Genomic DNA, 232,018 nt, shown 5'->3' with positions numbered 1-232,018 from the left:
ACCTATAAGGGTCTGGGGAGACCTGTAGTCAGACCAAGTCAAAAGACAAAAACCAACAAACAAAAATAATGCAAACAAATGAACACAAATAGCCTTTTTGAAAGAAACAAGAAACTTTAACAAAAACCAAACCTACGACCGAACCCAGTATGAGATAACGGCTGTCCCTGCCAGACTGACCCTGCTGACCCGTTCTGAAGATCCCTGGCGGTGCGCTGGTGTGCTCCCCTGCCAAAGAGCAGTGCCTGCAAAAGAAGACTGATTGCATGAAGTCCATGAGAAAATGACCCTACTTCTCACTTGATTTATTATCTCAGTAAACATTGTAAACATGAGTTTATGGTCTCAATCTCTAGTTTCAAGTCTTCTTCAATCCAGCATGATGTTCATTTAGTACATTACGGTCCATTTAGAGTCCAACAGACCAGAAAGCAGGGGATGCTTTAGGTCGTTGCCGTCGCTACCACGCCACAAATGCAGTTAGCTACTAAGATGACTTCAACACATAGCTGTAAAGTTGACCTTGAATTATGAATCAATCTTTGTTAACAGCTTCACAAAAGAAGCCAGATGGATCCAGATCCAGTAAGGTTGCTGCTTGGGGTCTTGGATTCATTATAAACTTTGAGATTGGAATTATTCCCACAGAACAGACAGTATTTTCAAAGGTAGTATAGTACAATATGCAGATTTCTCTGTATATGTATCTGTTTCTGTACTGTATACTACAGCTCAGTCTTAGTGCCTGACAGACCTCACAATCCCCTTGATTATGTTACACAAATGTGGGGAAAGTTGTTACTAAAAGCCTTGGTCATTCAGGTCCAGCAGAAACCTAAAGAAATTCAACATTAACACAGTCTGTTATGGTCTCTGCAGGTCACCTTTGTGTGCTCTTGAAAGTATGACAAGTATGACATCAGTCATGGTGACATTAGCAGCAAACCAGGTGTCAAATGAATAACTATTAATAGCATGAGCTTTAAAGTTATGATTGGTCATAGGGGGTGGCAGTAGCCTAAAAGAAGAAATAGCTGGTATGGGACCAGGGGGTATCGGATGGAAATGCATAGATGAAATGGGAGGATGTACCACAGACAGGGCATCTTCACCTTCATGTTCTTCTCTTGAAATACCTCACATGTGCTTTAATTACGGTGTGAGCTGTCATTATCAATTAGTGTAGTTAAAAGCATTTGCCTTGACAGACCTTGACATAAAAAGATGCCACACAACTTCAAGTTGCTTTATTTTACAATAAATATTTTGAGATGGTGGGATGACATTTTCCACACAATAATCTATCACCATATAAATGTGTCTAATTTCAAACTAATTTTACACTTGAAGCATAAAGCAAAGTGAGATGTTGTTGGCTGATGCGATGTGCAGTAGCTGCCTTCCGCATGGTTTTGGCACCAGCAATTTCAGGCTATTCCAAGGACCTTGATCTGCTCATGACAAAACTAATTGCCACATACCTTCATGAAACCCAGAAAAGTCAGGTTTCTGATGCAGGTATTACATAAATATTAATCAGATTGATCACAAACTGTAAACAGTGTTTGAGAGAAATGCCTCACTTTGTGGTCAGGTATTGTGATAATCTACTAAATAAGGTAATGAAATACACTAGAAAAATAAAGTCTCCATTTCCAAATACAATGCATCTGTGTTTATATTCAGTTGTTGAAGGTGAACTCTGCCAGAGTCAGCTGGAAACACACACACACTGAATTGAATAATATGTTGGTTAAAAGTGTAATGTGGCTGCACATCATTTCCTCGACCAGGGCAAAGAAGCCATGTTGAAACCTCACTCTTTTGTTTCAACGTGCCATGCTTGAAGGTTGAACATATCCATACACAGCCCACATCACGATCCTGGAACTTGGGATTCGTGGCATACGACCAATTAAAATCACGGCTTCATGTCACCGCCAACCGGTTTCCTCCATGGCTGTCCAAAATGTCCTTTCATTATTTTACATTTGTATGAAATTGTCATGCATGAATTGTTGAGTTATGGACAAACAATTGTTTTACGTGGTCACAGTGACCTTAGATCACAAAATTCTAATCAGTTCATCCATGAGTGCAAGTGGATGTTTTGGTTGGAAGTCTATAAGAAAATGGCCCTAATCCACACTTGATGAAACATAGTTTCAAGTCTTCTTCAATCCAGCATGATGTTCATTTAGTAAATGATGGTTCATTTAGAGTCAAACAGACCAGAATGCAGGGGATGATTTAGGGTGTGACGAATCCAGATCACAGCTGCTACGAGCTAACGGCATAATGTTGTTTTAGGGAAACCAGTTTGAGAAACCAGTTGGGACGTAGCCCACGCCTTGAAGCTTACCCTGCTTTATCATCCATTTGTTCTTGTGTTTATGTGTATTTATTTGTACATAGACATAAAGGCGGTAAACAATTATGAAGATACCTCCTCTATTAGATATCAATCCTTGAAAATAGGATGAGAAATAAAAAGGATAAAAAGATAAAGAAACAAAAATAGAATGATTCATCAAAGTTTAAAGAGTGAGCAGTAATACAAAGATTGAAAAAGATGTACAAAGTTACATAAAAGGTTAGCTTTACAGGTTGAGGTATTACAATAAATAAAGTGAAATGTGTTATAAACCTTTTATAAAAGTTCTTATAATGAAGATGTTGATCGTAGTTTACTCTTAGTTGACCATTTTTGACTAAATTTCCATCTTGATAGTGCTGTAAAGACGTGAAACCAGCAAATAAACTCATATTTACCATGCTTGCTGAGATAATAAATCAAATGAGTAGTAGGGTAATTTCCTCATAGACTTCAATGCATTCTTCTTTTTGCAAGCAGAGGAGATGCCCCCTACTGGCTATTACAAAGAATGCAACTTAAAGGCATTTTTGCATTCACTTTTCAGACCTGGATAACAGCCAGCTTTAGCCCTGAGGTTGAATGCCATTTCCAGTTCTAAAAAATCAACTAAAGCTGCTAAAAGGACTTAACCACTTGGCTGTAAAGTTGACCTTGAATTATGAAGATAACATTGTCAACATCTTCTCACCAGAAGCCAGATGGATCCAGATCCAGTAAGGATGCTGCCCTGGGTGCTGCTCTGTCGCTTGTGTTCATCAGATCCTTTTGCTCCTCCTCAGTTCAAATGGTCACTTCTGATAATTGCTAAAATCAATTGGTGACATCGGGATGATTACTTCACTTCTTTTATACAGTCTATGGTTAGTTAGCCTGGTTGGTTTTGCACATCAGCATTTTTTCTGTTTAGCAACCTGCCTGTCTATAGCTCACAGTTTAGACCAGTGATCCTCACTATTGTTTCCAGTTGTAATTTTCCAGGATTCCGTTTTTTTCCTCAAATTCGTGTTTTCCGTTTTCATTTTTCTGAATGTTGTGTTTTTACAATTTGAGAGCATTATTTCCATCAAATTATGTCTAATTATGTGGTTGATGAATAAAAAGACATTTATGAAGAAACATCCCAGTAGTTCTAAATCTAATTCGTTGTCATTCAGAGACAAGTATGGAGCTCGGTATGTAAGTGTATGTGCAAACATTTATGGAGGAGTCATAATATACCACTAACTTGTTCTCGCCGCTATTGAAGTTTCACTTTCAGTTGTGAATCGGTTCATTTGTGAACGTTTCTGCTGTGAGGTTCTGCTTGAAGCTGCTCATCACATCCGCTGGGGACTAATTAGTCACGAAGCACAGGTGTGATCCAGCGTCTCCTCTCCAGCCTCTGCGCTGTTCACCTGAGAACATGACTTAGTACAGGAACAAAATTACAGAAGCAACAGGTTGTCAAGTCGAACATATGTTGCTCGTTAAAATGAAGGTTCCGGAGGAGGAATTGATGAGCGACATTTTGAAGCGTATAACGGGCGAGTCTGCGCTGCCTGCATACAGCAACATCGAGAAGTTCAAACGGGGAAGGGACGGCGGATACTTCGTCGCCGAGGAATACATTGAAACTGTGAAAAAAAGGGAATTGGTCAACGCCAAGGAACGACTGAGAGTGAGTGTCCATGTGAATAAAGGTTTGATAGTTTGGTAATATGTTTGACAGCAACAGCTGCCCAGTTCCCTCGTTTCAAAGTCGTTTACTTTAGCTAACATGGCAAGTCAACTTTAATGTTAGCTTAGCTGTCCCCCAGCTAGCATTAGCTGTAAACGCTTTAACCCTAAATCTGATTACAGTCGGTATACTTCAAATACTAACCATTATACAAACTAGTGGTTCCACAGCAGTAATACATATCAGCTCGTTTTAACGTTACTCTCCAGCTCATATTATTTTGGACCCAATCATCCCTCACTTCATGTCTCTGTTTGTTAATATTGCATAGTTCTATAGTATAGTGACTGTTTGTTTATTGTTACTGTCCTCAATGTATGCACCTTAGTCACCAAGACAAACTCCTCGTTGGTGTAAAATCCTTCAAGGGCTTTTAAATGCAGCTGGCAGGCTTGTGCTGCAACAGTGGTTGTATGGAGCCCTGTTGATTTGCTAGAAGACGGACACCATAGGACGCAAATGTCAAATGCCACAGCTTTAAGCACGAGGAACTCTGTATATCATGTCTTGCCTTGTATATTGGTTCCATGTGGCACATAGTTGATGTGAAGTTTAATTCTCTTTTCTGTACAGATCAGGAACTTGAACACCATGTTTTCCCGCTTGAAACGCATGGTGCCACTAATGCGACCAGACCGGAAACCCAGTAAAGTGGATACACTCAAAGCTGCGTCGGAATACATTCGATTGCTTGTTGCAGTTTTGCAGGACGCCGACAGCGTAAATACTGCATTCATAAAGACTCAACTGACAAGTGTCCTTCTTTGTTTTCCATGGACGGCACTGCCACTTATTTTGACATTTTGATTACTGTTATTATCTGTTTCTTAGGATGATGGCACTGGGACTGATTTCCTAAAGAATGCAATCACTTATGGTCAGGCTGACATCTTGGACAATGACCTATGGAGGGTGGATGATGTGAGTGTTTGATTTTTCATGCTGCAGGCAGGGCTGGGCAATTTGGCCTAAAAATAAAATCTTGATTTTTTTTAAACTAATGGACAATTTTCTATTTAAACCTCGATTTTTTTCTGTTTTCCCCTAAACAAACTAAAAAGACCAAGCCAACATTTAAATACATATTTTCCTTATTAACGCAATAAATAAAATAAATGAGATTACCAGCAGTAGTCTAGGCCTATGTGAACAAATCAGTTGCAAATTTTTTTTTTAAATCAATTTGAAAAATAATGTCTCTTGTAGGCCATACCTGGAAAAACTTGTAAAATGAAATACAATAAATAATAATATGTAGGCTGGGTGTAGAAAGCAGGAATTCAAATACATTAGTTCCTAAATAAGTGCAGTAATAAATAAAGTAATTTGGTTTAATTTAAAGTTGTAAATGTTTGTAACAGTAAGGTTGATTCATAATTCAAGGTCAAGGTAGAAAAATAGAGAGTGTGCCTTTTATTCTTGTTAGTGTAATTTGATTCACTGCATGTATGGTAACCGGGAGGGGTGGGGCTTAAGGAGGAGGGGCGGGAAGACGAGAGAGGGAAGAGAGGAAAAATAGGATAGCGCCAAGGGGCAGTAAACGGAGATTGCAAACTTTTGGAAGTATTCTCATTAATTGATAAAAGGACGTTGAGTTTGTGGACATTTTTATGGTCCGTCTGTTGGGGTGCGGTAGATGTGATCGTATGTGGCTGACTTTTGCTCGCCTTAAAGCAAAACATATCTGCGGAGTCTAGAACTGTTTTTAAATCGTGATTCAGCCATTTCACAAACTGTAGGAAAGTAAAAATGCAAATTAATCAATTAAATTGAAAAAATCGCCCAGCCCTAGCTGCAGTTATGGATTTTGGTTTGATACATTTTAGTTTATATAAACTAGAATTAGAACGGAATGATATGAATAATATCATTTTTCACCAAATCCCTCAATATCGTTATTGCGACAATAATGTAGGGGTGACTATTGGTGCTTTCACAAAATAATAGAGGTGTAACGATTCATTCGATTAATCGATGAATCGATTGTCAGTCCTATAGATTCTACTAAATCGATCTGCTGCAATAAATAAATAGAATGAATCGTTTTGGCTTCACCAATAATCGATATAAATGCATTTAATCGGATGAATCGTGATTCTTACTTATGATTAATGTTTTAATATGTTTAAGACACTCTCCCCTCCCAGCATGTAGTCTGTTTAAAAATGTTCAAAATAACTGAGCAATGTTTAATTACATTTTTGTATTCAGCATTAAATATTATGCAGGACTACTTTTTTATAGAATAAATGCTATTTTTTCACCTTTCAGAAGAATACAGATAGTCTCACTCGCATTATTGCATGTTTATTTAATGGATATAGAATTTTGGTTACAAGTTACTGAATCGAATCGTGGTTTACAGAATCGAATCGAATCGTTACAAAAAAAATCGTCCTTGAATCAAATCGCCAACGACTGTATCGTTAATCGAATCGCTGTGAAGCCAAAGATTCACACCCCTACAAAATAATCATGCAAATTTTAAATAAATTAAATTATGATCAGCCATGTGGATAAAATGACATAGTGTGTGAAGGCAAATAATACAACAGCCTGGGGAATTCAGATAATTACATCCCCTACTGTTAAGTAGCCTACTCTTTGATTTTGAATTAGTCATGATTTTATTTATGGATGATCCTTCGTTTCATTCCCACTTTTTATCGTCACTGCTACAATTAGAGAGCAATATTTTGATATATTTGTACTTTTCCTGACAGTTTCTGAACATGTCAGAAGAGCGTATGGAAGATGGATTCATCATGCCCCCTGAACCGGTAACAGAAGACGGAGATATGGCCAGACTGGTGTTGCAACATTGTGTGATGCCCACATACCAGTTCATCATCCAAGTAGCTCCTGATCAGACTTTAGTAAGTCCTTTCACTTTTGCTGCCTAATTTTATGCTGTGTTTGTCAACTACAACTCCAACACTGGTCAGGGTGATGGTGTAGTGCAGCAATTAAGAAAATGGACAGTAAAGGAAATCCCCAGTCCCCATGACTACATGCACTTTGTCTATGCTTCGTGGTGGTCAAGTGCAGTCATGCAACTGTGGTGTCGTTTGTTTGTTTATGTATAATGTTAGCTTTGTATTCATAAAAGCCATGCTTATTTGTGAAGTATGCTTGCAGTAGTCGGAGGCTTTGATTTCACACCTAAAATGCGAGTGTACTTTTTGTATGCAGCGCCTTATTTCAGAGAGGCAAATGGATACAATCCATTCTAAAGGCTAATGTATGCTTCCATTTTGTGCGTAAATACAGACGTGCGTTAACAACGTTCTAAACGTCGCTGCCCTCATGCTTTCATGCGTCCTCTACGTTGGAATGGACGTTGAGCAAAACATCTTCTAGAGGGCGTCATTCACATTAAAACGTTACTCCAATAAAAGTTTAAAAAAAATAAGTTTATCACAACAACAAACATGGCGACTGGACAATGGAGGAGATAACGATCCTGCATCTATTGAGAAGGAGGCAAAATCGCAGGCAGCGTTGTAGACGGCGGTGGTCTGTGAGACCACTGATTACATCCCGAGTGTGGACGGAGAATTCCAGTCATTGGTTTTACCGATGAGAGAAATTGACGACAAACGTCATTTTCAGTATATCAGGATGTCCGTCGGGGCTTTCGACAACTGTCTTCGCCGGGTGGCTGCTCACATTAAGCATGGGAACTCGCACAATTCACCGGTGACGCCGGCTGAGCGACTAGCGGTCACCATTCGCTTCCTCGTGTCAGGGATCAGTCATTTTTAAAACGTTTTTTAATTTGGGTATGCTATTCACGGCACTTTCTGTGTACAATGCCCGACACTGCCCCCACAATTTCCGTTGGAACTGCAACGTTTGGTCCGTATCTGTACGCATCCGCAAGCTTGCAGGATACGGACAGAAATACGGAACGAAATGTACGCAGAGAACGGACAGAAGGCTCCGTCCGTATCCGTATGCGTGTCTAGCGTAGAGCATAAATGAGCCTTAATGTAATAAGCATTTCCTGAAGTTAGGAACTCCCATGTGGGCATCTGTATTTAAAGGCATAATATATGCAACATTTTCCTAAAAAAACATAAACTGTACAAAAATAATCCACCACTGACTTTTTTTTCTTGTGAATTTACTCATTTGGGCATGAAACTGTAGATGTTCAAATTTGGACTCCTTGTCCATTATGTCATGCATTTTACATTTTGTTAAACATTTTGTTTAATGCGTCACAGATAAGAACCATCTCTTTTTTTATGTGAGCATCTTTAAAAATATACACACAAATATATGGTTACATTTTGAGGTCTCCTTCCATAAATTATAAAAAATGGTATCCTTCTCTCCAATCTCTACAATAATAACAAGCAAGACAGCTTTTTCAAGTCACTTGTGATGATATTGATGATTATCCCGATAATAGATTGCACCATGATCAATTTATTGTGATCCCTGACAAAATCTTATATCATCCCATCCTTATTCAGGACGTTTCTGCCAGTCAATAATAGCGTGCAGGATGTGCAGCCCTTTCAGGTTGTGAAATAGCAGCGCTTTGTCCCACACCTCAGCAGCTGATACCAAGGCACAAGGCCCCCTTTTTGGGGTGAGAGTGGGTTGTTACATCGCTGTCTGTTTTTGATGTGCTTCTGCCCCATACAGTGTTTCCCCTGCTGCTAGCTCTCTCCTCTGCTGAGTGCAGCTATCAGTGTGTCTGACCGAGAGCGACACACACAGCCGATGGGGTGAAGTGTTTGCTCCGACTGCATTCATTCAAAATGCAGCAATCCAGCACCTTCCTGTGACGTTTGGTGGAGGTGTGGGTGTATTTATTTGTCCATTACAATTGCCATGAAACAATCCGAAATTAACATTTTATTTCTCTGATTCACTGCTTTGTTCTGACTGATTATCTACTCCCTCTCTTTATTCACACTCTAGCCAGCTTGACCTGCTGCTCTTTTAAGTTTTTTCAAGTTTTAATAACACATTTCTTTAGTTCCCTTTTGTCAAAACTTTTCGGACTTTGCTTTACCAAAATGCAGCTCAGTACAACAGGGGCCCGTTCCAGAAAGCAGGCTCAACCAACTCTGTACCTAACCCTGAACCCTGAGATGGGCAACTGAGTTTTGGGTTCCAGAACAGCAGTTCTGAATTGGTTCAATCAACTCTGAGTTACGCGTGCCTGCCGACTCTACAAAGCCATCATCAATGGAGCTCCGATACTACGATTCACCATGGCAACCGGGAGAGCGTTATTAGATATTAGGGCTACTGAGTGTTTATGAAGAAAACGAGCTCATCCTTAGAAAGCGGAGCAACGTAACTGCATTAAAGTAGAGATAGTTGGCGTGGCAGACATTTACGGCCCGACTTAATGTGTATAACTGAATGAAACGGTCGATTGATCTAAAGGTGATAACTCATTATTTTCAGCCAAGGAGAGCGACACTGTGGTGTAACAGTTAGCAACGCTGCTTACGGTGCAGGTGACGGGTTCAACTCCCGTAGTTCACAAAGTAGCACAATGAACAAATAATCATTTTCATATCGGTGTTATCCCCCAGGGCACAAAAAGAAAGTGGCTTCAGCTCAAAATTAAGCATAAGAATATTGCACAAATACGTAGACTAAGGCATATGATTTTAATCATATTTTACATATTAAACAGTAAATATAAGCGGCTTTTTCAACAAAGAAACGTCCTTTTTCAGAAAACTCCTGTTCGCAAGAAAATCTAAAGAGCTCTGCAAAGAATCTTGTTGGAGAATATTATTTCTATTTTTTTTTTGGTAGATTTTTTTTTAATTGTCCTGATGGAATATGAATTTCCGACGTATTTTCAGTCTCTTTTGTAAACTTTGTCAGGTTCTTCTCCAGAATCTCCCTGTATTTGGCCCATCCATCCTCCCTTCAATCTTGACAAGTTCTCCAGTCCATTGAGATGAGAAACCTCCCCACAACGTTATGCTTCCATCACCATGCTTCACAGTCGGAATGGTGTTGTTTTGCTGATGTTTTCGGTTTTTGGTTTTCACCAAACATAGTGTGTGAGACTGCTCTTTCTAAACAAAGGATACTAAACTATGGTATACAGCTGTTTTTATTCATGTCATCAAGATAATTGCTGTGGAACCACACTGGTGTAGAGAAATACACTATTGTATTGTAATCCCTCTGTGGGGCTGAGGAATGGAGGTGGAAGGGAAAGTTCGAAGAACACGGCGAATGCCATGTCGTCCCATACAATTAGAAGTTGTGGTTGTACAGTTGAAGACTAATGACGTAACCTTTTGACAGACCCTTCAAACAATCGGCAATCAGTCACTTCCTGAAATGATCTCGCAGGAATCGCTACAACTACAGCTGGCAATCAACACAAAGCATTTGATTGTATTCAGTGTATCCCGTTATCAATCAGAGTCAATCAAAGCATTCTCACAAGCGCCTCATCATCTGATTGGTTTCATCAGTGTGAAGAGGTTTAGAACAAGACAAGACCACGCTTTCATTGTTCGATTGGGCTGTCATAACTGTGTAAATCTTTCTTAAGTAAAAAGTGTAACCTTTAGCACCAGGGTTTGTCTTAATCATCCTTCCATTGGTGAAAATGTTGTTTTGATGGCAAGTCTAGGCTTGTTCCATGCTCTTCATTCCATGAAGAAAATATGTGAACATGGTAAGAACTCAGATGTTCTCTCTCTTTATCTCTTCTTCATTCAACAGATGTCTCAACCCTAGAGCTTGGACCACTATATGACACCTGCCAGGTTGGATATATTTAATACATGAATATCAAAGATCAGATCTTAACATCATTTTCTACAGACTGCAGAGTCTAGATGATCATCTCAAAACATACACAGTAAATATCAGGCAGGTTATATCAGGGCTTATAATGATGTGAATATTGTTTCTTGTATTTATTAATATTATTAATGGGTGTTTCTTATAATCATGATCTTATAGTACAATAGTGTACAAATGCTGGCCCCCATGTGTTCTGAAAGGTGGTTGACATTTCTGTGGTACACAAATGTGTACTTACTTACATATGTGTTTTCATGTCGCATTAGGGAAAGCCCAGGTGTGAATAATGAAATGAAAGATGTCCTGGTGTTGTGCATGCTCGCTCACATTACACCATAAAGACAAAGTGGGAAAAACAGAATTTTCTAAATGTTTGCAATATATTAAAAAAGAAACTGAAATATCACATTAACATAAGTATGAGAGACCCTTTCCTCATCACTTAATTGAAGCCCCTCTGGCAGAGATTACAACATCAAGTCTTTCTATGACCCGACAAACTTTGCACCCATGGATTTGGACATTTTTTGTCATTTTATTCTGCTGATCCTCTCAGCTCTGTCAGGTTGGATGGGGACTCGATAGGAACAATTTCAGGCCTCTTCAGAGACGTTGGATTGGGTTCAAGTCAAGACTGGCTGGGCCACTGAAGGACATTCACAGAGTCATTCCTAAACCACTTCTGCGTTGTCATGGCACCTTTTAGGTGCTTTTTTTGTAAACAAGAGGCAGGCTTTCATGTTTCTGTTGCTGAGGTGAGGCTTCCTTCTGGCCACTTTGTCATAAAGCCCAGATCTGTGTTGCAGTGATGGTTGTGTCCATCACTGCAACACAGAGTGACCATTGGGTTCTTTGTGACCTCTCTTACCAAGGTCCTTCTCCCCGATTGCTCAGTTTGGCCGTGCGGCTAACTCTAGGAAGAGTCCTGCTTGTTCCAAACATCTGCCGTTTGAGAATGATGGATGCTTGGCGACCTTCACTTCACCAAATCTGGGAAACGACAATCCTGAGCTCTGCAGGTAGTCCCTTCCACCTCATGACTTTTCTCTGATATGGATTGTCAGCTGTGAGACCTCATGGTGTGTGCCTTTCCAAATTATGCAAGTAATTAAATTTAGCACAGGTGGACTCCAGTCAAGGTGGAAAAACATCAACATCAAAAGAAATGGAAGGCACCTGAGCTTCATTTCGAGTGTCATGGCAAAGGGTCTGAATACTAATGTAAGTGTGAGATTTTCGTGAGTTTTTCCTTTTAAATAATTGTGCAAACATTATGAAATTCTGTTTCCGCTTTGTCATTATGGTCTATTGAGTGTAGATTGAGGAGTAGAAACGTGAATATTAACAATTTGCAACATAACAGAATGTGAAAACAGTGAAAGGGTCTGAATCCTTTGTGAACGTAATGTATGTCTAGGGATTTAATTGTAAACGGTAAGAATGAAAGCCCCTTTTGTCAAAAACTCATGGATTTGTCTCCTTCACTCTGTTCTTTACTCTCGTCTGTCTGTCATCTTTCCTTCAGTGCAATGCATGATGGGATATAATGCTCACTTAGTGACCATTGGTTGTACACAACTTTTCAAGATGAATTCTGGGACACTTTGAGTCCACTTTATAGGGTATAATAATTCTCAGTCAACATTCAGACAGCACTAGAACTGAGTGATTTCAGAAACAGCCTTGATAGAACAAAGCCATTGTTGGTGGTGTACCATTATGACAAGTCAAAATGTCTGAGCTGTGAAAAAGGCCCATTGCTTGATATGGCATCCTTTCAGTGGACCGCTTAATTTAGTTTTACAATCAGAGCAAATGTTCGTACGATAATTTGTCATTGTTTCTTCCTGATGGTTCCATTAAACTGATGTTTTGCTGCTGACACAGATGGGTTCAGTTACTCTGACTGATCAAGTTCAGCTCAAGTTGAAATCAGGTTTGACTAGTAATTTGTATATAGAAGCTTTTGTATTTGTCATGCTCTTTATTAACAAGACTGGAGCAGTGTGGAAAATATATTTGACACCACTGATTTAAAATACAGTTTTACAGTGCCCTCTTCTGGTTGAATGTTTCCAATGTTTACCACTCAGCATCACTGTTAAGTGTTGTACCTGTAACTTAAGGTGACATCATGGTGCATTCAAAACCCCTACATTGGTGCATTATGATGGGGGAGGGGGGCAACAGTAACAGTAATGAATGTAGTAATTGTGTTCAAGGAATTATGCTTTATTTGAATGAGTTCATTTTTCTTCATTTTTAGGGGCCTGTTGAAGAAAGGATTATTCTCAAAAGAAGCAATTTTATTTCATATTTTATTTAATTTTTGAAAATTTCCATTTTTGTTGTTTTTATTTAATTTTACAAACTGTATCCTTAGCAGCCCTTAAATAAAATGTATAAAACTGAAAGGGTTTGTTTTTTAAGGCTAAAAGATTATCATCTGATTTCAACACTCATGGTAGTAAGATGTACATATTACATGAATAGTATTAGCTTTCATGAATTGTCCTTCGAAGGAACACATTTGTATCAAGTGGAATACAACTCAATACGTCAAAATGCAAGATAAATGTAATTACCCATAGACACTGGTGTTTTTAATATATTATCTTATTTAGAACATGTCCAGATGTTTTTAATTTTTTTTTATTACATTTATTTATTTACAGTGGTGGAAGAAGAAACAATTTTTAATGAGGTTAAAGTAGCAATACCACAGTATGCCACAGACAACTTTAACTCAAAGTAACGGCTACTTGGAGTCAAAATTCCAAGTAGCCGACTCAATAAAGATCATTAGGCCTACTCATGCGTTCACATTTTAACGCTGTAACTGCAAACCTTTATTGTGGTATTCAGTAGTCGAATGATAGCAGAGGATGATGATACTGAGTGTTCTGTCAAACCTGCACTGTAATCACAGCTGTCGAACGGAATTAGAAATGTAGTAGAGTAAATAGTGGCAGAGTAAAGTACCTCAAATGTAGAATGAAGTACGGCATACTTTGTGACTAAGCACCCAGGTTGTCTTTTTGTATGCAGTGGGCCTCATGTCTTCTCTATTAGAACGGTAGGGGGCGCCTGTTTGATGGGATATATTTTGTCCGACATGAACGCGGCCTAACCATCTAAACAACGTTTTCGGAGACGCATTAGATCTTCACCAGGGCGGCACGTCAGCTTTACAAACACAATCACTACTGCTAAAGGGTTGCTCCCCCCCCCCCCCCGGAGCTGTAGGAGCGGGTGCCCTTGGGTGTCAACGCCGTGGACAGGCGTGGCAGTGGGCTGGTCCAGGAGCACCGAGCGATGAAAAACATCAGGGTCCATTGATTTGGGACCAGCTGAGGCCCCGAAATAGTCGCAACCCAAACAGTTGGCAGACAGATTGTGATTAAGAGAGTGCTCGTTCCGAGGACGTGGGTGTGCCGCACCCGCACTGGATCTCCGCTCCGAGGATGCACTGAGGTGAGTGTGCTGCCTGCCGCCGAGTCTGCGTGCCGCTGCCGAACGAGGCGATGGTGGTTCAGTGGCTGGGCGTAGTAACCTGCGAGGTCCTCCCTGACGCGTGCATGAGCCGGGTGTGCGTCCGACGCGGCACCGCCTGATGGTCACAGTGTCGTCGGCCAGACGCTGCCTTTTGATCGGGGGTCTGTTTGTGTAGCATGATGTACATATGCGCTCCCGGTCCCTTTCTTCACCGCGCTCTGCAGGCGGAGGCCGCCGTGCAGATGTGTTCTATTGTAGAGAGACTACAGGCCCGTGAGGGTGCTTCAGCCCGGCTCTGTTTAATGGGAGCGTGCAGCAGCGACGGCCGCGTGCTGTTAGCACCTCGGCCTGTGTGTGATTGCGTCTGTGTGTGTGATTGTTTGTTTGTTTGTTTGGGGCATGTTGCACTCTTCTGCTCGTTTGGAAGTGTGATTTAAATGTACGCGTCTTTGCCTCAGCGATTTGCGGGTGGCCATTAGACCCTGGTCCTGATGCTGCAAGCGCGTGCGAGTGTTGCTAGGCAGCCATGCAGCGCGCGGGCCGCTCGCGGGTGGAGGAGCGGGGGATGGCGGAGGAAAAAAGCCCGAAAGCAGTATTGTGATTTCACGTTGTAGATACTCAATTAGCTGCCCCTGCGCTCACGTGACCTGATCAATAAGCTTGTCCTCTCCCCCCCACGTGATACAGTGGAGTACAGGTTTAATAGCCCATGAATGTTGAAGATGTTGAAGTCATTGGTGGAATTTAGTTTCTATTATTAACCTTTAATCTTACTAATGTGTATGTTTAATAACTCTTGAGTGTCTTACACCAATCAAGCCTTTTCTATCCAACACCAAACATGGTAATTTGTTGTTTTATTTCGTCAAACCTTAATATCAAGTTTGTAGTTATTGAAAATGAAGCATGAGATGAGGGACAGATAAAAAAAGAGTAATGATGAGGGGATGTGTGAAACATGCAAACGTTTCCCAAATGTAGGCTACTTGTATTTCTTTGAACTTAAAGACAGAAAATGTGGTTATTTATATGTTATTATTTATATATTTGCTGCTCCGGTCCTCTTGAGATTAAATTGGACTCCATGTGACCTGTGACCTAAAATGAGTGTGACCGCTGCTCTACATCAGTCATGTATTTCATCTTGTGTTTCTGGAAAGCACTCAGTCAGCTGTTTAGAATGAACTCAGTTTATTCAGGGGTTGAATAAAGCAAGGTTCCCTTGCACCTAAGCATGGGACGATATTAATAATTTCTGTTAACTCTCATCCTGCCATCATCATAATCATCAAATATGCTTAAAATGTTTGGCTCTTAAATGTACTGAAATCACTTTACATTTAGTGAAGGAACAGATCTTTATTGCGACACAGACATGCATCTTTTCTACTAGATACATTTTGAAATGTATCTGTATGTTTTTTTTTTTTAAATCAGGCTCTATTTTTCACTTCACTACCGTGATAGCGAGCTAGACAGCTTTTTAAAGTCTTTCATGATATTTACGATTATCCAGATAATGGAAATTCACCACAATCAACTCATTTTTTTAAATTGTTCCACGGTTAAATCCTACATCGTACTATCCCTCACTGTAGGTGTATGCAAAAAGCAGGGTTCATTCCCTAACAAGCTTGGATTCCCATGTTGTTTTTACCATAAAGTTAATGGGCAAACATGATGAGTTGCATGAGTTTAGAAAGAAAACAAGACATGATCACAGTTACTCACCATTACCTCATTTTGTGAGATTCTGTTTTGTTAGGAACTAGTTTTATTTAACTGGTGGGGATCCACTGACCGGCCTTCATGACATAAACCTAATGAAAGCGAAGCCGAGGAAAATCAATGCAGAGCTACTTAGGCCGTCTATACCCAGTCTGCCTCTGCTGCTGGATGTCAAGGCTCAGACACATGTCTCCTAAAACTCACAGCAGTCTGGACAGGCAAGTACATGTGAAGATAACATACACAAACTGAGACAGCAAATGGTTTGGTTCACCTCTTTCTCAGGTTTGGATCAGGCCAAAGATCTTGGAGTATCGCACAGCAGAACACACACCCAGAGAATCATTTTTATATAATAGTATTAAATCTATACGGAAATTCTGCTTTTGCCGTTTGACAAGAATGCAGCTGAAAAGTAAAACTCCCAGCTGTATAGCTTTTGTTCTGCTTCTTCTATCACCTGCACATTGTTCTTTATCATCATCATTTTTTTAAATTCAAAATGAAACTGCAGCACATCTGCACATATATCGAATATATATATGTGTATAATGTATATTATATTTATTTAGTTCATGTCTGTCTGTCGGCCGTTTCCTGAGGTTTTATGACACAAAAGTGAGGCGATGATGCAGCATGATCAGCCGTCACAGTGCCACTAAGGATAAAAGGAGGAGGAAGTGAGGATGCGCCTAAACAATTCATCTAATTTTAGTGAAATCAAAATATGGCTGGCTGCTATTTTCAAATTGTAGGAGGTGCAATATTTGTTAAAGGGGCAGTGTGTGTCAAAATGCAATTTGAAATGAAATGTTGCTGCAGAGGTGTCCTGGTAAGAATATATCTTTGTTTGGAACTGTCCCCCAGGGAAATTCACCACTATCATTTCTTTTTCAATGAAAATTCCCTCTAATATTGTAATTCAAAGTCGTTCCCCCTGAGCTGGATCTCCCTGCCCCTTAATCATGAGGCCCCTCCCTGGAGAGAGGCTTTCTGTCCAGCAGCTGGGCCCCCTCCACCCCCAGAGATACGCTATGAACCTCCCTCTATTGTGAGAGAGCTCCAATTTAGGCTTTTTTATCATCATTTTAAAATACTCATAATATCCCATCTTAAAACCAAAAACTGACCATCAATTAAAAAGTAAAACACCATGTATCTGAAAAATAAGTACCATAGAAGGCATGTGACGATATTTAAATGATATTATCTTGATAATAGGAGTACCAGATACAACTATGAATATACCACATTACAACAACTGCATCATAAAATATAAACATATATGACACACTTATGATATTCTTTATACATTAGACAAATGTGCAGATTTGCTGCCCTTCTGTTTGGGCGCCTTGTGCAGGTTAAAGAGGAAGCGGAACAAAGCGGCTGACGGAGGCGAGGTGTTGCTCTGGGCAGGAAAGACTTCCTCTGTCAGTCTTTGTGCCGGCGGAGCTGAATCTGATAATCACTCAAATAGCTTAAAACACTCAAAATGGCAAAATGTCTTACCTCACATTTGGTCAAGAAACCAATATTTTTATTGCACATAACATACACATAACACATCTCCTATCATGACCCGCCATAAAGTCCTGTATCGTCCCCTCCCTCATAGTAAGTTGGACCCAAACAGCCCAACGTTTGTAGTGGAAGTGTGTGATTGGTGAGTTGAGTTAGTGCTTCAGTGAACGGCTGATGTTGCTCGTTGGCTGATGTTCCAGGGCGTTTGAGCTCAGCCGCCGTCACACGTTATCCAGAAAGTCCATTAAAGGTTTAGTCATCTGTCAGTTTCTCGTGTGCAACGCGATGGGATTTACAAATGCACGCGGATGTGATGTTGTACGCTGAATTGTAAAAGCCCCGGATCCTGGAGATGGTGAGGGAGGGGGTCGGCGATGCACGTGATTGGATTCACAGATGCTTATGTGGTGGTAATGCAACTTCTCAAATAAGAAAGTCATTTGAGTTGGTCAGTGAGATGTAGCACAGGAGAGGAGGGTGTGGTGCATCTGGACCTTATCTGCTCCCTGCAGCAGTGTGTGTGTGTGTGTGTGTGTGTGTGTGTGTGTGTGTGTGTGTGTGTGTGTGTGTGTGTGTGTGTGTGTGTGTGTGAATAGGGGAGTGGCTGGCCAGCTCTTCTCTGAAGAACATTACGGTAACTCTTGACTATTTCTCCAATTACCGAGCCGTATCATAGCTAACTTCCTGTGAGTGCTTCTGACGCTGCCGTCTGCATGTGAGCTCCGCTAACGCTGCATTTTCTGTAACTCTGCACTTCCACCGGCCAGTGCCCTGAGGAATACAGCATCCTTAATGTGAGGGTAGGTCTTTCATTTTTATGCTGCCATTTTAAAAATACAAACAAATATCCGACTTAATATGCACTCTAATATGTCAGGTTTTTATTTTGAACTTGACAACAGGAAACGCTCTTTTCATGGTAATGTGAGATACTGAAGGATTGGCTTGGGGTTGAATTGTACCTAAGAGAGCATATCGATTGAACTGACAATTGTTATTTAATATTTCATCATCTTTGTTAGATCTCTTCTTGGGCTCATGTGCACCACTGGATCCTTTCAGGCTTCTGTGCACTCTTGTAAGCAGCATCGACGCGGGAGATTAAACAATATTCAGCTCACTGCATTTCTCACGTTTACTTATTTCTTATTGTAAGGCAGCAATGACTTTCATATGAACAGGATGATGGCTGCAGCTCTAGGAGCATATGGCTAGTATATATAATATATATATATTATTTTGTAATGTCTATTATTTTGTTTGTTTTGTATTGTACTGCATTTAGTTCATTTCATATTTGGTATGAAAATGGAAGTGATGAATTTAAACCAGGTGGCAACCTCCAGTCCTGAAAAGTAAAGCCATTGCTGAAGATCCTTAAAGCAGCTCTCTCTCTGCTGGCCATCAGGGGGCGACTCTCGCAAAAAGTAGTCTGGTTGTATAGAAGTCTATGAGAAAATGGTCCTACTTCTCTCAGTAAAGATTGTAAACATGAGTTTATGGTCTCAATCTCTAGTTTCAAGTCTTCTTCAATCCAGCATGATGTTCATTTAGTACATGATGGTCCATTTAGAGTCCACCAGACCAGAAAGCAGGGGATGCTTTAGGGCGGGGCTACCTTGTGATTGACAGGTCGCTCCCACAACATCGCTAGCATGATGTAGTTCGCTACCAATGCAGTTAACTTCCTGGATGACTTTAACACTAAGCTGTAAAGTTGACCTTGAATTATGACGCTAACTTTGTTCGCAGCTTCTCACCAGAATCCAACAATCTGACTGAAATGAGCACGGCCGTAGTTTATCTCTAACTCTTGAGTCGGGGCAGCCTTCTAACAAGTGCAGCGTTTATAATATCGACACTCTTTCTTTGCAGTTGTTCCAACCCACACCTGGTTGTTAGGACACCCACTGCAAAACAGTCGAAGATGAGCAAGTCCCCCACCCCCAGAGGCACCCCAGTGGAGCGCAGCCCCAGTGATGGGGTCCCCGAGGGCCTCGTGTCTCCTCAGCCCTCCACTCCCAGCTCCGGACCCCAACAGAAGAAACGCATCTCCAGCCTCCTTCAGAGTCCGGTGAGATGGCTGTTTGTCTGTGATTTATTGTCTTTTTCCTTCCCCCGTCTCCTCTCCTCTAGATGTGGTTATCTCCTCCCGTTGTGACAAATCTGTGCTCAGATGCCACCTGACAGCTCGGGCTGCAGTCAGCGCCGGAGCCCATTCTCAGTGCATGGCTGTGTGTACTTCTGCATGTAGCAGGACAACAGTGAGGGAGGCTGCATCACACTGAAGAGGAAAATGAAGAGGTTTACTCACCCTCGCCCTCTAGTGTAGGAGTGTGGTCAAAGTTTATCTTGGTGCAAAAATGAGATGGTTCAGGGGTCGCCAAAGACCGAACATGGGGTGTGTTTGCATGTGTGACAATAATCTGTGTGTGTGTGTAGTCATTCAGGGAGGAGCTGGATGTGCTGATCCAGGAACAGATGAAGAAGGGTGGCAGCTCATCCAACCTATGGGCCCTGAGACAGTTGGCTGATTTCATGGCCTCACATGGCTCCCAGGCCGCCCTGCCCGTCTCCCCTTCTAGTAAGTGCACAAGACTTCTAAATGAATAGCTTACATACTGCTGATACCCTGACATAAAACACAAGGCCTCAAAATGGCAGAGTGTCAGAGTGTTTCATTAGTATTTCATTCACAGCAACCAGTTTAGTTGAAGTGCTACACTGTCTTTCACCTCACAGCAGTTGTGCAAATTTGACAGCTGGATTTATTTTCTCACCCAAAACATCCAAAGTACCAACTGTACAGATATTAACCGTAAGCTATCTAACATGTATGTACCAACCGTGTGTGTATGTAGGATGTGATTTGGGAGATGTTTTTTAAATGTTTTCATTCATGAAAATGAATCATGGGGCTGAACATTGGTGTAGTGGGTACCACTGTCCCGGGTTCGATTCCCGGTTCAGGTTCCATCTGAATTTGCATGTTCTCCCCATGTCAGCGTGGGTTCTCATCAGGTTCTCCAGCCCTGTGATAGACTGGTTACCTGTCTGTCTCTACATGTCTCCCTGTGATAGACTGGTTACCTGTCTGTCTCTACATGTCAGCCCTGTGATAGACTGGTTACCTGTCTGTCTCTACATGTCTCCCTGTGATAGACTGGTTACCTGTCTGTCTCTACATGTCAGCCCTGCGATAGACTGGTTACCTGTCTGTCTCTACATGTCAGCCCTGTGATAGACTGGTTACCTGTCTGTCTCTACATGTCAGCCCTGTGATAGACTGGTTACCTGTCTGTCTCTACATGTCTACCTGTGATAGACTGGTTACCTGTCTGTCTCTACATGTCAGCCCTGTGATAGACTGGTTACCTGTCTGTCTCTACATGTCTCCCTGTGATAGACTGGTTACCTGTCTGTCTCTACATGTCTACCTGTGATAGACTGGTTACCTGTCTGTCTCTACATGTCTCCCTGTGATAGACTGGTTACCTGTCTGTCTCTACATGTCAGCCCTGTGATAGACTGGTTACCTGTCTGTCTCTACATGTCTCCCTGTGATAGACTGGTTACCTGTCTGTCTCTACATGTCTACCTGTGATAGACTGGTTACCTGTCTGTCTCTACATGTCTACCTGTGATAGACTGGTTACCTGTCTGTCTCTACATGTCTCCCTGTGATAGACTGGTTACCTGTCTGTCTCTACATGTCTCCCTGTGATAGACTGGTTACCTGTCTAGGGTGAGCCCAGGGTGTCAGCTGGGATCGGTCCAGCCCCCTGTGACCCTGAATACAGGATAAGCGGTAGACGATGTATATAAACGAATCAGGAACTGCAGTAGTTCTGCAGTGTATAGATTATGGGGTCTGTTAGGCTATTTCTGGCAGCTGTTGAAGTAGCATTTCGAAATGAATTCTCTCTGTCTTCCTCCCACAGACATGATGATGGTGACGCCCATCAATGACCTGCAGGGCTGGGAGCCTGGCAGCATGGTGAAGGGGGAGAGGTTGATGCGCTGCAAGCTGGCTAGTGTTCATCGCCTGTTTGACCTGTACGGCTGGAGCAACATCAGCCGCACCTGTCTCACTGTTAGTCCTACTACCTGTTCACATCACAGTCTGACTTTTGTTGTGGGGCAGAGCACGTACACACCGAACAGACGTTTTACTCAAATCAGTGGGAGGTTCAGGAATCTGGCTTAGACTAGAGTTAGACTGGCTGCTGGTGGTCAGGGCTCACTATAAGATCAGTTTTGGTTGACAGCAATCTTAAAAGAATATTCACCTACAAAATGATCATTTGTATTTCAATTTACTCAACTTGTGTTACCTTGAATTCTGAACAAACAAATCAAAATATTAAGAAAAGTAGAATGAATTCAAGTAAATGGGCTCCACGTTTAACAAACTTTATATGAAAACATCCGTTTTAACAAACAAACTCTCATTTGTGTCTCACTCAGACGGCATCCTCTTGTTCGGAAAAGTGCCTTAAACATGCACTCTCTCTGCTGGCCATCAGGGGGCGACTCCTCTGGTTGTAAAGAGAAGTCTCAATTTCGAGTCAGATAGAGCATAAAGCAGAGTATGCTTCAGGGAGTGGCTACCTTGGATAAAGGAGTCTTGGATTATAGTGATTAAACTAGCTGTGACAGTTTGCAAGCGGATGTTTTGCAAATTCATCACGACTTTGCTCAACTTTGCGTTGACAGGTGAGAAGATCAAGGTTTTAATCAACAATTCAAGGAATCAAATGGTCATTTTGTGGGTGAAGTATTCCTTTAAGGCACAGTAAGGTTTCCAAATATGATAGAGAAAAAGTTGTTCATTTATCTATTAATGAAATCAGCTTCATCAACTCAATGTTTCCATTGATTTGAAGTGCAAATTGAACTACAGCAGACATTTAAGAAAACCACATCTTAGACCAGCGTAGCTTTAATGTCTTTAATGCCCCTCTTCCCTCCCGACAGCTGCGTGTTAGTAAGGAACAGGAACACTTCTTGGTGCTGATGGACGGCCTGGCCTACAGTGAGGTGACCGGATCCAGTCTGGTGAGTCGTCACAGTCACAGTCCGTGTCATTTATTAGGTACACCCGTTTCGGGCTAATGCAATTCAACACAAATGAGGTCATAGTAAGAGGTTTTGTTGCACCAGACAGCTTGTGTTTGAGGTGTTTGTTGTCCCTGTTCACATGGACAAGAGTGGCAGAATGTTAGAAACACCTCTGAATATCATGCAGCTCGGTTCAACACCAACAGTCGTGGTGAAAGATTCAATTGAATAAACACCTCTTTGACATTGGCAGCATAGGTATCCCTGTTATGTTATTGATGTGATGATATTTTTATTCCATTCATTGATCAATAATTCATTCAGTCAGACAAAAGCTGCTTTTAGGGGTGAGACGATATCGCGGATGGCATTCAAATCCTATAAAGAAAGACAATCACAATACGTTGACTGTGGTGAATTTCCGTTATCAGGATAATAGTGAACATCATCACGGCAGAGAAGTGAAAAATAGAGCCTGATTTTTAAAATCACCATACAAAAATAAATTTCTTTATCCTTTATTTATGCAGGGAGACATTATGATTTCACTGTTCATTATTTCAAAAAATGTTCACGAAAGATGTCTGATATGAAATGTAATAAAAACTAAATTAAATCGATACCAGTACGTTTAAGTGCCATTTTAAGAGTTTTAACCATATTTTGAGGATTATCGGGGTAATATGGTGAATGGCAATTATTCTCAGCTACTTTTATGCACACGTGTTTTAAATGTCTGTCTGTGGTTTCCAGGTGAAGGTGAACATCCTGGGTGAGACGGTGGAGAAGGGCTGCACCAACATGGACGTGGACACGGAGAAGTTCAGCCTGCACTCGGCCATCTACTCGGCCCGGCCAGATGTCCGCTGCCTGCTTCACATCCACACGCCGGCCACGGCTGCGGTGAGTCAGCCTGACCTCGAGCCCAAAGGAGAGGTTGGCTTTAGCTCACATCTCTGTGCTGACGTTGATTCACAAATTCACACTTCCGCTGGTCACATGGAAGAATGGATGCTCTTCAGATAGAATACAACATACTCGCTGAGTTGGATATGAGTGTGATAACATGATGTCATTGTCCAGCATGGGTTTGCTTGTGACGTCACCCCTGTGAATATGAGGCTGTTGTGGTCTCCAGGTCTCAGCGATGAAGTGTGGCCTCCTGCCGCTGTCCCATGAGGCCCTGCTGGTCGGCGACGTGGCTTATTATGACTACAACGGCGTCATGGAGGAGGAGGAGGACAGAGTGGAGCTGCAGAAGAGCCTGGGGCCAACCTGTAAGGTGAGCCGGGCCACGAGAGAAAAGACACGGCTCCCGCGGGGCCCCACATTGAGCTTTAAGAATGAATGAAGAAACGACATAAGGTGGTTCGCTCTTAACACCGGATTAAATATTGAAGCTGCTCGGAGACTCGGGAGTCGGCCTTCTCCTTCTACAGTGACACTTCTCAATAATCTGCAGCCAGCTGTGAAATAGAAACAATGAAGGTGGTTTTCATGGCTGTGTGAATGTTCACGTGATGTGTAGGTTCTGGTGCTGAGGAATCACGGCATTGTGGCTCTGGGGGAGTCTGTGGAGGAGGCTTTCTACACCATCTTCCACATCCAGGCTGCCTGCCAGATCCAGGTAGTACACACACACACACACACACACACACACACACACACACACACACACACACACACACACACACATACACACCACATACACACCACATACTGACTAACAGCTGATGCACCGGAGACAAAGTGCTGCCCCTGCATGAATGTGTGTGGGTGTGTGTGAGTGGGAGAGTGAGCCGGCGTACATAATGTAGATGCACCAGTCTCATTCTTGATGCCCTTCTCAGGATATTCTTTCATTGTAATTGAGCCAGCCACTCTGCACTGCGGTGTAATACACCAGAGGAGTGTCGCGTGCCGAAGTGACGCTGCAGTTATCCTGCAGGACCAACAGTGGCCTGTAGGGAAGTGGATAGGTGACGGTAAGGTCAGTGATCATTCAAATCTATGGCAGCTGATGTGTTGAATTCATTTCAAAATGCGTGTGGAGACAACGTTTGATCTCTCTGCTGCCGATCAGGGGGCGACTCCTCTGGTTGAAAAAAGAAGCCTGATGAGTTTATGGTCTCAATCTCTAGTTTCAAGTCTTCTTCAATCCAGCATGATGTTCATTTAGTACATGATGGTCCATTTAGAGTCCAACAGACCAGAAAGCAGGGGTGCTTTAGGGCAGGGCTGCTGATTGACAGGTCGTTGCTGTGACGTTGCTAACACACTATCAATGCAATTAGCTACTTAGATGACTTGAACACTTAGATGTAAGTTCATACCAGAGGCCAGATGATCCAGTTCCAATAAGATCGCTGCTGGGCGTGCCTCTCTGCTGCTTGTGTTCATCAGATCCACCCGTCGCTCCTCCACAGTCTATATATGGTCACTTTTCACTGGTTGCAAAAATTCTAATATGGCAACGGCCAAAATGCCAAACTGGAACCACCAAACAATGGTGTTGGGGGTCACAATGACATAAAGCGATACAGTCTATAGTCTGAACTCAGTAACTTTTCCCTGAAAAGAAAATAGCCGAAGAGAAGCTGCAGCTTGTTTTATATCTGTTCTTTGTTTTTGTGCCAGGTATCTGCTTTGTGCTGTGCCGGTGGTGAACATAACTTGATCCTGCTGGACCGGACCATCCACAAACCCAACGTAGCTGGCACCGTGGGCTGGGCTGGCTCCACCTTTGGACCCCTACACAAGAGCCGCATCGGGGAACACGAGTTTGAAGCCCTCATGAGAACCCTGGATAACTTGGTAGGCAGCAGTTCCACCACTCAATAACACAGCCATGACTGAGGATTAATACATAATTTAGATTTCATTTAAAGACCATTTAGATTTCATTTAAAGGACCACGCCACCTTTACATATGAAGTTCTGTTTACTCATCATGAAGAGTACTACACAGTTGTAATGTCTTCGGTGGCTCATGATGGAGTTCAGGGAAATGATTAACCCTGCTCAGAGGCATCGAGGGCAGGGAGTTCGAAAGGCATTTAGGTTTATTGAAAGATGATAGAGTCCCATTACTGTTAAGCATCCAATCATGGACCACAGAAAGCATCTGGACTAGGAGGGGGGAGGGGGGAGGGACATCCCTTCAAGGCAAATGGATAATAAATCCACAAAATGAAAAGTATTAGAAATGCTACTGTAATGAGGTAAACAATGACTCACCTCCGCCAACAGCCTTCATACCAAACTGCAATTAATCCCTCGAAAATTCTTCACAATCCAATATCAGATATCACATAACCATAATTGAACCGAAGGAAATTCATCACCAACCCACCTCCTCCTTATAGACCTTCTCGCCAACATTAAAATAAAGTGAACACTTTCTGTGTGGACCTTCAAAGCATCTGTATACTTCCATACTAGTGGACCGGGGAGCAGCTGTTGCTCTATATCCACATTTCTTTACATATTGGAATAATGCACCTTTTTTTGACAATGGGGACAATTTGGAGAATCTGCTGTTGCAAACTGAGTGTAAATATAGAGATATGTAAATGTTATGTAATATATGATATTGAATATCCGTATGGCAATTGCATATTTATACGCTGGAGGACAGTTACAGAATTCCTCCTGTGTTTCTTTAGCTAAAACCACTGTCCAAGTTAGCATTTTTTATATCAGTTGCTATAAGCTCCCTCATCTATGCAGTCTATACAAGCAGACGGGTAATCAACATAGAATCAAAGTGAATGGTCATACCCAACAATAGCCGATATTTGAGTGAGTTTTGGCCTGATATCCGTCAGATCCCGATCAGATCGAGGCATCCCCAAGCTCAACCCATGCTAGGGACTACAAGTCAGGATGTCTCACTCTCACTTTCTGTTTTGTGTGTCTCAGTTTTGTGGCAGTGCAGATTGCTAGATTACCCCTTTTTAAATCTGCTTTTTATATTGCCTTTTTACTTCCCTTGATGTGTGTCGGAGGTTTTCTTACTTGGGTAGATCGCCGTGGTAACGTATGCTGCACAGAGGCGGCAGTGGCCATCAGAGGGCGACTCCTCTGTTTGCAAAAGGAAGTCTGATTGCATGGAAGTCTATGAGAAAATGACTCATTTGATTTATTATAACAGTAAAAATTTTAACATGAGTTTATGGTCTCAATCTCTAGGGCTAGAACTGTGACTGGGTATTTTTCTTAAAGCAAAGATATAACTGGTGAGGTGCTTAAGACAAGTATTAAATCTACACATCAATTCCTTCACAGTAATTCAACCCAGATTTAATGGCTATAGTGTTCTATGATCAATGCACAGTTCTTTGAACCCTCACACGACCACCTTTAGTTGTCTGAGGATATGAAAGATTGCTGGTGGGAGTCTTTCCCACGTCTATCTATCATGTGAACGCAGCATAAGCGCCATGACAAATACTGCTCCATTTCCTGTAGCTGCTCCTCATTAACAGCCTAAAAGCCTTCCTGTGGTTTGGAAAAGTTTTAAGGTAAAGCAGAAGCATGAAATGTCAGCAAGTTCTCAACAGCAGATGCATTTGTTCCCCAGAATGCAAGCACAAACCACCTTTTATTACACTTCAGGAATATATGAGCAGCCAGCAATCAGTTAGCCTAGCTTAGCATAAAGACTGGAAACAGGGGGAAACAGCTAGCCTGACTCAGTCCGAAGGTCACAGAATTCACCTGCCACCTCCTCGATACACAGTTCCTCATGTCTTCCTACACAAACATTTGGTGTGGATCCTACACACTGTTAACTCTCTGTCAAACCACAGTTTAGAACTTTATACACTTCCCTTTTGTATATACTGTTTTAATAAATGAGGTGCTGGTAGAAATATTCAATTACAAGGAAGCCATTAATTGTAGTTCCCAAAATCTTTCACTGTTCCTTTAGTGCAATGACACAGCTTCCCTCTTCCTTGTGTTTCAGGGCTACCGTACAGGCTACGCCTACCGCTTCCCTGTGCTGCTGGAGCGAACGCGGACGCGGAGGGAGGTGGAGGTGCCCGCAACCGCCACGGCGATCCACCAGTTTGATGACGACGGAGTCCACCCGGCTCTGAGGCAGCACCCTTTTGCTCAGCGCCAGCAGCAGGAGAGGACTCGCTGGCTCAACACCCCCAACACCTACCAGAAAGTCAACCAGGAGCAAGCCAGCCCGGGTCACCAGCGCACCACTGTGAGCCTACCGGGAATCATTGCTTTGATTAACGATCAGGTCACACTTGAAATGATGCAGACCAGATTTGTGAAATCATTGCGCTGGTTCCAACTGTCCACAAACGTGCACTAATTGTTCATTGCAACATCCACAGCGTGCTGCAGGGTGTGCGTCATTGTGTCATGTTTGCCTGTCTGTCGTGATATGAGAGCAGAGGGATTAGAACCAAGAGTGAGATTAAAGTGAGCAGTGAGGAGGGAAGGAAGGATGTGCTGGCACAGAAACACAGTCATTTAAACAGATCAAGTGTGATGTGCATTCAAGTCAGGGAATTCCTCTAATGATCAACACCTCCCCGTCTGATTCACCTGGAGGACCGTAGAGGAAAGACAGATTGGAGCTGCAATGATGAGTCCCTTTAGAGACACAAACAATATGAGGCTGCCATAAAGTCAGTGGGAGGAGCTTGGCTGTCCCTTCCTCTCCCCCTCGGTCCCTCCCACCCTCCTCTCTCTCTCCTCTTCTCTGCATTGCAGAGGAAAGCCCTGCTGCCCTGTGATGACTGCTGCAGTGCAGAGTCTGCCCTCTGGTGGACAAACAACCACATTATCGAAGCTGGTTAATAAAAACGCAGGCCCCGATGTCCCCCCTAAAGCCCAAGTTATGCTTCCCCGTCGACACAACGCAAGGGGGCTTGCGGACCTTAAATCCTGAACCCTCAGGGACTAAACTGGCGTCACCTGGTTAATGGTTGAGTGTGTGAGGCTCAGAGGGCTTTAAATGGTTTGCATACAAATGGGGCAACACTTGACTTGTCATGTTAAAAGATGTGATCCAAGAATGTGGATTTTTATTTTTTATTTTTTACAGCCTGATTTGAACATCTTCCAGGTTCTTATCATCCCAAAAGACATGTAATTGTCAAATAATCTGTTTACTTGTTTCAGTTACAGTTTTTCTCAATTGCTAAGACACATTTCTCGAAAGCTGCTCTCCTTTTCTCTAAACTGTGAACACAAAACCCAATTTTCAAGCTACATTCACAAAACCTCAGACTCTTCTTGCAAAACCAAACTTTCAACTCAAAACAGTTTAATCTGTGCCCAAAACTGAACTCTCATCTCAAAACAGTTCAATCGGTGCTCAAAACTAAACTATGTTGTTAAATCGTGCCCCGAGTCAATCAAAATTAAAAACACTACAGAGCAGTCACTAAACGCTACGTAGAAAAATAGAAAACACAATGCTCAGGACATGAAGCTGTAGAAATAAATGTTAATTGTTCATCCATCCATTTTCTACCGCTTATCCTGTATTTAGGATCATATCTTCATATTCAATGAACCTATCCCCATGCATGTCGTTGGACTGTGGGAGGAAGCCGGAGAACCCGGAGAGAACCCACGCTAACACGGGGAGAACATGCAAACTCCACACAGAAGGAACCCGGGCCTACCCGGTGAGGCGAGAGTGCTACCCACTACACCACCGTGCAGCCCTGTTAATTGTTTACTGTAGGCTAAATGCATGTTGCAAAACAAAAAACCTGTTTATTTAGCACTTGTACATAGTAAAAAAAAAAAAGTACCAAAAACAGAAATCTTGTGCATTTAGCACTTGTATACAGTAGCCTGTGTAGAAGCCTACGTAAACATAAAGTACAAAAATATACATGGAATACTAGGCCTACAAACAGTTAGACTAACCCTCCATTACAATACTACAGTACATTGGCACAGTGATGTACTGAAACACATATTTACTTACAGTATACTGTGGTACAGTACATAGTATAGTCATACAGTAATTGCTGTCAACATTTACATACTACAATGTCAAAAAAGGTAATCACCTGTTCTCTTCTCTAAATCTTGGGATTATGGTGGACACAGTGAATCTACTGATGTTTGGTTGTACCCTTTGTCCGGCCTCCCTCATGCTCATACCATGGACAAGAACATGGTCAATCACAGTAGCTCTGATTTCATCAGATATTACTGTTCTTTGTCTTCGCTGACCACCTTGACCACCTCGACCACCTCGACCACCTCTCACACGAACTCCTCCTCTCAGATTTCTATCCATTGTAGTGCCTCACAAACCAGTGCTCTCTGAATATATGTTCCCTCACATCATTAGCCACAAGTGTGATCAATTTTGAGTTGTTATGTTCAACCAGTGACCCCTGTGCTTTACTTGTGTTTAACTTTTGCCACCTGTGCTCACCATTATGCAACACAGGTGCATCACAATGAAAATGTGTTGGCAAGTTGTGTCTAAACAGGTGAAAAGTGCTTATGGTTTTGCCAAAAGAGTGACTGATTCAATCAGTGGGTTCAGGCAACGGAGCATTTGGTTCAGACAATAGGGTTTAGTGTTTTAGCAAATGAGAAAAACTGTAGAACTGCTTCCATCAGCAAAATAACTGGTTGATGAATAAACCAGTATGTAATATGCCCCGTTACTCTGATTTCAAGTAGTTATTTGGTCTATATTTAATCTTTAATGTTAATTGTTAATTAATGTTTCTGTGTAGGCTAAATGTAATATGCCACACATTTGCCGTCCTCTTTGTTTACTTTTTTTTTTAATTCCTCTGAGCTTTCCTGGTAACCCTCATGTTTCACATCACAGCGCTATGATTTGTGGGTAATTCCCTCAGGAAATGTCTGCAGAAATGCAGAGAAAGTTGGCATAAAGGTCTCAAAATGTCTGAGAGAGTCCTCAAAGCACTGTGAGTGTGGAGACTGGGATTGTTACCCACGGTGACACATGTTACTCTAACTTGATATATCCTTCCAAAGTTCCTTTTCCAGCTGTATCCTTGAATTGAACTCATTTTATTGCTGCTTATAACTTTCACCAAGATTATAATATATGGATTTGTCTCGGGCTGTCTTTCCCTTAGTGGTTGAAGTCAGAAGAGGTGACCCAAGCTGGCAGCACAGCCATCAAGATAGAGAACCCGAACCAGTTTGTGCCTCTCTTCACCAACCCTCGAGAGGTGATTGAGACACGAAACAAGGTAACTGTCTCCCACAATTCCAGTCTTTGCATCGTGTCACCCAAATCAAAAAGGTTAAACAAGAAATGTCACTGTTGTCAGATCCGACAGCAGAATCGTCAGGACATGAAGACAGCAGGACCGCAGTCTCAAGTCCTCGCCAGCGTTATAACAGTCGACAGTCCTCCGGTAAACTGCTTGCCAAACCTCTTCCCCGGTCTCAGTCCTCCTCCTTACCTGCACCAGTAAGAGCTGTGATTGTTTTCTCTTTCTTAGTCTCCAGACATCCCTGCCGAAGTCCCACCAGAACCAGAACCACCCAACCCCTTTAATCAGCTGACAGACCAGGAACTCGACGAGTACCGCAAGGAGGTGCAGAAGAAACAGGATGGAGGGACCAACGGTATGATTCCTTCAGATACACCCAGCTGGCTGGACGAATGTTTGACTCCACTTAGACTCCGACACTTTCAGAGTAGTTATAGTGAACAGTAGATGTCTGTTTGTTCTTAAGTTTAGAACAAGATCTACACAGCTACTTAAAATGATTTCCGTATGCTTTATTTGTCTAAAAGTATGTTATTAAACTTAACAACAGTATATTTGTTTTAAAGTACATTTAAAAAAATTCAACTTTTAAAACAAATAAAATCAATAAAACATTTATCAACTGTTTGTAGCTCTAGACGGCTATTTCAAGTCACTCGTGATGATATTTAGGATTATCACTTTCACTAACGCGTGGCACACCTTCCCCTAACCTTCTTAGAGGTGCTGTGTGTAACATGTTAACTGCCTTTCAGCTTCAACTTTCTCCCAGGTTTTCACTTGTTCCGTTTGTCACTGTAAGAAACCGGGCCATCTTTTTCTCCGACAGATGTCCTGCTGAGTTCTTGTTGCATGCTACAAACTGTTTGAATGTACAGATACTAAGCACAGCACCTTTAAGCTGACTCCCTGCACAGCCGTACCCTCACTGTCCTCACTGTGTCTCTGTGTGTGTCTGTGTGAGTAGGGGAGGAGGTGGCAGACGACAAGGAGTCTCCCCCTGCTACCTCCCCCACACAGGGCCCTCCGCCCAGCCACCCTCCTCTCCCAGGTGAGGCTCGGCAGAGCGCCGACCGCCTGCACTCTGCTTGCATTGCACGCCGCCTATCGGACCAGGACCTGCTCCAAGTCTCACATGGACCCATGTGTGATCCAGTACTGAGTCTTACGTGGGCCCATGTGTGATCCAGTACTGAGTCTTACGTGGACCCATGTGTGATCCAGTACTGAGTCTTATGTGGACCCAGACGCATATGTGATCCAGTACTGAGTCTGATGTGGACCCATGTGTGATCCAGTACTGCTTCTGCACCTGCATGCTACAAATGCTGGCTCACAGCTGTGTTACTCATCTCCATATGCAGTTAAAGGATTTACCTTGTTGATCCGAAGTGTGCGTCATATTAATAATTTGTTTTTCATTTCATAGAAATGTATCCACAATAAATATAGACATCATAGAGAAAAATCACACAGTACAATTCAGTTTTACAATGTGTGCAGCATGCAACATCCTCTGACCCAGGAGCCTCCATTGAGTCAGGAAAAACTCACTAAAACCTGTTTAACAAAGAAAAGGAGGAAACAACAGACAGAAATACAATAAACCAGAAAATTACAACATAGTCAATCCATATGACAGATATGATACAAGTGTTGATAGCAGTGATGGCAGAAGTAATAATAGAAGATGGTTAAGGCTAAAGAGAACCGCAGCAGTGGATATAATAATAATAATAATAATAATAACACATGAAAATGATTCAGATTAAAGCAGATCTTGGAACACAAACAGAAGAAAAATGGCACAAATGAACAGATGTAGTATTTGTAACAGGCTGCTCTACAACACTCATCAACACAGCGTTCTGAAGCAATTTGGGGATCGGTATCCTCTAGTGAGACAGCATCGCCATGGAAACGGCTTAAAGTCAAGTTTCTGTTATTGGTTGTACCTGTTTGATTTCCATTTTGCCACATTTCAGCCCATCTGTGTGTGTACCTACTGTATGAGTTGTTCTCTCTCCCTCTGTGTGTCTTTTCTGTGTTACTCCACACTGACTCATAGGGCACACTTCTGGTGCTTTGGTCTTGTCTCACTAGTAAGTACAGAGAATGATAACTCACTTCTCATTCAGCAAGCATGTACATCTGCAGTCATGTGTCTAGCATGTAGCTTAGCGGTTCCATCCCCACTCAAGGCTCTCTGTCAGGATACTGACTATTTTTTTGGCTTTTTTTTTTTCATGACGCGGAGCAGAAGAGGCAAAGACCGACCCTCCAGCCATACAGAACGGAGGCGAGGAGGAGAAGCAGACGACGGAGGAACTGGAGAAAGGGATGAAGGCTCTTTCGACCAATGACACCTCCTCCACGCCCGCTGCTCCGCCACCCAAACTGCAAGGCGGCACCCCAGAGGGCTCGCCCTCCAAATCCCCGTCCAAGAAGAAAAAGAAGTTCAAGCCGCCATCGTTCCTGAAAAAAAGCAAGAAGCAGAAGGAGAAAGCAGAGACCTGAGGCGCCACACACACACACACACACACACACACACACACACACACACACACACACACACACACACACACACACACACACACACACACACACACACCTGACCTCGGTGAAATAATACTGTGAAACATGTCTTTGTGTATGATGGAGCAGGTGATGATTTTCCATGTCGGATCTGTCATTCACAGGCACCATGTGATATACTGACGTACCATTTTAACACTGTTACTCACTGATTTGATCACAGCGGTGATTCATCTCAAGCACTGATTATTTTCACCTACTATTTGACCCAGGTCGAACAACATTTTGACACTTCTCATCACACACATACACACACACACACACACACACACACACACACACACACACACACACACACACACACACACACACAGAGTCCCTGTATTGCTCACATCTTACTTTCACCTGCTGTGCTATCAAACCATTACTTAACTTCACTGTATAGGCGTTCAAACACGTTCCTTTCTGGAACTGGGATCACTAGTGTGATCTTGTGTACCGCTCAGATTTCATTTAATAACATTTTTTTTTTATCCACAACTTTGCAAGACAGGTGGAAATGTAAGTCCCTTTGAATGATGCACCCCTTATCCATGTATAGGCACTCGACATGTGTATATTGACATTCTAGTATGTTGCATTCGTTCATCACCATAGGCATCTTTTAGTCACAATATTGTTTGAATTACCAGGTAGATGTTGCAGGTATGCTACGTGAGCACAGGTGCAGTACGTCTAGAAATATACTGATAGCTACTCATTGTGCTCTTCTGAATGCTGGTTATGTGTAAAACTATCAGTGTGTCGACATTATAACAGCAGGGAAGAACAAAGAAATAGGGAGCAGAGAAAATAGGCCGGTTCACAACAACAAGTCGCTATAAATGCCTCTGTAACCCAAAACAGGATCAAGCATAGATCATTTGTTGCCTGCCAATGCAGTTTGAAACCCAGTATTAGACGATACTGAAGGTACTAAACATTCCACTTTTCTCATTTTCTTTTAAATGTATGTGTGCAAAATACCTCTTAACAGTTGTAATTAGTTTCTGTTTTAACCAGTAGCTGTTATCAAAATGCTGATGTGTGATGTTTGCTCATGGTTTTCATTTATTTTATATTAGAATGTATATGTGAGTGTTGCAAGGTTACCATGTATCAGTCATTAAAGATCAAGTTTGATTTAAAACCAATGGCACATCTAGTTTGTCTATTTTTTGTCTATTTAAAGTCCTTGTTAAGGTTCTCAAGGACCTCAGTCCAGACCTATGGGGCTGATAAAAATGCGCACTGTAGAGACTCTCCTCCACTTCACTAGATGGCGATCTTCTCCAAAAACTCCACCGGAAGTTCGTATATTCAACCAGAAGAGACAACAGAAGAGCCTGCTTTAAATAGCAGCCATTAATCCAACGAGATACAAATAACCCCGAATTTGTCGACGTTTCTCGACTCAAATAGTGTTTTTGTTAAGTTAGGGAAGCATTTGATTTATTAGGATCATGGGCAGGAGTCGGAGTCGAACTCCTCCAAGGCGAGGTAAGAAACTAGCAGTAAGTTAGCTAACTTGGCTAACGTTGACTCTACGTATGCTACTCAGCTGATTGTGTTAGCTTGTAGTGTCTTATTTTAGACTGGAAGAAAACAACTGTGCACATGAAGATGTTAACGAACCCATTTACTTTTCTTAATAATGACTTTAATCTCTAAAATGTGACTATACATAGGTAGCGTTACTGCGTTAACTGACGTTACACAGAAAGCTCTAGTCACAGGAGGAGCTATGAGTTACTTTAGAATGGTTTGGTAGTTGGTGTGTTTAACTGAGTATGTCATTAAATATTGCTGTTAAATAAACAACCGGACTTAACCTGACTGGCACCTGTATAAACCTGTATATGTTGTTAAATATCAGATATTGTCATATGAGCTGGGATCGACTCCAGCCCCCCCGCGACCCTGAATACAGGATAAGCGGTAGACGATGGATGGATGGATGGATATTGTCATATGTTCAATACACCTGGTTTCTGCTTCCCTGTTTGCCATTTGAGTGACTTGCGAGTGATACAATCTTATCTCTGGTTTAAGAACGGTGGGGATAGTTTAGATTAAATCTCATGTTTATAATGACATCTGACAATTTTCATATCAATCAATTTGATGGTGTTTATAGCATGAACAGCATCTTTTCACAACGTTCTCAACCACACAGGTTTTACAGAATACTGGATCAACTATACCCCCATGAATGATAAAGAAACAACAACTGAATGCTATGTGTTGTTGCATAATCAAAAGATAAAGATGAAAGGAAATATGTTTTGACAACACTGTAATTTTATCAATAATAATATATACATGAACAATGTATCACCCGTAATAGTTTCAGAGCCTATTCCTTCTATTTAAAAGTTGATTTCACTCACTTGTAAATTATTCAATTGCCTTATGGAATACAATTGAATAATGTCTGTTGTAGAAGAAAATGCGTTACCTTACAATTATTATTTAAATCTCATACTAATGTAGCTTTCTCTTGTACTCATCTAATGTCCTGCTGCCCCTATTTGATTGTGGTTAACTTGTTAGTCTTGATGAAAAGACCCTTTAATCTTTCCCCCTTCCTGAACTGTCTCCATAATATCTTTGTCTCACATACATTGATCAAGGCCCGACGAGTGGCTCCTGTAGACATTGTCTAGTTGTCCCGAGAACAGTCACACCTTGTAGACATCCACAGATGTCTCTTCCTCTGCAGAGAGACATGTGTTGATTCAATGCAAATCACTAATGACGCCTTCCCTTTTGTTCTCCCGAATGTTCTGTATAAATCCACCTCGGCCAGGCCATTTGGGAGACTGGATCTTTATGGATACGCTGTGAATTTCTTTTCTCCACTGTCAGTGATTAAACCTCATTTGAACCAGCTACAGAATTGGACCTGAAGAGTTTTTCTTCCACACTGTACATACAAAACTAAAATTGTTTATTTATATCGCCTATAGCACATGTAAAACCTGTTGCAGAGAAGTTCAATAAAGAAGAGAATCCTCTAAATTGTATGTAGAGAAGAATGTTGGTGCCTGGATGCCAATATGCCATGTTGTTCCCCCAGTTTCTGCTAATGCTTGTCGTTTCCTCCTCCCCTGCAGAGAGAAGGCGCTCCAGGTCAACCTCACGGGAGCGTGACCGAAGGCGAAGGGAGAGGGATCGCTCTCGTTCTCGAGATCGGGACCGAGAGCGGCGGAGAAGCCGCTCACGATCTCCTCACAGGAGACGTTCAAGGTGAGGAGACACTTTATTTTTTGTTTGTTTTTATACTTGTGGCTGCTTTAAGTGGAACATTTAGATTTTGGCATCTACAGGGTACATGGTAAATGTTATAAATGTAAATGTATATTGTCACCAAATATGATTCTTGTGAGTTATCATAGCAGTTTGCAGTGTTTTAGGGTACTCTTTGCCCTTAGAGAATAAGCACATTTATTAGTTTAATAGACTTGCACAAATCCTGAAAAATATTATTAATCACTTAAAGTTGCAGAAGTGACCTCAGTAGTCGGGGTAACTTTAACAGCCATTTTTTGTTCCTGCAGGTCTCCCCCGAGACGCCATCGCTCCTCCTCCCCCTCTGACGAGCGCAAAGATGTTAAGGATAAGTCAGCGAAGCCCATTCAGATCTCAGGTATTCTAATTATTAACATAATTTATTATTAATAGTATGCCCCTATTTGCTATTTCAGTGCTTTTCACATTACCAAGTGCACTGTTTAGTAAGTTTTTGCTCAAATTTGTATTTATTCTTGACAGCTGAAGACATGCAGGGCAAAACAGAAGAGGAAATTGAGATGATGAAATTGATGGGATTTGGCTCGTTTGACACCAGCAAGGTAAGAGCACATGGAAGTCCTTTGCTGTGTACCCAAAAGGGGATGCAGTTTATTTCATATAAAACTCATTCAACAGCTGAACTGAAGATGGGCATACACTTGTTTGCATTCATCTTTGTTGGCCTGCTCCATGTACCAGTTTATCACAGCTGTGGTTTCCATAAACACATGGTGAATGCCTAGTATCAGTGTAGCCAAGGTTCAGAGTACATACAATACCATGCTTTTTTGACGGCATGAGAAAGCTCATGCCTCTGTTGACAAAAAAATAATTGAACATTAGAAAAGTCTATATGTACTATAACCTTTTCTGGACAACAAGCTAGCCCTCAATGACTCAATGACCTGCTTAATTTATATAATATATTGTATATGCAACTGCCTCCAGTAAAATCCTTCCAGCGGCTTCCTTTGTTTCACGCTTTCGGATTTATAACTCTTTTGTGGTTAGAAAAGTGTTGGTACTCTTCTCAATGGACAAAAACACCTCAGCATTATGGAATACATATTGGATATTGACAATTTTGTTTTTCAATATAAAAACTGCATATGTAACTATTTTCCAATTAGTTGGGGAATAAAAGGAATGATTGAATTCAAGCAGACTACTACATTTCATTAATTAGCAATATTTCACTATTTAACTTTAACGTATGATGTTTAATGTTGATGATGTTTGTGCAAGGCAGTAATGTTGTTTTCCAACAGGGGAGGAAGACTGACGGATCAGTCAATGCATTTGCTGTCAATGTGACCATGAAGAGAAAATACAGGTACGTCCAAAAAAAAAATAGAAAAGGAAGACATTTGTACTTGCATAGAGCTGTTGGTGGGTTGCGCAGCATCCTAACAGTGTGGCACATAGCCATACACATTTTTTTTAGAATTGTTGTTTGTTTGTTTGAACCTCAGCTCTCCATAAGGTTGCCGAGTTAAAGTGTCAACTTTTCAGTCCCCTCACAACAAGCGCTCTCGGCTTCACCCACTGTTACTGCAGCCAATCACCTCTGCAGGTGTTTCTATGCAGGGATTCTGGCTCTCCCATTGGTGCTCGATGATGTAATCTGCAAGTGTTGCGAGGGTAACAGTGATGTAATGTTTTCATTATATATATATTTTTTTTAGGCAGTACATGAACAGAAAAGGTGGGTTCAACAGACCATTGGACTTCATCGCCTGAAAGTCTCAACAAGTCATTGTGATACCCCAAGAACCGTACGTCTGTTCTCCTCTCCATAGTGAATGATAGTGTGCTATTTTTTGTTATTTCAAACCTGCTTTGTGCAACAATTGTGTATATACTGGTTTTTACAAGAGGATCTCCTAACAATACTCGGCTGTGTCTAAATACTGATGGCTTTGTCTGAATATTGATAGTAGATGCAATGCATGGTGCTTCGTGTTGTTTTATTTTAAATAAAAGCTTTTGAAACGCGTGGCTGTGATCCTGTTTGTGAAAAAGAACTGAAATAAAGGCAATCAATTTTTGATATGTAGTTGTCATCGACTTCACGACTTTAAGCATTTGTAATTTGATGAAAGTAAGTGGCCATATTATTATTATTATTATTATTATTATTATTATTATTATTATTATTATTATTATTATTATTGTCAACTGCAATACAGTGTAACTTCTGAGTTATTAGTTCTGTATTTAGTCAGCTTTAGTATTCTCTACAGGTTTATGTTATGGGCTGGTTTCTTATACATTATTGCATTTAAACCTGGACGAAGGACGTCTTCCAGTAGATAAACTCATCTATTCATGTTTCTTTAGCAGCGTTTTTTTCCTGTTTTAAATTGGGCATCCGTCTCATTTTGAAGCAGGTTTTTTTCTGATATAATTTCGGAAAGCAGCGGGTGTACGCCTGCGCAGATAAATGTTTCGCGATAGGAGGAAGCAAGAGGCCAATAACAAGATAACATGTGAATCCAGCCAATACCTCAACGCGAAATAAGACAAACAACATCACGGGAGCCAATGAGTGCAATACACCGCGAAACAGCATGGCAGAGAGGCGTGTCCTCTGTCAGAAGCGGGCGTTGTCGCTTTAGCTCGTGGGCAATTGGGGCCAATAGCTGAGAATTTTATCAGAAAGCAACCAATCGCAACCAATGACTGTTAAACGCAAAAACCCAGTCCATTTTGGCTCCGCACACTGCTTTTACCACTGGGACCGAAGAACCAAAATGGCTGAACCGGGCCCTCAGTGGCAGTGAGCGTCGACCCTCTTGGTGACTGACTGCGTAAACGCCCAATAGGAGCTCGGTGTGTGACGTCCCGTATCCAATCAAATGGCAGCGCACGGAAGCTTTGTGGTGAAGTACAGTAGTTAGCTGTCGTCCAGATCAACAAGCCACAATTTTGGAAGCAGTTTGATAAACTCACTGTTCCTCGGTTGATGTCGGTCGCTCCCCGCGTTTCCAGCAAGACGTCTTACGCGTGATCAGTGATAACCCCGCACAAAGCTAGCCAGTGACACATCGCCGAACCGATACGATTGGATGACACCGTCGATTGAACTTTAAGACAACTAGCTCGTTTTTTTCTATTCATTTCACATCAGGCAAGTCTGTGACAACTGAACCGTCAACGTTCCTGTTTTTGAATGCCTGAATATACAACTGACCTAGCAACAACTTTCATCATTAATTTAGCAACTTGTCACTGGCGTTAACGTAAACCAACTTGTTTTTTGTTTTACAGAACAGAGCAATTCTTGTCTTGTTTTTATACGTCAAGCAACCATTCGTTTTGCTTTGTTTCTCGGAAGAACTGCGTCGAAAAGTAACGATATTTGTTTTAATAAGGCAAAGCAACCGTAGCTGTTGGAGCGTTAGCGTCATATCGAGCAGCCAGCTAACTATATAACACCAAACCCCGAACGTTGCCTGAACCATCTGTAACAACCATTCAGGTTTAACTGATTGCTGCTGCATTCAGGACATTTAACTTTTAAATAGCCCGTTAGACACACTGCAGGAGTAACGTCGCCTCTCCTTAAAAAAATACAAGTGACAGAGCAGCGAGCCGGTGTAGAAGGAGACCAGTGGTTGGACCTGAGGCAAGTTGTGTACAGCCACGGAATCCCTCATCGGATTGTTATATTGTCCGTGTTATTGTTGAAAATGGCGGCGATCGGAATGGTGCAGATGTTGATCGAAGCAGCCGAGTACCTTGAGCGCAGGGAAAGAGGTAACGTGTATTGTTTTTCTACGGTCTGTTCTATTAATGAATTAAATCCAGTGACACCCCTCCCCCCTCCATCACAGTAATATATGCACCTGTTATTTGAAGCTATTCAAATCCCATTCTGCCCTTTATCTTTTCCATGAAACAATCAAGCCATTATTAAAAGGCACTAGCGGGTTTTGCACAACACAGCCGAATGCATCTAATGTTACCCCAAATAGATGCTCATGAATATTAATATAAAGACATGTATGGGATATACTACAAATGTGCAGAAACGTGCATGCATTTGCATACATAAGAATGAATTGCATATGTGGCAGATGTGCAGGGAGACATTGTTTTCATGGAGGCCCCTCCTTTCCCTCTGTTGTGGTTTGCAAGTGGGGTTTATTCCAGTTCAAGATGACATCATTGTCCAGGCTGAGGGGAGCAAACACTGTGTAGATACTGCATGCAACACATTCATTGCACGCCTGCACTTCGGCATGAGACATTGCTGCTGAATTCCAAACGGCTCAAGATCAAATGTGGAACATTTTGCAGCCTTTTTTTTAATTTTGGCTTCGTGTCACTGTGGCTATATTTTGCACTGCCAGAGATCTGCACATGTGACCGCTATGTTGTTTATTTGCTTGCAGAAGCTGAACATGGCTATGCCTCCATGCCACCCTTAATCAGCAGCCAAGAGAGGGAAAGCTTGAAAAGGAAAAGCAAAAGCAAGAAAAACACAAGTAGCAGGTAAAGGCACATCAGCTGGCTGTAGCCAGAAATTATACACTGTATGATTATTATTATTATTTTTTAAAGCTCTGCACCCAATGTGCTCATGATATCCCCTCTTCAAGTGTGTCCAAGAGTGCAGCAACATACATCTGTTGTTTCCTGAATTGGATTCTGTGTTGTTGTTGTTGTTGTTTTTTTTTACAAAGCACATTTTGGTTTGTGGCACATTTAATATCATTCTGCAATTAGAAATATTTCAAATTAGAATAATATTGAATTCAACGCATCACCTCTGCTTATTTGTGCCTAACTCTACAGAAACGGTCATGTGATATTACAAGATAGGCTGTGTGTGTGTGTGAGCGGCTTGAAGCCGTGTTTTGACTCCTCCTCCTCGTCTTAAAGCACGTGAGTGACAGCAGCAAACATCAGTCTGTTTGAAAGCGAATGGCCACGCAGTATAAGGCAAACTGGGTCAGTCAAGGTGACTGCAGAAGACATTTCAGTGAGGGAGCACGGCCTGCAGATCCAGTCAATAGCCACTACCGCACACCAATAGAATTCTATATATCAGTCATATCGGAACCAATCGATGGTGCATCCACACCCCACAGATCAATGTGCGCTTTCTGACGAGATGCAGTTTGACTTTTATTGGATTGTGACATTTTTGTAAAACTTGTGAATGATGATGAGTGATGGTGGAAACAGTCTATGATGATTGTGTTTATATCCATTGGTATTTTTGCCTGAGGTTGAAAGTGAGCGTATGAATTTATGTCAGGAAGACATAATTTTAAGTGTTGATGGAGCAGCTACCATGATAGCATAGCCTACTTTCAATAGGTCCATTCAGACTTTAAAAAAAAGAAAAGTTGTTTGCTTGTTTGCTTAAAGGCTGAAGCATGGAATGCTTTAGGGCGTGGCTGCCTCGTGATGGACAGGTTGCCTCCACAGTGTTGTCTGGTGTGGGAGTTGTCCATGTTTTCATCTTTAACCCTTTCACACTGTGTTTCCAGTTCACTAAAGTTAATTGTACACTTTGGACATTTTTAGGTGACCTGTGTTCAGTTGTACTTGGCTGCACCCTCTCGTGTCACTTAAGGTAAAACTGAGTCCACAAACCAATGGGCGACCTCACGGGAACTGTGTCCACTTCAGAGTGATTATAGACCTGGGTTGAACCTTCATCAGATATGTTTGCTATAAGGGCACGCTATCAGTCATCTACATTTCACTGGGATGAATGCAGAGCACACGAGGGGAAGGATATCAATATCTTTGTATATAGGCCTTTCACCTTGTAACCCAATGTATATCCAGATTTACAACAAACTATTTGTGTAACTTTCTGAAAAGACTATCTGACACTAATCATGACTTCATGCAGCGATTGTTCAGGTGTGCAGAGGTGAGAATGTGCTGATGGAACACTGTGAAGGTCCTCACTTGAACCCTCACGTCTTGCCTGTGTTGAGTATCCAATGCACACATACAACATTATGTATAGGCCTGTAAGCCCTCATAACCCAATGTTTGTATCCAGCTGTATAAGCTGCTGATCTAAAGTTACAACATCGCTCCACAGAGACAATTTAGTATTCCACACCTTCATACATGCTATTGGTTAATCAGTTTACTATTTCTTTCAATTGATGGTTTAGTCTAGTGGTTTTTAGAACAACAGTGTCCATCTGTTTCCCAGAGTCCAGTGTGACGTCTCCAATTATTTGTCTCGCCTGAACAACAGTTCAAACCACAGATATAAAGAGCATGTATACAAGCAGCAAATCCTCACACTGGAGAAGCTACAACCATTCTTGATAAATTAACAATTGTAAGCTTGTTAAAATTGTTCCTGAATGAATCGACTAATCACGTAATCATCTATTGGTTTCAGCTTTAGTCATCTGCCAAAATTTGATTTAAGAAATGAAACTGATTCCCTGAATGTACTTAATTAGTGTACTTGATAAACAGGAAGACACTTCATGTGTAAACACTGCTCTTTTTTCGTGGTGGTCACGTGAAGTCTGTAGTGTCGTTTGTTTGTTTATATATAGTGTTAGTTTTGGACCTTTTTTTTAGACTTCAAAAACCGTAATTTAGTTTAGTGTTCATTTGTGAAAACCATACAACTTATTTCTTAAATAATCCAAATAATTTCTTGCAAAAATCCTCTTGTTTTATTTTTTATTGATCGAGAGATCCAGTGTGGCCCACAAAAACTTGTCATCGCTCTGCAGCACCTTATGATGGGGGCAAATCTCTAGCACTTGTCCATTGCTAACTTGCACTTAAAGATGCAGGATGTGCTGCAAGAACACACCTGCTTCACTCAGAGCAGGTCTTCATGCTTAGATGGCACTACATTTATAGACCGGCCTAGTGAAGAAAATATGGCTTTGCATGTCTAGTAGACTACGAGCCGCTGCAGGCATGTCCCTCAACTACAGAAACCTTTTTAGCTTAGCAGCACACAGTTCTTTAACTAACAGTTTGTGTTCAGCAAACCCTCTTCATCTGACCACATGATCCGCTATCACTCATGTTAGTCAGCAGAGCCACACCTGTTATTAATCAGGGGTTCTGCTCAGCCTAAATGAATGTCTGGTTTGATGATGGCTCTTGGTCATTAATAGGCAGACCAGCACTATGACTGAATGCATTTGCCCTCTTGGAGAAGGCTGGATTCCTGTGTACCATTTTATTGATCAGACATGATAAGATAATTTGTTTTGCTGGTCGGACTCGGTGAAATGCAGGACAGGCATCCATGTATGTGTGTGAAGCCACTAACCCCAGCCTTATGGATCTGTAGGAACAAAAGTAAAAATAACTTTTATTGGCCGAGATATGTTACATGCTTTGCTTAACGCCGTTAGCTTTGCGGTGTTGACTTGATGTCATGCGACCGTGGTGTAGTCGATTTGTATATAAGGTTCTGACTATTGGATTCAGGCTTCAATAGTCATAGAAGTCCTGTTCATCCGTGAAGTGTATCTTGTTGAGTAAAATGTGTAAGTATCGGGCTAACTTCCAGGGTGGCCAAAACAAACACACCATCCCTGCTGCAGCCCCGGTGTTGTTTCACAATAATGGACGCCTGTGCGTGTAGTTGCGGCGGGCCCTGTCAGTAGCAGTGCCACGGAGCGGAGATGGATGCCCTGCTTGCTTTTCATCATAGTAAGTACAACTTTCGGTCCTTATTCCCTTTCCCTTTGCCCATTTAAGCGATCCACGGGCAGAAAGGGGAAGTGACACGTAAACACCTGCACTTGGTGCTGCAAACACCAAATACCTGCTTTTTTTAGAAAACCATTGAGGAATTTAAAATACATCTCGCACTCTTCGTTCTTATGCGAGTGCTCTGATTTCTTTCTATCGGTTGTTGGGTTTTTTTATGAATGATGAACGATCGTTTGTTTCATTGCCACGTTTGGCCTCCACTGCGATGGTCGGTTGGCAGTTGAACCAGGGTTTCTTAGAAGGAATCGTCGAGCGTTGAGGGTCAGCCCTAGTATGTACCAGCTCCTCCGGTTTCTGTTGTTTAACCATGGCGTGGATGTGTGAGTAGTGGGGGAGGGGACTCACCATGGCTCTGCCGTGTATGTGTGCATGTGTGTCGGTGGTAGTGACTCCCCCTCCCCCCTTTCTCTCTATCTTCTCACCTCCTCCACCCCTCTGTGTCTTTCCTGCTCTGTTCTCAATCTTGGCAATCCTCATCACATAGATGGATAGTCCTCTCCCACCCTGCACACAACAACATCGTCAGCCACAGCGCACGGTGGAAATCAGACCGTGTTCTTGCCGTCCATGTTGAGCAGGCAAATTGACTCACTATATAGTGTAGTTGTGTCCCAATGTATAGTGGGAATTATTATACCCTACATGGTGGACTCCAAGGATCCCATAATTCATCTTGAAAAGTACGGTCACTGACCGAGCGTTATCTACCATCATGCATTGCACTGAAGAGCGTGATTGAGACGAATCCATGAAAATAACACATTTAATGTGAGCAGAGCATCACAACACAGACGGTCACAAAGTACCTTCTATGTATTTATTAATTTGGGTTTATCTGCTTCTTCCCCCACATTAACAACGGCAGCTTTACCGACCATTCCGTTCTAACCTTTCACAATAAAATAAAATAAAAATAGATGTTTATATAACTGCACACCATATCCAGAAATAAGATTCTGCCTCGAGCAACGCTGTTTACCAGGGGGAACTTAAATTCACTCAGCATTTCAATAAGAGCCAACTCAACTAAATCATTAGACCTCCCTGTGTAGTGAGCAGAGAGCGGTGAATGGATGAATGGTTTTGGACACAAGCGGAGTCTTTCCAAGCTCTCCACTTTGTGTTGTTGTTCAGCCTAACGTGGCTGACTTGGACGAGCCTTCGGGCAAGACCTCTGAAATGAAAGCACAGGTTGATGGTAGATTTGTGTAGAAGAATCTTGCTGTAGACCAGTTGAATCCAATAATCTTAAAATTCCTCCATCACGGACTCCCAAAGAGATAATAATCATGTAGTAAGATGTCGTCCAAGGAGCTGTCTGGGAAGATTTAAGGTCTACACTGTATGTGGAGTTATAAAACTCACACTTATTATTAGAATAGTCATTCATTTTCTTGACATTGCCCTGACAGGACCAAGTGACACAACTCATCAGTGTCATTTTCAGACACGGAAGCTGCAATAGTAGCTGCCAGGAGCAGTTTCACGCCGATTTAAGTTTGTTACTTATGTAAGTTGACTTGTTAGGATTGAACCCGGCTAGCATGGAACCCTCTTTAAAGACAGTAGAAACTTCAAAGGGGGGCAGTGTGAGAAATATGAACAGTCCAATACTCTCTTTTGACGAGTTAAACTCCATTATCATCAACTTTTATCTACCGTACGTTCTGTTTTGGTGCACAGACACCTTTTTGCTTTAAAACCCCTCACCTTGACTCTGAATGACGTAACGTCAGCTGTATCCTGTTGTGCCATGGGTTGGGTGGAGGGGTCGAGGGTTGTGCAGCTCGGCCAGGAGGTGGGACGTGTCCCACAGCCTGAAATCTAGCCCGAAAAAGTGGGATAATTTCCCTGCTCGCGCTGTTATGTCACCAGCGGCTGTCTGCCCTGCACAGGAATGCACACTGGCTGGAGGGGGCCAAGCCAGATAGACAGCAACCCAAAGCTGAAACCAGATGATACCCCGCACCCCACACACACACACACACACACACACACACACACACACACACACACACACACAGACATGGCACCCATTGCTGCCCATTCAGGAGAGTGAAAGATGTTCTTTCTAAGCTTAGGCCTGGCAGTAAGACCTCTGAGAACCTCGGCGTGGTGACGGTGGCGAGCCTTGCAGGGACGAAGGTGCAGACGAGGCTATTTTTGGAGCTGGGGTGGGGGGATCAGGAGGTCAGGTGGAGGTAGATGAGAGGTCAGGAATCCCCCCCCCCCCCCCCCACTGCTTTAGGTGCTTTTACACTGAACCAAAAACCGCCCACCCAGGTTGTGATTTACAGATAGCACGCCGTCGTCACACCGACATCGTCACTGTGAGTTCCTTCTCTGACGGCTCACCGACGCTGCCTTGCCCCCCCTCATTCGGTCGCTGTACCTGTTTTATACAGGACAGTCCCGCCTTGAATCATGAGAACCATGAAAGAGGCTACTGCAATGCAGAAGTCATTGCGGCCGCTAGCACACTTCCATCTCAGTTTACCTATAGTGGTCCCCACCCCCACCTCTCTCTACTACATGCACTGTGGATAGTCAGGCAATGTGAAGTCTTTCGCTTCTGTTTCTAGTTACTGTTACTATGTTTACCCCCGGCCCCTTCATCACCTATCTGACTGCGGCCCTTAAAAAAGCACACGTATCCTCCGTAGAAAGAGCCATCAGAATCACCAGCCTGCTCTTCTTCTTCTACTCAGCCGTTCTGACTGCTCCTCAACTCCCACACAGCCTCTCTCTCTCTCTCTCTCTCCCCCCCCCCCTCCCTCCCCTGCAGTAAGGCCTTACACTGCAATGATGACACACACAGAGGAAACATTACCCTGTTTAAGCAGTGCGCTTGTTTCTGTGTGGTTTCTCATGTGTGTGTGTTTTATCTCCACAGGTCGACGCACAATGAGATGGAAAAGAACAGGTGTGTAAAAACGTCCCGTCTGTGTTTGTTCGTGCAGATTTGTAAATCGTTGTTGTACTTCTGTCACCATCTGTAAATTATGGAATGTAGATGGAAAATATGTTTGGATATCAGATTAAGAACCACCATGGATTATAGAGGAGGATTTCCCCCCAAATTGAAAGTGAAGGGAAAATACATGATCATCGTTTGAGTACGCGGGATGACCATCCCAAGGAAACAGAAACTGAAAAAGCAAATGGGAATGACAAATGGATATCAGGAATCAAATCCATAGCATTTGTGGTACTTTTTGTGTATTGCCAATTAGCAAATGTTAGCATGCTAACATGCTAAACTGAGCTGGTGAAGATGGCAAAGGTTAATACATGCTCAACATCAGCATGTGAGCATGCTGTGCAGGGATGATACAGGATTTATTTTCAGAAAACAATCATTTGATCGTGGTGATTTTTAAAGGCTGTCTAGTTCGTTATCATGATAGCCTGATTTAAAAAAAAAATACATGATATAAAAATATATTTATTTATTTATCCTTTATTGATGCAGGGAGACCTTACGCTTTGTAATAATCTTGTATACGATTATTACTGATTGTTTTTCACTAAAATGGATGTTCTGAAATTGTCTTATCTGAGACGTAAAAAAAATCTAAACTTGTAAAGTGACATTTAAAGAGTTTCTAAGCATATTTTGATGAATATCAGGATAATATGGTGAATCACAGTTGTTTTGGCCAGGATAATCGGGACATGAAATGTTCATATCAGCCTGCCACACAGCTGCTAGCATGGCTAGTTTCTATAATACATTTGGCTCAGGTAATGTTGTTGTAATACCAGGCTGTGAGGTTGTACATTTACATTTAGGTTGTAATGGCTCCAAACACAAATCAAACTGCTGTTATGTTCCAGGAGTTTCTCAGACAGACTATTTAGCCAAGAAAACTAGTATTTAATTAATCAATTATTTTGATGCTTCCATGCTGGCTGTGCTATTTGATCCAGAGCAGCAGCTCAGTGGTAAGCCTGAATAATAAATGGTGCTGAGGTGTGTGTGTGTGTGTGTGTGTGTCCTTTAGCCAGATCCTCCCACCAGTAGCTTGATGAGAGGAAGCTGTCATAGGCAGATAGTAAATGACTCATGGCAATCCACTGCTAGCAAAGCCAGAGGAGTGCAAAGAGGACCCCCCCCCCCCCCCCCCACCAGTAATATTGGCTCAGTGAAATCTCAATCCACACATTTAAAGTCCTGTCCTGTACACCTCCCCTCCCCTACATCGCTGCACACAGAACCCGAGAGTGTGCATGTGTGCTAGTTCATGTCCATGTAACATGACTCCCACCACGCCTTTTTTTTTTTTAACCTTCCTCCCAGCTGATCATGGCCAGTGCCTGGTGGGGGGTCACAGGGCCAGAGAGAAGACAGCGGGGTGATTCATAGCTGGACGGTCATGTGCATTTAATGCACAAGCGTGAAATGAAGCTAGCTAAATGTAGGTTCTGGTCTGCACACGCCAGCCTGTAGCTCCACATACACACTCACCTATTGACACGCTGCACTAAAGCCACAGTGAACCAGAATAACCCGTCGGACATGAGCGGACATGAAATCATTTGAATCTTTTCCACTCTGCACGCCAGCTTCTTTTCCCCCTTCATGAGTTGGCTCTGCTGATTATGTCAGAACAACCCAGCTGAGGGCATTTCCATGTTACGTAATGTCAGTCTTTATGCCCTTTGGACCGAGTCAGCTGAGAAACAGGCTCTCGGTGTCAGAAACTCAGCTGTGTGTGTGGTGTGTGTAAAGGTCAAGGGGCAATGATGGCCTGGCCTTCTGGAGCACCGGCATCGGTTGCTTGACAATTGGTGCAGATGCAACCCAAGATGTACATGTTTGAAAATCCATGTCGTGTACATGTCTGCCTGCCCTCTGCGGTAACCGTCTGCCCCTCCCAGACTTTTGGTCCAGTTCATTCTAACTGGAAATACCAGTCCAACTGTTATTCAAGGTTTTGTACTTGAAGTGGTAAGATCATAGCAACAACATACGCCTTGTCTGGGTTTGACGATTTGGCTTTTTAGTTATGTTCAAAAAAGTCCATGCACGTGTCAAATATCACCTTTGGTAAACCGACCAATCACAGCCTGAATGGGGTGGGACATTAAACAAACTTGATGTGCTGCAGCTAACTTTGGAAACTCTTTTGCATGAGTGGTTATGATTATTGACACGTTGGCACATTTAGGAACTAACCAGCAAGTTTAGAGCATTATTCGTGCACAAGGATTAAATTAAGATAAAAATAACGTTCATCCTTAAACTGATGTATTGTCCTATTTTATTATTATTGTGGTGATGTATGTGTGTAAGGGTGATTTTTCATTTCCAGTCCGTTCCTAGCAAGGGGTGAGGATATATTTGAGTGTGTCCTCCCCCCCCCCCCCCCCCCCCATGTGTGTAACTGTGTCATTGCGTGACGCTCACATCAGGGTTACCAGCTCAGACAATAAATGAGCAGCTCATCCATTCGGCCTTCAGCTGGGGACAAACATTCTCTTCCAGCCGCTCTCAGCTAGTCTGACGCACACACACACCCACTCGCTCAGGCGCACGCAGACACGTACACACTCCTCCGAGCCCGGAGCTGGAGGTGTGTGTTGTGTAACAGCGAGGTCAAGCGGTCCCAAACACCCACCAGACCTCAGCTACTGCAACGGCTGCCAGCGTAGAGCGGCTTACAGGAGGAAGCGGAGCGGAGATGAGAAGTGTAAATGTGGGACGGCTCGGCTGACATTAATAATCAGTTCCCATCTGAAAATCACATGTCTGTTTTCTTGCTGTCAAGAGAGGATGTGTATGTTGTATCTCAAATATCCTATGACGTGCATTATGTGGAAATGTTGAGTCTCAACACTTCATATAGAACTGTGATCACTACCTCTTATATGAATTAGTTATTAAACCACTTATTTTCTGTACCTTTTAGTATTGAAACTGTCAAATATCCAAAGATTATTATTATTTAGATACACACACTACCTATTGTTAATCAGATGCAGTGTGTCGGGGTCTCGCTCTGCCGCTTGTGTTCGTCAGATCCACCCTGCTTCGCAGTACAAATATGCTCATTTCTGTTCACTGGTTGGAAAAAAGCCAAGATGTTGACGACCAAAATCTTGATCTCAAGACTTCAAACCCGTCGTCCACAAAGCAATGGGCGACATCACGTTCCTACGTTCTCTTCTCAGCATGCTAACATTTATTAGCAATGAACTCAAAGTATAGTTGAGATTGATGGCAATGTTGACCTGATGGTGGCGCTACATGAAAAGTTAAGGACTCACCAAATGTCGTGGCAATTCAACCAATAGTTTGTTTTATTTATTACTATTTCCAAAGACTAAACTTTGATCTGAACGCTCAACAAATCACATCAATGTTGTGTGTAAGTGACATGAAAAAGGTGAATCATGCTTGACAGTTTCTCTCTGTTCCCTCCTCAGACGGGCACATCTACGGCTGTGTTTAGAGCGCTTGAAATCCCTGGTTCCCTTAGGACCGGATGCTAACAGGCACACCACCCTCAGCCTGCTGATGAAGGCCAAAGATCACATCAAGGTACGTGCATTTATGTGTGCCTTTGGTTCTCACCTCATCAGTGCAAACACGGAAGGCAAGCTCATTTATATAATACATTTCATACACGGAGGCGACTCAAAGTGCTTTACATAATGATGTTTAAAAAAGGAAAACAAAAGGGAATAAAACGTCTCTTTAACATAAATACGTCTCAATAAATACAGGTAGGAGGAACCAAAGGGGATATAATAAAAAATGCATAGTTTAAATAGACAAATAAAAGGCTAAATAAACTGTTCAATTAAAAGTCTTCAGTTTAAAAGTAATTTTTAAATCTGAGGTGAGGTCAAAATCCAGACTGGAAGTGTTCTAGACACGAGGGCAGTTTGTTGAGTGCTGTGGTGTGTTGGGTTGTGTGTTTGAGTGACTGTAATTCCTCGGCTAAGCCACTGACGGAACATTTTTGACAACTTCTCCTCGTGCTTGTCCTCTTCCTGTCGGGCAGAGGTTGGAGGAGAGCGATAGGAGAGCTCAGCACACGGTGGATCAGCTGCAGCGGGAGCGGAGACACCTGAGGAGGCGTCTGGAGCAGCTGGGGGTGGAGAGGGTCCGCATGGACAGCACCGGCTCCACGGTGTCCGACAAGTCCGACTCTGACCAAGGTACGCCCACATTACCGCTCACTGCTCTCCATGAAATAGTGAGTTCACACCAAGTGAGTTGTTCACATGGTGCGGCTGCATACATCATCAACGCAGAGACATGAATTCACGACAGGCGGTGCAAATGATGCGACGTGAATCCCTGAGGGGAATACATAAAGTATTGCTGAATCAGATACGAAGGAAACCTACTGTATCTTTGGTCTATGGTCTTCCAGAGCTCGCCGATAGTAGCTCATATCACTAGAGACCAGACTATGTTTAAAAACCAGAGACTGTCTACAAGGTTATGTCTACAGTGTTAGCGTAGCCTAGCACCCATCAATCCAAAGTTGTTTGCTTGTCGTGCTCACAGACAGACCCAACAAAGCATGACTTCAGACTTTTTACAAATCATGATCATTATGGAGTTATTTCAGCATCCTTTTCATCCCTTTATTGCAATTAAATCACAGCTAAATAGCTTATTTGGGTTGAATACCCGGCATATCTGGGACTTCCACAATATACAAAGCGGCACTAGTGTTATTTTCAGCCACGCTTGATGAAGCCTTGTTGGTGTGTACATGGAGGTAAGCCCCCGCTCTAAACATGGGGGATTAACACATCATTAACACATACATGCGGAATTCAGATATGCAAAGAGCTGCTGCCTACTGTTGCTGACTGTACAGTCCACTGAGTCATCATTCAGCCCATAATGACGTTGTCTTTCTGGTTCCTTTGCGCCCACAGAGGACCTGGATGTGGACGTGGAGGGGACGGACTACATGCTGGGCGACCTGGAGTGGAGCACCAGCAGTGTGAGCGACTCGGGGGATGAGCGAGGCAGCCTGCGCAGCAGCTGCAGTGACGAGGGCTACTCCAGCGCCAGCCTGCTGCTCCTGCAGGACACTCAAGAGCGGGCCAAGCAGCTGGGCTGCAGCCTATAGACGCCACTGGTCACTGACCCGACTCCTGCCTCCTCTTTCCCTCAGCCAATCCCACTCCCTAACTCCACTCAGCCCTCACCTTCTCCCCCTCCTCCCTCCTCCTCCCTCCATCCCACAGGACTGACCTGAAGTCTGAGGCCTCTCCTCAGCCAGGCGTCGGGAGACTTCCTGTCCCCACCAGAATGAAACACCTCCGAGTCAACCGTCCACATCCAGCCCATTATCAGCGGTCAGTCATTAGGGTGTCACCCGCTCTGCACCAATCAAAAGAGTGGGATTTTAAGGACACTCCACCCCCCCTCCCCCTCCCCTCCCGTCGCTCCGTCGATCCATCGGAAACACAACTTTCAGCCGGAGAATGTTACCACACAATATCCCACTGCCTCTTTTTCTATGCCTCAAGAGCCATGGGAAGCACTTATGAGATTTCACCCCAACTTCACCCATACTTACACACATCCCTCCAGCGAGACAGAGTCCTCCCAAAGGTGTGACAATGACATGACGTGGGGCTTTTTTCGGCCCTGCTCACCAGTCAACCATCTGTGCATGGTATTTTGCACTTAAGATTGCTTTTGATAACGAAACTGTTCTTTTTTCAAACGCTGTCTCTGAAAACATAAAGCCCCCCACTACAGCTGTTGCAGTAATGTTACAAGATGGAGTGAGTGTTTGGAAAAACATGCCAGTTGTCTCCCTGTGGACACTAAAGTAAATGGTGTGTGGTGTTTAACTGTTTGGGCCGACAGCAATACGTCCCTTAGTACCAGGCATTGGCAGACTCATATCTATAATTTTCTGTCCACACCTGCCATTCAGAGGAAAAACACAAAAACGAGAAGAAAAAAGTCGTGCAGCATGAGATTGTGAGAGGGCTGTGGGGTACGGGAGGGTTCTAGGGGTGGGTTTGATGTTTTCTGCCTCTCTCTGATGACTGTGGCGTTTTTACAGCATCCTTTTCTCATAAATGTGTGTTTGTCACGTCTGAGCCTGGCGATGGCGGCGGTCACGAGCAGCGTTGGGGACTTTCTAACACCAGCCACCAGGCTGAACGCTGGTGTATCTTGGCAGGTGCTGGTACATTTTTGTGCACTACTTCATCACTGCCCCGTCCACCAGGTATTTATAGGAAGAGAAGAGCACGTCTAAGAGAGCAGTCGAGAGACTGGAGCACATTCCATTATGTAGAAAGGACAGGCAGGTAGGAATGAGAGCGTAATTTTTTTGCGAGGGTTTGTTCCTGCTGCCAATTATTTATGAAGGGGGAAGTTCAGTTTGAGACGAGCCGAGTCACGCTGAAACAGAACGACCGGCTCTGACTTCTCAGTGGCAACACACTGAGAAACCATTCTCTGTGCTCACATGTGAAAAGCACTAAAATGTAAAAAAAAAAAAAAAAAGGTTTTTCCCTCCTTTGCCTTGCCTTCATAGCTATTTATTGTTCCTGCAAAACAAATGTTAGTGTAAATAGTTTACAGAAAGATATCTATGTCTATCAACAAATGTATTTATTAGATATACTAAATATATAGATGAATATATAGAAATATATTTAATTAGTCATAGCTTATGTTCTTCTTGTGAGGTTTATTGAGAGTTTCTTATGTGTGGTTTGTTTGCACAACCTAGTCGACCCATAGAGTATTTAGAAATGTCTCTTGTGCCTCGAAGCTTTTGTGTCTGTTCAGAATCCGGCTTTGTGCTCCTAGAAGATGAAATGTTTTCTCCGTGGTTGATCTTAATTTTTAGCCGTTTTCAAAGCCAAGTTTTCCCATTGATGGGGAAATAAAAGGACAAAAAAAACTGAATATTTTATAAAAATTTTAATTAAAAAGTATAAAAGTGAGAGGAGCTGGTGGCCAGGTTGAGTGGTGGTGATGATTCTTCTGGCAAAGCTGCCTTGCCTGGTCCGCGCTTAGGAGCCTCAAACAAAATGGCTGCTCCGCCTCGGGAGAATTCATCTTTGTTTGGTTCAGGAATCATCACAGGCGGGGAGAGGATTGCAGCTTTTCGAATGTAGATGTCCTCAACCCTGCAGCGTAGTAGCGCGGTGCCAAAGGAAGCTCCCTGCTCCTGCAATCCACCACTTGCAAATCTCAGTTAAAGCATGAAGACGAATCAGAAAAAAAACTAGATGTAGGATTGTGTCGTGATTGAGTGTGGAATGCTGCTTTTATTAGGGGTGAAACTGTTTTTCAAAAACGCAGAGGAGTCGCCACGTTGTAAAGGGGGGACGGACTAAAGGGGAACTGTAATGAAAAAGAGGTGTCGGTGGGCAGTTGTGTTCACTGTGTGTGTGTGTGTGTGTGTGTGTGTGTGTGTGTGTGTGTGTGTGTGTGTGTGTGTGTGTGTGTGTGTGTGTGTGTGTGTGTGTGTGTGTGTGTGTGTGTGTGTGTGTGTGTGTGTGTGTGTGTGTGTGTGTGTGTGTGTGTGGGTGTGTGTGTGTGTGTGTGGGTGTGTGTGTGTGTGTGTGTGTGTGTGTGTGTGTGTGGGTGTGGGTGTGGGTGTGGGTGTGGGTGTGGGTCACTGTCTTCAGAGAGAAATGTATGGGGTGGTAGAGGGTGGGTGGCTTTAACAAAAAAAATTGTAAAGCTAAGTTTCTGTTCTGGTTTCCTGTTGATTTGTTTACTAGTAAAATGCAAAAATAAGAAGTCCACTTGAGGAAGACTTCACGTAGTACAAGCATTAATGTCTGTCTATGGGAGTCTCCTTTTTTCCCATCCATGGCCCGTTGTCTGTCTTCCACCGAGCTACCGTGTGTGTGTTTCCTGTATACACGCTTGCACATACATGCACGCGTGAGTGTGACTCCCACGTGCTGCGATGGTGTCCGGTGCAGGCGAGGCCGGTTCGCGTGGTCCTCACCTCCGCCCTTCCTCCCCTCTAGAGAGACCCTGGTGCTCTCAGCATCTGCCTCAAAAGAGCAGGTGTGGAATCTCTCAAAGAACAAGACTACAGTCAGACCAGTTGTTTAAGCTACAGGTTTCAGCATCAGGGGGAACACGTGTTCATGTGTATATTTGGGTTGGGTTGGGTTTTTTTTTTGTTTTTTTTGTGCACATTTTGTGCCTGCATACAAAGTGGCTGATAATGCCTTAAAAAACAGACACAATCTAACAGAAGTATATGATATGTATGAGTGTATTGGATGTATCGACATGTATCACAAGGGCCATTCCTTTTCATTGTGATGTTTCAGGCGTGGTGCTTTCATGCATTACACAACACACACACACACACACACCGACACACACCGCGTCATAGCTCCACGAACATCGGCGTCGCCTGCCGCCTTTCTCCTCTCGGAGAGGTCAAATGTCTGTTTAACGAACAATAACTTAAAGGAGGGCGTTTTGTGCACTTTTTTAAGAATTGGATCATTTGGACATTGTTGTCTAAAGAAATCACTTCAAATGTGGGGGGAAAAACTTTGAAAATGAATTGTGGAGCAGCAATTTGTATTTGCCATTGATATTAAAGGAATAAAACATTTGAAACCCTTGTTTACCTACTTATCACCTTGTCATTGTCTTAATTTGTGGTCCAAGTCCCACAAGCATGTACAGTATTTGTATTCGAGAGCAAATGAAGGCTTTGAATTGAAGAACCCAACCCAGCAGTCTCTCATACAGTGACTAACGTCCATGTGGAGGTTGGATAGACGGTAATAAGGAGGTTTCTGTACAGCAAATGAAAGAACGCCTCCGTGGTGGGGGCCTGGCCCTCGCCGCCCATCTAGTGTGTTTCAGAGTAATCTACTGGCCAAATCCCAGGTTTGTATGATCACAGCCATCTGACTGCAGCTCAATAACCCACACACACACAGCCAGGGAAGGAGAAGAACGAGGGGGATGAGCGTCTGGAAAAGCATCGCGCATCCCTTCTGGAGCTGCCTGGCTGCTGAGGGGGAGGGGAGACACCAGAAAAGGCTTTCCTCCATCATGGAGAGCCCTGCTTCACTGAGCTCCTCCTCCAATGTATCTAGGTCTTTGACTGAAGTACACACACACACACACACACACTACTATGTGAGGAGATTGGATTTGGTTTTAGCTTGGCGGGGGGGGGAGCAAATATATAACTGATGTAAAGATAATCAATCCAACATTCTTTGGAGATGAGAAATCTATTTGAGTGTTGGTATAAGACGATCCTTCCACCCGACTGTAGAGCACTTAAAAGGCGTCCACCCAAAGGCACACCTTACGTTAGGCTGCACATGAAACACGAGACACACACTGCAATGCAGCTCAGCGCGGGTCCAGAACACACTCCAGTTGAGTGGATTGTCATACCTGCTGCTGTGTGTAGAGAAATATTGGCCAAGGTGTGTTTGTGTGTGTCGGGGTCAGGGGGCATAATGGCTCACTTCAAATCGTAGCACAAATCCAGCAGTTTATCTGGGACCTGCACACATGTCACTTTGACCTTTGCCCTCGGACCGCTCCCACATAATCATGCAGATTAACACCTGCAAGAGCAAACGTTCATTTAGTCGACTGATGCAGGGAACACACCTGCATGACACACACACACACACACACACACACACACACACACACACACACACACACGCACACACACACACACACACACAAACTGAGTGAACAATTGACTTGAGATGCTTCAGCACAGTTGATCCTGTTCTGTTTTTAATGTGATTGTTGAACAGCATCATCCACCATTTTGAAGGTGGACCACAGTGTCTCTCTAGAACCTGATTTTAAAAGATCAATGAGCAGTAGGCAGGTATCACGTTACGTATCCACACATCCACGTCCACAGTGAATGCATTTATCTGATTTCATCACCTCCTGCCGGAGCCGGACACAAATGGCTGAGTGACAACAGCCCTCCTCCATCACAGCTGACGGCTCAGATCAAGAGATAGATATTTCAGTGTGTGCACAAGCAAACAGATGGAGGGGGGGGGGGGGGGGGGGGGGGGTAGAGTGAAGAGTGCACATCAGACAAGATCAGTGCATCCACGATAGAGCAAAAGCGAGGGGGGCTGAGTGGCCTGTATGTGACGCGTAGTAAAGCTCTTCACAGAAACCCCTTGCTTAGTGAGTAACACCTGGCATATCAAAGCACTAAAGGGAAACGCGTTTCAAAGGAGCAGGGCTGCTTTTGTGTTTGGGCCTCCGTGGAGATCTGGGAACTTCTGAGTTATTAGATGCCATGATATGTTCAAAGACAATAACGCCACTCAATAAACAGGAGTGGATGCCAGGTTTAGTTCACAGCAGTCACATGAGCATTGTGGTGACAGAAGAACAGCATAAATGGACACACACACACACACACACACACACACACACATATATATATATATATACATATATATACAGTATACTGGCCTGCACAGAGTCCTGACCTCAACCCGATAGAACACCTTTGGGATGAATTAGAGTGGAGACTGAGAGCCAGGCCTTCCCTCCAACATCAGTGTGTGACCTCACAAATACACTTCTGGAAGAATGGTCAAAAAGTCCCATAAACACACTAAACCTTGTGGAAAGCCTTCCAGAAGAGTTGAAGCTGTTATAGCTGTAAAGGGTGGACCAGGTGCTATTCAATATAAAACCCAGAATAAACTGTAACCAGAGACTGCATATACCAAAATATAAATGTTATTTATCCTGCGTAGAATCACAACAAACAGCAAGACCATGGACTATGGGATGGGTTGAGTAACCATTAAAATGAAAAACAAATAAAGAAAATAAACCAAATGTGGGCTAAACTGCACGCCGAGGGGTGGTTAGTGTAGAGTCATGCCTAATCAGGGAAGTTGTCACCAAACAGTATACATAGATAAAGTATAAAATAACACTACACATGAATCAAATCAAACTGGTTCTAAAAACACTCAAATTGACCTATTCCCAGCAAGCTAATGGGACAAAACCACACTACAAAAAAACATGCATACTCTATTTTACTCCCCCCCCCCCCCCCCCCCCCCTCGACATGACAGAAAACCCCACAAAGAAAATAACGGATGGCCCAGTAAATAAAACAGTTAAGACGTACACTAAAGCCTAATAACATGGGAAAAACAGTGGTTGGCTCCTCTAAAAATCCTGGCTTGTTGCAAGTGACTGGAATCTATAAAAAAGTAATATTATTTTATAAAAGGACTAAAGAACCTATTTAAACACTGTTCTGCGTGAGGCCTATACCTGGCTTCTTGGCTGGTGTGCATATAACCCAATCACTCCACACCTCACTCCACCCCATAAAGCAGGGTGTGATTTAGGGCGGGGCTACCTTGTGATTGACACAATTTGACAGGTTACCACGGCCTCTCCACCACACTACCAACGTAATTAGCTACGAGGATGACTTTGGTTGGTTGGTGCAATCACAATGACCACTCCTTATATACAGTCTATATTACAAACTTATAACAGGTCTATACAGCACAATATTTCCCTCGCAGCATTGAATGAAATGACAATAAATCAAACTCTGTGAACAGAGGTGGACCATACTAACTGAGCCATATGCAACTATGTGTTGTTTGCTGCGGACTCATCCTGGTTGCTGTGCTGCAGCTGAACAGCTGAAGTGCAGGAGCTGCCATGTGGAACAGTGTTTACAAGTCTATTAGATGGAACCACAGTGGGGATAGTGTTGCTGTGCTGGCAGCAACAGTGGTTGGGACAGCAGAAGGAGAAAGGTTAGAGTAGCAGGCTGGTGAAGGGAGGGTAACTATATTTGAACTCTGCCAGTGGAGGTGGGGTAAATAAATAATATTCTTTCCCCACCCTCAGCACAAGGCATTTTAGCATGCAGAGTGAGGGATTTAGTCTTTCACTTCCTGCCAATAGATAATATTCATAGTCTTTTAGAACGGGTGTAAGATCTGACCACATGCTCCAAACGGTTGAGGGGCAGCATTTCACCTCTAGGCCAATATTACAATATTAAATGTAGCCATCAGCTATAACCTGCTGCTAAAACTCTGAGAACCTGTCGAAATAACATACACAATGCAATCCCATAATGTTTATATGTGGCATCGGCTTATAGTTTGTTAGCCAACTGTGTGTGTTACAGCTGAAAACTATGTTTGCAGTATATTACAGTAACGCTTACGTCAGTAACACCTGACTGTAGTATTATCACTTCCGCCAGTAACAAGTAATGACAGCATTTTAGTGATCCGTGTGCATGCAGATCTTTTTACAACAATGTTGACTTTTTTAAAACACAAAGGAAAAAACACCTTCGTTTTTAGCGAGACTGTTGTCGTGTACGTTGTAGTCTCAGAACGTTCATCCTTTTTTGTTTTAGTTTAAGATGCTCAGAATGGCATTTTGTTCAAACAAAAAATAATCCTGTGAACTCGTCATTCCTTGTTGTGCTTACTTGATTTAAGTCATTTAACTGGTGAAGTCAGACTAACTTTTTTTACATAAGATGCTTACACCTAAAAAGAACAAGTGTATTTCACTAGCCATTTTTAAGTTTGAACAACCATCATCATAATGCGAATTGATGTTGTGGCAGTTAAACTCATGTTACGAAGACGTGAATGCATCTTCGCATCTATTTGAGTTGATCTTTCGTGAATGTCAGGCAAATATTGTCTCCATCAGCCCATGTGTAGTCTAGATAACAGGAAGTGAACGCTCGGGATCGACACCCGGATGAAGAAAGTCAGACTTTACTCCTCCCCTCCCGCTTTCTGTGTCTCCGTTCTCAAACTCCCTTCTAATCGGGAAACAATAGCAGCAACCTCAGAGCTAGCAACTTATACTCATTCCCGATGTTGATCCATGTTCTGACAGGGCCGTCATCAGTCGGAGTTGTTTTGGTACATCTCTTAACTCTGGTAGTAGCATGCACCAGTGACGTTGACTTGACCGATCTGTTCCACTTCACATGAGCTTCCTGATATTGGTTTAGTCATTTTTTGCAAGAGCTACAAACAGCTAGCAAATGGTCTGTTTTTAATTAGTCCAGTGAGATCCTCCAGAGCTTAAGCATAGACGGCTTCACCGCTGGCTCACCGACGATCAAATTAGGTTTTTTGTTCTCGTCACACAGGCGACATACGTTTTTATGCAGTTTTTTATGCAGTTTTTTTATGCAGAGTTCTCTTTAGTCGGGAATCAGAATTTTAATGATGAGGTTCGACGTTCCAACGAAACAAGTTTCCTCCCAACACTATTTTGCTGCCGCACCACAGCAGCGTCCGAAGCTTAGCACCGGCCAAGTCCATTATGATTGGTTAAAGAAATACAAACGAGCCAGAGTGTTTTTTACCCCGAACCCAGAGATGCGATATACTGTAGCCAGACCCTTCTACTGTGGAGAAGGGGCTGGCAAAGCCAGACTAGCCCATGTGGGACCAGAGGAGTCGCCCCCTGATGGCCAGCAGAGAGAATGCAAGTTCATGGCACTTCAGCATGGCCTTCCCTTTTCAGAACCGGAGGTTGCTGCCTCCTGAATTGACATGACAGGTTTGCTCTCATTTACAGTAACAATGATGCGTTTGCTACTTGCCCTATAAGGTATTGAGTGCCCCAGTAAGCCATGCTCATGAACCAGTATGCACAACCAAGATACCCACAACCAACATTGTTAGCCTGTGCTTTTCCTACAATGACATGTCAAAATGTCTGCCGTGAAGAGAGGTTTATTGCCTGCATTGCTCCCAGAACACTCATTCCACCATTTGCCATTTCCACAAACCCTGGAAGCTTCCTTCCTGTTTTGTGATGGAAGAGCAGCGCCCTCTTTCTGTTTGTTGTTGTAAAAACACCACTGCACGTTTCCTGTGAAATCCAACTACTGCATGCAAAAGGCAATGTTAGGACAGCTCAAGGCTGCCAACTGCAGTCTTGTTTGTTGATAGTAATTTTATTGTTGTCTCACTATTAATGTGGTAGTTGATTATTGATGCTAAAACATTGCACCTGTGCACTGAACTGAGAGACAGTTTATGACACTGACACAAATGCTTTCAGTAGAATAACTTGAGTTATGGTGGCGTCTGTCCTTTGACTGCGCTGGTTGTAACCATGAAGGTGAAGGGGAGGCTGAGGACATCGCTGTAGAAATCAGGCAGTTCTGGCTACCTGTCATTTCCTGCTGAGTCACCCCCATCCTCCCTCTTCAATAGGCCCTTTTGTTAGCAAAGATAAAATGGCTGGGCAGCCAAGGTCTCTCTCTCTCTCTCTCTCTCTCTCTCTCTCTCTCTCTCTCTCTCTCTCTCTCTCTCTCTCTCTCTCACACACACACACACACACACACATTGAACTGTAATCCAGTTTTTGGTCCACAGAGTTGCCTGACAGGGGAGCTGACACCTGAGCTGTGAGGAGTTACCTGTCAGTATGTGCTGTGTTTGTATATCTTCAGAGGTGCCCTGCAGCTTTACGTGATCAGAATCACAACCCACTTTATTTAGCCAAGTACTTCCCCGCATTCAAGGAATCTCTCATAATTTACTTCTACAGAAACAGCAGTAAAGGCTTGAATATTAAATAAAATTAAAGAAGGGATAAAGAAATATTAAGTATACAAATACTGAATGGCTATATATAGACTGGATGATTGTGTACAGTATGATGTCTATACTGTATATACAGTGATTTCCATTGAGAGTGACATATGATATGTGAATATTAAAAATAAAACCATGCATTAGAAAGCTGTAAAATAACCACCTATGGTGGAAGCAGGGGCTGTTTTGGTGTTGGAGTTATTGACAGTGCATGGCCGATGTCAAGTGTTTGTGAATTCATGATGAAAACTGATGAGCTGAGTGATCTCGGCAGACAAATACCAACAACACATCTGTTACAGAGCTGCAGGCCACTGCCAGGTAGGCTCGAACGCATGGGTAATGTCCACATTCTGTTTGTTATTCATCTTACCCTCAATCATATAAATGAGGACAATGTCCTCTAAACTTAATCAAAACATCTCTAAAACAAATGTTAAAAAAACTGAACATGATACGGTTCATGAAGGTATGATCTGTTGCAGGAATGTTGTGTCAGACTGCTAATACAACGAGGGGCACTGACTAAGCTAGATGCACCTGATATACTGGCTACTGAGTCTATACACATATATATAGGGCCATGAGCTCAATACGCAGCAGTTATGATAATAAGTGGCAAAATAAGACAGTAAGCATCAGCTCAGGTCTGCTGCACCACACTGACGCTTTGGCACCACCTAGTGGTTAACGTATGGAAGTAAAAATAAAAAGGCTCCTCCCAACGTCACCTATCGACCATGCTGAGATTGTTTACATAGTTCCAAAACAAATAGATAAAAGACAACATTAATACTTACATACTGACATGTTAATGTCTAATAATAAAGGTCACCTTTTGAATAAAAAAAGCATTTTGAGATTGGACTAGCTGACAACAGGATGATGAAGAAGAATTCTAGACAGATGTAATGGAATTCCTACTGTTTTGACTTAATAAATAAAGCAGGTGACGACTGTGGCTATCAAGAAAACTTGTGTTTTTTATTTGCAGAAAAATTGGAACTATTTTCACCTTTTCCACTCAAAGTAAACATCATTGTTGAAATGGATTGTGTTTAGCTCTTTCTTCTTTCCCACTGGCATCATCAGATTTAGGATGACTCGGCAGTGGGTGTGTTGTTGCAGACTGTTTGGGCTGTTTTCCAGACTGGCAGTGTGAACCGGAGCACTAAGGCGCGTGTGTGGTGTTTGGAGGTGGTAAGGCTGCAGTCCTGTAGGTGGGGGGTTGCATGGGTGTGGTCCTCCTCCTGCCGGGCTTGATCAAGACGAGGGCCAGCAGCAGCTCTGCGCAGCACTTAAACACAACACAGGCAAGACTTTTTTTTTTTACCAGCAGAGACTGAATGCTGCATAACTGCATCTGGCTCAGGACAGGATATGCATAAATCATATTTTAATCTGTAATAACCCACCAAAGGATCAACTTCTAACCATATTTGGTTATGGTTTGGTTGGTTAGTTATAAAGAGTTAAAAATACACACTGTTGTGATGACTCATAAGGAGGTCTGCGGTGTTTGAAAAAATCACATCATCATTGTCATTTTTATCATAACATGTCATTGTGATGCTATGACAATGAGGTCACGCTTCCAGCTCATTAACCAACCCATCACTCATGTTCCTGTAGGTGTTGCGAGATCGCAACAACCAGGCCACCTCAACGAGTCTCATCCCGTATTCCGATACTGCGGAGGTCGGGTGGGGATGAGACGCAGAGTGCAGCACCAAAAACACACTGAGCGCACAGCTTTACGCATCGATCCCATTTGCCATTCTGCTGGGACAGCAAAGAAAAACTGCAATGACAGTGGAGTATGGACTAAGGAAACACGAGTCACTCCAGTGGGAGTATACATTACACGTGAATCTACTAGGATGCGATGTATGTGCATGTCATTGAAGTCAGAGCGTGAACGGAAAGCGCTAAATACATTGATCAAATTTGCGATATTTGCAAAGTCCGATAAGATCGAACATGCTGCAATAAAGCCACGACACACAGCCGTGTTCTTCATCTAGAAGAGTGTTGATGCCTGAGCCAAAAGGCAGAAATGAGGAGCTGCATGAGTGGATTCGTGTCTCCCCAGAGGGGGGAGGCTTTCTGCAAAAGCTTGCAGGTTTCCCCTCGTCTTCTGTAGTCCCTGCGTCAAATGACGCGCCGGCGCCTTCACTATAAAAGCACCTGTCCGGGCCAGACATCACTCGCATCTCACTTTCTCTCTCGCTCACACACACTCACCCGTCACTAACTCCTCAACTCCACGCACTCACTCTCTCTCTCTCCCGTGCAGAGCAGCGACCCAGGGTAAAGTAATCATGAGTTACTCCAGCGACATTTACAGCAGCAGCTCCTATCGGAAGATCTTCGGAGATGCGCCCCGGTCCGGCCGCGTGGGTCTGGGCAGCAGTCCGTCCCGCCTGCACTCTGCGGGATACCGCAGCAGCAGCCACCGCAACTATGCTTCCCCCTCCGCGATGTCCTCCACCACGTACCGCAGGACAGCGGCTCAAGGCCGTGCCTTCTCCTCCATGCCGGACTCCGCGATGGACCTAACCCAGTCCACCGCGGTCACCAACGAGCTCAAGATCATCCGCACCAACGAGAAGGAGCAGCTGCAGGGCCTCAACGACCGCTTCGTGTCCTTCATCGAGAAGGTGCACAACCTGGAGCAGCAGAACAAAGTCCTGGAGGCGGAGGTCACCATGCTGCGGCAGCGCAACAACGAGCCCTCTCGCCTGCACGAGCTGTACGAGCAGGAGATCCGCGAGCTGCGGGCGCGCGTGGAGGAGCTGACGCACGAGAGGAGCCAGATGCACCTGGACTGCGTGCAGATGAACGACACGCTGGAGCGCGTGAGGGAGAAGCTGGACGAGGAGACCAAGCTGCGCGAGGAGGCGGAGAACACCCTGAAGGGCTACAGGAAGGACGTGGACGACGCCACTCTGGCGCGCCTGGAGCTCGAGAAGAAAGTGGAGTCTCTGCTGGACGAGATCGCCTTCCTCAGGAAAGTTCACGAAGAGGAGCTGCAGGAGCTGCAGTCGTCTCTGCAGGCCTCTCAGGTAAGCTACACGTCCCGCTGTGGTCTGGTGGATCTGATGGGACTTTGGTCCACTTGTCTGGTTTTGTTTTCAGTGACAGAATGCCATCAAACCCCTCAATCCTTTCACAATATCACATCCACATAACTTTTACAATACGCCAAGATAGCACTGTAATGTACACAGAAAGGCTTGACTTTACAGTGAGCCCATCAAACTTCATGGGAGGTTATTACCGTAGAAACACCAGTTGAAATTGTTTCATGTATTTCTTTGTCAGATATTACTTCTACACCGATAATAATAATACTTTAAAAGTCACTGTTTATATAGACTACGGTTTATATTATTATTATTATTATTATTATTATTATTATTATTATTATTATTATTATTATTATTATATAGTTGTATGCACCACATACTGCCTCCTCCTCAATCTGAACGTTGCGCACTGAACACCTGCAATTGATGGCACTGCGGTTCCGTTTCAGCACCATGCGCTGTCCCTCCCTCCTCCCCCTCATATATCCGGGGTTCGCGAGCGTCCCTGCAGCGCGCGCCCCCCCTTTAAACTTTGAAGATGCTTTGGATAGAGAGAAAGTGTCGTTGTTGTCTCCCGGTCGTCGATGCCGGTTTGTTGGCTACAAAGTATGCCGTAATACAGTGTTCTCCGTGGGATGTTCGGTGAGTATCGCGTTACTTGGCTGCTTCCCCACAAATCCACACAAGGTCATTCTGAACTTTTAGTCCTGAAGCTACTAAGATATAGCCTAGCTTTTGGGGATAATGGCGACGTCCTCATGAAAGGAGACGAGGGAAGGTGTGTGTGTGTGTGTGTGTGTGTGTGTGTGTGTGTGTGTGTGTGTGTGTGTGAGGGGACGGGGGTGGGGGGGGTGTTGGGGGGGTGTTGGGGGGGGGGGGGGGGTGCGGAGAAATAACGCATAATCCTGGGGTGTGGTCGTGGGGCAGCATGCAGCAGGGAAACCCAATGAGCTACACTAGCAAGCAGCATCCATTTCAAGCTAACTTGTTTTTAACAGCAGCACGACTGAAATACTGTCATGGTTTGGCCAAAAAAAAAAAAAAAAAAGTTCTTCTCTGCTCACTTTTTCTGGAGTTATTATGTACGAACAGCGTCAGAGCTCATCGTGTTGGAGGCAACAGAAGAAAAGTGAAGGTCTGAAAGAGGGCAGCAGCAACTTTCACTGCAGCTTTGAACAGAAATCAATTCATTGAATATGCAGTAAGTCAGTCATGCAGTGGGGTGGTGGTTGCTGGGTAGATTCCTCCAGGGTTTCTCCTCTCCCCTGCAGGGTTATTATTGCCATGTAAACTGTTGACAGCAGACTTTCTCCAGCAGAGGAGCCCCGTCAGCAGTCGATGCATCAGTGCTGCAGCAGCGCATCAACTCACCTCACACATGCATGTCCCCGAAACAATACACTTTAACTACAGACCAGTGTGCCCTGCACACCGCTAAACTATCATTTAATTATATATATTTTTCATGTTTTTGCAGTGTATGCATTACATTATTTAAACATATCTGAATTTGAATCGTTTAAATAGCACACTGGCCAGTTCCTTTAGCTACAGGTTAGACTAGAAGATTAGCAAATATGTGTTACAGTATCTTCAAATTACATTACTGCTGTTGCAGACACACTTAAAGTCAATTGCCCAATCGGGGTTATCAGTAAAAACAGTACAATAAAGTATTTAAACAGAACACTTACACAGTTAAGTGCTACTGCATTTATTTACAGATCTGATTAAAACCTACTAATAATGAGCACCTGTATTTTCCATCTCTCCTACATCCAGGTGTCAGTGGAGATGGACATGAGTAAACCGGACCTGACCGCCGCCCTGAAGGACATCCGGGCTCAGTACGAGAACCTGTCGGCCCGGAACCAGGTCCAGGCAGAAGAGTGGTACCGCTCCAAGTTTGCTAGCGTCAATGAGGCTGCTGCCCGCAACCAGGACGCCGTCAAACACTCAAAGGAGGAGCTCAGCGAGTACCGCAGGCAGGTGCAGGCCCGCACCCTGGAGATTGAGGCCCTCAGGGGCCACAACGAGGCTCTGGAGAGGCAGATTGCAGAGATGGAGGATCGACACAACGGTGAAATGGGAGAGATGCAGGTAGGTCAATGACACAGGTGAGCGGGATGTTTCAGTGTGTGTTGCGATTTGATTCAACTTTATTTAAGTGAGACCTTTGGTATGAGGAGACCTGCATGGCAAGGATGGCGACCAGACAGAACAACATGCAACGGATGAGGCAGACTCATCCATTAAAGTCTGAAGGAAACAACCTGGTTTATGTGACTGTCTTTTATGAACCACTTTAATATTAAAAATTAACCAACTCCTTCCTACCAGAGCATGAAGTATTAGTATTTCAAAATATGACTGTGTGTGTGTGTGTGTGTGTGTGCAGGACACCATTCAGCAGCTGGAAGCTGCCCTGCGCAACACCAAAGGAGAAATGTCCCGTCACCTGCGTGAATACCAGGACCTGCTGAATGTCAAGATGGCGCTGGACATTGAGATCGCTGCCTACAGGTGAGCTACGTTACAAAGACTATAAACAACAAATGAATAAATAAATATGATGAGTCTGACTTATCCGAAATGTAATACAATAAAAACTGACAACAAATGAATGTCTTTGCTTGACTGCCCTGCCTTGTTGAATTGTAATTAATATATATATATATATATATATATATATATATAGGTTTATATATGTGTATATATATAAATATACTGTATAATTACCATAATAATATTTATAAATGAATTTATTTTCTGTTTTGACAGTGTTTTTTTTATCATGCTTGAGTCCCTCTCAGTTCGTCCCCACTAGATAAGGAGACATGGAAGCAGCACAAAGTGAAACCTTACATTCGTGTAATTCAGCAACTGTGATAATGTTGTGGGAAAACGTACCAACAGAGAGCAGAGGTGTTGCCTCTGATTCTCCAGTGACATTAGAGCCCTCAGCAGAGATGCACTAATAATATAGTAACAAACCCAGACTTGAGGCAGCGCCATGTCTTCTCCCCGTCTTTCTGCAGGAAGCTGCTGGAAGGTGAAGAGTGCCGCCTCAGCTCCGTCAGCGGAGCCATGGTCCAGTCCGGCTACCCGGGCTTCTCCTACATGTCAGCCCGCACCTACTCCCTCGGAGCCTACAGGAAGCCTGAGGCCAAGCCTGAGGAGGAGGAAGAGGAGGCCGAAGAGGAGGAGGAGGATGAGGAGGGAGAGGAGAACGAAGAGGAGGGAGAAGAGGGAGAAGATGGAGATGACCAGGAGGAGGGCGAGGGTGAGGGAGAGGAGGAGGAGGAAGAAGAAGAGGAGGAGGAGGAGAAGCAGAAAGAGAAGGAGAAGAAGAGCCCCGCCGACAAGAACAGCAAGAGCTAAACTGCTTGTGTCACCATCATCACCATCTTCATCACGATCAATTACACATTCCTCATTCTCACTGCAATCACTTGTATGGATCTGGTCTCGGTTCATCTCTGTCACACTCCAGATGCCTCACACCTTCCGTGTCTCTGTTCGCTCAGTAATTCAGATGTGATTCAACGTTATCGGTAGGAGAAGGAGCTTTAGAGGGAAACAGATGTATTACAGTGTCATTTACATCCTCTGCAGAGGTCGTCATGATTTCACATCACATTACTGCAGAGGGACGCGCAGAAAGCTAACAAGGACGCCACAGAGCTTCTTAAGTTTCAAACTGATTTTTGCCCTCATTAGCAACAACAAATGTGCTATTAATTACCAATATTTACAGTAAATGCAATCAAAACCTGGAGTAACAATTTACAGCACACAGACTCTAAGATAAACGCACAGAGCAACAGCCAGTCCAACTTTTACGGTGCTATTTGATTTTTACAGATAAAAGTTGGGGAGTACTGCAAGTAAAAGCTTTTTTTTTTTAATCATAATCCGAAGCTCTACCAGCTCATTCCTGAACGTTGTTACGCAGGAACAGTTAGAGGAAAGAGCTTGGAGTCCAAACCCACAGCAGGTGAATGCTATTCCCTTTTCATCACTCTCTAGTCTGCATCTCATCCCACCACGACGAACAGTAATGTACCATACTCACCATTCATTCTCTCTTTACTTGTAGATTACTGCAATGTCACAGCACGGCAATAAGAAAAACTGTGTACAAATGTGTGGGGAGGATGGGTGGGGTTTCCCGTTGCTGCGAAGGAGGAGTGCTGCAGCTTCTCCACAAGGCATTTTAAATTGGCGCTATAAATATATATATTTATTTTTTGGATTCTTTGGTTGATTCATTTGTCAATTGATTTATCAGCTATCTCACCAGTCAACGTTTAATATTTATCTGGACTATTCTTTCCCAACCATTTTGTAGAGAACATCAACCCCATGTTTTATTTCTCCTCATCTAATTGTAATGGTGCTTTTGTTTAATTTAGCTGGATAAAGGAAACGAGGTGAAGCTAAGCGTGGCTGTCGGTGTCAGGCAGCTGATGGTGACACTGACGGCCCTCGACTCAGACTGCAAGTGGCAGGTGGGGCAGGGGCCACGGGGTCGTGGCGTTATGGTACAGTCGCACATAAGGGCTATTTTCACCATTCCCCCTTCTATCACTTCACTCTGAACTTGATTTCACTGATGCTTGTCAGTTCATCCTCTGGGATCTTCTGTTTGACCAATGAATCAACCAACGGGCATGAATGCATGACCTGACTCTTCGAGCTTGACTATTTGCTGGATGGGATAGATGTTTTGCTTGTTGTGTGTTCATTTAAAAAGACTTGCCTTAACCATGACTGAAAGATCAAATAAAAACCTGTTTCCCCTCCATCTCACTTGTTTCTGGGGAGTCCGAGGTGCTGACACTTCCGGACCTCTGCTATACAACTGTGACTGTAACATGCTGCTATCTCATGCAGTGATATTCCTCTCAAAGCCAAATAAAAACATTTATTAACCAAACATTCACTGCATGTCTGCATCTTTAATGTCATGACATTTGTAAAGGAAAATAATATTGTTCTACTGCTACATGATATGATACACAGAAGAGAGACGTTCACTTTTAGAAAGTGTTGGGACAAATATTAATATATAACGATATATGAATGCAATCTATAAAAAAAGGGTATGACAATATGTGCAAAAGATAGTTAGATGTGTATTACATTTTACTTACAACAAAAATGGAGTTATAATATAGTATTATAGAATATAGTATGGTAATGTATCTACCTTCAAATTCACATGTTCATACCTGCAATGGCATTAAGCAGCTGGAGTCTTTCCCAGCATGCATTTGGGTAGAAGGCGGTTGACTGCCAGGCCATCATGGCCCATGAGACCTTATTTAAAAGAAATACCTATCCGGTAGTCAGCGGCAAGACACAAATCATTGTTTGAATTGAGCCATGATCTGCACATTTGAGTTAAAAAAAAAACATTTTTTGTTTCAGTTTGTATTAGCACCAGTTTTTTGTGTGAAACTGCTTAGGGACTGTTCTGTATTTATGGACTGGACCACCGGAGGAAAATAAGCGTGTGGGGGGTGGGGGGGTGGGGGGGGGGGGGGGGGGGGGGTGATGTCTTAATATTCCTTGTTGAGGGGTGGGTCACCCAACAATTTTTAGTCTGCTCAGCCTTCACATTGTCATTTACAGGCGGAGCTGCAAAATGTCTGCTGGGGTCACAAAGATGAGGCTGTCGAAGATGGATGGCAGTTACCAACACTGTGTGTGTGTGTGTGTGTGTGTGTGTGTGTGTGTGTGTGTGTGTCAGCACTAACAGACAATCAATAAAACTGTCATAAAGGCAGGGGGACATATCTTTCTGACTGAAGTATTCAATGAAAAGAAAAGTGCAACATGATACAACAAAGTAAAGGAAATGCTTCTCTGGACGGCTCTGGGCGAATCAATGAGGAGTCAGCTGTTTGAGACGGATCACCATAACCCTGCATTAGAATGAGGGATATGGATATGCACTGTCTGTAGTGAGTTTAACTGCACACCTTGGAGTATGTTTCTAGCTGAATATCCTGGTGCTTTGAGAAGCTTGATACCGCTCACAGTGGGATCAATCACATCGAAGTCAACTCACCAAATCAAGACTTTGCTGATGATGGTAAAATACTTACACAGTTATATTCCAAAAGTAATCTTTCATTTGAATTTAGAATGTGGCCACTATTGTTAAACATATAATCATAAAATATATAAGATTATATTTATTATATATATTATGTAAGAGTCCCATGGTGCAGCCCTCCTCTCTCTTTCTGCATGCTGGCTTTGCAGCCGTGACACGAGAAGAGTCATGACTCGGCATGGACCTCTGTGATAGAGAGTCACTCAGGGAGCATGTCAGGGGCCAGATTTATTGAAAATTCAGGAATCCGATCGGCCCCAGCTCTCTGTGGGCCCTCGGCCGGCTGCTGGACGCACGGTAGAGCCGTCCTCACTGCTGTGTGCGTGCCGAGCTCCGCTGTCAGCAGATTCGTGGAGGTGCATACATAATTAAACTGCTCTCCTTCTCCTCCTCCTCCTCCACTGCCCTCCTGAGACCCTTCAAGATAAAGCAATAAATACTCAACCTCAGAATTTAACCACCACAGTCCCCTGTTCCTGTTACACTTAATTCCATTTGCTCTTTTTAGTGAGGCAAACGCAGCGATGCTGGCAAACTCCCATCACTGTGACCTTGCAAGTGCTGACCAACTGAGTGGACGTTTGGTTGACTTGATGGTTCTGGGAGGTTTCTGGAAATTTCTTAAGCAAAATGAGTTGTTTTCAGTTTATACAAACTGGGAATTTACATTGTAGAACTTGTAAAAGTTAGTATTTGGCATTGGGGAAAGTCTGTATTCTCTTCCCACTCTTCCCATTCGTTGTTACTCTCAGCCTTGTCCTTCCTCTCTGTATCCCTTCATCCTCATGTCTCTTTGTCTGTCTGTGTCTCACTGTCTCGCTGCCCCCCCCCCCCCCCCTTGTATCTCCATGGCTATATATAGACTTCTGCATTGCAGATGTCCCAGAGCCCTGCAGTTCTGGAGGAGCTGCTGAGGAGTCCCAGCCAAAATGTGGGCTTCCTGACACACAGCGAGCCCAGGCAGCAGAAAGAGCAGACTAACTGTGCACTACAGGATGGGGGAAAGTTACAGCATGACAGGACACACACACACACACACACACACACACACACACACACACACACACACACACACACACACACACACAGTAGCACCGTGCTGTGTAGCGGGGCTGAGCCGCGTCCGAAGCATCACACTGCAGCAAGGATGAAGGGCCCCCACAGAATAGTCAGGAGCACTGCAGTCATAATCTGTGGGTGGCTGGTTATGTGAGTGTATTCTTGTTGTCATGGTAATGTCCCCCTGTTCTTACAATCTTGTTTTCTGCTGAGTCATGGCTGTATTTTGTTTTAGAAGCTTTCGATGTTAAGCTTGAGTAGTAAATAAAGACACTTTCAATAACAGCATTAATCACACTGTATGTTTATTCCAATAACTTTGATGATGCAGGTTATTCAAAAATGATTGTCATTAATAATTTAGATGTCAGTCAGGGACAGATAGGTTAATTTAAATAATAATAATAACAATAATCATAAAACAGTAGAATTATAGGAGGACACATTAATGGAGATTTTCAGACATGTAATTAATCATCTGAAGCAACAGCAATGCATTAATTCTTTATTGTTCTCTGGTTATTAATCACAACAGTACTCATATTACAGAAGATATGGAGGTTAAAAAGAGTGTGTCAAGTGAGACATCATCAGTACTGAGAAAGATGTTTCATTATGTCACGTCGCAATACCTAAATGTACCTGTCAACTTTCTATCAAAGCAGGAAAGTTTCAGGGAAAATACTGAAATGCAAAGTGCTTTTCATAAGACATAAAAATACATTAAAAGACAAGATCATAAAGACTTATGGTTTAAAATTATTAAACATAAGATGAACCTAAGCAGGGCATGCCTCAAGGAAAGGCATAGCTGAATTAAGTGATGAGTCTTTGTTTTCTCTGTCTATCTGTGATAGAGAATGCTTTGAACACAGTTTCTCTCTTCTCCACGATGCTGCAAGAACCTGCTGAGTCATGATTGAGTGTGCACCAGCTGGGTTCAAGTAATATTTACAATGCATTTTGGGGGATAAAATGAATGCGGAAGTTATGGGAAGGTAGGCTGTGCTGCAATGTAATAAAAAACATTTTTTGAGTAGTAAATATCTGTCCCAGAGTTTGTATATTACTGTCCTAAATCATGGTTTCCTTTTTAATTAGTGCTTGTTCCAGTCTATCTATCACTGGCTATAGAGACACTAAACACCCTAGTGACAGATTAAAGATCCATATTAAATTGTTATATTTGAGCAGAAAGCCCTCCCCTCCTTCACTTCTGCTGCAACAGTGGTAGGACATTAAGTATTTATTACAGTTGTCTGCTGTGAGGCCACAGAGCTGAGACACACACATACGATAATAGTGAGCTTTTGCTGCCGCCTGGTGTTAAACGTGCAGATTACAGTTAGTACATGCAGAAGCACCACAGTTATCCAGCCAGACCATCTATAGTCTTCAGAGAGATGAAGGCTTTCATTGAACTGATGATGGGCTGCATGGTGGTGTAGTGGTTAGCGCTTACACTCGGGTTCAAATTCCCGGGTTCGGGTTCCTTGTGTGGAGTTTGCATGTTCTCCCAGTGTTAGTGTGGGTTCTCTCCACGTACTCTGGCTTCCTCACAGCCCAAAGACATGCAGGATGGGGGGAATTGATGGTTGATTAATTGATGACTCTAAATTGCCTGTAGGCTTGAATGGTTGTCTGTCTCAGCCCAGCTGTGATGTCTGGCAACCTGTCCAGCCTGTAGTTAAGCTGCAAGGAGGCCTAGACTTCCTCTGACACACCTCTCCCTCTCCATCTATCATTCATGTCCCATTGATGCTTGTTCCTAACTCGCTCTGCTTCTCTGTGCTTTCTGGCCTCGCAGGTGCAGCTGGACCGTGGTTGTACCTGCTGCCATGGCCCTGCTTCACACCCACTGCAGCTATTATTACCTAGTCACATTTCTATTATTATTATTATGCTATTGCTGCTTTATTATTATCTCCATCCTTTCATATCCTTCTGTTATTATTAGCAGTAATCATAAAATACATAATTTCTGCCATATAGATTGACTAATTACATTTTATTATTTTATTACAGTTTATTCTGTACACACAACATCTATTGCACTTCTGTCCATCTTGGTAGAGGGTTCTCTCCTCTGTGGCTCTCCCTGAGGTTTCTTCCTTCCCACCCAGGATTTTTTAAAGGAGTTTTTTTCCTCATTCGGTGATATCTGATTCCAGGATGGAGGATCTCTGGCTGTACAGATTGTCAACATTTGGAGCTAACATTTTATTGCAATTGAATCAAAGTTGTCACTGTTATACAGTCTGTCATCATATAGTATTAACAATGTTGATTGCAAAACATAGTGTATGAGAAAATGTGTGTATCAATAGCAATAGTACATTTTCAGAAGACCTTATTTGACCAGGAAGCCACTGGGTATTGTAATGAAGAAGTTGGCAACACATAGTTACTACAACATTACACTGTATTTGTCTTGAATGTTGCCCACACCTCCCAATAAAGATAAGATAAGATATGATATAATTAACTTTTAGACAGCTGAAATTCAGGACCATGGATGGGTTTGGGGCAATGCATATCAAATCCAGTGTTGTTGGACCTCTGACAGCTGTGTGAAATTGATGAAAATCAGTATAATAGGGGACCTTTAACTTTTTGGGATGCAACACTTTAATGGCAGCCGAGTTCAGGTAGATGTGTTTCTACCGCTCAGTTAAGTTCATAACTGTTCCACCTGTCAGAGCACAACTGGGACTAAAACATGCAGGAAAGTAGATTCAGGCAAATGAATCATTAAAATGTCTCATGTTATTCTCAATAACTAATGTCGTTAGTGGAGTTTATTTTGAAAACCGGAAGTCGTGTCCATCTTTTATTCCCGCAGACTTGACACCGACTGGGTTCATCGAGTGAAATTTGTTGCTGTGTAAATTACCACCTTAGCAGGAGATCTGTCAGTCAAAATAACGAGTCAGTGTCTGGGAGACACGGGACCTCCGCTGTAGTCGTTAGGATACGACCTGCTAAGATGACAGAGCTAAGGCACCGTGGAGCCAAAGACACCGACCCAACGCTACAACAGCAGCCGTCAGAGGACAAGGTAACGTTAGCCCGGACTCGGTCCTACATAGCATTCGGAAGCGATGCTAACGCTAGTTAGCCAAATTGCTATCGGGTAGTGCATTATCTTGTGGCTCGTATAGCAAGGGGACAACTCATTTAAAGATAGATGAAACTCCGGTATTTGTACGTTGGATTTCCCCATCGACACACTCACTTACGTATCTGAATAACAACTGTTTCTTACTGTTACTGTTAGCCCAGAAAAGCAACAGAAATGCGCGATACAAATCATCCGCCAAACTACTCACATTTTAGACTTGATTGATCGTTTTCCTGTGTGCTTTCCTGTCTGCTTTTAAAAACAACAAGCGAAATGAACCATTTATAATTTGAAAAAAATCGCATATATAATTGCTCTCCTTGTATAGGGAAACTCTTATGTTATGTTTGATCTGGTGTCTTTTATTTCATGCTAAGTAGAGCAATATGGGACATTGTAAACAAATGTGACGTTTTGCAGCAAGCCATAGACAAGATCTTACATCAGCTCTACTACTGAAGCGTTAGCTGAAGTCAACACTTTAATGCTACTGGAACATTAGCTGAAGTTGAGAGTTAAATGCTACTGAAACATTAGCTGAAGACAAGAGTTAAATGCTACTGAAACATTAGCTGAAGGCAAGAGTTAAATACTACTGACGCATTAGCTGAAGTTGAGAGTTAAATGCAACTGAAACATTAGCTGAAGACGAGTTAAATGCTACTGAAGCATTAGCTGAAGGCGAGAGTTTAATGCTACTGAAACCTTAGCTGAAGTTGAGAGTTAAATGCTACTGAAACATTAGCTGAAGTTGAGAGTTAAATGCTACTGAAACATTAGCTGGAGGCAAGAGTTAAATGCTACTGAAGCATTAGCTGTAGTGAGAGTTAAATGCTACTGAAACATTAGCTGAAGACAAGAGTTAAATGCTACTGAAGCATTAGCTGAAGGCGAGAGTTTAATGCTACTGAAACATTAGCTGAAGTCAAGAGTTAGATGCTACTGAAACAATAGCTGAAGGCAAGAGTTAAATGCTACTGAAGCATTAGCTGAAGTCGAGAGTTAAATGCTACTGAAACATTAGCTGAAGTTGAGAGTTAAATGGTACTGAAGTATTAGCTGAAGGCAAGAGTTAAATGCTACTGAAGTATTAGCTGAAGGCGAGAGTTTAATGCAACTGAAACATTAGCTGAAGTCGAGAGTTAAATGCTACTGAAACAGCTGAAGACGAGAGTTAAATGCTACTGAAACATAAGCTGAAGTTGAGAGTTAAATGGTACTGAAACATTAGCTGAAGGCAAGAGTTAAATGCTACTGAAGTATTAGCTGAAGGCGAGAGTTTAATGCTACTGAAACATTAGCTGAAGTCGAGAGTTAAATGCTACTGAAACAGCTGAAGACGAGAGTTAAATGCTACTGAAACATTAGCTGAAGTCGAGAGTTAAATGCTACTGAAACATTAGCTGTAGTCAACAATTTAATGCTACTGAAACATTAGCTGTAGTCAACACTTTAATGCTACTGAAACATAAGCTGAAGTCAAGAGTTAAATGCTACTGAAACATTAGCTGAAGTCGAGAGTTAAATGCTACTGAAACGCTAGCTAAATTTATTGTGATTCTACAAGTACATGTATTGCGAACGATGGTATCGATTATTGTGATTTTTCCGCCTTCTTAAACAAAAACAAAAGTTGACAATATACAGTATCATGTGTATATGAGTCACATTTACAACAACAATGCACCTCAAATGTCAGTCAGTCATTCTAACGATTTATTTCCCAGAGAATAGCCAGAGCCCACAAAAGGGCGTGGTGATGGATGTCGATCTCTCCATAGCGTCAGGAAATGATTACAGATAATTGAAGTACAGATTCAAGCATATGGGAAAGTAGTCCAGGTGTACTAGTAGTGAAGCACACTCAGTCGACAAAGTGCATTGTGTTATTGATTATTATATGTTTTGATGTGTTATAGTGTAGGCCAGCAGTCCTTAAAGTCCCAGTCGACAAGTCCAGCAGATCGAGGGTACTCTGTCAGATTTTGACTCACGCTTCTCCCCCATGACCACCGAGCTCCTTCCCCTCGACTTCGTGCTCTTTGAAATCCCTTAGATCACGCCACCTTTGAAACGCGGGTCTGATGTTGACTCTGGTTTTATCACGGGCACCGTCGCAATCTTTCTTTTTTTCCTTCTTTTCCACCGGTGTTTTCTTTTCCTTGGTTGTTTTGGACCTCCTCGTTTCGGTTTTTAACAAGGAATTGGAAGCTTGTTCCTACTTCCCTTCGCCTCCCCCCTGTGATAGTGGTACGACCCGAGGGGGACGAACACAGCCCTGCGTGCTGATTGGACAGGATGATCCGGGTGCTGTCGATCTTTGCAAAACAAACAACAGGCTATACGTGCACGTAGAGGTGCGTTTTTTTTTCTAAAACCCTGTTGATATGTTGTTCTGTCGGAGCGTAGTGTCAGTGAATATGATCAAAAAAATTTCGCTGACTGGGACTTTAATTAATTATCTTATTAGTTATTGTCAGGTTGTTCTATCAATGAATTACCTTCCATAACTAGGAGTAGTCCTATTTGGGTCATTTACTCTGTATTGACAAAAGTATTTGCTCACCGGCCTTGATGTCCCATTCTTAATCCATAGGGTTTAATATGACGTCGGTCCACCCTTTGCAGCTATAACAGCTTCAACTCTTCTGGAAGGCTTTCCACAAGATTTAGGAGTGTGGTTATGGGACTTTTTAAAGATTATTTATTTCAGCTAGAGCACCGTTCAAGCCTTTTTATTATTTTATTCAGACAGTGTGGAAACAGGGAGAGAGAGAGGGAGAAGACATGTGGGAAGCTGATCCCGGCCGGGAGTCGAACCCGGGACCACCGCGTCGAGGACGTTGAGCCTCTGTACACGGGGCGGCTGCCCTAGCCACTGCGCCACCATTCTTCCAAGTGTATTTGTTGGAGGGAAGGCCTGGCTCTCAGTCTCCATTCTAATTCATCCCAAAGGTGGTCTATCGGGTTGTTCTATAGAGTCCAGTGGAGGGGTGCTTTACACCACTGCATCCGATGCTTTGCATTGCACTTGCTGATGTATGGCTTGGATGCAGCTGATCGCCATGGAAACCCATTCCATGAAGCTCCCTTCACTGTTCTTGAGCTAATCTGAAGGCCACATGAAGTTTGGAGGTCTGTAGTGATTGACTCTGCAGAAAGTTGGTGACCTATGTGCACTTTGTGCCTCAGCATCCGCTGACCCCACTGACTCCGTCATTTTACCTGGTCTACCACTTCTTGGCTGAGTTACTGTCGTTCCCAATCGCTTCCACTTTGTTCTAATCCCACTGACAGTTGACTGGAATATTTAGGAGTGAGGACATTTCACAACTGGACTTGTTGCACAGGTGGCATCCTATCACAGTACCACGCTGGAACTCACTGAACTCCTGAGAGCGACCCATTCTTTCACATGCTGCCATGCAAAGTGGCACCTGCCCATCACAATCTCAACAAACAACAAAACAAATTTGAGAGTCAGTACACTTCGGCATGTGGTCTGGTGGGGGCCTGTGTCTTGACTAAATAGATCTGTAGATAGATCATCATAGAAGCTGATATCTGATCAGCTAAATTCTGTGTAAAGACAACATCCTGGCTAAAAAGAAGGCTTAGTATAACTTAACTATATGACCATATAGTGTATACGTTATTAGTATAATAGTGGTATAGGGTAAGCTGGGCAGAATGCATATGTGGCTGCATGGTTATTGTGTAGCACAAGTGTCCTATATGGATGGATGATGTGTTTTAGGTGAGGGAGGAACACAAGTAAGATCACACAACAATCATCCACAAGATGATGTTCATCACTGCAGGATATACAGCTGTCCTGGTGAATCCCCTTCCAGCAAGAACAGAACAGAAGAACAACTGAGGGAAATTAACTTTCCAGATTTATGAATGAGTGACACTGATTTAAATGTAAAATGAAAGATGCTTCAAAATTTCTCATATCTACGGGTGCATTATCAGGTCATGTACATTTATAATTATAGACGCTGTGTGTGTGCTTTCAGGCGATGGCGGGAAGTCTGGAACATCTGATCGCACATGTGGTCTTAAGCTATTTAAAACATTTTGAAACAGTTGATCTAAAATATGTATTATTTACTAACACAGCAGAGAAGGTGAATCACAAACCTTGTCTTTTCCTGTTTGCTTTATCTGTGAAGACAAGGGTTTGGATGTTTAACGCCCCAGTAAAGATGGCCTTAGAACATCAATGTGCTCATGTGTCACGACTTGCCGATTAGCTTTTTCTAATGAATTGGAGATGAACAACAGAGACACTCACTGTTGAAAGCATGAAAGGGGAGGAGTGTTGATGTGAAGTCAGCGCCTATTTTTAACTCAGGCATCCTGAGTGACGGATATTGTCTCCATAGAAACCAGCAGGCGGAGAATGGGTCTGTTTTGTGCATGTTTTCCTGCGACTGCATTCGTTGGTGGGTTGAGCTATCTGCAGTGCATCCTGTAAGGGTGTTTTGTATAATTCAAAGAAAAGTCAGTGGAGTTTTGTCAGATCATGGAAAACAGTTTTGGACTCTGGAGTTCACCAGAGAGAAGTGAGGGTTTCAGTGTTGTGCTCAGGGTCACTGTAACAAAGGTGGACACACACTGACTGTTGTGATCATCAACCATTAATCTCTGAAGAGCCAGCTGAATCAGTACAGCGGGCTGTTAGCGCTACAGAAAGAACAGTTTGTCTTCATTATGAGCAACATTACCAGTTTTATTGAGGTCCTCCTCATGTTATAACATATTTCCACGTCACAATGGCATACACAAAACTAAGGTCTTATGAAAATAACAGGATACACTTTTTCTAGAAATGGCACAATCTGAAAATGGCAGGTAATAATTATCCTGGCCAAAATAATTGTGAATCATATTATTCTGATACTCATGAAAATATGCTTAAAAGTCTTGTTATAAAAACTGACTGGACTCACTTTACATTTAGTTAAGCAACAAATATTTTTTATTGAGTCACATTTATTCTTAGTGAAAAACAATCAAATATGAGGATCATAAATATATTATAATATAAAAGAATGAATAAATAAAGACAAATAATTATACAATTATATTATTGTCAAATGAATCCAGTTAGGCTACTAATATCTGGCCGCTGCACCATCATACTGTAAAACCCAGTGTTAAGTTAATGTGCACAATGTGCAGAATATGTTGGTGAAGCATTTTATATTACGTTCATAGCCTGGAATTCTTTGGAGATCAGTGAGTGACAAAACTTTTACATTGAACACAACATGAGATAGAAAATAACTGGCATGCTGTTAAAGCAAAAAGCAACAAAGGTGTGTCATTAGAAAATATTCAGCTGGAGTTGTAGAGGTGTCTGATAGTTTGGACAGGAGACTGAGTGGGCGCCACAGAACAGCCAGCCGACAATCTGCTGTGTGACCGAGGTGAGAAGTCCCAGCTGGATTTGGTCCCGAGCAGCGGAGAGGTCTGTGGGGTGAAAAGTGAGAGGACGAACTGACCTGAAGCAAGCACTCGGTTTTCATCAGACCACATATTATCGCCTGACATCCATCCTTTTGAACGTGGTTTCCATGGAGAGGTAGAGAGTGGTGTGTTTTGAACAGATGGTTCTGGGAAAGCAACAATATGGATGGAGATCATTTGGCATAGTATTCATCCACCCACACATACAACCACATTGGCAGTCCTGCTGCTGCTGCTTAATACTGCATTTGTCTACTCTAATATGAAGCTGCTGCTGTTTCTTCAATGACATATCAGTATTTGTTATTCACAGAACACAGAATATGTGTGTTTTGTGAATTTTGTGGTGTGCATAGGGTGTTGAAAGGACTGGACTGACATCAATTGAACAGATAAACTGATGTGCTTAAATGGACTTTGCATTTAAATGTTTATAGAAACAGTGTTGGCATGGGCGGCTGCTTTCTTCTGCATTCATGTCGTGACACTGTTTGACTCAATGACGTCATCCTAAATGACTGTATCCAGCTCAAAAGTCAGATAACATTTTGTTCCAAATGAAGTTAAGTAAAACTGTAAAATTAGTATTTTAAGGAATTTTAGGTTTTTCCCCTGTTGGGAGCTGTTTCTCCACAATAAGGTTCTGGATGAAATAGTGTGAGATGTTGTGTGTTTGTGCTGTAAAGGGAAAGAAATCCAGAGCCTTCTAACCTAGATACCACGTGTAATTTTAGTCTGAGAGGCCATCCGTTTGGCAGTTGTCATGCAAAGAGTATTTACTTCTAGTTTGACTGTGACATGAATAAAGATGTTTTCATGAATATTCTTGGAATAAATGCTGGAATAAATATGGAATTATTAATGTGATATGGACATTTGTGGGAATTATGATTACGTTCTTGATTATTGCATGACTATCTAAACGAGCTGTACTAGATTCAACCACATTCTAAGATAAAACAAACCAAAATCTAAATATATTTTAAATCTTATCTTATGTTTCTTATGATTCTGTGGTTGTACCTGTGGTCCCATCACTACGCTCCATATCTTAGCTAAATGTCAGTGTCTAATTTCTCTGTGTCTTTCTTTGTCAGGGTTCAGACAGTGAGCTGAAGGTGGAAAAAGATGGGGCGTCAGAATGTGAAGCCAAGGTGGACTCAGGGGTCCCTGAGGTGCCAGTCCCTGCTGATGACACTCCCGAGGTTCTAAACAAGGCCCTGTCTGGACTCTCCTCAAGGTACCATCACTGTTGATGCTGAGCTTTGTCTGCAGTAATGAAAGCTGTCTTTACAGTATTTGACAATATCACTCTAAAGAAGGGCGTTGAGCATGCTCAGTAAACTTTCTCGGTGTAGATGACGGCCAGCGTAGACTATGAAAATAGTTTGACACCTTTTATGGAGGCACCCGAATTGTGAGTCACTACATCGTTCTGCAGAGAGCTACGAGCCCCGGGTTCAACAGGACTAAACACCGCTGCTGTCGAGGTGTCATGATTCATACAAAGGAATCCCTCCTCACACAGTTTCCTTTTGAACAGCAGATGTGAAGCAATATTCTCTTGTATTCCTGGAAGAAACATTATTAATATTAAACTGGGGATGGCCCTGTATGAGAAACAGTACTCTGCTGTTTTAACACTATGCAATATGGATATCAAACTGTCTCCACACATTTAAGCTAGGCTTAGGCATTAGCTATTTTCTCATACCTTAATACCTTCCTGGCATTTCATCGGGGTATACAGCATATACCGCTAGTCAGTACGAGGAATCGCTGGTCCACCTTAAAGGTCAGTTCGCTGGGCTGAAGTTGTGACTTTAACAAGTTGACCTTGAATTATGAAGCTAACTTTGTTAACAGCTTCACACCAGAAACCAGATGGATCCAGATCCAGTAAGGTTGCCGCTCTGCTGCTTGTGTTCATCAGAGACACCCGTCACTCTTCCAGTCCAAATATGGTCACTTCCATCACTGGTTCCAAAATGCAAAAAATCCAAGATGCCGACGGCCAAAATGCCTTACTCAAGGCTTCAAAATCGGGATTCACAAACCAACGGGTGATCTCATCACATGACCAAGCCGACCTCTTGTACACAGTCTATATGGCTAATTGTAAATGATAAACCGATGCGACCGGGTATTCGGTTCAACAAGTGAGAGATACGGCTGCATCGGTAGCAGCCTCCTCAATCGATACGAATTATCAATGGATTCCTAGATGAATCGGTTATAGAGTCATGGATGGAGTATCGCGAGACTTTGAAGCGGTTGGCGGCATCATATCTATGGGCGGCATTACACCAGCGTCTCTAAAACATTTCAGTTATGAAGAATTCCTTGCATCTAAAATCTTCCCAGTTACCTATAAAGAATTTCAGACAGTAATTAATGCTATTCCCAGCGGCATTCTCCAATTAATAAGAGGTCACTTTGAAAGGCAAGAGGCAGATAAAGTTGACTCCACTCCACGTGAGAGACGGACGGCTTTGAATGTCTATCGCTTGTGTCTCAACTTGCGCCACAAGAGGCGCCGCAGCACGGGTAGCGTCCACGACGCTGTCCTGTGACCGCCATCCAACGATTCAGCCAGACTTTTTTTTGGTCCATGTCTAAAAATAAATACATTGACATGTGATTTTGTTCTTCTGTTTTTTTTTTGCCAGTTCCATACAACCACAATGCTTGGGGATATGTGGTATTTTACATATTTGAAAAGAAACTATTGTACTGTCACTTTCATATAATCGGCTTCTTTATTTTATAAAATATCTTCAACAAATATTAACCGTAGAATCGAATCGTATCGTCCTTACACTATATGGAATCGATGTGAATCAAATCGGTCTGTAATTAAAGGATATCGTTTTCGAATCGAATCGTAACCTGTGTATCTAGATGCATATCGAACCGTTTATCACAGAGAGATGTGCAACCCTAATGGCTAACTTAGGTTGGAACTTATGATCAAATTAACTACACACACGTCACTGCTACGTCCACAGTTATACTGTTAACTTCATACTCACTGTCACACACTCCCTCTCCCAATTTAAGAGAGGCTTTATTGGAATGGAAGTTTCAACAACAACAACATGTTGCTAAAGCATCAAAATACAATTGTACAGTCGGTGTACAAATATTTGTACAGTCCACGATTCCAAAATGTGAATAGTAATGTGAACATTAATGGAGCAGTTTACGACATTCAGAGAATGAATAGCAGCAAACAGCTATTTGCTATGTAAAAATGAATTGGATTAATGTCTACCTGAGCAGAAAAGAAGTTGCCCTCCCTCTGTGTGTGTTGTTACATGAGCTTTTCCTTGCTCGGGCCGGCCGGATGGGCTTTTAATAGCCCTCTGGCTAGCTCACAACTGCTACTCTGCACTGCTCTCATACTGTGATTACAGCTGATGATGCCAGACATGGTAGTCATAGAAACGTAGCATCCACCCTCTGGTTCCCCCTTAGGGAATCACTACTAGCTCTGGGCACTCAGATAGCTAACTTGGTAGAGTTAGTCTTTACTAAAGCGGCCCAGGGTTTGAGTCCAACCTTTGGCCCTTCACTTGGTGCACAGTGGTCATATTGAAATGACTGTCATGTAATCTCATGGATCGTAGGAACAGGAGAATTGACTCAGTAACCCCTCGCTGTCTGTGTTTCCTTCAGATGGAAGAACTGGTGGGTACGGGGCATCCTCACCCTAGCGATGATCTCCTTCTTCTTCCTCATCATCTACCTGGGCCCCATGGTGCTTATGATGATCGTGAGTACAAACAACTCTGGTGCTGTGCAAAAGCTGAGACAGCATAAGTTACTTTCCAGGAAAAATGACTTTCTATGATCAGTGATGAAAACCTAACCAATATAATGAGCCACGGTCTCACATATTTATACTTAAGGTAGATATTTATTAGGGTTCATTCATACAGTCATCTCTCTCTGCAGCAATGCACTTCAGCCACACATGAAAAACGTAATCTCATGGATTAATGCGATCCAGGCTCTTAATAGCCTGCAGGACTGCTGCTCCTGTCATCTGGGAAATCCCAGATGCCATTTTGTGTCACTAGGACTAGGACACTTATGTCCGAGTCTCTCTCTCTCACACACACACACACACACACACACACACACACACACACACACACACACACACACACACACTCACACACACTCACACAAACTCACACATAGAGATGCTCTGGTAGTTTGCTCCCTGGTGATGCGGTTTCTCTTTGCAGGTGCTCTGTGTTCAGATCAAGTGCTTCCAGGAAATCATAACCATCGGCTACAGCGTGTACCACTCCTACCACCTGCCCTGGTTCAGGACATTGAGCTGGTAAGGGTGCACAAACACAATCAAACATATTTTTTTTGTGAACACATTAAATATCCTCGCTCGCTTCGTTCTCATTGTGCTGTCTCATGTTTTATTTTGTTGCAGACTTCTGGAGGTTTGTTTTCTGGCCCGGTTACGTTTTGAGTAGATTGTAGCGTACTAAGCCAATCGGCCAAAATGGCAAAAGTTGTGGATCATCAGAGTTGTTTGATCTTTAGTGACGAGATCTTAGTGGTGTACAGTATAGTGTGATAGATAGAAGAGTTCTGACATTCACTATGCCATCAGCCTGAAAAATCTATACTCTTTTCCATGTACGGTTAGTAATTTGGACTGGTAAAAACATTGGAACTTTTTCATCCAGTGAAGTGAGTCAGTGAGCATACTGGTGTTTCTGCAGGCATACTGAATGCAGAGTCTGATTAGCTGCAGTCATTAAGCTGTGAGACATGTACATTTGCTCCATCCCTCCACCCACAGGTACTTCCTGCTCTGTGTGAACTACTTCTTCTACGGTGAAACTGTGACAGACTACTTCTTCACACTGGTACAAAGGGAGGAGCCACTCCGCATCCTCAGCAAATACCACCGATTTATCTCCTTTGCCCTCTACCTCACAGGTACAAACTCTGAGACTCCAAATGCAAATAATACTATACTATACTATATTCTCACTAACGCACCGACTAGAGGTGCAGTTTCACTCTGCAAAGGCCGTGTATTTAAGAGTGAGGGTGCTGGGGCTGATATTATCCCATAAAAATTAATATTTGATTTGAATCAGATTTAGATTCTTTTTGGAAGCTGTCCCTAATATAAACATTCAGAATTTCAAGCTAATAAGTTTGTGTACATGATTTGGTAAAGTTGGTTATTTCAGGCACCATTCAAACTGGAGTAGTCCCACTTCCTACTGTGCAGGCTGACAGTTAGTAATTGACTTCTGCTGCAGCTGCTGGCTGATGCCAAACAGGATGTGGTGAGGAAGGAAGCACCCTGCCTGTTTCAGCCTCTGGCCTAGTAGATTCAAGGTGAAACTTAATGGGCTGGCTTTCTCACACATCTTCAACCAGAGAGGCTTTAAAGATAATGGTGCCAGAAAACTTTGAAACGCGCAGCTTACTAGGATCAACACAGTGGATATGTACTTTTAAGTACTTTCTTGTCTTACACATTATCTGCTTTGCAACATCCTCTCCTATTCTCAGTCTTGTACACAGTATAATCAGCTATAGCAAACCCCTCCTACAATGCAATTACACTCTAGATTTTGTCTGAAATAGGTCAAGTTCAGTTGAGTTTGGCCAAAGCTGACCAGGATTCTGACTTTTCATTCTCCCTCTTCTTTAAGGTCCAATTATGTCCCCAGAAAGCATTATTTAGTATAAACGCAGTATTTGTCATGTTGTTGCAGGTTTCTGCATGTTTGTGCTGAGTTTGGTGAAGAAGCACTACCGTCTTCAGTTCTACATGGTAAGTGGCACCCTGCCGCCTTCTGGCCTCCAGCCTCAAGACTGCTGGATTATTGATGAGGCTCGCTAAAATCAGGGCACTCAAGTGTATGTAGAAGTGGGCTGGGGGTGGCTCTAATACACGTCTGACACGGTCAGTCCACTGTTGGTTGGTTGTGTTATCCACATGGTTTGATGGAGTGAAATTGTTGCTTGGGTAGCTCAAAGCTCATCCAATCATCTTCCGCTGTGTTCACACGTTCAAACATGAGGCAAATTTTTGCCTTGCGTTACTTGCAGGAGTTTGACTGCAGGATCATTGTGTATATTTGCATCACTAGTGCTAGATGCGGAGAAAGGGGGGGTGGGGTTGGGGCTTACACAGCAACACAGCATAAGACAACATTCACTTTATGGACGAGGTCCGCTATCAATAAATAGTCTGAATAAAGACTCCCAATCATGAATAATATAGGTTTAAAGGTCCCATATAATGAAAACAGGTTTTCTCTGGTCTCTACACCTATAAACTTGTCCTCCCTGAGCCTGCAAACTCCCAAGATGAGGAAAACAAGCGACTCCTGCATGGTCTCTCTGATGATAGGAGATATCCGAGAGGGGGTGGACCCAGCAACTTCTAGCTAGCGTAAGCGGCATCGTCTCTGTCTCTCTCCAAGTAGGCGATCACAGACGGAGCTCATTAGCATTTAAAGGTGCAGGCACAGAAACGGCCGGTTCTGCTCCGCTCATTTGAGCAACTTTTAGACAGCTGAAATTCAGGACCACAGATGGGTTTGGGGCAATGTATATCGAATACAGTGTTGTTGGACCTCTGACAGCTGTGTGGAATGGATGAAAAACAGTATAATATGGGACCTTTAAGTTTAATCTTGTTTGATATTGTCTCCACAGTTTGGTTGGACCCATGTGACTCTGCTGATTGTGGTGACTCAGTCTCACCTTATCATTCACAACCTGTTCGAGGGGATGATCTGGTGAGTAAACAGTATGTCATCCCAGTGAAGTGGCTTCTTCTCTCTGATGTCGACTCCAGAAGCAAAGTTGTCTAATCTAATCATGTTGTTGATTTGTAGGAACATTAGCTGGTAAAAAGATTAATTAATTAGCCTCTCATCTGAACAGGTTCATTGTGCCAATATCCTGCGTGATCTGTAATGACATCATGGCCTATATGTTTGGCTTCTTCTTCGGTCGCACCCCACTCATCAAGGTTGGTTGTATCACTGTTATTCGTAGCTTCACATGCCCACATGCCCACCCACAACCATGGTGATCATTAATCTGGTATCCACTGGTGTCCTCTGCAGCTGTCACCTAAGAAGACATGGGAGGGATTCATCGGTGGATTGTTCGCCACTATTGTGTTTGGCATCATGGTAAGATGTTTTTTTTTGTCTCAATGCTACATTTAGTCTGTTTTGACCTTTGCCATGTTGATATTTTTGATAAGTTTTGCAGAAGTTGGAGAGGTAAAGTGGTTCCTAGTGTGTGCCCCCTCCAGGCACAGGAATTCCTGGCTGACTGATGCCCTATGACCTAGATATCACACAGCTTTCTATATTCTATATATTTTTTATACATATTTATATTTGAAGCGTTTCAATACTGCAATGTCTGTTTAGTAGCCAACACTAAATGAAGTATAGAACGGAAAAGGAAAACCATCCGACTAGAGAACCCTGCCAAAGTTGGACTGTATCCCTCTTTCTGCCAAGAAAAGGTTAATAATTATATATAAACTTAGGAGTAGTTTTAGGCTTTGATTTAAATTGTAGTTCTCAAGTTGAATCAATTTGCACATTTGTTTGCGCGGGTTAACAAACATTTAATTTCCCAAGTCACTAATGCAACAAATACTTTTAAAACATTGGGGCCGTGACCAATACTGCCCTGATATTCCTCATGAGTGGTCCTTCTGTCTTTAAGCCTCTAAACTGGAGCGTCTTTCTGTAGCGCCTCTATTAAAACAACACACACGTAGTCACAACGTTAGGCTTTGGTACTTGAGACTTCCTAATGGACCCTTTTCATAGCAGACATTTTGTCTCGTCATAGAAGCAAAACCACAGGTGAAATTGATAATGAGTCCATTAAGTGTCCCAGTAATCGATACCAGTGAGCCAGCATGAACCTCCCATAAGTGGAATACAGCCACCATTAATGTCACTGAATACACCTGTGCTTCGCATGTCAAAATGTCTGCCGTGGAAAAGTCTATTTAAAAGTTAGCTTCACCTCCTTGAGCCACCAGACCAGGTGCCTGGAAAGTGAAGCCCACGCTGCTTAACCATGCTCCTCTCTACTGGCCACCAGGGGGCGACTATTTAAATCATTACTTTTTAGCAGACACCTCACCCCAATTGCTCCTGACGAGCTGGCTGTCGCCCTGCGTGGTTGACTCCGCCGTCAGTGTGTGAATGTGTGAGTGAATGGGTGAGTGACAGTCATTCCTGTAAAGCGCTTTGGAGAAAAGCGCTATATAAATGAGGCCATTTACCATATAGACAGAAATAAGAGCCAGCAGGCCAGCGATGTGACAGCAGAGTAACTGAAGCTTGCCCCCCCAGCTCTCCTATGTGATGGCCGGCTGCCGATACTTCGTGTGCCCGGTGGAATTCAACAACGACTCCAATAGCTTCCAGGTGGACTGTGAGCCATCGGAGCTTTTCCAGCTCCAGGACTACACCCTGCCCGGCATCCTGGAGTCTGTCACCGGATGGGTGAGACTCACCTGCACCCCCCCTTTCTCTCCGCCATCGTTTTGGCTTCACTGTGTCACAAGTTGCATATAAACCAATGTGAATATGACAGGGTGAAATTATTATAGTGCAAAAGCAAGTAAGTTATCATTTCATCAGGACCTAGCTGCCACTTTCAGCTCCCATACGTACAACAGAGAGGAACCCGTCATTAGGTAGACATTGAATGGTAATGACCATGTGTATCTGTTCTCCTGTCTCCACAGCGCACAGTGCGTCTCTATCCATTCCAGATCCACAGCATCGCCCTCTCCTCCTTTGCCTCCATCATGGGACCTTTCGGAGGCTTCTTTGCCAGCGGCTTCAAAAGAGCCTTCAAGATCAAAGTAGGGATGATGGACACCAGTCGGTCTGCTGACTGTGTTTGTTTCCTTCTTTACCTGCTCATGTTTGTCAAGTCAACTGCACATAGTTTTACATTTCAGTTCAGTGAGATGAGAAATATTATTTTCTTTTCTTTATTTGCTTAAGGTAATATATTACATCCATTGATGTTCATCTACTTTACTCTGTTTATATCATGTTGAGGGGAGCAGTCCAAGCACATGTACTGTCCTTTTGTCCTTTCAGGATTTTGCCAACACTATCCCGGGTCACGGTGGCATAATGGACAGATTCGACTGCCAGTACCTCATGGCCACATTCGTTAATGTCTACATTGCTAGCTTCATCAGGTAAACGCATGTCTGTATGAAATGATGACACATGAATACTTTAATGTTAATGAGCAGTTTACAATATTTACAGTTTTATCATCAAAGTTAGTGGTCAGTTTTTAAGCACTGGGTCCTTGATTTCAGACAACCGCCATTGTTGTTGGCAGTACTGTAGGTGGCACCTTCTTCCCAGCTGTCCTGCTAATCGCCATGAACTCAGTGAGATAACGCTAACCCTAAACCTGCATTGGGATTTGAGTTCTACATACATCATATATAGATAATAATAATAATAATTATAATAATGATAACTTTATATACAGAGCACCTTTAAAAACAACAGTTTACAAAGTACTTTTGACAGCAGAATATAAATATGGGCAGGTACACAAATACAACAAACACATAAGCAGAGATCAGGTAAAAAGTCAAGACACAAAGACAAAGACAATAAAATATAAATAAATGAACTCGGGTTGCACGGTATACCGGTACTAATTTGGTACCGGGGTACTGAGGCATTTAAAACGGTACCATATTGCATTTGGACGGGACCGGTACTTGCAGCGCCGCCGGCAGCGCCCGCAACAGCACGGCGAACTCGCCACGTGACGTCACCGCGTTGTAACTACAGCTGAGAGGACGAGGAGCGAGCTGCGGCTTGGGGAGATAAAAAAAGCAAGCCGGAGGAAACCGCTAGCAAGTTAGCGAGCAGCGTAGACTGGAGAAACAAACGGAGCAGGAGGAAAGCTTGGAGCGAGCGAGAGAAGCACGGAGAGGAGAACGGCTGCTGCAACCGTCACCACGCCGCAACTTGCGGACAAACCAGCGCCGCTAAGTGCGATATGGCCGTACTTTAGCTTAAAACAAATGCGCAAGGCGAGGCAGTTAACGCCGATGCACCACTGTGTAAACGGTGTTTAAAAACATGCATGGCTAACGGCGGAAACACCTCCCACTTATCCAAACACTTAAAGGACAAGCACCCAGACCTGCACACTGAGCTCAGGGAACGACAGGTCATTTACTCAGGAAGAAAAACCCACATTCAGTGCTAAAAGCAAGCGCCACCGCCCTTCACTCTTAACAAAAGTAGCTCTGGAAGAAAAAGCTGGTTTATTTATATTATTATATTTTATATTATATTATTGTATTTATATTTTAACATTTTTTAAATTGTGTGCATTAGAAAAGCTTGTCTTTGTGGTATTTCATTTTATTTGCTGATTAATATGTTATTGTTCTAAGATTTTCTATTAAAATAAAGTCAGTAATGACATTTTTTGCGTTCAGTTTTTATTTGGAAAAGTATCGAAAAGTACCGAAACACATGTTGGTACCGGTACCGGTACCAACATGTTGGTATCGTGACAACACTAAACCAGTGCCATGTAATGGTGCTGCTAAAGCTTATGGGACCAGCTATTTCAGGGTATCTAGTGAACCTGAATTATAGTACTTATTGGAGTACAGAATTGTAGTAACTCTGAGTTATTCTCCCATTTCGAGTCAAATAGGTGTAGTACAGGTCTATTGTGTAGACTGCTGCATAGATGGAAGTGAGACCAGCGGGAGGCGTGCGAGTAAAAAATGCGTCTGATACGCCCCCGTGTTGGAGTCAATTTTAGTAGTCTGGCCTTTGATCAAAGTATTTAAAAGGGATATCTGCTGATAAGCATCCTTACAGTACTGAACGGGGCTTTTACTCACGTAACTTATTAAACTTAACTTAATAAAATGTAATAATATATCAAATTGGTAGCCTTGGAAATGGTTACTCATGTACGTAGTTAGCTAATGATAGCAGCTTGGGTTACAGCAGAACTATCCACTCCGTTCAAGTGTAGTTACGGTTGCTAAGCTGTGATTGGACAGTCACTGTTCAGAAGAGGGTTTTATTAAAAGGTCAGCTCTGTTGAGTTAATTGTGGATAGAGGATGTACGATGATCCTCTCTCTCCTCTCAGGGGCCCCAACCCCAGCAAGGTGATCCAGCAGCTCCTGGCCCTCCGAGTGGATCAGCAGCTCCACATCTTCAACTCCCTGAAGGCTCACCTGATCGAGAAGGGCCTGCTGCCAGCGCTGGAGGAGGCCGCCGCCTAGAGCTGCCTGCACCCACACCGGCTCGCCCTGCGAGGGAGACCAGAGACGAGGGCAGCACCCGAGGGCTCTGAGAGACTGGCAGTGCGTTGTGTGAGCGAAACCACCTTAGAGAAAAAAATACAAAAATACCCCTACAGCCTTGGGTCATTCCATTTAATTTGGGTGTGAGAGTCGAGTGTGTCTCATACAGTCTGTGAATCATGTTTCAGTGTTTTAAGGTTGAGTTAGTGAATTACTGTACTCTTACACATTTCAATTATAGCCAACTTGTATCACACTATTGGTCAGCTGTACATTTCTACCTGTATGCAGGATATCCTCTATATACCTATTAATGTGTGATAATATTTTTACTGTACTTTTTTTTCTTTTTTTTTATGCACTGCTCTCAACCCTGTTACTCACTGTATTGTCACCCCAGCTGCACCCCCTCCCCAAATTTAAGTTTTAATTTTCTTCGTTGTGAATGTTTCTATTTATACATAGATGGTTTTATATTTGTTCTATTATATCTTAATGTCGTGTCTGTGTTATTCAGACTGAGTTCACCTTTGCCATCTGCCAGGTACATGTATATGTGTTGTTGGTGTTTTTGCTGCCATTCATCATTTTAAAATAAGCCTCTTGCTGAGCCAAATCATTGACTTCATAATGTCATGTATCATCAAACGATAATGAATGGCTAAGTTGCCCTCCAGTTTGTGACAGGATCAGGATTGGTTATTCCCAAAGAGTTGGTTTTGTGCTGTAAGACGCGGTTCACAATGCCCCATAATAAATAGTGTCTTATTGTGAAGGCCAGTGAGGTGGATGCCAACATAATAGTCACAATCTCCCAGTAACCAGCAGAAACAAGGCTCTCAGAGATGGAACACAATCACTTTTTTTTGTATTTGTTGTTTGTTAGTTGACTCGTTCTGCGTTAATACTGTTTTATTTGTAACAAAGAGCTGTTCATGGTTTTACGCTCAGTAAGGTGGTGGGATTGCCGCGTTATGGATTCCGTTTTTGACATTGTTGGGATTGGACAGAGCAGAAAAGACACAATAATGGTATTCTTCAGTGTGTTTGTGTATGACCTGTACGTGTGACATGTGTGTTGGGATCTTGTGCGTCTGATGTTCAGGTTATTTTCCGGTGCAGACAGCTGCTGGTTACAGAGCGGTGCTGCTGTGCTGGAGAGGTTTTATAGTAGGATCATGTGATATTTATACCACTGGCCAATGTTTCCTTCGTTTGTTGGATATAAAGAGATTCTCCAGTTTGAGTTAATTTCTGTTCAGTTTTTTTAAGCATTGAATGAATGAATTGTGTCTGTAGTTGTGTTACTATCTGTTTGAGGTGCCGGTTTTACCCATGAAGATGACTTATCCACTACGACCCAGCTTGAGGAAACGGTTGTGTAATGTCTTCCGTGGTGATGGAGGGAGCTGTCAGTCTGAGGATGAGGAGGATGATGATCATCATCATCTTGGATTGTGCATAGAGATGTCAAATCTTAGTTGAAAGCCAAGACATTTAGCAGTCAGGGAGGATCTAATGAAAGATGTGTTTGTGTTGAATCATGGGAAATGTAGTATCAAGTGTTACACCCATACAGGGACTAGAAGTCAGAACGTTGGGGGACCTCACAGAGACACTAAATTGGGGGATTTAAAAACTCTCAATGTAATACTCTGTTATTTTTTTAATAGGACTTGATACGTTTTCTATTTAAAATATTTTTATTTTACTTGAAGTCTGACTGAGCTCAGTTTAAACTCAGACCAAGTCATTTATAACGTGTAGAAATAATTTATTTCTAAGACTTTTTATTGATCTTGTTTGGAAAAGAGGATTTGGCTTGTACTTTAAATTTCCAAAAGATTCCAAAGTCCTCAGATCGTTAAAAGTGATGATGCTGATTACATCTAAACTTATTTATTATTCACATGATGTTGATTATTTTGGAGAAACGGAGGCGCTGTGTAGGTGCAGCAAACAACGGTGTTGTCCTTGTACGGGGGTCCAACTCTGGTTAGGCACAGACTCTAATTAGCCTACCATCCTACGAAACCAACCACCTCAGACTGTCCATCATGTTTGTGCACATTCATCATTTTGTTTTGATCCATTCAGAGAAAAGAATTGCTTTGCAATATGAACAACCATACAGTAGTCAGTGTAGCAGGGATGTAAAGGACGGTACCTCCAAAAGGCAATCAAATCAAACGGCTACTATCTGTATGCAGACAATGACTGCATCGCTTAATCATAGTCATTTTGAAAATAGTTTAAATTTCCTCCTCAAAAGATTTCAATATATTTTTAAGCAAAGGATGCACATTTTTCAGTCACATAAAATCTGCTAATGCTTCTTTCAGATAATGGATTTCTACAGGTCCAGATGCAGTGACCCACTGTATAAACCCCTCTAGTTGAATGTCACTCCATGCATATTTTTATTAATGTCATGTTTTTGCTTTGACTTGTGTCTTACGCTTAACTTCTTGAAAGTATTTATTTTATTCACTGTAACGAAGTGACTATATTGTAAATTGCAGATGTTTAGAATCTTTAGTATTTCTGGTTAGAGGGATATTTAAAGTGTTACTGCCATATAGAAGAGAGTATTGACATAGCGGTATTTTCTCTGTGACTTCAGTGCTTTTGGGTGTTTTCTCCCCCCGTAGGCGTCATGTGTCAACTCCTGCAGACACTCGTAGCACTGTGTTGCAGCGTCTCCCTTCCAGGAGACAGGAAGTCCCCAGAAAGTGACACGAGGACTGATGTTTCAGCATTCATAGATATATTTCTCTGGCTTCACAGCCCGCTGTGGTGGTTTTGATGTTTCAGGTTTGAGCCCTGCAGCTCTACTGCCATTTCTCTGGCCTGGTGTTACGGTCGGCCACTAGAGAGAGCTGGAGCTCCCGTGGTCGGCTGATCAAATGCAACACCGGTGCCGCATCTGAGCAGAAAGGTGGTTTGACCCTCTTGTTACTGCTGTCTGAAACATTCCACTCACCCTATTTGCTCACAGGGAGGCAGAATATACGGGACAAACATACCACATTTTGCATTTTGCAAAAGATAGTTTTTTTTTGGCTGCCAGGGAACACCGCCATTGTTAATCAACACGGTGCCACTTTGCAGGACCCTCTATAAGGAATGTACGGGAGTTGTGACCGTCCCACATGCTTTAGGCTCCCCTTTGTGGTTTTGATTTTGTGGTTATAGATTCTCTTATAAAGCTGTATGATTTCAGTATATTATTCTTGGACTGTGCAATGGTTTGTGTTGAGTTGTATTTGTCTCGAGAAAAGATGTAATCTTTGATGCTGAAATGTGCTTTACCTTTGTTTAGAGGAAATAAAAAAATAAAAAAAAGATGGTGTGTGTGACTGGTTTCTTCCCCCTCGGTCTTCTTCCCCATTTTGAAATAGATAAACAGTCAACAACACCATCTGACCAATGTTAGTGGTTTATTTAGTTTAGGATGGGGAATCATAACTCCTTATTCATGGTTCAGCAGAAGTTAAAGTTCCATCTTTAATCCTGAGATGTAGCTTTATATACTCACTCTGCTGCAGGTGCATGGCTCAGAGGTGAAAACCATTTCCTTTAAAACACACGTGGGAGTTTTTTTCTGTGTGAAACATCAGTCATTTGAAAAGTACCCACTCATCCTACATGAACCCCGGAGCCCTGCACCCAGTAGTGAATCAGCCTGGACGCCATTTATACAGAACAAGCGTGAACATGGAAGTAAAGGCAACATGAGGGGACGCGTTACGAAGGGCTGAAAAAGAAGAAGAAGAAAGATTAACACACAGGAAGTAGGAAGTGTGATCTGCGACATCTCCAGTTTGTGTGATTGTGTTGTTTGAGTATTTGTGTGTGTGTATGTGTGTGTGTGTGTGTTTGTGTGTGTGAAATGAAACACTGACCTCTGCTATGAGTTACGGACAATGTCTCTGAAACTACCTCGCAACTGGGACTTCAGCACCTTCAAGGCTGAGACAGCTCGCATAGGTAAGCCACGGCCGCGCTGCCTTCACTGTCAGCAGGATGCTACGCTTTCAGCCTCCACATTTTAGACACTTTACAGTTCGGATATCTGTCTGATCCTTTTACTATTCCTCATGTTCCATTTATCCAAACTAATATATCCACAGTGTGTACTTTAACAACAATCATATTTTTTCTGTTCGGGAATATTCTTTTTTTTTTGCATATCAATTCATGGTATACAGTATACATCATAATTAAGGTACCATAGTATGTAGTGTAAATGGCTGTTTTGTTATATAAAATATAAAATAATAAATCCGTTAGGGTTTCTGAGCATTGGTGGTTACTTGCTATGTGGTGACAAATCACTGTCATCTACTATGGAGTGTATTGCTTCTATATTAAAACATAGCTTGGCATTTTCATAGATCATAGTCCAATATATTAGTAAACATGAACAAACTTGTAAACATACCAAAGACAATGAATTGGGAAAGAAGTAGTAGATGACAGTCAATGTTCTGAGTATGTGGGAGCATATAGCCATATAAGGAATCATGTTCAGTCAGCAGGTCATTATTGTGAAATGAACCTGGAAGGTGAGCAGCTTCTCACTAAAGAAATCAACCATTCCCACAAAATATTGATTTAAAAATGTTTTTAGAGATTTAAAAATGATTATATTGCTTAATCTAAAAAAATAGTCCATTTGCTTTGTATGGGATTCAGAAGTGCATCCAGTCATAGAAACGGTCCGCTATGAAGCAAGCCTTAGTTGACAAATCAGAATTTCAAAGTATTCAACAAAGCCCAGTAATAAAAACATAGAAATAGAATAATAGAGTTGATGGTTTGAACCTGTCCAAAGGAAAATGGTGCTAGTTGTTATGGTCAAAACCATAGACTGTTTATAAGAACAGGATGTAGTCGTCGTGACGTCACCCATTGGTTTGTGGACTACGGCCATCTTTGATTTTGTAGCCAACTTCGCACTTTTGCAACCAGTTAAGAAATTGACCACATTTGGGTTGCGACTGGATCGGACCAACAAAAGCGATGAGAAAGAAGGAAAAGGCCCATCAAAATGGGGGGTTTGGATACAAGACAAACAATATAGAAAAAATATATAGATCATTGTAATAAAAACCCCCACTATATCAACCTTTTGTCTGCATTTACCATTATCAGTTCCTATCACGCCTACCGGCATCAAAACAGGAAGGAATTGGTTAAATAGCTTCTTGCTCAACAGTGTGTGGAGGAAGCATTAACGATATGTGAAGATGTGTTTATTTGTGCAAATACAACGAGAACACAAGCAGCAACCACCAATGCTACTCTATAGTGTACCTTTAAGTCGTTCAGTCGTATTCATTTCCTTCGGCTCTGCTTCGTAACGTTACTACTCCACCAGTTTAACACGCTAGAACGCTCGCAAAGTTCGGACCATCCTACTGGGATGATTTGAATGATCTGTTGTGGCTTTGAGAGAGAGAGAGAGAGAGAGAGAGAGAGAGAGAGAGAGAGTAGCTCATGTTCACAAACGTTGATTGAACTTTCCTTGGCCATGGAAATAAAATAGAAATTCTTAACTTTAGTTGCCACTCCTCTTTTAGTTCCCTAAAACAATATTGCAATGATTATTTCCTAACTGCATGCAGAACTACAGTTATGTATTTTAACAGGACTACTCAGCTGTCTAGACTTTAAAATACCACACTTACCACTGATGGCAAAGGGTGCAATCAGTGAATACCATGTTTCTCAGGTTTGGATGGCACAACATTTGCAACACTCAAATAACAGAAAATTGCAGAAAAGCATTGACTCTGTGAATTCTCTGCAGTACAGCCTGCTATGGTTTACAGCGCTCATAATTTTTGCTCCGGCTCTTATCACATGCACATTCAGTGGTACTGTTTTCAGCGCCGTGAAAGGAAGTTGCTGCCTGTAGCGTGTTTATTTCACCTCATTCACGTTGATGTGAATATCAGCTGCTATTATTGTCACAAAAGATTCATGAGTCTTTTACCTTCAGCTGTTTTATGGACCATGAAAGTGATGGATTGTATACACTGGAACTGGAGTGATGCAAGTTTTCAACAGGAAGGAGCTCGGCGTCGGCAGAGCTCTGACACGGCAGCCGTCTGCATGTAACCGAGCCGACATGTAACAGTGTGTCATACTGCATCTGGCCTTTCCGGCAGACCACAGACCAGTCAGTGTGCTGATTTACTCAAACTGACACGGAGTCTGCCTGATGCAGTAAACTCCACTCATCTGCTGTTAGCTGTGTAGCTCAGGGTTAAAGGGTTTGTCATTAGGAAATATGCTCATTGCTGGCGTGATGATAGGTGGATGAGAAGGTCGATCCCACTCGCAGGAGCTCAACATAAAGACTGGAAACCTTTTTGTTTCCTTTGGACATCGACCAGGCTAGCTGTTTCCAGTCTTCATGCTAATTTATTAGCTTAATATTTGACAGACAGACATAAGTGTGGTATCCATCTTCTCATGTAACTTTCGGCAAGAAAGCATGAGTATGTTTCCGAAATGTTGAACTTTTCCTATATTTGAACCATAGATTGTATACAACATTAGGACGTAGTCATTGTGATGTCGGAGGTTTGAACTTGCGTCATTCTCTCCGGGTACTGCAGCTTCCTCCCCAGTTCAAGTGAATGTGAGTGTGAATCGTTGTCTGTCTATGTGTCACTACGTCTGACTACATGTCAGCTCTGTGATAGACTGGCAGGCCTGCCTTCGCCCCAGATCCCCGACATACATATCTAAATCCTATTATTAATCATTTATTCTGATGACATGACACATTTACAACACAGTCAGTGGCAAACTCTGAGTTTCATTTTCCCCTCCTAAAAAAACACTCACAATAAGTTGATTGCGGTGAATTTCCATAATCATAAATAGATAATCATAATGTCTACTTTAGTATCATGGTAGAAGTGAAAAATAATGCCTGATTTAAAGAAATACAGAAAACACATATATTTTAAAATGTAATTAGTCTTTATTTAAGCAGGGAGAGCTTAAGATGCATTGATTATTTTTCACTATAAAGTATGCTCACTAAGAAAATATAAATTAATAAAGGTATTAGTTTATTACCAGTATGTTTTAAGTTTAAGTTTTTAAGTATATTTTGATATATGGGATATTGAGATAATATTGCAATTATTTTAACTTTTATATTGTCCCAGGCCCACTACGACCCTGTAGCCATCATGGCGGGAAAGTCTTGCATTTGATGTAAAACCCATCTGATGTTGAACACGTCTCCGTGGCGCTGTGGGACTGGAGCCTCCTCAGGAATTGAGGCCAGTTTGAAGACACAGTGTGTGTGTTAGTTGTACTGGGGTGTGACATCGGCCGCTGTGTGTGGGCTCAGGGTTCCTCAACAGCACTTTGACTTTCCTCTAATCGAGGGAGGGTGACGCTTTTAAAACTAGACCAAAGGGCTCTCAAACTTCTAGGTGGAGACCTTCAAAGTGTCGCCTGACCGCCGGCGATGATGATGTGGCAGCTTCCTGTTTACCCCAGTGCCGCCCTGCTTCTTCTCTTCTCCTCTGTCATCTTGCTTAACAAGACACAGTAAATTTAAGAACAACTGAGCATGTGGGCTCAATCTCGATCCAGATATCTGCACAGTCCTGGGTGTTACTCGGACCTCCTCCCTCTGTCTTCTCTGGGCCACGTAGACCTCTGCTTCTGCTCTTTCATCGTGTCCTTTAAACCATCACTTCATGGCCTCAACTAACAAAGTATCGGTCAAGGGTGATACTTTTAATGCCAAAATAGGATTTCTGTGTCAATTCCAGTCTAAATTAACTCTTTACAGAACTTTGAATATCATTAGATGGCCGGCCCCTTACAAACCACTGTGTTATTTATGTAGAACAATCACAGTTGCATTCATGCTTCTACCACAGGAAACCCATCGGCTCAGACCAACAGTTTCCTCTCAGCCTAAAAGGGTTTTGCTGGGGAACAAAAATAGGCAACCGTGAGCAGATCTCTCAAACTGGATAGGGTGCTGCATATTGATATCACGAAGAGGAAGTGCTCTGCTCAGTTCAGTAGAGTTTTGGTTGTTTCTCAGCTCCGGCTGTGACACAACAGATCCAGAAATTGACGGTTTTACCTACAGCTTTCTTGTGGTGTTTGGCAGCGCGATCCAGGAGCGTGATACCCGGAGTGGGAGCCTCCAGGCCGGGCTCACCGCTCTCCCCAAGGTCCATGGAGAGGCCGCTGAAGGCCGGGTGGCTCAAGAAACAGCAGAGGTCTTTAGTCAAGAACTGGCAGCAGCGTTACTTTGTGCTCAGAGGAAGCTCTCTGACCTACCACAAAGATGACAAGGAGACCACTGTCCAGGTGAGTTGAGACTTGAACCTTTACCTCTTCATTATGATGTAATCTGTGTTCTCTTCTTGTCCTTTGTTGGTACAACACATATGTGCACATTATATCCAAAGCAATTCATACAAAAAGTTTTGAATTTGCTGCATGTTCTTACATTCGGGGCTGTTAAGTAATAAATGCAAACTAGCATTATCTCACTTCAACATTTAGTCATATTTTTATATGTCATGTCTTGTTTATTTATAGATGAATTCATAGGGTGATAAGAAATGTGTCTTTTATCATTTCTAATCAATAGCACAAACACTGTAGCTGAGTTGCATATCCTCCTGCAAACAAATGGTGCTTAAAGTCTCCAAAGAGATGCCTGCTGCCATTAAAAAAAAAAAAAAAAAAAAAAACTAATCTACTGGTTTACGCTCTTGAACAACCATCCAGCCAAGATCCTACAGACTTTGTTATCATGCTGGAGATCTGTCTGTGTGGGACAAACACAAGATGTTCTCTCCTTACTTGTCTAAAGAGGCAGCATGGAGACAATACAGTCCCATGTTCTCATCAGCGGTGGCTACAGAAAACCTATAACTACACTGTAACTGTCGCTTTTTCAAATTTACAGCCCACATTAATGTGTAAAATAAAACGTCATGTTTGCTATGCCTTCATCTCCTCTTACACGTGCTATTTTGTTACTCTTCCTTCTGAGTTACTTCCTTTTTTAAAAATGTGTGATAGTGAAACAGGAAGGTAGCATTCATGAAAATGTGAAAAGAATAACCTCCCATGTCCCCCCAAATCATTTCCACTTTGGGTTTTTGTTTTAGAATATACATAAAATAGGGACTGTGAGTGGAGATAGAGGAAGTGGGCTGGGAATTCCTGCTGGGGCTTCATATTAGTCTTAACATATGGTGGACTATGAATGAACGTAAATGGTATACCAGTGGTTGGTTCTTGACTTTAGTGTGGACATGGCACTAATGTACTTTTACATTGTGTGTGTGTGTGTGTGTGTGTGTGTGTGTTTCTTGATCTCCAGGGAGTCATCCAGCTGCGGTTCAGTAAAGTTAATGAACTCTCCCCAAACTCTGATGACCCTGGGAAGTACCTCTTCGAGATCATACCACGTAAGCATATAATCGACCCTTAAAAGGGAGCAAAACTGGGAACACGGGGGGAAACAGTGAATACAACATGTTTCTGCTTGTGATAATAAGGTGACATTGGAACAAGTGCAAATTCACTTAAAACATGTCTTGAAAGAAGGTATATACTCTTATGTAATGTTTAATCCATCCATCGTCCATCCATCATCATTTCTCCTGTATCCAGGGTGTAATATTTAATATCTATCTAATATTTTAATCTAATCAAATTAATTCACACACATTCACACTCGGTGCCAATTTGGGGTTCAGTATCTTGCCCAATGACACTTCGGCATGTGGACTTGGGATTTGAGCCACCGAGCGAGGTCGTCCTTCTCCATGCTTCGTTGACATGCGTGCATGTCCTTTAGTGCATGTGACCTACTGGCTAGCACACAAGCCGCCCTGCAACGCTTTCATATGTCCGCTACAGCTGATAACGCCATCCCGACCGACAGCAGTTCCCCCCTCAACTTAGCTTCAGTGAAGGATGACACCTACGTGATTAATGGGTGTGTCCTCTTTCTAATTATGTATTTTCAGTCTTATACTCCAGATATACAACATGGGACTTTCTTGATGTGTAAAAGGACAGTAATTCATGCCACAATTCATACAAAAATTATACAAAATTGTCTCTTGCCATTGACTGCTGACATTTTTTTCCCACTAAGTAAGTAGCTACCAATTATTATTTTCTAATCAGGTTACGTGTCCTCGTATGGTATCTGTCCACATGAGTCTGCACTTATCTGCATTGTGGAAAAACAGAAACTACCACAAATTGATCTCAATCGTCACAGGAAATATTTCTGTAGATTTCACATGTGCTGACAGGCGTATCTGGCCTACTAAAGGTTTTGCTGTACTAAGATGTCTTTTTCCAACAATCCCCATTTCACAGGTACAACTAAAGACAGGGAGCCGTGTCCCTATGTGCTCATGGCAAACTCCCAGAATGACATGGACGAGTGGGTTCGCACTCTGCGCAGGGTTATTGGAGTACCAACAAGTGGAGGTTCAGTAAAACTTCTATTATTATAGATACACAACGTTATGTATGAATCTGCTGATATATTATTTGAAAGACTTTTCTTAAAATTAGAGGTATTCACTTTTTTGCCTAGAGGTATAGAGAAGATTGATACCACACTCATCTGTACACTAAATATGTAGCTGGAGCTAGCAGCCGGTTAGCTTAGCTTAGCATAAAAGGGAAATGGGAAACAACTAGCCTGACTCTATCCAAACATAAATGAAGAAATCCCTCACCTCTAAGGACAGCCACTGGTTAGCTTAGCTTAGCTTGGGATACAAAGAAGGATGGGTTTCTTGTGACCTTTGCACAGAGCCAGCGTAGTTTTTATGCTAAGTGGACTATAAACTAACCAGCTACTGACTGAAGTTGTATCTCTCAGCAGGAGAATAAGCTATTTCGCCAAGAGGTCAATGTGTCAAAGTAAATATATAAGAATATCTTCACTCCCACAATTAAAGGGTTTCAACTAAAGGCTCCTCCCTATATGCAACGACCATGAAAAACAGATAGTGTAGTGGTAGTTTATGAGGCGGGTGTACTGTTAGGTAGATGGGTCTGTTACAGAGGAGGAAGTGGGTATACTCTCCTATATATTCCAACGGCTTTCTGGCTGATAGGTGGGTATACTGTAAACCACCAGAATACCCCCGTATACCTGCGTATACCCTCCACTACACTACTGAGTATGGCGTGTCTTATCTCTCTGTCTGTCTGCAGTGTTTGGAAGGAGTCTCATGGACACGGTAACATATGAGCAACGGTTCGGGCCTCACATGGTGCCGATCCTGGTGCAGAAGTGTGTGGAGTTCATTAAAGAGCATGGCCTGGAGGAAGAGGGAATCTTCCGTCTCCCGGGTCAGGACAATGCCGTCAAACAGTTCAGAGATGCCTTTGATGCAGGAGAGAGGCCCTCCTTCCCCAGGTAGGGCACTCATGACCCCCACAGTCTATAGACTGGTGGGATATGAAGCATTCACATAAAATATAAGTCATAATTTCTACCTCAATGTGACATTATTATTATTATTATTCATTGGAAGCCCCTAGCCTCAACTGATTCCATACAAGTATGGTTCAGACTTATTGTAGTTTTCATGATCTTAGGTGTCGGTTATTTCCTGTTTCATTTTGAACTTCGGTGCATCTGGTGTCCTGTGTTTTGCTTGACTTCCTGTTTTAGTGTATTGTATGGTGTTCTGGTTAATCTTGTCAGCCCTTCTGTTTCATCCAATCAGCATTCAGCCTGCCCTCTTGCCTGCCCAACTGTGTCTTGTTGCCTGATTAGTTTCTTGTGTATTTAGTCCCCGTTGTTCCTTCCGTCTTTGTCTGTTTTTGCTGCTTCAATCCTGCCTTTGCTGCCTTGCTCGCCTTATTTATAATATATATGTATATTTGTATATTTATATAGATATATTTATATTGTATTTTTGCACTTTCAAAGTCCTGACATGACTTGCCTAGCTCTACAACTTGGTGTTGCCAGCCTGCTGTTGTCCCTTGTTCTTGTCTCATGGTGTTTACGTCCATGTTCCTGATCCCATTCTGGTTTATTTTTTCTGTTTTATTTCACCTGCCTGCCTCTTTTTTGCATTTATGTCTTTTTGCGTTTCACCAACCCTGACAGCAGTTGTACTGTTTATATGCATGTGGCATATAGGCTACTATATGAAAAAAATGGTAGGCCTATCCTTGTATTTGAAATATTGAGTGTATAGCGGTTATGAAGTAGTAGTCACACATTCAAAAACACTTGACAGGGTCATAAATATCCTTTTAAGCATTTGTTAAACCTGTCTGTACGTATGATGTATGAGCTCTTAGAAGGTCACTGCTATACGAGGAGAACACAATCGTAACCTCAATCAATCAGCACCAGCTTTTTTCTTTTCTTTCTGAGAAAGCAAGGAGAGATGAGAGAGATGCAACGCATCTGATAGATTTCTGTCTGCTCAGAGCTGAAGGCGACACCACATCCTGTTCTGGCCGGCAAACGCCTGTTGCTCAACAACACACACATCCATTTAACCTGAACGGTTTGTGATCTAGTGTGAGCAGAGTCAAGCCAGCAACGGCGAGTAAAAGATGCTTTATGTCAAACTTCTGGCCCCAAAATAAAAACATAAAAAATCAGGGTTCAGTGTTTTCCCCTTGAGCTGTAATCTTGGCAGAGTCCATACAACAAAACTGACTCCAAGCCAGCAGCTAAATATACAAAACTAGGCCCAGAGCCTGAAAATGTCCCCAAACAGCAAAGATGACTTTGTAAAGACATTGTTTATAGTAAAACGCAGATGGTAAACCTTTTAGTTAAAGCCCACAATTAATACAAAATACACAATGTTCAAACGTAGCTATGCATGTATGTGTATGCTTGTGAAGTTGGGTTGAACAGCCCGTTTAAACCAGGTCAGATGCTTGGTTTAAACGTCAGTCACACTGTACGTGGATTGCTGATCGGATCATTGTGTGTCATCGCCTGCAGTGACACGGATGTCCACACGGTGGCATCGCTGCTCAAGCTGTACCTCCGCGAGCTCCCTGAACCCGTGGTGCCCTGGACTCAGTACCAAGCCTTCCTGGACTGCACCGAGCATCCGGACTCCAGCAGCACAGAGGTACCACGGCAGCGACCGACACGGACGAGGAGGAGGTTTTCAGCGTGTATGTCCTTACTTCTCTCGCTCATCTGTCCTTTCAGGGTTGGGGGAATTTGGAGAAACAAATCGCTCTTCTGCCCAGAAACAACTACAACCTTCTGAGTTACGTGTGCCGGTGAGTAGAAGAGCGAAGTGTTCTAGAGAACATTCCAGAGAAAAACAACGAGCTTCGAGGACGCTGGAAGGATTCTGTCTTCACACACACACACACACACACACACACACACACACACACACACACACACACACACACACACACGCACACACACACACACACACACGCACACACACACACACACACACACACACACACACACACACACACACACACACACACACACACACGGTGTTTGACGCGGGTCGTTCATTTCGCTGCAGGTTTTTGTTCGAGGTGCAGCTGCACTGCCAGGTGAATAAGATGAATGTGGAGAACTTGGCTACCGTGATGGGGATCAACCTGCTCAAACCCCAGATAGAAGACCCCATCTCTGTGATGAAGGGTAAGGACTTCTGAATCAACATGTCTATTCATTTAGTAAGCAATGACGTGTGGTAATATTGCAGCATGAATTCATCCCTGCTTTAGATGCTTCACTTAAAACATCCTTTAGCACAAAAGTCCTCACAAGTTAGGAAGGTGTGTCTCCATGAGATCATACTACTGGCATACATATGTCTATGGATCTGAACTGTGCAATATAACACAAATACAAACCATAAAAACAATTCCGCTCAAGTGAATTAAAGAATGGAGAATGAGAAGACATTTTGATCCTAAGCTTTTTGTTTTTCTTCGCAGCGACTCCTCAGATCCAGAAGCTGATGACGGTGTTGATCAGACAGCACGAGGCTCTGCTCCCCGACCTGCGTCCCTCCCCTCCCTTGAACAGGGCTGAGAGCCAGAAGAGCACTCCGCGCAGCTTCGTGGGCTGGGAGTCTGCAGAGGTACGAGCAGCCGACCACACATAGAGGCTCTGTCATATTTTCACCATGTCCTGTTTTTAGGGCGGGTTAAAAACTGGACAAGACACAGTTCAATGGGGGAAAGACCACATACCAGGATATCCAAAATGACTCCTGTTAGTAGAAAGACAGAGAGAAAGTTGGCTGTGTGGCGTATAGTGCTAATTCCATCCGATGTGTCAATTTGTTGGAGAAATCTAAACAACTCTGTGGTCGGAAATAAGTATTGCATTTGGAGAAAAAGTTGCCAAGTTTTCGACAGTTCATTTTCTCCCTTGTTGATCAATACTCTCATGTCTGTAAGCAGAGCCATGGGGAGGGGGCATTTTAATCAATAACTTGGAGCCGATCCCAGCTGTCATTGGGCGAAGGCGGGGTACACCCTGGACAGGTAACCAGTCTATCACAGGGCTGACATGTAGAGACAGACAGGTAACCAGTCTATCACAGGGCTGACATGTAGAGACAGACAGGTAACCAGTCTATCACAGGGCTGACATGTAGAGACAGACAGGTAACCAGTCTCTCACAGGGAGACATGTAGAGACAGACAGGTAACCAGTCTATCACAGTGAGACATGTAGAGACAGACAGGTAACCAGTCTATCACAGGGAGACATGTAGAGACAGACAGGTAACCAGTCTATCACAGGGAGACATGTAGAGACAGACAGGTAACCAGTCTCTCACAGGGAGACATGTAGAGACAGACAGGTAACCAGTCTATCACAGTGAGACATGTAGAGACAGACAGGTAACCAGTCTATCACAGGGAGACATGTAGAGACAGACAGGTAACCAGTCTATCACAGGGAGACATGTAGAGACAGAAAGGTAACCAGTCTCTCACAGGGAGACATGTAGAGACAGACAGGTAACCAGTCTATCACAGTGAGACATGTAGAGACAGACAGGTAACCAGTCTATCACAGGGAGACATGTAGAGACAGACAGGTAACCAGTCTCTCACAGGGAGACATGTAGAGACAGACAGGTAACCAGTCTATCACAGGGCTGACATGTAGAGACAGACAGGTAACCAGTCTATCACAGGGAGACATGTAGAGACAGACAGGTAACCAGTCTCTCACAGGGAGACATGTAGAGACAGACAGGTAACCAGTCTATCACAGGGCTGACATGTAGAGACAGACAGGTAACCAGTCTATCACAGGGAGACATGTAGAGACAGACAGGTAACCAGTCTCTCACAGGGAGACATGTAGAGACAGACAGGTAACCAGTCTCTCAGAGGGAGACATGTAGAGACAGACAGGTTATCAGTCTATCACAGGGTTGACATGTAGAGACAGACAGGTAACCAGTCTATCACAGGGAGACATGTAGAGACAGACAGGTAACCAGTCTCTCACAGGGAGACATGTAGAGACAGACAGGTAACCAGTCTATCACAGGGCTGACATGTAGAGACAGACAGGTAACCAGTCTATCACAGGGAGACATGTAGAGACAGACAGGTAACCAGTCTCTCACAGGGAGACATGTAGAGACAGACAGGTAACCAGTCTCTCACAGGGAGACATGTAGAGACAGACAGGTTATCAGTCTATCACAGGGTTGACATGTAGAGACAGACAGGTTATCAGTCTATCACAGGGTTGACATGTAGAGACAGACAGGTAACCAGTCTATCACAGGGCTGACATGTAGAGACAGACAGGTAACCAGTCTATCACAGGGCTGACATGTAGAGACAGACAGGTAACCAGTCTATCACAGGGCTGACATGTAGAGACAGACAGGTAACCAGTCTACCACAGGGCTGACATGTAGAGACAGACAGGTAACCAGTCTATCACAGGGCTGACATGTAGAGACAGACGGGTAACCAGTCTATCACAGGGCTGACATGTAGAGACAGACAGGTAACCAGTCTATCACAGGGGGCTGACATGTAGAGACAGACAGGTAACCAGTCTATCACAGGGCTGACATGTAGAGACAGACAGGTAACCAGTCTATCACAGGGCTGACATGTAGAGACAGACAGGTAACCAGTCTATCACAGGGCTGACATGTAGAGACAGACAGGTAACCAGTCTATCACAGGGAGACATGTAGAGACAGACAGGTAACCAGTCTATCAAAGGGCTGACATGTAGAGACAGACAGGTAACCAGTCTATCACAGGGCTGACATGTAGAGACAGACAGGTAACCAGTCTATCACAGGGCTGACATGTAGAGACAGACAGGTAACCAGTCTATCACAGGGAGACATGTAGAGACAGACAGGTAACCAGTCTATCACAGGGAGACATGTAGAGACAGACAGGTAACCAGTCTATCACAGGGAGACATGTAGAGACAGACAGGTAACCAGTCTCTCACAGGGAGACATGTAGAGACAGACAGGTAACCAGTCTATCACAGGGCTGACATGTAGAGACAGACAGGTAACCAGTCTATCAAAGGGCTGACATGTAGAGACAGACAGGTAACCAGTCTATCACAGGGAGACATGTAGAGACAGACAGGTAACCAGTCTATCACAGGGCTGACATGTAGAGACAGACAGGTAACCAGTCTATCACAGGGCCGACATGTAGAGACAGACAGGTAACCAGTCTATCACAGGGCTGACATGTAGAGACAGACAGGTCCATCCTGCATGTCTTTGGACTGTGGTAGGAAGCTGGAGAACCCGGAGAGAACCCACGCTTACACGAGGAGAACATGCAAACTCCACACAGAAGGAACCCGAACCCGACCCGGGAAAAGAACCCGGGACCCTCTCGCTGTGAGGCGACAGTGCTACCCACTACACCACCGCCCTCCTGATTATTTATGAGTTAATAAATAATTTCCCAGTTCCATCAAATGGATTTAATTTGAACATATCATTCTGAAAACGATCCACAGGAACCTTTGACATTTGACAGTTGGAATGATGAGCTTCATCTTTGTGACCAGATTTATTTCATATTTCTGCCTCCATTTCTTTCCTCTGACTCCAAAATAACAGCTCATTAAATATTTACATCTGTAATTTGTCTCAGATGTGTGATGCATCAGCCTTTGAGTCTCCAGAAGAAGAGGAGGACACTGACAGTCCGGGTCCAGGTCCAAGTCCAGGTCCAAGTCCAGGCAGAGGAAACTGCAGCCCACAACACGAGCGTCAGGAACCTTGCTCACCTTCCACCGACGACTGGACGGGAAGTCCCCGAAAACGCACTCAGACCCTGCCCACCTTCAACTGCCCCCTCACCGGCATGGCAGCCAAGACCGACGCCCTCAACCGGTGGAGTCACATCCAGGAGAGCGTGGAGGAGAAGAGTGGGACGCTGTCGGAGGACATTTTTAAGATCCTGGACCTCCGGAGTTCCGGATCGTTGTTCAGGAAGGCTCACACGGGTGGAGTGAGTGAGAGGACATTTATAGCCACAGCAGGAAGTGGCAACACATGTTCGCCTTCTGCTGACTCCCAAAAACCGGCCAGTAACTCCCCACTGTCCCGGGTTCTGACCGTTCAAAAGAGTCTGGGGACCGTTGCAGGGATGGCTTCAGTCGAGCAGGTCAACAACGGCAGGTCTGTGCAGAAGAAAGAAAGCCAGCAGCCTATCGGCAGGTGAGTCCACGCCTAACGGGCTCCACGCCGACCCTCACCAACCGTTACACCTGGAAAATAGTCCATTACAATGTTTTCAGGTGGAAACGTGACCAAAGAAGTAGGGGTGTGAATCTTTGGCTTCACTTCGATTCGATTAACGATACAGTCGTTGGCGATTCGATTCAAGGACGATATTTTTTTTTGTAATGATTCGATTCGATTCTGTAAACCACGATTCGATTCAGTAACTTGTAACCAAAATTCTATATCCATGAAATAAACATGCAATAATGCAAGTGAGACTATCTGTATTCTTCTGAAAGGTGAAAAATAACATATTTATTCTAGAAAAAAGTAAACCTGCATAATATTTTATGCTGAATACAAAAATGTAATTAAACATTGCTCAGTTATTTTGAACATTATTAAATAGACTACATGCTGGCAGGGGAGAGTGTCTTAAACATATTAAAACATTAATCATAAGTAAGAATCATGATTCATCCCATTAAATGCATTTATATCGATTATTGGTGAAGCCAAAACGATTCATTCTATTTATTTATTTTAGCAGATTGATTTAGTAGAATCTATAGGACTGACGATCGATTCATCGATTAATCGAATGAATCGTTACACCTCTACAAAGAAGACCTAAGACCTAAGGATTAAGTAATTGCAAGGGTATTTTTAAGGACATTTGCAACCATACTGATACTGCTATTGGAAAGAAACAAAAAGTTAAAAGATGAATTATATTCAAGATTTTCCCCCCAAGATTTTGTGTGTGGCACCTGCAAATGTTTTGACAACTTTTGTTTCATTTTCAGTTTCATTTTTTAAATAAATATTATAAAGTGGATATTTTTGTTGTGCAATATATCTTGACGGATCATCTTAATTTCAGGTAACTCCTAAAACAAGTGCTTATGTTAGGCAGTGGCAGTAATATTTTGGACTTTTGTTTTTGCCATGATGAGGACTATATGACATGGATAGTTTCCAGGATCGAGTGAATAGCTATTTAGACCCTTTACTGTATGTCTGAACTGTTCGTTTGTGTCCTCACTGTCTCTTGCAGTCTGCAGCAGAACAGGGATCTGAAGATAAATTCGGGAGAATTGCACGACATTGCCGAACTGATGTCCTGCCTGAAAGAAGCAGAGCGCAGCCGAGACGAGGCCCAGAGACGCAACTTGGAGCTCCAGTCCACCCTGGCGGCAGAAAGCCGCCAAGTGGCCGATCTGAAGATCTGCCTGAGAAACGCAGAGCACCACCGAGACGAGGCCCAGAGACGCAACGAGGAGCTGACAAAAGAAATTCAGCGGTTCCTCGACAAAGAGCCATAAACTCCAACCTAACGGCGATTTTCAGACTCAGTAGTCTGTGGATTTGTGACTCTGTCTAAGGGAGCTCATTTCACATGAACTGGTTGTGGAAAACAGTGTTGTCCTCCAGTGGGATCACACTGGATCGTTTCCATTTGAGCTCTGTTTGGTCTTCAAGATAAATTATTGGCTCATTTGTTTGTGCTGGTGGAGAAAGTCTGAAGAGGTCTAATTAGGTGTTGATGTCACTATTCACATTAAAGACATTAATAACAAGTCTGGTGTGTCAATGTCTCTGACCCTTAGATCCGAGGTCAAATGGACTGAAGTAATGTTAATGGTGGACAGTACAAATATGTAGAGTGGCTATTATTTGATGTTTCATTGCAGTGGTAAATTAATAAAACAGCACACACAATTAAGCGTTTCTTATTGATGTATAAAAACATGTACCTTTTGTATCTGTACATCAATGCTGAAAAGGAGTAATCTCTTGTTAGCTTAGTTTAGCATGAAAGCTAGCTAACGTTGCTAAGTAGCACCCAGGCGGCAACCTCTGCTTCTGAAAAGTGAAGACAAAGCATTCTCTCTGCTGGCCATCAGGGGGCGACTCCTCCACTTGTAAGAATCGCATAAAAGTCTATGAGAAAATGACTACTTGATTTATTATCACAGTAAACATTGTAAACATGAGTTTATGGTCTCAATCTCTAGGTTCAAGTCTTCAATCCAGCATGTCAATTTAGTAAATTATGGTCCCTTTAGAGTCCAACAGACCAGAAAGCAGAGTATAGTTGAGGGCGTGGATAACTCGTGATTGACAGGTTGCTACCGCGGCGTTGCTACCACACCTAGGCTACCATGCTATCAATGCAGTTAGCTACTAAGATGACACTTAGCTGTAAGGTGCACCGTGTCCAACACTGCTGTGTCTGCTGGTTATGTATTAGGCAATTTTTCTGTTAATGTCATAATGACAAAGTTGTGTTAATATGTCAATTTTCAAATATACAATTGATCAGGAGTGCATTGGCTTCCTTAAGAAACTATTAGCCTGACATATATATATATATATTGAAGTATTTTGTGGTGATGGTGCTTCTATCTAGCAAGAGTTAGTTTTCTATACATTTTCCATCTTAAACAGCTCACCATTGTGTGGGAAAAATAGATGATATTTTATTTAATGTGGGCACAACATGTTGTCTGCTGGAAGGTCAAAGCCCAAATCAGGCCTTCATAAATCCCCATTTGATACACCCGAAGGACCTTAATACTGACCATATGGATGGGACCGAGTGAATGTGTGTGTGTGTGTGTGTGTGTGTGTGTGTGTGTGTGTGTGTGTGTGTGTGTGTGTGTACAAAATTACATTATCAAGCCTTCTTGTGGCCACCAGGAAGAAGTGAGGCAGCAGTTGAACAGAGTGACAGATAACAGCATGCCTGTCAACTGTCAACCTGGCAGATGAGTGGCAGAGGCAGGAAACGCTCATTCCTTCCCATCTCTGTGACGCGCCGCAATCAGGAGTGTATCTGTAGGTCACTCAAAGAAGCTCAGGAATGAAGGACAGTTGTGTAGTGGGATGAGAGTTCAGGTGACGAACGGAACAGTTATTCAACTCATTATGAATTTGATAAGCAAACCAGCCCCTTGACTCCATGTTGGCAGCAGTGCCAGACAGTCTGCTCGGTCATGTACATGTCTTGCTCAGTGGACCCCTGGCCAAACGTGCCTTACGACCATGCTCTTGCATTTTTTTAAGGCTCCTCTTGTTCCCAGATATCCCATTTCAGACACAATGTGATTTTATCAGAAAAGGAAGTTCACAGAGAACATTTTACCCATAGACTGTATAAGAAGTGGACGTAGTCAAGAAGTCCCCCAGTGGTTTGTGCACTCTGGTTTTGAAGCCCCAAGTTTGGCATTTTGGCAGTTGCCATCGTAGAATTTTTGCCACCAGTGAAGGAAGTGACCATATTTGGACTGCGAAAGAGCAACGGCTGGATCCAATGAACACAAGCAGCAGAGCAGCACCTGAAGCAGCAACCTTACTGGATCTGGATCCATGTGGTTTCTGGTGTGAATCTGTTAACAAAGTCAGCTTCATAATTCAAATTAACTTTACAGCTAAGTGTTAAAGTCAAGTTAAAATAGCTACCTGTAGCGTGGCCGCTGTAGTGACCTGTATGGTAGCCACACACTAAAGCATACCCTGGTTTATGGTCTATTTGACTCTAAATGGACCATCATTTATGAAATGAATAGTTGCTGCTATGTTGAATGAACATAAATTATTATTTTCCACAACTCTTTCGTCCTCATGCTGATTGAAATGTCCTCCACCTCACCGTCAGTATCTTTCCTCCTTGATCATTAAGGCCTCACACCTCATTGCATTTCAATTTCATTTGGCCAAGCGTTGTCTAATAGATATATCCTGTTACATTTAGCAATAACAACAGAGCCTTGGTGTATTTTGTCAAACAGAAATGGTCAATGGAGCCTAGACGGCAGCTCGCAGAACTCGACCATTTACAAAGCAAACAAACAAATGAAGATTATCAACCCTGGAGCACCCACCCAAACAAAATAGCGCTTCCACAAGGAAGAGGCTACATGACCGTGTTTACAAAATCCTCATTAAGGAAGTTGTGAGATAACACACGCTCATGTGCATCGCACAAAGTTGAAGGCACGCACGCACACACACAAACACACACACACACACCCCAGCAAAGAGACCATAAGCACTGAGCAATGCAGAGCCCACCATATCATAGATAAGGGACAGAAAGAAAGAGCTGGGAAGAAGAGAGCAGAGCCCAGAGAGAGACTGACAGAGGAGAGGACACAACAGAAATGACTCGGACGGACAAAGACAAGCCTTGGCCACCCTGTCACCGGAACCGCAGCCCTGTCGCAGAAGACTTCAAAAGGTGTGCGCAAGAATAAATGCTGTGAAATCTGGAGTGAGGCAGCAGGAACACACACTCCTGCAGAGAGTCTCACACTGGTCAGTGCAAGGGTCAGCAACACTATTGTCTACTGCCGAGGATCCAGAACTTTCTTTGCCCATAGATGAACTGACCACAATTTCAATTAACCTTTGGATTAAGGTGTTCAGAGACCACAATCATTTTTTTCTTGCTGCTGCGTAGAAAAACCCAAAAGGGCATCAACTAGGAAGCTGCAGATTGTTGTTCCCATGGCGAGCATTTGGGTCTCTCGACTGGGAACCGTCTGCAGCTCCAGGACTTGGCTCTTGCTGTTTTCCATGCTGCTGCTCCAGGGGCTCTGTGGACAGAGCAGCCCGATCTCCATTACCCATCAGAGACATCGCCCTGCTCCGGGGCTGGGAGACGGGCATGGAGGGGTGGTGGATCCATCAGTGCTGGAACAGGACAACAACATGAACATGCAGAGCTTGCTGGAGAGCCTGAAGGAACAGTTTCTGCGGACTTTCAACCTTTCTGGTTTGGGTCTTCCTCCACTGCCTCCTGGAAGCACACGAGAAGAGCCGCCTGAGTACATGATGGAGCTCTACAACCGATTTGCTAATGACCGCACTGCGATGCCCTCCGCCAACATCGTCCGCAGCTTCAAAAATGAAGGTAAAGATCCTTTGTTCCATATGATAATGCCCCTGTTGATAATATAGATTCTTAGTGGCTGCCAAGTTTATTGAATATATTCATGAAATTTTTTATTTAAATATTATTATCATTATATTATTAATATTTCCTTCACCACACTCTGGTCTGCCAGTCCAAAGCATCTAAGGAGTGAAACTGAGAAGAAGTGTCCTCCTGTATATGTGTGCTATATTAAGTTTGCGTTACCAAAATGTAGTTGTTTAAATCCAAGCCTTTAATCTGTTTCTTGTTACTTCTCTGTGCTAGTTAGTGGTCGTATCAGAATGCCCCTCTTATTTTGAAATGTAACACCTTGCAAACATTCTAAGATAATAGTTCAATGGTAATGAGGAGGATCAGTTGGGTTAGGTTCAGTTAAAATTTGATCATTTATTTCTCTTTCCCAGATTCATCTCCCAGCATTGTGGGTGTTGGAGGCGTAAGGCGTCACCCGCTCCTCTTCAACGTGTCAGTCCCCCATCATGAACACATCGCAGCAGCCGAGCTTCGACTCTACACCCTTGTCCAGACTGACCGCCACCTCTATGCCGGTGTGGATCGCAAGGTCACTATTTACGAACTGGAATTGCACGTCGGGGAAGGCAACATAACCGAGGAGAACACGGTGAGAGGCGATGGATTCAGAGGGCAACAAGAGTGGATTGAGCTGGTGGAGTTGGCTTCACGCCAGGTCTATGGCACTGATAACGGCTGGGAGGCCTTTGACCTCACTGCTGCTGTTCAACGCTGGCGGAAGGCTGAGCTTGGAACCACGCACCGGTTGGAAGTGCACATTGCCAGCATGGCTAATGAAGATAATGTTCAAGGTATGACCGAGGACAACAAAGACTCAAATCCCCCTGAAGGAGACATGAAGATTGACACCAGCCTTGAGGAGAAACACAAACCTCTTCTGATTATTTTCTCTGATGACCAGAGTAGTGATCACCGCGATGACAAGCGCGAGCTGAACGAGATGATTGACCACGAAACCTCCGACATGGTGGTCCAGAACGATTTGGGGATGGGCCTGGATGGATTGTGGGGGGAGCTGGGGAGGGACAGGGATGGGGGAGATGAAGAAGCTGAGCCAGATGAAGAGGACCTCATACAAATGCGCTCCAATCTGATCTACGACACCGCATCACGCATCCGTCGCAATGCCAAGGGAAACCACTGCAAGAAGCAATCTCTGTACGTAGAGTTCAAAGATATTGGCTGGGACAGTTGGATTCTGGCACCCACCGGTTACGAAGCATTTGAGTGCACCGGTATTTGTTCCTTCCCGCTGACAAAGCACGTCACGCCCACCAAGCACGCCATTGTCCAGACATTGATCAACATCAACAGTCCTCAGAAGGCGGCACGAGCTTGTTGTGTGCCCACCAAGCTGGACCCCATCTCCCTGCTGTACTTGGATGACACAGGCGTTGTCACCTACAAGTACAAGTTCGAAGGCATGGTGGTGGCTGAGTGTGGCTGCAGATAGTCCAAGCCTCTAGAGAGTTTAACTCTCCGTAAAAGTCTTACAGAGGAACGACACAGAACTAACAGTAAGCTGAAAAATGAGGTTAAAGCCTAATCTGTCTTCAACGAAAGGACAACTGTTGGAATCTCTGTAAGGGTTCTCAGTGAGATTGGAAGTGTACATTCACTATTCATGAAACTATGTGCGCTTTGAATGAAGATGTTTCACACAGTGGAATAACTGCAGAGCGACAGTCACCCGACAGTGATGCCAAGGTGTGTCCTCATACCCACAAGAATGAAAAGGAACAAGACCTCCCAAAGGACCAACCCAGTACATCCGACAGTGTGTGCAGCCTGGTGGGAACCAGTGGGCCAGTTGGTCCCCTCCCTCTCCTTCCCCCTGACATCTGTCTTCCTCTCCACTTATCTCTGGCCTCCCCGCTCGATGCAAACACTAATCAGCACTTCATGTGTCCTGGCGCTGTGAAATGACCCCCGTGAGGCAACCTGACAAGGCATGAAATCTCCAGGCCCACCTCCTGCCTCCTGCAGCCTCCTGATACGTCAGCACTGTGCAGGGGTCCTATGTGGAAGGGTTATCTATCCCAATCCTGTTTCCCACTTCACATGCCTCTATTCCACTCCCCCTAGCTACAGCGATAGCAAGGTGTGGGGGTTTGAGAAACATGCATGCCACCACTCACGCTTGGAGAACTGGACGGCATTCTGGGCAACTTCTGAGGTGGTGAGATGGGGGAGTGGAACAGGACAAAAGGCTGTCCACATTCCTAGGCAACAAACAATCTTAAGTCTCTGACCTAGTACCATGTGTCCTGACATCTCCAACTCCTCAGTTGATCCATCACTTTTATGGTAAAAATGGCCATTTGGACAGTTATTATATTACGGCCAAACACAAGAGTGGAAGAGGGGCCACCTTGTCTCAAAAGAAATACAATTACAGAAATACACTGTCTTCGTTTAAAAGCCTTTTGATACCTCTGCTGCAAATAAAAGACTATTTATTGTTCTAATTTATTAATTTTTACAACAGAGTAGATAACTGTATCTGTACATTTGTAAGTTACTTAATGTAGAGGAGGTTTTGTATCCATGACAATGCATTTGCAGCACAAAGTGAATTATGTTGGGAAGAGAAATGGTAATGATTTCTAAAACAATAAAGAACAATTACTGAACAAATCATATTTGGAAAGTCTCCTTCACTGATCCTCACTGTTTTTAGAAAGTTTACGCGTCATCAAAATGTCATTGGGATTAGCTCATATCAAGATGAACGTAAATATTTGGAGCTAAATTACCACAGAGATGTTGTTTTTCACAGTTCATTTTACATGCTCTATTTCCCACATTACAATGATCAATCAGAGCATCTTGGTTTGTCAGCTTTCCTTTCCATTATTTAAGAAATAAGCTGCTGAACCAATGATACAATGCATTGCTGACATTCAGATCATTTAGTCTGACAGTATCAGCTCGTGGGTCATAGTTCATACATGACACACAAACAAAGAACCATGGGAAACCGTGTGGAAGGCCCGCTAATGAACAAAATGGATGGCCTGCTGCTCACATTGACAGCTAGCAGATGCAGACAGCTGTGATGGAAAACCTGTTCACCAAGACAAAACAAAGATCTGGACTCCAGTATCTCTTTCTGTTCTCACTCAATTTTCTATGAATGTCCTCTAGATTGCAAGGGTGGTTTTTTTCGTGCACCAACGCACATTTAAAAAATAAATAAAGGCTACACATCAGAGGCCGTCGCTGTTAAAAATGAGTCACACTTCTGTTCTATGAAAGGTGAGATGTCTGTGCTCTGTTTGGGTAAACTCCACAGCTACAGCAGCAGAACTGAGGATGAACGATAAACAAGACAAAGACACAGACGATGGATTCTGCAACCCATGACCAATCCTAATGCAGTCATTATAGTCACTAATTAGTAATAGTTAACAAAAGGTCAGGTAAAAGGTATGTGAGGGGTAAATAACACCATTTCTACGTCCCATCTTTACAGAATGATGATTCCTGTTCTGAACGTGTGCACAGATTTCCCCTCTATGTGCAAGTCAAACTGTGTGTGTCATAACTGGAGTTCCAGAAACATGTTACAGTAGTGTTGACTGTTCAAAGCCTTTGGCAGCAGCCCACAGATGACAAGTGCACTGAGATGTGTCAGAAAGCAGACGAGTCACTGACTGACCTCTCGCGTAAGATGAGAGCAGAGGTCTTCTAAATATGGCAACAGACCAGAGGGCAAGGACCTCGGCCAGCTACTCAGGAGGTCTCAGCTATGTAAAGGCTCACTAATTGAATATTTACAGAATAGTGGAAGAAATCTGGCCTTTGTCACTGAATGGCAAACTTTCAGGAAATATGAAGAAATGGGAAGTCTGATGATAAGGCCTGGTGCAGTGCTCTGTGCTATTTCCTCTCTCTCTTGTTTTGTAGCGGCCCCCTGCCGTCGACAAATATTTTTTAATCGTTCTCCTGGAGTGTATGAAGCATATGTCCAGAGGAGCACATTTAACAAACAAGTAAACAAACTGAATGCCTCAAAAATGTACAGACGTTTCAAAGTGCGTCATATTCCCGTAGCGGTCGGGTGCCCGGCATCGTGACCTCGGCTGCTGGTTGTTGACGTGTGTCTCGCTGTGAACGTGTGTTTTGGTGGGTCATCCGAAGCTGCACGACTCGCCCTGGCTCTGACGTGACGTCTGTAATAGGGCCTGATTGTTTCCGTTTTGGGTCACATGTTTATCATTCCATCTCTTGGTAACACCACCACCCAGCGCTCATCTCCCGCTCTCATCTCTTCGTTTCCCATGAAACACACACTCGGCCCAGCATTTCTTCATGAGCATGTATGAAAAACACCTTTTAACAATTTGAATTTGACTCTGAGGTTGTGCAATTTCCTAAAAACGCCCACTGGAGGAGTTAGAAATGAAAAACAGATGTTCGCCGTCGATCACGCGATGACTACAGCGCTTTACAGAACATTGCGTTCAGTTCAAGTCAACTGTCCATCATTAAAAGTAATGATTTGCACTCACTGGAGACCCCCCCTCCAAAAAAAAAAAAAAAAAACCCAAAACAAATTACAAGTCATTACTGAGATGGCTGGTAGCCTACGTGTGAGAAAAGTCCAATTTATAATTATTGTTTTATTACATGTTAAAATCACACTCATTAAGAAATGTTGCATCAACTGGTTATCTCTAAGCATTGCTCCCTGTGGTGAGTCATTAAGTGTTAGACATATCTCACTGTGATGAAGCGCAGAGCAATCTGGAGCTCATTGCTCTCCTTTCATGTGAACGCAGCAGGGATGCCAAGGCAGAGGTAGCTCCAACTCATCCGGGCTGATCCCAGCTGTGGTCTGTTGAACAGAAACCCAGAGGGACGCTGTGATTGTCGGCTTTTAAAGGCTCTGATGACGATGTACCTCTTGTAGAACAAATTACAAAGGTTAGGAATCCAAAAAAGGGACTGAAAGGCTTCTCGAGAAAAAAAACACATGGTTTTTATTACTCAGTGAAATCCACATGGAACCATTTAACAGCGAGTAGACAGCTGAGAGGGCCCGCAGCATAAATATCACTAACTGCAGCAGTACAACAGAAACCTGAGCCTGTGGCGCACTAAAATCTGTGTATGTTTTCCCATGCATAGATGAAAGAATATAGCACTGAAGAGATTCTTTACAATATATTCATCAAGAAAATATGGTACAAACTATACAACGGCCTTTGGCTCAGGTATCAAATCATTTAGTGATAAAAGAAATAGTTTGGGGAAATCTTAGCTTTCCTGCCACTGCTGACTAATCAGAGAGGTCACTCATGTCTGTACATGCTAAATGTGAAGCAGCAGCCAGTTTAGCTTATCTTAAAATAAAGACTGGAAACTGGGGGAACAAGATCCACTAAGTAGGACTTTAAATTCACCTCGTTTGTTTAATCTGTCAGGTTTGACGGTTTGTTTGACTGTTTCTTGGCCAGGCGAAGTCACTTCCTGGAGTCTCCGCTGAGGCAGGCTAGCAGTAAGCTAAGCTGCCGGTTGGAGTTACCGATTGTAATGTACAGACTTGAATGTGGCACAAAAGTGCTTGAGTAATGTGGCATGAGTGAATATCAGCTTCAGACTTTCACTTAAAGGTCATAACATTTTTATGTAAACGAATAATAAAAAAATAAAAAAAACATCCATAAAGCTTTTTGAAAGGTGCAGAATCAAAAGTATCACTTCTTGTGAAAAACATTTTTTGATTGTGAATTAATAATGTAATGTAATTAAGGTTTTGTTTACCTCTGTGTGGCTGCGGCTTCTAGCAAGGCTTGTGAGCCAATAGAATAACAACGTTGGTATCACATGGTATGTAAGTCAGGGGTCAAGAGTATTTGGGGTTGCCAGTTAGTGTGGAAAAACACCAACGGAAAAATGGCTGAGTTTGCTGGTAAGCGGGTAGCATTTCGGTACCAATTTTCAACCTATATTCTATTGCATACACTTCAAAGACAAGATATTTAATGTTCAAACTAATACACTTTAGTTTTGTTCAAATATTCACTCATTTTGAATTTGATGCCTGCAACATGTTCCAAAAAAGCTGTGACAGGGCCATGTTTACCACTGTGTTTCATCACCTTTCCTTTTAACAACTCTTAATAAGTGTTTGGGAACTGAGGACACTAATGTTGAAATGTTGTAGGTGAAATTCTTTCCCATTCTTGCTTGATGTACGACTTCAGTTGCTCAACAGTCCGAGGTCTCCATTGTCATATTTTGCACTTCATAATGCACCACACATTTTCAGTGGGAGACAAGTCTGGACTGCAGGCAGGCCAGTCTAGTACCCGCACTCTTTTACTACGAAGCCATACTGTCTGAACACGTGCAGAATTTGGCTTGGCATTGTCTTGCTGAAATGAACAGGGACTTCCCTGAAACCAACCTTGCTTGGATGGCAGCATGTTGCTCCAAAACCTGTATGTACCTTTCAGCATCAACGGTGCCTTCACAGATGTGCAAGTTACCAATGCCATGAAATCTCTTAATTCCGTGCAGTTGTACGTTAAGAAACGTTGTTCTAAACTGCTGGACTATTTGCTCATGCAGTTGTTCACAAAAGACCTGTCCAAACAGGCATTCCTCAACTTTCCCAGGCTTCTGTTGCCCCTGTCACAGCTTTTTTGGAACGTGTTGCAAGCATCAAATTCAAAACGAGTGAATATTTGCAAAAGAACAATAAAGTTGATCAGTTTGAACATTAAAAATCTTGTCTTTGTAGTGTCAGTAGTTCAATTGAATATAGGTTGAAAATGATTTGCAAATCATTGTATTGTGTTCTTATTTACACAACGTCCCAACTTCATGGAGTTGTACATGAAAGCATATGAAACCACCTGGATACACTCCCAAGACCAGTTGCACATGAGTTCAGCCATGTGTTCATAGTATCACTGTCTTGATTTATTGTCTTTCCTGCTCTCGTGCTGCATTCACTTGATACTGAACAGCTGCAGATACGAGAGTTAGAGTGCCATTGTCGGGTGTCACATTGGACACTGTCCACCTGAACATGACGCTTGTCCATGGATTTGGTGAATTCTAGGATAACAAAAAGTCTCAACACTATAGGATGTATGACTGAAATGGGAATGGTTGGTTTGCTGTAAACCAATGGGATGAGATATCCTCATGAAGTGTGAAAAGCTGAAGAGGAACACCACAATGTGCAGAAAATATCCTTCATTGCATATTGGGCAGAAGAGCGCTGGTTCAATCCCCGGCTCCTCCAGTCCACATGTCTAAGTGTCCGTGGACAATACTGTCCCAAAGGCTTGCACCATCGGTCTGTTAATGTGTTCCTGATGGGCACTTGTTACGACCATCTCTGCCATCAGTGCCATCAGTATGAATGTGCGTGTGTGATTGGCTGAATGCTGACATGTACTGTAAAGCGCTTCGAGTGGTTGGAAGACTAGAAAAGTGAAATATTAAAGCAGGTTCATTTGCAGCTTCTCTAGCAATCCCCAGCTGGGTGTTTGGGACCGGTTCGTCACTGGACGTGAATGCTGCACCGGTGCGCGGTACGTTCCCCACAGGAGGTCCCAGTGGGTGAAGTAGGGGGCGTAGTTGACAGTGTGGAGCGTATGGTGGGCTTGGTGGTAGGGGGCTCCTCCCAGACAGGGCAGCAGTCTGTGCAGAGCCCAGGGCAGTTCATAGCCACAGTGGTCCTCCACCGCCAGCCAGCTGTTAGCGAGGTGGAAGAAGGCTTCGCTGAGCGGGTGGCAGCCCACCGCCCAGGCGCTGCACAGAGCCAGCAGCAGCAGAGACAGCAGCTCCAGTGAGCCGCTGTCCTGAGCGGCCAGAGCAAAGGTCACGTGGTGCTGGTGGTGCAGCTGGTGGGCGGTGCGGTAGAGCCAGGGAACCCTGATGAGAAACACACAAACACATGTCTATGCTTATACGCTTCATTCATAATCAATACAATAATCCAGGAACAGTATGGAATCAGTGTATCTGTGGCAGTTTACTAGTTCTACTGCTAATTATTAATAATGTTGCAGCTTATTGAAAGGCAACTGTCAGGACACTTAGTTCAGGAGGAAGGGGCGCAAAATGTATCTGTCCCTGATGACGTCATAGTGATTGAGACTCAAATGATTGAACTAACACATTGTGTCCCAATTCAAATTCGAGGACGACGTAGACCTTGGTGGGCTACGTCAGCCGGGTCCTTTGAAGACCCCAAAGGCCGAACCAAGCATGTCATAATGTCAGAATGTTTCATAATGAGACGGTCTGGTCTACAGAGTAATTCCTGCCAGCATGATTTAACTGCTCATTATTAATATTACTGTGAACAAAGGCGAATGTTTTCAAAGTCATTGTTATAACTGTATTGTATTATTAATAACTCACATCAGTACTCTGTCTTGGCAAGTACTGAAATGTAAGTACTTGTACTTTTCAGTGCATCTCTATTTGACGAGGCTTCACATTCTGGTGCATACTTCTGTCGTTTTCCATTCCCACAACAACATACAGAGAAGATGGGAATTTTTCAGGTGTATTTACGAATGGTGATAAATCATGATTAATCCACAGCTACCTTGTGATTAATCTGATTAAAAGTTCCATCATTTGACAGCCCTAGCTTTAACATGTAAAACAACAATAACAAACAAAATGAAGTTAAATGAAGAGTACATAATACTAAACACAATACATAAAATTCTAATAAACAACAAATATATCACAAAATAAAATGACATATCCTGCCCCTTTTCCACAACTCAAACAATCAAATCATATGTATCAAATAAAGTAATATAATAACGTTAGTTCCTTCTTCTGCCGTGAGTTCTCTTCTTCCCTTTCCTGTCAACGAGGCGACGGAGCGGCAAAGGTGACAAACACAGTTAAAATCAATATTTAACTGTGATCATCCTGCATTAATGCCTTCATTTTGACCGTCCTACTGCAAACTAAACTAAAAAACATATTATTAATTTTATTCCATGTTATGATGGAGGATGTGCTTCATCAGCTGATGATATATTACAGGTGCGAGTGTATTTCTGCTGCATCATATATGCTGAACCAATCGCATCCCTCGTTGCCATATTGATTAAAGTGTCACCGGCACGCAATGAATCTTGGGATAAGTTGGACGGTGAAGGATCTCTCAGATGGATCCTCTGAGTCAGGAAAAGAAGGTTGCATTTCTCTGCTGCACTTGAACGTTGCATCGGGACAGCGTTGTTGTCTCAGCAGCTGTGGTGCATGCAGCCTTCAGGTGCAGCGTCTGAATTGGGACACAGCTAATGTAGAGTAGAAGTTGTAAGGCATGGGGGGCTAAAGAAAGATCCAATGAGATGAGTTGCATTGTGAAAAATGCAATTATTATTTTTAAATTGTATTTATTTAATGTGGAATTCAATGTTTTTGGAGCTTTATATGAGGGACTAAAAGTTAGGATATCTCAGGCTTTGCTGCTTCAGTGTTGATCTTTTGGAAGTCCCTCATCTAGTAAACATGGGACCATATGAACATTTCAGGTGACGATAATTTATCCCAAAATATTTGCAATTCAGGATATTATAATTAGAATCATCAAAATATGATTAAAATAAATTAAATGCAGTTGTAAGCAAGTAAAGTGATTTTTATTGTGTATATCAGGCTCCATTTTCCCTTCTCTGCCATGATAGTGAGCTAAACACCTTCTTCAATTCACTAATGTGATGATATTTAAGATTATTCACCGTGATTAATGTGATTGTTTTTCATCATGAGCTGTGATAAAATCCTATTTTATCCCATCCCTGACTTAGAGGTTCACTTGAGCAGCACTTTAAAACCCATCTCATGGCTCTTGACTGTTTAGCAATGTTTCAGAAACAATATCACTGAAACATTTTTCATTAAGCATGTTATTTGCCATTCTAATCCCATTTAATGTCATCAGATTTGTCATTGGACCACACAGCTTATCAGATGAACTCATTCTCAATGGGAGGCACACAGAGATGGATTAGAACAAAGTATTTGGAGTATGGAAAAGAAGTACAACAATTGTAAATATCAGGAAGAAATACTGAATTAAAAGTATACCACAAACTACTCCATCACAAAGTCCCTGTATAAAGAAGGTTATGCTATGGTTTCATAACTATTATTGTCTGATGAATGGAGGCATACTGCAGTAAACAAGTACACTGGTTCCCTCTTAAGTGTAGATGTTTAGCCAAAGACTAAAGGTACAGTTCAAATACCTCTGAAGTGTACTTAGGTGCAGTAGGACCATATGCGGACTGTGGAGGAGATCTGATGAACACAAGCAGCAGAGCAGCAACGTTACTGGATCTGGATCCATGTGGATTCTGGTGTGAAGCTGTTAACAAAGCTAGCTTCATAATTCAAGTCAACTTTACAGATGTGTTATATGGTATATGTATACACTTCAACTGCCCAACGTTGCTCTTCCCTTTTTAAAACACTAGCGCCATGGACTACATGTGTGAATAGGGCCCCCGCAGCCACTAGGGGGGCCCCAAGCTGCAAGTTTATTATTATTTTTTTTATATGCATCTGTTCCATTTAGTGACACAAAAGTACCTCATTGTTTCTATCTTTTATTATAATTTCCTGTAGGTTTAACTTGCTTGGGTCAATTGAGATGAGAGGTTTTCACAAATGTAGGCTGTTTTCCTCTTAAAGTGTAACAGGATCATCTAAAGGTTTGGAATCCCCCCCACCCCCACCCCTCATCGTAGTTTGACAAAATAGGGCCCAACAAAGGGAAGAAACGGCTCTGGGCTCTTTTAAACTGTATTATGTAAATTATGAATCCTACGTTTCCTCTTAATGGGCTTGACTAGTACACAAATAACCTACATGGGTGCAGATGAGGGATGGGACAATACAGGAATTTATCCTCGTGTCATCATCATCATCATCATCATCATCATCTCATCATCATCATGTGAATTTCCATCATTGCGTCATCATAAATAAAAGCTGTCAGATATGAAGGTAGAGAAGCTAAAACAAACTTTAAAACGGTATTTATACTTTAATAATGCAAGGAGACCTGATGAATTATCTTATTTAAGATGCTTTTATTACTTTTACACTAAAACAGATGTTCACCAATAATAGATGTCTTATCTAATAAAAATATTTATGTGCCATCTTTTAGAGCTTTACGCGCATTTTGACGATTATCGGGCTAATATCGTGAATCGTAATGATTTTGTCCAGGATGCTCGTGAAGCTTACCTGTGCATGAGGACGTGCCATAGAAAGAAGAGCGTGTCAAAAAGCAGCAAAGACGCGAAGACCTCCACAAAGAGCTGCCAGCAGGACGGAGCCAGCGGCGGCAGCGCGGGGCTCCTCACGGTGTTTAACAGCGCGGTGGCCGGAAGGACGGTGGTCAGGTATCTCCACAGCAACCTCAGAAAACAGTCCAACCATCGGCGGAGCGGCGGCGGCGGACCCGAGCCTGCAGCGAGCCTCCAGGAGCAGACCCGCGGACAGACGCTGCCCAGCGCGTCCAGCGCGAGGAAAGGTGCGCAGAGCAGCACGTGGATGAAGAAGGCGTAGGACGCAGACAGGTAAGGGGAGAGCAGGATCTCCTCCTGGCCCGCTCTCATGGACTCCCACAGCCCCTGGAGGAGAGGCGCATCTGCCCCCCCATGCTCCGCGGAGGACGCATTCATCACGCGTCCAGCCTCACCATCTCCTGCAGCTTCTCTCAGGGCACGGATCAACTCTCACCAGAGAAAAAGCCTTTTTTATATATAAATATTTAGAAAATGCAGTTATATTTCACCCTTGTGACTATGAGTTATGTCACTTTGAAGCACCCTGGATGAAGTCTTCCAAATATATAGTAGGTAACTGCTTTTTCTCGGCTGCTGCCTGACTCACTCCTGGAGGAGAGTCATGTTGCTGCTGAAGTCTTGTGTCCACGTGGTGACAGGAGGAGGAGTCCCAGATGCAGACCTGTGTCGATACACCAAGCGAATTAAAAGTGCCTTTTTAGTAAATAAGTGAATGATCTCCCTGGTGGCAGCTTCGGGTTTTACACACCATCACCTCCCATGTTGGAAACGCAGGGGCTTTCTGTGACGATGGGGACACACAGGCTGATGACACAACCAATGAACTAACTTAGAATTTAGATAAGGCTTCTTAGGATTGGGTGATTTTTCAGGAAAGAGAGCATTCCTCAGACAGAACAGAAGCGGTTCTCACACAGGCAGAATATCTCATTGCTTTCCGTTTTCCCTTCATTGTACTCGGCATTTAAAACAATATTTAAGGAGGCAAAACGTGCAGGTGTGAAATCAAGTGAATGATGGTAATATCTGTGTGCGGGACTGACACACAAGGAAGAGAGTCTGTGTCACTCCAACATGTTATCGAAGTAACAGTAAGGAAACTTTCCTTCTGGATTCATTGTCTAGTCTTTTATAAACTTTTTAAAATAACCTGATGTGCAAGAGTGTGAGAGAGCCAATGACTCACATAATCACTGCCTGTCTGAACAGGAAATGAGAAATGGAGGATGTATTGAGTTACAGAATTCAGGTCCCAAGACATTAACCTTCAGATAAGGGAGTATTTACTCACCCGCCAGTACCTGCTCAAGTTCCCAGCCAGAAGCTACATAACCAAATGATTCAACTTTTGATGACTAGCTGTTTTCTTCAGAACACATTATTTGGTCATTAACTCATTAGCATCATTTTGTTGAAATAATCCCACAGAAAATGATGGGAAATGCTGGGAAACAAACAACATTTAGACAAAGTATCTAAGACAGAAATGACACATGAGACAGAGTTGGTTTGGGATCCTGATCAAGTCAAACAAACAAAGAAAAAAAAAAACAGTTTGAGGTCTCCAAAATGACTACAGACAATTCAGGCATACGCAGGGCAATGTGTCATGTGGCCAAAGGCTCAAAGCCAATTCCCCACTGTACAGTTCCTGTAACCTTTCTGGACAAACATGGAATGGTTGCATTCATCATTGCTTGATTGAGAAAAGCTGACATCAAACGTCTGTAAACCGAAAGCAGTTTGTTTTTTCTTGTCATAACCCAACACAATCCCAGAAATACATCAACTGTAAAATAAAATGTTGCACAAATATCAAATAAGTCTCTCCACTGAATGTACAGGGAGAAAACAAAATGCTACATACATATACAGCACGTGTGGTACAACTTCAAACAGCTGCACAAATTCAATTAATAATCAACAGGTCCCCAGTGCTCAAAGTATTTGTTTTTACAATAGAACAGACATGAAAAGTGAGATTACGTCAGCCAGGCAGCAGCTACCACACAGTACATTCATCATCCCTGTGCTTCGTCTAACGTCGGGGCCCGTATTTTTCAAGCATTCAGAAGAAGAAACCGTCCTCATAGCGACACACATGCTCCTTCATTTTAATAAATTCCTTGAACTCGTCAAGTCTTTTGAGTTCCTTTGGGATGAAGCAGAGCTGCAGAGCTTTCCTGGCCTCGGGGGGATGCAGAACCAGTCACATCCTGGAATATCAAGCTGACTTTTTTATTTCCCAGGATGCAAAGGTTTTATTCACGACTATGAAGTTGGTGAAGCCGACTGCTCCGTGAATCAAACCATCCTCTGTGAGTGGTTTGCACTGGGTTGAGCAAAGTTAGGAACAAAAGAATCTGATTTTACTTTTTGTTCATCTCTCTTTTAACGTTAGCTGCAGTTGTTAGCATGCCCAGGCCAATACATTACTTCCGAGGCCAATAGTTAGCATAGTGCTAACCAACAACATACCTTATGTAAGTTTCCAGGGGAAAAAAGAAGCCTATTAATGACAAGCTTTAAGACTTTTAGCACAATATTTTGCATTTAAGTCCAAATTTAGAGTCCCATCTATGGGATCCTTGTTTAAAATGCTGCAGCTAGAAGCAGCATTAAAATGAGGGTTTATCATGGAGCTAACAGCAGCAGATCAGATCTGCTTGTGACATTTCAACAAAAGAAAAACAAGACATATCTATGGTCAACGGTGAGAAACTGCTTTTCCCCACCTGTGTAGGAAATCACAGACCAATCGTTTTGAAATCTTTGATCGTAAATCGTTAATCGTTATCATTGTTTAAGACATTTTGTGAGAACTGAAAGCTTGACAGGCATAACATAACATGCTCGATGAGGACACACACATGTGAAAGGATTACAGAGTATGACAAGTAGTGATGGATTTGTGGTTGTTTTGGCTGAATGACTGTTTTAAAGGAGCTTATACACCCTTGGGTGATGCAGGTGTTTCTGGTTTTTCTTCCACCCAATTCACTCGTCTGCTCGACAATCTCATTCTCTATCAGTGCGGAGTGAAAGCAGACGTGCTCTGAGCTCAGAGAAAACAACATCCTAGTCAAACTTTCTGTGATTTCTAGATTTCTAGGTGCTTGAGAAATACAGGCCTTGGTCAGCAGAGCTTCTCCCAGTCAGAGGGAGAAGTGACCAGTGAAGCCGTTGGGCCAGCCAGCAGTCAGTCCTTCTGGGCCCATTACCCCCCCCTCGCTAATCCAGGTCCAGGAACTGATCAGCAACGATGTCCATGGCTGCAGAGGCCTTGATGGAGCTCCCTGCAGAGCCAGCGTCCACAAACATGTTGGGTATGTCGCTCCCAAAGTAGATCTTGCTGTTGGTGGAGATGGCCTTGTACTTCATGAGCTGCAGGTACTCTGGTGTTAACTTAACCTGCAAGAGGGGCAACAGAACGTAAATGAGTAAAAGAGCATGCTTTGTCCTGGCTAAAGTGGGACGTGTGTCGGTGTCATCTCTTTACCTTATTGGCCTCTGCATTTCTCTGTGACGTATAGAAGTCTGCATCAGCCCTGGCTTTCTGCCGGGCCAGGTAAGCCCCGTCTATCAATCAGAAGCAGAGGCAACACGTTAATACAAAGTCCAAGCGGCGGAACTGGTCTTAAAGGTTGTATCAGCGATTCTGGTTGCCGTTACTTCCGCTGCGAGATCCAAAACAAACAGAGCCAGCTAGCCCCTCCCTCCCGTGTTTTGAAAATGATCATGGACGCGCATTTTCATGAACGTGCCACCAAACCCTTGTCTGTGATTGGTTGGAACACTGTTTATTTTGCTTTTGAGGTGTTGGTAGTACCATTTGTTTTTGTGTGTGATCTCGGAGCCTAGGCTGCCTAGAGAGACGCGTTTTTTGACGGCCTGCTTACGGGGCGGGCAGCTAGCGGATCATGAGGTAAAAACAGATGAATGTGATCATTTATGTTTCGGCCCAGAATCGCTGATACAACCTTTAAGCTACTGCATTCTTCAGACAGGAGTCCAATATAAACAACTGGCTCCCAGACTGAAAAACAAGCAAAGCACTCTTTAAAACAAAGACACTTTGAAATAAGAGGCACGCCGCACAGTGAGATGCACTTCTTCACATCTGCACTTTTGACATTTTTATGTTTACGGGGTTCAGCCCGTTTTGGTTGTTTTTTATGAAGAAAGAAAGAAAGAAAGAGAGAGAGAGAGACAGAGAGAGAGAGAGAAAGAGAGAGAGAGAGAGAGAAAGAAAGAGAGAGAGAGAGAGAAAGAGAGAGAGAGAGAGAAAGAAAGAGAGAGAGAGACAGAGAGAGAGAGAGAAAGAGAGAGAGAGAGAGAGAAAGAAAGAGAGAGAGAGAGAGAAAGAGAGAGAGAGAGAGAAAGAAAGAGAGAGAGAGACAGAGAGAAAGAGAAAGAGAGAGAGAGAGCGAGAGAGAGAGAGAGAGAGAGAGAGAGAGAGAGAGAGAGAGAGCGAGAGCGAGAGCTGTATTACACAGTGACCTCAGGGAATCAAAGCCCACACCTAAATACCACAAAAGGATGAGTCATGTCACTACATGAGAAGTCAAAGACTACAAACATTTACAACCACAAAGTCTTAATTGCTCAACATTTATCTGACAATAGAGCTGTGGGAATGTGGCAGCAGGATGTTTGTTCTGTTCAGTCAATGGAGTTTTGGTCAGATGCCTGAAATAAGGTTTGTGTTAAACACAAGCTTAAGAGATTTTAAAATGTTTAAAAAAAAATATATTACCTCAGTTTTATTTGTATCTCATCCTAATATTCCTTTCTCTTGTACTGATCAAATGTCCTGCTGCTCCTATATGTGGTTAACTTTTGTTATCCTGATTAGAAGAAGTCATTCTCGTTGATCGTTTGTGACAAACTTACAAAAAAGCAGAGGCTTGTTCTCAAATTCATTCCCATGTCATGTTGTGTTCATATTATCTGGTAAACCCGCTGACTCTCCCCAGTCGGCGTCACTATTCTAAGAATGTCATATATGTTAAATATCGCAGAGATTGATGGAACAAAGGTTTATTAAAATTACAATAATTTGTTTGGTGGCCCCCAGTCATCCTTGACCTGTAATATTAAACTGTATCTGCTGAAACCACCAATTAGTAGGGGTGGGGAAAAATCGATTCACATAAGACTCGTGATTCTAATCATCCACAATTCTGAATCGATTCATAAACATCAAAAATCGATTTTTTTATAGGCAATTTTATCTATGAACAGAAGTTTTTTTTTTATACCTTGAACTTATTCTTGTAGTCACTGAGAGTTGAGACTTCTGGAAGAAAGGAGCAGCTGGCCTAAGCTTTTATTTAGGCAATTTTATTTATGCAAGTTATGTCTTGTACAGTAAGTAAGTTTTTATTTGTTTAGCATGAATAAATGTTACCTTTTGTCTTCAGTTTGCCTTTGTGTGATTACATCATTGGAATCAGTTTAATTAAAAAATCACATTATCTTATACACTCTGTATTGTTTTGATGCCATAATTTGCCTTAACACACTATGCATTGTATCAATTTTTGAATTGAGAATCGATTTTGAATCGAATCGTGACCCGAAGGATCAGAATTGAATCGAATCGTGAGACACCCAAAGATTCACATCCCTACCAAGTAGGTACTTACATCCCTACCACCATAGGGCGTCGGCATTGAGGATTGAAATCTTAAGGATTGCCATTTTTACTTTCTTGTACTGCTACTTTTGCCTCAGCATAGTATCCGAGTACTTCCTCAGCTGCCGGATACAAACCTTCGATTTGAGAGATCCGTTTTTCCGTTTCCTTCTCCATGACTTTCTGTCCAAACTTGATCTCTGCCACTTGTGCCACTTTCTCAGCCTCTATAAAACAAGCACATTTAAATTTTCAACCCGTAGACTTTATAACATGTTCTTTTGGGTGGTTTCCTTGTTTTCTCTCTCACCTATCACAGCTTTGATCCTTTCTGTTTCTGCCTCCTTCTCAACAACCTTCTGTGTCTGCTGAGAGATCAGCAGCTTCGTCTTCTCGCTCTCCCTGCAAACAAACACAAACGTTTACACTAAGACACAAACACGCACACATAGATGTGTTTTCACTCTTATCACTGATTACATCTCTCTTCAGGATTGCGTGGGCACATGCAGAGCAGGCTTGATTAACTTCAGACATATTAATGGCAATCAGACTAAGTCTGTTATAGAGCGCTGGCTGCAGCACACACTGTACAGAATGCGTTTTTAAACAATACAATACAGAACCAGGTTATAGATTACGCATTTATAAGGGCATGGAGAGAAAAGATGAACCGAGAGGGGAAAAAATCATACAGACACTTTTCATGCCAACACACCATAAGCAGATTCATTTCTGCCTCACGGCCGTTTAGAATTTCTTCTGAATTCTGAACCTGCACTCTGCTGGTAATCTGGAGACTGGTCATGCCAAACTCTACAGAGCCTGAAAGCCCTCCTTTTACTGGAAGGAAATCCTGCAGCTTGCCATCATTACAAACCTCAAACTGGTAAATGACTTAGTAAATGACTAAGGTTAAGGCCAACTCTGAAGCAGATTTTAACTCTTACTGTTAATACAACCAACACCAACTGCAGATGGAACCCAAGAGAGCCTGGTCTGCTCGACGTTTCTGCCTAAAAGTCTGTTTTTTCTCGCCACTGTTCTTGCTGTAGTTGCTCTAGTTCTAAGTCCTGCTCCATGTGAAAAGATATAACATTTGTTGCGATAACACTAAAATTGACTTGAATTGAATTTACTTAAAGTGTGCAAAAAGTTACCCAAAAAAGTCCATGAGAGCCCTGAGCCCAGCAAACTTTTGGGGAAAAAAAACATTGGGACTGGGCATTAAAAAAACATGATGCAATCACATGGAGCAAAAGGCTCTGCTCTGCAAGAAATCTCTGCGTTGCATCTTCATCTTCATGTCATTGTTACTTCGGTAACATCCGACTACTAAAGGAACCTCATCTACCGGGGTCTTAAAGGCAAGTTGAGTTTCTTTTACAATCTGGGGCTTATTGCCATCCTCTTGTCCATCTCTGATGTCATTGTCCTGCTGAGACTCGTTTGGATTTCTGGCATCCGGTCATGAAAGCAACACCAAGACTCTGACTGGAAAAACCAAACTGAGTTCCAACACATCCTGAAGTTTATATTATAAAGTGAAACCAAAAGTAAGTCTATCTCAAGTGTTCACCACTTAAACAACCAGAAGACATGAGTCAGGATGAAAAAATGTTTCACAGGATGAGATGGATGTAAGTCATTTATACATGGGAAACTAAGAACAACTTCTGTGGTGTCTTCCTTTTGCTGCCTGCTTACGGTTCATTACTTTGCCTACAAAATCTACAAAAATAGGACCCAGGTTGTAAAAAATAAGTCCTTAAAAAGGAGGAGGAGACGTCTTCTTAAGGTACAACTTCAAATTGAGTGGTAACCATTTATTGAATTATTAAAAGTGACAAAATGCTGTTGACAATAGTATGCACTGATTGAAAACATAACCTTATGGTCTTTCATTTTTAAAAATGCATCATATCTTCTATCCACTGCTGAGATGTGTTGGCTATTTGCAGAGGACATAAAGCACTGAAATAGTGGACCCCTTATTTAAGTGTATGGTAAATGTGCCATCATCATCATTTGTAATCTACTGACGTGCCATGCAGGGCAGCTGGATTCTCATGAGAATCACCGGATCACATATCACCTGGAAATCCATCTAGTCGGGCTACAAGAATGAGTTTGTGTCCGGTAGACGGACCAATCAGCATCCCCTGAGGAGCTACTGGCTTAGTTGTGCGATACACCTAAAGGTGACCGTTTGTTCAAAACAACAATGGCGGCTCCTGAAGATGTTAGCATAGATGCTGAAATACCATCAGGTATGTAAGAACTGGAGAGGATTTCCACATTGAAGGAGTGTACTTACATTAAAGTGCCCTTTCCTAATGATTGTGTAATAAACCTGCTGGCAGGTCAGGTTACACAGCTCGGCACAGTGCTGGCTGTGAAAGCTTTTCTACAGTTGAAGGGAGTTTATTTAATAAAGAGCTGAAAGGGATTCCTGGGACGCAAGATCCTTGAACCACAATATCAACACATCTGTAGGTAACAGTGTGGACCAGTCAGGCATTCTCAAACTTACAAGGGAGAACAAGACTCACTAAATCATAACACTGAGTGAATATCAATGCATTTGTACTGTAATGCCATTGCAACCATTTCTATTGTAACATTATAAAACCCAAATACGTCAGACGCGTTTCATATCATCGAATCATTTTAACACGTTTGATCCAAAATGCATTTGGAAAACACTTTTCAAGTAATTGATTGATTTTCAAGTTTTCTTTTCTTAAGAATGACAAAATAAATCCATTTTACAATTAAACTCCAAAGCTGACTTTCAGTGAGTGTTTCAACATAAACATAATGAACTTATTGGTGTGACTCACAATCTAGCAGAGGCTCAACTGGCCCAAAAGCACACGCGGGTGGGAGTAATTAACAAAATCTGCTCCTTTTATACATACAAACGATCCCACATGTAGATATACATGTTTTAATGATACAGCACAGCTTTATGCTTTATAACAAATCATTTAGCAAACTGCCTGACATACGTGCCATGGACGTCACTCTGGAAATCACTGGACCAGTTGACACATTCATGCTGCATTAATCAGGCTGTGTGGAGACACGGTGCCGGACTCCAAATCAAAACTCCCCTTTCTGACACTTTATCCATCTGACTTGAAGACTTCCACTTTCCACAGTGGCCGATGACTCCCAGTGAACCTTACTACAACTTCAAGTAAATCCTCAATTTCCTCTCTTTATCACATGCTGTTGATTCATGAGGCCAAAGTAAGATGCTCATAGACTGACATGAAGCAGCAGGGCCCTGCAGGATTTGGGGGAGGGGGCGAGCTGGATGAACATCAGGTTCAACCACTTGGGAGGGAGAAATAATTACACAACACATGACTGAGGGGTCAGGGAACATTCGTTGTTGGGTAGAGGGGGGGAAAAAGGAGGAAAACTCACATGAGCTCGTAGTTCCTGCGAATGCTCTCTGGGATATTGGGTTTTGTGACACGGACCGCCTGTGGACCAGTGAGACATAAACAAAGACAGAGAAACAAACAGACAACTCTGAGCTACGCAGACAGACAGAGGGAGTATTTTAAGCAACATGGCTTTAAAAGAGGTATTCGCCAAGGGAAAAAGCAGCAGTTAGAAAAAGAAGATTCAGACAAAGGCCGTCCTGTTTAAAGGCCCTCTGAACTGTTGGGTTATTGGTTTCCCAGAATAAACTGCAATTGTTATTTCATCTGTTTCCATAGATTTACGGGAAAGGCTGGAGTATTAAAGCCCAGTGGAGTGTTAAACACTCAGGAGTGAAATGTGTGCATCTCTGTGGCTGTGGAGGGAAGGGGGATTCAGTATGGGTGAACAACCCACTGAGGCTCCTTTTAAAGTCAGTCATAAAGTTGTCATTCAACTCTTTGGACAAATGGACTGTTATCATAGAGTCTCCAGCAGAGAGGCTTGAGAGAAGCTGTGAGGGTCAATATGAGGCTGTAAAACAACTTTTGTTGTCAAGGAGTTGGAATACAGTGTTTTATCAGATCGGCTTTACTATTTCAAACTTAAATAACCAGCTTCTCTGAAGCAGTCCAGTCTGAGTTTACCTGTCTATAGCACCTTTTTAAAGTATCCTGAAGAAAAACAGCAAGGTGACTTTCTTAACAAAAAAATGGCAGGTAAAACTTCAGTCTGTTTTTTTAATCAAAAATGTGATACCTAATTCAACTTACCTGTAAAGGCCCAAAATCCCTTAGTTAAACCCAGAATACAGCTGAACACCCAGAGAATGTCGACACGCCTGATGTTTTCTATCTAAGGTGTGTTTACACACAAACTACTGCTTTATGTGTATTGGAAACTATGCTATTACATAAGAAACGTGTTGCATTGCATTCTGGTCCACTAAGGCTGCTATGTGTGAGAAATGCGTTGTGGTGCAATGGACTGTAGTTGAACAGTGATCCATATGTATAACCTCCCCTTTCACCTCCAATGTAAACTACGGATCACTTACACAGTTTACCCATCAAACTGTGACATTAAGTTTTTAGTGACCGTCTCTATCGGGCTATATTATGAAAAAATATGTGATTGGGAGATCAACATTAATGCTTTCTAGATGCAGATCCCCAGTTCAAATCTTCAGGAGGAGATCTAGTAACATTGGCAGCACCAGAGCCAACAGCTAATGTATGGAGTCATACAATATGATGTAAGGACACATCAATCCGTTTTACAAAGGAACAGAATATGCATGAAAAAGGCTTGTGGGCTTAGTTTGGCCCAACTGGACCGAGTCCATCATGAACTCAGCTGCTGGACTTGACCAGCTTCCTCTTGACCTCAACCTTTCTGTACCTGTATGATCAGTCCGGGTGCCATGGCCGTGAGGTCCTCTTGTAGCGTCAACTTCAGGTTTTCATCTATTTGGTCTGCGGGGGGGAAAGTTAGAGAGACACAAGGTGGGCGAGTGAGATCGGATCAACGTAGCAAAACATTAAATCCACACTCAACAAAATAATAATATGATAATAATATTTCCATTCAACTTACTGGTATGGGGCAATAATTGCTTGAAAATAAGTTTACAGTAACTAATATGAAATTAACCTCTTCAGGAATTGGTCTGCTTGTATCCAAACGTATGAACGTAGAAACACGTGTGGACGATGGTGAGGTGGATAGGCTACAATATTAAGTGTGGGCTGTTTAGCTCAGTGCAGATGGCGAGCAGCTGTGTGTGTAGGGCGCTGAGCCATAAAAACCTACGGTGTTCAGAACCCTCCGCTGTAGGCGACTACATGCTGTTTATGTAGATGTACCACTACAAAGTATTAGGTAGTTATTTTACACCTGGTACTGGGTGTTCTTTCTACATGTTCCATACAGATTTGGATACTGTGAATTTGATACCACAGCAGAGGAGAACATGCAAATTCCACGAAAGGAACCTGAACCCGGAATTGAACCTCTTGCTCTCAGGCGACAGTGCTAACCACCACCAGTTATTAATAAAACATTATACCACCCTCCCACATTCTGTTCTCAAATTTAACACTTTACAGTTTCTTTAAATGATTTATCAGTTCATTTTACAAATCAGCCACTCCACACGTCGGCATTAATGAGATCCAGCACTTATTTGAAAAGGAAACACATCACTTTTAAAACTGGTTGCTGACCATTTCCTGACAATCTGGCATATAAAAGGCTATTTTTTGTCTTTTTCTTAAATGGACTCTGGTGCAGTGCTCACTCCACATGAATGCACCGGGCTTCATTACATCCACCGGTCCAGCTCAGATAAAAACACTGAATCTGTCGGCATGTTAGCGTGTAGAACTAATTTGGTGAAACACGAGAGCAGAGCACATTAATGTCTGTGTGAAATTTCATCAGGGGTGCACGAATACAGAGGAAACACTGCTCGTACTTTGGATGGCATGTTAAAACGTTTCTGAATCTTTGTCTTGTTTCCTCTGCTTCTCAGGTAAGAGGCAGCTACTGCAATGTGGCGAAATGTCTCACACGTTCCTCAAAGTTGAGGTAGGAACGTCAGAATTCAGTCTAACAATAGCCAACGTTACCCAGCCAGCTCCACCCAGTCTGCAGACTTACCAAACAAGCCGATGTAGACCTCCTGCAGTGAGTGAACACTGCAGAATTGGTTGAGCTCGTGGTGGACCTTGTTGAATATCAAAGCTTTGTCGTAGTCTGCTGTGAAGTTCTTCACGATGTCATACACTGCAGGGAGGGATTAGTCTGTTAGGAACGGCAGCAGACACGGAGCACACATATACGGTGTGCAACATAGAGCTGCGTTGAACACTGGTTTACCTGCTGCTGGGACGAGGTAGTTCACCACCTCGATACGGTCAAAGTAAATCATCACTCCTCCACTGAAAGACAGCAAATACAAAACATTCACTTTTTAACACACTTTTATCCAAAACAGCAGCAAGATAAAGGGTGAAGCTCTGACTCCACCCTGTGGGAGTGTGTAGGGTACATACGACACTGTACCTAACTCTACCTGACCAAACAGCAGACCTACCTTGTGCCACATGGAACATTCTTCACCTCATCTGTCTGCAGCGTCGTCTGCAAGACAAAACAAGAACAAAGATTTGTGTCTTAATTCATTTTTACAGACGTCACGAACATTAAAACACGAGTCAGTGGTAAGACTGGGAGTTAATCCACCAACGCAGTATTAAATCAGACTACTGAATATGTTCAATTTAACAGAGCAACACAGTCACAGGACGTCCTAGTCAGTAACCTGGAACACAAGGCAACACAACTACGAGCTGAATCAACAGCTCGATGACACGGGTCTTACTTCATCTAAGCCATTCATAAATATGCAAATGAGGCAGTATCAAATATGTGCATGATTCTCCAGAACAGAAATCTGAAAATTAGATCAATTTCTAATTTATTTGTTTTGTTTGACGTCGAAGGTCTTCAGAGGGAAGTTTGAATCTCTCTTTTTTTATCAGTCCTTAAATCACTAAATTGTGTTTGAGCATTGTTGTGGTACTGAAGTGGGGATTTCTGGCCCAGTTTGAGAAAACAGCCTTGATAGATATAAATAATACATTCCATACCAAGATACTACAGGTCAATATGGTTAATATTTATATTAATATTACACATCACCATGAAACTTCCCCAGTTGATTATTTACATTAAGACATTAAATGTTTAAATATGCAAATTAGGCATTATTTCATGGTCAGTTTTGGTGACTTTAGATGCAAAATAGAGTATTAAAAAAATCACCTTAATGTGTATTTTGGAAGTTTTCTTTCCACTATACTTTAGGAAGTCATGTAATTGAAGCAAGCGTTAGCTAAATGAGGATTTTTTTTTTCTATTTGACATAAAGATATTCAAACTTCCATCATCCTGGACCTCCATTTTGTGTGATCCACAAGTGAAACCAGCCAGACCTTGATTGCCAGACTAGTGTCGTGTTTCCTTTCCACCACAATTCAGTGAACATCAGGTTCCAAAAGTCTGGCAGTCAGAATATTCTACATTTTTAATGAAGGCTTCTTGTAGGCCTTTTTCTTTGGACACTGTTCTGCTGGTTTAAAGCTTTGGTTTCTGCATGTCACCAGATTCTCACAGGGCTGATACTAGAGGCAGACAACCATTCACACTGACATTAACACCTATGGGACATCTAGAGTCATCAATGAACCTATCCCCATCCTGCATGTGTTTGGCCTGTAGGAGAAGCTGGAGAACCCGGGCTGACACGAGGAGGAACTCCACACAGAAGGAACTGGAGCATGAAACCTGCCGTGAGGCGACAGTGCTAACCACTACGTCGTTTATTCCTCAGCCAGGAGACCATTTCTAATGAAGGACAGAGACAGAGTATTCTCTCTTTAAATTTGATAAAAGGGACTCTCTTTATAAATACCAATACCAAACCACATACATATGACATGGTATTGCCCTGCACTCCTCCTCTAATGGAAGGAAGTGGTGACTATTTTAACAACAGTTCTGTGCAAAACTATCACATGTATTCAGATGTGTGTGGCTTGTTTAGCAGCTGTTAGAATACATTGGGGCCAACATACCCAATATGGAATTAATACTCCACACTTGGATTAGAGGGCTAGTTATTTATAACTACATATTTCCTTTCCTTTCAGAATTGATTATTTTATTATTATATGCATATTACTGCTATTACAAATTTGACAGATTAAACATGCCTCCTAGTATACATATATACACCATAACATATATATACATCCTCATGTTTTACATATATAGGGAATCCTGTCATTCCTTTATGTAGTCGTACCAACTTAATGGTACGGAGTCATGATTCTGTATGTCATCAGTTAACATCAATATTTAAATAATTATAAATACATTAATAATAAGATAAGATCTTTCATTTTCACTATGTTAAACTTCTTGGTCACACACACACAAATGTGTAATATGTAATATCCCTCTTTGTATTTCTGTACATATCATGTCTGTTGTATGTCTGTTAAAATCGCTGATCTGAATTGAGGATTTAAGGACACAGGTGGACGCATGCTGCACAGATTCTTAGTGATTTGTGATTTTAGGCTACGAAAAAAAACACCGACTTCACTCGACTCACCTGAACCGGCTTGTAGGTGGTGATGAATGGAAGCATCAGATGGAAACCCGGGTTGCTGGTGGTGGTCAGGAGAGCCCCTCCCCTGTGTGACGTACACAGTTGATCATTAAAATCATAGAATGAAACTTCCTCCCAGGGATTTTAGCTTGTAATGAATAAAACTAGGTTTGGGTCATAGTCCACCTGATAAGACCTGAGGTAGCTTTGATTTCAAACACAGGAACAGTCAAGGTACTTAAGTCAGTAACAGCAAGTAGGACAGCTGAATCATTGTCCTCTATGTGACTGCTGAGGGCAAGTACAGATACTCCTTTACTGTCCACATAGTGGGGCAATTCATTTATCAGCGTTAAAGATATGGAAATCTTCCTAGAGGAATTTCTTCAGAGGTGGAAGAAGTTCTTAGATACTTAAGTAAAAATACTAATATCACTCTGTAAAAATACACCACTGCATGTAAAAGCCCTGCATTCAAATACTTAAGTAAAAGTATGCATGTATTATCATCAAATTTACTTAAAGCCTGGCAAGCAGAAGTATTCATTGTGCAGTAAAATGTTCCCTGCCAGTATTTTTTTTTTCATGGGCAGTTTAATTTACAGCAAAGCATCATATTCAGATCTTTTCAGAGCTCAGAAAACAGCCAAGAGGGTAAGAAAAGATTTGAATAATTCATTAACCTTATAAACACAAAGAAAAAATATAATCCTTCAGTTTATCGCATACACTCAACAATAACTAATCTGGAGATACATAGTTTTCACTGGACAAGAAGTGGTTGCAAAACTGTAAAGTGACTACGTATCCATGTATCCGAAAGTAATTATGAATGAACTATGAATCATTTTTCATCATTATGATGCAGAAGAGACCACAGTCTTGTTGGCGCAACGTCATTTATTTATAGAGCACCACTGAAAGTTCACTGCTGAGTGTATCTAGTTTATGAAAACGTACGTAAGGTATTTATAGTAGTCACTGTTAACAGTTGCTCTCTGGCACCTTTGAAGCAGAATGCTCTCTTTTTATAGTCTGTTTTTACAACAGCAGCACTTTTACACAAACATCTCTGGAACTAAATCAAAAACAACAACAACAACAACGTGCGCTGCATTCTCACCTGTAATAAACTCCAGTGTGTCCTTCATCAATCTTGTGCACGGAGGCTAAGAGCGCTGCTCCTCCAAGAGCAGCAATGATTGAGAATATGGCACCCCACTGTGCCATCCTGGCAGGCAGACAAGGAAGACGGCGTATGAAAACGAGCACATGGGAACAGAGTCTCTCTCTTGGTGTTTACACAAAGTCCTGCCTTTAATCACAATTAAATGTTCAATTGCAGATAAACTCAGTCCATCCAGCCACTCAGCAGCTTGTGTCGCTGTAGTAACATGTTGGGGTTGGCTTTTTCTCACTGGGTTATCTCCTCTCAGCTCAGGCTTAGCCAGGCATCAGCTGGGACTCAATGACCTTGTCACACTTAAAGAGGATTGAGGCCAATGTGCGAAAACACTAACCTCTCGTCGCACATCAAATAATCTGCCAGTCCCATCTGCAACAGTATCTACATGTTTGTGCATTTATTTTAGCTTGTTGAAGCGGAAGGAGTTGGATAAGGTGCTGTTTTAGATTACAATCTGGAGATCCTGCTGTGTCAACGCTGGACTTGTCTCAACTTTTTAATTTAGGTGCAATTAAACATACATTTTAGTTTCTTCAATATGATTTTGAGGGTGTTTCGACTTCGTTTTTTGTAAGACGCTGGTCTGCTATTTGTTTTTATGCTTTTTTTAGGGAGGAATCGAATTAATAAAGATACACTTCTTATAATCAAATTATTTGCAATAAGAAACGGAGGCCCTGACGTTTCCACGTTAGATCTCGTGTATTAAAGTGTCGCTCTACACACATCCTGCATGAGCACAACGGAAGGAAGTGAACACAGAAATCCGGTTACGACATCCGCGCAAAGGTACACATTTGTTATGTTGGATTTACAATCTTGTACGAATCGAAAGAGTCATCAGGTGAACTCGGAATATAAATCATCGACCAGAGAACCGGTCTAATTAAATCAAGTAAACAACTTCCTCATCTTCACGGAAACGGCAGTTCAAAGTTAAAAACGAACACTTTATCAAAATACACAACATTTGAAGTAACACATGCATGCCGAATGGCAGGGGTGAATCTAAAGATGTATATGCAGTCGTAAATGAATCGAAGTATCATAGGTAAGCATGACTTAGATATGCAACTTAAAATATCCGAATATTTGAACCGAATTTGGTTTGGATGGCCTGGGCGCTACCGTTAGCTGTGATAGCATACTGTAAGTTACACATCTATGTTACTGCTGCCTCAAAGAGAAGCGTCTTCTCCTATAGCGTGTTTTACGGTACTCTCAGTTAGATGTCGCTAGCTGGCCAATGCACTTCACTATTAGCCTCAAGCACAAGACAGCGGGACATACTGATTAACCTATGCTAACATTACAAGTTAGCAAAACAATATCAGCAGGTCTTATCTCACTTTGACGTGCTGCTTCCGTATCAAACAAGACGGGGATTCGAGACACTTTGTTTAAATAGACGGTAACATGGGTTCTTAATCGGCAGGTCTTACCTGTATTTTTTTCCTCCAAAAGGACACGAGCAACAGAAGCAGGCACCTCAGGCACCTGCTACCTTCTTCTTCTTCCGGTAGTGGTTGACTGTTTGGCGCCCGCCTTTACGCATTAGCTCCCCCTCGTGGGCGGTCGAGTAACTGCTTCTGTCCATCGCATGTCGACAGTGCTGGACAACATTTGAGCTCCCTGTTGGCCCCAGTGGCCTGAACAGATGACCTGCTTCTGTAAAACAGAGGCACATATAAATAACGTTATTTATAAATCCAAATAACCTATCTACAACACAAGATACTTAACACTGCCTGCATATCTCTGGATTGTGGGAAGCAACCAGATCACCCAGACAATAAAGCAACATGAGTCAAGCAAACAAGACTAAGACTGGGTCTTTTTCATTGTGAGTACTGTACCAGCTGTGGGTGAAATTGAAAAGGCTCATACAACAGTGATGAACAGTGAGGAAAAACAAACAAACAACTAGACACAAAGTACAGCTATGAATAAACTGCAACCAAATTAGACCAGTCCCTGGGCAATATGCAAAGCAGTTGCTTAGGTCCAGAAACCAACATTACAATAGTGAAGTCTTCCATTCATTTTGTCATAACGAAACCAGCATACACTGTTTTATACTTCCTTATAAAAGAGCACACAGCATACCTTGTTCAACAAGGTTGAGGATACACATTGTTGGGGCATCCCTATGGGGATGCTTACTAGCAGAGTCTCTGATTCAGTTCAGCTGGGGATCTTTGTTGCATTCCTCTCTCCTTCATGTACTCTCTCTGGTAGAAAATGCCCAAATGATAATCATAATAAATAAACACTATTTGGTTTAGTTTAATGGCAAACCTGGAATGTGACATTGATTGTTTTTCACCTTTCCCAACACCCATTGAAGTTATTCATAGCCCATTTTAAATGGTTGTTGTTCATTTCAAATGTTTGTTGCTCTTGCAAGGTTTCCGTAACTTGACTATCAACCTCAGTTTTCTCTTGGGTTTATGAGCTGAAACCAGATTACTAGATTCTATATTAGGAGTAGACTTTATAGTGATGTCACCCATTGGTTTGTGGACTACAGTTTTGAAAACTCGAGTCATTTTCGCCATCTAGGAATGCATTTAGTGGTTTCCTGTTGTTGTCATTGTGATAATGATATCATTTTTGGTTGTATTGTAAAGTATCATATTCTTCACCCTTATGTTATTTACTTATTTCCTTTCAGTCAGCATGTGAATGTTGATGAGAAAAGTGCTTCACACACTTTCCTAATGTGGGCAGCAGATGGCGACACAGACCAGCTGAGATGCGTCGATTCATTTCCATGAAAACTGTGGAGAGGCTGCATTATCCTGCTACCTGCTATGATTTCAGATAGACAGAGCAGCACTTCTATCTTGTGGCAAATATTTATTTCATTTCTTTGCAGTGGTTGATTGTTAAAAAAACATTTATATATATTTATATCTGTTTGTTTATTTCAATTTTTATATTTTCAAAGAAAATTAGGCAATTTACCTAGGCAATCACAGAAAAGCATTAAAAAAAAGTTCATTTATTCCACCTTCAATCAGCAACAAGCCGCTGGAAGTGATGCACAACTAAGGGTCTTGACACCAAAATGGCTGTGGTGCTTTATTTTTAGACGTTGGCCTCTTGAGAAATTTACAAAGGACCAGAGCTAACCCCTAGGTGCTGCAGTGGCAGCTCTGTGCCGTGCATTTTAAACAGGGATGGGGCGGGGTGGCGGAGGGGAAAGGGAACAACAGAGCAAGGGAAAAGAAGTTTGTCAGAGTTCATTAAGTATCAAGGGAACATCGCTGGAACTGGCAGCGTAAGCCGCGCTGGGGCCCTAGTGCCATTAATCACGACTGACAAGAAACCAGGGGCCGTGGGAGGAGATGGGGGGGAGGGAGGGAGGGAGGGCAGCTCTGCCAGAGACTCTGGTAGTGATTAGAGAATGGGGTCCAAGCAGTCCGGGCCATGGGTGTTGAAGGTAAAACGCACCGCAGCCAAGGCTATAAAGTTCAGGTGCCTTCACAGAGATCACACTCACATAATCACAGACTGACTGAGTAGACGTGGAACTCCAGGCTTTTGAAAACATGACAACGTGATGGTAGAAAGAGTGGAATATTTTGGTTTGAGAGGAGAGGCTCTACCCACTTTGTGTATTTCAGCCTCTCTCCCTCATGTATATGAGCTGAGCCCCTGGCTTAATAGCATGCAGGAGGAGGAAGCGAGTGGAAGTGCTGCAGTAACAGAGTGTCGCCCATATATCTCTGTCGGCCTGCCTTATTTTCTCTCCGCACCCCCAGAAACCTTGTGGTGGCTCGCCACACTGCTGCCACCCTGGAAGAAGAAATAGATGGGAGGGGGAAAGAGAGGGGAGAAAAGAAAGAGGAGAGCTCGTGACTCGTGAAGATGGAGGCCTCTGTTAAGTGCTGTGCTTGAAAGCCCGTCCGGCCTCATTAGCTGTCAGTTGTAACAATACTGAGCTGGCAGCGAAGACTGCTCCCAGTCTCGGTGCCATAAATCACAGGCTGACAGGGCCCTGACAGGGCTGGGAACCAACACACATGCAAGACTTGCTTGCTTTCTGTCTCTCCGCTGTTCCCTTTTCTTTATCTTCTCTCCCTCTTTTTCCACCGCTCATTCTTTTCTTTCCTTTATCTCCCTTTTTCTATCTCTCCTCTTTCTTTGTCAGTGCCACTGCCTTTCTCCGTCTCTCCCCCCCTCTCACTCTCACTCACGGCACATTGCAGCATGTCAGCGGACGGTCCCGGAGACGTGCTCGCACCAACACACTTGTCTTTTTCCTCTGGTGTTCCATACACGCTATAGAAGTGTGTTTGACAGGACTGGGTTTGGAAAAGTCTGATTCTCTGATGGATGAGATGTGTTCGCCGGTTCTCCGAGTGCATGTGTAGTTTGCTCTTCTTGATTTCTCGAGCATGCGTGACTGTAGCAGGGATATGTTGTTACATATATAATTATCTAGGTCTGCCGGGAGCTGTCTTACTGTATATTCCAGTATTCCATTCCAGATTTAAATGCATTCTTAAAAAAAAATCAAAGTGTTATAAATGGGCAATTGACCCTTTGCTAAGCTCCACCCCCTGATGGTGCTCTGTCAAACTGAGTGACCGGAGCCCACACTAACTGCACATAATAATGTAACTTTCTGAAAATAGGAAAAAGGCGATTTCAGAGAGAAGCAGACAGAAGGTTCTACGAGATGAGTTGGAAGGATATATCCAGGAAGTCAAACTGATTTCAACAGTGAAGTCTGGTTAAAAGGATAAAGTTAGAATTTAAAGCTACAGATCACAATGTTAAAGTGAACCACCAGAGTCGCCCTCTGATGGACAGTAGACAGCCTTTATTCACTGTTACAATCATGAAAAAGCAAAAGCAGCATTCAGTAAAGAGGGCTGCAGGAATGAGTCTTAAACCTGGTAATGAGTTAGCATGTTTGCATTTCCAGTTCCCTCCTCTCAAAGATAATGGGTGTTCTGTCAGATGCCTGAAATTAGGTCCGTGGTTAGCATAAGCTTTAATGTTTTGTTCCATGACTCAAAATGCATCAGTAAATGATCCCGCTGGTGAATTTTGAAGCTTTTAAGTGTTATAACAGGTAGTTGGTGGTAGGATTGTTGTGTAGGTTCTTTATAACTACTAACATTTAACTTAACTTTTACTAACTTCTTCGTTTGTGAAGATTATCTTGCTGAACAAAACATGCACGTATCACAGACGTTTGGTTGACCATTCAAAATCTGATGGTTAGTCGGACCCTGGTCAGATCCAATGCTGCACTATGATTGGCCAGTTGAGGGGCGGGACTTAGTGGATGATACTCAGCACCTCATCACATCTGTACAATTAACTTTAAAACTTTGAATTAGAACATAAAACGCCTTCTTAAAATAGAATTCATGAAGCTGACCTCCATTTCAGGTCAGAGGAGGACACACATTTACTGGCATGCAAAGTCTCCCAGAGCACTTCCATAATGTAAACCTATGAGTGCATTTGCATGTGGGGGATGTTATGGTCTGTTTGTGTGCATGAGGCCGAGCAGGAGCTTGTTGCAGCAGTCTGTCGGCGTCCATTACGGTGACACGTGATGATGTGGGTGACACGACTGGAGAGGAAGGAAGTTGAAGAAAGCAGGGTCATTAATCATTGGTTGGTGACGCATTAACACACACACACACACACACACACACACACACACACACACACACACACACACACACACACACACACACACACGTACGAGCAGCTGTACATGTATACACTCAGTAAGTGAACATATACAGTGTGTAGGCTACAGACATACAGTATGAGCTCACAGCTGGACAGCATGGCTCAGATTTGGATCGACCCCCCCTCCCAGCTCCAAAACTCCTCCTCCATTTCAGTGCTGCATACCCGTACCCAAAACCCAACAGGACTCAGCTGGACCTCACATAGCCGGGTCAGCTCAGGTTGGATTTTCAACTAAAATCAACAAAGCCTATGAGGGCAGAAATAGTTGTTAGTAATTTGACATTAATGTTTTAAACTTTTTTTTTTTTGTTTCACTTGTGTGTCCGTTGACTAAATGCTGCCTAAAGCTTTATCCTCATTTCAACAAAAACAAAATGTGTTGACATCAGGGTTTGGTAAAAATTGCTCTGGTCCCAAGAGACTTTTCATCTTATAACCCTCGTGTTCTCGTTTTTAAGACATTTTACAGCCCAACTGTTGGGCTGTAAAATGTCTTAAAAACGTGAAATAGGAGAAAATTATATTTGCCAAGTCTAAATGACACAAATCTATTTTTGTTAGTTTCAAAAAGTAGCTGGAGGGTGAATACATTTGTGACTCTGGCAACCTCTGAAGAGCCTTAAACTTGCATTCTCTCTGCTGGCCATTGAGGTCCAATGCTCACTCTCCTTGTAGCTGTTTTCCCCACCAGCACCTGAGGGAAATGTCTGACTCGTTAGCTGCTAACTGCTCCGCTATGTTCACCAGAGAGTTGTTTGTCCGTCTGCTATTTGGTGCTAAGCAGGTAAAGCTGTGCTTTTTGCTGTTGTTGCTGAAACAGCTGCCTGCTCTGGTCAAAATTCTGAGTGGTGAGAGTGAGTCAGGTGACCATTATCTGTGTTTGTGATGCATTTGCATTACATATCATAAGTTCATAATGTGTCTGTTGTGCATATAGACTGTATAATAAGTGGACGTAGTCATGTTGACATCAACCATTGTTTGTGGACTTTGGTTTTGCAGCATTTTTTCCGTCGGCATCTTGGATTTTTTGCAACCAGTGAAGGAAGTGACCATATTTGGACTGTGGAGGAGCGACAGGTGGATCTGATGTACACAAGTGACAGAGAGGCACCTTTCTGGATCTGGATCCATCTGGATTCTGGTGAGAAGCTGCTGACAAAGTCAGCTTCAGAATTCAAGGTCTTTACAGCTACGTGTTGAAGTCATCTAAGTAGATAATAGCTTTGGTAGCGTGGTAGCGATGGTATCGGGGCCGTGGTAGTGACCTCGTGGAAAAGTGTATCCAGCAGTGTTGGTTTCACTTTTCAGGCTGCCTGGTTGTGCCCACCACAAATAACAAGACACCGATAACCAAACGGCCACTCTCATCTCATTGTGTCAGTAGCATCTGTTACATAACCGTTTGAGAGTTTTAGGACGTCCTGCTCTCCACGGTGCTGCCGAGTCCCAGCGGACGTCCTGGCACAAAGTTTCATGGCTGGTCTGGCTCTCTAATGTAGCGGTGCAACATCAATCTTTCCGTGCTTGCAGGAATCTCCCTTTAACATCTTCCTCATGCCTGCTTTGCTTCATGGTGAAGTTTATTAGAGGATGTGTGTGTGATTATGAGCATGTGTGTAATGCATGTGTGGGCGGACAGAGTAAAATGTACTGTGAATCTGCTCGGGTCCGCTCAGGCCAAACCATGCTGCACTGTACGTACAGTGTGGTGCTGTGCTGGGCTGTGGGGGTGTGGGAAAGCCATCGGAGTGTACTTCAGAGGGAGCTGAGGAAGAATGAGGAAATTGCAGACAGATAGGCCTAATGGTTGTGCTGAGGGAAGAGGTTGTAGGGCCAACAGCTGCTAGCCATCCATCTGGCCCCAGCCTGGAGAGCTGGACTGGACTGCATCGCAGTGACGTATTCAGCTTGTGCTGGGACCTTTCATCAGCCCAGGGTCAATAAGGATTTGCAATAAATTTATGGAGTTTGTTTTAAATAAACGAACTCCTTGAAGGGCCAATTTATTCAAATGCAATAAGATAACAGTTCAGTTATGGAGAATGTGGATGGTTCCAGCAGCAAATAGAATTTAAATAGAAACACAAATGTGCACAACCAATTAAAATGTATTCTACGAATACTACACAATCCCTGCACAGTTCATACTTGAAAAGTAAAAGGAACCAGGAAAAATGAATTAATATCTCTTGTGCTCATATTCTTCATTTCTCATTAATCGGCTGTCAGACAAACTGAGATCATGATGGGCAAAGTTTCAGTTTGCGTAGATGGGGCTCTTCTGTTTTCTTTTTCAGTGATTTTTCCCAATACATTACACTTTTTGATTATTAGAAAACAGATTTTTACTTCTTCAGATCTTTTGCCACAGAAAGTTTTTTGTTTTGTTTTGAGTTGCCATTCAAGTGCAGGAAATTCCACAGAAATTAAAACTCTTTCTTTCAAAGTGAGAAAAGTTCCCCTCTGAGTAAATGGTGAAAAAGAGTTGCAAATTAAACAAAAGAGTTTACGTTTAATAGTAGACGTTTGGGGAAATGTATTATGTTAGTATGATAATATTAATTTAGCAGGAGTGGAAGGTTGGCTTACCTTAGCATAAAGAAGAACATGTAGAAACGGTTAACAAAGGTCTGTCCAAAAGCAAAAAAATCCAAATACCAGCACCTCGAAAGCTCACTAATTAACACTTTATATCCTGTTACATAAACCAAAGTGTAAAAATGTCAAGTTGTGGTTTTATGGGGGCTTATGAGGCAGACTATTTCTTGATTGTTAACAGTGCCTTCCTGAAGTTCTGTCATCACGGTGAGCCCAGACTCCAAATATGTTATTAATCAGTAAACTTAAGAGGTGCTGGTCGGTGAATGTTATACTCTTTGTGATTAGCCAGGCCAGCTGTTTCCCCCGGAGCTAAGATAACCATCGCCTTTCATTTATGAGAGACAAATACGAGAGTGTATCAGTCTTCTTGTCTAACTCTCTGCAAGAAGAGTCCTTAAATTGCAAATAACTTGCTACAAACTTTTACCCCCTTGAAAGGAACAAGAGTTGTTTGACAAACAAAAAGCACCATGGATTTATGGATGTAGTTTCCACCTTATATTTTAGATGCGTAGCGGATTTTTCATTTCTGAGGAAAATCCAATTTTTTTTTTATGAAAACAGAACATCTCCACTCTAACCATGACCACACTTTGCCCATTTAAAGAAAAACATTTTTAATGTAAGTCTTTATGCCACACTATGCTAGCTGGCTGCTGGCTTTAGCTACATATTCACAGATTTTTAATTAAAGTGATAGCGATCTTCTCATCTACCTCTCGGCAAGAAAGAAAATAAGCAAGAAAATAAGTGTGAAGTGCCAAATTAAAAACGTGTCATGACACCACGCTGTTTATTAAATCCTTACTGTCTATTGCCTTGCTGTTGCTGTGGGTAATGCTATCTACAACACAGGCCAGATAAACATCGGTAACAATTGAGGGACGAGAAAAATATTACTTATTCTGTACCAATCTCATCTGTGAGGACGGGTATTGGCAAGTGACAGATGAAAGCACAAGTACCTCTGGACAGCTGTTGATTAATTCTGGATGTAACATCGATCCTGTTGTTAATGTTCAATCATCGAGCCATAAAATAGGAAAAAAGAAGAGGAAGGGGACACGGCAAACCTCTGGTTTGTGTAGCTGATTTGTCAGAGCTGAAAGCTGATGAGGAGAATTTACTCACTGCTCCCTGTGTTGGCCCGATCCCTCCTCGGCCCTCCGGTCATGTGGACGAACACGCCACCACACATGTGCACGCGTGGGCCCACAGGTTCACGTGGACACGCACGGGCACGCTCACAAGCAGGCGTTCATATGCACACGCACACAAACACACACCCTCTAACCTCACTATGGTCACACACAGCAGGCCTGCCATAAATCAATGGGCAGGATCGTGCCTGCCAGTTAGACTAAACAAGAGCATTTGTGAGGATTTGCTCTCACCCATTAATCATCTTGACAGCTTGAAAAACACATTTCCCCTTTAATGACTGTATTTGGATAATCAGCTCTGTTTCCCTTCCCACCCTCTCCCTGGCTCTCCCTCCTATCCCCTCCCCATTTTCTTTCCTCGCTCTCTCTCTTTCTCTCTCCCTTTTTTTTCCTTCTTTTGCCCCGAGCGCCATCATTGACATGAGGGTAAGTCACTATTAGAGGAGAAGGTGGAGGAGGGACTGTGGAGGTGAGGGAGGGGTCTTTCAACGTCTAAAAAGGTTCTCTGAAAAAAGTAAAAATAATCACGCCGCCCGTGGAAAAAACGTTTTTCTTTTCACCCTCACTCAACAAACCGTGAGGCCTCTCTCCTAATATAAACTGGTGTGTGTGAGTGCACACTCACATTGACACAGTCCTGCTCAATGAAACGCACAGAGCTGCAAACATAAACCATGAACCTCTTAATGGGTGAAGGTTGTTAGGAACATAAAAACATGAACCCACCCTGCCGCGTGAAAACCTGATACAAAATACCAATGAATGTGGCGTGAATGTAGACGAGTAGTGTAAAGCGATTTGAGAAGACTAAAAGCACATCCATTTCAGTTAATTTGCTCATTCAAAAGATTAGCCTAGGACCTTCTCCAGCTCTGTGCAGTGCCGGTTGATTGATGGATGGATGACATGACATAATTGGATGAAATTAGCATAACATAACATATTTTGTGTTCAGGACAATATTGGATTTTGATATAAAAAAGAAAGCTATTTTGATGAAGAAAATATTTGCATATATTGGCATTTGTTGGTGTACAATATTAGTGGGAATGTGATAAAAAACGGTGAAATATATTTGATTTCAGCTCGACATTAAGCTGAGCTGTAAGTCAAAATGTAGTCGAAGGAAGAAGTCAAAATGATTCTGCATGTTAAACATGGTGGGTAAAATGATTTATGTCAAGCTTCCAGTCTAATCTAATTAGAATCTAAAGTGTCTGCATTGTAGGGCGGACACACGCAGCACATTACTACGTCCACTGGAATCAGGCCGCTGTGTCACTCTGGACCAACAGAATCCAGGGACTCTGGAGCTGTCAGTGCAGCACCTTGGGGAGACAAGGGAAGCTAAAAGAGAACATCTCTTCAGTTTATACTGTCTGTCTGTCTATCTATCTATCTATCTATCTATCTATCTATCTATCTATCTATCTATCTATCTATCTATCTATCTATCTATCTATCTATCTATCTATCTATCTATCTATCTATCTATCTATCTATCTATCTATCTATCTATCTATCTATCTATCTATATAGATCCATCTATCCAGATGGATCCAGATCCAGTAAGGTTGCTGCTTGAGGTGCTGCTCTGCTGCTTGTGTTCATCAGATCCACCCGTCGCTCCTCCACAGTCCAAATATGGTCACTTCCTTCACTGGTGGCAAAACTTCCAAGATGGTGACAGCCAAAATGCTGAACTTGAGGATTCAAAATGCACTTCATTTTCTTAGACTTCAATGCAATATAACCTCTTTTTGTACACAGGGGAGTCGCCCCCTACTGGCCAGTGGAGAGCTGCAACTTGCAAAAAATACCATGCACTTCGACTTTTTTAGAACTGGAAGTTGATGCCTGAATGGAACAGATTATTTACCATTGAATGTATTACAGTTTTTCTCAGTCGCTTTGGTGCTTTTCTCAGATCACAATGAAAATTCTCATAACTATTAGTTCAACCTCCACAACATTTAGTCATTTGTATACATCATAGTAGCGATTCCTCCTTCCTCTGAACAAATTGCAAATGCTTTCGGACATGTATCAGCTGCTTTCATATAATTCTCTTCTGTTTTATAACATTATCATTTGCTTATGTCATGTCAGTCAAATTTAACTATACTTATGGATGCTGAATAATAGTTCCCAATAAAACTAATAGTCTTCATTTCATTGCTTGAGTCATTACATACAAAATTGTTGAACTATTTATCAAATTCTGTCAAGCAAATTTTATACCTTTCTTCATCATTTTTTTTCCTGGAAATGTCTCCTAAATTGAACAGTTACTCTCAGGTGAACTTCAGCTTTCACTCACGAAGAGGTGTGTGAAGTAGTTGTAACCATGACAAGCCACTGGTTCACAGTCCCATGAACCCTCACTTGGCAAGCATATATGAACCGAGCAGAACATAGTGTGTATATTCTACAAAACAGAGGAAGAGGGAGAAGAGGCCAAATACATCGGCAGATTCCTAATGACATTAGGGCTACAGTTGTGGACCATGTTGTCAATCACAGCCTCACAATGGCTGAGGCTGGTCGGAGGGTGCAACCAAATGTTGGAAGAACCACTGTGAATTGAAGCTCTACCAAAAGGGTGTTTCTTATGTTTGTTTTAAATAAGTGACTGTAGTGTATTTTTCTTTTGCACAATGCTGTAGAATTGCAAAGAGCAGATACAGTAAAAATGTGAAACGTACGTATTCAGTGTCTTGTACTCACTTACTCCCCTAACTACAGCAATGTGCAACTTTACTGTAGTTTTCAACTGGCTGTACTTGTAGTGTATAATGCTGTCTTGAGCATTTTCAGGTCGTGTCACTGAGTTCTGACCTCGATGCAAATGCAAAAAACATTGAAAAAAACTGAGAGAATAAACTGTCATAATGAAAACATGACAAAGCCATTTGACTATCTTGTTCTAACCGATGGTGTCAAGACTTCTCATTTTGATGACACTTGCAGTTTCATTGACATGAATACTTGCTTTTGAGGAATGGACTATCCATTTTGAGCAAGCTGATGTGCTTTTGCAGGTTATCCACTAGGTTTTGCAGTTTGCACTAATTGTTTTGAGAAATGCACTAACTGCTGTGAAAATGTTAATAGTGATGTGAGAAAAGCACCAAAGCGACTGAGAAAAACTATGACAGAACAGAATAGAATCTCCTTTGAAATGCTGATAATGAATAAGAATTCCTGTTATTGTTAACGGTGTTTTGAGGACCCACAGTGCTGTTTTGTCCCCAAGAAGAAATAAAACTCTGGCATAACTTAAGATACCTAAACTGCTGGTCATTGGTGCAACATTTGACTGTAATTGTAATTTATCTATTTTTTTTAAGTAATTGCTGAGCCTAGTATAAATAATTATTGATGTTGTACACATCCAATATACCCAGTTACTCACAGCTTTAATGCACAGCTGAGAAACACAGCTCATGTGTATTATGGAGTGAGTGTGTAATGCAGACGGATGTGTGTAATGCATAGAGATGTGTAATGTATACAGTGTGTGTGTGTATGGGCCGGGCTCCTGCAGTGTGTTGACATGTGGGCTAATGTATCTGTTTGAATAGTTGTGAGACAACTATGTCTGTATGCCATGATGCTGAGTGACGGCGGCGTGCTGACACACTGAAGGCTGTTTGTCAGTTGAAGTCAACCGTCACTCTGTTGCCTCACATCTCATGTGTGCTAAGTGTTGAGTGAGATAGTGTGACATCTGTGATTTATTTTAATGCTCGGCTAGGACTTACATTTACACTACACTACACATTTATTCCAATTCGCCAATAATGTGGTTGTAGTTTCTGTTGTTGCATGCCATTCCTAGTTCCTGTTTATCTGAACTGTTTATTATCCTGTAAATGCCTATTCATTTATTTTCAGAAAGGCACAATCTGCCTTAATGTAGCTGCAATAATCCTGCAAGAAAAGCTAAGCAGCTGATGTATAAATGGGGATAAACTGTGTATTCTGGCTTGCACTGCGGCGAATGAGTGTAATCATTGTTAATGGCAGCCTCTGAGTCTGGATGCCCATGCAGGGGAGACATAAAACAGAGGCAAGGCCCATGATGCTTAAAGTGAGCAGATGATGACCACAGGCCATCCCAAAGTGGAGGAAAAAAACAAGTTGTCAATCTGAGCATGAATCACGACCGTCAGAGCTGCTCCTCGTTCCCCGCCAAGGCACGTTCGTTGCCGAGCGCTCGCGGCATCTTCGCCGGCGATCTCCCAGCGCGGCAAACAAATGGAATCCAGCTGGACGCGCGGTCCAAGTGCTATTAGCAGTGCACCGTACTGTAATTGAAACGTTCATTTCTCCACTGGCGGTTCGGGCGGCACGTCTATTAACAGTGCTCACTCACACCACTGGAACTTTGGAGAGACCACAGCGGCTCTGGGCAGATTACCATGTCGAGGCCAGGAGAGGTTTGCCAAGGTCAGGCCTGGCTGAACATTAAATCAAAAGCACTATTTCTCTATCTCCCAAACTGCCACTGAGATGACAGTCCCTGTTTGAAAAGTCAGATCATGATGTATGAATTTTAACCTTGTGTGAGGTGGATATCAGGATCATTTGTTTTTATTCATATCACGTGGGCTGGACGTGGTAGGGAGGAGGGGGCGGGGGCCATAACTCCATGTAGACACCAATGTTTCATACATCATGGCTAAAATAACCACTATTGCTGCTTTGCACACGTTGTGAAGTCCCAGATACGCCCGGGAAACGAAACACTGTCTGAGTTCATGACATCATCCATGGGTGCTGGTGAATCTCACTGAGCTGTATTCCCTGTATCTAGTAAGAAACACGTCAGCAGTATGAACCCAGACTACAGTCTGTAGGCACAACAAGAGCTAGGCTATGCTAACATTGTAGCTGCTCCATCAACACTTGAAATAATGTCATCTAGACATAAGGCAACGACTATGGACAGTCTAGGGTCTGGACACATACATTTATACAGTTTTCTTCTGTCTCTGTATGAGCTTCTATCGTAGAGCTCTGTGCTCGTTCCAATACCAAGTAAATATCTATTTTGGAATCTATGCAAATTAGTTGTCAAGAACCTATTTATATGGCCAACATTTGTAATTAACAGGAGGCAGATCACACACGGCAACTGGTGTCGCAACACATTTCCTCCTAGAAGGTTTAAGGTTAAAGAGCTTAATTTTAAGTCTTCAAAACGAATTACAAGACATTATTGTTATTGTTAACCTCAGCATGATAATGTATAGCCTCTTCAATGATTACAGGTGCTGTTAACTGTAGCTGTCAATGTCTTTGATTAATGACGAAGGCAAGGAGTCGCCCCCAGATGGCCGGTAGAGAGAATGCAAGTTTAAGACACTTCAGCTTTTCAGACCCGGAGGTCAGCCGTGAAGGGAAACCCAACGTAATACTGTCGGCAAGAAGATACTTGATGTGGTAAGTTCAAAGGTAGTTTGTAATCCTTTTAATGCTGAGTAATAATAGCACTAGTAGGGACACGTCAAACCTGCATCCAACTTGGCTACTTTTTACATGCTATTTTCGAGAAGACTGAAAACTAGAATCCTTATGGATACCTTCATCTCACATTACTTTTATGAGTAAATAACACAAGGTCATTATATTCATGTAGGCTGTATGAAACTGATTCTACATCTTTATCTACACACACTGCCCTTCTAGTATGTCCACAGTCATTTACTTCCAACCCTGACAGAAAGGTGCAACAGCATTTTGAAGTGATGTTTACAAGCCTGCAGAACCAAATACACCCTAATAAAAAGCAGCTTAATTAGTGATCATTGTCTTATTCATCTGATCAAGGCAACGTTGCTGGCAAGCTGCTTGTAATCGAGGGAGGACGTTGCTCTGAATAACCAGCGCCCGACCCAGCTCAACAACCTGGATGCCTGGTGTGGTTTTCACAGCGATGGATGGGGAGAGGAGTGGAAGCAGCCGTGTAAAATAGTCCGTCACTGGGTTTCTGTGGAGAAATAAAGCAGAGGTTGTGTGACAGGCCCTGATGAGGGATGTGTTCACGCCATCTGGGTTGCTTTAACACTGCGGTCACTGTTGGATGCCGAAGGCTCTGTATTGTGTCCTGATGTTAAACACAGAGGTGGTAGTCATGGAGTTGAGGTTAATGTTTTGTTCTGGAGACAGAGAGAGAGAGAGAGACTGAGTACCCAGCTCTCTCCCCTCTCTCTCTCTCTCTGTCCTAGCTGTCAGCAGGAATGGTGAGCCGGGGTAGAGCTGGCGTCTAATTGAAGAGCAGCTCCACACCCTGTCGTCATTAATCACCAGGCCTGTCAGCCGGCTGCTCAGGACCTCACAGTGGCACTCTGCACCATCTCTGCACTGACGCACGGGGGGGGGGGGGGGGGGGATATTACTCCCCTTCATCACCATCACTATCTCTACTCTGATTACTACCATCGCTCTCATACCACCACCACGCCAACAACCCTACATCTGTTACCTTACTAGCTGTGTTTATTAGTGAACTTTTAAAGGGACAGTTCACCCCAAAATAAAAAACCTCTTACAGTATTTATCAATCAGATTGTTTGGGTGTGGAGATATTGGCCGTACAGATGTCTGACTTCTCTAACGGAACGATGCGGCCAAAAATATACATTTGACAAACTCAACACAGCCACATCTCTGTCCAGACATATTGACCCGGTCACTCAGGATAATCCACAGACCTTGATGTGAGCAGTTTCATGTGGGAAATGTTTTCTTTCCACCATAGTTCCTACATGAAACCGCTCACAACAAGGTGGTCTGTGTTTGGTGGATTTTGTTAGTTCTGGACAGGACAGTTCGCCTCTTTTTACCAGTCTTCATGCTAAGCTAACACACACACACACACACACACACACACACACACACACACACACACACACTCACACACACACACACACACACACACACACACACACACACACACACACACACACACACACACATCCATCACATTTTTTAACCAGTGCATCAAATAACACAGCTTGGTCAGGGCACCTATGCTTCAAACTGGTGTGTTAGGTGTGCCAAAATATATATTGTTTTAAATGCTTATTAAACTAAACTTAACTTAACTTTACTTAACTTAAATTAACTAAACTAAACTAAACTAAACTAAACTAAACTAAACTAAACTAAACTAGTGTGGTTGATGTTAACTGTGTCCCAGTTCAGCAGCCACATCCTTCGGAGGACGCAGCCTTCATCGAGATGAGACATCTGGTCCACAGAGGATTTCGTGTTAGCGTCGCCTTTGCCGGTCCGGTCTCCTATAGCAACCAGCTGTGGTTGACAAGAAAGAGCACAGAAGAGGTAACTGACATTATATGATTGGATGGAGCCAGAGATCATCATTTATTCTTTTCATATGACGCATGTCTTCAAATGCCTCCGAAGGATGCTAGTTTGGGACACAGCTCACAACTTCACTAACTAATGATTCATGTGACTAACTATAGTAACGACTCATGTGACAACACGACAAAATATTTCCGTATCGTACTGGACACGAACAGCGGTCTCCTGCATAAGAGTCCTGTGTTTGTTAGACCCATGCACCTCCCTGCTGGCCCTGTGAGGACTATCTCACTCTGTATACCGTGTCAGTTGCTATACAATGTGTATATGTACATTGTTTACATATATATGTACAATGTTACTTTAAAAATGGTGAGGTGCAGAGTATTCACGTCCACGTGAAATGCCATTTTCTGCTGTGTTTGTATATTGCCATTTGTTTCAATAAAACCCCTGAAGAAGGTGAAAAAGCCCTGTACACTGTGCAGTTTAGTGACAATGGAATAGCTTTCTATTTGTGTGAGAAACATCCTAATACAAAATTTCTTTGGGAATTTGATATTATTGCAGTGTACCCCTTGCAGTGTATTTTGGCAATGTGTACCAAAACCAGAGAGAGACAGCAAGTCATGTTTTGATATGGTATTAATTCCTTCATTTTAAAAACATGATGACAATTTTGAGGTTTAAGTCTCCAGAAATATCCCTGAGGTTTGGCTCATTTTTGAACTTTTTTTTCTCAGAGTGACTGGACTTAAATATTAAAACTGGAGGGTTTTGTAACTCAACTCACCGTTTCAAAATTCAGCCTCACATGTGCCACCGTCCGTGGACAAAGGATTGGGGCCTGAATACACACACACACACACACACACACACACACACACACACACACACACACACACACACACACACACAGCCTCACACAGGCGACATAATTGGAGTGTGTGGGTGTTGACTCAGCTGCGGGAGTGTATGTGTGTGTGTGTGTGTGTGTTGGGCGGGGTGGGGGTGAGATAGATGGGGGAGATTGATGAGCGTGGGGAAAGGGAGAATAGTGAGGCATTTGATGAACGAGTGTAAACTGGCAACAGTGGAATTAATTCCACCTCCTCGACAAGATTGAAAGTTCTCCCCTCTGCATGACCTCCAGTGTGAATCATCTGCAGATCCAAGCCAATGTAACCAGGCCACTATCTACAGTCTGTAAATGAGATAGCGCCGTCGATGTGTGAGCGAGGTACCTGCCCTTCTTACACTGATTTCACCTGTACTTCACCAACACAACTTTAGGGGGCAACAGAGCCCAGTGCATGTCTAGTGGCACGCTGCAAGATAGGAAGAAGTGCAATACAGGATTAAAACCGGAATATCCTTGACCTATTTTATCTAAGTCCATAAAAAAAAAAAAAAAAACAGCGACAAGAAGTCCTGGCTCCAGCTTCTAAAGATGAAAAATAAGTGTATCGTCCCAAAGAGCTACCCAGAGCGGTGATCAGGGCGCCGTGACCTTGCTGGTGTGGCAGGGGCTGGATGTGGTTTGGGAGGGTCATCCATTTTGTTAATGGTCCTGTCAAGTGACACCTGTGCTCGCCTTTCTCCTGTCTGGAGTGCTAATGAACCGCGAGAGTGGAGGAGTCTGGGAGTCGGGGTCAATAGCCGCCTTGGAGACTGCAGCCTCTTCGCTCCGTGCAACCTACAACCTGACAGCCAAATAGAGCGGAGACGCAGACACATTATCAAGGCCGAAACGCTCTAATGGCAGCGGTGTGGCTTTAAGATAGACCGACTCCTTCCCCTCAAATTAGTGTCTAGCGGGCTCTCAGTCCAGAACGCTGACTTCAGTGAAACCACAGCGCAGCAGAGAGCAGCAAGTAAATGGCTCTTCGCGTCAGAACAGGAGGCCTCCATGTTTGCGGTTCCTGTAAGAGAGCCGGCGCTCCTCTGGGGAAATGTCAGGACTTTGATGAATATTTCTCTATTAACCGCCTCCCATTGTCAGCTCTGGCCTTTGTGTTGCAGACCAATCCGTCAGACCGTGAGGAGGTCCTGGGTCGACACCTCCCTCAGGTCATTATTGAAGTCCCAGTGACCCAGCGGCCCCTCCACGCAGCCATCCACTCTGCTGAGGAGGCTGTTTTCAGGCCTCGCAAACAAGAATCAGCAATTAAAAGCTGCCCTCGCAACAACAAGCAATGCGGGCGATGGAGAGAGGAGGAGGGATGGAAGTCCTCAGAGACTAGCTAACAGGGCTAATGTGACCCGGCCTGCCCTCCATGGACAGCCCTGTCAACTGATATGAGCCATGAATTATTACACACAGCCACATTTTCGTGTGGCAGTAACAGCCGTAATGATAGATAGACCTAGATAAGTGCAGTGCAGCAGTCTGGCAAGATTTACTCCATCCCCTGACGCTTGTGACAAAAAGCCACTTCAAGGTACTAAATATAGCAAACAATAAAGAAGAAAACAAGGTGAAATGCAATCATGTATCATTTATTTAACAAAATAAGACCTTTCCTGTTGGTTGGACAGCACAGCCATCATAAATTGTTTTTATTTTTACGTCGTCTCTTTCTCATTTCTGTACCATTTGAGTCGGTGACCCCAACTTGCTGACCCCCAAGTAAGCTTGAAAAAATATTACATCTTTGCATATTTACAAATAAAAATAATGGCATTGTTCAAGATAATTCTCATGGACATGCAATTCTCCAGAGTCTGAATAAGATGCGGAAGAAAAGAAAAAAAAATACAACAGCAGAGAGGAAAGCAGATGAAAAGGTCCCCAGAATAAAGCTTCACAGTCCATCTTCATCGTGGTGCAAGGTTTTTATTTTTAGAGTGTATGATAGGCATTATGGTACTATACTTAAATCATTCTTTTTCAGTTTGTATATTTCAGAACAATTTATTTGGACAGCAACCCCCCTCCCCGCTCCCCCAATCCCGAGTTGAATACCAAGCGCTTGAGAGAAAAATAAATACAGACTTTCAGTTCTGGGAGACAGATATAGAGAAAAACTAAACAAAAAACAAAATCAAGACTGTTGTAATAATCCCACAATTCCATAATTTTCAAGCTTTGTGTCTTGCCGTCTTTAATCACGAAAGTCTGCTGGTTTTGCAGAAGACAATCCATCACCGGGTCTTTCGCCTCCGCAGCGCCAGTCACAATCTTGCGGCTAACAGGTGGTATTCCTGGCAGGCAGGCAATCAGGCACGATGCCCTGTACTGGTGATGACCCCGATCCCAAGAATCCATCTCCGGTGCTGCTGCAGAGAGTCCAAGCTGGTGCCTGCAGTCTGTGGGTGTAAACAATATTTCTGATATCACTGGTATCCAAGGGCTGAGGCTGAGCCCAGTCTCTGACTGTAAAGGGCGTAGGGGGAGTAATAGGCTGAGGAGGGGAGGCTACTCATAGGAAGTCCTGGTGCTCCGGGCATGTGGGATTTACTGTAGGGATGGTAGCGAGCCAGGCTCAGGCCAGGAGAGCCTCTGAGGGAGAAGGAGCTGGGTAGGGTACCTGGACTGCTGTGTGGGGGCAGGTGGAGGTGGCAAGAGGCTGTTGATGACACCGATGAAGGGTAGGCCGACAACAGCTTACTGTCTATCATCCCGGGCAGGGCTGTGTGGGTGCGCAAGTGGGCTAGCAGCTCCTCTGACGTGGAGAACCGCTTGTCACAGGGACCTCCGACAGACACCCAGTTACAGGCGTGCGGCTGCGGCTCATTGGGGAGCATGAAGCCGTAGGTGTAGAGGGGGTGGGTCAGGCTGGGGGCGGTGCTGGAAGACAAGGAGCTAGGGTGCAGGGAATGGAGGTGGTGGGAGGGGTAAACCAGGGGGTAACCAGACTTGAGGCTGGAGGGATCGTGGACACAGGTGGAGCAGTTACTTCCTCCTAGGTGGGGTGCGTTGGGGTAAGTCAGACAATACGGGTCCCGACATAAGCCCTGCATCAGGGACGGAGGTGAGGCTCCAGTGAGCGGGCTGGAACTGGGGTGCTTTCCTGGAAGTCCGAGCCCCAAACTAGACTTGGTGTGATCCAAGCCAGGAACAAACTGGGAGGGGTAGCCGGCGTAGGCCCCCACAATGGAGCCGTGGTATCCCATGGTAGCAGGAGGCAAGGGGAAGACAGAATGTCCTGGTTTAAATGGGGAGACGGGGGCGATGTGCCCAGAGCCCAAGCCAGGCTGTGAGGAGACCTGCGGGTCGGCCTTGCTCTCCGGCCGCGGGCTGCTGGCAGAGCTGGCGTTGCTGGAGTTGGCGCTGGCCCGTATGTGGCTGGAGTTGGCTAACTGAGCCCCATCCATCCCCGACTTAGCTGCATCCGAGTCTTTTTTGCTAGCGCTGTTGTTATTACTGTCCGAGCTGGACTGCTCTGAGCTCCCAGGTTTGATGTCCATGTGCGGGGCCTGGGAGTGTGACGGGGGCTGCGTGGAGGGGGAATGGCTTTGTCTGTGGGGCTGGCTCTGAGTGTGCAGGGGAGGAGGGCTGGAGCTTGGTGACCGGGAATGGGGGGGAAAGGACGGACATGAAGCAGCGCCACTGCTGGAGCTTACATTTGGCACCCTGAAAGCTGCTTTATCTGAAGAGCCCTTTGTCACCAGAGCATCTTTACGACAGTCGCCTGATGACTTGGAGTAAGGCTTGAAGCTGGACTTGTCCTCCTGGGACTGGTGCTGCTCTCCAGACTTGGAGGATCGGCTGGACGATTCCTTGTCTCCCAGACTGCCTGAGGAGAGGGAGGTCAGCTTGGAAGAGGAGGGGGGGTCCGGTTTGCCAATTTGAGAGCAGGTCTGGGCCAGCAGAGCCAAAGGACTCTTCTTGGCATCCAGCTGGAGAAGGAAAAGGGAGGGCAAGAAAGTGTTTGTTTTAGAGTCGATTCATTTTTTGGCATCATAAAACATATACACCCTATCATAATTATAATACGCAAACATTAAAATAATGTGGTAATTATACAACAAGGCAATTAGTCACAAACCCAACCCTGAGTTGTGTATTCGTGAACAAAGGAAGTCACGGGATGATAAGTTTAAGGAAAAAACGGCTCCTACATTAGTAACGAGACTTTTTATTTATAATATATAATGTCAGTCAAATAAACTGGTTCTTTTACTTTTAAAATATAATATTAACTGCAGTATTTTTACATTTCTGAACTCCGGTGCCTTGCGAACTTCCCAACAAAACGCCGTGCGTAAAATGGCGCATATTTGTCAGTTGAGTAACACTCAAACTTGGCTACGGATTTAAACGATCAGATTAATATTATGAAGAAAAACGGCATGAGATGATACATAATATGATTTTCTTATAATATGATTATTTTTTGTTAACTTACTTCAATGCTGACTGGCGCGGATGTGAGGGGCTGGAGATACTCCGGGTGCAGCAAGTGGCCGCTGTGCGCCGTCAACATCTTCACGATCCGGACGGGAAGCCTTTTGGACTGACGAAAGGGATCCGTTGGAGGACAAGTAGCGAGTATGGAAACGAACGGGCTCTCCGCTCCCGTCCGGCGTTGATCACCGGTGGCGTCGGCGGCGCTGCGCTCCGGGGACTGTCTGCGTAAAAGCGGTTCAGGTCCACCGGGGGGATCTCTCATCTGGATCAGTGCGCGCGGAGGAACGATGGCACGTAACGAGGGCAAGGAGGTGGCGAGGGATCGAAATTCATTCACCAGCACGCTTCATGATGAAACGTTAGATAGAGTGCGGTAATCCGGAAGGACATGTAGCTGCGCAGTGCGCGTCCTCCGCGTCAGACCCAAGCTCGCTCTAAAGAGAAACAAATTGCCCAAATGTCATCCTCTATCGGGCTCTTCGAGATCACCTAATTATTCCTAAATAATCCTTTGTCCAGTGTTGAAGAAAAAGAGGAGTGGAGCAAAAAGAAAGAAAACCCCCCACCATAAGTAGTTACTGCTCATCCAAATACGGAGTACAAGTGAAGGAATATCCCCGCAGAGGTTGGTGTGAGCGCGTGACAGTCCTCCGGCGTGTATCTGTGTCCCTCTGCAGCAGTCTCTCTCTCTCTCTCTCTCTCCCTCACAGTCTCTCACTCCTTCCACATACTGGCGACGTGAAGGGAGGGATTTCAAAGGGACGAGCCGCCGTCCAATCGCAAGTGCCTGCATTCATAAGCAGGGGCGGGACACTGTGAGGGGGCGTGGCTTCGCTCCTCGCCTCACCCTCATACCATAATGTCTGGGTGGAAATCTGTGTCATTGACCTCCATAAGCAACGTGCAAACTGAACATGCCAAAATATGAATCATGAATCAGAGATGTGACCCGAAACAGAGTGTGATAACATACTGGTATCCCCAGTAAGGGTCAAGATATCTGTGCGTCTGCCAGCCGTTCCTGTAAATAGATCTGTCCATAATCAATTCTGGCATATCAATGACTTTATTGCATTATAGCTGTGACTGATTCAATTTTTCCAGATTGAAACTAATTCGCGTGATTGAATTTTCCGTGTGAGGGTAAAATTATATCTTCAAAATTTTTTTTTGACAGTCACTCCGCAAAAACAAGTAGTCTACAACACAACTCAAAATGTTTTTGAGCTTGAGCACAAAAACATTCCTCCTTGGTTGCCACATCAGTAAGCCCAGTCACCTCATTTCATTTTCCACGCTTGACCCGAACGACCCGATAAAGCCAAAATATTACAACATTTAAAGAAGTGACACTGCTCGTTGATTAGAACATTTCACAACACAGACTGGCCTTATCAAACCGCTCTGCCTGCTCCTCTGCTGTAATGGCCGCTGCCATTTATCTGCAGCCGAGAGGAGGATGAAGTCACTTCAGCGTCACTCAACAGCGCCACTGTTTGACCTGTCATCATTAGGCTTAGTCATCACTCATCGGGCCACGCATTGCCGCTCACGCTTCAATGACCTGCAGGGATCCGAGAATATGTGAACACAAATGCGCACAGGCCGCCTGCGGCTAAGTGTGGCACAATCTTCTTTTGAATCCGTCTGTTTGTTTAAAACGCTCTGTCAGCGCCTCGGCCCGAGACACGTAAACAGGTGACGCATGACAACTGCTTTCTCCCACCAGATTTAAAGGGTTACACCGACATTTCTTTACAAGGCAGACTTCTAGTTAAGTTGCGCCGTTTCCGATAGCGCTGTTGTTTATCACACAGTCATCCACTTGTTAAAAAGGGCGAGTGGGTCGCTTGCAGTGTGGGTGGAGTTGCATAAGGAAGGGAGGGCGTTTAAAAGGAGACCAAAGAGGAGGGCATTGGGAAAAGCCAGACAAAGGCAGCGAGAGAATGAAACAAGGGAGGGCTCAAACAACAGGGAGCGACTCCTTTCATGTGTCCCCTTGATGTAGGCTGGTAACAGCTGTTTTGGCGTGTCGATGACTGATGGCTGTTTCCTGTTGTGGATATTTTAAGAGGACAGCTTTCCCGTTAAAGAGGCTTCTCAGCATGTCCAGGTCCCGCTGGCCCTCGGGGCATTTCCATGCCTTCCCATGGCTGTATGAAAGCATTGCGTTTTGGCTGGAACAGCAGCCAAACAAAACCCCCAGGATGGGGCTGATAGGGGCTGAGGAGGAGCAAGGAGGAGGGGACCCCACATGCCTCTGTGATCTAGTGATTTATAGAGCCACTGAGGCCTTTCATGGACGCCACAGCTCCGTGGTGGGGCCTAATTCATCCCCGTGTTGAAACGTTGCTGTTTGCCTGGCTCCAGAGTAAATATATAACGCTGACATTAGGCAGCTGAATTCTTCAAACCTGACTCAAGCAAATCCTCATCTGCTCGTTTGTCTCGTGCTCTGTTTGGAAGTGCTGAGGTGTTTTGCGGCACACACGGGGATTAGTGTTGTGTAGATGCTCTGTGTGATTGTTTAATGAGGGGCTGACATTGATGTGAGCTCATAAGAGCCTTGTTTCTTTTTTTCTTTTCAAGTTACACAGGCCTTCACTGGTGTCAGCCAGATTTCGACAAGGTCTGGCTGCGTGCAGTACTGTACAAAGAGAAGGGGAGAGAAATGATAAAAGCGCCAGAGAGGCAGAGGAGGGAAAACCAGTGTAAATAACTCCTATTTAATTATCTGTGACTGACTTATGGGGTGTGTGGAATGGGAATAGAGGCCTGAGGCTGGGGCTCTGCTCTACCCCGAGTGTTTTCTCCAGCACTAATAAAACCAAGGGAAAAAAAGTGGATTAAGACAGTTTCATGGGGTGTAGCAGACATGGCATTTAGACCCAAACACTTAAAAAGAGCCTCGCAGGCAACATTCCAGCCGGGACAGAATGTTGAAACAAGGATTTCCTTGAGCTGAAAGGTCCACAAACAATATCTACACAGTGTACTTAATGTATTCACACTTCCTCGTTTATCTTTCTGCGGTCGCCTCTCCCTCTGTCTTTGACATACGCACACTAATCCTTTCACGCACGGAAGTGTATCCTTTGCACACAAACAGACAGGCCATACTGTGCAAGATGCCATCTTAAACCCGTGTGTTTGGGCCCTTCGTATACAGTATCATCTATCTGGCTGTCTACATGTATATATATCTGTGTGTGTGTGTGTGTGTGTGTGTGTGTGAGAGAGTCAGAGCTGGGGCTGACAACCTTATCTCTCCAGTTTAGGAGGGAGATTGTCTCTCTTGTCAGCTCATCACGTCTCGCAAGCTAACGCTCTTATCCACTCTGCCTACCTGTCGTCTATCTGTCTGCATTATAATCACACCGGGATAATAGGCTTCCCTCTCTGTTCGCAGATTGGCACTTTTATTTCCGAAACCCACACTGCACAGGGTTCCGCCTTGTCGTACTCGCTACACCTGAAACACATTCGTAGACAGGCACGTAAGCCGCCCACAACCACGCAACCTCAAGTCCTCTCTCCGCACTCGGAAACAAAAGGCGCTATTGTTCTCCACACGGAGAAGTTATCAAGAGCATGGAGCGAGGAGGAGGAGGAAGAGGAGGAGGAAGAGGAGGAGGGAGAACGGGGCCCTGCCATGCCAGACGCCGTCTGCCTCGAATCAGATCGTCCTACATTGTTGTGTGAAATTTCAGATGACATGAAAAGATGTTTTTTTTTTCTTCTTTCCATTGGCCTGATGACGGAGGGGGGTCATTCTGATAGAAGCACAATCGAGGTATTCACGAGCTGGAGCCGTGACAGGTCTCGGTAAAAGGAACGATAACAAGCCGTGCAAAGAAAATCTTCCCAGCACAAATTCCTCACGCTTGTTAAAAGTCAATGCTGCTTCCAGCACACATGGCCACCGTCTCCGTGTCTTCATCACTAACCTTTGTTGAGGGGGAGGCTTCTGGGAACATGCTATCTGTCTCTCTTCCTATCTTTGAAATGGCTTTTGTCATGAAATCAAAAACTAGCTTCTCCAACGTAGCCCCGCTAAGACTGTGGCACCCGTGACCTGATATACGACAGGAGTTACCGGAGGCTGCAGGAGCCACAGAGTTTGTGCCAAACATAACCGAGGAAGATGACGAAGGACGGGCGAGGCTCAGCGGTGCATGTCAGTCATCTTGGCCCGCAGCGAGGCCGAGTCATGTCGGATGCCACGGCTTTGATGTGACAAGGGATGGCATCGCTCAATTAAAAGCCGACCAATGTGTAAGTAAATCAGCGCCCTTCAGGCTTGACACATCAAACAATCGGTTATTGATGCGGCCCGCCCATGTCATTAATCTCTCTGCATGTGCTTGCCAACCCTGGGTCACCGCAGGAGCAAAGAAACCTGCAGCAGTGAGAGTATTAAACGGAGGGAAAATGACAAAGTCAATTTAGAAGAGCGTTTTAGGCCTAATGGAAAACAGCACATTGAGTTTTTTTTTTTTTTTAAACGAACTGTTTTATTGAATCGAACTAAATGTGGCGAAGCAGAAGTTGGGAATTACTTTTACGAATTCTCCTAAAAAAAACCTAACCCGCCCCCCCCGAAAAAAAAAAAAAAACAGGAGTTAAAGAACAGTCAGTAATGGAAAACGCATTCCAGACAAGACCTCGTGTGGCCAAAATATTTGTCTCAACTGGGTCCTTGTGGTGACAAAGCACCGTGCTTGTCCCTGGTAGTAATTCACCAGCTCAGATGAATACATGAAAGTGAAGCACTGCCATATATCATCCCCCCCCCCCCCCCCCCCCGGCATGCCTCGCAAAGTCACACACGGCCGTTTGTTATGCGACCGTGCATTCTCATTTCCAACTCTGCGTTGAGGGCTGTGGGCCAAGCTGACACTTATGAAATATTTCCCTTGCTGACCTTAGCTACTGCCTCAGCTGGGGAGATTAATCCTCTGTCGGCAGACACTGGGAGCAGAATGCAACAGCAGCACACACACACACACACACACACACACACACACACACACACACACACACACTGACTACAAAACACAGCAGTAGCAACAGCAACGGCAACAACTCAACTGTTCCGTTACAGGAGTAATAATTACAGCTTCTGTTGATTTGCCACTTACAGAGGAGGTCGGGAGAGAGTAAACTGGCATGCAATGAAGGTTATGAGCCATCATCATACAGCAAATATTGAACACACACCCAAATGAGTAAAGAACAGGCGGTACGGGACTACAGCAGCTCCTATGTAATTTAATATTCAGCACAAGCTCACACAGGTTTTTCAGTACTTTTAGTATGGAAGCAAAGACGGGCTGCAATAAAGTTTTTTAAAACAACATATTACCTTCTCCTAAATGTTGAAATGGATAACACTGAATTTAGAGAGCAGAACTATTTTACTTTGAAAACCATCTGTATGAAGTTACGTCATCTCATTTCCTGACTTAACTCTTATGAACACAGTGACACAGTTTCACAAACATCCTGGAAGGTTCTGAAGTCCTCGTAACATGCATATACATAAATACATTTGACAGAGCTAGCTAATTTCAACAAGCTTATTTTTTCATTTTTTTTATTTAACAATGCTAATGCTTCAATAACACATCCTGTGTTTAAACTGTTCTGGCCACATCTCTTATACACATTTATAAAAAATGTTTTGATAATATCATTGTAATAGATATGTCACATCGGCCTATTTGAAATCATTACATACTCTCTAATTCTGATCCAATTAGTTTAACACGAAATCAAGATTCAAAAATTTCTGCAAACGTACAAAATCATACTTGTAGAGAAATGCAAGCATTAAATATTCAAAACTTGGTCATCAATAGTCCTTTTGGAATCTTAACTTTCAAGTCAACTACAAAATTCAGGATGAACATTCAAACATTTACCTTCACATTACATTCTCAGTCAGTCATGTGATCCAAGAAAAAGACTTGAATTTCATATTTGAATATTGAGCAGAATTTGAAATAACCTTCTATTAATGTCACAGAAAGTAAAGAAAGACTAATATTTTTAATTTTATATAAATAATGTATTTATTAAATTCAAATTATAATGGCTTTACATGGCTTCCATATATCAGCACTGTTACCCTGAGAAAGAAGAGTGTGAAGGATTGTATCCGCATGTCTGGCTCTGTCCTGTCTTAATGTGCAGCAGCAGATGACTTGGCCAAGTTTGGTCCTTTATAAAAGGTTATTTAGTTGCCAGGAGAAAGAGCAAGCTGCTCTTGCAATTCCTGCCAGGAGGTTGCACTACCGGTGTATCGTAAATTACTCAAGACAGAGTACAAGAATGGTGTCGGGGTAAGGATTGGAGGGAAGATGGGAGAGGAAGGGGTGAAAGAGTAAGTGCAGTTTTCTTTTTGGTCCATGGTGATGAATGAGTTTCTGAACAAGGCAGAAAATACATCATATCACCTTTAATGGGTACACATTTCTGCAGCCATAACTCAGCGTTTAAAAATAGGGAGGGGAGGGTGAAATACGACATCATATATTCCTCCCAACGACACTTTTACGAGCCCTCCCTGCAGTATAAAGGCATTGATTGCTATTTCAAAGCTCCATGTTAGAGTCAGTGCTGAGTACCTCCAGGTGCCAGCAAGGAGGAAAGACAGAGAAACGCCGCTTGGCTCTGTGGAGAAAAGTCGTGGTTCCTGAGGTTCACACGTAGGTTTTCTCGACGGAAAAAAACTCTGACTTGAGTCTTTCATCACAAAATGTGAGCGTTTCAAAACGATCAGGTGTTTCTTTCTATTCCCCATAGGTAGTTATAAAGTAGGAGAACAGCGATAAATTGTGGACAGAAGAACATCCTGATCCCTCACCAAGGCTGGTTAGATGATGATGGGTTTTTATATTTATTTTGCAAGTGGATTACTTTCTTTTTAATATCCCACATGTAAGTAGCTTGTTAGGGGAGGTTCAAAGTCATCGTGGGGGACTGACCGTGTTGGAAGGCTCCATTGGAGATGTTGACAGCAGGATAACTCAAGTTGCACTGTAAATGTAATAACCCTTTAGATGCTGGCAGTTACTGCCATCATCTTCTGTTGTTTAACACAGATTGTTTCCATTTTTCAATCGCAAATCTGCCTCAACATGAATGTTAACACAAGTCTTTGCTTGAACCTTTCATAGCACACAAACCATCTGCCATTGCGATTGTAACAAGATGATAGCCATGCATGCTGGTAGCCAGCTCTGTCAGGCTGTGGATGTATAAAGAAAAATGTATAGTGTTTAGCCCATATTGAAGACGTGTTATGTGCTCGACCTGCGACTAGGGGGATATAAAAAGCTCAGAACTTTATTCCGAAGAAGATTGAAAGCCAGCAGTTGTGCATGGCCACCATTGTGTGCATCAACATGTTGACTTTGCTTGCGCTTGACGAAAATTACCTAAAATCTTCCATTGTTGTTTTGGTGTTCTAGGGATAGTCGTGTTTCCGACACTTATTTACTACGTCACACTACTGCCAACGCTGTTGTGTTACAAGTCACACTCTCTCTGGTTCAAGCAGCAGAGCGGCACCCCGAGCAGCAACCTTACTGGATCTGGATCCATCTCCATTGTGGTGTGAAGCTGCTAACAAAGTTAGCTTCATAATTCAAGTCAACTTAACAGCTACATGTTAAAGTCATCTTGGTAGCTAACTGTATTGGCAGTGTGGTAGTAACCTGTCAATCACATGGTAGTCCCGCCCTAAAGCATATTGTCTATTTTACTCTAAATAGACCATAATTTACAAAATGGCATCTTGCTGGATTGAAGTATATTTTAAACTAACTTGCCAAAATGGACAAGGAGTCATGAAAGTGATAAGTGCTCAGAAACACCAAATTTAAAAATCTACATGTTTATACCAACATGGCTTTGCAGAACCAGATGTTGCTGCCTGGTGTGGACCAAAGTGGTGAACTAAGCTTTTATTGCCATCACTAGAGCTAAGCCGCTAACATGGCTAACGACTGCTTTTAAATGACAACATTTAGCCATGTCAAGTGTGCACAGCCTCACTGATTACCAGAGCTGTGTGATGGTCATGTTCAGGTTTACTACTTATGTAAGACAGAGAGAGAGAGAGAGAGAGAGAGAGAGAGAGAGAGAGAGAGAGAGAGAGAGAGAGAGAGAGAGAGAGAGGGAGAGAGAGAGAGAGAGAGAGAGAGGGTCACTTATCTACTGAAGGAGTGTGAGAGAACAGGATGGAGACATGGTTAGAGTGAGAGACTGCTGACTGGACTTATGGCTTTCGCAAATTTGAGGTTCTTTTCAGTGAGCAGTTCCCAGCTGTAAATTTACAGTGTTTGTGTGAGCTGCTATTAAAACCAAGTCCATGGTCTGGCAGGTCGTTCATTTCAGCAGGCCTGCTGGGAGGAATTCTTCTCCTGACAGACTGCCTGTCTTTTCTGTAAAGGCGAAGATGGCAGGAAATCAAAGTGTATACATGCTTAAAAATCAACCTGTACTTTCATTAGATTTACAGAAGTGCTTCCAGAAAGGAACATTGTGTAATTTGTAACCTGCAAATTGAGTGAAACAGGAGGTAGAGCTCAACTCAAACAGCTGCCGACCGCTCATCTGCCAGCAAACTAGTCTCCTAGCGGCGGGAGTGAAGACTGTGGGCTGCACTCACTAGCTAATTACTGTCTCATTTTTGGTCTAATGAACAGTAAATTTGTCAGATCCAGTGGTAGCACATGCTCAATAAGGCTTCTAGTCCCAAGTTTTTTTTTAACGGATGAAGTGACATAAATGCTCCATAACAGCTCCAGAGTTCACTTAACAGCGGTTGGAGACCAGCCTTGCCAGGTGGACCAGAGGGTGGTGGTCCGCACCAGAATTCTAGTCCGGTATTCACACCAAACACAACAACGCACCGCACCACGGATGTAAACGCTCCACTCAGGCTGGTTTGTATGTGCCCTTAGTGTGTTTAAGTGATCTGAATTTAAGTGGCTTGAAAGTTTGTCAGCAGTCTTGACCTTATATGGTAAACTACATTATGAGAGCGTGTGCTGATTTTTAGATGACTTCATCCTATAATACAGCTGTAAAATTGCGTGCGCACGATTTCACTGCTTACACAAAACATAATGAGAAACACAGACCTCGTTTCCTTCACACACACAAACAGAAATCCCACTTCTCATTCTTTGTAAACTCTTTCTTGCCCTCCTGAAACGAGATCTCACATTATGTCCACTTTTTTTATTGGTTGTGATTCGATATATTATATCTCTGGTGAGTAGGGAGAATCTGCTCTTGAACAGGAGGACCCAAGGTCAAGGTCCGGGTGTACCCTCTACTGAAGCGCCCATGAGCAAAGGCACAGAGTTTCTCCCAGCTCCAGGGCTGCAGCTCTGACCTTTTCATCACAGCGAGTTAGCAAATAAGGGGAAGGAATGGATTGAATGTTTGCTTGCTCTAAGATGTAGACATTATTATGTTAGCATAACACCTAGCATGGTTCAATTGCCAAGCAGCATGTCATTCATTTCTGGGGTTATGTTCGAAAAGTTCCCGTTAGGACTGGGAGATCCAGTCCTGTCTGGGTGCTATTGTCAGTCTGTTTGGATTTGAGGTATTTTACAACCACACCCAATTCATCATTTGCTCTTGTTGCAATTAAAACACTCTCTAATTCTGATAAAACTGATGCTCTTGCAACATCCACACTAACATCTTCGGAAGCTGCCATTGTTGTTGCGAGTCGTCTCACACATGCACCTAAGTGTGTGTTTGTAAGTATGTGGCATTGCCACAGTTGTAAACTTAACTACCATCATGAGCATTGTATCAATTGGTGCTCGTAGACAGAAGCAAATCAGGCATGTTTAAAAATGCATTGTTACTTCCAATAAATGAAGCACCCATTTATAGGCCTTTTTTGAGTTTGGTCTCCAAAGATCCATAGACATGTCAAGTGTAGCGACAGCCCTGTTTCAAGTCCAACACCGATCGGACACTCACAAAAGGCACATCATTTATTTAAGCTGAGCTCAAGGAGAATTATTGTTGTGTCGAATACCAAAGCCTTTTGGTGATCAAAGTTCCACAACATAAATCCTATTTCCCTGCAAATCCAACATAACATTGTTTTTCTCACAACGGCACACTCTTGCACATGTGGTGTGCACACACACACACACACACACACACACACACACACACACACTGGAAAGCATCCACATACTGTACTTACAATCCACAATGCCACAAAGATCAAACAAAGGTGTACACGAACATCCCTCTAGCTGTGTTTGGGGGCAAAGGGCTGTGAGATTATTATTTAATACCTTTATGCTGCTGCGAATTCAATGTGTCAGAGTGTTATGCTCAACCAAAAACCCTTATTTTTCATACTTTACATATTACACAACACATTTTCTTTTTCACACCACATCATAGATCCTTCTTTCGTCTTCTCAACTTTGCTTCCATCCGCCCCCTTTATCCCTCTGCATCTTCTCTAGCCTTTCTTTCTCCAACTTATTGTTTCCTGTATGGTTGTGTGCTTTTAGACATCCCCCCTGTCTCTGAGATCATCATCCGTGTAAGAAAGCCTGTTCGACCTAAAGAAGAAGGGCGGGGGCAGTATGCTTTGTGCAGGTGTATGAATGACTTCTCAGGCCTCCTTTATATCGAGTGCTGAACAAAGGACTTGTAGGATTTAGCTCTTCATCAGATGACGATTTTAAGCAAATGTGCTGAACAAACAAGAGGAACCGAGGCTCTGTACTGTTCATTCCCTCTGCTGGATCACAGTCATCCCTCAGGCCAAACCCATTATTTGAGGCAGAGCTTTCCAGAGTAAGTCATCGGGTTAATTCCTCGTCTTACTTTCTCACGTCCATATTTGTCGTCAGCGCTGCTTTGAGGCGTTGCTCTCTTTGATGATCCAGCCAAGCCCACTTGTTACACTATTTGCCGTGAGACTGACAACAATAAATTATAGTTAGTAATAATCAGTTATTATGTGTAGATGGTACAAAGCATGTTCCCCATTTAATAGAGACAATTGTCTTGTAATAGGTAAATTATAGGGTTGACATGACTGTCAATGCCTGTTTGACAGTTTTCAAAGTAGCTTCTGTCAACCTGAAATTTGTTTCTGCTAAGAAATTAGCATATACAGTATGTTTTTGGTGTTTGCTTTCTTTGTCTTTATGGCCCAAATTTGATTTCCGACAAGTAGGAATTTAAATGTACGTGTTCGGTGTTGTGCGGTGCAGGTAACTCTATGTTCCTGACAGACCAGCCTGGCCTCACAAGGCATTTCATGTGCTATGACAACAGCGTTGTTGCTCTTGGCATGTCATTCCACGTAATTAAGTCTGTGCTAGGCATGCAAATTCATCCGTGTGAATACACTCAGAACTAGTGAGTTAGAATAACACGCAAGTTACAAGTGAGGAAGTCCAACCACGATGTCTTAACGAAACCCGAACGAAACGAAACTAAGTAGTTGCCTAGGCATAATCGCGACTGTTTCACTTTAATGTTTTGTGTTTGTAACCACATTTTGATTTGGTAACAACGTTTTAAGATATAAGCCTTGTAATGCTAGTTTTTAAGTAATTACGATACTAATTACTATGCATTACTTTTCCTAGATATAAGTACGCTGATGCCAGCTGCGAAAGCAGGGTACCTACGGTTTATCATCTATATACACTGTATGCATGCATATTGGGAGGCGTGTATAATATATACGAAAGAGGGGAATCCGACCTGCCTAAAATAATTCCGTAGATTCAGGTTCAAGCTCAGGAAACTGCACCATTTCAGTAACCTTTGTGTGTAGGGTTATGGCAGCTTTGTACTAAGCACACGTGTTGTACCACAAAAGAACAAAGGGAGAAGATGCGCATATTAAATGTGTGTGGTAAGAGACACTAGCCTCTTTTAGACTACCTTTTCGTTGCGGGAGTATTCCGCCATTATTCCGCCCCATCGTCAGTCCAGGAGGCCGTCCACACGTACTAAAACAAACTTGTTTTCTCCGGTTTTCCTTGGCGTCATTTCAAGAAAATCTGCATCCAGACGAATCCACTGAAAACGACTAGTACATATTCCAGGCCTATATGTGGCGCTGTTTCTGCTACAAAAATACACCAAAAACACAGAAGAAGAGACGGAGCTGACCGGATGTTTGCCGTTGCTATGCCAACACGTGAAAGCTACGGCTGCTATCCATGCGATCAATAAACACACATAAGATGACAATTTGGCCCGTATAAACAATAAGCATCAACAGCCGTCACCCTAAGGACCTTGACGAGGCGTTGTCACACGTTGTGATGGATTAATTAGAAAAATAAATGCCTACATTCATGGGAAGTTAGCTAGCGGTTGTTTGTTAGCATCGTAATAAAGTAGCAAATCTGCGACTTTTTTCACGGAATATTGCCCCCCTCTCTCGCCTCGGTTTTACTTGCCTTTCCGCCATTACTGCGGGATCGTCTGTCTAAAAGGGGCTAGAGAGGAATGACAAGACAGAAACAACACACTGTCTCTCATTCCACATTGGTGTCGATATTTAAAATAGTTTCTATAATATTTTGTACAATATTTATATAAATTATGCAGTTAAAGGTTGGAACAAACAGTTCAGTGAACATATGAGTTCAGATTCACAGTAAAAAAAACTGAAATCTGGGCCTGAAATGTCCTACACTGTCTGTGACAATGAAATCAATGATTAGGCTCATATATTACAGTTAGAGCATGATTTTCAGACTAGTCTTATAAACAGCGTTCTGCTGCTTTAATATCATTTAACAGGATCTGCCATGATCATTTGGATGTGTTGCTAATACACATGTCACTATGGAGACAAATCGTTTCAATAAATGAATCCATCCATTCATCGTGTACCGCTTATCCTGTATTCAGGGTCGTGGGGGGGCTGGAGCCGATCCCAGCTGTCATTGGGCTAAGGCAGGGTACACCCTGGACAGGACGCCAGTCTATCACAGGGCCGACATATAGAGACAGACAGGTAAGCAGTCTATCACAGGGAGACATGTAGAGACAGACAGGTAACCAGTCTATCACAGGGCTGACATGTAGAGACAGACAGGTAACCAGTCTATCACAGGGCTGACATGTAGAGACAGACAGGTAACCAGTCTATCACAGGGCTGACATGTAGAGACAAACAACCATTCACGCCTACGGGAAATTTAGAGTCATCAATTAACCTGTCCCCATCCTGCATGTCTTTGGACTGTGGGAGGAAGCTGGAGAACCCGGAGAGAACCCACGCTCACACGGGGAGAACATGCCAACTCCACACAGAAGGAACCCGGGACCGACTCGGGAATTGAACCTGGAACCCTCTCGCTGTGAGGCGACAGCGCTGCCCACTACACCACCGTGTAGCCCACATAAAAAAATATAATATATATTATATTATGGCCCTGTGATAGACTGGCGTCCTGTCCAGGGTGTGCCCTGCTCCAGCCCCCCGTGACCCTGAATACAGGATAAGCGGTAGACAATGGATGGATGGATATATTATATTATTATTATATTATTATATATAAATGCATATTTCTGAAGTCTTTGACAAAGACATTCTGGAGATGAATTTGAAAAACTTAATTTCCAGTATATGTGTTTGGAACAACCCCTCCCAGCCCCCAACACCATCACCACCTAATGATACCTGATGATCCAATAAAATTAGCATAGGTGACCAGATAACCAATATCCAGACACTGTGTTGGGTGATTGATCCACTTGGATGGACATTGAAGGGGCATGATGGCCTTCATTAAGGTATTGCAAACACTCAGGCATGGACATATATGAAATAAACATTTGTTTGTAAACACAATAAATGCAAGACATGAATGCAATCATGCCAATAGATTAATATCTGTGGGATCTTCAGTTTTATATCCCCCCAAAAAGGGTGCGGCCATGGCGTTCTGTCAAGTATCTGAGTGGAATACAAACTTGAGTGCACCATTGGTCCTATGGTAGGAAAAGGAATATTGTTATAAGAATATTGTCCTGGCAAAAAGCATTTTTATTATGGCAGATTGTATCAGCAAACATGGCAGCTGTACGTACTGTACATGCTGCGAGACAACATAAGAAGAAGAGGGTTTAGTGATAAAACTGCAAAGGATTATCTGTCATTTGGCGGGCCCGTGGTGATTTGCTATCAAAACGGATTTTGCTGGGGGAAAAAAAGAAGTGACAGGAATGGAAGGATGATGGAAAAGGATGGAGAAGAAGGAGAGAAGAAGTGGGGGAGGGGGGGGGGGGAGTTGTCAGGCAGGGAGGATTTTGTTTTCTGTTTAATTTCTTGCCCCTTCTCCCCCTCCCCCATCCAATGAGCTGAGTGTCAGTCACATTTTGAACTTGCCAAGCAAACGCAGCAGAATGATTGGAGCTGTCAGTCAAAGTAATGCGTTGTTTGCAACTGGAGGAACTGGGAGACGGAGTAGGGGAAGGATGAGAGAGATGTAAGTGTGGAGAATACATTATGTCTTATAGATACTCACTCAGCATTCACGCCTGAGATGAGAAACGATAACCACGAAGGCGGCACAATGTACGAGCCTTCTCTTGACTCCAACGCATGATATGAAACGCTGCAGCTGGACTTTAACCTGTGATGCTTCAGGGAAAAAGTGGAATTCATTAATAAGGTCTTGACGTTGACCTTCTGTACGCATGCTGAGACATTTGATTTTCTGAAAGTTTTGTCTCTAAGATAAACTAACCAAACTGTAAACAACCGATTGTATGTGCAGAAAAAGCCTGGCGTTCTCAAATGGTTTAATTGATGAGGAATCCAACCCACAAAAAAACCCAGCTTGAAATGCACCAACATGAGCCTAATAGCATGTGACTGCTCCCCTCCAACCCTTTGACACACCCAATATATACACTCCAGCCAAAACGGCCCTATTGTGCTAAACTTGTCACCCCACTGACAAGCTAATATCCTCATTCCTGGGCGCTGAGTGCTTGTCTCTTGAAGTTTTAAAACGGAGGTGTGAGATGAGGCACCTTTGCTCATCAAAGACACCACAATCATCTCTTAAGCCCATGACACTCAAGGTTACTTGAGTGCTCGAGGTGATTTTACAGCATCCAGCTGGCGGCCCATTCAGCAGGACTGACAGAGGGGGTCTGGGAGGTGGGAAGCCCCCCAACAAGCAGTGGGGGGCCTTATGTAGGATGAAAATTAATTTACACTAATTCGGATGAATTTGAAAAATGCAAACATCCATATATAATCATTTTCAAAAGGCATCATAGTCTGTGTTAGCTCTTAGAAAATGATCTACAAAATTGGCCCTGACCTGTAATAAAGTATGAGGCTTTTGCACAGATGAAAAAAAATTTCATCATTTGAAAATCAAGATACATCTGAATATTTACCACTGCCTTTAACACTTATTTTTAAGTAATGATCTACAAGGCTCTCATTTTGAAATAATTTCAAAATAATGTTACTATGAAAAAAATATGAAAATTCTTTCTTTTTTAAACCAAAAATATAACACTGTAAAAACAGAAGATATACTTTCACTGTAACCCTGAACTTTATTAGGAGCTACAGTATATGTGTGAATCTGCAGCCCCTTCTACGCTGCCTTTTCTGCCTTTGCGGGAGTATCACGCTTTTTTCTGCCCCAGTGTCAGTGTGAATGCTACCGAGACGGAAAGGGGTGACAGAATTTTATTTTTTAAGGCGAGACAAGGCGAGCCGGTGTTCTTTGCAAACAGAGCGAGGCAGCAAAGACGTAACGTGGTGAAGATGCATTACCAGGACAAAGCGCTGCGGCATATATTGACTCTATTTTCTGCCATTGCGGCGGAATCGTCTGTGTAAAAAGAGAGAGACAAAATGCATCCATTGTTCAGAGAGAGATTCTGTATCAAGAGGTGGGCTGAGTCATCTTGACGTAAGACATTGATTTGTGGACTGGAAGATTTGAACACCCGAGTTCGGCATTTTGTCTACACCAACTTGGATTTTTCTGTAGAAGAGTTATGGGTGGACTTGATGAACACAAGCGGCAGAGCATCACCCCAAGCAGCAACCTTACTGGATCTGGATCCATCTGGCTTCTGGTATAAAGCTGTTAACTAAGTCAGCTTCATAATTCAAGGTTATCTTTCCAGCTGTAGTGTACAAGTGTCAAGTCATCTTAGTAGTTAATTGCATTGTTAGCGAGGCCGTGGTAGCAACCTGTCAATCACAATGTAGACCTGCCTTAAAGCATCCCCTGCTTTATGATCTATTTTACTCTAAATGGACCATAAGTCAACATAATTCTGAATTGACGAAGACTTGAAACTAGAACTTGAGACCATTAATTCATGTTAACAATATTTACTGAAATAATAAATCAAGTGAGAATTAGGGTAATTTTCTCTCTTGACTTCCATATAATCAGACTTCTTTTTGCACCCCTTAGCCTTCTATTTCCGGAATCAGAGGTTGCCGCCTGGTGAGAACGAAAAGATCCGTATCAGTTGGACCAGACCTACGCAGACAAGTACAAAGTTGATGTAATGTCAAATTGAGCCAATGTGTGATAAGTGCGAGTCATATTCCAAATAGTTCCAATGGCCGTTTTGATGATGTTTCAACTTCCCTCATGTTAACCGAGAAGTAGATCAAACATCAAATTCACAAAGGCACCAATGAAATTGTCCAACTGGAGAGACAACGAGATTCAGAGACTTCTGATCATAGGGTCCAACACCGAAATCATCAGACAAACTCAAGGAACGGCAACATACTCATTTTTTGTGATGTGTGATGTGACGTTGCGAGGAGTTTTTTTGTGTCATGTCTTGCTTACATATAAATTTACATTTATTGTATTTAGCAGACACTTTTTTCCAAAGCAACTTACAATAACTACATTTGTTGAAAGGAATAAACCACAACATATCATTGACGATAAAGTAAGGGCGAAAAATTGTAAGTGTTAGGTCCTCATCTAAGTAAAGAAGTTGCTGTTCAACAAGGATACCTTATGTACAACAGTGCTATGATCAAAGTGCTAGTGAGTGGGGGAAGTGAGTCATGCTATGCAGACTCGGGGTGAAGTCTGAACAGGTGAGTCTTGAGTTTTTTGCGGAAGATGGCAAGTTACGCTGCTGTCTTGACATTGGTCAGGAGTTCGTTCCACCACTGAGGACCAGAACAGAGAAGAGTCTGGACTTTGCTGAGCAACATTACATTTTCATGTCATATTCCGTGTTTTAACTGTTTGGATGTTTTGGCTATTCTGTGCATGCCAATTTAATATGGCTGTAATTCACAGATCGTGAGGCGGCAGAACAGAGAAGAGTCCAGACTTTGCTCAGCAACATTTGTTTGATTTCAGCGATGGTGGTACCAGCCGGCCAGCTGAAGAAGAGGAGCGAATGCTCGCGTTGGGGCATGTAGTTTCACCAGTGTTTGGGGGTAGATGGGTGCCGTTCCATTGGTGGCCTTGAAGGCCAGTGCCATTGTCTTGAATTGGATGCAGGCTGCAACAGGGAGCCAGAGGAGGTCCCACAGGAGGGGTCACATGGGAGAATTTGGGTAGATTGAAGACAAGGCGTGTTGCAGCATTCTGGATACGCTGCAATGGTTTAGTCGCTCAGGCTGGGAGTCCAGCCAGGAGAGAGTTGCAGTAGTCAAGGCGGGAGATGACCAGTGCTTTGACCAGGAGTTGCGTTGCGTCCTTTGTGAGGAAAGACTGGATCCTGTAGAGTGCAAGTCTGCAGGATCAGGCCACAGCAGTGATGTTGGGGGTGCAGGATAGTTGGTCGTCGAGGATTACACCCAGGTTCCTAGTAGTTGACGAAGGCAATACTGCATGTCCTTGACAGTGACCGACAGGTCCATGCAAGGGCAGTCTTTCCCTGGGATGAAGAGGAGTTTGTTTTTATGCAGGTTAAGCTTGAGGGGATGCACAGTTGTCCAGTTACTGTGGCTCTGGATGTCTTCCAGACATTCCAAGATGCGAGTTGCAATGTGAGTGTCGGAGGTTGGGGGAAAAGAGAGGAACGGCTGGGTGTCTCTGCAAAACAATTGTAGGAGAATCTATGTGATGTGATTACTGAGCCTAGTGATCTGGTGTATAATGAGATCAGAAATGGTCCTAGTATTGAGCCTTGAGGGACACCCGTTCCCAGAGAGCAGGGTTTGGACATAGAGCCATTCCATGTGACCTGAAAGGTGTGATTTGTCAGGTATGATGTGAACCAGGTTAATGATGCCAAGTTCAGCCAGGATGGAGAGGAGGATTTGGTGGTTGACTGTGTCGAATGCAGCAGATAGGTCGAGGACAATGAAAATGGAGGAGTGGGATGAGGCTCTGGCGTCTCGCAGGGACTCGGTCACTGTGAGGAGGGCCGTCTCAGTGGAGTGAGCAGTCCTGAATCCTGATCGATTAGGGTCAAGGAGGTTGTTCTGTGAGAGATAGAATGACAGTTGGTTGTAGGCGGCACGTTCCAGAGATACAGGTCTGTAGCTTTGGATGTCAGCAGCGTCTAGGGTGTTTTTTTTTTCCAGGAGTGGCTTCACTGTAGCTGTCTTGAAAACTGCTGTAATGAGACCTGAGGTGAGGGAGGAGTTGATCAGAGTGGTGAGGAATGGCAAGATGTCGTATGAAATGTCTTGGAGAAGAGAGGAGGGAATCAGGTCAAGGGAGCAGGTAGTGGCACGGTTAGACGTAACAAGTGTGTGAATGTCATCAGAGGAGATAGGGCTAAAGCTGGTAAGGCCATCAGAGTTGAGAGTTGGGGGATATGGTTTCTGGGAGGTTATAGGAGTGAATGAGGAGCTGATGTCTTTTACTTTTTTGGTAAAGTAAGTTTCAAAGTCATCAGCAGTGAGGGAGGAAGGAGGGGGAGGGGTAGGAGGGGTGAGGAGGGAGAAGAGAACATGCAGAAGAGTTTCCTGGGGTTGGAGGTGGAAGAGTTGATCCTTGACAGGTCGAAGGCAGATTTAGCTGCCAATACAGTTGAGGTCAAGTCAGAAAGGAGGTGTTGGGCAAGGTCATCATCCTGGCCTGATTTCTTTCCATTTTCTCTCTGCCGCTCGCAACAGTGATCTGTTGGTTCGCAGAGGTTCGGAAAGCCAGGGAGGGGAGGGAGATGATCGCGCTGGTCGTGAGGTGAGGGGACAGAGAGTGTCCAAAGAAGAGGAGAGTGAGGACATCAGGATGGAGGAGGCTTCCTCAGTAGGCATTAAGGAAAATTGTTCTGTGGATGGTAGTGAGGAAATAACAGTTGAGGAGAGAGCGGATGGAGTGAGGGATTTCAGGTTGTGGCGTGGTGGACTTCATGGGGAGAGAGAAAGTCACAAAGTGGTGGTCGGACACGGTGAGCGGGGTAACAGAGAGTGCCGAGATGCCACAGGATCTTGTGAAGACGAGGGCAAGTTGGTTCCCGGGCCTTTGGGTGTTTGGAGAGGGGGAGAGTGTGAGGTCAAATGTGGAGAAGAAGTCAATGAATTCAGATGAGTGCAGCTTTCCTGAGTGGATGTTGAAGTCACCAAGGATGACCGGGTGGGCGATAGATCACTATGATGTTGAGCTTGAAAGGAAGGGTGACAGAGACGGCATGGAATTCAAGTTCAGATCAGGGTAGGTGGTCCAGAGGAAGGACCTGGTAGGACCACCTGGCTGAGATGAGGAGCCCAGTTCCTCCTCCTCGACCTGTTCAACTTGGGGAGTGTGAAAATGTGTAGGCAGTTGAGAGGGCAGCTGGAGTGGCAGTGTTTTCTTGGGTGATCCAGGTCTCTATAAGGGCCAGGAAGTGGAGAGTCTGCAGGGAGGCATAAGCTGAAATGGTGTCCGCCTTCTTGACTGCAGACTGACAGTTCCATACCCCCCTAGTACTTCAAGTTCCGTACCGGTTGAGAATGGTGGGAAGCAGAGATTGGATGGATTACAGCCTCGAGCAATGGGTCTCTGGAGAAACCTTTGGTTTGATGTCCTGACTGGGATAGGACACATGGCTGTAATGGGTGGTGGTTGAGTTGTCATGACTTCCTCGATGGACTCCTGCACACTCTATGCAGGCACCACCCCTCACCTAAAGCAAACATCCAGAAGGTGACGCTTCTGATGTGAACAATCTTGTGTTGTGTGATACACTGTGTTAAAGAGCAAACCTGAACAATGGGTGCATTTTGTAACATAGTAACAGGTGTAAGAATGGCGTGGGAGCACTCAGAATGCCTCTAAAATGCCTCGGGTTCAGAATAAAGTTTTGTTGTTGTTCACACTCCTATGACCTGACCCAACCGCAGTCCTAACTGACAGGCTGTACATACAGAGAACACACTGAAATGCCGTTAGGAAAGCCGAACCCTCAATTTCATGAATACATTGATTAACAATATAATTCAGGATTGTGTAGAAGGCGTGGTGGTTTAAATGTTGCGGCGCGCCACAGACGTCTCTGTCATGTCGTCGGACAGGTTTGATTGACGTCTCAGTTCAGACATGAAGGAAAGATTTTTGTTAACAGGTAGTATTTAAGTGCTACAGTGAAATCACTCTTCGATGTCTGACAGCAGTAACACAGTGAAGTGAACTGGGGCCTCATTTATAAAGCTTGCGTGCGCACAAAACAGGGCTGGAAACGTGCGTATGCCACTTTCCACGCAAAGGTTGTGATCTATAAAAACCAAACTTGACGGGAAAGTGTGCGTACCTGTAAGCAAACTCTGAGGCATGCGTACCGGTACGCACATTCTGGAGACTGGAGGGGAATCAGCGATACAGATGTCAGATTGTAGGAAGTAAACGTGAGAACAACTATTATAGTTTAGATGACTCGCACACATTTAATTTCACTCATTATACGTTAGATCCGCGTTATCATGATGAACTCCAGCAGTGTTTTTGACGCTTTTACGGAGTGAAATTATTTTTCATATTAACACCTTCTTTTAAAATCTGACTTATATCTTAAATCAAAATAATTTTAAAATATTGAATCAGCGCCGTCACCGCAGGAGGAGGAGGAGATGGCCCGACTGCATGTAATACAGGATACAATAAATATCCTCCATTAGATCACTGCAGAACACAGTAACTAAACATTCTCCTTATTTACTGTGCATATGTCATCAACACACATACATACAGCCATTAAGCCATCGTATACTTGTTACACTTTATCCTCGTTTTTAAACCACCAGAGCGCAGAGGAAATGCGCTATAAAGAGTGCCACGCTCGTGCGCGCTCAGTCGTGGAGCGTGGAGAGCGCAACTTTACCGAACTTCAGGAGGCAGACTCCACCACCCGGCAAAGGTGGTAGAGTCCCCAGCATGATGAGCCTCGGCCCCCTGCCTGACTGGAGTGGTATCAACATGGCGCAAGAATCTGTGAGGATGTTATGCGTTTGTAAGATAAGGAAGACAACAATCAATGTTCATTGTAAACTTATTCCTTTATTAATCACAGTGCGCGTTTGCTGTAGCTCATCTGCAACGTTGTTGATGGCGGCAATTGTCTCTCGCTGAAGTTGCAGGACGGCATCAGTGAGCACCCGACCGCTTGATGTGCCATGCCCTCGGCACAGCGTCCGGGTCCGGCGCAACCCCGGACGCTGTGCCGAGGGCCCGTCACCTTCACCCTCCTCACCGTCACCCTCCTCTACGCCCAACGCTGCAGACTCTGGAAGGACAGAAACTATTTAACGTTTTGTTTTATATACAATAAAAGTTTAAAATCTGTTCACCCTTATCCCTCTGGTCTCAGTCGCGTCTGTCTCCCTCCTTTTCAGACACAATCCCCGTCAAAGTCGCATCAAAATCAAACTTCCTCAAATACGCAAGCAATACATTAAATACATGTTGGTAAAGGAGCAGAAAGATGTCATTTACCTTCAGATCGGACCACTTTTTCGTAAGTTCTGCCACCGTCCGCTCGGTCCAGCTGACGCCGACTGCAGCAGCAATGTGTTGCCACTCGCACTTCTTCTTTTTATTCGTGATCCCGCTGCTGTGGCCACTAAATTAAATTATTGTCCTCCACCTCCCCAACAAGTGTCTCTATCTCCATGCAGATTTGCATGCCGGCTTATTAATATAGTAAAATGAGGGCGTGTACAGGGCGGGATTCAGGTACGCACACTTGTAGGTGATCTGTGATTTATAAAGGAAACATTGCGTACAGCTTGCGTGCGCACAGTTTTATAAATCAGATTTTTTTTTGGCGCACGCAAACTTTGGCTTTTGGGCGTACGTACACTTTTAGTAAGGATCCTACGCACAGTTTTATAAATGAGGCCCCTGGGCTGTGTCTGTCCCGCCTTAACCTATGATGGCTGTAATATAGTATATACAGTATATTATAATAGTAATAGTAATATGTAACGGTGTGTTTCTGAAAGAGGTGTCTTTAAAGCAACAGTGTGTAGGCTATTGATATTTTTAAGAATATATTCATCAGTGTATGACCGGAAATTGCTTAGAATGAGCTGTTTATGTCTACATTGGGGGTGGGTCTTCTTCATATTTCTACAGTAGCCCAGAACAAACACAAACTGCTTGTATATAAGATAGTATACAGTATATACAGTATGTGAGCAAGTATTTGTGTGTGTGTGTATATATATATATATATATATATATATATATATATATATTTATATAGACTATAATGCCAAAAATATTCACTTACATGCCTTAACGCGCATATGAACTAAAGTGGCATCCCATTCTTAATCCATAGGGTTTAATATGATGTCGGTCCACCTTTTACAGCTATAACAGCTTCAACTCTTCCACAAGGTTTAGTGTGTTTATGGGACTTTTTGACCATTCTTCCAGAAGCGTATTTGTGAGGTCACACACTGATGTTGGACGGGAAGGCCTGGCTCTCAGTCTCCACTCTAATTCATCCCAAAGGTGTTCTATCGGGTTGAGGTCAGGACTCTGTGCAGGCCAGTCAAGTTCATCCAAACTCCCTCATCCATGTCTTTATGGACCTTGCTTTGTTCACTGGTGCAAAGTCATGTTGGAACAGGAAGGGGTCATCCCCAAACTGTTCCACAAAGTTGGGAGCATGGAATTGTCCAACATGTCTTGGTATTCTGAAGCATTCAGAGTTCCTTTCACTGGAACTAAGGGGCCAAGCCCAGCTCCTGAAAAACAACCCCACACCATAATCCCCCTCCACCAAACTTTACACGTGGCACAATGCAGTCAGACAAGTACCGTTGTCCTGGCAACCACCAAACCCAGACTCATGCAGCTGATCGTCATGGAAACCCATTCCATGAAGCTCTCTACACTGTTCTTGAGCTAATCTGAAGGCCACATGAAGTTTGGAGGTCTGTAGCGATTGACTGCAGAAAGTTAGCGATTTCTGCGCACTATGTGCCTCAGCATCCGCTGACCCTGCTTCGTCATTTTACAGGCGGCAGAGCGGCACTCAGTGAAGCAACTTTATTGCATCTGTGATTGTGTGAAGCTGTCAACAAAGTTAGCTTCATCATTCAAGGTAAAATTACTTCACAGAACTACCTGTGAAGTAATCTTCAGCTAATTAGTGTGGTCGGAAATGTGGTTGCGCAGTGGCGAGGCCGTGGTAGCGACCTGTCTGTCACAAGGTAGCCCCGCCCTAAAGCATACCGTGCTTTATGGTCTATTTGATTCTAAATGGACCATAATTTGCTAAACGAACATCATGTTGTATTGAAGAAGTCTTGAAAGGAGTGATTGAGACCAGAAAGTCATGTTTACAATGAGATAATAAATCAAGTGAGTCAAGTTTCTCAGAGACATCCTTTCAGTCGGACTTCTTTTTGCACTCAAGAGTCGCCCCCTGATGGCCAGTAGAGTGAATGTTTAAGGCGCAACTTGGCTACACTTTTGTGACTAAAGGCAACTCACCCGTACACACCTTTAACTGAATTTTCAATAGCAAGGAACACACCTTCAAAAAAAAAAAAAGGTTTTATAGATTTATTACAGAAAAACATGATTGTTTTGCTTGTTTTTCATCTGTTCTGCAGAATATGTTGTAGGGAAGCTTCCATATGGAATGTGCTATACACCCTACGTAGAGACGAGGATGAGAGGAAGAGGGAGGGAGAGGAGAAGAACTGGTTCGGGGAGGGGCCACTGAATATGCGAGTGGAACAGGAGGAGTGTGTTCGGCGGTATTTATGGAAAAGCATGAATTGGGAGCATGGTTGGGAGGTGATGTGGTCCTGCTCCCAAAATTTAGTGAGGTAGCTTCAATCTGTAGTTTTTTTTTTTTTTTTTTTGCTGTTTTGGTGTTGACTGATAATTTTTCAAAATGAACCTGAAAACAACTTGGTTGCACATAACCTTTGCTACATGGCCATCAAAACAAAGGTCAAAATCACAAGTGACAGCTAAACCAAAGGCAGCAGACTGAACATCAGTAGAAAGCTTCTAGATCAGAGTTAAAGTCGGAGTAAAGCAAAACATTAATTTGTGTTCTGAGTTTATCACACCACAGAAAATTAAGTTATTAACAACCCTGCCAAATGAATGAATGATTTAAAAAAATTTAGTTTTCCAAATATTGAAAAATAAGCTGTTTACTTAATAGTGTATGAAACACTGGGGCGTGTCTGGGGGGAGGTCGATTACATACGTAAAGTTATCAATTGTTGGTTCAATTCCCGGCTCCTCCAGTCCACATGCCAAAGTATCCTTTGGCAAGATACAGAACTTGAAAGTTCTCATCTGCACCCAGAGATGGCTGGAGCCATCAGGGCCGGACTGCCGGTAAAAACCTTTTTGACGGACCACTGGCCCACCGGGATTCATCCCGAAATGCCAGAAAGCCAGTACACCACTGCTCGCCAGCAAACTGGACGCTCTGGTATGTAAGTGTTTTTTCTGGCATCTGAGCAGCAGAACCACTGATGCTATGTGCTCTGGTTTTTATAAAGTGTTATGCGAGGGGTCAGGATGGCTCCAGTGCGTCATTTAGCCATGGTTTCAGGCCTACCCCAAAAAATCAGAAACACAAAAATGGTGAAAAACACTTTAGCGGTCTAACCCCACAATTAGTAATTTCAAATAATTTCTGCAATTAACATATTGACGCAGTAGCGCCCCCTATTGACCCACACTGAAAGAGCAAGAAGGCTCATGGGACTATGATAAGGACTGTTACTGTTCTACATTCATTTAATGAAGTTTTGTTCATTTATGTGGGATTTCGTGTTTGTGTGTTTAGTTTAGTGTTTTCAGGATGTAGACCATGACCAAGACCTGATAGCCTCCAGGCGGTGTGTGTGTGTGTGTGTGTGTTGGGCTGTTCAATGTTTGGAAACTTGAGAACTCGGTCTCATGAGCAAATCCTCATACTGCTCACCATAGAATGTAACGTGTTTAGAAACAAATCTCAGATTTGATTTTACCTCAGATTCTAACCGTGTGAGGAAGGAGGAAGGAAGAGTTATGCAGCATCCTATCAAACACTGGTTCAGCATCAACCTGAGATGCTGAATATCACCACACAATATTGGTTTCTTTTCTCTTTACTCTTTTGTATTATATTGGTTGACAAAAGACTTTGGCTTTGGACAAAACATCAGAATGACTCCTCAGCTCGCCTACATCTACTTTGACAAGAGCAGCCCCAGCACTACCAAAATGAAGACAGATAGGCATGGAGTAAGTATGGGTGGGGAGGCGGAGTGTAATTCATGTTTCACAAACTCAATCCTTTCCCTCAAGGCGAACTCTCCTCATCATTTTTCTCTTTCAGGAAATTAAAAGATACTCCTCTTGTCTTGGTTTTATTTTTTTTTGCTCCTGCTCTTCTGTCACCCGTGAGTCTTTGTGTGAACTTTAAGGGATTAGGCTAGCGAGGACTGGCTGCAGGGAGGACTCCTCAGGTTTCACTCAAGGCCGCGTGTCTCCCCTAGGCGACAGGGAGATGTCAGCGTCTGTCAGCCTCTGTCTGTCATCTAAGCCCTGTCAGCCGACTCTGCCGGCGCTCCATCACGGCTCTGTCGCTCAGAGTTTCCTTATGGCTTATGATCTGAGACACCCAGACAGTGCAACTGGCTTCACAGGCCACCCCCCCTCCTCCCTTCAGTGCTGATACTTTACGTGACACAACAAACACAAGGTCAAGGTGTCTTTCATGTTTCACCGCGTGGGTTTGAGTGTAACTGTGCGAGCGCCGCGCCGTTGCCGGTGCTGGTGCATGAAAGCCGGGCGTGTCACCTTGTCTGCGTGTACGTGTGTGTGTGTGTGTGTGCGAGTGCCGTTTTTGAGTGACAGCGTGAGTGAGGTGCAGCCAGGCGGCGGCTCTTTGTAAAGTGCACCTACCTTCTCTTCCCACAAGTCCCTCCTGGCAACAAACTGTCACGGCTGACAGCCCTCACAAAAGAAGGAGAGGGAAGGGAGGCAGGGGGTACGGGGATTAAAAAAAAGTTTAAGAGATGAAATTAAAGCAAAGAAGGGAACCTGACAGCACCTTGAGACGAGGCATTGTCTGTGAGGGGAAATATATCTGTGCGAGCGGGCTTTGATCAGTGGAGGATGAGAGCAGGGAAGAGCTTGTAAAGCTGGATCCTGAAGCCCATTGAAAAGAGTGAAGAGAAGAAGAAGAAGAAGAAAATCAGCCCCACAATTACTTTCCAGTCTGCGAAGAGGAGAAAGAGTGTTCTCATTAATAAGTATGGACTTTATTCTCTTTTGGCCTTTCGTGGTTTTCTTAGCTGGTTCACCGACTCGTTTTCCTTCACTTAGTTGCCTCAGAAGCTTAGAAAACATGCCAAAAGACAACATTTTGTAAAAGTATATATAGTGAAAAGTGTTGTTCCAAGAACAAAACAGCTGTTTGAAGGGCAGCAGAGGAGGAGGGGAAGCAGGAGGAGATGAGGTGAAGGAGGAAGTTTTGAGAGAAGAACCTTTGAAGCACATGAAGGCGAAGCTGGAGGGAGGAAAGGGGAAAATAGGAGGAAGTGCTGGTGGGAGTGGGAGGAGGTAATCACCTTTATTTTGTGATTCAGTGTTGGGGGTGTAGCGGCCCGGCTATCTATATGAGGAGGGAGGGAGGGAAGTGGCAAGGAGCACAGCTCCAGTGGCCCCTCAGTACTATGGGAGCACTTTGATAGACAAAGCAGCGTGCTGAAGGGGAACCTCCTGCTGGCAGGATCTGAGGAGGCTGTTTACAGAAGAGCTTGTCTGATCCAAAGCCCTGCTCGCCCTCTTGTATGGAAAACACTTGGCCTTTGATGTCTCTCTCCCTCTCGCTCTCTAAATTTCTTTCTTGCTCTTATTTTCTCTCCGTTTGTCAGCGCTGCTACCTCCTCCCATTGGTGGTTGTCACCTATCCAGATCTGCACTGCATTATGCAGTTTGAACCATAGGAGACATAATGTATCCTGCTACAACTTTGAGCATGCGAGTGCATAACAATCCTTGAAAGTGTGCGTGGAGCGTGCACACCGACGGGGTCAGAACAGGGCTTGTCGACAGGCGGTCCTGCTTTAATATGACATATTAATGTGGCCTGCTAGTGCCAATAACTCTGGACAAGTAGCACATGTGTGCATATTTATTAGAGTCCATAACTTTTGCTCGCTCATAAAACATTGAATCTCTACTTGTGCTGGGGACAGCGGAGTGTCAACCATGTTGTTTTTCAGTCCCACTTTCGATTTCGATTCTGATTGAATATGTTTAAATGTGTTGACATGTGTGAGAGAGAAAGAAACACAAAGACTGCTGCTTTGGCCAGGGCTCACTTGTAAAGGATGTGATACTTCCCTTGTTAAAAAAGGTAACATAAATCAATTAAAAGGCATTTTCCACCCAGGAACCTTTCTCAGAACCTATAGGAACCCAGGAACTTGACCTGCATTTTGACTGGAAGGAAGCAGGCCCTAAATTTAACTCGTAGGCTTTAATTCTGGGCTCCCCAAAATGTCCCAGGACCCAGGAACTTGCAATGCTGAGTTGCGCAAGACAGACCTCTTGGTGCAGAGGTCTTACAAAAAGAAGTCTGATTTAATAGAATCCTATGAGAAAATTGTCCTACTTCTCTCTTGATTTATTATCTCAGTAAACATTGTAAACATGAGTTTATGGTCTCAATCTCTAGTTTCAAGTCTTCTTCAATCCAGCATGATGTTAGTACATTATAGTCCATTTAGAGTCCAACAGACCAGAAAGCGGGGGATTCTTTAGGGCGTGGCTACCTTGTGTTTGTCAGGTCACTACCACAGCATTGGCTGGGCCTTTTAATTAAACTAGTAATCTCACTAAAACAGAATGCTGCAGAATGCAAGTAGCACATCTGGTTGATGATGATACCTTTAATATATATATATATATATATATATATATATATATATATATATTCTAAAATATTTTCAGTGCCGAGATAGTTATTTGTTTGCTTCATCATTGACAATCCCCACTGCGGTAGTGCTACCTATTTTGGCCAATGAATCCATGAATGTACAAAGAAACGTTTGATGCTCACTCTATGCTCCTCTGCAGAGCAGGGCAGAAATTAAAGGTAAGATCAATATAATAATTATAAAAGTTTGCACTTTAATATGTTAGCATTCAACACATTTTACTTTTGTATTACATGTTTTATTGGCGTCCATTGATACACCGTTCAGATCTTCAGTCCAAAATGGTAGAAGTGCAATTCTGCGCTGATGTTGCAAAAGAAACGGACTTCTTCCACACAAGCGCCTTCAGATTCCTGGCAACAACAAACGAGGTGGGAAACCTCCCATACTCCTCTTTCTGGGTCTATTCAGCTGTGAAACAGGTTCAGTGTTGACAAAACTGGCCAAACACTATTGTAACAGGCTGGTTAAACAACCCACTTCACTCTGGATTGTGCTTAGGTGTGTAAGGGAATAATGGACAGGAAGTTGCACTGGCCAGTCATACAGTTTGCTTGCCATGGTCGGCTAGGACCCAACACATCATAAAAGATCAACAATATTTTTTAGAGCCCCTCTTTCACTCCACTGCACATTTCCACCATTGTTTGCAGAAAAGTCCTTCTTTCTGTTAAATCTCCTCTGCCAATCTCCTCACTCAGCACCTCCTAGCATTTCCAAAACCAGCTACAGTGGGTTTGGTTATTGATCCAGGGGGATAAAGATTCATTCAACTGAGAAACAAAGTTTCAAATGAATGAGAACTTTGAGTTTTGTGTGAGAAGTGAGAACACTGAACAGGAAAAAGCAATAATGTCTACAGAATAGTCATGTCAGAGTTGTAAAATCTTCCATACGGGAGAGTGAAAGCCAAAAAGCTCCGACATGAGATGATACCAGCAATGTACCATCTTTCATGTGTGAAAAGAGTTGTAGGGAGAAAAGGAGATTAAGATAGAAGAATAAAGTGTTGCTTATGCATTCATGTGTGCCAGAGCTCTGCTTTTCAAACTAATGATGCACATTATTGAAACAACAGATCACTCTGTTTTGGGATTGATTTATACTGCCTGTTATTTCACTTTAATCTATGTACATTATCTACGCAGGATTTATGGACCATTAGCTCTGTGAGAAGCTGGAATGTAAATGAGGCATAATAAATCAAGTCAGATGAAACACTCAGAGCACGACAAGTTACTTGTGCTTATTTGGATGCCTTGGTAACTGCATTTGGATAATCAGGTCCTTGTGCTGTATCATTTGTCCTTTGTAATTTGGCCAGAATAGTACTGGAAATGAGCATGAATAATGTTGATGACCAATGGATGTATTGCCTTTCAAAGAGTAGTCTTGTATTCACAACAAAGTGACAGAAATAAATTGTTCAAAGTGCCTCACAGAAGCATGAATACAGGATGAGGAAGAACATGTAGCAATGTGACTTCCATGCTTCATCAGCACCATGAAGCCACATATGGAAGCCCTGCCTGCGGCATTTTTGGCGTCTCTATATATGAATATATGAACTGACATTACTTTTTCTGCTCTATCTTGGCCTCTTGATACCGGCCTTATTGGTACAAACAACCATGCAGTTAAGTTTTGCTATCAATGCATTGATCATTCACTCACTTTACCAAAGGGTCTTTACCAAATCCAAGACAACCACACCACCCTTCCTTGGCTTGGTCCCAGATCTGTCATTACAGAGTTGGAGCTTCTGATCATCTGATCCATGATGATCCATGGCCCAGGCTTGGCACAAAACAGACTTGTTCCACACCAGCTCCTTCAGAGCCCTGGCAACAAGAAAGGAGGAAGGAAACCTCCCGTATTACTCCTGCTGGGTCTATTCAGCTGGAAAACAGGTTTGATGTGTTGGGGAAGCAGGCCACACACTGGTGAGTTAACAGCTAACAACCACTTGACTGGACAGTAACTTGCACCAGCAAGTCATACAGGTGGGTTGTCATGGTTGGCTCAGACCCAGAGTGGAACACTGAGAGATAATGAGAAGGATGGCCTATCGATTAAAGCAAATGTCATGTGCACATTGCAAATCCACCTCTTCTAAACAATCTGGACTTTAGCCTCAATTGTGCCTGGGCGCGGTACGGTTGGTGTAGTGTGAGTGCGCCCTAAGTGGCAGCAAGATATTTGAAGGACATTCCGTGTGTCGTGTTAACATTTTTCGTGTCGTTTTACGGCAAGTTATTACTGTGAAACTTTAGGTTTAGTCAACAAATCCATTAGGAAAATCATCACAGTTGGGCTTAAAATAAGTCAAACCTAAAGTACAGCAAACATGTAGCAAATAACTCAACAACATTGACAGCTGTCTGCTGGCTGAAAGTCCAGTGTTTTTTTGACACATCCACATACCCGATCTGCTCACCATGACAAGTCTTTCTCACTTTTTATTCTACGTCACTTGCTCTGAGTGTTGCATATTGACATGTGTTAATGTTTACACAGTCAATATAATTTATTTATGACTGCAGTTATTATTCTTTGCTTATTGTCATGTTGAAATCTCTCATAAATGTGTTGAATGTACCTTTTGGGTTGCCATACAGTTACCTCGGTCCTTATAGCTTCTGATTGGTTAGTTGAGTGACATGTGAGTCAGAAACAGGAAGAAAGGTTGTTGTTGTTGTGAGGCTGAAATACGGTCGGAAAGTAAAGTGTTACCTAAAGAAATTATCTGTCTCCATCCTGCTCTTTCTATTATAAAGACTGCACAAACCACTACACACCGAATCCTCACGTTACATGTGTTAGCCGCTTCTAGCTAACAAAGCCACCCTATTCCATAAATTCTGCATCTTTCTTGTTCCCGTCACATTATAATACCAAGTTATATCGGGTCATCTGCTGGCTGCGAAACAGCCTTCAGATAGTGTGAAATATTTAGCGTTTACAGAGGAGATTGAGATGAAACCCCAATTGGAAATGACAGCTACCCAGCTGGATGTCTCAGGATGGCAGCATGGCCACCAAGATCCACCTCTCCCCCTTTACTTCCCCTCTTTCCACCCCTCCCCCCGCCCTCTGTGTCTCATCTCCACTTACTTTTGTTCCTTCTGACGACTGATACTGAGGCTTCGTCTGAAAGGGCAGCTAGAAGCCCTCAGCCTTGACAGGTTGCTGGGCTTTATGACCAAGCCGTTGATCTATCGGACGGAGACAGATGGAGAGATTGGGTGAGAGATAAATAAACAGAGGGAGGTAAAGAGGGAGAAAGAAGGGGAGGACAGTGATTGCTCAGGGGAGGCTGGATCCAAATAGCTGTAAAAACAGACACTCAGGAATAGAAAACAAGAATTTCAACTCGATCGCTCAAATGTTTCAGCCGCTTGCACACAAAAGACCCAACTTCTACCAATTCCTCTGAGTCATTCCACTCAATTGGAGAACAATTGGCTTTGACTGAGCTCACGCCCTGCTCCCCTCATCCCATAACCCCTCCTACCCCCTCTTTCCCTCTTGTCAGTCTGTATCTCTTCAATTTACCCCGCTTGTGGAGTTGAGCGACTACGCAGGCTTTTTCCTGTGCGACCCCCTCCCCTCCTATTTCGACACGGTTTCCACATCAACCAGTGTGACAGATTTTGACGGGGAGACACATGACATCAGTTCAAATGGGAGACAAGAATAAGATTAGACATGTGATTCAGTGTGGAGAGGTCAGGGGGAACGATTGCCCCAGCCCCCATGAACACACATAACCTCCATCCACACCCCAAACAATACTAATTGTAAACATATGATCGGCGGTTCCTCGCCGCGGTAGAATGGCGTCTCCCTCGCTTGCTGTGTACAACCAGTTCCAGCCTAGTCACTATCGAGCCCCAATCAAAACAGGAATATAAAGAAAAGCCTGGGTCCACTGTGCAGTGCGGTGGCTCAAATTGAAAGTGACAGCTTGACACATAATATGGCACCCATAATGTGATTAGGCCGGCGTGGCACTCTCTTCTTAAACTCCCACATCCCAAAGAGCGAGCCTCACGTCCAACTCCGCCAAACACACTCAGGCTCTTGCCTCTAAAAGGGGGGCAGAGAGGGCCGTCTTGTCTCCCACTTTAGTTTCTCTTGCGATGCTTCATGCTTTGAGACGAATTGAGATGATGCCGCTGTTGAATCATAACCCCCTGGAGGGGAATTGCAAACACATGTAGGGGAGTGAGAGAGAGAGGCTTTTTGGGTTTAAAGCATCGATGCCAAGAACAGAGGAGATGAGTGGGAGAAAGTACACAGTGGTATGGATTAGATCAGCCATTATCAGAAGCAGAGCTGGCCCAGGCCCTCCTGTCAATCTACGTGATGTAAATGAGCAGTGACATGACAATGATATCACCCACAGCGACTCTTGACAGAGACGAGAGGTGAAATGCAAAGAAATATCAGTGAAAATAATGAGAAATCCAGATGAAGCGATGTAGTATGAGAGCATTTTTTTAAAGCGGCTCTAAGACTGGAAAGGGAGCTGGAGAGACTTAGAGGTTGACCATTTTGCAAAAGTATGTCAGAGACAAAAAAGGGAATCAGCAGTAAGGTGCTAAACTGGGGCAAAAACAAAAAATGGACTTCAGTATTGGATCCAGCAGGAAATTCAATAAAATACTTCAAAAGGCTATAGCTGACATTGAAAAATCACAAAATTATAAAATTTAACTGGAAAAATGAAAAATAATCATTGTATTTGGCGAGGGCTAGAGGGAATTAGAGTCCAGGGCCACATTTCCAAATGAGCCGTCACAGATTGAGAGATATTGGCTCTGTGCACATTTAGCATGTGGGGGGGGGGGGGGGGGCTTCTCTTTCTCCCGGGGAATTCCCTATCATGTTAGCAATGACAGAATGAAAGATGTAGCAGAGGGCTTAGTGGGGACATGACTTGGGAAACGAATGGATGGCAGACCCAGCAGTTGGGAATCCAAGTGAGTTGCCTCGGTTTGCCAAGCACAGTAAAATTGAAAGGCCTTAGGTTTCCAGAAATGAGGGTCATTTCTCAACTCTGTTTAAAAATGTGTCAACAACCAGCAAGATGGACTCAGTCTGCCAGTTTTTCTTGCCCCTCAAGCCATTTTTATCCATGTGCCTCAATCTGAAATGCAAAAAAATGATTTGGAGAGAGCCACGGCAAAAACTTTGATGCGTGCCTCGTCATAAAAAACAAATGAATGTTCTAGTCTGTAAGCCCCTTGCTTGACTACTTCAGGATGCTGTATTTTCTCTTTCTCTCTCGTCTCTCCAACTCCCCTCCCCAGCATTTTAGGTTAAGAAAAGCCTGTCAGAGGAAATCAAGTCAAGCCGAAGACATAGTTGAGCGCCGGTGACAGGCTGAAAGCCACTCAAATGGGTCTATAATGAGTCTAATAATGGTGTGGGTAAGCATAATTTACCAGGGCTGAGGCCCCAGTGAGGCTGAGGGAGCGGAGGAGAATGATGAGTGCAGTGCGGGTTGGCAGGCGATGATGAGCCATCATTCCCAATGATACGACAAGGCTGGAGCAGAAGGTGGACAAGCTCCAAGCCCGTCAGTCTCCCTGCGGGCCGGGCCCCGGGGGCTGAGCCACGGCCAGACCTGCTCATCATGGAGCAGCGGACTGGAAAATCACACATGACTGGTTGCTTCTACAGGGCCTCGGCTGGCTCGGCGGCGACCCTGTCTCCTTTGAAATAGAGAACTGGGTGACCTCACGCCGCCTAGGGAGTACATGGAAAAACGTATCTCCCCTTCCCAGCGTGTGCATTGTGTGTGTGTTGGAACTGCGCAGTGATGTGAAGGGCTAGTGGTGACAGGCAATAGCCACAAGCTGCTCACCCACATTCCCCTGGGAGATGGCTCCCGCAGGACAGGATAATCAAAAGTCCCTTGGCGGGAACCAGTAGAATGATGTAAACAAACACACACACAGGAACCAGTAGCAGACATACATGTCCTTGTTTGTACTCCCGGCGATGTCCGTGTTGCAGACATGGTGGCGGTGAAAGGTGATTCTGGCCGCGGGTCTTTCCCACGAGCCATGAGCGGACTGACCTCCATTCTCCCTCAGCTGTTTACCCTTCAACATGAATGTCACCGACTACTGCTGTGCTGCGACTGTTTCAGCTCTTTAATGTGGCTGAAAATTTTCCTTTTACGGTATAGAGCTGCTGTCTCCGTGAGTATTCTACCCACTGACTTTACATTTCCTATTGTTTTCTCAATGATTTCCAACATTATATTCAACATAGAAGCAACGTGTGTCTCCTGGATGATAGGGTCCTTTTCACACATGCTCTGCACCCCAGAACTTAACCTGAGAAGCTTTATGTGAGGATAATATGTCCAAATCAGTTGGACTGGACATTAAACAGACTAATTTACCCTGCCAGCTCCCCAAAGTCATTGTTAGATTTGAGTGATTTGTGAATAGAGCCTGTCAGTCTGCAGTATTCACAGCGAACAAGTTGATGACATTTCCATGGGAAAGAACCAGAAAAAAATACAAATATCCAAGGAGGGTCATTTACATGAAGATGTCATGCCATGTTTAACTGGAAACACAACTAGATTCTAGATTCATCTGACAAATTCAGGCAATGGCAAGAGACAAATTACGGACCAGCTACTTAGGGGTTTTATACCCTGCCTTCACCTGAACCAAATGGAATACTTCCAGTTGGTGACATTGCATCTGAAAGGAGAACTCATGTTGTGTGATGCATGTGTGCAACAAAAGGAGTTTTAACACAGAGATCCCACCATAATCTGATGTAATTTCGTTATATGGACTTCAGAATTGCTACACTAGGCAGCAACATCCAGTGAAGCCAATTGCCTTAAACCTGCATTCTCTCTCTCAGTAAATTCATTGACTTTGAAAATCATGAGCGTGTTCCTGCACTATGTGAAAAGTGTCCTGAGAAAACCTTTGTTGTGATATGACTTTATACATAAAATTGAATTTAATTAAATTTGTAGCTTTTAAACTTGAGTTTATGTTCTCAATCTCTAGTTTCAAGTCTTCTTCAATACAACTTGACGTTCATTTAGTAAATTATGGCCCAATTAGAGTCAAATGGACAATAAAACAGGGTATACTTTAGGGCGGGGCTAACTTGTGATTGACAGGTCGCTACCACTGGGTCACTTAATGTAATTAGCTACTAAGTTGACTTTAACACGTAGCTGTAAAGTTGACCTAGAATTAAGGAAGCTAACTTTGTACCTGGACAGTGACACATATAGACAAACAAGCATTCACATTCACACCAATGGGAGTCAATTCACCGATTCACACAACCTGCATATCTCAGGCTCCAGTAAATGCAACATCCTGGATGCCTGACTTTGATGCACTTTTGTCTTTTTGAGAGCGATAACCTCAACTCCATGAGAAATCAATCAATGCTGTTGGTCATAGCTGAAGAGTTGTCAAAATGTCAAATAAAAGCAAATTCTTATCTTGATTAGACAGTAGAAAGACCCTGGGAAGATCAAAATAAAAAAAGGTAAATTTGTTGGCCTTGTGTATCAATACATCCAACACATGTTGGGGGCCTTTGGGGACATTGTTGTGTGCCTGGATCTGGTCTCTAGTTGTTTGAGACCCTTGTTGAAAATAAAAGCAATAGCCTTAACTTCCAGGATGCACGGTCTCCGCATTTGTTAAGATTATGTGCAACATCTCCCGTTGGTGTTTTCCTCTTAATGCCAAGATAATTAGTTGGGCTGTGTGACAGCAGGCTGTTAGCCCTGAGGTGTGGCAGAACAGTGGAGTGACTGTTGCAGCCATGAGGATGGCATACACAGCTGGGGAGAGTGTGTGTTTAGGTAAGCAGCAGAGCAGGGGGTTGTTGGAGACAGCCATCAGGGTCAACGCAGCGCCTCTGGTAAAGCAGGTAGATGTGCGGACCGCCTGCCTTGGCCGGCCGCCACCTCGTCAAAGTCACTTTCCCAAAGTCGCTGTGACGCACGGCGCCCCGAGCCCCGTGGTTTATGTTACAGTACCGGTAAAAGGGATAATGGCCCGGCATTTTGACATTTCTGTTCGGGGTGGGGGGAGGAGCAGTGAAAGCCAAGAGGTTAGAGTTGGACTTAACCTCTTTTTAAGCACGTGAAGTTTCTTAATCGCTTCACTAGTTTAACTCTTTTTGACTTTTTCCTTCCATCACGCCTCTCATTTCCCCTGTCTCTGTCTTTCTTAAAACCCAGTCTCCACACATACCCACCTCCCCGTCTCTCTCCATTGACATTTCTCTCTGTCTTCCCTCCCGTCTGAGGACAAGCGTGTCCCAGTGTGTTTGGCACTGTGACTGTGTCTGATGGCTAAACTGAGGAGACAGGCTGCTGACAGGCCCTGTGCCAGAGCGGAGTATGCCAACAGAGGAGATTTGTGAAAATATGCCCTGTGTCATTTCCTCTCCATTTCCCTGACAACTTCACTCTGTCAAACAGCCTACGTGTGAGCACATGGGTAGGTAGGCGGGTGAGGATGGTGTGTTTCTGTGTTTGAGGAATAGGACGTCTCAAAGTGCATGTGGGTGGGTGAGTGAATGGGTGGGGAACATGATATCTGCATGTGTTGAGACGGAGAAACAGAGAGAGAGAGAGAGAGAGAGAGAGAGAGAGAGAGAGAGAGAGAGAGAGAGAGAGAGAGAGAGAGAGAGAGAGAGCAATGAATTAAGCCTATGTTATCACAACAAAGTCTGCAAAACGTGAAGCCAAGTGATCAAATCTGTCTCCCAGACATGTCTTGAACGCATCTCTACCTCAAAGTTCCCGTCTTTTGAACCCACACTTTGTTTTTTTCCTTCTTGGTGTGCTTGCTCTTCAAACGGCTCCCCAAATCTACCCCAAATTTAATCTTTGATCCCTCCTCTTGGAATGCAGCCTGAAAGATAACATTTCATGCGAAGCAAACGGGAGGAAAACAGCCTGCAGAAAGCCAGCGCGCCGAACATGCTCGCTGTCAGCCTCTTTCGCTTAATTTGATGCCTCTGTCTCTACCACCGCCAGTTGAGTCTAATCTCGTTGAGCGCTCGGAATGAGTGTTGGTGACAGGGATGTCAACAGTGGTTTGTTTCCAGCTCGGCGGGGGAACAGTACCTGCCTGTGTGTCTCTGTTACACAAGTGCCCCCAGTCTTTCTCCCCCTTGTGTGCCCAAGTCAACCAGCGTTACTGTCAATCCCACAGGCCAGCAGTGACGTGCTTAATCACTCTAAACCGCTACTGCACACACACACGCACACACACACACACACATCCACATGTCCCCCCGGCTGACAGCTTAAATAGAATCTCACTACACCACACATTGCAAAGCATCCCAGCCCCAACCTTATGTTTACATTTGGATGGAATCCGCAGTCTTGCAACATGGCCAACAGGTGAGAGAATATGTGCGTGCGAGCCAGAGTGCCAGTTTGTGCGGCGGGTCACGTCAGCTTGTATGACATTACAGGTGTTGAACTCTCCCTTCTGCTTGCTGTTGCTTGACCTCAGAGCTCCGCCTCCCCCACCACCCCCCGCGGCTGTCAATCACCCGGTGGGGCTGCTGTAAAGAAGCCCTGCAGAGAGACGGGAGGAGGTGGAGTGTTAGCTGGGGTCACAAGTTCAGGGCAAAGTGATGAGGGGTGTTGTTCTTTGAGTTTGAGGTGCGAGTGGAAAACTTTCAGCACCATTAGGCTGTACGTTTGTGTGTGTGTGTGTGTGTGTGTGTGTGTGTGTGTGTGTGTGTGTGTGTGTGTGTTTGTGTGTGTGTGTGTGTGTGTGCGTGTGTCAGTAGAAATCCTCACGGCAGACACAGTAGCAGCAGTGCCGGGCAGATCCGGTGCGGCAGCTAGACAGCGAATCCGATTCATTCTGATCAAAGGCTGCTGTCAGTGACAAAGGACCGTTTGTTTAGCCTCAGCATGACATGTATCTGAGAGCCATAAATTACAGGGGGAATTAGAGGAGGTTTGGTGGATTTCATGCTCGTGTGCCTGTCTGTCTCTTTGGATACAGAGCACACACACATATGCTTTCACAGTCACGCAGACCACACACACACACACACACACACACACACACACACACACAAGGGGGTAGCAAGGATAAAATGAGTCTGTATGTAGCTATGGAAGTGATGATGAAAGATGGAAGCTGGCATGTGTCACTGGATGAGGGGAGGTTTTAACAAGGACCACGTTGAGGACTGTGTCTAGGATGTTCACAAAGGCATCACTTTGTTGATGTTGTTCATAACCGGGGGAAGACTGGCTACCAGGAAGTTCTGAGAGACAAATGGCCAAACTGGCCAGTCATCATCAAGTTTTCCCAATTTCAATTTCTGATATCAGGAGTTGCTGTATGTGGCTTTTGTTTAGACTCAGTGGTGATGTTAGGCTGCACTCACACTACACCAACCGTACCGCACCCAAGCATGCTTGAGCCAAAGTCAAGTTGGCCAGTGTGACGCTCCGTTCCGTACTTAAGAACGGTACCCTTCCTCGGCCCCGGCACACTTGGAAGAGGTGGATTTGAGAACGGTACGGTTCATGCACGGGTACACAATGTGGACATGATGTAGGCTTTAATCAATAGGCCGTCATTATCTCTCAGTGTTCTACTCAGATCTCCCCGCTATGGAGCTGATTTATGACTGAAAATACTGTTGATGACTGTAGGACACAGTGGGATTCTGGTCGAGCTTAAAGGAAAACACCACCGCATTTCCATACTGAACTATGTTCTGCTCTGATGTTAGACGAGGTGATACATACCTCCCTCTCCTCTGTGCGTGCACTCAATGGCTCTTGCGCGCACTCGGCGCAGCGCTAATTTGCTAGCATGTAGCTTGTCCCAGTATATTCCTTAGGATCCAAAGGGGGGTGAAGTTAGAAGCGACCAAGCACTTCCACGTTGTCCCTATTTAAATACGGTTACGTGAGTAGTTACACGACCCAAGTTTGGTTACACAAAATGAAACATGCCAATTTTTCTAAGCGGATAACAAGGATAACTATATAGTATGGCGGAATAACAACTGAATCACTTCGACGTCGGCGCAGTAATATCATCACTCCGCTCCCCCTCTTACTTCCGTCAATAGAACCTACGTGACCTGCACGCCGTCGCCTGCACCAGCTGTAGTAGTTTGTGCACAGTTGAGGAAGCATCAGGTTGTAGTAAGATAGTTTGTGAACAATCAAACATCATGGTTATAACGTGGATCGTACAGGGTTGTGAAAACAAGCAGAAGGTATATAGTCCCGTCATGTTTTGAGTGATGATATTACTGCGCCGATGTCGAAGTGCTTCCAGTTGTTATTCCGCCATACTATCTAGTTATCCTTGTTATGCGCTTAGAAAAATTGGCATGTTTCATTTTGTGTAACCAAACTTGGGTCGTGTAACTCCTCACGTAACCGTATTTAAATAGGGACAACGTGGAAGTGCTTGGTCGCTTCTAACTTCACCCCCCTTTGGATCCTAAGGACAAGCTACATGCTAGCAAATTAGCGCTGCGCGGAGTCCGCGCAAGAGCCATTGAGTGCACGCACAGAGGAGAGGGAGGTATGTATCACCTCGTCTAACATCAGAGCAGAACATAGTTCAGTATGGAAATGCGGTGGTGTTTTCCTTTAAGACTCATTGTGTCAGCGGTACCAGAGCAGAACCAAACCGGTATTTTTATAATAAAAATGCTGCTCTGAGTTTCCGTCCAAAATCGTAGGTCTTGATGTCACCCATTGGTTTGCAGACTACGGTCTTGAAGCCTGAGTTCAGTCTTGCCGTCATCATCTTGGATTTAGGGCGTCGCCATCTTGGAATTTTTGCAACCAGGACCAGAAGTGACCATGATGGACTTTGGCAGCAACCTTCTGGCTCCATCTGTCTTCTGGTGTGAAGCTGTTAACAAAGTAAGCTTCATAAATCAAGGTAATCTTTAGAACACTCAATGTGTTATGATCTACTCTAAATGGACCATCATTTACTAAATGAACATCATGCTGTATTAAAAAAAAGACTTGAAAAAGGGTCAATAAAGTCATTTTTGCAATGTTTACTGTGGTAATAAATCAATCACCATTTTACCCAAATGAGAAGATTCTACCTGCCTGCCCACTCTTCCACAAGCTGCTAGACAGCTGTAAGTACTGAAGCCATTTTTTGTTGTTTACCTTAATAATGATATTTTTGGGGAAGTGGCTTTGGAGGGAGGCCCGAAATGATGGGCTAACCCTAACCCATTTAGCACATTTCGGAGCAAGCGCATACTTTCATTGGAATCGAAAACACTGGGCAGGATTTTTCGGTTGGATATTTTTATTTTTGTATTATTTATTGGTTTCTCAAGATTACCATCCTGTAGACGTACAATCTACATTCACCAGATACAAGTCACTGTCTTAGAACATGTGTGAATGAGAGGCTGAGGAAAGGGAATCTAGGTTTACGGTGTGCATTCTGGCAAAGGGAGGGAAAAGTTACAGTGCATTATGGGTACTGTGCTGCACAGCATTCAGGCAGCAGTGTTCTCTCTGTCGGGCCTGCATGACATTTGTTTCTCTGAAGCTCGGAGCCAAAGGCATCATCTGTGTTTACTCTGCACTGGCGTGTTTGGCAAAAGACTTGTCAATAGCGATTATCCCACTTTATCTGAACACGGCTGCTGAATTAACAAAAATACAAGTTGTTGAGCTGATGAGCCATGAATGTTGATCTGATGCCTGGAGGTTCTTCAGAGCTCAATCCCTTGACAGCAACCCGAGGAGATAAATTGCACTTGGGTGGGAATTAATTCAAGCCACTTTCTGTGCAGGGAAACTGATGGATTTTGGTCTGAGCACACGTGATGTACAGTTTCCAGAATTATCCTCACAGAGCACTGCGTGGTACTGGGAAACACATTTCTGGAAGCCTTGTGGAAAGAAAGAAAAACTGCTGTAATGAATTTAAAAGCTGGAAAAAAGCAAGCAAGATTTGACAAATGAGTTTGAACACTTTTGACTGTCAAGCCGTTAATTTATGACTGAGCAAACTTCCAAGTGTTTAGCTTGGACGCCTAACACAGAGGCCCACAGCTCTTGGAGGTGACTGTTATATGAAATATGGAGGCAGGCGAGCTATTTATTTATTTATTTCCTTGCCTGGCGCTTTCATGGCCCTATTTGTTTTAATCCTCGCGAGTGTTGTAGGAGAAACCGATTCCTGTTCACATTAATAAAAATAATATTTTGCGGAGCAAGGTCTAATGGTCAAAATGTCACATCAATGACTCGCTCTTTTTCCTACTCGCAGCCATAACTCAACAAGCCGCTCTTTTATTTGCTTCGTCCTGAGTCGCCAAGGACACATCACCCTAAAGCTGCAGTTTGTTGCTCCTGCCTGCACAGGGTTTATGGAGCTTCGGTGACAATGCCAGCATATTTCTTTCCTATTAACATGTTGAAATATGACAGGTTTAGAGCGTAACAAACTTCTGACACAGCACTTAGACCATCATTTGATGTCTAAACTCCATCCTAATTGAATCTTTTCAGTGGGTTAGCAGCTCCTTAAGGCATGGTCACACAAAGTTTAGAGAAAGTTTTTCAGGCTGTCACCCCTAGAATCTGCTAAGCACGAGCCTTTAACATACAATCAGCGCAAAGCGTTGACTGATGTGCTTTAGTTTGAATAAAAAGCCACTAACAGCACAACGTATCCATCCCAAATGTCACTTTTATGCCTTTTGACTGTTCCAAAATGCTTTTTATTCTTCAGCTGTGAAAACGTTGGAAGCTCTTTATCTCCCTGCTCAACTCAGAGCCTCCCCCTCCCTCCCCCCTTCTCTCTCTGGGATCACTCCCCTCTGAGGCGTTTGACTGAAAACATGCGCTCCTTAATCACTGGGGTGACAGTCCCTGCCCTATGTTTGCGCCTCTGCCCCGCTGCAACAATAAAGGCAGGGTCACGCTCAGTGTCAGCTCCAGGCGTGATGTTTGAGGGAGGGAGCGAGGGAAAGGAAGAAAGACAGAAAAAAGAGGGAGGATACGAGGGAGGGGGGGGGGGGGGGATGAAAGCAGGAACTGAAGGGGAGAGGGAAAGCTCAGGGATGTATTGCAAGCAGCACTCCTCTCAACAACAAAAATGGAGGAATTGATTCAAAGTAAACAGGATTCAGGGTGTTGAAGTAAAGCAGTCGACATGACATTCATGGGTTAGTTTGACTGTCTGGAGTTTCTAGAGTGTGTGTATGTGTGTGTGTGTGTGTGTGTGTGTGTGTGTGTGTGTGTGTGTGTGTGTGTGTGTGTGTGTTGAGAGGGAGATATAGGCTAGCAGGGGAATCACAGGATCCCATGACCCTGTGACCTGGGGGACCTTGTGCTTCTGTTTGTCTGCCTGATTGACAAATGACGGGGCAATCAGCAGGGGGCTGGACCTCTGAGTGTGTGTTAATGTGTGTGTGTGATTGTTGCTTACTCGCCTTTGTATGAGCGTATGCATCGTGGACAAGAGTGGACACAGGTATTTATGAATGATTACATGTTCATTCCAAAGTAAAGCACATGGACGTGTGCGATCAGCAGTTGCATTCAAAATGCAAGTTTGAAAGTCACATAAACAGGTGGGAGCCAACGTCTCACAAGCAACATGTAAGTTTCAGCATGCGTGTGTGTGCTTTGTTGTGTGTGTGTGTGTGTGTGTGTGTGTGTGTTTGTCTCTGAATTCCTGTGGAGTTCACGGTGAGGCCAGGCCCCATGGCGCAGCGCCGGGAGAGCCCATTAATTACAGAGCAGTGACACCGGGACGGCCGGGGCCTGTAATTGATGCCTCCTGTGTGGCAGGAGAGGCGCTCCGTCACGCAGCCAACGGATAGGGTGACCCCGGCTGTCTGCAGGGTCACCCTATCCTATCCAAGGTGGGTGGAAAGGGGTGAGGGACGATGGTGGAGCTACATTTTGGTTGCTGCTACTCTAGCATGTTGCATAGTTCTAATGACACTCGTAATCATTTTAATTTCTGCCACTATCAACTGTACTTATAACTGTCAAAACAAAGCAGTTTAAATAGATTCTAGAAAGGAGTGAAATACAATCTGGTAAAAAGGATAAGAAGGTAAGAACCATTTAACCCCTAAGAACCCACAGTTAGTTCCTCCTTCCTTGTAGGTCAAAATAAATAACTCCTCGAAGTTAATGAGGAGACAAAGGCCATAAACAAGTTATAGATCTTATACTTAAAAAAGAAATATTTTATTTGCTTTATTGCCACGAGTGACATGAGAAGATTGACGCTTATGTCTGTTAGGTATGAAGCTAGAGCCACGGGCTTAGCTTAGCGTCGCCTTGCTTTGTCCAAAGTTAAAAATAGACGAACTAACACCTCCAACCTTTTGCATCCTGTTTGTTTCAACCACACACACACACCCACACACACACACACACACACACACACACACACACGCACACACACACGCACACACACACACACACACACACACGCACAGAGAGAAACTTAAAAACAACGGTTTGTGTGTTTTGTGGGCGATGCACTCGAGTGACTTCTTGGCAAACAACAGTTGAGCACAGGGACTCCTTGTAATGACCACGAGGATGTTCAGATGTTCAGTTCAGATGTTCAGTTAAGATGTTGTTTGTCAAGAAAACAGTTGCAGCACATAACTCAATGTAAAACAAGAAATTGTCAACTTTTAAAAACTATTCCTTGAGAAGAAAAATAAAAAAATCACGACTGTGAATATGAAATATGAGTGATGTTGTACAAAGAGTACAGAGATGTTTAGACCATAGACTGTCTATAAGAAGTGGACGTTATCTTTGTGATGTTAGCCATGGGATTGTGGACTACGGTTTTGAAGCCTTGGTATTGCAACCAGTGAAGGAAGTGACCATATTTGGACTGTGGAGGAGCGACGGGTGGATCTGATGAACACAAGCGACAGAGAAGCAACCTTCCTGGATCGTAATGCAGTCAAGCAGCCACATGAGGCTTTATCAAAGACAAACTGTTACATAGAAATGAGCCACATTTCAGGCCTGGAGTGGAAATGGCCATCAGATGGAGAGTGTGCCTCCCTGTCAGCTGAGGATGAGCGATGGCCTGCCAGCAAGATGGACTCCTCCTTGTCAGGGTCCTTTCACTTCCTGCGGTTGTCCTTTGATCCGCCTGATGACTAATGACTACCCTGTGAAGAGCCGGGCAGGCAGACACGGTGATCCCCATGTATGTGTGTGTGTATGTATGAGAGGGCTTTTACATGCTGCACAGGGGGTCCCTCTTTGGAGGCTTTCAGCGTGAAGGAGCCCCCCTGCTCGGTGTGCTATCCTGTTGCAGCAGAAGAAGAAGAAGAAGTGGAGGAGGAGGAGGAGGAGGAGAGGTGTTTGAGGAGACAGGGGTGATTGAGAGAGGACAGAGAGGGAGGTCAGATACAGGGCATCAGGAGACACACTCAGTAACCCACACACACTGTGACAGGGCCTCTTCAGGAGACACAGATACTCTATCTGGCCTCTTATGCTGCAAAATGTGCACCAAGAGTTTGACTGCGTGCAAGACACTCTGACAGGGGGGTGGCTTACCTCTGTGTAGACCTCAACAATCTTTCAAAACTTGTGGCCAAAATAACCACTAATGCTGCTTTGAACATGTTGTGGAAGTCCAAGATAAGCCGAGAAACCCAACACCATCCTGTAACATGCAGAGGTGCTTTGTGAATTTCACCAAGCTGTATTCACTGGATCGAGCTTAACTTACGTGGACTACAGCAGTATGAACCCGAAGTAAACTATTTTGCTGTGATTACATTGAAAGAAACATATAAAATGCTGCAATCCCTACATAATGATGATGAGTGATGCTTTGTCAGGTCTGAGACGACGAGCAGTTTGGATAGATCGGAGGTAGACTATGTAAACATTGAAGCCAGTCTATGGTTTATGAACATATATCTTTACACATAGTCTGGTCTCTGTACTAATATGATACTCTCATACCTGACAGGCTTTAGTGACACCAACGTCACGCAAACTTCTTGCTCAACTTGAGGGAATTACACAAATTTTGCATCCATTCAACATCTTTGCATCGACTATGCAAGAGTGGATCACGAAATGTTGCTTCTCGTTTGGTGTAAACAGAGCATTAGAGTGTATCACAACCCCGGCAAACGTCCATTGCCTTGGCTTTCAATCGTTAAGTCAAGCCTAATGAACAATATGATATTCACTAAAAGAGATCATGGACGCGATGTGATTGCGTCATTTTAACTCAGAATTGCGACACATTTACATTTACATTTAGGTCATTTAGCAGACGCTTTTGTCCAAAGCGACTTAAGGCAGGAACACACCGGCCCAACCGTTGGACGTCTGAAGCGTTTGGAGAGGCTCGGACGAGGTCGGGAACACATATGTTTGGTGTGTACAGCTGCGTCGGAAGCTTTCGGAGCCGCGCGGACGTTGTCTGATCAGACTGAGCATGCGAAGTCTGAGGAGGTGGGCTGTTGGACATCTGAGCCATTGGATACTCTGATTGGCGGTGTGCTAGCGAATCAGAGTATCCAATGGCGGTGTGTGGGCGGGGCGGAAGTGACGATGGTAAACTCCGTATTACTCGTTCCCTACTGAGACGACGTCTTCGTAAAATAATGAGCCCGAGAGCACACAACGCGAGTGTCACCCTAGCCAGAGTCATCTTTCCAGAAATGCCAAGTATTTAGTCCACAAAGGTCTTCTCGAGTCGAACGAATACTGAACCAAGACTGTGTGTGCATTGTTTTTATCTGCACTCCGTTCCGTCATTTCCTGTTTTGGAGTACTGGCACGAGACTAGCGCCACCCGCTGTTAAGGAGGCTTATTGCATCTCGCGCAAGCGCAGAACGTACACGCTGCTGTGTTGTCGGATGCACGTCGAAGCGGTGTGTACAACGCAACTTTTCTGCCGAACGGGTCAGACGAGAGGCAACAGAGTGGGCGGAGAATGGTCGGATAAGGCAGTTGGACGTCTGGGCGGTGTGTAGGGGCCTTTACAATAAGTACATTTACAAGACACCTTGTAGTTAGAACTTCAACCAAAGAAAATGGCTCCTGCAACTATTCTTCTCACTCAATTCTGGGGGGCCTTGAACTGATGCACTGCAGCTGCAAATGATGCAATAAAAAGACATGTTTCATGTCAGTTATGACAGTTTAGCCCTTATGTTGGCTCTGCTGTCTCTTATAGGTTATTTGTCACTTGAATATTTTATCTGCATTTTCATTCTGACTCACGAGTCCCGTTGTCCAGCCTTACCTCCACACAGACAGACAGACAGACAGACAGACAGACAGACAGACAGACAGAAGGCCTCCCTCCCACAGCTCTGATGGAAAGTGAAATGTGGGAAATGAGAACCAGGTGTGTGTGAAGGACGGGGTACGATTGGGCAGACACCAGCTGACCTAAGCAAAAGGCCAACAGGTCAGTGTGAGGTCAGGGTGTACACGGGAGGGGAGAGCGGAGGTGAGGTTAGAGAGGTAAATCCAGAGTAGGGGGGGCTGTGGAGTGTTGTTTTAAACAGGCCAACTCTCAGCAAGTCACCAGGGGAAGTGACCCGGAGCTGGCCCTCTGATTGGTTAGCGGTTAGCCGACAAGCATACTTTCCCTCTGGTTAACTGGTGTGGCGTGTTTCATGTTGCTTCATCGCTCTGGAACCAAATGAGTGACAGTGCTGCTTTTGCGGGATGTCTTTATCTTGCCAATTACTGTAGCCGGGCCTATTGTTGCCTTCCTGCCAGCCCTTGGGAGAGATCACACGGGCTGTCAGTCAGAGCCAACTTCCCACAGAGACACGGAGTGATTGACAAGCACACGGATTGACAGATTGCTGCAGTGGCTGCGTGTGTAGTGTAAATGACTGCTGCCGTTTCAGCATGGGGCTAATGAACAAAGATATGTTCCATTGTCACTCTTTTATGTGATACGACTGATGAAAAATAGCTTAGGTGTGATCAAAGTGGATTAAAGTCATGGAATGCAATCTGATTAGCAATTTAGGCATTTAAAATGACACTCCGACAGGAGTGACTCATGCATGAGGGGCACAAATGGCTGTTATGAGCGCTGAGTGTCTGAACTTTTGCTGTGCGACAGCCTTTCCAGCCACTGAGACACGCTGTCTCCAACTGGGATTTCACATTAATTCCACTTTTCTGCCAACAGCCTGCTCATAGGTAGAAAGCTACCTAGCTCACGCAGTTGACTGAATCATTTCAATGATAAAGCCGAGCACCTTCACAGGCTCTTTGACTCGTCTGTCAATGAATGATCACACTGCACCGGGAGGGTCCCAACCAACCTCATGCAAAAGAAACACCTTTTGACATTTAAATCAATAAGCTCGGGCTGCCATTCGTCCCCGGGACTCCAGTGAACTTTTAACACTGACGACGGCGCTTTGAAGAATGCAAATATGATCCACCCCTCTCGAAACGTTTACAGGAAAATCAACCGCGGCAGCAAAGTATCTAAACACTCGCAGATGATTTATCACCAACAGGATCCATCGGCTGGGGTTGAAAGGAGATGAGGAGCAAACCAGTCCAGGATCAAAGATAAACAGGAATAAATCCAGTGAAAGGGGGGAGGTATGGACATGTGGGCCTGGAAGGATGTGGAAATGGGAGGAGGTGGCAAGAGGGGAGTGGTGGGTAGTTGATTTATGGGCCTTTTGGTATTTAAATCACCCGCATACAACACCCCTGCTTGTGAAATCATGTGCAGCGTTCCCACCTTTCAGCCCGCTTAACCTCTGGCTGGTGACTGTGATGCTCCGGTGACAGGGCCGCATTTCAAACCCGCCAATGGGGACGCTTCGCCTTCTCGTCCTCCATCATGGCCAAACGCCAAACGAGAGCTGAGAGCATGATAGCCGACGAGTCACACCCGTCGCCCCTGGCAACTTATTGTCTGCAAACAAACTTTTTGTATTGGCTGAGCAAGTGATTCAACAAAAAAACTGGGAGGTGTTGGAGGATGGGGGTGGTGGTGGGGGGTGTCTACAGGGTGTCAAAATGATGTAATGATGGTCGTCAAGCCATGAAAGGACGCCTATGTTTCATTTTCCGAGCAGTGAGAAAGAACAGGAGGAAGGAAAAGAGAGACGTCTGGAAGGGAGAGGCAGCAGGGAGGGATGGAGGGAGGGAGGAGGTGAATGAGCAATGTATGAGTGTTGAGAGAGCGGAGGGGAAAAAAAGAAGGAACGCCAAGGCTTCAGGTTTGATGTGGGCGTTTTTCTGACAGCTATAATTCTCCAGCCTACAGAATTTCATCAACACAAGTTGTGTTAAAGCTGTGCCGCAGGGCTGCGGCCCTTTCAAGTCCCAAGCTCTGACAGGTAGATTTATTAGTCCTGAAATTTGTACAGATCAGACGTCACTCATGGCAAACTGTCAAAGTGTCAGCGCCGCAATGTTCCTGCAGGGGCCTTTTGCTTTTTCTAGGCATTTCTGCAGGGACAGAAGATTTTTTCACCACCACTCCGACTCCAAAACATTACAGCTGTGTGAGCCAGAATACATATGAACGGAACTCATATCCCACTTAAGTCTCCTGATCCAAGCCGTTTTGACACCGGCGGAAATGGAGAGTGACATAAATCATGAAAAAGTACATTTGTCTGAGATTAGCTGCTAAAAAAGAGGGCAATGAGTTTAAAAGGAGTATCTGGCTCTTTTTTTTGTTCAGGCTCTGAGAGCATACACTTACCAACTGCTAGTCTGGTTACACTTTCTGGGCACAAGTTCAATAAATCAGTAAAAACCTGAATCTTTGGAGCTCGAGAGAGAAAAGTGAGCCAGTTGGTCATGAGACGAGGTGAAGGAGGAGAATAAATTAGGTGGAGGTGCTGAGTGACACAGAGGGTGGAAGGGGGAGGAGGTAAACACAGGGCATGTGCAGGTTAACTTCACACTGCCAGATTTATGACCTGGCACAACGTGTTGGTTCTCAACAGGATGGCTCAAACTTCTGAGGAAAGTGTGTGTAAAATAAAAAAATAAAAAAATAACTGGAGCCAAGAGTACAGTGGAGGGAGCAGGTTGGATGGGGGTGAGAAAGAGGAGGGGCCCCTGCAGGAGGGGGGAGGCAGGAGGTGAGCCGACTCTCCTGGCTGCCTGTTAAGTACTTCCTTCAGCTTGACATCTGGTTCTGATATTTCAAAGTTAATTAGTCATATTGGGCTTGTCTGAAGATAAATTTATCATCCAGCAAAGAACACAAACATTTTGAAAAATGAAAGGAAGTGAGGTGACACATTGCCTGACGTTTAAATAAATCATTTCAACATGATTAAAAACTTACGGCCTGTTGATGGGAGTGAGCAGCTCGAGAGGGAGGTTGGGAGAGGAGAGAGAGAGAGAGAGAGAGAGAGAGAGAGAGAGAGAGAGAGAGAGAGAGAGAGAGCCTATCGTACAGGGAAAGCCTTGTCTCAGCATTTTAATTACTGCGCCTGCTGCGTGTGTGGCTTTTGCTGCTCTTCTTCGTGTAGCAATGAGAAGTAATTCATTTGTGGAGAAAGAACATCTGTGACACGTTCTACAGCCGCTCCATATGTTATTTTTTTATAATGTGCTACAACGTTGCGGCTCACGGTTGATTTCATCCGGGTGGAAACAGAAGATGTACCTTCATCACACCACTTCATACTCCTTTGCTGTTTTCTTTTGAAAGTACAAGCAGAAAGCAGGGTATATTTGTATGTTTCAGGCTTACTGAAAAGTAAAGCCAATTGCTGAAGTGCCTTAAACTTGCATTCTCTCTGCTGGTCATCAGGGGGAAAGTAGACTGTTTGTATAGAAGTCTATGAGATGAAATGAGCCTACTTCTCTCTTGAACATGAGTTTATGGTCTCAATCTCAAGTCTTCTTCAATCCAGCATGATTTTCATTTAGTACATTATGGTCCATTTAGAGTCCAACAGACCACAGATTTTTTATTTTTTACAAATGCAATTAGCTACTATCATCACTCACACTTAGTTGTAATTTTGACCTTGAATTTTGAAGCTAACTTTGCTAACAGTTTTACACCAGAATCGGGGTGGTGCTCTGCTGCCTGCTTGTTTTCATCAGATCCACCTGTCGAAGAAGAAAAAAAGGCCCCTTTGTGATGCCACTCAACTGACCAATGGTTACTGACTTACTTACTTACTCAACACATCCTTTAAGATCCCAGTTTACTGATTCACTAGCGTTGTATCTGTATATGATGATATGATAATGATATGATTAAAATGGAATTTTACATGGAGAGTAACTCAGGCATTGACGCACATGAGACAATGGATTAAGTCAGGCTTGCAGAAAGGCCTCAGTAAAAAAACTGACTGGCATCCAAAATGGTGTCTGTCAAGAAGAAAAAAGGCAAGATGAAAGAACATGTCAAGGGAGAGATGATATCTCTTCTGAGCCTGAGGCAGATGAATACACACACACACACACACACACACACACACACAATCCCTCTGACTGAGTTTTAATAAAACCTGTCCGACGCCCTCTCCTTGGGTAAAGTGTGAGTGATGGCCTGGATAGACTCCATGGTTACACACACACACACACACACACACACACACACACACACACACACACACACACACACACACACACACACACACACACACACACACACACACACAGACAGACACACAGACAGACAGACAGACAGACAGACAGACAGACAAAAAGACAGGATGATCTGCCCTGACTGACACTCATGTCTCACGCTTGGCTTCACTCATACTTGGTGCCATTAAACTCACTTTTTGTTTGTTTGTGTGGCACCCATGTATATTTGTGTATGAATGTGTCCTTATTCATAGATATAGTGTGTGTGTGTGTGTGTGTGTGTGTGTGTGTGTGTGTGTGTGTGTGTGTGTGTGTGTGTGTGTGTGTGTGTGTATGTGAAATCAAATATGGCAAACAACACCTTGATGGAGACACTTTTTTCTGCCTGGTTGCTCTTGAATCACTGTGGACAGACTCTTTCAAATCAATATTTGTGGAGTCAAGAGGGTGAGTTTGTGTTTGATGGAAGACCTCCAGCTTCTAATTACCTGCAGGAAAAAATGTGTGTGTGTGTGTGTGTGTGTGTGTGTGTGTGTGAGTGAGAGAGAGTGACAGCAAGCGAGAGAGGCCAGACCTCCATAGAAGAGGCCTGTCTGTTTGATGCAATCCTGCCTGGTGAGCCAGCCAACTGCTCTGCAAATCGGACTGACATACCCAAATAGCTCAGCGATTTCTATCCTCTTCAGTATGTGCGTGTCAGTGTGTGTGTGTGTGTGTGTGTCTGTGTGTGTGTGTCATTAGTGAAGGCCCAACAAGACCAGCAAGATGAGACTGTGCAAATGTCATGTGAGCAGGGGGATGTTGACTGCCTGTCATCATAGTGAACATGTCAAATGGTTATTGTATGTGTGTGTGTGTGTGTGTGTGTGTGTGTGTGTGTGTGTGTGTGTGTGAGAGAGAAAGAGAGAGAGAGTGAGAGAGAGAGAGGGAGAGGGGGGGGGGGGGTGGAGTGCAAAAAAAAGAGAAAGAATTTATGATTATTAACAATTGGAGGTCAGCTTCTCTGTTCCTTGATTCAAGGACTAAAAGACAGCAGAGATCTGCACCTTGCTTATGAATTCTGCTGTCAAAATCATTTGTATATTGTGAGTATCTATCTTGTGGCTTATTGACAGTGAGAGGTCTGCAAGCAGACAGCAGCGAGACTCCAATGGAGACCAGCCAGTCAAAGAGAATCACCGTCAACACCTCTCTGCTACAGGACAGACACACACACATTCACACACACACACGCGATGATTTAATCCGACAGTTCACTATCTGATATGCAAACAATACATTTGTAACACTTCAATATGATGCTGATTCAATACAATCTACACAATCTGGATTTGATATTTTCACATTTGTATTGAAAGAATTTGTACGCATTCTCCGTAGTCCTTGTGCTTTCTCATCTCGCAGGTTTCCCTGGATCGTGGTGGGAATTGATCCTGACTAGACCGTCACCGAAGTCCTGCTTGACGCTTACTGCTAGTATTATTAAGGCGGCCGACTACTGATTTAAGAAATCGATTAAAACTTGTGTATTTACTGTTACTTACTCAATGAAAAGGATTGAAGTGAGAGGAACCAGGTGAAATCCTTGTGTGAACATCGTCCATGGAAACATACGACCCTGGGAACATGGGTACCCCTCGAACATGTTGTTGCTAGGAGCAGAGGGCCTTCTAGCAACAACATGTTTATTATTTACAGTAAGGTAACATACAGTATAGTAGTGCACATAGTACTGCAAGCTAGTAGAGGAGTGACATGTTGATGCAGAATTTGTTGGTCGAATCTGTGGTTTTCTATCAATGTCGCCAAATCTCACTCTTGCATCAGTTTTTCTGATTCATATCTTTTAATCTTTGTATGTATCAAAACCATCTTTTCGACAAATGAAGTCGTCGTCCTATCTAAGCTCTTCATAGTCCAAGAGAGAGAGCATCAAGGATGAATCGTACTGGAGCTTGCTTGCTTTCAGGCGATAGCCAACTTGCCATCACGGTTGGCCCACCTGCTGCTCACAGTCTCATTCACACAGGCACACTAGCTTTGTCAGCAAAGTTCAGTAGCTGGGGAGCTGGCTGCCTCCCCGTGCTGGCTGCGGACAGCGGGAGGGTGGATTGTTTTACCGCAGCCTAATAAACCTGCTACTTCATTAAAAGCCTGATGAATGGGTGCAGGATAAATAGGGCAACGGTGGTGACAGGAAAGGGATGACTCCATGTGGCCAGTTTTTACGCCACAGCCAGAGGAGAGGAAGGAGAGGACACAGAGTCCAAACACTGAGGCACGACACACACAAATGCATATAAGGACTGAAATGAGAAGTGAAGAAGTGAGAACAATTTCAATATTTGACATATGCTGGTGGGACTTTGAAATTAATTGGCTTGAGTGTGCTCTGGTCCTGTGAAAACTGCCTTGAGTTAACTTTTGTTGTGATATGACAGATACGCTCATCCAAGGGCGTAGAATTGGGTAGGGACGCTAGGGACACGTCCCTACCAATATTCAGCCGCTACTGTGTAGTCACTATCAATACAACCGCTGTCCGTAGTGTTTAGTCTGGCACACAAAGGGTTGGTCTCTGCTAGAAGTCCCACCTCTAACCTAAATACCGCTCCCTGATCGGCTGCCGGTTTCTCGCTAACTTACATGTGATTGGCTGTCCCCACTGCCACTCCTTCTGCTTGTTAAAACTACCTGCAACCTGCTTGGACCGGACGAGAGGCAGTGCATGTTATCTGCAACTGCGAGTGTAAGTTGTCAACATGTTCGGCATTTGTTCTTCCTGGGTCACGTCAGCTAGATGGATTTTAATATCAGTGGTGTCATTTACATCTGTGTTTGTGTCTGTTTGCGTGTGTACGTGTGTGCGTGCGTGTGTGCTGTACAGGATTTGAAGGATGTCAAAGAAAAGAAAAGTGGATATAAGAGACTTCTTTAGGAGTCAAAGTGTAAGTTATTTCAAGGGTGTATAGGTAGAGGCTCAACAATACAGATACTGAATAAAAGAGAATATTTAATGCCAAAGAGATACACTTTTTAAAAGTTATTTTTAATTCTTATTTTCATGTATTTGTGTAGAAGAGAGCAACGGTTTAAAAACACAAACAAAGAAAATTTGTGGTGGAAATACAATAAAACCTCAGATTCTAGATGATCATGTGATTTTATAATTATAAAATATAATTAATTAATATTAAGTAATCTAACATATAACATCTTCATGACGTGAAATTATGATTGCTAATGCAACAAAACTTTCAGGAGTGCTGCCTTGGAGCACTTTTGTGTCCCCACCAATCTCAAAATCAAACCTACTCCCTTGCGCTCATCTCTCTGTGACTGTGTTTTCTGATTTCATGGAGAAAAATAATGATAATCCCATTTAACCTGATTGAAATATGAAAGAAATATTGGCAAATGGTGTCACATAACAACTGAAAAAAAACCTAATTAAAGTTTTGTTAACGTCTGTGTACCTTTCTGTTACCAGATCTCCTGGGCATATTTTGCAGACTCCTTTCAGACTCTAAGGAATGTTTATAGCATATTTTATGTTCTTGTGTAATTTGGTGAAATATATTGTTTTTTAAATACAATTAGCTACTGAGATTACTTAGAAGTAGTGAGAACACTTAGCTATAAAACTGATTAAATTAAATTATGAAGCTAACTTTGTTAAGAGCTTCGCACCAGAAGCTAGGTGGAGCCAGATGCAGTAAGGTTGGTGCTCTGCTGCTTGTCTTCATCAGATTCAAATATGGACACTTCCCTTTACTGTTTGCAAAAATCCAAGATGGGAACTCCAGCCTTCAAAATCGTTGTCTACAAACCAATGGGAAGGCTACGGCCACTTCTTACGGTCTATGGTTAGAACACTTTAGTGCAAGTTATACATGCTGAATAAGACATATTTGTCTCATTTATTTACGTTGCTGTTAAAGACCTTATGATTATGATCACCATGAATTTCATGTCATCTAGATTTATTCCAGTTTGACAGGGTGGTAAAACGTATTCTGCAATTAAAATTGCGGGTCAACAGAATCCATGGCGCTGAGTCTCCCCTACAACACATTCCTGTGGGACTCTTTCCACCCTGTCTGTCTGTGTGGACTCAAGCCCACGTGTACTGGAATGCATCATCAGTGTCACAGCTGTGCCGCCTGTCACTCAAGAAAGGGCCTGATGAAAGGAGCTCCATTCCTCCTCACTCACCTCCTCCCACTCCCATCACCTCCCCGGTTCCCTCTCCACCCTGACAGCATGGCTGACCCCTTTTCCCCCTGTCAACACCCAGGTATAATGTGACTTGTCACCAAGGCCCATTCCACCTCAGGCAGGACCCTGCAGCTGGCTGCCCCATGGTGAGGGCCTAAGCAGGGAGGAGGGGCCATTCTGTCAGGTTATGTGGTTATGGTAAGAGTTCAGAGGGCATTGATATGTTCATATGAACTGAATGCATTTTAAAAGGCATGGTCATGCCAGTCCGCCCTGTGCTGTCCTGCTTCTGGTTCTCCTGTGCCTCCCTTCCCTACATTTAGCCCAGCAATGTGACTGGAATCTGAGCTGAAGGAGTTTCTGGTGAACCTGCATGATTTCAACCAATTTTGTGCAGAATTCTACCCGGTAGCACCATGACAAGCATTAAGAATAACAGAATAGAATATCTGTTCTGATTAGGGTTGGGCACCGAGATCCGGTTCCAAATAGGAACCGGTTCCTAATGTCCGGTTCCGGAACCGTTACGAAGATGTTTGAATTTTGATTATTTTTTTGTTTACAAAAATTTTGTTTTACTAGTTTGTTTATGCGGTTCGTTGCCAGTCCGCCGAACGGAGAAGAAGAAGCCGCTGAACACCAACGAAGAAGCGTCCACCGGAAGTGTTTGCATAACCGAGCGAGTCGAGCATGGATAGCGTGCATCGGCGGTCCAAAGTGTGGCTTCACTTTTCTAAAAACAACGAAATCTTGGTAAAATGCACTTGCGACAAGATTATTTTGTGCATAGGAGGGTGTACGACGGACATGAAAAAGCACCTCCTCCGAGTTCATGGAGTAGAAATAAATGTGTGCCCCGTCTTTGACGCGCTGACCGTCCTCTGCTGCGTCTTCCTCTGGCTCCGGGTCTGGGTCCGGGTCCGACCCCCAGCGTGGCACAGCAGTGACTGAACCGCAGTCCGAATCCGGAAAGAGTTAAACAATAAATAATATGTCTTGCGCCAACATTGAGGCACCTAACAAATTAGCCCACGTATTTTTTCATAGACAATTTACGACCTGAGATTGCTAACGTTAGCCAGGCTGGTGACTCCACGACTCCGCGATGTGCTGAGCCTACTCCGTTCACCTTAGCGGCAAAGGGGAAGATGTCGGTGCAACAAAAGGAAGGTTTTACAAGTTGTTTCTTATTGTTTATTTGCTGTTCTGCACCAGGTTAGCACATCAGTGGGAGCACGGTAACATGTTAAAGTACCTGCAGCATCATACACTGTAAATGTGTTTTCATGAGGTTTTCAAAAATAAAGCTCTCTTGAGGAAAGTGTACCCCTGTGAAAAAGTATTCATAATTTATATTTATATTCAAATTCATAGATTTGATATTTATATTGTACTTGAAAACAGCCCTGTGAGAAATTCATAGTAAAGTTCATAAAAAGTAAAAAGTTCATAGAATTAAAATTGATGGAGAAGGTCAACTATTTCATTCAGAAAGACCGTTGGTTAGCTAGCTCATTTAAAATATTCTAAACTTTTTTGACCCTGCCTCTTAAAAGAATCGGAATCGAGAATCGTTTGGATCCGGAATCGAAACAAGGAATCGGAATTGGAATCAGAATCGTTAAAATTCAAACGATGCCCAACCCTAGTTCTGATAGTCTCCTTTTTTATGTACATCACATAGAGGTATCATTATGAAATTGAGACTTTCATAAGACTTTTTCAGTTAAAGCTCCTCACATAACATATTCACCTACATTTGTGTTGAGTTCTTATGTGTTGGCTTGTCTCTATATGCAAGTATGTGGGCACTAGAGCTAGCTTACATCTTAGCTTATTGCATTGCTCATAGAGACGTTTGATGATTTGAGGAAAATAATGCGGATGCTCATAAGACCACCTAACTCATTTTTGCTGATCCTGTTATGAAACCAAATAACGATGACGGGCAGAAACTCAAGAAAAGATATAGTCTTTTCAGAAACAGTCTTTGTATAATTTACAGAACACACAGTTCACTGCCCACAGTTTTCATTCAATTATCAAATATTTCTTAGAACTACTGGTTCCGCTGAAATGGATATCAAGAGTATGATTTGTGGATTACCCAGAATTAAAGGGAAACCTTTTAATAAATACATTTTTAAATGATGATCATGTGTTGGGTGAACTGATCTTCCGAATAAAGCCCTTGGAAATGTCAGACATATTTGATAACAACAGATTACACATTGACAAAGAAAGTGAATGATAAAAACACCTACATGATCATTTCTTCAAAAGGCTTTAAGACAATGATGTGCAAAATGTGCCCTGATAGAAATACTGTGTTTTTTAAGGAATGATAAAAAAGTATTTAAAAATCCAAGTAGGTATCCAAAAACACACAAATTCAGAAACTAACGGTGCGTAATCAAACGACATCACCCAGAGGTGCTCTGTGAATTTAACTAAGCTGTATTCACTGTGAGTAGCAAGCCACACTTGTCTGGTTTACTACAGTGGTATGAACCCCCCAAAAAACGATTTGTTGTGATTGAAATGCAATAAACGTATGAATGATGCTGAATTAACTACATCATGATGACTTACAGTTTGTTAGTTCTGTCTGCAAGACGATAAGCAAATAACTTTTACAAGTTTTCTGAATGGAGTTCAGATCAATCGGAGAGGTAGCACTGTAGCTGCTCCATACACACTTAAAATAACATAATTTAGACATAAATAAAAAGTCTATGGTTGGTAGACATTGTTTAATTTGGAAAAGTTCAATTTACATTTTGTATGAATGTACCTTAAAAGTTCACACAACACATTTGTCTAAGCCACAACAACCTGCACTATGCATGTGTACCCATTTATTTAAGAACAACCCTCTTATGAATTTCCCAGCAGTGTGAAAAGAAATGACCAGGAAGAAGAGAAAGAGAACTAGTTACAGTGTGAAGATTTCGCCTTTGGGTTTTTTTTGTCAACTAGCAATTTTAAGGGAGGACCTAGATTTCCGTCAGTGCTGCGGGGCAACGCTGAAAGGCAACTGTCACATGAGAAGAACAAGCTTTACCTTGTGGGAATGCAATGTTGCCTGACATTTTACTAGTTGCATGTAATGATTTACGCACACACACTTAGCATTTAACCACGCCAAGGGGCAATGTCTCAGCTTATTTGATGGCTTTCCAACAACACTTGTGTCGTGTGAACTGAATTTGACCTGCCATACTGCTGATGTTTCTACAGTTACGCCCTCAAGCTTCACAATGTTAGACCTGTTATTGTGGTGTAATATTGCCCAGTCACGAGAAACCCCAAGAGTAACCATGCTGCATGCATGTCTTTGTTAAATCTCACTTATTCAGATGGTTCAAGGACTTCTTCCCAGGTGTTTGGTTCAAAGAGCCATCCTCTATTTCAATGATACACACACACACACACACACACACACACACACACACACACACACACACACTGTAGATATACACACAGGTGACAGTGTATGTTTTGGTGCGGTCTGTGTGATTCACTGCGGTGCAGACTGTGGATGGGCCGACCCCATTAGAAGCGAGGGGGGTTGTTGGCTCGGCTGTGGCCTGGGCTGCTCGCTCGCAGGATAATTTACGGCCCCTTCATCCTGGCGGAATGTGTTTGTAGCCGGGCGTAATGGAGGCCATCCATTCTCCCTGTCAGCGTTGGGAAACACTTTTTTAGCCGGCTATGGGAGGAAATGTTTGACAGAGAGAGGGCAAAGCTGTTTCTATGCATGGTAGCTTGCAAGGAATGAGCACTTGTGGGCTTCAGTGTTTGTGTGAATATGGCTGTGTGAAAGATGCAGTTTGTTTTAAGCATTTCTAATCTCATGAATGTGTCCACTTATGGGGCCATAATTGCGAGGGCGGCACGGTCGACTGTAGGTTCAGACTCACAGTTATTGAGAAACATTTACATACGCTACATGCTCTGTTTAACGGTCAATAAAGGTTGTTAAGTCTGTTTATTGCTCTGTCATCAAACACATGCTATTTCTAGGAAGCTATAACGGGTTGTCATCGGCATATCGCTGCATCTTCACTACATTTTACAAGGAGAAGAGGAATACCCAAGCAGAATTATTTGACAGGTGTCATTGATTTCCTCATTTGCAACAAAGCTGTGTTGGGAGAACTTGGCAAGGATGAAGCTGCTGTGGTCTGATGAAGTCTTTGAACCAACCTGACAAAAACAAAACAGCTGCATGGAGAGCTAGAGACAAGAAGGACACTTTTGGTAAAATACTGTGTGAACAGAAGAGGAAGACAAGGACCATTCCAAGGCAGCTGTGGGGACTTCTGAAATGATTGAAATCAATGTCTCACACTTGATATTATTCACAGACGTCTGTGTTGAGTTTGCCAGCCTCCTACGAATCTGCAGGCCTAAGGCAGACATGAAGGGAGCCAAGCTTTAAAATGGTTGAGCAGCATCACCTCTGTTCCTCAGCAGAGCTGTCGCATCGACCTTCACTGAGAGCCACAGGAGAGGGAGTTTAGCCCATCGGAGCAAGGAAAATAAATCAAATGCATATACACTACCGGTATGTGTGGCTCTGCGTGTGAATGCATCTGTTTATATGCATGCACATGCAGGTTTCTGCTTGTGTGTGTGTGTGTGTGTGGTGTGTTGCCACTTTAATTAATTCCTCTATCCCATCCCACCAGTGGCTCCTCCTCTCCTTGTCGAGCCTTGGCAGGTGACTCTTGTTAGCTGCACAGCAAGCGGGAAGTGACTGTGGCTGACAATATAATTTACATTGTCTGCAGAGAGCGATCGGCGCACGGCAGCCTTATTTATGCCACATTAGGGGATTTGCCTGTGCTGCCGCCATCCACGTCCAATCCATCAGATGGCTGTTTTCCAATGCCGCTTTATTGGAACGTGCCCTTGAGAGAGTGCTGAGTAGCAGGGAGTGTGTACCTGTGTGTGTGATAGTGTGTGACAGTGTGTTTATATGAAGGCTTATGGGTTTGTTGTGTGTCTGTGTGTTGGTGTGTGCGTGTACTGCTGCACGTGTGCGGTGACTCAGTCGACTGACCGCGGCCAGCTTTGTCAGACAAATGGATTCCACCCTCCGACAGTCCAAATTACAGCTATAACTTCAGAAGGGGAACAATGATTACTAGACCATTGTCATATCAGTGTGCCTGCGCAGCAGAAAAGTGGCTACTTTCCTGCTGTGCCAGGGCTTCTTACACAGCGTGTCCTCTACAGGAGCACTGAAATCTTCCTTCTTGGGCTGTCAGGTCTTCCTCTATTGACTTGTCTCCCTTTGTAATGGTCCCAAATTGCACTCAAGTCATTCCCCCCGGCATGCATTTCATTGGATAGCTGTCTCAATAAGTGAGTTAGATGCAAAGTGACACGGACACCCACACGCTGTACAAGCATGCACAAGGCTTAGTATACAGGAATATGCATGGGAGAGTTCTGGCAGTGGAACAGCGTAATGAATGACACCAAGGAGCTCATTTTTCACAGAGGATACAAAATGTCGGGTCCGGAAAGACATGTCGGAGCTGCGAGGCGGCAACACATGCGGCTCCAAGTGCTGCTCATTAATCATAAGCCAGGGAGCGGCAGCGAGGGGACCCATATCCATCTGTAGCGTACTTATGAGAGTATTATAAACGAGAAGTGCAGCTGGTTGACTGAGTGGGTAAACAGCCGAGCAGTGTACTGCAGGGTGTGCCCTTACAAGGGCACTGAGCCTAGAGCACCTGTTCAGACAGACTGAGGGCGTATTGGTCACCTGGACAGCAATGTTACCATAACAAATACACACAGAACATCTTAGTTCACATTTGAGTCAAATACAGTCTGGCTCTTATTCTTTCTTCTATACGTCACTGCAGTTGCATGCACATTGTGGTGTCAGAAAAACAATCAGGAATCAGTGGAATCAGGTTTAAGTGGACAACATCTCCATAAATAAAAATGCCGTGCTGTAGGATGTAAGAATAGGAATGCAAAAAAAGATGATCTTCATTTTTATAGAATACTGTTGTCAAAGACGCCCTTTGAGGCAAAATGCAACTGACTGGACTGATGAATTCTCGTCCTGCAGCTTATTTCATATAATTTTTCTCCTGTTTTGATAAATCAATCATGGACATAAGAATTATGCAATCAGTCTTCTCACCCAACACAAATCTACCCAACTCCACCTAAATCACCCTGGCCTCTCTGCATATCCTCAGGACACGGGGCAATTTAGCCTTTAATTAATTGATGCTGCTTCCTTGCTGAAAAAAAAGACAATAAATGAGGGTAGGGTGCGGGCCGGGGTGCTGTGTCAGTGTGTGTAGCTAATGACTGTACAGGGCTGTGGAGGGAAGGTGGTTGATAAATTAGGCAGGAGTGAACTTTACACCCCACCCTTACCACTGGGAGTGGGAGGGAGGGAGCAGGAAAGAGGGAGAGAGAGAAATGACAAGGCCTATCACAGTGATGGAGTGGCTCTGCTACTCTTGGCTGCACATTGCTGTTTGCTCTCATTCTCATTCTCCGCTTGTTCGGAGACACAGACAGAGACACGCCGCTTTTCAAACACACGCCTGGCGTGTCCCTCTCTCCCATAAAGTCGTGCTGCACCTCTTCAGATAACATCAAAAAGCCCTACGTAGCTAGCAAAATAAACCTCAAAAACACAACTGCTCTATTTACATACACACACACTAATCATACTTAACACTGCTGGGACAGACACATCGGTCCTTATGCTCCATCACACGCTTGCACAGACTCACACAGAGCCGACATTGAAACACCTGAGAACTGTAGAGGCTGTTTACGTGCATGCAATAACAGTTGGGCCTGAATCTTTACATCAACCTTTTTATAACTTGAAACTGTGTATTGCATGTGCTGAGAAAAACATAAATCTTCCTGCCCACTGACGAAACCAGAGTCGATTATTTAATAATTCAGGTCAAGGTCAAACTCAAGGTCAACTCAATGTCCCTTAAGGTAAGTAGATTAGTGATTCCAAAGAAAAAAGGATAATATCTGATAGAATTGTGAACATTTTCGGAGCCCAGTAAACTTGCGGGACACAATAGTCTGAAACAAAAACAATAAATCAACAGAAGTCGGATAAAAAGTGTTTAGACTTTGGAGGAAAGATAAGAAGTGCATTTGGCCACCTTTAGTTTAGTGGTGACAGTTTGGGAAAGAAAGTATCTTCATAATAAAATGCTCTGATTGCCACCCTCACTGCTATCGTTGCTGTGCTGTGAAAACAATGTATCTCCCGAACTTCCAATTTTCATGAGCCAAGATAATAAGGCGTGCATTTTTCAGATAATTAATGGTTTTATATATATATATATATATATATATATATATATATATATATATATATATATATATATATTATTTACTAAGCTTTAGAAACTAAATCATTTTAATCAGCCATTAACTAATACTCTTTAAATGCTGGTTAAAATGATTTAGTTTAATAATCTGTCAATTTGTCAAAAAAATCCCAAATATCCAAATTTGGAGACAGATGAATTGCCTTCTATGATAAAATGACTCCACTTCTTATTACCTCAGAAAACATTGTAAACACGATTCTATGGTTGAGTCTTCTTCAATCCAGCATGATGATCATTTAGTACATTATGGTCCATTTAGAGTCCAACAGACCAGAAAGCAGGGGATGCTTTAGGGCGGGCTACCTTGTGACCACCAGGTCAGGACTGCAGCCTCACGACCACCTTACCAATGCAATTAGCTATTAATATTACTTTAATACTTTGACACAGAAAGCCAAATGGAGTAAGGTTGCCACTCATGGTTGCAAAATTTCCAAGATGGCAGCAACTAAAATGAACAACTCAAGGCTTCAAAACTTGACATAACATAATTAGTTTGTATGTTATTTGAAGACACCAACTGATGGACTTTTCTGCAGTATTTCATATCTCCATATTATTTTTTTTATTACTTTATTGAAGTACCTTTCTTGTTGGCAAATACAAAATGGATGACCTTCTTTGTTCTACTCATTTTTTTTCTTTTTCTTTTTTTATATAAGATAAGGCAAACAAATACACACCACAAAACAACACACATAGAGACACTAAACACACACAAAAGCAAAAAACAAACAAACTAACTAACAAAGCAAGAGAAAACAAACAAACAAGTAATCTTATCTCATATCTACATATTCAACTCTTCATTCCTCGACCCCACTGATGAGATAAGTGACCAAACACAAGCACCGGCACACACAAATGCCAAAACTGAAAAGAACAAGTCTTTGATCAATGAGCTCATCATCAGATATTAAAATTAATGAGGGCCAGGCTATGCTTTAAAAATTATGGCTCTGGCCTTTTATTCTAAAGGACAAAGCAGGCATTCTTCACAGCTGGCTTCACACACACACACACACACACACACGCACACACACACACACACACACTTTTACATTCTTCTCCTATGGAGTAGAACAGTTGTCACAGCAGTTAATTTAGGGGGACAGAGTTCAGGGCGTCCAAACCGGCTCTGGTGGTTGTGGGGAGATGCTGCACCTGTGGGAGGGGGACACCTGTGGAGAAAAGGGCACACACAGCAGGAGTGTAGTGTGTCCATATAAACTGTTGAGTGGGTTTTCCTTGTGCTTAACCTCGTAACATTCATCTGAAGTATGTGTCTTATATGTGTTGTATTGTGTTTAGGATGGAGCAGATAACGGTAAAGGGGGAAAGCATTAATACATTGCAAATATGCTCGGACTGCAGATGAGGGAATGGTTAGTCAGTTCATGTCGTGGTATTTAGAAATCACACCACATTCTCCAGCCTGTAATGGTCCATGGTAACGGGTTGAATTTACTGACATCTAATGTAAATTTACCCCAGATTGATCCGAATGGTCACTGCAATTTATTTCACTCCTTCATATTGATTTATATCTGTTGCTTGGAAAGTCTGATTAATAATGATAATAAAAGTGTCACAGGCCGTTATCATCGGAGGTTGTTTTTTCAATCGCCCCTTTTCTTTCTTTTCTTTTCAGGCCAGCCTTGAACACCACGATGCTCAGGTTTCCCGTGTGTGATTTCTCATGGCACACTTGCAGTGGAAGAACAACATTTTTTAATGACAGGAAATGTATATGTAACTCTGTTTCACATGATTTATGACTAGATTCTTTATAATAAGCAACCTAATTATAGGAGCTATTAAAATTACATGCAGCCAAACCAATTAAGTTGTCTGGCTCTTGGAGTGTGTTTCCTGTGGGGGCATTTAAGGTTCATCAGCAGTTGGGGCGCACAGTGATTTCATTGAGATATACAGAAGATCGTAACACTGAACCATTACAGCAGGTACAACTATGTAATTGTATATGTATGGTTTTATTTTTATGAGGACGGGTAAATCTGGATAGACTGGAATACAATAGGTTTAAGGCACATTGGTACAAAAACGTATCCACAGACCTGGTTGGCGGGTATATCTGACTTCCGTGATTGGGCCCAATGTAAACATAATGGGCCATAGTTTCGTAGACCAGGCGCAGTCAGCACTCAGTGCACCTGCGCCACGCCGACGGGGTGTGTCCGCCTGGACTTTGCATGTTTCGTGCACTGCGCAGGCTCGCGCAGGCATACCTCACGGGCCCTAATTTCGTGGCGCAGCGCAGGGCGGTGCAGGGTGGCGGAGCCGGCGTAATGCAAGTTTCGACCCGCGCAGCCTTGCGCACGGTCAGTTTGGCAGTTTGGTGGATCGCCTGCGCCAAGATGGGTGTGGCGGCGCAGCATGGGGAGGCGTAGCAGAAGTTTTGTGGCAAAAAGCCTCGCCGAGACTGCGCTGAAAGCTCGCCAGCTCCAACCTGGTCTACTCTCGGCGCAAGGCGTAAATAAAGTCCATTCATTCAAGGCGAATCACAGCTGGCGGAGTGGAAGTTTGGCTGACGGCGCGCAGTGCGCACACGTCACCAAGACCTCACAGGCAGGTTTCCACAGTTCCAGGCACATTTAAATGCAATACATAATCACAACAAACACTATTTAATGCAACTAATTGAATCAACAGGTGGATTTATATCTATATAGATTGTCCCGTCACATCTGACGTCAGATCAAAGGCGGATGGCACGCGTAACGGAAACTCAGCCTCTCGGACCAAAACATCTCCCTCTCTCTCTCTCCTGTTTTTTATAATATCGGCATTGTTATTATTATGATACGCACGCACAGCGCGTGATGCGCGTGGTGGGAGCGGCGGCGCTGCTTCTGTCATCGGGTTGTCAAGTGACGGAACTTGCACTGAACCTCCCCTAACGCATTAAAGGAGAGGAGAGGAGCTCATTTGATTGGTGAAGATCTGAATCGGCTGTATTAATCCCAGTCCACGCCTCGTCTCCTCCTCGTCTCCCACTCACGCCTTCTTCTCCTCCCTCTTTCCCACTTGCGCGGCTGGGAGTGACGGGAGGTGTGCCTGCGCGAGCCTGCGCAAGCCTGCACGGTGCACGAAACTTGCAAAGTCCAGGCGGACACACCCCGTCGGCGTGGCGCAGGTGCGCTGACTGCGCCTGGTCTACGAAACTAGGGCCCCACGTCTCGCCCACCCGCGCAAGTGGGAAAGAGGGAGGAGAAGATGGCGTGAGTGGGAGACGAGGAGGAGACGAGGCGTGGACTGGGATTGGCTGCATTTCGGATCGCATGCATTTGCGCCGATGCATGTACGAGACTTGAACGTTTCCGCCGGAACTCGTCATAAACACGTCAAGTTCCCACCACGTCAAGTCGGACACAGGTGCACTTCACAGACTTTTTTTTAAATTTAAACTTTATTAATAATTATATATACATAACAAAAACTATCGCGCCAGGGGAAACTTCACGGACTTTGCACAAAGAATATGGCCTGCCCAGTGGCGCTGGCTTTCTTCGTCGCTGACGAACTCGAGCCGAGAAATTTGAAGTCCCGTTGTTGACGGAGGCTGAGGAATTTTCTCACGTGGGAAATATCACGTGATAATTCTGACCAACTAGGGCAACGTTGAGGGGAGTGTCTTATGTCCGCACTTATTTGAGACCATCTGCACAGAAAAGCATGCGGAGGGAGGTACCCTGGAGATACCGCAAGTTTTTAAAGTCATGTGACATGTCGCAAAGGGAAGTTATCACCAGCTTTTGTGACGCTTTTTTCCCAGAATGCCTGGTTTTGCGAGGCAAATGCATGCACATGCTTGATTCGAAATGCGTCTATTAACACAGCCGATTCAGATCTTCACCAATCAAATGAGCTCCTCTCCTCTCCTTTAATGCGTTAGGGGAGGTTCAGTGCAAGTTCCGTCACTTGACAACCCGATGACAGAAGCAGCGCCGCCGCTCCCACCACGCGCATCACGTGCTGTGCGTGCGTATCATAATAATAACAATGCTGATATTATAAAAAACAGGACAGAGAGAGGGAGATGTTTTGGTCCGAGAGGCTGAGTTTCCATTACGCGTGCCATCTGCCTTTGATCTGACGTCAGATGTGACGGGACAATCTATATATAAATTCACGTGTCCCCCTGCTGCGCCGCCACACCCATCTTGGCGCAGGCGATCCACCAAACTGCCAAACTGACCGTGCGCAAGGCTGCGCCGGTCGAAACTTGCATTACGCCGGCTCCGCCACCCTGCGCAGCCCTGCGCTGCGCCGCAAAACTAGGGCCCATTAGGTGATGGTAGCATGTGAGTGTACTGACCAGGTGGATTATGCAATTACATCCTCCCTATCTATATGTAACACAATGTGCTTCGTGCAAACTCTCGTCCAAACAACATGAATGGAATTTATATATTGAGCAGGTCAAATGCAGCCTACCTGGGCTAAAGAAATACAACAAAATACAAAAAATACAATAAAGCTCATTTTCTGAGGCGATGACAAGATGTGGACTTGTTTTTTTAACCTGCAGGCAACCTCCTGTTCTGAAAAGTGTCCAAATACGGTCCCTTCCTCCACTGGTTGACTGCATCTGGCTCCATGGCTTATGATGTTTACAAAGTAAGCTTCCATAGTTCGAGGTCAACTTTACAGCTTAGTCTTAAAAGAATATTGGTAGCTAATTGCATTGGTTGGGACGATAGCAACGGTAGCAGGGATAACAGGGATAACAGGGGTAGCTGCGGTAGCGACACTGCCCAAAAGCATCCGCTGCTTTATGGTCTACTGGACTCTAAATGGACCATAATTAACTAAATGAACACCGTGCTCCATTGAAGAAGACTTCAAACTAGCAATTGAGACCATAAACTCACGTTTACAATGTTTACTGCATAAATTAAGTTAGAAGTAGGGTAATTTTCTCACGCAATCAGACTTATTTTTGCAACCACAGGAGTCGCCCCCTGATGGCCAGAAGAGAGAATGAGAGTTTAAGGCACATCAGATTTGGCTTCACTTTTGAGAACCGGAGGTTACTGCCTGATAAAAATGTAATAAAATTGTCTTATCAGAAACAAGGAACAATGACTAACAAATGTTAATCTCTTGCTGCAATGCCTCCACTGGTTTTCATTCTTTAGTTTTTTACTCCTCCTCTCTGCTGCTGTCTGTCTTCAGTTCTGTCACCTGTGTCTGTGGTTTTTGTTTTCTCCTGATGAGAAGGAGAATAGGAGGGAGGGTGTGAAAGAGCTGCCGTGTGAAGATAAAGCTATTTGGT

General features: G+C 43.4%; 11 protein-coding genes across 18 annotated transcripts; 8 read left to right on the top strand and 3 right to left on the bottom strand.

Moving 5' to 3' along the window:
- Positions 1–3,736: 3,736 nt before the first annotated feature.
- figla (folliculogenesis specific bHLH transcription factor) lies at positions 3,737–13,193 on the top strand. Its single transcript, XM_084024344.1, has 6 exons — positions 3,737–4,034; positions 4,668–4,814; positions 4,926–5,015; positions 6,818–6,970; positions 10,815–10,858; positions 13,165–13,193. The coding sequence occupies exons 1-5, from the start codon at positions 3,834–3,836 to the stop codon at positions 10,827–10,829; spliced, it is 606 nt and encodes a 201-aa protein (XP_083880470.1). The 5' UTR covers positions 3,737–3,833; the 3' UTR covers positions 10,830–10,858; positions 13,165–13,193.
- A 902-nt stretch (positions 13,194–14,095) lies between these two features.
- add2 (adducin 2 (beta)) lies at positions 14,096–34,686 on the top strand. 6 transcript variants are annotated; one of them, XM_084024363.1, is made up of 16 exons: positions 18,301–18,445; positions 19,521–19,719; positions 20,088–20,229; positions 21,587–21,738; positions 22,623–22,703; positions 23,460–23,609; positions 23,845–23,988; positions 24,235–24,333; positions 25,344–25,520; positions 27,676–27,924; positions 30,815–30,931; positions 31,013–31,099; positions 31,187–31,313; positions 31,926–32,009; positions 33,027–33,060; positions 33,219–33,356. In XM_084024363.1, coding segments are annotated over exons 2-16 (1,791 nt in total). In that variant the 5' UTR covers positions 18,301–18,445; positions 19,521–19,572; the 3' UTR covers positions 33,220–33,356. The 6 variants fall into 6 exon arrangements, with proteins under 6 accessions (XP_083880486.1, XP_083880489.1, XP_083880485.1 ...); XM_084024360.1 differs by lacking the exons at positions 18,301–18,445; positions 33,027–33,060 and adding an exon at positions 14,096–14,372 and having other exon boundaries at positions 33,219–34,686; XM_084024359.1 differs by lacking the exon at positions 33,027–33,060 and having other exon boundaries at positions 33,219–34,686.
- Positions 34,687–34,859: 173 nt separating this feature from the next.
- Positions 34,860–38,822, top strand: snrnp27 (small nuclear ribonucleoprotein 27 (U4/U6.U5)). Its single transcript, XM_084024173.1, has 6 exons — positions 34,860–35,032; positions 36,649–36,781; positions 37,093–37,181; positions 37,307–37,386; positions 38,095–38,159; positions 38,512–38,822. The coding sequence occupies exons 1-6, from the start codon at positions 34,996–34,998 to the stop codon at positions 38,564–38,566; spliced, it is 459 nt and encodes a 152-aa protein (XP_083880299.1). The 5' UTR covers positions 34,860–34,995; the 3' UTR covers positions 38,567–38,822.
- A 920-nt stretch (positions 38,823–39,742) lies between these two features.
- On the top strand, positions 39,743–52,794 carry mxd1 (MAX dimerization protein 1). The gene is made up of 6 exons (XM_084024854.1): positions 39,743–40,585; positions 41,224–41,323; positions 47,451–47,480; positions 50,987–51,101; positions 51,568–51,724; positions 52,460–52,794. The coding sequence occupies exons 1-6, from the start codon at positions 40,519–40,521 to the stop codon at positions 52,654–52,656; spliced, it is 666 nt and encodes a 221-aa protein (XP_083880980.1). The 5' UTR covers positions 39,743–40,518; the 3' UTR covers positions 52,657–52,794.
- An 11,653-nt stretch (positions 52,795–64,447) lies between these two features.
- Positions 64,448–69,189, top strand: neff1 (neuronal intermediate filament family member 1). The gene is given in 5 exon segments (XM_084024075.1): positions 64,448–65,241; positions 67,048–67,365; positions 67,664–67,788; positions 68,304–68,595; positions 68,598–69,189. Coding segments are annotated over 5 exon segments (1,677 nt in total). The 5' UTR covers positions 64,448–64,497; the 3' UTR covers positions 68,796–69,189.
- Positions 69,190–75,301: 6,112 nt separating this feature from the next.
- On the top strand, positions 75,302–93,654 carry cds2 (CDP-diacylglycerol synthase (phosphatidate cytidylyltransferase) 2). The gene is made up of 13 exons (XM_084024048.1): positions 75,302–75,506; positions 82,145–82,287; positions 84,726–84,822; positions 85,301–85,398; positions 85,879–86,018; positions 86,813–86,871; positions 87,762–87,844; positions 87,993–88,080; positions 88,178–88,246; positions 89,438–89,590; positions 89,836–89,955; positions 90,200–90,303; positions 92,252–93,654. Exons 1-13 carry the CDS (start codon positions 75,435–75,437, stop codon positions 92,385–92,387), a joined length of 1,362 nt encoding a protein of 453 aa, XP_083880174.1. The 5' UTR covers positions 75,302–75,434; the 3' UTR covers positions 92,388–93,654.
- A 2,392-nt stretch (positions 93,655–96,046) lies between these two features.
- On the top strand, positions 96,047–111,880 carry arhgap25 (Rho GTPase activating protein 25). 2 transcript variants are annotated; one of them, XM_084025932.1, is made up of 11 exons: positions 96,047–96,398; positions 100,567–100,769; positions 101,797–101,884; positions 102,810–102,923; positions 103,662–103,866; positions 105,427–105,559; positions 105,643–105,716; positions 105,980–106,101; positions 106,401–106,546; positions 109,584–110,152; positions 111,216–111,880. In XM_084025932.1, exons 1-11 carry the CDS (start codon positions 96,335–96,337, stop codon positions 111,481–111,483), a joined length of 1,986 nt encoding a protein of 661 aa, XP_083882058.1. In that variant the 5' UTR covers positions 96,047–96,334; the 3' UTR covers positions 111,484–111,880. The 2 variants fall into 2 exon arrangements, with proteins under 2 accessions (XP_083882058.1, XP_083882057.1); XM_084025931.1 differs by having other exon boundaries at positions 100,546–100,769.
- Positions 111,881–113,327: 1,447 nt separating this feature from the next.
- On the top strand, positions 113,328–117,764 carry bmp10 (bone morphogenetic protein 10). Its single transcript, XM_084024903.1, has 2 exons — positions 113,328–115,076; positions 115,505–117,764. The coding sequence occupies exons 1-2, from the start codon at positions 114,671–114,673 to the stop codon at positions 116,584–116,586; spliced, it is 1,488 nt and encodes a 495-aa protein (XP_083881029.1). The 5' UTR covers positions 113,328–114,670; the 3' UTR covers positions 116,587–117,764.
- Positions 117,765–121,738: 3,974 nt separating this feature from the next.
- On the bottom strand, positions 121,739–127,486 carry ch25hl3 (cholesterol 25-hydroxylase like 3). The gene is made up of 2 exons (XM_084024870.1): positions 126,384–127,486; positions 121,739–123,029 (listed from the first exon to the last, which is right to left on the bottom strand). Exons 1-2 carry the CDS (start codon positions 126,821–126,823, stop codon positions 122,594–122,596), a joined length of 876 nt encoding a protein of 291 aa, XP_083880996.1. The 5' UTR covers positions 126,824–127,486; the 3' UTR covers positions 121,739–122,593.
- A 466-nt stretch (positions 127,487–127,952) lies between these two features.
- erlin2 (ER lipid raft associated 2) lies at positions 127,953–143,404 on the bottom strand. 2 transcript variants are annotated; one of them, XM_084024868.1, is made up of 12 exons: positions 143,329–143,404; positions 141,824–141,931; positions 140,704–140,785; positions 138,619–138,665; positions 138,402–138,463; positions 138,183–138,308; positions 136,923–136,996; positions 135,522–135,580; positions 132,397–132,488; positions 132,224–132,313; positions 129,948–130,027; positions 127,953–129,859 (listed from the first exon to the last, which is right to left on the bottom strand). In XM_084024868.1, exons 2-12 carry the CDS (start codon positions 141,928–141,930, stop codon positions 129,680–129,682), a joined length of 999 nt encoding a protein of 332 aa, XP_083880994.1. In that variant the 5' UTR covers position 141,931; positions 143,329–143,404; the 3' UTR covers positions 127,953–129,679. The 2 variants fall into 2 exon arrangements, with proteins under 2 accessions (XP_083880994.1, XP_083880995.1); XM_084024869.1 differs by lacking the exon at positions 143,329–143,404 and adding an exon at positions 142,026–142,110.
- An 18,128-nt stretch (positions 143,405–161,532) lies between these two features.
- znf703 (zinc finger protein 703) lies at positions 161,533–164,747 on the bottom strand. Its single transcript, XM_084024353.1, has 2 exons — positions 164,064–164,747; positions 161,533–163,554 (listed from the first exon to the last, which is right to left on the bottom strand). Exons 1-2 carry the CDS (start codon positions 164,325–164,327, stop codon positions 162,049–162,051), a joined length of 1,770 nt encoding a protein of 589 aa, XP_083880479.1. The 5' UTR covers positions 164,328–164,747; the 3' UTR covers positions 161,533–162,048.
- Between the last annotated feature and the right edge of the window lie 67,271 nt (positions 164,748–232,018).

Source organism: Eutrigla gurnardus (genome assembly GCF_963514095.1).
Source record: "Eutrigla gurnardus genome assembly, chromosome: 13".
In the NCBI taxonomy this organism is placed as follows: domain Eukaryota; kingdom Metazoa; phylum Chordata; class Actinopteri; order Perciformes; family Triglidae; genus Eutrigla; species Eutrigla gurnardus.
This window is presented reverse-complemented; position numbering and strand designations above follow the sequence as displayed.

Coding starts and splice junctions, on each gene's coding strand:
- figla (XM_084024344.1), top strand. CDS start 3,834: ATGTTGCTCGTTAAAATGAAGGTTCCGGAGGAGGAATTGATGAGCGAC. Junction 4,035..4,667: donor ACGCCAAGGAACGACTGAGA/GTGAGTGTCCAT, acceptor TTTTCTGTACAG/ATCAGGAACTTGAACACCAT. Junction 4,815..4,925: donor TTTTGCAGGACGCCGACAGC/GTAAATACTGCA, acceptor TCTGTTTCTTAG/GATGATGGCACTGGGACTGA.
- add2 (XM_084024360.1), top strand. CDS start 19,573: ATGAGCAAGTCCCCCACCCCCAGAGGCACCCCAGTGGAGCGCAGCCCC. Junction 23,610..23,844: donor ACACGCCGGCCACGGCTGCG/GTGAGTCAGCCT, acceptor TGTGGTCTCCAG/GTCTCAGCGATGAAGTGTGG. Junction 30,932..31,012: donor TGATTGAGACACGAAACAAG/GTAACTGTCTCC, acceptor CACTGTTGTCAG/ATCCGACAGCAGAATCGTCA.
- snrnp27 (XM_084024173.1), top strand. CDS start 34,996: ATGGGCAGGAGTCGGAGTCGAACTCCTCCAAGGCGAG. Junction 35,033..36,648: donor TCGAACTCCTCCAAGGCGAG/GTAAGAAACTAG, acceptor CCTCCCCTGCAG/AGAGAAGGCGCTCCAGGTCA. Junction 36,782..37,092: donor CCTCACAGGAGACGTTCAAG/GTGAGGAGACAC, acceptor TTGTTCCTGCAG/GTCTCCCCCGAGACGCCATC.
- mxd1 (XM_084024854.1), top strand. CDS start 40,519: ATGGCGGCGATCGGAATGGTGCAGATGTTGATCGAAGCAGCCGAGTAC. Junction 40,586..41,223: donor CCTTGAGCGCAGGGAAAGAG/GTAACGTGTATT, acceptor ATTTGCTTGCAG/AAGCTGAACATGGCTATGCC. Junction 41,324..47,450: donor AAGAAAAACACAAGTAGCAG/GTAAAGGCACAT, acceptor TTATCTCCACAG/GTCGACGCACAATGAGATGG.
- cds2 (XM_084024048.1), top strand. CDS start 75,435: ATGACAGAGCTAAGGCACCGTGGAGCCAAAGACACCGACCCAACGCTA. Junction 82,288..84,725: donor CTGTCTGGACTCTCCTCAAG/GTACCATCACTG, acceptor TGTTTCCTTCAG/ATGGAAGAACTGGTGGGTAC. Junction 87,845..87,992: donor CTGTTCGAGGGGATGATCTG/GTGAGTAAACAG, acceptor TCATCTGAACAG/GTTCATTGTGCCAATATCCT.
- arhgap25 (XM_084025931.1), top strand. CDS start 96,335: ATGTCTCTGAAACTACCTCGCAACTGGGACTTCAGCACCTTCAAGGCT. Junction 96,399..100,545: donor GGCTGAGACAGCTCGCATAG/GTAAGCCACGGC, acceptor TTTTACCTACAG/CTTTCTTGTGGTGTTTGGCA. Junction 106,102..106,400: donor CCCCATCTCTGTGATGAAGG/GTAAGGACTTCT, acceptor TTTTCTTCGCAG/CGACTCCTCAGATCCAGAAG.
- bmp10 (XM_084024903.1), top strand. CDS start 114,671: ATGGCGAGCATTTGGGTCTCTCGACTGGGAACCGTCTGCAGCTCCAGG. Junction 115,077..115,504: donor CCGCAGCTTCAAAAATGAAG/GTAAAGATCCTT, acceptor TCTCTTTCCCAG/ATTCATCTCCCAGCATTGTG.
- ch25hl3 (XM_084024870.1), bottom strand. CDS start 126,823: ATGAATGCGTCCTCCGCGGAGCATGGGGGGGCAGATGCGCCTCTCCTC. Junction 123,030..126,383: donor TGGCACGTCCTCATGCACAG/GTAAGCTTCACG, acceptor GTTTCTCATCAG/GGTTCCCTGGCTCTACCGCA.
- erlin2 (XM_084024868.1), bottom strand. CDS start 141,930: ATGGCACAGTGGGGTGCCATATTCTCAATCATTGCTGCTCTTGGAGGA. Junction 138,666..140,703: donor CCACCTACAAGCCGGTTCAG/GTGAGTCGAGTG, acceptor TTTGTCTTGCAG/ACGACGCTGCAGACAGATGA. Junction 132,489..135,521: donor CGCAGGAACTACGAGCTCAT/GTGAGTTTTCCT, acceptor GTTTGTTTGCAG/GGAGAGCGAGAAGACGAAGC.
- znf703 (XM_084024353.1), bottom strand. CDS start 164,327: ATGAGAGATCCCCCCGGTGGACCTGAACCGCTTTTACGCAGACAGTCC. Junction 163,555..164,063: donor CCGCGCCAGTCAGCATTGAA/GTAAGTTAACAA, acceptor TTCCTTCTCCAG/CTGGATGCCAAGAAGAGTCC.